Below are 243,793 nucleotides of genomic sequence, written 5' to 3' on the forward strand. Positions count from 1 at the left end.
TATTGACCTCTAATGGTGACAATTAGTACTACATTGTGAATTAACTTGCTGCACATTAATGGGCAGAACACTTACCATGTGATATTTCAGTTTTTCTTTTTTATTAAATTTGCAAAAATTACTATGTTTCTGTTTTTTTTCAGTCAAGATGGGGCGCAGAGTGTACATTAATAAGAAAAATGAACTTTTGTGAATTTTCCAATTGGCTGCAATGAAACAAAGAGTGAAAAATTTTAAAGGGAAACTGTCACCCCCGAAATCGCGGGTGAGGTAAGCCAACCGGCATCAGGGGCTTATCTACAGCATTCTGGAATGCTGTAGATAAGCCCCCGATGTATCCTAAAAGATGAGAAAAAGACGTTAGATTATGTTCACCCAGGGGCGTTCCCGCTGCTGGTCCGGGTCCGGCGCCTCCCATCTTCATCAGATGAAGTCCTCTTCTGGTCTTCACGCTGCGGCTCCTGCGCAGGCGTACTTTGTCTGCCCTGTTGAGAGCAGAGCAAAGTACTGCAGTGCGCAGGTGAAGGGCCTCTCTGACCTTTCCTGGTGCCTGCGCACTGCAGTACTTTGCTCTGCCCTCAACAGGGCAGACAAAGTACGCCTGTGCAGGAGCCGCAGCGTGAAGACCAGAAGAGGATGTCATCTGATGAAGATGGGAGGCGCCGGACCCGGACCAGCAGCGGGAATGCCCATGGGTGAGTATAATCTAACGTCTTTTTCTCATCTTTTAGGATACATCAGGGGCTTATCTATAGCATTCCAGAATGCTGTAGATAAGCCCCTGATACCGGTTGGCTTACCTCACCCGCGATTTTGGGGGTGACAGGTTCCCTTTAAGGGGTGTGAATACTTTCCGTACCCACTGTAACTCATCAGTAGATTTTTTGCCCTTCCTTACTCTAGCTGTGCCTTAAAACTCATATAATAAAGAAATGCATTACCAGGAGCCCTGCGCATTTATCCCTGCAGGTACAACGTCCCCGTGCCACAAAATTAATTACCGTGTAATTATTTGCTCTGAGAAAACACAGCTCAATTTCTGTGCATAATTTTTCAGCGTTTAAAGGAAATGAACCAAAAGCACGTTTACTGATTTTCCAGGTGGTAGGACAGCATAGTGTGATGTATCTTCGAGCATATACTGATTTATTACTTCACCCCTCCCTCCACTGTATACTCTGATGAGTATCAATAGCAATAAGGGCTCTGTAGGTTACAAATATCAAAAGGTCTCAGTGTCACAAAATAGAATGGCAGTGCTACAAGTGACCTCAGTGGAGATGTAATAACAGGCTATTCTTACTGCACACAGCTGCGCAAGAAGTGAATATGTTCTAGTTATAGCAAATAGAAAGCTTTCAGTGAGATTATCTGACCCTAGTGCCTGGGGGACCCCCCAAATGAATGATACTTAAATACAGTTGTGTGAAAAAGTGTTTGCCCACTTCCTGGTTTCCTATTCTTTTTTCAAATTCAAGTTTTTTATTTTTCTATTCTATTACAATGAAAATAAAATACAAATAGTACAGGAGGTAAAATATAACTATGAATCTATGCATAACTACAGTACATTGGGGGGTATAGAGAGAATTTTCCATCAATATCCCGATCAAGCATGTGTTTTCCATATGAAAGATAAAGAGCGAGAGGGAGCGTACCACCAATCAATAGAGTGTGATTATGAACATTGCTGTGACGACATCCCGGATTATCTTAGTTGGGGGCTAGATGGTAGGCGTCAGTTTTGGAAATCCATCCAATCCCTCTAAATCACACAGTATCTATCAACATCAGTCTGGTTTTCTATTCTTTTGCATGTTTCTCACACTTAAATGTTTCAGATCACCAAACAAATTAAAATATTAGACAAAGATGACACAAGTAAAAAAAATGCAGTTTTTAAATTAAGGTCTTTATTATTAAGAGAAAAACAAATCTAAACCTACAGGGCCCTGTGGGAAAAAGTGATTCTCCCCTAAACCTAATAACTGGTTGGGCCACCCTTAGTAGCAACAACTGCAATCAAGCATTTGCAATAACTGGCAATGAGTCTTTTATAACACTCTGGAGGAATTTTGGCCCACTCATCTTTGCAGAAATGTTGTAATTCAGCCACATTGGAGGGTTTCCGAGTATGAACCGCATTTTTAAGGTCATGCCACAGTATCTCAATCAGATTAAGGTCAGGAATTTGACTAGGCCACATCAAAGTCTTAATTTTGTTTTTCTTAAGCCGTTCAGAGGTGGACTTGTTGGTGTGTTTTGGATCATTGTCCTGCTGTATAACCCAAGTGCACTTCAGCTTGAGGTCATAAACAGATGGCCGGACATTCTCCTTCAGTATTTTTTGGTAGACAGCAGATTTCATGATTCCATTTACCACAGAAAGTCTTCCATGTCCTGAAGCACCAAAACATCCTGAGACCATCACACTACCACCACTATTTGTTTACTGTTGGTATGATGTTTCTTTTTTAAATGCGGTATTAATTCTACACCAGATATAATGGGACATACACCTTCCAAAAAGTTAAACTTTTGCCTTTAAAAGTGCACACAGGATTCTTCCAAAAGTCTTAGGGATCAGCAAGATGTTTTCTGGCAAAACTGAGACAAGTCTTTATGTTCTTGTTGCTCAACAGTGATTTTCATCTTGGAACCCTGCCATGTGGGTCATATTTGCCCAGTCTCTCTCTTATGGTCGAGTCAATAACACTGACCTTAACTGAGGCAAATGATGCCTGCAGTTCTTAACATGCTGTTGTGGGGTCTTTTGTGACCTCTTGGATGAGTCGTTGCTGCGCTCTTGGGGTAATTTTGGTCGGCCACTTCTGGGAAGGTTCACCATTGTCCCATGTTTTCGCCATTTGTGGATAATGGCTCTCTCTGTGTTACGCTGGAGTCCCAAAGCTTTAGAAATGGCTTTATAACCTTTTCCAGATTGATAGATCTCAACTACTTTGTTTCCCATTTGTTCCAGAATTTCTTTGGATTGCACCATGAGGTCTGTCTTTTGAGGATCTTTTGGTCTGCTTCACTTTGGAAGGTCCTAGTTAAGTGATTTCTTGATTAAGAACAGGTGAGGCAGTGGTCAGGCCAGGGTGTAGCTAGGGAATTTGAACTCAGCTTCCCAAAGATGTGATAAACCACAGTTAATTTAGGTTTTAAGGAGGGAGGGGGCAATCACTTTTTTCACAAAGGGCACTTTAGGTTTGTATTTCTTTTTCCCTTAATGATAAAGACCTTTATTTAAAAACTGCACGCTTTGTTCACTTGTGCTATCTTTGTCTAATATTTAAATTTGTTTGTTGATCTGAAACATTTTGGTGTGACAAACATGCAAAAGAAGAGGCAATCAGGAAGGGGGCAAACAATTTTTCACACAACTGTACATACACCAGAATAAATATAGCCCCCAGATCAGTCTTCAAAATATATTTATTTTACAGACTGTGGCACAGAAAATTACATAACATAACCAAGAACTTTTTAACCACTTCTGAACCATCCACACATAATAAACGTCCAGGTGGTCTGCGTTCTGTTTTTCAGTGACATTGTAAAACATCATTGCATTGTAGAGCAGCGGGGAGTCGGCTGTCAGAAACAGCAAGACTCACCATAAAGAAGGCAGGAACGGTTTATTTCTGTCTTTGCCTTCTGTTGTATAAACATTATTAAACAAGCACTGAGTAGACACCATATGGGAAGCACTAACAGTAGTTCCTCATTCAGACCCAGCAGTCATATGATTGCCAGAAAATCAAGAAAATCACATTGTATGATTTTACATAATTAATTATATATATATGTACCAGTAGCGCTTCAAACCAAATATGTCCTGCAGCGAGTATGGGCACAGTACCACGTCTGTGCCAATAAAGATATAGAAAAAATGTTATATGATACTCGCGCTGGAAGCGGATATAAACAATATCCACTATGAGGACAAGAAACAGAGAGAGTGATGACTATGCTGACTAGCCAAAGAAATGAACAATGCAAGATTAATAAAAATATATCTGATGTCTAATTAAATCTACTGCCTAAACAATGTAAAATACTGTGGCTGGAAAGAGAAAAATGCGTGCATGAAAAAAATACCTTTGTGAAGATGTGATGATGATGACAAGTCTCTAGTCCTTCAGGTGATCTAATTTCTGCATCTCGTTGCAGCCACAGTGGATTTTGAATAATACCTTCTGAGGAGCGAGCTATGGACAATGCCCCGGCCGGTAGCAAAATGTCCTGCGTCCGCTTCCTCCGTGCAGTAAGGGAACGCTGCTGGTTTCAGCCGTTAGGTTCTCTGCATCCGCAGGACCTTCCGTGACGTCACGGTCACGTGTAGATACACGTGACTGGCTTAGAAAGGCTACAGAGGGAAGGAGGGACCAATTCCTACGCGTTTCGGTAACAAACGTGTACCTTCTTCAGGGATGGTCCGTGGTGTGTGAAACATCCCTATATAGCATGCAGCTATCACCTGACTGTATTACATGTTGAAGGCAAATAATTCAATTTCGCTGTTCAGGCCTTTAGGAGCCAGAGTATCGAGTTCAAAAATCATCCTAGTTTCTTCTCTGGACATCTGTTGAATAAAATTGCCTCTTCTCCAACTTTCATGCACTATTTTGAGGCCGGTTATAGTGATATCTTTAGAAGAGCCCCCATGATGGGTCAAAAAATGCTTTGAAAGTGGGTGTCCCTGGAATTTTTTATTTATGTTCCTCATATGTTCGTTAATCCTGATCTGGAGAGAACGTTTGGTCCTCCCTATATATATCTTGTCGCAGGGGCACTTAATAGAATAAATGACCCCTTTCGTATTACAAGATATAAAATCCTTAATTTGCCAGTTAACAGTCCCATTAGAAAATATAGACTGTTTTTTTGTTCTCAATAATTTACAGGATTTACACTTTGAGCAAGGATAAAAGCCAGGTTGTTTAGTAATAAAAGAATATTTTTTTTTTTTTGGATGCGGATGCAGAGAACCTAACGGCTGAAACCAGCAGCGTTCCCTTACTGCACGGAGGAAGCGGACGCAGGACATTTTGCTACCGGCCGGGGCATTGTCCATAGCTCGCTCCTCAGAAGGTATTATTCAAAATCCACTGTGGCTGCAACGAGATGCAGAAATTAGATCACCTGAAGGACTAGAGACTTGTCATCATCATCACATCTTCACAAAGGTATTTTTTTCATGCACGCATTTTTCTCTTTCCAGCCACAGTATTTTACATTGTTTAGGCAGTAGATTTAATTAGACATCAGATATATTTTTATTAATCTTGCATTGTTCATTTCTTTGGCTAGTCAGCATAGTCATCACTCTCTCTGTTTCTTGTCCTCATAGTGGATATTGTTTATATCCGCTTCCAGCGCGAGTATCATATAACATTTTTTCTACATAATTAATTAGCATTTTATTGCATGAAATAAGTACACTGTGTTCCAAATTATTATGCAAATTGGATTTAAGTGTCATAAAGATTTAATTGTTTTGTTTTTCAAATAAACTCGTGGATGGTATTGTGTCTCAGGGCTCAATGGATCACTGAAATCAATCTTAAACACATGTGATAATTAGTTTTCCAGGTGATTCTAATTAAAGGAAAACTACTTAAAAATGATGTTCCACATTATTAAGCAGGTCACAGGTTTCAAGCAATATGGGAAATAAAAAGGATCTCTCTGCTGCTGAAAAGCGTTAAACAGTGCAATGCCTTGGACAAGGTATGAAAAAATTAGATATTTCACGAAAACTTAAAGAAGTTGTCCACTACAATAATTTTTTTTTTTTTTCATAAATCTTGCTATTATGTGCCACTGAAAACATCCACTGTGTTTATTTTAGCAATATTACCTTTTATCATGCTGTAGCAGCACATCCTCAGTGCTGGATCCAGCTCTCATGGGGTTAATCGACAACTTCCTCTCTCCTGAGTTATTGTGGCCTAATACTACAAGATCCATGATGCTTTGCACTGGTCACTAAGCACGAACCTACCACACCCACTCCAAAACACACCCAAACCCCTCCCTCCTCTAGCTTCAAAAAGATTTGTGATGTCATTTCTGTCCAACCTCCTCTTTTACATTTGCCCAACCCAGATAGATAGATAGATAGATAGATAGATAGATAGATAGATAGATAGATAGATAGATAGATAGATAGATAATAGATAGATAGATTTTTTCATTTTTCGCTCCCCTTCTTTCCAGAGCCATAATTTTTCCCTCAATATGGCCATGTGAGGGCTTATCTTTTGCGGGACAAGTTCTACTTTTGAATGACATCATTGGTCTTACCATGAAAAATGTGAAAAAATTCAAAGTGCAATGAAATTGCAAAAAAAAGTGCAATCCCACACTTGTTTTTTGCTTGGCTTTTTTGCTAGGTTCACTAAATGCTAAGGCTTGTGTGCACACGTTGCGGATTTGATTGCAGATCCGCAGGGTTTTTTGCTGCACAGAATTGCATCAAATCCGCAGTGTAGTGCACAACCAATGTAAGTCTATGGGAGCCACAGACTTGTTGTGCACATGCTGCGGAAAAAGCCGCACCGAAACGCAGCTTTTTTTCCGCAGCTTGTCACTTCTTTTGTGCCGAACTGCAGCGTTTCTGCACCCTTAAGCCGGGATCACACACAGCGAGATACGGCCGAGTCTCGCAAGTTAAAACCAAGCTCTGGCACCGGCACTCTAGAGCAGAGCGTGCGGCCGCATAGCAATACATGGAGCCGCACGCTCTGCTATGGAGTGCCGGTGCCAGAGCTTGTTTTTAACGTGCGAGACTCGGCCGTATCTCGCTGTAGTGTGACTCCGACCTTAGACTTTCATTAAGTCGGGCACATCCGCAGCAAAACCGCAGATGTAAAAAAGATCTGCAGTTTTGCAGCGGATGTGAGTCCGAGAAACGGTGCAGTTCTGGAGGAGGGAAGTGTGTGGGCAGTGACTGTGTGCGTGTATGTGTGTGCGGGCGGGGTCTGCGGGCTGTTCGGGTGTGTGCGGGACTGTTCCAGTGTGCGGGGCTGTGCGGAGGGTCTTTTGGGGTGTGTGCAGACATCATCTGATGGGACTACAAGTACGCAACATCCAATCTGCAGCTAATTTGGATGGAATGCTACTTTCACACTTCCGTCGGTACGGGGCCGTCGCAAACCGTCGGCCCGACGGACGTTGTGCTAAATTAAGCACAACGTGGGCAGCGGATGCAGTTTTACAACGCATCCGCTGCCCATTGTGATGAGCGAGGAGGAGGGGGCGGAGTTCCGGCCGCGCATGCACGGTCGGAAATGGCGGACACGTCACACAAAAAAAGTTACATTGAACTTTTTTTGTGCGTCGCGTCTGCCAAAACACGACTAATCCGTCGCATGACGGATGCGACGTGTGCCCATTCATCGCTATCCATCGCTAGTACAAATCTATGGGCAAAAAACGCATCCTGCAAGCACATTTGCAGGATTCGTTTTTTGCCCATAACAACGGATTGTGACGGAGCCCAGAAGACGGAAGTGTGAAAGTAGCCTAATCCGGACAGTGGACACGCACCCTACACTATCCATACATCTATTAATAGATATATCTATCCAGATATAGCTATAGATAGATATATGAATAGATAGATGTATGCATCTATAGATCTATCTATATGTAGATTTGTCTATCCATTTCATCTATCATCTATCTGTCTATCTGTGTGTAATTGAGTGTGGGTTGGACAAATGTAAAAGAGGAGGTTGGACAATAATTACATCACAAATCTTGTTTTTTTTGTTCAATAATATATCTTTATTCAGCTTTCAAAAACGCATACAAAAACGCACAAAAACCGCACCAAAAAAAATTAAAAAATGCATCAAAACCATGCAAAAAATGCACCAAAAACTGCACCAAAAACGCATCAAAACTGCACCAAAAAGTGCATCAAAACTGCACCAAAAACTGCACCAAAACTTCACCAAAAACTGCATAAAAAAAGCATAAAAAACCTGAATCAAAACCACGCAAAAAAACGCACCGAAAACCGCACCAAGAACTGCATCAAAACCACACAAAAAAAAGCATAAAAACCGTACAAAAAACGTGAAAAAAATGCATAAAAAAGGCAGCTGCGTTTTCTGCAAGGAGATGCAGATTTTGTGCAGAAAATTCTGTACCCAAATCTGCAACGTGTGCACACAGCATAAAACTGACCTGCGATTAAGATTCTCCAGGTCATTACGAGTTCATAGACACCAAACACGTCAAGGTTATTTTTTATCTAAGTGGTGAAAAAAAATTCCAAACTTTGCTAAAAAGAAATAAAATAATTGCGCCATTTTCCGATACCCGTAGTGTCTATATTTTCTGAGATATCGGGTCGAGTGAGGGCTAATTTTTTGCACGCCGAGCTGACGTTTTTAATGATACCACTTTTGTGCAGATACCTTCTTTTGATCGCCCGTTATTGTATTTTAATGCAGTGTCGCGGCGACCAAAAAACCATAATTTTGGCTTTTGATTTTTTTTTTGGGCTACGCCGTTTAGCGATCATGTAAATTTTTTTTGTTGTATTGAAAACAGCTGAAATGTTGCGGCTTTGCAGTGGGAGAACCGCCGAAGCCCACCTCAAAGTGGGGGATACTGCCAGCTGACGTACTATTCCGTCAGCTGGCAGAAAGGGGTTAATGAACAATATGTTTCAGTTAAAAAAACGAAAAAAAACGACGTGGGCTCCCACGCAATTTTCTGCGCCAGAGGGGGAAAGCCGACCCCCGGGGGCCAATATTTGTAGCCTGCTATGAATATCACAGCTGTCTGCGTAGCCTTTACTGGCCAGGGCCGCCATCAGGGCATGACAGGCATTACACCTGTATGGGGCCCGGTGATGAGGAGCAAAAAGGGGGGCCCGAGCACGCTGGCAGCCCGGTCCGCGCTCCGCTCGGGCCCCCCTGACATTTTATTCAGGCTGCGCCGCCGTGCCGGCATCCCTGTTTGCAGCGGCGCAGCACAGCAGCCTAAATGAGCGCTGTAGCTTTAAGGCCCGGTGCATCATGGGCCAGTGACGTCACACGCTGCCCTGCTCCACTTCCTCATTCCGGAGCAGAGCAGCGTGCGGTGTGCCACGTGGGTGGCTGCGGACGGCGGAGGACCGGGAGGAGCAGATGGCGGAGGACCGGGAGCCAGGAGGAACAGGGGAAAGTCGGCAGCGGGGGACCACCGGACGACGAGGGACCGGACGAGGCGACGGGGGAGTGGGGACACTGGCAGGACGTGCAGGCTGCTGCAGCAGCTCTGCAGACCGGAGGAGCAGGTGGAGGCGGCGGGCCAGTAGGGTAAGTCCCGGTCTGTCCGGATTCAAACAGGGCCCGGGGGTGGGGTTTGTTTGCTGCCTCTGCCTGCACGGATTTTAACAGGGCCCGGGGGTGGGGGGCTTTATTTGCTGGCTGCACACACCTGCACGGATTCAAACAGGGCCCAGGGCCCGGTGGGGGGGGGATTTGTTTGCTGCCTGCATGGATTTCAACAGGGCCCAGGGCTGGGGGGCTTTGTTTGCTGGCTGCACGCACCTGCACGGATTCAAACAGGGCCCGGTGCCTAGGCAGCATCAATAGAAAAAATGTCATGTTAAAAATAATAATTAAAAAAAACCTGCTATACTCACCCTCCACCACCTTTCCCGCTCCTCGCCACGCTCCCGGGACCGCTCCATTGCAAGCGGCAGCTTCCGGTCCCGTCGCAGGTCTGGTGTGCGACAAGGACCTGCCGTGACGTCACGGTCATGTGACCGCGACGTCATCATAGGTCCTGCTCACACCAGACCTGGGACCGCAAGCTGCCACTTGCAATGGAGCGATCCAGGGAGCGTGGCGAGGAGCGGGAAAGGCAGCAGATGGTAAGTATAGCACGACTTCAACGGGCTATAGGTGAGTATATTTGTTTATTTTTTTTTTAAAGTCTCTATACTACGTGGCTGGGCAATATACTACGTGGCTCTGCTATATACTACGTCACTGGGCAATATACTCCGTCACTGGGCAATATACTCCGTCACTGGGCAATATACTCCGTGGCTGGGCAATATACTCCGTGGCTGGGCAATAGACTACGTGGCTGGGCAATAGACTACGTGGCTGGGCAATAGACTACGTGGCTGGGCAATAGACTACGTGGACATGCATATTCTAGAATACCCGATGCGTTAGAATCGGGCCACCATCTAGAATATTATATTCAGATAAGTTTAGAGGTGTATTTTATTTCTAAAATTTCTAGTAAATTTTTGTTCGTGTATAACCAGTGATTATATATGCTATACAACTTCCGTTTATTTATTTATTTGGTTTGCAGGCTGAGGCGGCAGAGGTGGGCAGGCTGAGATGACCATTATTCTTGACTTGGTAGTGGGCGCGGTGGTAACTTCAGCTGTGTGAGTAAATAACAAGTCCATGTATTCGTTTGTCCACTATATCAGTACGGGATTGTGTGATAGTCATACCTTCCCCCTTACCTTCCTCCTCCTCAACAGCAATGTGTAAGCTACTGGATGATCCTGACCTGCTGCAAAACCAAATGCCCAATTTATATAATCAGGCAGCAGTTCAGGATAATCCAGTAACTAAGGCCACGTTCACACTTTGCGGCGTGCTCCCACAGCGGAATTGATAAATCTGCAGGGCAAAACCGCTGCGGTTATCCCTGCAGATTTATCGCGGTTTGTTCCGCAGTTTCCGCTGCGGGTTTACTCCTATACTATTGATGCTGCATATGCAGCAATATGCAGCATCAATAGTAATGTTAAAAATAATAAAAAATGGTTATACTCACCCTCTGACGTCCTGATCTCCTCGGCGCTGCACGCGGCGGTCTGGTTCCAAAGATGCTGTGCGAGAAGGACCTTCGTGACGTCACGGTCATGTGACCGCGACGTCACGGTCATGTGACCGCGACGTCACCACAGGTCCTGCTCGCACAGCAACCCTGACACCGGACGGCCGCGTGCAGCGCTGAGAGGTGAGTATAGCATCATTTTTTATTTTAATTCTTTTTTTTTTACACTATTTATGCTTCCCAGGGCCTGGAGGAGAGTCTCCTCTCCTCCACCCCGGGTACCATCTGCACATTATCCGCTTACTTCCTGCATCGTGGGCACAGCCCCATGCGGGAAGTTAGCGGATCAATGCATTCCTACCTATGCGTTCAGAATCGCAGCGATTCTGCAAAAAGAAGTGACATGCTGCTGAATGTAAACCGCTGTGTTTCTGCGCGTTTTTTCCCACAGCATGTGCACAGTGGATTGCGGTTCCCATAGGGTTTACATGTAAATGTAAACGCTATGGAAACTGCTGCGGACCCGCAGCTGCAGAAACGCTGCGGATCCGCGGTAAAACCCGCAAAATGTGAACATGGCCTTATAAGTTTTGGTTGTGGTTTGGAAGGGGGGTGGGAAATTATTGTTGCAAGTGGGTACATGTGATCAAGAAACATCTTTATTATTATTATGGCAGTTTAATTTTTGAAATGGGGCTATCAGTCTGTGCTCGCACAGCAGTGCATACACGACGTGGTGCAGAAGTGGAATGTTTCAAAGAAAGGGCAGAGGGACTGGAAAGTTTGCAAGGTGGAGGCGGAGCTAGGGTGGAGGCGGAACTGGGGCGGAGCCTGGGTGGAGTCTAAAGGGGGGCCCCGAAAATTTTGTCAGTATGGGGCCCCGAAATTCCTAGTGGCAGCCCTGTTACTGGCTATTAAAATAGGGGGACCCCCCCAAAAAAATGATGTGGGGTCCCCCTATATTTTATAGTCAGAAAGGCTACGCAGACAGCTGCGGGATGATATTCATAGCCTAGAGAGGGGCCATGGATATTGGCCCCCCATCTACAAATACCAGTCCGCAGCCACCCCAGAAATGGCGCAACTGTAAGATGCGCCAATTCTGGCACTTAGCCCCTCTCTTCCCACTCCCATGTAGCGGTGGGATATGGGGTAATAAGGTGTTAATGTCACCTTGCTATTGTAAGGTGACATTAAGCCGGGTTAATAACGGAGAGGCGTCAATAAGACGCCTATCCATTATTAATCCAATAGTAATAAAGGGTTAATAAAACACACACACATTAGGAAAAAAGTATTTTAATATTCTTCATTTAACCATACTTGCCATATTTCAGCGCCTGCAAAAAACGTAAAATAATAAACCGTATCCTACCTGTCCGCCGTAGTCCAATTAATAACGAGGGTCCCACGACGATCTCCCCTATAGAACAGTGACATCGGGTGATGTCACTGCTCTATAGGACCCTCAGTGACACACTGACAGCAGACAATGGCTCCTGCAGTGCATCACTGAGGTTACTATAGTTCACTGGTCTCACTTTATGGCAATTGCTGCCTGGGAAAATTTCTCACACAGCAATGCCATAAGTGAGACTAGGGACTATTTTCTCACAGGGGCGTAGGAATACATTGTGAGGAATACATTGTGGAAGGATACCTTCCATCATTGTATTCCTGGAGCCCCTGGAGAGCGGTCGCATCAGCTGATGCTGGTGTACTCCACGGGAGATCGTCGAGGGACACTCGTTTTATTTGGATTTCTGCGGATCAACCCTGTTGACAAAGCCATTCCGCGAAACGCGCGTCCGGGGCCGCCGGGTGAAGTGCAGACTGCTCCCCTCTGAATGTAACAATGGGTAAGCGTGCAATCTCCATCATTAATATGCTATAGGTGTGGGCTGTGGACTTAGTGCTCTATATGAGCAGGGGACATTGTGTATTATACACTGCCTATGATAGTGTCCCAGCTGATCCATGCATTTTTTGCACCATTTATACTAATACTCATGTTTGGGATGTACTTTGTTGTATGCACCTGACCCGGCTACCTTTGAGTCTCCCTCCTGATTCCTCTGCCTTACTGTATATTGGATATGATAATGACGACTGTATTTTAATTTTTTGTTATTTTGGTAACTATTTAATAAAGGTATATTTTGGTTTTTAAATGATGATTTGGACTTATATACTCCTTGTTTCGTGGTTGGGATCATGGAGTATAGTGTTTGTTTATTATTTTAATATTTTTTACAGATGACACTGGCTTTGGGGATCAAGGTGACAAGTGATGGTGAGTATGTACTCTATGTTATATGTACTCTATGTCTATATGTATGTTGTATGTATGTACTGTATGTGGCATGTTGCATATCACATGTTGCATGGTATCGCATGTCGCATGCAGCATGCCGCATGTCATCGCATGTCGCATGCCGCATGTCGCATGCAGCATGCCATCGCATGTGGTATGTTGCATGTCGCATGGTGCATGTTGTCACATGTTGCATGTCACCGCATGTCGCATGCTGCATGTCATCGCATGTTACATGTCGTTGCATGTCGTTGCATGTCGCATGTTTCATGTCATCGCATATTTCATGTCATATGTTGCATGTCACCGCATGTCGCATGTTGCATGTCGTAGCATGGTGCATGTCGCATGGTGCATGTCGTCGCATGTTGCATGTCGTCGCATGTCACATGGTGCATGTCACATGTTGCATGTCGTCAAATGGTGCATGTCATCGCATGTCATCGCATGTTGTCACATGTCGCCGCATGTTGTCACATGTCATCGCATGTTGCATGTCGTCGCATGGTGCATGTTACATGGTGCATGTCACTTGTTGCATGTTGTTGCGTGTCGTATGTTGCCGCATGTCGCATGGTGCATGTCGCATGGTGCATGCACATGTTGCATGTCGTCGCATGTCATTGCATGTTGCATGTCGTCGCATTGGTGCATGTCGCATGGTGCATGTCACATGTTGCATGTCGTATGTTGCATGTCGTATGTTGCATGTCGTCGCATGTTGCATGTCGTCGCATGGTGCATGTCGCATGGTGCATGTCGTCGCATGTTGCATGTCGCATGTCGCATGGTGCATGTCATCGCATGGTGCATGTCGTCGTATGTTGCATGTCGCCACATGTTGCATGTCATCGCATGGTGCATGTCGCATGTTACATGTTGCATGTCGTCGCATGGTGCATGTCTTCACATGTTGTCACATGTCATCGCATGTTGCATGTCGTCGCATGGTGCATGTCACATGTCGTTGCATGTTGTATGTTGCATGTCGTATGTTGCATGCCACATGGTGCATGTCACCGCATGTTGCATGTTGCCGCATGTCGCATGTCGTCACATGGTGCATGACGCATGGTGCATGTCATCGTATGTTGCATGTCACCGCATGTCGTCGCAAGGTGCATGTCGCATGGTGCATGTCACATGGTGCATGTCGTCGCATGGTGCATGTCGTCGCATGTTGTCACATGGTGCATGTCGTCGCATGTTGTCACATGTTGTATGTCATCACATGTTGCCGCATGTTGCATGTCACAAGCTGCATGTCATCGCATGTCACATGCTGCATGTCGCATGTAATATGCTGTGTGTCGCATGCCATTGCATGTCTCATGTCATCGCATGTCGCATGGTGCATGTCGTCGCATGTTGTCACATGTCGTCGCATGTTGCATGTCATTGCATGTCGCATGTTGTCACATGTCACATGTTGTTACATGTTGCATGATGTCACGTTACATGTCACATGGTGTGTTGTATGTATGTATGTACTGTATATGTGTGTATGTTTTTTTTGCATTCAACACATTAGCCGGATGATGGGACTACTACTGTCCCATCATTGGCTAATGTGTCACTCACTGTCACTGTAGCAGGCAGAGCCCGATGGGACTTGTAGTACCATCGGACGATGCCTGCACACAGAGACACACCAATGACCCCCCCCCCAGCAGACCCCAGCACCGCCCGCACATCCCGGCGCCGGCACGTAGACCCCCGCGCTCGCACATCACATCGTGATTGGACGTACACATCCCTGCCTAGCCCTGCCTGCCCCCAGCACAGCCCCGCCCGCCCCAGCACAGCCCTGCAGCCCCCCAGCGCCGCCCACAGCCAAGTCACTCTTGATGAGTGACCGCTGTCTGTGGAGGCTGGGTCACGCCTGCTACTGACGTCACGTCAATTTCCAGAGTCTGGAAATTGACGTGACATCGGCGGAAATAAGCGGCGGCTGCAGCCTGGGGGTCAAGTGACCCGGACTCAGCCGCCGGAATAGCGCCGCTCACAGGCGAAAACAGCAACGGAAGGTATTTTCACAATTCATTAGGGGCCCCGGGGGGATACATTGTGGGGTTAATTGAAAGTAGTGGACAACCCCTTTAAGAGTGATCATCATACTCTGATGAGATTTGTGACTGAAACAGAGCACAGACAGAGTTCATGCAGATAAAGGCATAATGAGGAAGGTTTCTGCCAGACAAATTCATTGGATTAAGAGAGGAGCTGCCAAAATACCATTACAAAGCAGCAAACAGTTATTTGAAGCTGCTGGTGCATCTGGAGTCCCTCGAACCTCAAGGTGTAGGATCCTTCAAAGACTTGCTGTGGTGCATAAACCTACTATTCGGCCACTCCTCAACAGTGTTCACAAGCAGAAACGGTTGCAGTGGGCCCAGACATACATGAAGACTAATTTCCAAACATTCTTGTTTACTGATGAGTAAATGAATGAATGATGATGAAACCCTGGATGGTCCAGATGAATGGAGTAGTGGATGGTTGGTGGATGGCCACCATGTCCCAACAAGGCTGCGACGTCAGCAAGGAGGTGGAGGAGTCATGTTTTGGGCTGGAATCATGGGGAACCAGCTGGTAGGGCCCTTTAAGGTGTGAAAATGACTTCAGCAAAGTAAATAGAGTTAAAAACTGACAACTTTCTTCCATGGTCTGAAAAGCAGAAACGTGCCTTCAGGAGAAAAATCGTGTTCATGCATGACAATGAATACCTCTGAGTAATTGGCTGCTATGGGCATAAAAGGAGATAAACTCATGGTGTGGCCACCATCTTCCCCTGACCTCAACCCTATAGAGAACCTTTGGAGTATCATCAAACAAAAGATCTATGAGGGTGGGAGGCAGTTCACATCAAAACAGCAGCTCTGGGAGGCTTTTCTGACTTCATGCAAAGAAATACAAGCAGAAACTCTCCAAAAATTCACAAGTTCAATGGATGCAAGAATTGTGAAGGTGATATCAAAGAAGGGGTCCTATGTTAACATGTAACTTGGCCTGTTAGGATGCTTTGGAGTTAAATAGCTTTTTTGTTCAGTGAATGTGACCTCCTAATGCTGCAAATTCCACAAATGAGCATTTTCAGTTCTTTAAAACATATCAAATGTTTAGAAATTCTACTGTGCCTAATAATTTGGAACAGTGCATTTTGAGTTTTTATTCATTTTGGAGATTATACTGTTATCATTGGGAGGTTTCTTCAATAAAATTCGATGACTGACTGTCATTTGCACCAACCATTTAGGAAAATCCGAGAAAAATGTAATTTGCATAATAATTTGGAACATAGTGTATTTGATACAAAAGAAAAACAGAACTTAATATTTGGTACAGAAACCTTTGTTTGCAAGTACAGATGTCAAACATTTCCTGTAGTCTTTGACCAATTTTGAACATACTGCAACAATGATTTTGGCCCACTCCTCCATGCAGATCTTCTCCAGATCTTTCAGGGTTCAGGGTTGTTGCTGGGCAACACTGAGTTTCTACTCCCTTCAAAGATTTTCTGTTGAGTTCAGGTCTGGAGACTGGCTAAGCCACTTCAGGACCTTGAAATACCTCTTACGGAGACACTCCTTAGTTGCCCTGGCTGTGTGTTTTGGGTCATTGTCATGCTGGAAGATCTAGCCATGACCCATATTCAGTGCTTTTACTGAGGGTAGGAGGTTGCTGGCCAAAATCTTGCAATACATGACCCCAACCATCCTCTCTTCAATACTGTGTTGTCGTCTTGTCCACTTTGCAGAAAAGCAACCCCAAACCATGATCTTTTCTCCATCATGTTTCATGGTTGGGATGGTGTTCTTGGGGTTGTACTCATCCTTATTCTTCTTCCAAACATGGCGAGTGGAGGTGATACCAAAAAGTTCTATTTTGGTCTCATCTGACCCAGAGGCGTAGCTAGGGCTTTGGTTCAGGGGGGGGCGAAGCTTCTGAGTGGGCCCCTAACCAAGTAACCTTGATTACAATTTGGTGACGCGCCCTAATAGTGGAGGAGAACCAACATAGATATTACCACCATACGGTCAGTGGTAGATACCAGTCCTACAGAACATTTAAGAGATCACAGCACAGTTACAGATAATGTCTTATCGCTGACGTCCTTTCTGATGGAATTGTTCACTTTTCCCGTCTTTTCCATCTGGCCCAGACCGACATGACAACTTCTTCCAGCCAGGACTCGTCTGCAGAGAATACAACAAAGACACATTTCACTTCTCACATTCCAGCCCCATCATCATCTATTCCCAACCTGCACAAACTCCTCATCCTGCTGATACCCCAATACTGAGCAGCTGCTGCCGTATGTGCCCCTATTACTGCATCTGATACCCCAATACTGAGCCGCTGCTGCCGTATGTGTCCCTATTACTGCACCTGATACCCCAATACTGAGCCACTGCTGCCGTATGTGTCCCTATTACTCCACCTGATACCCAATACTGAGCCGCTGCTGCCGTATGTGTCCCTATTACCCACCTGATACCCCAATACTGAGCCGCTGCTGCCGTATGTGTCCTTATTACTTCACCTGCTGTGTAAATTCTAAAGCACCCGCTCTATAATATAGTAATGCTAGGTGCAAGTGCCCTAGAAAACACTGCCCATATTTTGCCCCCTAGAAAGTAATAATGCCCTGTGTGACCCTTTGATAGTCACAGTAACCCGAGTTCCCCTATAATAATAATAATCTTTATTTATATAGCGCCAACATATTCCGCAGCGCTTTACAGTTTAACAGTTTCAAACACAACAGTTATAGGTAACAACGTTAACAATACAATAAAGCAAAATAAGACGGACCCTGCTCGTGAGAGCTTACAATCTACAATGAGGTGGGGGAGATACAAAGTACAGGTGTGTATTTACAATGATGTATTTACAATGATGGTCCAGCCATCTTCAGGGGGTGGGGGGTAGATGGAGATAGTGAATAGGCTACACACACACTCACACACACACACACACACACACAAACATAAAATGACTTTGATTAGTTAACGTGGTAGGCCGCTCTGAACAAATGTGTTTTGAGCGAGCGCCTAAAACTATGCAAGTTGTGGATGGACCTAATATCTTGGGGTAGAGCATTCCAGAGGATTGGCACAGCGCGAGAGAAGTCTTGGAGTCGGGAGTGGGAGGTACGGAATAGTGCAGAGGTTAGTCGAAAGTCATTTGCAGATAACAATAACAATTGTATAACAATAAGTGCCCACTTTACATTTAATAATGTCCTGAGTCTCCCCCTGTACAGCTCCCCTATACACAGCATGATGCTCCCTCACTGTATAGTACCACCCACACAGTATACTGACCCCTTAGTAGACTCCAAACTGTTTGATGGCTCCAACACTGTATGATGGCCCCTTCACTGTAATCCCCACACTGCATGATGGCCCCATAGATAACCTCCATATAGTATAATGTGCCAGATAGTCCTCAACATAGTACAAGCCAGTGCCCCTATAGGCAGACCCTGTGGTATAAGGCAGTACCCCTATAGGCAGACCCTGTGGTATAAGGCTGCACCCCCTATAGGCAGATGCTGTAGTGTATAAGGCAGCGCCCCCCATAGGCAGATCCAGTAGTAATAGGCAGCACCCCCCATAGGCAGATCCTGTAGTGTATTAGGCAGCACCCCCCATAGGCAGATCTTGTAGTGTATTAGGCAGCACCCCTCCATAGGCAGATCCTGTAGTGTATTAGGCAGCAGCCCCCATAGGCAGATCCTGTAGTGTATTAGCCAGCAGCCCCCCCATAGGCAGATCCTGTAGTGTATTAGGCAGCAGCCCCCCCATAGGCAGATCCTGTAGTGTATTAGGCAGCAGCCCCCCCATAGGCAGATCCTGTAGTGTAAGGCAGCACCCCCCATAGTCAGATCCTGTAGTGTATAAGGCAACCCCCCATAGGCAGATCCTGTAGTGTATAAAGCAGCCCCCCATAGGCAGATCCTGTAGTGTATAAGGCAGCAGCCCTCCATAGTCAGATCCTGTAGTGTATTAGGCAGCAGCCCACCCCATAGTTAGATCCTGCAGTGTATTAGGCAGCAGCCCCCCCATAATCAGATCCTGTAGTGTATTAGGCAGCAGCCCCCCCTGTAGTCAGATCCTGTAGTGTATTAGGCAGCAGCCCCCCATAGTCAGATCCTGTAGTGTATTAGGCAGCAGCCCCCCCATAGTCAGATCCTGTAGTGTATTAGGCAGCAGCCCCCCCATAGTCAGATCCTGTAGTGTATTAGGCAGCAGACCCCCCATAGTCAGATCCTGTAGTGTTTTAGGCAGCAGCCCCCCCATAGTCAGATCCTGTAGTGTCCTGACAGCGGGCGCAGGGCGGTGACGTCACCGTGCCCACTGTCAGTGTCGGCGTCTGCGAGTGACGTCAGATGCTGACAGGGGGATGATGGGGGAAGGAGCGCAGCGCTCCTTCCCTCATCAATGCGGTGAGCTGTATCGGCTAGTTGCCGATACAGCTGACACTGCGATGATGGCGGGAGGCCCACTGCTGGCACCGGGCCCCCCCACCTGCTCAGGGGCCCCATAGCGGCAGAGCAGGGAGATCGATTCTCCCTGCTCTGCCGCAGAATGTAACTGTATCGGCAGTTACAGTAGTGTAGCTCTGGGTGGGCCCCATCAGAGCACTGGGCCTGGGGTGATGGCCCCCTCTGCCCCCCCGGTAGCTACGCTACTGATCTGACCACATGATCTCCCATGCCTCCTCTGGATCATCCAGATGGTCAATGGCGAACTTCAAATGGGCCTCGACATGTGCTGGAGTGAGCATGGGGCCTTGTTTGCCCTGCAGCATTTTAATCCATGATGGCATAGTGTTTTACTAAAGGTAATGTTTGAGACTGTGGTCCCAGCTCTTTTCAGGTCACTGACCAGGTCTTCTGTTGTGGGTTCTGTTTGTGGGCTCCCTCTGGTGGTTACTGCTGGTACTGGGTGACTTTGGTGGGTTGCGGCCTTTGGTTTCCACCTGTCCATCAGAGGCTGGGTGTTTCCTATTTTACCTGGCCTTTCTGTCATTCCCTTGCCGGCTATCAATGTATTCAGATGTGCTCTGCTTGGTTCCTGCCTACCTGCTCCCAGATCTTTCAGGATAAGCTAAGTGCTGATTTTCAGTTGTTGTTTTTTTTGTCCAGCTTGCTTATTATGTCTCTATGCTAGCTGGTAGCTCTAGTGGACTGAGGTTCTCCCCATGTGCCATGAGTTGGCACATGGGTTCTTGTAATCTCAGGATGGTTTTTTGATTAGGGTTTTTTGCTGACCGCTCAGACCCCTTTTGTATCGTTCTGCTTTCTAGTTTACAGCGGGCCTCAATTTGCTGAACCTATATATATCATCTCTATGTGTGTGCCTTCCTCTCATTTCACCGTCAATACATGTGGGGGGCAACTATACCTTTTGGGGTTCATTCCTCTGGAGGCAAGTGAGGTCTTTATTTTCTCTGCAGTACTAGTTAGCTCTTAGGCTGGTGCGTGGCGTCTAGAACCAACGTAGGCACACTCCCTGGCTATCTCTAGTTGCGTTTGTCAGGCGTAGGGCAGCGGTCAGCCCAGGTTCCATCACCCTAGAGCTCGTCCGATATTTTGTATTACTTTGCTTGTCCCTTGCTATCCCTAGCCATTGGGATTCATGACAGTATAGCCGGCCCACAAAGTGTTAATTGTTTGGGCTGAAGCAGGAGAAAAAGAAGTGTTTAAGGGAAATTTTTTTTTTTTTTCCTTCAGAGTTTTGCTGCCTAGCCCTTAATTGCTGTCTAGCTGCTTCTTACCTCCTCTTAACCCTTGAATGGCTCTGATATTAGCTGTTTAACATGGATGTCCAGAGTTTGGCTTCCAGCCTGAGTAATCTCGCGGCAAAAGTTCAAAACATACAGGATTTTGTTGTTCACACTCCCATGTCTGAACCTAGAATTCCTATTCCAGAGTTCTTTTCTGGAGATAGATCTACCTTCCTGAATTTCAGGAACAATTGTAAATTGTTTCTTTCTTTAAAATTTCGCTCCTCTGGAGACCCTGCTCAACAGGTCAAGATTGTAATATCTTTCCTGCGAGGCGACCCTCAGAATTGGGCATTTGCATTGGCACCAGGGGATCCTGCATTGCTCAATGTGGATGCGTTTTTTCTGGCATTGGGATTGCTCTATGAGGAACCCAACCTGGAGATTCAGGCTGAAAAGGCTTTATTAGCCCTCTCTCAGGGGTATGATGAAGCGGAAATATATTGTCAAAAATTTCGGAAATGGTCGGTGCTTACTCAGTGGAATGAGTGCGCCCTGGCTGCAAACTTCAGAAATGGTCTTTCCGAGGCCATTAAGGATATTATGGTGGGGTTCCCTATGCCTACAGGTCTGAATGAGTCGATGGCTATGGCCATTCAGATTGATCGGCGTTTACGGGAGCGCAAACCCGTGCACCAGTTGGCGGTGTCTTTTGAACAGGCACCTGAGACTATGCAATGTGATAGAATTCAGTCCAGAAGTGAACGGCAAAATTATAGGCGGAAAAATGGATTGTGTTTTTATTGTGGTGATTCAGCTCATGTTATATCAGCATGCTCTAAACGCACAAAAAGGGTTGATAAATCTTTTGCCATTGGTACTCTGCAGCCTAAGTTCATTTTGTCTGTGACTCTGATTTTTTCACTGTCTTCCATTTCCGTCGATGCCTATGTGGATTCGGGCGCTGCCCTGAGTCTTATGGATTGGTCATTTGCTAAACGCTGCGGTTTTAGTCTGGAACCTCTGGAAGTTCCTATTCCTCTGAAGGGAATTGACTCTACACCATTGGCTATGAATAAACCGCAGTATTGGACACAAGTGACCATGCGCATGACTCCCGTTCATCAGGAGGTGATTCGCTTCCTTGTACTGTATAATTTACATGATGTACTAGTGCTTGGTCTGCCATGGTTACAAACTCATAATCCTGTCCTGGACTGGAAAACAATGTCTGTGTTAAGCTGGGGATGTCAGGGGGTTCATGATTATGCACCTCCGATTTCAATCGCTTCATCTACTCCTTCTGAGATCCCTGCGTTTTTGTCTGACTATAGGGATGTTTTTGAGGAGCCTAAGCTCAATTCGCTCCCTCCGCATAGAGATTGTGACTGTGCTATAGAATTGATTCCTGGCAGTAAGTTCCCTAAGGGTCGTTTATTTAATCTGTCACTGCCAGAGCATACTGCTATGCGGAACTATATTAAGGAGTCCTTGGAAAAGGGACATATTCGTCCATCTTCGTCCCCTCTGGGAGCAGGTTTTTTTTTCGTGGCAAAAAAAGATGGTTCCCTGAGGCCTTGTATAGATTATCGCCTTCTGAATAAGATTACAGTCAAGTATCAGTATCCATTGCCATTATTGACTGATTTGTTTGCTCGCATTAAGGGGGCTAGGTGGTTCACTAAGATAGATCTTCGCGGTGCGTATAATCTGGTGCGGATAAAACAGGGTGATGAGTGGAAAACCGCATTTAATACGCCTGAGGGCCATTTTGAGTATTTGGTAATGCCTTTTGGACTCTCCAATGCTCCGTCAGTCTTTCAGTCCTTTATGCACAATATTTTCCGTGAATATCTGGATAAGTTTATGATTGTGTATTTGGATGATATTTTGGTGTTTTCTGATGACTGGGAGTCTCATGTTCTACAGGTCAGGAAGGTGTTTCAGGTTCTGCGGGCCAATTCTCTGTTTGTGAAGGGCTCAAAGTGTCTCTTCGGAGTCCAGAAGATTTCTTTTTTGGGGTACATTTTTTCTCCTTCTACTATTGAGATGGATCCCGTCAAGGTTCAGGCGATTTGTGACTGGACACAACCTACATCTGTTAAGAGCCTTCAGAAGTTCTTGGGGTTTGCTAATTTTTATCGTCGGTTCATTGCTAATTTTTCCAGTATTGTTAAACCTTTGACTGATTTGACTAAAAAGGGTGCTGATGTTGCTGATTGGTCTCCTGCGGCCGTGGAGGCCTTTCAGGAACTTAAGCGCCGGTTTTCTTCTGCTCCTGTGTTGTGTCAACCAGATGTTTCACTTCCTTTTCAGGTTGAGGTTGATGCTTCCGAGATTGGAGCGGGGGCGGTTTTGTCACAGAGAAGTTCTAATGGCTCGGTGATGAAGCCATGTGCATTCTTCTCTAGAAAATTCTCGCCCGCCGAGCGCAATTATGATGTGGGTAATCGGGAGCTTTTGGCCATGAAGTGGGCATTTGAGGAGTGGCGTCATTGGCTTGAGGGTGCTAAACATCGTGTGGTGGTCTTGACTGATCACAAGAATCTCATTTACCTTGAGTCTGCCAGGCGTTTGAATCCTAGACAGGCTCGTTGGTCGTTGTTTTTTTCTCGTTTCAATTTCGTGGTTTCATACCTGCCAGGTTCAAAGAATGTGAAGGCAGATGCTCTTTCCAGGAGTTTTGTGCCTGACTCTCCTGGAGACTCTGGGCCTACTGGTATCCTTAGGGATGGGGTAATATTGTCCGCCGTATCCCCAGACTTGCGACATGCATTGCAGGAGTTTCAGGTGGATAAACCGGATCGTTGTCCACCAGAAAGACTGTTTGTTCCGGATGATTGGACCAGTAGAGTCATCTCCGAGGTCCATTCTTCTGTGTTGGCTGGTCATCCTGGAATATTTGGTACTAGAGACTTGGTGGCCAGGTCTTTTTGGTGGCCTTCCTTGTCTAGGGATGTGCGTACCTTTGTGCAGTCTTGTGAAGTGTGTGCTCGAGCTAAGCCTTGCTGTTCTCGGGCCAGTGGGTTGTTGTTATCCTTGCCCATCCCGAAGAGGCCTTGGACGCACATTTCCATGGATTTTATTTCTGATCTCCCGGTTTCACAGAAAATGTCCGTTATCTGGGTTGTGTGTGACCGCTTTTCTAAGATGGTTCATTTGGTGCCCTTGCCTAAGTTGCCTTCCTCCTCTGAGTTGGTCCCTTTATTTTTTCAGAACGTGGTTCGTTTGCATGGGATTCCGGAGAATATCGTTTCTGACAGGGGATCCCAGTTTGTGTCTAGATTTTGGCGGACGTTTTGTGCCAAGATGGGCATTGATTTGTCTTTCTCGTCTGCATTCCATCCTCAGACGAATGGCCAGACGGAGCGAACTAATCAGACCTTGGAAACTTATTTGAGGTGTTTTGTTTCTGCTGATCAAGATGACTGGGTTGCTTTTTTGCCACTGGCCGAATTTGCTCTTAATAATCGGGCTAGTTCTGCCACGTTGGTCTCTCCTTTTTTTTGTAATTCGGGGTTTCATCCTCGTTTTTCCTCTGGTCAGGTGGAGTCTTCGGATTGTCCTGGAGTGGACGTGGTGGTGGACAGGCTGCATCAGATTTGGAACCAGGTGGTGGACAATTTGAAGTTATCTCAGGAGAAGACTCAGCAGTTTGCTAATCGCCGTCGCCGCGTGGGTCCCCGACTTCTTGTTGGGGATTTGGTGTGGTTGTCTTCTCGTTTTGTCCCTATGAAGGTCTCTTCTCCTAAGTTCAAGCCTCGGTTCATCGGTCCTTATAGGATCTCGGAGATTCTTAACCCTGTATCTTTTCGTTTGGATCTCCCAGCATCGTTTGCTATTCATAATGTGTTCCATCGGTCGTTGTTGCGGAGGTATGAGGTGCCCGTTGTTCCTTCAGTTGAGCCTCCTGCTCCGGTGCTGGTGGAGGGAGAATTGGAGTATGTTGTTGAGAAGATCTTGGATTCTCGTGTTTCCAGACGCAAACTCCAGTATTTGGTTAAGTGGAAGGGTTATGGTCAGGAGGATAATTCCTGGGTGGTCGCCTCCGATGTTCATGCGACTGATTTGGTCCGCGCCTTCCATAGAGCTCACCCTGATCGCCCTGGGGGTTCTCGTGAGGGTTCGGTGACCCCTCCTCAAGGGGGGGGTACTGTTGTGGGTTCTGTTTGTGGGCTCCCTCTGGTGGTTACTGCTGGTACTGGGTGACTTTGGTGGGTTGCGGCCTTTGGTTTCCACCTGTCCATCAGAGGCTGGGTGTTTCCTATTTTACCTGGCCTTTCTGTCATTCCCTTGCCGGCTATCAATGTATTCAGATGTGCTCTGTTTGGTTCCTGCCTATCTGCTCCCAGATCTTTCAGGATAAGCTAAGTGCTGATTTTCAGTTGTTGGTTTTTTTGTCCAGCTTGCTTATTATGTCTCTATGCTAGCTGGTAGCTCTAGTGGACTGAGGTTCTCCCCATGTGCCATGAGTTGGCACATGGGTTCTTGTAATCTCAGGATGGTTTTTTGATTAGGGTTTTTTGCTGACCGCTCAGACCCCTTTTGTATCGTTCTGCTTTCTAGTTTACAGCGGGCCTCAATTTGCTGAACCTATATATATCATCTCTATGTGTGTGCCTTCCTCTCATTTCACCGTCAATACATGTGGGGGGCAACTATACCTTTTGGGGTTCATTCCTCTGGAGGCAAGTGAGGTCTTTATTTTCTCTGCAGTACTAGTTAGCTCTTAGGCTGGTGCGTGGCGTCTAGAACCAACGTAGGCACGCTCCCTGGCTATCTCTAGTTGCGTTTGTCAGGCGTAGGGCAGCGGTCAGCCCAGGTTCCATCACCCTAGAGCTCGTCCGATATTTTGTATTACTTTGCTTGTCCCTTGCTATCCCTAGCCATTGGGATTCATGACAGTCTTCCCGTGTATTTCTGGGCTGATTCCAGACCTTTCTCAGAATCATCCTTGCCTCACAAAGCGACATTGCATGTAGCCCCAGACAGATGAAGATTGACCGTCATCTTCTGCTTCTTACATTTTCTAATAATTGTGCCAACAGTGGTCGCCTTCTCACCAAGCTGCTTGCCTAATGTCCAGTAGCCCATCCCAGCCTTGTGCAGGTCTACAATTTTGTCCTTCTTGTTCTTAGACAGCTCTGGTCTTGGCCATGGTGGAGAGGTTGTAGTGTAATTGATTGTGTGGACACATGTCTTTTAACGAGTTCAAACAGGTGCAATTAATACAGGTAATGTGTGCAGAGTAGGAGAGCTTCTTAGAAAAAAAAACTATCAGGTGTGTGAGAGCCAGAATTCTTGCAGGTTGTTAGGTTATCAAATACTTATTTCACAAAAAGGTAAAAAAAGGGCATGAACCGCACCTCCAAAAATCATAAGTTGATCTAAAGCTGCTAGGCAAAAATTTATATAACTGAATATGAGGTTTTCAGTTTAACATTCTGATCAGACTGTATGAAGCCCACTACCACGTCACGGCAAACCTCGTAGTGGGTCCTACCGCCCTAACGGAGCGGAGCCGTGCGGCGAACACCGCCCCAGCGGCCATGCACCAGCAGGGCGGACGGCCTTTTGCCCCACAGTACCCATGCTGCGAGACTGAGCCCCCATGACTCCAGACCACGCCGCCCCACCAGCACAAAGCCACAGCAACAATGGCTGCCACACAGCACCAGCACCAAAATGAAAGGAGCACTGAAACTCACCTTCCTCCAGCTCTTCAGTGAGAGCCAAAATGGGCTAGACCCCTTACTTTGCAGTCTCCTGCCAATTAAAATCACCTGTGCCAAATGGGAGGAGAGCTGGTCGAAGAACGAGACTAGAACATGCTTTGTACAAAAAGGAAAAAAAAGGGCATGAACCGCACCTCCAAAAATCATAAGTTGATCTAAAGCCGCTAGACAAAAATTTATATAACTGAATATGAGGTTTTCAGATTAACATTCTGATGAGACTGTATGAAGCCCACTGCCACGTCACGGCAAACCTCATAGTAGGTCCTACCGCCCTAACGGAGTGGAGCCGTGCGGCAACCACCGCCCCAGCGGCCATGCACCAGCAGGGCAGACGGCCTGTTGCCCCACAGTACCCATGCTGCGAGACTGAGCCCCCATGACTCCAGGTTCATGCCCTTTTTTTTTTTTTCCTTTTTGTGCAAAGCATGTTCTAGTCTTTTTCTTGGATCAGCACTCCTCCCATTTGGCACAGGTGATTTTAATTGGCAGGAGACTGCAAAGTAAGGCCGGCGTCACACTCAGCGTATGGAAATACGGTCCGTTTTTACGGCCGTAATATGCAGTAATTGTTCCAAAACACTGTTCCGTATTCAATGCGAGGATGCGATATTTACGCACAAATTTATCCGTGCATCATCCGTATGGCTTCCGTACAGCGTTTTTTTCTCGCAGGCTTGCAAAATGGACATATCATGGATCCATCGGCTCAAATATTCTTAAAAACATATATACAGTCTATATATATATATATATATATATATATATATATATATATATATATATATACACTCACCGGCCACTTTATTAGGTACACCATGCTAGTAACGGGTTGGACCCCCTTTTGCCTTCAGAACTGCCTCAATTCTTCGTGGCATAGATTCAACAAGGTGCTGGAAGCATTCCTCAGAGATTTTGGTCCATATTGACATGATGGCATCACACAGTTGCCGCAGATTTGTCGGCTGCACATCCCAAAGATGCTCCATACAAGGCAGGATGGATCCATGCTTTCATGTTGTTTACGCCAAATTCTGACCCTACCATCCGAATGTCGCAGCAGAAATCGAGACTCATCAGACCAAGCAACGTTTTTCCAATCTTCTACTGTCCAATTTCGATGAGCTTGTACAAATTGTAGCCTCAGTTTCCTGTTCTTAGCTGAAAGGAGTGGTACCCGGTGTGGTCTTCTGCTGCTGTAGCCCATCTGCCTCAAAGTTCGACGCACTGTGCGTTCAGAGATGCTCTTAGGCCTACCTTGGTTGTAACGGGTGGCGATTTGAGTCACTGTTGCCTTTCTATCAGCTCGAACCAGTCTGCCCATTCTCCTCTGACCTCTGGCATCAACAAGGCATTTCCGCCCACAGAACTGCCGCTCACTGGATTTTTTTTCTTTTTCGGACCATTCTCTGTAAACCCTAGAGATGGTTGTGCGTGAAAATCCCAGTAGATCAGCAGTTTCTGAAATACTCAGACCAGCCCTTCTGGCACCAACAACCATGCCACGTTCAAAGGCACTCAAATCACCTTTCTTCCCCATACTGATGCTTGGTTTGAACTGCAGGAGATTGTCTTGACCATGTCTACATGCCTAAATGCACTGAGTTGCCGCCATGTGATTGGCTGATTAGAAATTAAGTGTTAACAAGAAGTTGGACAGGTGTACCTAATAAAGTGGCCAGTGAGTGTATATATATATATATATATATATATATATATATATATATATATATATGTGTGTCAGTGAGACACATATATATATATATATATATATATATATATATATATATATATTTATATTTAATTCAGCGCTAGTTAGCAGAAAAGCCAGTAATTCAATTGCCGGCTTTTCCTATCTCCTTCACAAACCTGTCAGGATATGAGACATGGTTTACATACAGTAAACCATCTCATAGCCCTTCTTTTTTCACATATTCCTCTTTACTAATGTAAGAAGTGTCTCTGTGTAAAATTTGGGGGCTCTAGCTATTAAATTCAAGGGTTAAATCCCGGAAAAAAATTGGCGTGGGCTCCCGCGCAATTTTCTCCGCCAGAGTGGGAAAGCCAGTGACTGAGGGCAGATATTAATAGCCTAGAGAGGGACCATGGTTATAGGACCCCCCCAGGCTAAAAACATCTGCCCCTAGCCACCCAAGAAAAGGCACATCTGTAAGATGCGCCTATTCTGGCACTTAGCCTCTCTCTTCCCACTCCTGTGTAGCGGTGGGCTATGGGGTAATGAAGGGTTAATGTCACCTTGCTATTGTAAGGTGACATTAAGCCAGGTTAATAATGGAGAGGTGTCAATTATGACACCTATCCATTATTAGTACGAAATGGTTAATAAAACACACACACCCATTATTAAAAAGTATTTTAACCCCTTAGTGACAGAGCCAATTTGGTACTTAATGACCGAGCCAATTTTTACAATTCTGACCACTGTCACTTTATGAGGTTATAACTCTGGAACGCTTTAACGGATCCTGTTGATTCTCAGAATGTTTTTTCGTAACATATTGTACTTCATGTTAGTGGTAACATTTCTTCAATATTACTTGCGATTACTTATGAAAAAAATGGAAATATGGTGAAAATTGTAAAAATTTTGCAATTTTCAAATTTTGTATTTTTATGCCCTTAAATCAGAGAGATATGTCACACAAAATAGTTAATAAATAACATTTCCCACATGTCTACTTTACATCAGCACAATTTTGGAAACAAATTTTTTTCTTGTTAGGGAGTTATAAGGGTTAAAAGTTGACCAGCAATTTCTCATTTTTACAACACCATTTTTTTTAGGGACCACATCACATTTGAAGTCATTTTGAGGGGTCTATATGATAGAAAATAACCAAGTGTGACACCATTCTAAAAACTGCACCCCTCAAGGTGCTCAAAACCACATTCAAGAAGTTTATTAACCCTTTACGTGCTTCACAGGAACTGAAACAATGTGGAAGGAAAAAATGAACATTTTACTTTTTTTTGCAAACATTTTAATTCAGAACCTTTTTTTTTTATTTTCACAAGTGTAAAAAGAGAAATGTAACCATAAATGTTGTTGTGCAATTACTCCTGAATACGCCGATACCCCATAGGTGGGGGTAAACCACTGTTTGGGCGCACCGCAGAGCTTGGAAGAGAAGGAGCGCCGTTTGACTTTTTCAATGCAAAATTGGCTGGAATTGAGATCGGATGCCATGTCATGTTTAGAGAGCCCCTGACGTGCCTAAACAGTGGAAACGCTCCACAAGTGACACCATTTTGGAAACTAGACCCCTTAAGGAACTTAACTAGATGTGTGGTGAGCACTTTGAGCCCCCAAGTGCTTCATAGAAGTTTATAAAGTAGAGCCGTGAAAATAAAAAATCGCATTTGTTTACACAAAACTGATCTTTCCGCCCACAAATTCTTATTTTCACAAGGGTAACAGGAGAAATTAGACCACAAAAGTTGTTGCGCAATTTCTCCTGAGTACGTCGATACCCCATATGTGGGGGTAAACCACTGTTTGGGCGCACCGCAGAGCTTGGAAGAGAAGGAGTGCCGTTTTACTTTTTCAATGTAGAATTGGCTGGAATTGAGATCGGACACCATGTCGCGTTTGGAGAGCCCCTGATGTGCCTAAACAGTAGAAACCCCCCACAAGTGACCCCATTTTGGAAACTAGACCCCTTAAGGAACTTATCTAGATGTGTGGTGAGCACTTTAAACCCCCAAGTGCTTCACAGAAATTTATAACGTAGAGCCGTGAAAATAAAAAATCCTTTTTTTTTTCCTCAAAAATGATTTTTTAGCCTGCAATTTTTTATTTTCTCAAGGGTAACAGGAGGCATTGGACCCCAAAATGTCCATACTGTGTGAAAGAAGAATTGCGGCAGCACTCACCGAAGATGCGTGGTCCAAATCCTTTATTTAAGAAAACTTACAGTGAAGGTAACATGCTGACGGCACGGGGGGAGCAGGAGAAACAAGGAGGTGAGCAGGAAAAAGACGACGGCCGTTTCACGCCTGATGTGGCGCTTCAACAGGTCTCCCCGCCACATCAGGCGTGAAACGGCCGTCGTCTTTTTCCTGCTCACCTCCTTGTTTCTCCTGCTCCCCCCGTGCCGTCAGCATGTTACCTTCACTGTAAGTTTTCTTAAATAAAGGATTTGGACCACGCATCTTCGGTGAGTGCTGCCGCAATTCTTCTTTCACACAGTATGGACTTTTGCTTATCTTCATGCGAGCACCGCCGTTGAGAGGAACAGGCTCTCCTATCTTCACTACAAGGTAATTAAGCTGACATACACAGTGGCTGTGCAGCCCTGCCTTTCTTTGAAGTTGTGGACCCCAAAATGTGTTGACCAGTTTGTCCTGAGTACGCTGATACCCCGTATGTGGGGGGGCACTGTTTGGGCACCCATCAGGGCTCGGAAAGGAAGGAGCGCCGCTTGGAATGCAGACTTTGATGGGATGGTCTGCGGACGTCATGTTGCATTTGCAGAGCTCCTGATGTACCTACACAGTAGAAACCCCCCACAAGTGACCCCATTTTGGAAACTAGACCCCCCAAAGAGCTTATCTAGATGTGTGGTGAGCACTATGAACCCCCAACCGCTTCACAGAAGTTTATAATATAGAGCCATGAAAATAAAAAAATCATATTTTTTCCACAAAAATGATCTTTTCACCCCCAAATTTTTACTTTCACAAGGGTAACAGGAGAAATTGGACCACAAAATTTATTGTGCAATTTATGCTGAGTAGGCTGATACCCCATATGTGGGGGTAAACCACTGTTTGGGCGCATGGCAGAGCTCGGAAGGGAAGGAGCGCCGTTTTGGAATGCAGACTTTGATAGAATTGCAGAGCCCCCGATGTACCTAAACAGTATAAACCCCCACAAGCAGGGGCGTAACTACCGCGGTCGCAGCGGTCGCCATTGCGACCGGGCCCCGCAGGTCAGGGGCCCCGGCAGGCTCGGACTGGCCCACCGGGGAGGGCCCCCACTGCTCCGGGGGCCCCCCTGGCCGCCCCCCACCCACCCACCCACCCACCCTCCTTGAAGACGATACTCACCCTGCTGCCTGCTCCAGCGATGGTCTCGGCGTCTGCTCTGCACTGCATCTTCTTCCTGCTTGTGCGGTCACGTGGTACCGCTTCATTAAGGCCATGAATATGCGCATATTCATGACTTTAATCAGTATCACATGACCGCACAAGCACAAGCAGGAAGAAGATGCAGTGCAGAGCAGATGCCGAGACCATCGCTGGAGCAGGCAGCAGGGTGAGTATCGTCTTCAAGGAGGGTGGCGGCCGGGGGGCCCCCGGAGCGGCGGGTGCCCCTGGAGCAGTGGGGGACACTGGGGGGGGGGGGGCAGAATGCTGGAGACACACACTGGGGCAGAATGCTGGAGACACACACTGGGGCAGAATGCTGGAGTGGAGACACACACTGGGGCAGAATGCTGGAGACACACACTGGGGCAGAATGCTGGAGTGGAGACACACACTGGGGCAGAATGCTGGAGTGGAGACACACACTGGGGCAGAATGCTGGAGACACACACTGGGGCAGAATGCTGGAGTGGAGACACACACTGGGGCAGAATGCTGGCGACACACACTGGGGCAGAATGCTGGCGACACACACTGGGGCAGAATGCTGGAGACACACACTGGGGCAGAATGCTGGAGACACACACTGGGGCAGAATGCTGGCGACACACACTGGGGCAGAATGCTGGCGACACACACTGGGGCAGAATGCTGGCGACACACACTGGGGCAGAATGCTGGAGACACACACTGGGGCAGAATGCTGGAGACACACACTGGGGCAGAATGCTGGAGACACACACTGGGGCAGAATGCTGGAGACACACACTGGGGCAGAATGCTGGAGACACACACTGGGGCAGAATGCTGGAGACACACACTGGGGCAGAATGCTGGAGACACACACTGGGGCAGAATGCTGGAGACACACACTGGGGCAGAATGCTGGAGACACACACTGGGGCAGAATGCTGGAGACACACACTGGGGCAGAATGCTGGAGACACACACTGGGGCAGAATGCTGGAGACACACACTGGGGCAGAATGCTGGAGACACACACTGGGGCAGAATGCTGGAGACACACACTGGGGCAGAATGCTGGAGACCAGGGGCGGAACTACCGGGGTCGCAGAGGTCGCGGCTGCACCAGGGCCCGGGCCCAAAAGAGGGCCCGGTGCCGCCGCGACCTCTGCGACCTCGGTAGTCCGCCGTGGGCGCAGCTTACCGGGCCGCCGCCAGGATGAATTGCAGGCTGAGCGGCCGGTCACTGTGGGGGCAGGCCGTGCGGCGTCACGTTCTTCGGCTCCTCCTCCTCCTTTTCGCGGGGCTGCCAGGCGCGCGCGCGCTGCCTGGGGGACTTCGAGCGGTGAAGCCAAGGTACGTGCAGCAGCAACATGTGGGACATGTGGGGGGTGCGACATGTGGGTGCGCCATGCTCTTCCCAGGTCCCGGGCTGCCTGGCGATGCCGATCGCCGGGCCCCCGGCCCAGGTATGTCCGGGCGGCAGGAGCCGGTGCCATTATCGTTTAGCTGGGGGGGGGTGCCCTGCATAGTGCTATTGGTCAGCTAGGGGGGGGGGGTGCCCTGCATGGTGCTATTGGTCAGGTGGGGGGCCCTGCATAGTGCTATTGGTCAGCTGGGGGGGGCCCTGCATGGTGGGGGGCCCTGCATGGTGCTATTCAGCTGGGGGGGGGGCCCTGCATGGTGCCATAATGGGGGGGGGGGGGGGCCCCATTCAAAAGTTCGCACCGGGGCCCGCAGGACTGTTGTTACGCCCCTGCCCACAAGTGACCCTATTTTGGAAACTAGACCCCCAAGGAACTTATCTAGATGTGTTGTGAGAACTTTGAATGCCCAAGTGCTTCACAGAAGTTTCTAATGCAGAGTCGTGAAAATAATAAAAAAAATTTCCACAAAAAAGATTTTTTAAGCCCCCAAATTTTTATTTTGACAAGGGTAACAAGAGAAATTGGACCCCAAAAGTTGTTGTCAAATTTGTCCTGAGTACACTGATACCCCATGTGTGGGGGGACCACTGTTTGGGCACATGGCTGAGCTCGGAAGGGAAGGAGTGCCCTTTTGGAATGCAGACTTTGATAGAATGGTCTGCGGGCATTATGTTGCATTTGCAGAGCCCCTGATGTACCTAAACAGCAGAAACCCCCCACAAGTGACCCCATTTTAGAAACTAGACCCCCCAAGGAACTTATCTAGATGTGTGGTGAGAACTTTGAATGCCCAAGTGCTTCACAGAAGTTTATAATGCAGAGTTGTGAAAACAAAAAATATATTTTTTTTCCACAAAAAAGATTTTTTAGCCCCCAAGTTTTTATTTTCACAAGGGTAACAGGAGAAATTGGACCCCAAAAGTTGTTGTTCTATTTATCCCGAGTACGCTGACGCCCCATATGTGGGGGTAAACCACTGTTTGGGCGCACGGCAGAGCTCAGAATGGAGGGAGCACCATTTGACTTTTTGAGCGCAAAATTGGCTGTGGCATTTAGAGACCCCCTGATGTACCTAAACAGTGGAAACCCCCCAATTCTAACTCCAACCCTAACCCCAACACACCCCTAACCCTAATCCCAACCCGATCCATAATCCTAATCACAACCCTAACCCCCAAAACACCCCTAACCCTAATCCCAAAGCTAACCATAACCCTAATCAAAACCCTAAACCCAACACACCCCTAATCCTAATCTCAACCCTAACCTCAAAACCTAACCCTAATCCAATACACCCCTAACCCTAATCCCAACCCTAACCTTAACCCTAATCCCAAACCTAACCCTAATCCCAAATGTAACCCTAATGCCAACCCTAATCCAAACCCTAATCCCAACTCTAACCCTAACTTTAGCCCTAAACCTAGCCCCAACCCTAACCCTAACTTTAGCCCCAACCCTAACCCTAGCCCTAACCCTAGCTCTAACTCTAATCCTAGCTCTAACCCTAGCCCTAACCCAAGCCCTAACCCTAAGGCTATGTGCACACGTTGCGGATTTTGCTGCGGATCCGCAGCGTGTCCGCAGCTGCAGGTCTGCAGCAGTTTCCCATGAGTTTACAGTACAATGTAAACCTAAGGGAAACATAAAACGCTGTGCCCATGCTACGGAAAAATCCACGCGGAAACGCAGCGGTTTACATTCCGCAGCATGTCACTTCTTTCTGCGGATTCTGCAGCGGTTTTACACCTGCTCCATAATAGAAAACCGCAGGTGTAAAACCGCAGGGGAATCAGCACAAAAACCACGGTACATCCGCAGGAAAAACGCAGCGTTTTGGCCCTGCGGATTTATCAAATCCGCTGCGGAAAAATCCGCAGAGAATCATTCTACGTGTGTACATATCCTAACCCTTCCCCTATCCCTACCCCTAACCAAACCCCTAACCCTAACCCTACCCCTAATTGGAAAATAGAAATACATACATTTTTTTTATTTTATTATTTTTTCCTTACTAAGGGGGTGATAAAGGGGGGGGTTATTTACTATTTTTTTTATTTTGATCACTGTGATAGGATCTCACAGTGACCAAAATAAAACAAGAGGAAGAATTTTCCTCTGCCGGCCGGCAGATCATGGCAGGCGCACTGCGCATGCGCCCGCCATTTTATTACTGGAGCAAGAAGCCGGCGGCCAGCAGACGAAGCAGGAGGACCCAGGGACACCGGTAAGTATAACAGGGTCCCCGATCCCCCTATTTCTCTGCCCTCTGATGTGCGATCATCACATCAGAGGACAGAGAATGACATCGCTTTTTTTTTGCGGTCACCGGTAAACAGTTAATTACCGGCGATCGCAAAACAGGGGTCGGTAAAAACCCACCCACCCCCTGGCAGCCGAGACCCCAAAGATCTTCCGGGTGCCGGGCGGCAGGCGCACTACGCATGCGCCCGCCATTTTTTTTCCCGGAAAAAGATGGCTGCGCCCATCGGGAGCCACGAGGAGCAGCGGGGGAGATAGGTAGGTATCGGGGGGCGATCTGGGACCCCATTTCTCTGTCCTCCGATGTGCAATCACATCGTAGGACAGAGAAATTAAATGGCAAATTGTGTTTTTTTTTGTTGCGACCGCGGGTAAACGGTTAATTATCGGCGATCGCAACTCGGGGGTCGGTAAAAACCCACCCACCCCCTGGCAGCCGAGACCCCAAAGATCTTCCGGGTGCCGGGCGGCAGGCGCACTACGCATGCGCCCGCCATTTTTTTTCCCGGAAAAAGATGGCTGCGCCCATCGGGAGCCACGAGGAGCAGCGGGGGAGATAGGTAGGTATCGGGGGGCGATCTGGGACCCCATTTCTCTGTCCTCCGATGTGCAATCACATCGTAGGACAGAGAAATTAAATGGCAAATTGTGTTTTTTTTTGTTGCGACCGCGGGTAAACGGTTAATTATCGGCGATCGCAACTCGGGGGTCGGTAAAAAAAACCCGAATCATGTTCTCTGGGGTCTCGGCTACTACCCACGGCAACCGAGACCCCAGAGAAAATCCGACTCTGGGGGGCGCTATTCACTTTTTCCACAGCGCCGTTAATTAACGGCGCTGTGGTTTAAGTACCCTTAACTGCCGCCGTTAAAAGGCGTATCAGCGGTCGTTAAGGGGTTAATGAAATAAAGACACATGGTGTTTTAATATTTTATTATACTCTTAATCCACCTGAAGACCCTTGTCATCTGAAATAAAGTTAAAAAAAACAAACAACAATATTCCATACCTTCCGTCGTTACAGTCTTGTCCCACACTGTAAATCCATCTGAAGGGGTTAAATCATTTTACACCCAGGAGCTCTGCTAACGCAGATGTGCTCCTGTCTGTGAATCTTGGTGTATGAATGGAATGCAGGGGAATGTACTGTAGTTACCTCGAGTCGCGGTGATGCGCCCTCTGCTGGATGAACTCATATGAACTCGAGCGTGGGAACTTTTCAGAATATTACACACGCATGGTCCGTGTGTAAACCGTAATTTTCTCGCCCCCATAAACTTTCATTGGAGTATTTTTTGCGCAATACGCTGACAAACGCAGCATGCTGCGATTTTCTACGGACGTACAAGACCGTATAATACGGATACGTAATATACGGCAGATAGGAGCTGCCCCATAGAGAATCATTGGGCCGTGTGCTATGCGTATTTTCTGCGCTCATACGTCTGTAAAACTCGCTAGTGTGACGCCGGTCTAAGGGATCTAGCCCATTTTAGCTCTCACTGAAGAGCTGGAGGAAGGTAAGTTTTAGTGCTCCTTTCATTTTGGTGCTGGTGCTGTGTGGCGGTCATTGTTGCTGTGGCTTTGTGCTGGTGGGGCGGCGCGGTCTGGAGTCATGGGGGCTCAGTCTCGAGGCATGGGTGCTGTGGGGCAACAGGCCGTCCGCCCTGTTGGTGCATTGCTGCTGTGGCGGTGGTCGCCGCACGGCTCCACTCCGTTAGGGCGGTAGGACCCACTACGAGGTTTGCCGTGACGCGGCAGTGGGCTTCATACAGTCTGATCAGAATGTTAAACTGAAAACCTCATTCAGTTATATAAATTTTTGCCTAGCGGCTTTAGATCAACTTATGATTTTTGGAGGTGCGGTTCATGCCCTTTTTTTTTTTTTTTTTCCTTTTTGTGCAAAGCAAATACTTATTTCATGCAATAAATTGCAATTTAATTATTTAAAAATCATATAATGTGATTTTCATTTTTAATTCTGTCTCTCACAGTTAGGCCGGGGTCACACTAGACCGTAATACGGACGAGTGCTATGTGATAAAAAATCGCATAGCACTCGGCCCAATGCAGCTCCCATCATCCGATATTTTCTCCACCGTATTTCGGATCCGAGGGAACTCGCAGCAGGCTGCGATTGTCCGTATCTCGGCCGAGACTCGCCAATGAACGTCTATGGGGGCGAGAAAAAAATCGGATTACACACGGACCATGCGTGTGCATTGCGAGAAATACGCAGCGGTGTTCTATAGAAAAGCCGGTAATTCAATTGCCGGCTTTGCATTTCTCCTTCACAAACCCGACAGGATATGAGACATGGTTTTCATACAGTAAACCATCTCATATCCCCCTTTTTTTTTGCATATTCCACACTACTAATGTTAGTAGTGTGTATGTGCAAAATTTGGCCTCTGTAGCTGCTCAAATAAAGGGTTAAATGGCGGAAAAAATTGGCGTGGGCTCCCGCGCAATTTTCTCCGCCAGAATGGTAAAGCCAGTGACTGAGGGCAGATATTAATAGCCAGGAGAGGGTCCATGGTTATTGCCCCCCCCCCCCCGTGGCTACAAACATCTGCCCCCAGCCACCCCAGAAAAGGCACATCTGGAAGATGCGCCTATTCTGGCACTTGGCCACTCTCTTCCCACTCCCTGTAGCGGTGGGCTATGGGGTAATGAAGGGTTAATGCCACCTTGCTATTGGAAGGTGACATTAAGCCAGATTAATAATGGAGAGGCGTCAATTATGTCACCTATCCATTATTAATCCAATTGTAGGAAAGGGTTAAAAAACACACATACATGATTTAAAAGTATTTTAATGAAATAAACACAGCGGTTGTTTTAATATTTTATTGCTCTCTCATTCCATTTTCAGACCCTCGCTTGGCAAAACAATAAACACACAAGATACATACCCTCTCTGATGAACTGTCACGTGCCACGAAGTAATCCATCTGAAGGGGTTAACTAATATTACAGGCACAAGCTACGATAAACCACTCGCTCGTGCCTGTAATCCCCGGGTGCTGAAAGGAAAGCAGTGATCTATACTTACATTCAGTCGCGGTGATCATTACCCCATAGCCCACCGCTACAGGGAGTGGGAAGAGAGTGGCCAAGTGCCAGAATAGGCGCATCTTCCAGATGTGCCTTTTCTGGGGTGGCTGGGGGCAGATGTTTGTAGCCACGGGGGGGGCAATAACCATGGACCCTCTCCTGGCTATTAATATCTGCCCTCAGTCACTGGCTTTACCACTCTGGCGGAGAAAATTGCGCGGGAGCCCACGCCAATTTTTTCCGCCATTTAACCCTTTATTTGAGCAGCTACAGCGGCCAAATTTTGCACATACACACTACTAACATTAGTAGTGTGGAATATGCAAAAAAAAGGGGGATATGAGATGGTTTACTGTATGTAAACCATGTCTCATATCCTGTCGGGTTTGTGAAGGAGAAATGCAAAGCCGGCAATTGAATTACCGGCTTTTCACAGATATCGCGCTGAATGAAATATAAATGCAGAATATATATATATGTGTCTCAATGACATTATATATATATATATATATATATATATACTGTATATATGTTTTCCCGAACATTTGAGCACATAAATCCATTAGATGTCGGTTTTGCAAGCTTGCGAGAAAATCTCGGCATACGGATGCCATATGGATCATTTGATGCGAGGAAATCGCATCCTCGCACTGCACACGGATCGCTGTTTTTGAAACATTTGTGCGATTCTCGGCCGTGAAAAACGGACCGTTAATTATACGTTAAGTGTGTCCCCGGCCTTAAAGAGATAATGTGTGCAAACTGTAAAGCACTGCGGAATATGTTAGCGCTATATAAAAAATAATGATTATTATTATTACTATTATTATTATCTCCATTCTTTGTAGGTGGGAAAAGTTGCAAAATCGGTAGTGTATCAAATACTTATTTTCCCCACTGTATGTGAAATACATTAAAAAAAAAAAAATAAATTAAAAAAATGTCCGATATATAAAAATGATTATTATGGAAAGGTGAACAAATTTTAAAATGTACTTCAGTGGTCCTTTGTGGTTGTAAAAATAAATAAATAAATAAAAACTGTGAAAAACATATTCACTTTATTTTTTTACTGATATTGGCAAAAAAAAAGAGAGTATGAAAAGACAAAAAAATACATCACATACATCATGAAAAAAGTATTAAAAAATTATTTGAATATCTGAATCAGAAAAAAAATACAGCTCTTTAAACCAAATGTAAGAAAAACCCTGAAAATGCGCTTGATTGGGAACAGGGGTTAATGGGTCGGTCTTCAACTAGTTAAACAACAAGATGTAGACAATTATTCATTTCCTGATAACACAAGCCCTTTAAGAAAGCAGATCAGTGGACATTCTCCTAGTGGTTTAGGCCTGGGTCAGGTAAGGCGTCAGCTGTATTTGTGGCTGTGGTTTTTCCATGGTGTCGTCACCTACAGGGAGCGGCAGTATGTTTTCTTTGTCTGATAATGTTTATTTTATAATATTCGTTTTTACTCTAATCCCATACATCACCGCATGTACAAAGAATCTCATCCTAATTCATGTACACGTTGCCTCCCCCACCTGGGGGCACATACTTCATCTACCTAATGTTATTTTTGTGCCGGTTTACAATGGTTGATAATGCAGGAGCATTTTCTCTGGTCATAAAAAGCATAATCATTTAAGAGCAGGTGTTAAACAGAGAAGATTATGGGAGGGAAATAAAATAACCAGACAGGGTAAATCTCCAGACAGCGTCTGCCACTCTACCGGGTCTATATAATGCCATATTGTCGTCAGGAGGTCACCGAGGTCAGAACTCTTCCTGCTGTAACATACGTAACCTGACATATGTACCTATATATATAATCCGAAATGGAACGCCAAGTAGATGTCCAGCTCCCATCCATCCTGATGACGTGTTCTAGTATGTTGCTTAGAAACCAGAAGATACTATGTAACAAATGCAAATTATAGACAGTAAATTAAATTGCCGAGATAGATCTCTTAGCAAATAGATACTTGTACAGGTCCCCGAATCCTGCCGACTGCTCACAGAGTCAAGCCTTTCTTATATTGTAAATGAAGATTTACCAAATAAATATAATGATAGGCAGATATCAGGTAAATAGATCGATATATTTTACATTAGCTAGACATTCAAAGATACTTTATTAGCAAGAGCAAATACATATTAGCATTGCCAAAGCAAGTGGAAAATAAGGAATTGAAGGATATGGACTGTGGGAATGAGGGATAGGGGCACATCCAGAATGAGGACTGTAGAAATCTGTTCTATATTCTCTCTGTATTTCTCCCACAGACAAAAAACAGTTGCCTAATTGTCTAAATAAAGCTGGGGCAACAGCATCAAATGCAAACCTCTCCAGAATCTCCATGGAAAAACCTTTTAAGAACAAAAACAAGGCACTTGAATCACAAGAAGCACATTACTCCTTAGTATCAGATGTTTTTTACTGCATCCCTCTGTAATAACATTAAAGTTCCTTGCTTGTCTTAACCCTCGCATCTACGACCTCAGCCTCCATATTCCTTTTAAGAGTATGTATTAATACGCCACTCTGGTCCTATAGTGAGTGGTGATGTCACCTTAGCGCCATATCCTCTTACATCTTTCTTGAATGCAAGGTCTCTTCATCATAAAGACCGCGGGCTGAAAAAGATTCATCAAACATAATCCTAAACTTTCGACTGATTTAACAACAATTTTCGATTGATTTAACAACAATTTAGAGAAAAAGTTTAAAAAGATGGAGAACAATGAAAAGTTCAACCCATAATTATAGTAAACATGGTGCAATCAAGCGTTGTCTGCATAGAACATGACACATAAAATTGCAACAGTTACATCTAAAAACAAAACAATTCCTGTAAATGAATTTTCATTTTAATATTGTTTCCTAATACAGAATCAGGGTGCATTTTAAGCTCAAATCTCCTGTTATATATTCACATTGTACATTCATAAAGTAAACTTTGGATCCAAACTAGAGGGGATAACTTAATTTCTATACATTTTTATACATATGACTAAATCATTTACACAGCAAACGGTGACAGCAATCAACTTTTCTCTGCACATTTACCACAGCCATTTCCTTAGAAGCATGCCAATTTCTCAAATGAGCAAAACATATTAGTAAAATGGGTCTCTGTAGGTAAATGGGGTTATTGGTATAACTTGTATACTGTACATGTGGTGTATAAACTCTAGGTAACAAATGGGTCTTATAGGAAATATTTCAAGTCAAACTGAGTTAGGCACTTTCTCAACTACCTCCCTAATAGCTATTTTTTTTAGGTAATGAAGATTTCCTTTCATAGTCAAGAAAATAGCCTATGCAAGGTCTAGTCGCCTCTGGTTGAAATTTATGCCTGGCATGCCTGACAGACAGACATTCATAACTGGCAGGTTTTATAGACAGCACAAGTTGAACTTCTAGAAACAAATCTACTTCCTCTCCTCCGTCCTTTGTGCCTGACCCGGTTCCTATCTTTTCTAGGAAGTTAGGGTCTGTGACAATGAGTCTCAAAATGCCCCCACAGCCAGATGAATGTGCCAGATTAGGGTTAAACCAATATTCCATGTATATTACATAAAGCTTTATGAGACGACCATCTCCTATAAAGGTTTTCAGTTCAAAGTCAGGTTTTACTGCTGTTGACTCGCTTGTAGAATGAAACAATTTACAAGACCTTGTGGAAACCTGCCGCTCTCTACATGCACACATATACACGGGGCAACAGCAGCTGGCTAGATTGAAGCAATATCTGTCCTGTAGTGATGGATAGGCAATATTCTCAGTGATGTCACCATTGATCTCTAGTGATACATAGGCGGCATTTTCAGTGATGTCCCCGCTGATCTCTAGTGATGGATAGGTGGTATTCTCACATTCTCTTGTATATTGTAATGCAACTGTAAGGCAGTTGCACGCTACCTCCACCAGGGGGCGCAGGTAAGGGGAAAAAGGTAGCACTCACTGTATAGCACCACAGTGCAAAGCACGGAGCGCTACTACGAGGCGGCAGAGTAGTCAGACAGGCCAGTCAGCCACAAACAGGAAGACAAAGTACCAGATGTCACAGCAATGCACGTGGTCAGAGGCAAGCCAGAAATCGGGACCAGACAGGAGCACAGGATGAGACAGAAGACGTAGTCCGGGTACGAGCCAAAGCGTCAAAGCAGGACGGAAAGCAGGAGGCAGGGTTCAGAATTCAAGCCAAGTCATACACTGTAGGGAACCACCAAACACACACAAAGTCAGGGATAGGGAAAGGGTCAAAAACAAATACGAGTAGTCAGAGGCAGAAGGATCACTAGGGTATACGGGTCAGCTGCTCAAGCCAGAGACTGGAACTATCACTGACAAAGGCTACCAGAAATGGCACCAATAAATAGCCACCCTCAAACCAAAAAGAGGCAGGAAAGGTTAACCCCACCATAACCAGGCTGCGGAAAGAAAAGCAAGAAGCAATCCCCGACCTGGATCACGTCTGTACCCTCCTCTCAAGTGGGGCCACCAGACCCCCAGGTTTCCCCGGATACCGAGCATGCATGGCCTGGATCAACCGATCCACATGGCCTGATCGTGCAGGAACCCAGGACCGATCCTCAGGACCGTAACCCTTCCAGTGAACCAGATATTGGAGTGAGCGATGGACCATGCTAGAGTCCACAATCCGTTCTACCTCATACTCACTCTGACCATCAACCGAAATAGGTGGTGGCAGGGATGGAGACCTCCATGAGGAAGACCCCAACGGTTTCAAAAGAGCTTTATGGAACACATTGGAGATCCGTAGTGATGGGGAAGGCACAAACAGAAGGCCACAGGATTGAATACCTCCATAGTCTCATAAGGGCCAATGAACTTGGGCCCCAACGTAGCCGAATGAACTTTAAGCTTAATATTCCTGGTGGACAACCATATCTTATCCCCAACCCGGAATACTGGCCCCACAGATCGTCTTTTGTCAGCAAATAATTTATACCTCCCCATAGCCTCCCCAATACTCCTCTGAACCTCCTGCCATACCTCCCCCAACCGTTGAACAGCTAGATCAGCCCCTGGACACCCTAAATCCAGTAAGGAAAATTCCCCAAAATGAGCGTGAAACCCATAATTACAGAAGAAAGGGGATGTCCCGTGGACTGATTAATGCGATTATTAAAAGCAAATTCAGCCACAGGCAAAGAGGAACACCAATCGTCCTGCCAAGCTGTGGTCGGATATCGCAAGATTTGTTCCAGGGACTGATTGCACCTCTGTGTCTGACCATTAGTCTCAGGATGATATGCTGAAGAAAAGGTCAAACAGATACCCGACCTTTTACAAAAAGCCCTCCAAAACTTGGACACAAACTGCACTCCCCTGTCTGAAACCACACTCACAGGCACACCATGCAACCGCACCACATGTTCAACAAACAATTTAGCTAACGTCTCTGCATTAGGCAGACCTGTTAAAGGTACAAAATATGCCTACTTGCTAAATCTGTCTACCACCACCCAAATTACCGTTTTACCACTAGAAGGAGGAAGATCGGTAAAATCCATGGACAAATGAGTCCATGGTCTATCAGGAATTAGCAATGGCACCAATTACCCGGCCGGCTATGGGAGTTCTAAGCATCAGCACATACATCACAGGATGACACAAACTTCACCACATCCGAGGCCAATGGGGACCACCAAAACAACCAAAAGATAGCTTTATGGTCAGCCAAGATTCCATGATGCCCACTCAGGGCTGAATCATGAAACTCTCGGAGTATCCTGAGACAAAATTGTATGGGCACAAAGAGCTTTTTATCTGGCAATGACGGAGGGGCAGATTGGGCCTCACGAATCTCCCGCTCCAATACAGAAGATACCCCAGTCACCACTACACTGTGCTGAAGAATGGAGGAAGGAGGTTCAGTAACTGATATAGGGTCCAGACTACGAGACAAGGCTTCAGCATATTTTTAGAACCGGGTCGAAAGGTAATAGAGAATTGAAACCGTGAGAAGAAAAGTGACCATCTCGCCTGACTCAGTGTCAACCTTTTAGCAGACTCGATGTACGCCAGATTCTTATGATCTGTAATTACAGTGATTCGATGGACTGCCCCCTCCAAAAAATGCCTCCATTCTTCAAACGCCAGTTTAATGGCTAGTAACTCTCTCAGAAGAGAATTTCTTTAATAATAATAATCTTTATTTTTATATAGCGCTAACATATTCCGCAGCGCTTTACAGCACATTATCGTCACTGTCCCCATTGGGGCTCACAATCTAAATTCCCTATCAGTATGTCTTTGGAATGTGGGAGGAAACTGGAGATCCTGGAGGAAACCCACGCAAACACGGAGAGAACATACAAACTCTTTGCAGATGTTGTCCTTAGTGGGGCTTGAACCTAGGACTCCAGCACTGCATGGCTGCTGTGCTATCCACTGCGCCACCGTGCTTTTTCTTTGAGAAACAGGAACAAGGTCTTAAATTGGTCAAGGTGGTAGGTCCCTGGGACAATACCGCCCCCACCCCCACCTCCGAGGCATCCACCTCCACAATAAACTGTTCAGAGGGATCTGTTTGAATCAATACAGGGGAAGACATAAAACATTTCTTTAAAGCCGAAAATGCCAGTGCGGCTGGAGCACGCCAACTCTTGATATCAGACCCTTTTCGGGTCAAATCAGTGAGGGGTTTGACAATTTGAGAAAACCCCCTTATAAATTTCCTATAATAATTAGCGAACCTCACGAACCGCTGAAGGCCTTTAAGATCTCTGGGTTGCACCCAGTCCACAATGGCTTGAACCTTTCTGTGGTCCATACAAAACCTCTCAGCAGACAAGATGAACCCCAGAAAGGACAATTCCTGAACCAAAAACAAACATTTTTCTTGTTGAGCAAAAAGACAGTTCTCCCGGAGCCTCTGGAGAACAGCACACAGATGACTTATGTGGGCCTGCTTCCCCGCAAAGTACACCAGAATGTCATCTAGATAAACTACCATGAAGTGCCCAAGGAAGTCAGAAAAGACATGGTTGATAAAATTCTGGAAAACTGCTGGCGTATTAGTCAGGCATAACCAAATTTTCAAACAACCTTTCAGAGGTGAGAATGCAGTTATCCACTCATCCCCCTCCCGTATACGGATAGGATTGTATGCCCCTCGGAGATCCAATTTGGAAAACCACTTGGCCCCAGACAATTGGTTATATAAATGAGGGATAAGTGGGAGGGGTAAGTATTCCTCGCAGTAATGTTATTTAACTCTCGGAAATCGAGGCATGGATGCAAACCACTATCTTTTTTACAAAAAAGAACCCAGCCACCACAGGAGACACAGAGGGGCGATTATGCCCTTTACGGAGACTCTCAGAGATGTATTCTTTCATGGCGGCTCGCTCAGGACCATACAGATTATACAAACGGGCCTTGGGCAATTTATCATCGGGAATAAGGCCAACAGTACAATCAAATGGGCAGTGTGGTGGTAAAATCTCAGCCTCTTTTTCGGAGAACACATCCACAGAGTCCTTCAGGTACTCCGGAATACCCTCCAGACTGACATAGACATAGTAGTAAGACAATTTTCAGAACAGTTAGGTCCCCACTTAACAATATCCCAGGACCCCCAGTCAATAATCGGGTTATGCAGAAGTAACCAAGGACACCCTAACACCACACCAGCAGGGAGATTATCCAAGACAAAACAAGACATACGCTCCTGGTGTGGGGCCCCCACCTTGAGGATGAATTCTTCAGAAATAAAATGGACACTGCCCTAGGTGAAGGGTGTAGAATCAATGGCCACAATCTTTATGGGAGTCTCCAACCTAACTGTCCCTAACTTACAGCTGGCCACCAGTTTAGAGTTTAGAGTCAATCAGGTTCAGGGATGACCCACAGTCCACAAAAGCCAAAGTGGAAGTAAAACAGTTCTCAACATCAAATTCCACTTTTAACAGTACTTTAAGGAATGAGGAAAAAGGTACATGTGAGTCTGGGCAACCTCCTCAGTAGTTACCCAGACTTAGGCGTTTCCCAACACCTTGGGAGTAGGAGGACAGGAGGGACAGTCCTTTTTCCTATGTCCTGGGTCACCGCAGTAAAAATAAAGTCTCCTCTCCTTCTCCTTGATAGTGATGACACCTACTTCCATGGGCTCAGAAGGTTGTGAGGGTTCCGGCTTAACCGGAAGGAAAGGAGCCTCCCGATGAACTACTCCTCTCTCCCGTAACCTCCAATCCATGCAAATGGCCTGAGTCATGGCCTCTTCCAGAGAGCTGGGAGGAGGATGAAGAGCCAGAGCATCCTTTAAATGATCAGACAGTCCTCTCTGGAACTGACACCTGAGTGCTAAGTCGTTCCAGGACACCTCTGGGGACCATCGCCAAAACTCTGAACAGTACCATTCGGCAGAGAGAGCTTTCCTTGAGATAGACCCATAATAGTGTCCTCTGCCAATCTGACTCGGTCTGGTTCATCATAGATGAGGCCCAGGGCCTCAAAGAACCTGTCCACAGACATTCTCTCAGGGGCGGTCGAGGGTAAGGAAAAAGCCCATGACTGTGGACCCTCCCTCAATAAAGATATAATTATCCCCACCCGCTGACTCTCATCCCCTGAAGATCGGGGTCTAAGGAAAAATAGCAGTTTGCAACCCTCCCTGAACATGTGGAACTTATCCTTCTCACCAGAGAAGGTGTCAGAGTTTAACCGAAGGTTCAGGAGAGTGCAGAGACACGTCAGTCACCTCACCAGACTTACTGATGGAGGGAGTCCCTGGGGCTATCTTAACTGTCTCAGCCATTTCCCTCTGCACCTGCTGCTGGGAAGTAACTAAAGCCCTGTGCTCCACAGATAACTCCTGCATCATCTGAGCAAGCTTAGCCACTTGGTCCGCCAAAGTATGGAGTGGATCCATACCAGAGAAAGGAAAAAAAGTGTAAAATCCCCTTTAAATGCTTGGGTCAGTGATAATGTAATGCAACTGTAAGGCAGTTGCACTCTGCCTCCACTGGGGTGGCAGGTAAGGGGAAAAAGGTAGCACTCACATTGTAGCACCACAATGCAAAGCACAGAGCGCCACTAGGAGGCGGCAGAGTAGTCAGACAGGCCGGTCAGCTACAAACAGGAAGATGAAGTACCAGAGGTCACAGCAATATCCGTGGTCAGAGACAAAGCCAGAATTTGGAACCAGACGGGAGCGCAGGATCCAAAATGTGAGACAAAAGATGTAGTCAGGGTACGAGCCAAAGAGTCAAAGCCAGAGGGTAAACATAGTAACAGAGACAGAAAGCAGGAGGCAGGGTTCAGAATTCAAGCTGAGTCATACACTGGAGGGAACCACCAAACAGACACAGAGTCAGGGATAGGGAACGGGTCAGGCACAAATACAAGTAGTCAGAGGCAGAAGGATCACTAGGGTATACGGGTCAGCTGCTCAAGCCAGAGACTGGAACTATCACTGACAAATGCTACCAGAAATGGCACCAATAAATAGCCACCCACGAACCAAAGAGAGGCAGGAAAGGCTAACCCCAACATAACCAGGAAAAGCAAGAAGCAAACCCCGACCTGGATTATGACATATATTCTATTGAGAATATATGACATTAACAGAAAAACGGCTCGCACATCCTAACCAGTGTGAATAGGTGCATACCAGGAGCAGCTACCTCCATACATAAATATACAAAAAAGGTTGCACTCTATCGTGCCAAAGCATGTCTAATATGGAATACATGAAATTTGAATAGCAAAATGGCTTTTGAACATTAGAAAAATATTTAAGAGACGCTTTGCACAGAATTTGATATAAATCAAATAGTGTGAGCCCATCAACTTCGTCAAAGTGGTCTCAGACTGATGGGTCCCTGACCTCCCTGTCCAAATGTGAACACTTACCAAAGGCCAATATCTGTATGCCTGGGTGAATGTGGACACCTCTATTCAGCAAAGCCTACATATGAGTTAGCCGGGACCAAGTGTAATGAGATACAATTAAAAACCACATGGTGATGGGAGGAGTGCACAGCCAGTAAGCTAACATGGAATTAACAGAAAAACGGCTCGCACATCCTAACCAGTGTGAATAGGTGCATACCAGGAGCAGGTGTGGGGCGCGTGTGCACGTTGAGACTCAAGTTACAAGGTACCACCTATGTCCGGATCTATATAATTTATTTTCCTTGCTTGATCTCCGGTTCAGCTGCATCATAGCAGTATTTTATTCATGTTATATTATTGAGGCTACCTTTTTCGGCACAAATCCTTTCCTTTATCACTATTTGTTCACTGTGTCACAAGTTGTTTACTGTGTGATAATATTCACAGTTTTGGTTGCTTATTTGATGCACTTTTGGGACGTTTGTGTATTTACATAAACTTCCCCTCCCTTCAACTGTTGCTACGACACTTATACACTTTACCCCTTTGCAGTTGATATTTTGCTGTTTATAGTGTTTCACTCTTTTTTTCTCATTTTTTTTATATATATATTGTGCCTCTTCATTTTTATATATATACATATTTTTATATATAAAATAATCTTTTTCACTTATTAATGGCCTGAGATCAGTTTTTTATTTATTTTATTTTTTTTTTTATTTATATTTATTCCGGTCATAGGATACAGTTATTTTTTACCCCTTATTGACTACTTGTACCTTTTTATCTCACGTTGCACATTTTTTATAATTGATGTATAAATATATATATTTTTAATATTTTTGTTAAATAAATTTTTTACATATTGTTCTGCTATTGCCCTAATAAAGATATATCTATATGAACTCCTTGGCTGTAGTTCTCTTCCTCCTTGATTTCCGTCTCCTGGGTTGGTGTTGTTCTTTGCTATTTTAGTGGTCTCCACTGTCTATTAAACCACACTCCATAAAAATTATTTTTATTTTTATTTTATTTTTATTGTTATCCTTATATGCATTAGTGTGGTTTAATTTCCTTGTTGTTCTCCTTATAATTATTTATGTACAGCTGGTATAACCAGGGCATCTCTTGTATAGAATTACATATGGTATTACAGTAGATATAACCTGGGCATATCCTGTATATAATTATATATGTAGAGGAGGTATAACCTGGACATCTCCTGTAAATAATTTTATATGTACAGCTGGTATAAGCTGAGAATCTCGTGTACATAATTATATATGTACAGCTGGCAGTAACCAAAGGGTCTCCTGTATATAATTATATATGTACTGCTGGTATAACCTGGGCATCTCCTATATATATTTAGATATGTACAGCTGGTATAACCTGGGTATCTGCTGTCTATAATTATATATGTACAGCTGGTATAACCTGGGCATCTCCTATATATAATCAGATATGTACAGATGGTATAACCTGGGTATCTGCTGTCTAGATACTGCTCTGGCAAAAATTAAGAGACCACCACATCAAAACTCTGTCATGGGCAGCCCAATCTCCAGACTTGAACCCCATTGAAAACCTCTGGAATGTAATCAAGAGGAAGATGGATAACCAAAGAAGAACTGCTTACATTTTTGCGCCAGAAGCAGTGTGAAAGACTGGTGGAAAGCATGCCAAGACGCATGAAAGCTGTGATTAAAAATCATGGTTATTCCAAAAAATATTGATTTCTGAACTCTTCCTGAGTTAAAATATTAGTATTGTTGTTTCTAAATGATTATGAACTTGTTTTCTTTGCTTTATTTGAGGTCTGAAAGCACGGTTTTTTTAAACCATTTTTCTTTGTCAGAAAAAAAATAAAAAATGTATTGCTTGGAAATTTGGAGACATTTTGTCAGAAGTTTATAGAATATAGAATTTATAGAATATTTACCGTATATACTCGAGTATAAGCTGAGATTTTCAGCCCATTTTTATAGGCTGAAAGTGCCCCTCTCGGCTTATACTCGAGTCATTGTCCCCGGGGGTCGGCGGGGGACGGGGATCGGTAGCTGTCACATCATACTCACCCTCCTGGCGCGGTCTCTGCACCTCCCTGTTTCTCCGATGGTCTCCAGGCATCGGCAGCTCTTCCTGTGTTCAGCGGTCACGTGGTACCGCTCATTAAAGTGATGAATATGGACGCGACTCCACTCCCATAGGGAGTATCTTATGGGGCCATAATCATCCTTTATGCAGCATTATATGGGGCACATTTTCTATGGAGCATCTTATGGGGCCATAATCATCCTTTATGCAGCATTATATGGGGCAAATGTTTCTATGGAGCATCTTATGGGGCCATAATCAACCTTTATGCAGCATTATGTGGCGCTTTAGGGTGGAAAAAGTGGACCCTCTGGACCGCGGCAACGAACCCCTCATGGATGAGCTAACCAGATGGACCACCCCCTATACAGGGAGAGTTAGGGGCAGGCCTGTGAGGGACTATTGCCACGGGAGCTGGGGGACCAAGACGGAAAAGAAGGAGCACTAGGCTGTTGAGAGAGAGAGAGAGGCTAGGGAAGTGGCGAGGACCCAACGGATAACACAGGAGATGCAAGGACACAGAGACTGGCAGGAGTACCGCAGAGACACAGGAACTGACTGGAACACCGCAGAGACACTGGAACTGGCAGGGTACTGCAGAGACGCAGAGGCTGGCAGGGACACAGAAACCGGCAGGGTGCGCAGAGACACAGGAACTGACCGGAACACCGCAGAGACACAGGAACAGGCAGGGAGGGTACTGCGGAGAGGCAGAGACAGAAACCCAGAGGCAGAGAGTACGGGAATGCACAGAGACCGCGGGCAGTCTAGGGCACTAAAATGCACAAATGACCATAGGCAAAGGAGAGAGGAAGAGGCGGGAATATGTAGCAGCGCTGCGCATTACCTCCGGGTGAGAGTCCTCCAGTATCATAGAGAGGACAGGGCAGGAAGCGCAGGAGGAAGACTAGAAGTGCGCATGCACAGAACTGAACCTGGCGTGCACGCGCACCCGACGAGCAGCAGAGGCCGGGAGCGAGCGCAGGAGGAGAGACGCTGCAGCAGAGGAGCCGCGCCGGGACGCCGAGGACACGTAAGTATGACAGGGCGCAGCAGGCAGCGGCGTGACAGTACCCCCGTCTTTATCCCCCTTTTTTTAAGGCTAGAAAGAAACCTGGCCAAAATTCGAAGAGCCTGAATGTTCTCCAGGGGCTCCCAGGACCTCTCCTCCGGACCGAAACCCTTCCAGTCAACCAAAAACAAAGTTTTTCCCCTAAGTTTTTTCTTAGCTAGGATGTCCTTAACCTCAAAGACATTTTCCATGGAAACAGGCAAAGGGGAACAAAGGGTCGAAGCATGAAATTGATTAAAAACTACTGGCTTAAGAAGAGACACATGAAAAGAATTGGGAATACGAAGAGAAACGGGTAACTTAAGTTTGTAAGAAACATCATTAATGCGAGTCAAAACCTCAAAAGGACCAATATAGTGGGGACCCAGCTTATGCAAAGGGATTTTAAGGCGAATAAATTTTGAAGAAACCCAAACCTTATCCCCAGGATGGAATATGGGAGAATCAAGACGCCTTTTATCCGCATGTCTCTTCATCCTAAGTTGAGCTAGTTTGAGGGCGGACTTGGTCTCCTGCCAAACCTTGGAGAACTCTCTAGACAGAAGATCAGCCGCTGGTACAGTAGAGACAGGAGGAACCGGTAGAGGAAGACCAGGATGTTGACCATAGACGATAAAAAAATGGAGACTTGTTGGAAGCTTCACTGGGATGATTATTGTAGGAAAATTCGGCCCACGGTAATAAATCAGACCAATCATTCTGATGGGCATTGGAAAAATGACAGAGATAGGTCACCAAAGTCTGGTTAGTGCGCTCCACTTGGCCTTGGACTGTGGATGGTAAACTGAAGAATAGTCAAGCGAGATGTTCATAGACTTACAGAGCGATCTCCAGAATCGGGCGGTGAACTGGACTCCTCGGTCAGAAACAATATGTTGGGGTAGACCATGAGCATGAAAAATATGATGGACAAAAATCTTTGCCAATTCAGGAGCTGAAGGTAGACCACGGAGAGCAATGAAATGAGCCATTGTAGAAAAGCGATCCATGACCACAAAAATAACGGTGTAACCAGAAGAACGAGGCAGGTCAGTAATGAAATCCATTGATAAATGTTGCCGCGGAGAAGAAGGCACAGGTAGAGGATGTAGAAGCCCAGAAGGTAAATGCCTAGGAACCTTATTCTTGGAAAAGGAAGGACAAGAGGCAACAAAACTTCGGACATCCTTAGATAAAGTTGACCACCAGTAGTAGCGAGAAATCAAACGAAAAGTCTTTTTGAAACCAGCGTGTCCAGCCAATTTGGAGGCATGACCCCAAAGTAGGACGCATCTCCTGTTTCCCTCAGAAACAAAAGTCTTACCCGGAGGCAAGGAGGAGAGAGAGACTGGAGCTACAGTGATGACTCTGGCTGGATCGATGATGTGCGTAGGCTCCTCCTCAGTATCCACTGACTGGAAAAACCTAGACAGAGCGTCAGCTTTGGAGTTTTTATGACCTGGCTGGAAGCGAAGCTCAAAGTCGAACCGGGCGAATAACAAGGCCCACCTGGCCTGCTGAGGATTTAATCTATGCACAGAACGAATGTATGTCAAATTCTTGTGATCCGTGTAAATTACAAAACGATGTAAGGCTCCCTCCAAGAGATACCGCCACTCTTCCAGTGCCAATCTGATGGCCAAAAGTTCCCTGTCTCCGATGGAATAATTCTTTTCAGAAGAAGAGAAGATCTTGGAGAAAAAAAACACAGGACACAAGATGACCAGAAGAGGATCTTTGAGAGAGTACAGCTCCAGCTCCAACAGCAGAAGCATCAACTTCAAGGATGAAGGGTTTGTTGGCTACAGGACGATGAAGTATTGGAGCGGAGGCAAAAGCTTGCTTGAGGGATCGGAAAGCCTCTTCAGCCTCAATAGACCATTGGTGAGGGTTAGCACCCTTACGAATCATAGAAGAGATGGGAGCAGATAAAGAGGAAAAATGAGGAATAAATTGCCGATAATAATTTGCGAATCCCAGGAATCGTTGAATAGCTTTAACTCCAAGTGGACGCGGCCAGTTGAGCACAGCAGAAACTTTTCCCGGATCCATACGCAGACCAGCATCAGAAATGATGAAACCCAAGAAAGGTAGAGATGACTGTTCAAAGACGCACTTTTCAAGTTTTGCGTATAGTCGATTCTCTCTCAGACGTAGAAGTACTTGCCGAACATCTCTTCTATGGGAAAACAGATCTGGTGAGAACAAAAGAATATCGTCCAAGTATACTACTACACAAGAGTAAAGTAGATCCCGAAAGACATCATTCACCAGTTCCTGGAAGACCGCGGGTGCATTACATAACCCGAAGGGCATAACCAAATATTCGTAATGGCCGTCTCTGGTGTTAAACGCAGTCTTTCACTCGTCTCCAGAATGGATACGGATCAAGTTATAGGCTCCTCTGAGATCCAACTTGGTGAAAATTTGTGCTCCTCGCAGACGATCAAAAAGTTCAGGAATGAGAGGGAGTGGATACTTGTTTTTAATCGTGATACTATTGAGGCCCTGGTAGTCAATGCATGGACGAAGAGAACCATCCTTTTTAATGAAGAAAAAACCAGCTCCATCTGGAGAGGTAGACTTTCGGAAGAAGCCTCTGGCTAGATTCTCTTGGACATATTCGGACATGGCTTGAGTCTCGGTAGGAGACAGAGGGTGAATACGACCTCTAGGAAGAGTAGAACCGGGGACTAGATCTATGGGGCAGTCATAAGGACAATGTGGTGGTAGAATCTCCGCCTCCTTCTTGTTGAAAACGTCCGAAAAGGAGCGATAGGCCAACGGAATGTTCTCAGATACTGGAGCAGGCCGAGAGGAATTTGCAGGCTTGACGGAAAGCAGGCACCTATTCAAACACAACTGTCCCCAACGTAAAACGTCCCCCGTACGCCAGTGGGCTTGTGATTTCTAAGCCAGGGAAGCCCCAAAAGGAACAGATGAGACAGAGAAGGCAAGACATAAAAGGCCAATTTCTCACGGTGTAGAGCTCCAATCTTAAATTCAACCTCCTCCGTGACCAGGTTGACGGGCTCCCGCAAAGGCCGACCATCGACAGAAGCTATTTGTCTAGGAGTTTCCAAAGGTCTAACAGGAATTCCAAGTTTGTTAACAACCTCGAGTTGAATAAAATTTCCAGCCACACCCGAATCAATATAGGCCTCCATAGAAAAGCGACAAGAACCCAAATGCAAAATAACAGAATCAAAGGTGGAGAGGAATTACAACTACCTAGGGAGGCCTCTCTTGCCTGACCTAGGTGGAGGCATTTCCCGGCTTCAGAGGACAGGAACGCAGAAGATGAGAGGCACTGCCGTAATAAAAGCAAAGACCCTGTGCGAGTCTCTCCTTGCGGCGTTGCTCGGTAGACTTGAGACGATCAACCTGCATAGGTTCAGGAGAAGTGGAGGCAACCGACGCGGCTTGAGAGAATGACGCACCTCGTGTACTAGTAGATAGACGAAGAGGTCTCTTCTCTCTGACAAGTTCACGAGAGCGCTCCTGGAAGCGCAAATCTATGCGTATCGCCAAGGTGATAAGATCATCCAAGGCGGTAGGAGTATCTTGTCCTGCCAGCTCATCCTTTAATCCGAGAAGACAAAAGGCGCCAACCAAAGCCTCATTGTTCCAACCCAAATCCGAGGACAACGTCCGGAAACAAATGGCATACTGGGCTACGGAAAGAGTACCCTGGTGAAGGTTGAAGAGGGACTCAGTGGTAGAGACCAACCGACCAGGCTCATCAAATACCTTGCAAAAGGTATCTAAGAAAGGATTGAGTTGGGTGACCAAAGGATCGTCTCGCTCCCAGAGGGGATTTACCCACGCCAAAGCCTCACCCTCCAAATGGGACACCACAAAGGCTACCTTAGCTCGATCGGTGGGGTAAAGTAGTGGCGACAATTCGAAATGCAATTGACACTGATTAAGGAAGCCGCGGCATAACTTTGGATCGCCACCATACCGAGGAGGCCTGGCAAGACGGGGCGAGGGCTGCGGAGCAGATGCCTGGATAGGAACAGAAGAGACACCCTGTAGGGACAAAAGCCGAGCATCCACAAAGGCCATAAAATTCAAAATATTAGACTGAGTGTCCCGTTGTTGGCTAAGCTCCTGCTGAAGAGCAGCCAACTGTGAGGTGTTGCCAGGATCAGAGGACTGTAAGGCCGCTAGGCGAGACTCCATATTCTTTAGAAAAGACATGATCCTGGTTTGGTTCTCCTGCAAAAAAAGCAACTTTTTCTGAGTAGCAGAAACACCAGCGGGGTCCATGGCCTATGGTACTGTGGCGCTTTAGGGTGGAAAAAGTGGACCCTCTGGACAGCAGCAACGAACCCCTCACGGACGAGCTAACCAGATGGACCACCCCCTATACAGGGAGAGTTAGGGGCAGGCCCGTGAGGGACTATCGCCACGGGAGCTGGGGGACCAAGATGGAAAAGAAGGAGCACTAGGCTGACGAGAGAGAGAGAGAGGCTAGGGAAGTGGCGAGGACCCAACGGGTAACACAGGAGATGCAAGGACACAGAGACTGGCAGGAGTACCGCAGAGACACAGGAACTGACCGGAACACCGCAGAGACACAGGAACCGGCAGGGTACTGCAGAGAGGCAGAGCCAGAAACCCAGAGTCAGAGAGCACGGGAATGCACAGAGACCGTGGGCAGCCTAGGGCACTAGAATGCACAAATGACCATAGGCACAGGAGAGAGGAAGAGGCGGGAATATGTAGCAGCGCTGCGCATTACCTCCGAGGACAGGGCAGGAAGCGCAGGAGGAAGACTAGAAGTGCGCACGCACAGAACTGAACCTGGCGTGCGCGCGCACCCGACGAGCAGCAGAGGCCGGGAGTGAGCGCTGGAGGAGAGACGCTGCAGCAGAGGAGCCGCACCGGGACGCCGAGGACACATAAGTATGACAGGGCGCAGCAGGCGAGAGCGGCATCGGCGTGACACATTATATGGGGCAAATGTTTCTATGGAGCATCTTATGGGGCCATAATCAACCTTTATGCAGCATTGTATGGGGCAAATGTTTCTATGGAGCATCTTATGGGGCCATAATCAACCTTTATGCAGCATTGTATGGGGCAAATGTTTCTATGGAGCATCTTATGGGGCCATAATCAACCTTTATGCAGCATTGTATGGGGCTAATGTTTCTATGGAGCATCTTATGGGGCCATAATCAACCTTTATGCAGCATTATATGGGGCAAATGTTTCTATGGAGCATCTTATGGGGCCATATAATCATCCTTTATGCAGCATTATATGGGGCAAATGTTTCTATGAAGCATCTTATGGGGCCATAATCAACCTTTATGGAGCAAATGTTTCTATGGAGCATCTTATGGGGCCATAATCATCCTTTATGCAGCATTATATGGGGCAAATGTTTCTATGGAGCATCTTATGGGGCCATAATCAACCTTTATGCAGCATTATATGGGGAAAATATTTATATAGAGCATCTTATGGGGCCATAATCAACCTTTATGCAGCATTATATGGGGCAAATGTTTCTATGGAGCATCTTATGGGGCCATAATCATCCTTTATGCAGCATTATATGGGGTGTTGTGAATTCTGCTTTTGGGCTCCCTCCGGTGGTTGTAGGTGGTAATGCAGTTGCCCCTGAGTTGCAGTCCTGGTCAGGTGTATCTGCTGATTGCAGTTCTGACTGCGGTATTTAGGTGTGCAGGATTCATTAGTCCTTGCCAGTTGTCAATTGTTGTTGGGAGGTGTTTCACCTCTGCCTGGTTCCTCCTGCCTTTCTGCCAAATCAGCAAAGATAAGTGTCTGGTTTTTTTTTCCTGTGACACACATGCTGTGTGTTTCACAATTCAGTGCTATTCTTTGTGTTTTCTTGTCCAGCTTAGATTGTGTCAGTATTTTCTCAGTCTTGCTGGATTCTCTGGAGTGGCAGATATACATTCCATGTCTTTAGTTAGATTGTGGAACTTTTTGTATTATCTGCTGTGGATATTTTTGGAAGGGTTTTAATACTGACCGCCTAGTAATCTGTCCTATCCTTTCCTATTTAGCTAGAGTGGCCTCTTTTGCTAAATCCTGTTTTCTACCTGCGTGTGTCTAATCTTCTCCTTCTCACAGTCATTATTCGTGGGGGGCTGCCTATCCTTTGGGGGTCTGCTCTGAGACAAGATAGCATTCCTATTTCTATCTATAGGGGTATTTAGTCCTCCGGCTGTGTCGAGAAGTCTAGGGTATGTTAGGCACACCCCACGGCTACTTCTAGTTGCGGTGTTAGTTCAGGATTTGCGGTCAGTACAGGTTCCACCTACTACAGAGAAAGTTTCATGCGGCTCCAAGGTCAACGGATCATAACAGTACAACTGGCCTATAATGAGTTAAATGCATCTCAAAAGAAGGGAAGAAAGGTGTTGAGCCATTTTTTTTTCTGCAGCCTGTTTTGTCTTTTCTTCCCTCTTTATCTATGGGTGGCTGAGGAGTCTTGTGCCAGCATGGATGTTCAGGAATTAGCTTCTCGTGTAGACCAGCTTGCTGCTAGGGTACAGGGTATTTCTGATTATATTGTTCAGACTCCTGCTTTAGAGCCGAAGATTCCTACTCCTGATTTGTTTTTTGGTGATAGGTCCAAATTTTTGGGTTTTAAAAACAATTGTAAACTGTTTTTTGCTCTGAGACCGCGATCCTCCGGTGATTCCATTCAGCAGGTTAAAATTGTCATCTCCCTGCTGCGTGGCGATCCTCAGGATTGGGCATTTTCCCTGGAAACTGGGAATCCGGCCTTGCTTAATGTAGATTCCTTTTTTCAGGCTTTAGGATTATTATATGATGAACCGAATTCTGTGGATCAAGCGGAGAAAACCTTGTTGGCCCTGTCTCAGGGTCAAGAGGCGGCAGAATTGTATTGTCAGAAATTTAGAAAATGGTCTGTGTTGACTAAATGGAATGATGATGCTTTGGCGGCAATTTTCAGAAAGGGTCTTTCTGAATCCGTTAAAGATGTTATGCGATCCTCAGGATTGGGCATTTTCCCTGGAATCTGGGAATCCGGCCTTGCTTAATGTAGACACCTTTTTTCAGGCGCTTGGGTTATTGTATGATGAACCTAACTCTGTAGAGCAGAGGTCCCCAACCGCCGGTCCGGCTGAAAAACCCCAACGGCCCGGTCCTGGTCCGCGGCGCCGCTGACAGCTAGCTTAATTTCTCTAATCAGCGGTGCCGGTGACCGCTGACAGAGGAAGAGGCTGCGGCACCGAAGACCAGCTGTCCGGGGGAAGGAGCGGGACGCCGGGAGCAGGTAAGTATCGCATATTCACCTGTCCTCGTTCCACACGCCGGGCGTCGCGCCATCTTCCCAGCGTCTCTCCCCACTGACCGTGCAGGTCAGAGGGCGCGATGACGCATATAGTGTGCGCGCCGCCCTCTGCCTGATCAGTCAGTGCGGAGAGACGCCGGGACCGGACGCTGAGGAGCTGCAAGCAAGACAGGTGAGTATGTGTTTTTTTTTTTATTGCAGCAGCAGCAGCAATGGCACAGCTTTATGTGGAGTATCTATGGGGCAACGGTGCAGAGCATATAGGGCACAGCTTTATGTGGAGCATCTATGGGGCAACGGTGCAGAGCACTATATATAAGGCACAGCTTTATGTGGAGCATCTATGGGGCAACGGTGCAGAGCATTATATATAAGGCACAGCTTTATGTGGAGCATCTATGGGGCAACGGTGCAGAGCACTATATATAAGGCACAGCTTTATAGGTTTGAATCACATTGAATCAGTTTGAATCACATTCTCATTATAAATGTCATAATTATATGATAAGTATGCACTAAGCTCCATCCCTCCATAACCCCACCCCCATATGACCAAAGCCCCGCCTCTGCCCCACCCCCACCGGGCCATGGAAAACTGGTATTGCTTAAAGCCGGTCCCTGGTGCAAAAAAGGTTGGGGACCTCTGCTGTAGAGCATGCTGAGAAAACACTTTTGGCCCTGTGTCAGGGTCAAGAAGCGGCTGTTGTGGATTCTGTTTGTGGGCTCCCTCTGGTGGTTACTGCTGGTACTGGGTGACTTTGGTGGGTTGCGGCCTTTGGTTTCCACCTGTCCATCAGAGGCTGGGTGTTTCCTATTTTACCTGGCCTTTCTGTCATTCCCTTGCCGGCTATCAATGTATTCAGATGTGCTCTGTTTAGTTCCTGCATACCTGCTCCCAGATCTTTCAGGATAAGTGCTGATTTTCAGTTGTTTGGTTTTTTAGTCCAGCTTGCTTATTATGTCTCTATGCTAGCTGGTAGCTCTAGTGGACTGAGGTTCTCCCCATGTGCCATGAGTTGGCACATGGGTTCTTGTAATCTCAGGATTTTTTTTTTGATTAGGGTTTTTTGCTGACCGCTCAGACCCCTTTTGTATCGTTCTGCTTTCTAGTTTACAGCGGGCCTCAATTTGCTAAACCTATATATATCATCTCTATGTGTGTGCCTTCCTCTCATTTCACCGTCAATACATGTGGGGGGCAACTATACCTTTTGGGGTTCATTCCTCTGGAGGCAAGTGAGGTCTTTATTTTCTCTGCAGTACTAGTTAGCTCTTAGGCTGGTGCGTGGCGTCTAGAACCAACGTAGGCACGCTCCCTGGCTATCTCTAGTTGCGTTTGTCAGGCGTAGGGCAGCGGTCAGCCCAGGTTCCATCACCTTAGAGCTCGTCCGTTATTTATTTGCATCTTGCTTGTCCTGTGCTATCCCTAGCCATTGGGATTCATGACAGTATAGCCGGCCCACAAAGTGTTAATTGTTTGGGCTGAAGCAGGAGAAAAAAGTGTTTAAGGGAAATTTTTTTTTTTTTTTTTTTCTCCCTTCAGAGTTTTGCTGCCTAGCCCTTAATTGCTGTCTAGCTGCTTCTTACCTCCTCTTAACCCTTGAATGGCTCTGATCTTAGCTGTTTAACATGGATGTCCAGAGTTTGGCTTCCAGCCTGAGTAATCTCGCGGCAAAAGTTCAAAATATACAGGATTTTGTTGTTCACACTCCCATGTCTGAACCTAGAATTCCTATTCCAGAGTTCTTTTCTGGAGATAGATCTACCTTCCTGAATTTCAGGAACAATTGTAAATTGTTTCTTTCTTTAAAAACTCGCTCCTCTGGAGACCCTGCTCAACAGGTCAGGATTGTAATATCTTTCCTGCGGGGCGACCCTCAGAATTGGGCATTTGCATTGGCACCAGGGGATCCTGCATTGCTCAGTGTGGATGCGTTTTTTCTGGCATTGGGATTGCTCTATGAGGAACCTAACCTGGAGATTCAGGCTGAAAAGGCTTTGTTGGCCCTCTCTCAGGTGCATGATGAAGCGGAAATATATTGTCAAAAATTTCAGAAATGGTCGGTGCTTACTCAGTGGAATGAGTGCGCCCTGGCTGCAAACTTCAGAAATGGTCTTTCTGAGGCCATTAAGGATATTATGGTGGGGTTCCCTACGCCTACAGGTCTGAATGAGTCTATGGCTATGGCCATTCAGATTGATCGGCGTTTACGGGAGCGCAAACCCGTGCACCAGTTGGCGGTGTCTTCTGAACAGGCACCTGAGACTATGCAATGTGATAGAATTCAGTCCAGAAGTGAACGGCAAAATTATAGGCGGAAAAATGGATTGTGTTTTTATTGTGGTGATTCAGCTCATGTTATATCAGCATGCTCTAAACGCACAAAAAGGGTTGATAAATCTTTTGCCATTGGTACTCTGCAGCCTAAGTTCATTTTGTCTGTGACTCTGATTTTTTCACTGTCTTCCATTTCCGTCGATGCCTATGTGGATTCGGGCGCTGCCCTGAGTCTTATGGATTGGTCATTTGCTAAACGCTGCGGTTTTAGTCTGGAGCCTCTGGAAGTTCTTATTCCTCTGAAGGGAATTGACTCTACACCATTGGCTATGAATAAACCGCAGTATTGGACACAAGTGACCATGCGCATGACTCCCGTTCATCAGGAGGTGATTCGCTTCCTTGTACTGTATAATTTACATGATGTAGTAGTGCTTGGTCTGCCATGGTTACAAACTCATAATCCTGTCCTGGACTGGAAAGCAATGTCTGTGTTAAGCTGGGGATGTCAGGGGGTTCATGATCATGCACCTCCGATTTCAATCGCTTCATCTACTCCTTCTGAGATCCCTGCGTTTTTGTCTGACTATAGGGATGTTTTTGAGGAGCCTAAGCTCAATTCGCTCCCTGCTCATAGAGATTGTGACTGTGCTATAGAATTGATTCCTGGCAGTAAGTTCCCTAAGGGTCGTTTATTTAATCTGTCACTGCCAGAGCATACTGCTATGCGGAATTATATTAAGGAGTCCTTGGAAAAGCGACATATTCGTCCATCTTCGTCCCCTCTGGGAGCAGGTTTTTTTTTCGTGGCAAAAAAAGATGGTTCCCTGAGGCCTTGTATAGATTATCGCCTTCTGAATAAGATTACAGTCAAATATCAGTATCCATTGCCATTATTGACTGATTTGTTTGCTCGCATTAAGGGGGCTAGGTGGTTCACTAAGATAGATCTTCGCGGTGCGTATAATCTGGTGCGGATAAAACAGGGTGATGAGTGGAAAACCGCATTTAATACGCCTGAGGGCCATTTTGAGTATTTGGTAATGCCTTTTGGGCTCTCCAATGCTCCGTCAGTCTTTTAGTCCTTTATGCACAATATTTTCCGTGAATATCTGGATAAGTTTATGATTGTGTATTTGGATGATATTTTGGTGTTTTCTGATGACTGGGAGTCTCATGTTCTACAGGTCAGGAAGGTGTTTCAGGTTCTGCGGGCCAATTCTCTGTTTGTGAAGGGCTCAAAGTGTCTCTTCGGAGTCCAGAAGATTTCTTTTTTGGGGTACATTTTTTCTCCTTCTACTATTGAGATGGATCCCGTCAAGGTTCAGGCGATTTGTGACTGGACACAACCTACATCTGTTAAGAGCCTTCAGAAGTTCTTGGGGTTTGCTAATTTTTATCGTCGGTTCATTGCTAATTTTTCCAGTATTGTTAAACCTTTGACTGATTTGACTAAAAAGGGTGCTGATGTTGCTAATTGGTCTCCTGCTGCCGTGGAGGCCTTTCAGGAACTTATGCGCCGGTTTTCTTCGTCTCCTGTGTTGTGTCAACCAGATGTTTCACTTCCTATTCAGGTTGAGGTTGATGCTTCCGAGATTGGAGCGGGGGCGGTTTTGTCACAGAGAAGTTCTGATGGCTCGGTGATGAAGCCATGTGCATTCTTCTCTAGAAAATTCTCGCCCGCCGAGCGCAATTATGATGTGGGTAATCGGGAGCTTTTGGCCATGAAGTGGGCATTTGAGGAGTGGCGTCATTGGCTTGAGGGTGCTCAACATCGTGTGGTGGTCTTGACTGATCACAAGAATCTCATTTACCTTGAGTCTGCCAGGCGTTTGAATCCTAGACAGGCTCGTTGGTCGTTGTTTTTTTCTCGTTTCAATTTCGTGGTTTCATACCTGCCAGGTTCAAAGAATGTGAAGGCAGATGCTCTTTCCAGGAGTTTTGTGCCTGACTCTCCTGGAGACTCTGGGCCTACTGGTATCCTTAGGGATGGGGTAATATTGTCCACCGTATCCCCAGACTTGCGACGTGCATTGCAGGAGTTTCAGGTGGATAAACCGGATCGTTGTCCACCAGAAAGACTGTTTGTTCCGGATGATTGGACCAATAGAGTCATCTCCGAGGTCCATTCTTCTGTGTTGGCTGGTCATCCTGGAATATTTGGTACTAGAGACCTGGTGGCCAGGTCTTTTTGGTGGCCTTCCTTGTCTAGGGATGTGCGTACCTTTGTGCAGTCTTGTGAAGTGCGTGCTCGAGCTAAGCCTTGCTGTTCTCGGGCCAGTGGGTTGTTGTTGTCCTTGCCCATCCCGAAGAGGCCTTGGACGCACATTTCCATGGATTTTATTTCTGATCTCCCGGTTTCACAGAAAATGTCCGTTATCTGGGTTGTGTGTGACCGCTTTTCTAAGATGGTTCATTTGGTGCCCTTGCCTAAGTTGCCTTCCTCCTCTGAGTTGGTCCCTTTATTTTTTCAGAACGTGGTTCGTTTGCATGGGATTCCGGAGAATATCGTTTCTGACAGGGGATCCCAGTTTGTGTCTAGATTTTGGCGGACGTTTTGTGCCAAGATGGGCATTGATTTGTCTTTCTCGTCTGCATTCCATCCTCAGACGAATGGCCAGACGGAGCGAACTAATCAGACCTTGGAAACTTATTTGAGGTGTTTTGTTTCTGCTGATCAAGATGACTGGGTTGCTTTTTTGCCACTGGCCGAATTTGCTCTTAATAATCGGGCTAGTTCTGCCACGTTGGTCTCTCCTTTTTTTTGTAATTCGGGGTTTCATCCTCGTTTTTCCTCTGGTCAGGTGGAGCCTTCGGATTGTCCTGGAGTGGACGTGGTGATGGACAGGCTACATCAGATTTGGAATCAGGTGGTGGACAATTTGAAGTTATCTCAGGAGAAGACTCAGCAGTTTGCTAATCGCCGTCGCCGCGTGGGTCCCCGACTTCTTGTTGGGGATTTGGTGTGGTTGTCTTCTCGTTTTGTCCCTATGAAGGTCTCTTCTCCTAAGTTCAAGCGTTGGTTCATCGGTCCTTATAGGATCTCGGAGATTCTTAACCCTGTATCTTTTCGTTTGGATCTCCCAGCATCGTTTGCTATTCATAATGTGTTCCATCGGTCGTTGTTGCGGAGGTATGAGGTGCCCGTTGTTCCTTCGGTTGAGCCTCCTGCTCCGGTGCTGGTGGAGGGAGAATTGGAGTATGTTGTTGAGAAGATCTTGGATTCTCGTGTTTCCAGACGCAAACTCCAGTATTTGGTTAAGTGGAAGGGTTATGGTCAGGAGGATAATTCTTGGGTGGTCGCCTCCGATGTTCATGCGACTGATTTGGTCCGCGCCTTCCATAGAGCTCACCCTGATCGCCCTGGGGGTTCTCGTGAGGGTTCGGTGACCCCTCCTCAAGGGGGGGGTACTGTTGTGGATTCTGTTTGTGGGCTCCCTCTGGTGGTTACTGCTGGTACTGGGTGACTTTGGTGGGTTGCGGCCTTTGGTTTCCACCTGTCCATCAGAGGCTGGGTGTTTCCTATTTTACCTGGCCTTTCTGTCATTCCCTTGCCGGCTATCAATGTATTCAGATGTGCTCTGTTTAGTTCCTGCATACCTGCTCCCAGATCTTTCAGGATAAGCTAAGTGCTGATTTTCAGTTGTTTGGTTTTTTAGTCCAGCTTGCTTATTATGTCTCTATGCTAGCTGGTAGCTCTAGTGGACTGAGGTTCTCCCCATGTGCCATGAGTTGGCACATGGGTTCTTGTAATCTCAGGATGGTTTTTTTGATTAGGGTTTTTTGCTGACCACTCAGACCCCTTTTGTATCGTTCTGCTTTCTAGTTTACAGCGGGCCTCAATTTGCTAAACCTATATATATCATCTCTATGTGTGTGCCTTCCTCTCATTTCACCGTCAATACATGTGGGGGGCAACTATACCTTTTGGGGTTCATTCCTCTGGAGGCAAGTGAGGTCTTTATTTTCTCTGCAGTACTAGTTAGCTCTTAGGCTGGTGCGTGGCGTCTAGAACCAACGTAGGCACGCTCCCTGGCTATCTCTAGTTGCGTTTGTCAGGCGTAGGGCAGCGGTCAGCCCAGGTTCCATCACCCTAGAGCTCGTCCGTTATTTATTTGTATCTTGCTTGTCCTGTGCTATCCCTAGCCATTGGGATTCATGACAGCGGCAGAGTCATATTGCCAGAAATTCAGAAAATGGTCTGTGCTTACTAAGTGGAATGAGGATGCTTTGGCGGCAATTTTCAGAAAGGGTCTTTCTGAATCTGTTAAAGATGTTATGGCGGGGTTCCCCACGCCTGCAGGTCTGAGTGATTCTATGTCTCTGGCCATTCAAATTGATCGGCGCTTGCGTGAGCGCAGAGTTGTGCACACTATGGCGTTGTCTTCCGAGCGGAGTCCTGAGCCAATGCAGTGTGATAGGATTTTGTCTAGAACGGAACAACAAGGATTCAGACGTCAGAATAGGTTGTGTTATTATTGTGGCGACGCTTCTCATGTCATTTCAGTCTGCCCTGAGCGGACAAGAAGGATCGCTAGTTCATTTACTATCAGTACTGTACAACCTAAATTTCTGTTATCGGTGTCCTTGATCTGCTCATTGTCATCATTTTCTGTCATGGCATTTGTGGATTCAGGCGCCGCCTTGAACTTAATGGATTTTGAGTTTGCCAGGCGTTGTGGTTTTCCCTTGCAGCCTTTGCAGAACCCTATTCCTTTAAGGGGGATTGATGCTACACCTTTGGCTAAAAATAAGCCCCAGTTTTGGACACAGGTGACCATGCACATGGCGCCAGCCCATCAGGAAGATTGTCGATTTCTGGTGTTGCATAATTTGCATGATGTTATCGTGCTGGGTTTTCCGTGGTTGCAGGTACATAACCCTGTGTTGGATTGGAAATCTATGTCTGTGACTAGTTGGGGTTGTCAGGGGGTTCATAATGATGTTCCTTTGATGTCAATCTCCTCTTCTTCCTCTTCTGAAATTCCGGAGTTTTTGTCTGATTTTCAGGATGTATTCGATGAGCCCAAGTCCAGTTCCCTTCCACCGCACAGGGACTGTGATTGTGCTATTGACTTGATTCCAGGCAATAAGTTTCCTAAGGGCCGACTTTTCAACCTGTCTGTGCCTGAACATACCGCCATGCGGAGTTATGTTAAGGAGTCTTTGGAGAAAGGGCATATTCGGCCATCTTCTTCACCGTTGGGAGCAGGTTTTTTTTTGTTGCTAAGAAGGATGGCTCCTTGAGACCTTGTATTGATTATCGCCTCTTGAATAAGATCACGGTCAACTTTCAATACCCTTTACCTTTGCTTTCCGATTTGTTTGCTAGGATTAAGGGGGCTAGTTGGTTTACGAAGATTGACCTTCGGGGGGCATATATAATCTTGTTCGTATTAGGCAGGGTGATGAATGGAAAACTGCGTTTAATACGCCCGAAGGCCATTTTGAATACCTTGTGATGCCATTCGGGCTCACTAACGCTCCATCTGTTTTTCAATCCTTCATGCATGATATCTTCCGGACTTATATTGATAAATTCTTGATTGTATATTTGGACGATATTTTGATTTTTTCCGATGATTGGGAGTCTCATGTGGAACAGGTCAGGATGGTATTTCAGATCCTTCGTGACAATGCTTTGTTTGTGAAGGGGTCTAAGTGTCTCTTTGGGGTGCAGAAGGTTTCTTTTTTGGGCTTTATTTTTTCTCCCTCATCTATGGAGATGGATCCGGTTAAGGTTCAGGCCATTCATGATTGGATTCAACCCACATCCGTGAAGAGCCTTCAGAAATTTTGGGGTTTTGCAAATTTTTATCACCGTTTCATTGCTAACTTCTCCAGCGTGGTTAAACCCTTGACTGATTTGACGAAAAAAGGCGCTGATGTGGCGAATTGGTCCTCTGCGGCTGTCTCTGCCTTTCAGGAGCTTAAACGCCGATTTACTTCTGCTCTGGTGTTGCGCCAACCAGATGTTTCTCTTCCGTTTCAGGTTGAGGTTGATGCTTCTGAGATTGGGGCAGGGGCCGTTTTGTCTCAGAGGGATTCTGTTGGTTCATTGATGATGCCGTGTGCCTTCTTCTCCCGCAAGTTTTTGCCTGCTGAACGCAATTATGATGTCGGCAATTGGTGTTGTTGGCTATGAAGTGGGCGTTTGAGGAGTGGCAACATTGGCTAAGCACCGTATTGTGGTCCTGACCGATCATAAGAATTTGATTTACCTCGAGTCTGCCAAACGGCTGAGTCCTAGACAGGCTCGATGGTCCTTGTTTTTTTCCCGTTTTGATTTTGTGGTTTCGTATCTTCCGGGTTCTAAGAATATTAAGGCTGATGCCCTTTCTAGGAGTTTTTTGCCTGATTCTCCTGAGGTCCTTGAACCGGTCGGCATTCTGAAAGAAGGGGTGGTCCTTTCTGCCATTTCCCCTGATTTACGGCGGGTTCTACAGGAATTTCAGGCTGATAGACCTGACCGCTGTCCTGTGGGGAAATTGTTTGTTCCTGACAGATGGACTAGTAGAGTGATTTCTGAGGTTCGCTGTTCTGTGTTGGCTGGTCATCCTGGTATTTTTGGTACCAGAGATTTGGTTGGTAGGTCCTTTTGGTGGCCTTCGTTGTCACGTGATGTGCGTTCTTTTGTGCAGTCCTGTGGGACTTGTGCGCGGGCCAAGCCTTGTTGTTCCCGTGCTAGTGGGTTACTTTTGCCATTGCCGGTCCCTGAGAGGCCCTGGACGCATATTTCTATGGATTTTATTTCTGATCTTCCGGTTTCCCAGAGGATGTCGGTTATCTGGGTTGTTTGTGACCGGTTTTCTAATATGGTTCATTTGGTGCCTTTGCCTAAATTGCCTTCCTCTTCAGAGTTGGTTCCGTTGTTTTTTCAGCATGTGGTTCATTTGCATGGTATTCCGGAGAATATTGTGTCCGACAGAGGTTCCCAGTTTGTTTCTAGGTTTTGGCGGGCCTTTTGTGCTAGGCTGGGCATTGATTTGTATTTTTCTTCTGCATTTCATCCTCAGACAAATGGCCAGACCGAGCGAACTAATCAGACTTTGGAGACTTATTTGAGATGCTTTGTGTCTGCCGATCAGGATGATTGGGTGGCCTTTTTGCCATTGGCCGAGTTTGCCCTTAATAATCGGGCTAGTTCGGCTACTTTGGTTTCGCCTTTTTTTGTAATTTTGGTTTTCATCCTCGTTTTTCTTCTGGGCAGGTTGAGCCTTCTGACTGTCCTGGTGTGGATTCTGTGGTTGACAGGTTGCAGCAGATTTGGGCTCATGTGGTGGACAATTTGGTGTTGTCTCAGGAGGAGGCTCAACGTTTTGCTAACCGTCGTCGGTGTGTTGGTTCCCGGCTTCGGGTTGGGGATTTGGTTTGGTTGTCTTCCCGTCATGTTCCTATGAAGGTCTCTTCCCCTAAGTTTAAGCCTCGGTTTATTGGTCCTTATAGGATTTCTGAGATTATTAATCCGGTGTCTTTTCGATTGGCGCTTCCGGCCTCTTTTGCTATCCATAATGTCTTCCATAGATCTTTATTGCGGAAATATGTGGTGCCCGTTGTTCCCTCTGTTGATCCTCCGGCCCCTGTTTTGGTTGATGAGGAGTTGGAGTATGTGGTTTGAGAAGATTTTGGATTCTCGTTTTTCGAGGCGGAGGCTTCAGTACCTTGTCAAATGGAAGGGTTATGGCCAGGAGGGTAATTCTTGGGTTTTTGCTTCTGATGTCCATGCTGCTGATTTGGTCCGTGCCTTTCATCTGGCTCGTCCTGATCGGCCTGGGGGCGCTGGTGAGGGTTCGGTGACCCCTCCTCAAGGGGGCTTACTGTTGTGAATTCTGCTTTTGGGCTCCCTCCGGTGGTTGTAGGTGGTAATGCAGTTGCCCCTGAGTTGCAGTCCTGGTCAGGTGTATCTGCTGATTGCAGTTCTGACTGGGGTATTTAGGTGTGCAGGATTCATTAGTCCTTGCCAGTTGTCAATTGCTGTTGGGAGGTGTTTCACCTCTGCCTGGTTCCTCCTGCCTTTCTGCCAAATCAGCAAAGATAAGTGTCTATTTTTTTTTCCTGTGACACACATGCTGTGTGTTTCACAATTCAGTGCTATTCTTTGTGTTTTCTTGTCCAGCTTAGATTGTGTCAGTATTTTCTCAGTCTTGCTGGATTCTCTGGAGTGGCAGATATACATTCCATGTCTTTAGTTAGATTGTGGAACTTTTTGTATTATCTGCTGTGGATATTTTTGGAAGGGTTTTAATACTGACCGCCTAGTAATCTGTCCTATCCTTTCCTATTTAGCTAGAGTGGCCTCTTTTGCTAAATCCTGTTTTCTACCTGCGTGTGTCTAATCTTCTCCTTCTCACAGTCATTATTCGTGGGGGGCTGCCTATCCTTTGGGGGTCTGCTCTGAGGCAAGATAGCATTCCTATTTCCATCTATAGGGGTATTTAGTCCTCCGGCTGTGTCGAGGTGTCTAGGGTATGTTAGGCACACCCCACGGCTACTTCTAGTTGCGGTGTTAGTTCAGGATTTGCGGTCAGTACAGGTTCCACCTACTCCAGAGAAAGTTTAATGCGGCTCCAAGGTCACCGGATCATAACAATGGGGCAAATGTTTCTATGGAGCATCTTATGGGGCCATAATCAACCTTTGTGCAGCAATATAAGGGGCATATTTTTGTATGAAGCATCTTATGGGGCCCATCATAAACTTTATGGAACATTATATGGGGCGTATTTTGTATGGAACATCTTATGGGGCCCATCATAAACTGTATGGAGCATCTTATGGGGCTCCTGATTCAGTATGGATATTCAAAAACACTTAACCTACTGATGTCTCAATTAATTTGACTATTAATGGTATCTATTTTTATTTTTGAAATTTACCAGTAGCTGCTGCATTTCCCTCCCTAGGCTTATACTCGAGTCATTAAGTTTTCCCAGTTTTTTGTGGCAAAATTAGGGGTCTCGGGTTATACTCGGGTCGGCTTATACTCGAGTATATACGGTACATTTTACTCAAAAATATAGCTAGAAAGAGAAAAATCAGACAAACTGAACATATTGCAATGGTCTCTTAATTTTTGCCAGAGCTTTATGTGCAGCTGGTGTTATACTTGATCTGTGGTGTCAGGGACTTTGAATGTTTTCTACGTGAATTTCTGAACTTTATGAGTAGCTTGGTCCCTTTCATTAAGACATTCACGCTGTAGGATTAAAATTCATAGTATGACTTTAGTTTTCTGACAGATTTTTTTTTGTTGCACCTTGTAGACACTGTCCTTTCAGACTTTATTCAGTTCTTTGGCCAGTCATGGGTTAAGGGCAATTTAATGCATCGCCTTCTAAGCCCTGTGCCCCTGTAATAGAATGTTCCGTGCTTTGTACACTGCGCCTCCACAGCGATCCATTAAGGCCCCGTCTCCTGGATGTTGAGTGGTCCTCCCATTCGCTATATTTTTTTTTATGATTATTATGCTGAAAACTGTTCATTTCCACCTATTCCTGCACATTCCACAAACCAGGCCAGGATGACTCATAAATCCACATGAATGAGGCTTTTGTGTGAAGCCGATGGTAAAAAATAAAATATAGCAAATTTAACCCGTATTGTACATAATTGTATTAAATGCTTTTAACTGACCTATAATAATGGAGGGTGGACGGCAGCTCAGCTCCGGCATCTGCCACTTGTGTGACAGTGAATAGACTGCGCAGTATCTCTTGTCTATCTACTTAATGCACTACATGTAGCTAGACACGTATCTGACTCCATGTATCAGAGCAGCTGCTCAACCCAGATAGATAAAATATGTATATAATAGCTCTTTCTGATTCCCTGAGACTGTATTACATATTGTCAGTTTACATACACAGCCTCACAGATACATTATAGGAATGCATACAGCAGACAGTGTTACACATGATGGGATTAGATACAGAAGTTCTTCAGACAGTATCACACAAGGTAGGATTAGATACATGGCTCTGCAGACAGCATCACACATGGCAGGATTAGATACATAGCTCAATAGGCCAGTATCTCACATGGTAGGATTAGATATACGGCTCAGCAGACAGCATCACACATGGCAGCATTAGATACATAGCTCAATAGGCTAGTATCACACATGGTATGATTAGATACACAACTCAGTAGACAGTATCACACATGGCAGGATTAGATACAAGGCTCATCAGACAGTATCACACAGGGTAGGATTAGATCTAAGGCTCATCAGACAGTATCACACATGGTAGGATTAGATATAAGGCTGAGCAAACAGTATCAAACAGGGTAGGATTAGATATAAGGCTCAGTAGACAGTATCACACATTGTAGAATTAGATATAAGGCTCAGCAGACAGTATCACACATGGTAGGATTAGATATAAGGCTCAGCAGACAGTATCACACATGGTAGGATTAGATACATAGCTTAGCAGACAGCATCACACAGGGTAGGATTAGACACATAGCTCAGCAGACCGCATCACACAGGATAAGATTAGATACACAGCTCAGCAGACAGCATCACACAGGATAAGATTAGATACATGGCTCAGCAGACAGTATCACACAGGATAGGATTATATGCACAGCTCAGCAGACAGTATCACACAGGATAGGATTAGATACACGGCTCAGCAGACAGTATCACACAGGATAGGATTAGATACACAGCAGACAGTATCACACAGGATAGGATTATATGCACAGCTCAGCAGACAGTATCACACAGGATAGGATTAGATACATGGCTCAGCAGACAGTATCACATATGATAGGATTAGCAATACCATACCTCCTGTTTAAAGGTAAGGTACCGCGTTTGTAGATCATTAATAAAAAACTGTAATGTAGCATAACATGCTGCTATAACCAAGTTTTAAATGCATGTGAAACAGATTTCGTGTGTTATATGTGTTTAAAGAAGGAACTGGGGGCTGACATCTTGGTTTTGCAGCAGTAGCAGGGCACGAACAGTGTCATTTTACAGCACCCCATGGACATAGGAGATAATAGACCGGCGCTGACCCTGTCTTTAACATTGGAGAGGTGTTAGCAGTGAGCTGGGCACGCCTCTGTGGGCTGCACAACTCACTGCTGTAGGTGTGACTAGCCGCCATTTTATTATAGCCCAGTGCTCTCTGCCCAGCTCCACTTACTCTCTATCACAGGAGCTCCATTCACTCCATTAAGCTGCATTCCCAGCCTGCAGAGAGAGCTGACACCTGACACCTCTCTCTGCCATACAATGTATCTCTCCCCTCCCTCCACAATGCCTGGCCATTCACTGCAGACCTGGAGCTCCTTCTTATCTTACTGAGGGATGAGTCACAGACAGCTCTGCACAGACAATGCTGCTCCATACACACCACATAAACTAACTGTGCTTCTGATGCAGTAACTGCTGGTGATAGCAGATCACAGGGCAGTCACACACAAAATGGCTCTGCCCTGTGATGCTGCTCTTCATTCTGCCCCAGGGATATTAGACCACCCAAAAGGGGAGGGAAATGCTGATGTCAGCAGTTACTGCCCAGATTTTCCAGCTAACAGTAAAGCTGGTAAGTCTTACTATAGCTGCTTGAGGTCTAAAATGGAAAATGCTCCCCCTAGTGGTAAATATATATATTTGTAAGAAAATATATAATATTTTTCATATAGAAATGTTTGCAAACAGTGCAAACATTGCATTAATACATTTTATTTACTATTTTAAGCTTAATTTCACAAAAAAACAAACTACAAGAAAACTGGTGGCACCTTCCCTTTAAGAAGAGGAAAAAGGGATACATTTTGACCACGCCCATGGCCACACCCCAATCCACATCCATTTAATATTTCTTTCTACCCCAGCCGGAGGAGATGTCATAGGGGCGGTGGCAGTGAGGGATATTCAGCAGATGCCAGAGACTGCAGGGCGCAAACTCACATCTGGAACAGTCCGCTGCATCTGGGACAGTTGGCAATAGAGATGAGCGGATCGATTCACAGGACTCAGGTTCAGCGTCCAGATCAGTGGTACCCGGCGGCTGGGTGCGACAAATCTCCGACACAAATCCCTCACAATCCGGCGCAGGCTTTTGATTAGCCAGGGCCTGCGTGATGTCATCTATGTATTCTGCTTATCACTAGTTGGAACCTATGGATTTTTTTTTTAGTCATTCACAGTCATAAGAGCCAGAACATTCTGATCCTCATATAGCTTCACTACATGACATCAGGTTTTTTGGCGTCTAAGGCCATGGTCACGCGTTGCATAAATACTGTGTCTTTTTGTTTTCTGCAGAATTCCACACCAAACTACACAATAACAATCTTATTGCATTTGTGCTGCATTTTTGGCACTATATACCGTATATACTTGAGTATAAGCTGACCTGAGTATAAGCCGACCCCCCTAATTTTGCCACAAAAAAACTGGGAAAACTTAATGACTCGAGTATAAGCCTAGGGTGGGAAATGAAGTAAATGTCAAAAGTAAAAATAGATACCAATAAAAGAAAAATTAATTGAGACATCAGTAGGGTAAGTGTTTTTGAATATCCATATTGAATCAGGAGCCCCATATAATGCTCCATAAAGTTTATGATGGCCCCATATGATGCTCCATATTAAAATATGCCCCATATAATCCTGCATAAAGGTTAATAATGGCCCCATAAGATGCTCCATAGACACATTTGCTCAAAATAATGCTGCACAAATGTTGATTATGGCCCCATAAGATGCTCCATAAAGATATTTGCCCCATATAGTGCTGCACAAACGTTATGGCCCCATAAGATACTCCATACAGACATTTGCCCCATACAATGCTGCACAAACGTTAATTAGGGCCCCATAAAATGCTCCATAAAGATATTTGCTCCATATAATGCTACACAAACGTTGAATATGGCCCCATAAGATACTCCATACAGTCACTTGCCCCATATAGTACTGCACAAACGTTGATTATGGCCCTATAAGATGCTCCATACAGACACGTGCCCCATATAGTACTGCAAAAATGTTGATTATGGCCCCATAAGATGCTCCATACAGACACTTGCCCCATATAGTGCTGCACAAACGTTGATTATGGCCCGATACAGACACTTGCCCAATATAGTGCTGCACAAACGTTGATTATGGCCCCATACAGACACTTGCCCCATATAGTGCTGCACAAACGTTGATTATGGCCCCATAAGATGCTCCATACAGACACTTGCCCCATTTGCTGTTGCTGCGATAAAAAAAAAAAAAATCACATACTCACCTCTCCGTCGCTCAGGCCCCCGGCACTTTCAATATTCACCTGACTTAGTTCCGGCACCGATCCATCTTCAGCATCTTCTGCACTGACGTTCAGGCAGAGGGCGCGCACTAACCACGTCATCGCGCCCTCTGACCTGAGCGTCACTGCAGAAGACGCTGAAAACGGAGCGGCACCCGGAACGGGGAGTGTTATGACCTGGTGGGTACGGAGCGGTGCTGAGATGACCTGGTGGGCAAAACCAATCATGGACTCACTACGGAGCAGCACTGAAATGACCTGGTGGGTAAAACAAAAATAGGACTAGCTCTGAGGAGGTGGTAACTTTACTGACCGCAATCCCTACTCCTAACACCAACACTAGAAATAGCCGTGGAGCGTACCTAACTCTGCCTAGACGCCTCTGCACAGCCTAAGAACTAGCTACCCCTAAAGATGGAAACGGAAAGCTATCTCGCCTCAGAGAAACCCCCAAAGGAAGATAGCCCCCCACAAATATTGATGGGGAGTGGAGAGGGAAATGACAAACTCAGAAATGAAACTAGATTTTTTAGCAAAGGAGGCCACTACTATCTAAATAGACAGAGATAGGATAGGTTGCTGTGCGGTCAGTATAAAAACTAAAAGTCCATGCAGAGTTTACAAAAATAACCACCACACCGACTCACGGTGTGGAGGGGGCAAATCTGCGACCCCAGAGCTTCCAACTAGCTGGAATATTTCATAATGACAAGCTGGACAAAGAGACATAAATTGAACTAAACAGAAGGTCATAAGCAGGGAAAACCCAAAAAGTAGCAGACTTATCTTAAGCTGAAAATGGACTGGCCAACAGAGAACTTCCAGGAAAGAACTGAATCCACAGGAAATACATTGACAGATGGCATCCACTAAAGCCAAAAGCCTAGTTAAATAACAAGGCCAGGAAACCGATTAGTGAACGCAGCTGCTAAGTTCCACTTGAAACCACCAGAGGGAGCCCAAGAGCAGAACTCCCAAAAATACCATTCGCAACCACAGGATGGAGCCCAAGAACGGAATTCACAACAGTACCCCTCCCTTGAGGAGGGGTCACCGAACCCTCACCAGAGCCCCCAGGCCGATCGGGACGAGCCAAATGAAAAGCACGTACCAAATCGGCAGCATGGACATCGGAGGCAAAAACCCAAGAGTTATCCTCCTGGCCATAACCCTTCCACTTGACCAAATACTGAAGTTTCCGCCTTGAAAGATGAGAATCCAAAATCTTCTCCACCACATATTCCAGCTTCCCCTCAACCAACACCAGAGCAGGAGGGTCAACGGAGGGAACCATGGGCACCACATATCTCCGCAACAAAGATCTATGGAACACATTATGAATGGAAAACGAAGCTGGAAGGGCCAAACGAAAAGACACCGGATTGATAATTTCCTAAATCCTATAAGGACCAAAAAAACGAGGTTTGAACTTAGGGGAAGAGACCTTCATAGGAACATGACGAGAAGACAACCAGACCAAATCCCCAACCCGAAGCCGGGGACCAACGCACCGACGGCGGTTAGCAAAACGTTGAGCCTTTTCCTGAGACAATGTTAAATTGTCCACCACATGAGTCCAAATCCGCTGCAACCTGTCCACCACAGAATCCAACCCAGGACAGTCCGAAGACTCAACCTGCCCTGAAGAAAAACGAGGATGAAAACTGAAATTGCAAAAAAAAGGCGAAACCAAAGTAGCCGAACTAGCCCGATTATTAAGGGCAAACTCGGCCAACGGCAAGAAGGTAACCCAATCATCCTGATCAGCAGACACAAAGCATCTCAAGTAGGTTTACAAGGTCTGATTGGTTCGCTCCATCTGTCCATTTGTCTGAGGGTGAAATGCCGAAGAAAAAGACAAATTAATGCCCATTCTACCACAAAAGGACCGCCAAAACCTAGAAACAAACTGGGTACCTCTGTCAGACACAATATTCTCCGGAATACCATGCAAACGAACCACATGCTGGAGAAACAAAGGAACCAAATCAGAGGAGGAAGGCAACTTAGGCAAAGGTACCAAATGGACCATTTTAGAAAACCGGTCACAAACCACCCAGATGACAGACATCTTCTGAGACACAGGAAGATCGGAAATAAAATCCGTGGAAATATGCGTCCAGGGCCTCTCAGGGATAGGCAAGAGCAAAAGCAACCCACTAGCACGAGAACAGCAGGGCTTAGCCCGAGCACAAATTCCACAGAACTGCACGAAGGAACGCACATCCCGTGACAAAGAAGGCCACCAAAAGGACCTGGCAACCAAATCTCTGGTTCCAAAGATCCCAGGATGACCAGCCAACACCGAATAATGGATCTCAGAAATCACCTTATTAGTCCATCTATCAGGAACAAACAATTTCCCCACAGGACAGCGGTCGGGTCTATCAGCCTGAAACTCCTGAAGCACCCGCCGCAAATCAGGGGAAATAGCAGAAAGAATCACCCCCTCTTTGAGAATACCAGCCGGCTCACGGACCCCAGGAGAATCAGGCAAAAAACTCCTAGACAAGGCATCAGCTTTCACATTCTTAGATCCCGGAAGATACGAGACCACAAAATCAAAACGGGAGAAAAACAAAGACCACCGAGCCTGTCTAGGATTCAAGTGCTTGGCCGACTCAAGGTAAATCAGATTCTTATAGTCGGTCAAGACCACAACACGATGCTTGGCTCCCTCAAGCCAATGTCGCCACTCCTCGAATGCCCACTTCATAGCCAACAACTCCCGATTGCCGACATCATAATTACGCTCAGCAGGCGAAAACTTTCTGGAGAAGAAAGCACACGGCTTCAACACAGAGCCATCAGAGCTTCTCTGAGACAGAACAGCTCCTGCCCCAATCTCAGAAGCGTCAACCTCAACCTGAAAAGGGAGAGAAACATCTGGCTGACGCAACACAGGGGCAGAAGTAAAACGACGCTTAAGCTCCTGAAAGGCCTCCACAGCCGCAGAGGACCAATTCACCACATCTGCACCTTTCTTGGTCAAATCGGTCAGAGGTTTAACCACAGTAGAAAAATTAGCAATGAAGCGACGATAAAAATTAGCAAAGCCCAAAAATTTCTGAAGGCTCTTCACAGATGTGGGCTGAGTCCAATCATAAATAGCCTGGACCTTAACAGGGTCCATTTCAATAGCCGAGGGACAAAAAATGAACCCCAGAAAAGAAACCTTCTGAACTCCAAAAAGGCACTTAGACCCCTTCACAAACAGTGTATTAGCACGAAGAATCTGAAATACCATCCTGACCTGCTTCACATGAGTCTCCCAATCATCGGAAAAAAACAAAATATCATCCAAATATACAATCATAAATTTATCCAAATACTCCCAGAAAATATCATGCATACAGGACTGAAACACAGATGGAGCATTAGAGAGCCCGAAAGGCATCACAAGATATTCAAAATGGCCTTCGGGCGTATTAAATGCTGTTTTCCATTCATCACCCTGTTTGATGCGAACCAGATTATACGCCCCTCGAAGGTCAATCTTGGTAAACCAGCTAGCCCCTTTGATCCGAGCAAACAAATCAGAAAGCAAAGGCAAAGGGTACTGGAATTTGACCGTGATCTTATTGAGAAGGCGATAATCTATACAGGGCCTCAAGGAGCCATCCTTCTTGGCAACAAAAAAGAACCCCGCTCCCAACGGTGACGAAGACGGGCGAATATGCCCCTTCTCCAAGGACTCTTTTACATAAGTCCGCATAGCGGTATGCTCTTGCACAGACAGATTGAAAAGTCGACCCTTAGGGAACTTACAGCCAGGAATCAATGTCATGATATGTACTTTTGCCCTGTCCTGTATTTGAAAATATGCCATTTGATGTATGTAACTGTTCTCTGGTTTCTATTAGCTGTAATTTATGTATTTTCTTGTGCTGGGAGTCACCTGTAACAATGTCTCCTTCCCCCAATACTTGCAGCCCTAAGCTTTAATGTAATTAAGCTTTGTCAACTAGTGAAGGAATAGCCATTCTTCCTCACAGCAGGTGGTTAGTCAAATGTACATACTACGTAGACTAAGTGGAGCCGACCAGAATAGAATCTTCTGGTGGACCCAACCATTGAACAGAAGGTGTGACCCCTACCCCCTTCATGGGCGGATCCCAGGAGCTCAGACAATCCATTCTTATTTTTGAGATCAGATGTGAGTTGACCTTTGAAGGAGAAGGAGTGGGGATTCTTAGCTGAGGCAAGACCCCATGTCCATCTGTGACTGCGGAAGCGAACGGGGCGAGACTTGAGCTGAGGGCATATCTCGTCGTTCGTGGGATTGTTTTGTGATCCCTTGGACTCGTGTGGACTATTGTTTTGTTAGCTGGCACAAGGATTATCGGGAGGTGCCCCCGAACCTGTTCCGTTGGACTAATTGTGGACTCTGTAGATCTACCTGCATGTGTTGTTCCAGCGTTCTTGATAATAAATCTGTGGAATCATCCCTTGGCCTGTTGTCCCTTCTTGCTCTGCCGTACACCCCGTCACAAACTGGTGGCAGCAGCGGGATCAGAGCAGAAGGAATGGAGAACAATGGCCCAACATCGGGAACCAGCACCGCAGAGTACAAGAACTGGACTTTGGGGAGCCTACAATCAAAGGCCCGTGAAGTAGGAGTCCGTTTTAAAGGACTCTCCAAGGAGCAGCTAATTGAGGCTTTGGAAGGAGTTCGCCTGCAAGATGACACTGAGGAAGGATCCTCACAGCAAATGGAGGAAAGACTGCAGCCGGAGGTAAATACCCCAAAAAGTCAGTGGGTTGTGTGGTACAAGGAGGAGATGGCAGTGCTGGGAGAGGAGGCCACCATAGACGATAAGAGGGAGGCCATTCACAGAGTTCAGGAGAGGGAGAGGGAGGCCATTCACAGAGCCGAGGACAGAGCTCAGGAGATGGCATTGCTGGAGAGGCAGATCGCTTTGGAAGCAGCTAGAAGCTCCAGACAGACTGTAACCCCAGCACCCACCATGAGGGAAGTCCCCAGAGTGTCCCGCAAAGACTTCAAGCCCTTTAATGAGGCTGCAGGCGACATTGAGGGCTTCTTCCAGGACTTTGAGCATCAGTGTCGATTAATGGAAGTCCCGGAAAGGGAGCGAGTCAGACATCTTGTGGGGCTCTTAGAGGGTGGAGCTGCTGAAGCCTATAGAGCTATGGACCCTCGGGGGAACTGTGAGTATGCGGACATTAAACAAACTATTCTAGAACATTATGCTGTGACGCCAGACACTTACAGGACTCAGTTCCGTACTTTAGCCTGTGATGGGGAAGTGTCTTTTAAGATATATGCTCATAGACTCAAACAAATATGTAATCGCTGGCTGGAGGCAGAGGAGGCCTTAACCTGGAACACCTTTCTCCAGGTTATCCTAAAAGAACAATTCTTTGCCCAGTGCCCCGTTGAGATCAGGGAATGGGTGCGTGAGAGGAGACCAGCGACAGTGGAAGAAGCTGCATCTCTCGCTGATGAGGCTCTCACCATCAAGCCTCAGTGGAGGGTTCTGTTAGAGGATCGAGAGAGGCCTACCAGCCCCACAACACTGGTGGCCCCCAGTTCTTCTGTCCTCATTGTTCCCCGTTCCTCTAAGCCACCACCTCATGCTGATACCCATGTAAATGTGCCTCCAGTTGCTTCTACTGCATTTTCTGGAATACGACGAGGAGAGGAAGTAGCAGAGCGCAGGTGTTATGGTTGTGGGCATCCGGGGCATCTGCAGGCCTCATGCCCAGCCAGCCCATGGAGGAGTCGTCCTCAAACCCCTACAGCACCTTCAGGTGGGAGCCGGCCTCCAGGTTCCCTTACCCCTCGCCCAAGAGGACGCCTTGGATGGAGTGAGACCCAGCACAGATGCTATCGATGTGGGCAGCCGGGGCATCTGCAAGCCTCCTGCCCAGCTGTTCAAATGAGGATTGATCCGGTACCCAGTCGTATTATTAATTATGTACAGCCAAGTGCCATGGAGGAAGACGTGTCACCACTACGTGAGGACCGGCCTAGTGCCTCACCCACCCATGTTGCACCACTAGGAGTTTATGGTGTGCGACCCGCAGCTATGACGACTCCTGATCATCGAGGTAAGCACTTGCAGGAGGTCATGCTGGATGGACAGAGACTTATTGGATTTTGTGACTCAGGGGCTTTCCTCACACTGGCTGATCCCCAAGTGGTTCGGCCTGAGGCAATCCATAGAGGACCTGGGATTGTCATTGAACTGGCTGGTGGACAATGGAGGACTATTCCCACAGCCACTGTGGATCTGAACTTTGGTTTTGGGGTCAGGCGATGTGTGGTTGGGGTGATGGGTGGTCTGCCTGCAGATGTTCTCCTGGGCAATGATGTGGGAGAGCTAAGATGCCAATTCGTGGCTGCATGAAGCCACATGTAAGTTACGCTCTGCCTGTGTGTACTGTTGTGAATTTGGTTTTTGGGCTCCCCCGGTGGTCACTGGTGGTACTGGACTTGTGTGCTTCACTTTCTCTGTTCACCTGTTTCCATCAGGATATGGGTGTATCCTATTTAGCCTTGCTGCTCAGTTATTCTAGTGCCGGCCATCAATGTAACCAGAGCCTTTCTGTTGCATGTTCCTGCTTCTAGACTACTATCAGCTAAGTTGGACTCTTAGTCCTAAGTTTGTTTTGCATTTTTGTTCCAGTTCACAGTTATGTTATTTTTCTGTAGCTGGAAGCTCTTGTGGGCCGAAATTGCCACTCCGGTGTCATGAGTTGACACATGAGTCTTAAAGTAATTTCGGGATGGTATTTTAATAGGGTTTTCAGTTGACCGTGAAGTTCCCTATTGTATCTTCTTGCTATCTAGTAAGTGGACCTCGCTTTGCTGAACCTACCTTCATACTGCGTATGTCTTTTCCTCTATTAGGGTTAGTTAGTCCTCCGGCTGGCGCTAGGCGTCTAGGGATAAAACGTAGGTTCGCCACCCGGCCACTGTTAGTTGTGTGGTAGGTTTAGCTCACGGTCAGCTCGAGATTCCATCACCCAAGAGCTAGTCTGTTGTTTAAGTTCTCTGACGTTCCCTTGCCATTGGGAACCATGACAGTGTACTTAACCAGCGACCTGTAGAGGTCCCTAGTACGTACACAAATTGGGAGGGGAAGGGATTGTCATGATATGTACTTTTGCCCTGTCCTGTATTTGAAAATATGCCATTTGATGTATGTAACTGTTCTCTGGTTTCTATTAGCTGTAATTTATGTATTTTCTTGTGCTGGGAGTCACCTGTAACAATGTCTCCTTCCCCCAATACTTGCAGCCCTAAGCTTTAATGTAATTAAGCTTTGTCAACTAGTGAAGGAATAGCCATTCTTCCTCACAGCAGGTGGTTAGTCAAATGTACATACTACGTAGACTAAGTGGAGCCGACCAGAATAGAATCTTCTGGTGGACCCAACCATTGAACAGAAGGTGTGACCCCTACCCCCTTCATGGGCGGATCCCAGGAGCTCAGACAATCCATTCTTATTTTTGAGATCAGATGTGAGTTGACCTTTGAAGGAGAAGGAGTGGGGATTCTTAGCTGAGGCTTGGACTCGTGTGGACTATTGTTTTGTTAGCTGGCACAAGGATTATCGGGAGGTGCCCCCGAACCTGTTCCGTTGGACTAATTGTGGACTCTGTAGATCTACCTGCATGTGTTGTTCCAGCGTTCTTGATAATAAATCTGTGGAATCATCCCTTGGCCTGTTGTCCCTTCTTGCTCTGCCGTACACCCCGTCACAATCAAATTAATAGCGCAATCACAGTCCCTATGAGGAGGCAGAGGACTGGATTTAGGCTCCTCAAATATATCCTGGAAATCTGACAAAAACTCAGGAACCTCAGAAGAAGGGGACGAGGAAATTGACATCAGAGGAATGTCACTATGTATCCCCTGACAACCCCAACTAGTCACGGACATGGATTTCCAATCCAGCACTGGATTATGTACCTGTAACCATGGAAACCCCAGCACAACCACATCATGCAAATTATGCAACACCAAAAAGCGAATATTTTCCTGATGTGCTGGAGCCATGTTCATGGCTAACTGTGTCCATTACTGAGGTTTATTCTTGGCCAATGGCGTAGCATCAATCCCCCTCAAGGGAATAGGACTCTGCAACGGCTCCAAGGAAAAACCACAGCGCTTGGCAAATTCCAGGTCCATTAAGTTCAGGGCAGCACCAGAATCCACAAATGCCATTACAGAAAAGGACGACAATGAGCAAATCAGGGTAACAGACAAGAGAAATTTAGGCTGTAAAGTACTGATGGTAACCGACCTAGCAACCATCTTCGTTCGCTTCGGGCAGTCAGAGATAGCATGAGTAGCGTCACCACAGTAAAAACACAGCCCATTCTGACGTCTGAACTCCTGCTGTTCTGCTCTCGTCAAAACTCTATCGCATTGCATAGGCTCAGAACTCTGCCCAGAGGACACCGCCATATGATGCACCTCCTTACGTTCACGTAAGCGCCGATCAATCTGAATGGCCAGAGACATTGATTCATTCAAACCAGCAGGCGTGGGAAACCCCACCATAACATCTTTAAGAGCTTCAGAAAGACCCTTTCTGAAAATAGCCGCCAGGGCATCCTCATTCCATTTTGTAAGCACAGACCACTTTCTAAATTTCTGACAATATATCTCTACTGCTTCCTGACCCTGACACAGAGCCAGCAAAATTTTTTCTGCCTGATCCACAGAATTGGGTTCATCATAAAGCAGTCCAAGTGCTTGAAAAAACGAATCTATATTGAGCAATGCAGGATTCCCTGGCTCAAGGGAGAATGCCCAGTCCTGCGGGTCGCCACGCAACAGAGAAATAACAATCTTCACCTGCTGAATGGGGTCACCAGAGGAACGGGGTCTCAGAGCAAAAAATAATCTGCAATTATTTTTAAAATTCAAAAACCTAGATCTATCCCCAGAAAACAAATCAGGAATAGGAATTCTAGGCTCAGAAACAGGAGTTTGAACAACAAAGTCTTGGATACTCTGTACCCTTGCAGCGAGATGATCAACACGCGCAGACAAACCCTGAACCTCCGTATCAGCACCAAGCTCCTGCACCATCCAAAAATCAAGGGGAAAAAAAAGGACAAAACAAGCAACACACAAAAAAAAAAAAAATGACTCAGAACTTTCTCTTCCCTCTTTTGAGATGCATTTAACACATTGTGGGCCAGCTGTACTGTTATGACCTGGTGGGTACGGAGCGGTGCTGAGATGACCTGGTGGGCAAAACCAATCATGGACTCACTACGGAGCAGCACTGAAATGACCTGGTGGGTAAAACAAAAATAGGACTATCTCTGAGGAGGTGGTAACTTTACTGACCGCAATCCCTACTCCTAACACCAACACTAGAAATAGCCGTGGAGCGTACCTAACTCTGCCTAGACGCCTCTGCACAGCCTAAGAACTAGCTACCCCTAAAGATGGAAACGGAAAGCTATCTCGCCTCAGAGAAACCCCCAAAGGAAGATAGCCCCCCACAAATATTGACGGTGAGTGGAGAGGGAAATGACAAACTCAGAAATGAAACTAGATTTTTTAGCAAAGGAGGCCACTACTATCTAAATAGACAGAGATAGGATAGGTTGCTGTGCGGTCAGTATAAAAACTAAAAGTCCATGCAGAGTTTACAAAAATAACCACCACACCGACTCACGGTGTGGAGGGGGAAAATCTGCGACCTCAGAGCTTCCAACTAGCCGGAATATTTCATAATGACAAGCTGGACAAAGAGACATAAATTGAACTAAACAGAAGGTCATAAGCAGGGAAAACCCAAAAAGTAGCAGACTTATCTTAAGCTGAAAATGGACTGGCCAACAGAGAACTTCCAGGAAAGAACTGAATCCACAGGAAATACATTGACAGCTGGCATCCACTAAAGCCAAAAGCCCAGTTAAATAACAAGGCCAGGAAACCGATTAGTGAACGCAGCTGCTAAGTTCCATTTGAAACCACCAGAGGGAGCCCAAGAGCAGAACGCCCAAAAATACCATTCGCAACCACAGGATGGAGCCCAAGAACGGAATTCACAACAGGGGAGCAGGTGAATGTTGCGCTATTGCCTTATACTCACCTGCTCCTGGCGCGGTGCAGTCCCTGCTTCCCCGGCGCCCCAGCTTCTTCCTGTACTGAGCGGTCACCGTTACCACTCATTACAGTAATGAACATGCGGCTCCACCCCAATGGGAGGTGTAGCCGCATATTCATTACTGTAATGAGCGGTACCATGTGACCGCTCAGTACAGGAAGAAGCTGGGGCGCCGGGGAGCCAGGGATGTGCAGGGACCGTGCCAGGAGCAGGTGAGTATAATTAGACAGCCCCCGCTCCCCCTCTGACCCCTGGGTATGACTCGAGTATAAGCCGAGAGGGGGACTTTCAGCCTAAAAAAATGGGCTGAAAATCTCGGCTTATACTCGAGTATATACGGTACGTACAAATTGCTAATTTTGCCTTTCTACCCAGCTATTTCTTCTCTTTTCTATTAGGCCTACGATATCACGTGATTAAAAATGGACTAACTGAATCCTTCTAAGAAACCAGCAGTCAATTCTCTGTAGGAGTCAAAAGTCACTGCAAAAGTCAGTGGCAGGGGGGGGGGGGGGGTGGCTGGGACAAGAGACTGCCCGTTTCTGAATAGAGCAAAGATATTAGAAGAATTAGCTGGGTAGAAAGACAAAATGAGCTAATGTGATATATGATATATATATATATGATATATGATATGCTGATTTATATTAAGAGTATACAAACTTTGGTAGGATGAGTGCTTCTTTAACCCTTTACTGACAGAGCCAATTTTGACAAGGCCAAATGTTTGAAATCCGACCAGTGTCACCTTATGTGGTAATAACACTGAAATGCTTCAACGGATTCCACTGATTCCGTTGAAACATTCCAGTTATTACCACATAAGTTTTTTTCGTGACATATTGTACTTCATAATATTGGTAATATTTGTTTGATATGACTTGCGTTTATTTGTGAAAATAAAGGAAATTTTGCGAAAATGTTGAAAATTTCGCAATTTTCAAACTTTTAATTCTTATTTCCTTAATTCAGAAAGTTATGTTACACAAAATAGTTAATAAGTAACATTTCCGACATGTCTCCTTTACATCTGCATTTTTTAAACATATTTTTTTTGTTAGGAAGTTATAAGGGTCAAAAGTTGATCAGCAATTTCGCATTTTTTCAACAAAATTTACAAAACCATTTTTTTAGGGATCACATCACATTTGAAGTGACTTTGTGGGGCCTATATGACAGAAAATACTCAAAAATGACACCATTCTAAAAACTGCACCCCTCAAGGTCTTCAAAACCACATTCAATAAATGTATGAACCTTTCTGGTGTTTCACAGTAACTAAAGCAATGTGGAAGGAAAAAATTAACATTTAACTTTTTTTCACAAAAATGTTACTTTAGCTCCAAATTTGTTATTTTCATGAGGGTAACAGGAGAAAATGGATCCTAACATTAGTTGTGCAATTTCTCCTGAGTATGCTAATACCCAATATGTGGGGGGAAATCCATTGTTTGGACGCACGGCAGGTCTAGGAAGGGAAGTAGCATTGTTTGAATTTTTGAACACAAAAATGGCTGGAATTGAGATCAGACGCCGTGTCTCATTTGGAGAGGCGCTGATGTGCATAAACAGTGGAAACCCTACACAAGTGATCAGGGCCGGACTGGCCATCGGGCACTTCTGGCAAATGCCAGAAGGGCCGGTGCCAGTAGTGGGCCGCTCGATCCGCCTCCCCCCGCCCCCGCCGTCGCATTCAACTATACCGGCGTATAGACGCCGGTACAGTTGAACGCAATGATGGAGGAGAGAGCGTCCGCTGTCGCTCCCTCTCCCATCATTCCCCGCTCTGCCTCTGACACTGCGGGTGCGCGATGACGTCATATCATCCCGCACCTGCTGTGTCCCCTGGGCAGACTGCAGCTGCTGAGACAGGAGCAGGAACCAGGAAGCAACGAGGGGCACGAGGAGAGGTGAGGAGAGTTTTTTTTTTTTTTTTTTTTACTGGACTGTGTGGGGCCATTCTCGAGGGGGGGTGGGGGAAGAGAAGAGATGCGGGCTGTGCTCTGTGCTGTATACTATTGTGTGGGCTGTGCTATATATAGTACTCTGTGGGCTGTGCTATATGTATTACTCTGTGGGCTGTGCTGTATATATTACTCTGTGGGCTCTGCTGTATTTAGTGCTCTGTGGGCTGTGCTGTATTTAGTGCTCTGTGGGCTGTGCTGTATATAGTGCTCTGTGGGCTGTGCTGTATATAGTGCTCTGTGGGCTGTGCTGTATATAATGCTCTGTGGGCTCTGCTGTATATAGTTCTCTGTGGGCTGTGCTGTATATAGTTCTCTGTGGGCTGTGCTGTATATAGTGCTCTGTGGGCTGTGCTGTATATAGTGCTCTGTGGGCTGTGCTGTATATAGTGCTCTGTGGGCTGTGCTGTATATAGTGCTCTGTGGGCTGTGCTATATATAGTACTCTGTGGGCTGTGCTGTATATAGTACTCTGGGCTGTGCTATATATAGTACTCTGTGGGCTGTGCTGTATATAGTACTCTGTGGGCTGTTCTGTATATATTACTCTGTGGGCTGTGCTGTATATATTGCTCTGTGGGCTGTGCTGTATATATTGCTCTGTGGGCTGTGCTGTATATAGTGCTCTGTGGGCTGTGCTGTATATAGTGCTCTGTGGGCTGTGCTGTATATAGTACTCTGTGGGCTGTGCTGTATATAGTACTCTATGGGCTGTGCTGTATATATTACTCTGTGGGCTGTGCTGTATATAGTGCTCTGTGGGCTGTGCTGTATATAGTGCTCTGTGGGCTGTGCTGTATATAGTGCTCTGTGGGCTGTGCTGTATATAGTACTCTGTGGGCTGTGCTGTATATAGTACTCTGGGCTGTGCTGTATACTACTGTTTGGTCTGTGCTGTATACTACTGTGTGGGCTGTGCTGTATATATTACTCTGGGCTGTGCTGTATATAGTGCTCTGTGGGCTGTGCTGTATATAGTGCTCTGTGGGCTGTGCTGTGCTGTATATAGTGCTCTGTGGGCTGTGCTGTATATAGTGCTCTGTGGGCTGTGCTGTATATAGTACTCTGGGCTGTGCTGTATACTACTGTTTGGGCTGTGCTGTATACTACTGCGTGGGCTGTTATCTAATACACGCGCTGTGCTATATTATGCAGGCTGTGCTATATACTATACGGTTTGTGCTATATACTATGCGGGCTTTGCTATATACTATGAGGAGTATATTATATTCTATGGGGGAGGCCATGTTATGTACTATGTGGCTGTGTTATATACTATTGTGGGGGTATATTATATACTATGGGGGAGGCTGTGTTATATACTATGGGGGAGGCTGTGTTATATACTATGGGGGAGGCTGTGTTATATACTATGGGGGGCTGCATTATATTCTATGGGGGGCTACATTATATATTATGGGGAGGTGGGCTGTATTATATTCTATGGGGGGTTACATTATACTCTGGGGTGGCTGCATTATACTATATGTGGGCTGCATTATACTGTATCGAGCACTATGGGGAATACGTTATACTATATGAAGAACTATGGGGTGCATTATACTATGGGAAGTGAATTGTAGTACATGGATGACTATGGCGGTGCATTATACTATATGGAGCACTGTGAGGAGTGTATTATACTATGTGGAGGACTGAGCAGTGTATTTTAATATGGAGGACTATAGGGAGTGTATTATACTATATGGAGGACTGTGGGGCACATTATAATATATGGAGGACTATGGGGTGTATTTTACTAAACAAGTAAAATGCTACATATTCAGATTGTTCTTGCTGGAACAAAAATCATTGTTCTCAGCAGCACATCTGTTGTGGATTCTGTTTGTGGGCTCCCTCTGGTGGTTACTGCTGGTACTGGGTGACTTTGGTGGGTTGCGGCCTTTGGTTTCCACCTGTCCATCAGTGGCTGGGTGTTTCCTATTTTACCTGGCCTTTCTGTCATTTCCCTTGCCGGCTATCAATGTATTCAGATGTGCTCTGTTTGGTTCCTGCCTACCTGCTCCCAGATCTTTCAGGATAAGCTAAGTGCTGATTTTCAGTTGTTTGTTTTTTTGTCCAGCTTGCTTATTATGTCTCTATGCTAGCTGGTAGCTCTAGTGGACTGAGGTTCTCCCCATGTGCCATGAGTTGGCACATGGGTTCTTGTAATCTCAGGATGGTTTTTTTGATTAGGGTTTTTTGCTGACCGCTCAGTCCCCTTTTGTATCGTTCTGCTTTCTAGTTTACAGCGGGCCTCAATTTGCTAAAACTATATATATCATCTCTATGTGTGTGCCTTCCTCTCATTTCACCGTCAATACATGTGGGGGGCAACTATATCTTTTGGGGTTCATTCCGCTGGAGGCAAGTGAGGTCTTTATTTTCTCTGCAGTGCTAGTTAGCTCTTAGGCTGGTGCGTGGCGTCTAGAACCAACGTAGGCACGCTCCCTGGCTATCTCTAGTTGCGTTTGTCAGGCGTAGGGCAGCGGTCAGCCCAGGTTCCATCACCCTAGAGCTCGTCCGTAATATATTTGTACTTTGCTTGTCCTGTGCTATCCCTAGCCATTGGGATTCATGACAGTATAGCCGGCCCACAAAGTGTTAATTGTTTGGGCTGAAGCAGGAGAAAGAGAAGTGTTTAAGGGAAATTTTTTTTTTTTTTTTTTCCCTTCAGAGTTTTGCTGCCTAGCCCTTAATTGCTGTCTAGCTGCTTCTTACCTCCTCTTAACCCTTGAATGGCTCTGATCTTAGCTGTTTAACATGGATGTCCAGAGTTTGGCTTCCAGCCTGAGTAATCTCGCGGCAAAAGTTCAAAACATACAGGATTTTGTTGTTCACACTCCCATGTCTGAACCTAGAATTCCTATTCCAGAGTTCTTTTCTGGAGATAGATCTACCTTCCTGAATTTCAGGAACAATTGTAAATTGTTTCTTTCTTTAAAATCTCGCTCCTCTGGAGACCCTGCTCAACAGGTCAAGATTGTAATATCTTTCCTGCGGGGCGACCCTCAGAATTGGGCATTTGCATTGGCACCAGGGGATCCTGCATTGCTCAGTGTGGATGCGTTTTTTCTGGCATTGGGATTGCTCTATGAGGAACCTAACCTGGAGATTCAGGCTGAAAAGGCTTTATTAGCCCTCTCTCAGGGGCATGATGAAGCGGAGATATATTGTCAGAAGTTTCGAAAATGGTCGGTGCTTACTCAGTGGAATGAGTGCGCCCTGGCTGCAAACTTCAGAAATGGTCTTTCTGAGGCCATTAAGGATATTATGGTGGGGTTCCCTACGCCTACAGGTCTGAATGAGTCTATGGCTATGGCCATTCAGATTGATCGGCGTTTACGGGAGCGCAAACCCGTGCACCAGTTGGCGGTGTCTTCTGAACAGGCACCTGAGACTATGCAATGTGATAGAATTCAGTCCAGAAGTGAACGGCAAAATTATAGGCGGAAAAATGGATTGTGTTTCTATTGTGGTGATTCAGCTCATGTTATATCAGCATGCTCTAAATGCACAAAAAGGGTTGATAAATCTTTTGCCATTGGTACTCTGCAGCCTAAGTTCATTTTGTCTGTGACTCTGATTTTTTCACTGTCTTCCATTTCCGTCGATGCCTATGTGGATTCGGGCGCTGCCCTGAGTCTTATGGATTGGTCATTTGCTAAACGCTGCGGTTTTAGTCTGGAACCTCTGGAAGTTCCTATTCCTCTGAAGGGAATTGACTCTACACCATTGGCTATGAATAAACCGCAGTATTGGACACAAGTGACCATGCGCATGACTCCCGTTCATCAGGAGGTGATTCGCTTCCTTGTACTTTATAATTTACATGATGTACTAGTGCTTGGTCTGCCATGGTTACAAACTCATAATCCTGTCCTGGACTGGAAAACTATGTCTGTGTTAAGCTGGGGATGTCAGGGGGTTCATGATGATGCACCTCCGATTTCAATCGCTTCATCTACTCCTTCTGAGATCCCTGCGTTTTTGTCTGACTATAGGGATGTTTTTGAGGAGCCTAAGCTCAATTCGCTCCCTGCTCATAGAGATTGTGACTGTGCTATAGAATTGATTCCTGGCAGTAAGTTCCCTAAGGGTCGTTTATTTAATCTGTCACTGCCAGAGCATACTGCTATGCGGAATTATATTAAGGAGTCCTTGGAAAAGGGACATATTCGTCCATCTTCGTCCCCTCTGGGAGCAGGTTTTTTTTTTTGTGGCAAAAAAAGATGGTTCCCTGAGGCCTTGTATAGATTATCGCCTTCTGAATAAGATTACAGTCAAGTATCAGTATCCATTGCCATTATTGACTGATTTGTTTGCTCGCATTAAGGGGGCTAGGTGGTTCACTAAGATAGATCTTCGCGGTGCGTATAATCTGGTGCGGATAAAACAGGGTGATGAGTGGAAAACCGCATTTAATACGCCTGAGGGCCATTTTGAGTATTTGGTAATGCCTTTTGGACTCTCCAATGCTCCGTCAGTCTTTCAGTCCTTTATGCACAATATTTTCTGTGAATATCTGGATAAGTTTATGATTGTGTATTTGGATGATATTTTGGTGTTTTCTGATGACTGGGAGTCTCATGTTCTACAGGTCAGGAAGGTGTTTCAGGTTCTGCGGGCCAATTCTCTGTTTGTGAAGGGCTCAAAGTGTCTCTTCGGAGTCCAGAAGATTTCTTTTTTGGGGTACATTTTTTCTCCTTCTACTATTGAGATGGATCCCGTCAAGGTTCAGGCGATTTGTGACTGGACACAACCTACATCTGTTAAGAGCCTTCAGAAGTTCTTGGGGTTTGCTAATTTTTATCGTCGGTTCATTGCTAATTTTTCCAGTATTGTTAAACCTTTAACTGATTTGACTAAAAAGGGTGCTGATGTTGCTGATTGGTCTCCTGCGGCCGTGGAGGCCTTTCAGGAACTTAAGCGCCGGTTTTCTTCTGCTCCTGTGTTGTGTCAGCCAGATGTTTCACTTCCTTTTCAGGTTGAGGTTGATGCTTCCGAGATTGGAGCGGGGGCGGTTTTGTCACAGAGAAGTTCTAATGGCTCGGTGATGAAGCCATGTGCATTCTTCTCTAGAAAATTCTCGCCCGCTGAGCGCAATTATGATGTGGGTAATCGGGAGCTTTTGGCCATGAAGTGGGCATTTGAGGAGTGGCGTCATTGGCTTGAGGGTGCTAAACATCGTGTGGTGGTCTTGACTGATCACAAGAATCTCATTTACCTTGAGTCTGCCAGGCGTTTGAATCCTAGACAGGCTCGTTGGTCGTTGTTTTTTTCTCGTTTCAATTTCGTGGTTTCATACCTGCCAGGTTCAAAGAATGTGAAGGCAGATGCTCTTTCCAGGAGTTTTGTGCCTGACTCTCCTGGAGACTCTGGGCCTACTGGTATCCTTAGGGATGGGGTAATATTGTCCGCCGTATCCCCAGACTTGCGACGTGCATTGCAGGAGTTTCAGGTGGATAAACCGGATCGTTGTCCACCAGAAAGACTGTTTGTTCCGGATGATTGGACCAGTAGAGTCATCTCCGAGGTCCATTCTTCTGTGTTGGCTGGTCATCCTGGAATATTTGGTACTAGAGACTTGGTGGCCAGGTCTTTTTGGTGGCCTTCCTTGTCTAGGGATGTGCGTACCTTTGTGCAGTCTTGTGAAGTGTGTGCTCGAGCTAAGCCTTGCTGTTCTCGGGCCAGTGGGTTGTTGTTATCCTTGCCCATCCCGAAGAGGCCTTGGACGCACATTTCCATGGATTTTATTTCTGATCTCCCGGTTTCACAGAAAATGTCCGTTATCTGGGTTGTGTGTGACCGCTTTTCTAAGATGGTTCATTTGGTGCCCTTGCCTAAGTTGCCTTCCTCCTCTGAGTTGGTCCCTTTATTTTTTCAGAACGTGGTTCGTTTGCATGGGATTCCGGAGAATATCGTTTCTGACAGGGGATCCCAGTTTGTGTCTAGATTTTGGCGGACGTTTTGTGCCAAGATGGGCATTGATTTGTCTTTCTCGTCTGCATTCCATCCTCAGACGAATGGCCAGACGGAGCGAACTAATCAGACCTTGGAAACTTATTTGAGGTGTTTTGTTTCTGCTGATCAAGATGACTGGGTTGCTTTTTTGCCACTGGCCGAATTTGCTCTTAATAATCGGGCTAGTTCGGCCACGTTGGTCTCTCCTTTTTTTTGTAATTCGGGGTTTCATCCTCGTTTTTCCTCTGGTCAGGTGGAGCCTTCGGATTGTCCTGGAGTGGACGTGGTGGTGGACAGGCTACATCAGATTTGGAATCAGGTGGTGGACAATTTGAAGTTATCTCAGGAGAAGACTCAGCAGTTTGCTAATCGCCGTCGCCGCGTGGGTCCCCGACTTCTTGTTGGGGATTTGGTGTGGTTGTCTTCTCGTTTTGTCCCTATGAAGGTCTCTTCTCCTAAGTTCAAGCCTCGGTTCATCGGTCCTTATAGGATCTCGGAGATTCTTAACCCTGTATCTTTTCGTTTGGATCTCCCAGCATCGTTTGCTATTCATAATGTGTTCCATCGGTCGTTGTTGCGGAGGTATGAGGTGCCCGTTGTTCCTTCGGTTGAGCCTCCTGCTCCGGTGCTGGTGGAGGGAGAATTGGAGTATGTTGTTGAGAAGATCTTGGATTCTCGTGTTTCCAGACGCAAACTCCAGTATTTGGTTAAGTGGAAGGGTTATGGTCAGGAGGATAATTCCTGGGTGGTCGCCTCCGATGTTCATGCGACTGATTTGGTCCGCGCCTTCCATAGAGCTCACCCTGATCGCCCTGGGGGTTCTCGTGAGGGTTCGGTGACCCCTCCTCAAGGGGGGGTACTGTTGTGGATTCTGTTTGTGGGCTCCCTCTGGTGGTTACTGCTGGTACTGGGTGACTTTGGTGGGTTGCGGCCTTTGGTTTCCACCTGTCCATCAGTGGCTGGGTGTTTCCTATTTTACCTGGCCTTTCTGTCATTTCCCTTGCCGGCTATCAATGTATTCAGATGTGCTCTGTTTGGTTCCTGCCTACCTGCTCCCAGATCTTTCAGGATAAGCTAAGTGCTGATTTTCAGTTGTTTGTTTTTTTGTCCAGCTTGCTTATTATGTCTCTATGCTAGCTGGTAGCTCTAGTGGACTGAGGTTCTCCCCATGTGCCATGAGTTGGCACATGGGTTCTTGTAATCTCAGGATGGTTTTTTTGATTAGGGTTTTTTGCTGACCGCTCAGTCCCCTTTTGTATCGTTCTGCTTTCTAGTTTACAGCGGGCCTCAATTTGCTAAAACTATATATATCATCTCTATGTGTGTGCCTTCCTCTCATTTCACCGTCAATACATGTGGGGGGCAACTATATCTTTTGGGGTTCATTCCGCTGGAGGCAAGTGAGGTCTTTATTTTCTCTGCAGTGCTAGTTAGCTCTTAGGCTGGTGCGTGGCGTCTAGAACCAACGTAGGCACACTCCCTGGCTATCTCTAGTTGCGTTTGTCAGGCGTAGGGCAGCGGTCAGCCCAGGTTCCATCACCCTAGAGCTCGTCCGTAATATATTTGTACTTTGCTTGTCCTGTGCTATCCCTAGCCATTGGGATTCATGACACACATCGCCAGCGTAAACTGTAGATGTGCTGCTGATAAAATGATACTGTATGGTGATCTGTTAGTGATCTATTAGTGATCGTTCTGTCCCATCATTATTCCTCAGTTGGTGGAAAGAGGCCGGGAAACAAGCGTTGAACAACTTCCGTATTGTCGATCAAACTCATTTAGCGGCCTGAACTCAGCGCATGTAAATACCTCAGAAATGCTTTTGTGTGATGTGCAATATGTTAGCATTTGGGACCCCATTTTAAACTTTACCTAGGGCCCCACTTTGCCTAAAACCGGCCCTGCCTACAAGTGTTCAAAGATATTATACAGTCACCATGTGACAAGTGGGCCTGTGTAACTTCAAATGCCAGGGCTGAATTTTAGTCCCAGTCCGGCCCTGCAAGTGATTCCCAGGTGCTTCACAGAAGTTTATAACGTAGAACTGTGAAAATAAAAAAAAAAAATCACATTTTACCCACAAAAATGTACTTTCAGCTCCAAGTTTTTTATTTTCACAAGGATAACAGTAGAAATTGTACAATGAGCACACCGATGCTCCATATGTGGGGGAATACTACTATTTGGGTGCACGGAAGAATTAGTAAGGGAAAAAGCATCAATTGACTTTGAACGCAAAAAAGTCTGGAATCGAGAGTGGACGCCATGTTGCGTTTGGAGAGCCCCTAATGTGCCTAAACAGTGGAAATCCCCCACAAGTGACACCATTTTGGAAACTAGACCCCTCAAGGAACTTATCTAGATGTGTCATGAGAACCTTGAACCCCCAGGTGCTTCACAGAAGTTTATAACGTAGTGCTGTGAAAATACAAACTCACATTTTACCAACAAAAATGTACTTTTAGCCTCCAATTTTTTATTTTCACAAGGGTAACAGGAGAAAATGGATCCAAATATTTGTTGTGCAATTTTTCTTGAGTACGCCGATACCCCATATGTGGAGGAAAACAACTGTTTGGGCGCTCGGTTGGGCTCGGAAGGAGCACTGTTTGACTTTACTTTACAAAATTACTGTTTAGCCACATGTCAGGGCTGAGAAGGAAGGAGCGTTATTTGGCTTTTGGAGCACAGATTTTGCTAGAATAGTTTACAGGCGATATTTGCAGAGCCCCAAAGGTGCCAGAACAGCAAAAAAACTCCAAAAGTTACCCCATTTTTGAAACTGCACCTCTCAATGAATTCATCTACGGCTGCAATGACTATTTTGTAACATCCATGGCTTTTTTTTCTGGAAAATTGCAAATCTGCTGGTCTAGTGCCCATACATTGTGTCCCCATACAATGTAGACCCCAGTATATTGTAGCGCCCCATACATTGTGCTTAGATTGTGCTTCTGGCGATACGCACCCATAAATTGAGTGCCTTCTCTCCATTACAATAATGCCAAACATGTGACCACTTACTGTGGTTTAGGCACAGTGGGGCTCAGGAGGAGGAAGCACTTGGATTTGGTAGCTGAGTTCACTGCATTCTATTTGTGGGGTGGTAGCCATGTCGCTTTTCCAGAGTCTTTGTTTTAGCAGTAACATGGTAATCCCCTATAGTTCCAGCTACATATGACTGACCTGAGTGGGGGCTTATTTTGTGCCAGATAAATTAGGGGTTTTATTGGTAACACTTTGGGGTACATAATATTTTTCGATCACTTCCAGAATAAGGATGGGATCACATTCTTGAGTTCTATGCTGAGAACTTACATGGGAGTTTCCGTGTAAATCCCACAAAAATATGATTCAGAAGGAATCACCCACCATGAGGCAGAGAAATTTTGGAGTCCATTTGGTGTCTGGTCCCGTGGTATCCATCTTTTTAGGGGTGCACAGATCTGTGGTTGCTCATACTTGTGCGCTAAAAAGATGCCTAAAATGATGGGACACCGCCAGAACCTAGACCAATCCAAAGTGACTCCATCTGCCTCATAAATGAGTGGATCCATCCAGGGTTGTGTGAATCGTGGTATTGGGGAAATTACACGGAAACACCCACATAAACGCTCAGAGGAGAGCACAGGATAAATGTAAGCCAAGCATTATTCCAATATTTAGGGAGATAGAATAAGCAATTAGACAGCAGTACAAGAATAGTTCTTATTTTTATTTTTTGCGCGGTTCACCGTGCAGTATAAGTGATAAGGCGGATTTATTCTTCGGATCGGTGCGATTACAGGGATACCAGCTTTATACAGTGCCTTGCGAAAGTATTCGGCCCCCTGGAACTTTTCAACCTTTTCCCACATATCATGCTTCAAAAATAAAGATACCAAATGTAAATTTTTGGTGAAGAATCAACAACAAGTGGAACAGAATTGTGAAGTTGAACGAAATGTATTGGTTATTTAAAATTTTTGTTGAAATTCAAAAACTGAAAAGCGGGGCGTGCAATATTATTCGGCCCCTTTACTGTCAGTGCAGCAAACTCTGTCATGATTCTCAATGGCGAGAGAACATAGCCCAGCATATATGAGAACTAGCTCTTGGAAGATGGAAACTATACTGACCATGAACTAAACCTGCCGCACAACTAGAAGTGGCCGGGTAGCATGCCTACGTTTTTTTATCCCTAGATGCCCAGCGCCAGCCGGAGAACTACCTAATCCTAGCAGAGGAAAAGACAGTCCTGGCTCACCTCTAGAGAAATTTTCCCAAAAGGCAGACAGAGGCCCCCACATATATTGGCGGTGATTTAAGATGAAATGACAAACGTAGTATGAAAATAGGTTTAGCAAAATCGAGGTCCGCTTACTAGATAGCATGAAGACAGAAAGGGCACTTTCATGGTCAGCAGAAAACCCTATCAAAACACCATCCAGAAATTACTTTAAGACTCTAGCATTAACTCATAACACCAGAGTGGCAATTTCCGCTCACAAGAGCTTTCCAGACACAGTAACGAAACAGCAGCTGTGAACAGGAACAAAATGCAAAAACACACAAGGACAAAAGTCCAACTTAGCTGGGAGTTGTCTAGTAGCAGGAACATGCACAGAAAGGCTACTGATACATTGTTGACCGGCATGAAACTGACAGAGGAGCAAGGTTATATAGCGACTCCCACATCCTGATAGGAGCAGGTGAACAGAGGGGATGATGCACACAAGTTAAATTCCACAAGTGGCCACCGGGGGAGCCCAGAATCCAATTTCACAACAGTACCCCCCCCTCAAGGAGGGGGCACCGAACCCTCACCAGAACCACCAGGGCGATCAGGATGAGCCCTATGAAAGGCACGGACAAGATCGGAGGCATGAACATCAGAGGCAGTGACCCAAGAATTATCCTCCTGACCGTATCCCTTCCATTTGACCAGATACTGGAGTTTCCGTCTGGAAACACGAGAGTCCAAGATCTTTTCCACAACGTACTCCAACTCACCCTCAACCAACACCGGAGCAGGAGGCTCAACGGAAGGTACAGCTGGTACCTCATACCTGCGCAACAATGACCGATGAAAAACATTATGAATCGAAAAGGATGCAGGGAGGTCCAAACGGAAGGACACAGGGTTAAGAATCTCCAATATCTTGTACGGGCCGATGAACCGAGGCTTAAACTTAGGAGAAGAAACCCTCATAGGGACAAAACGAGAAGACAACCACACCAAGTCCCCAACACATAGTTACATAGTTACATAGTTACATAGTTAGTAAGGCCGAAAAAAGACATTTGTCCATCCAGTTCAGCCTATATTCCATCATAATAAATCCCCAGATCTACGTCCTTCTACAGAACCTAATAATTGTATGACACAATATTGTTCTGCTCCAGGAAGACATCCAGGCCTCTCTTGAACCCCTCGACTGAGTTCGCCATCACCACCTCCTCAGGCAAGCAATTCCAGATTCTCACTGCCCTAACAGTAAAGAATCCTCTTCTATTTTGGTGGAAAAACCTTCTCTCCTCCAGACGCAAAGAATGCCCCCTTGTGCCCGTCACCTTCCTTGGTATAAACAGATCCTCAGCGAGATATTTGTATTGTCCCCTTATATACTTATACATGGTTATTAGATCGCCCCTCAGTCGTCTTTTTTCTAGACTAAATAATCCTAATTTCGCTAATCTATCTGGGTATTGTAGTTCTCCCATCCCCTTTATTAATTTTGTTGCCCTCCTTTGTACTCTCTCTAGTTCCATTATATCCTTCCTGAGCACCGGTGCCCAAATCTGGACACAGTACTCCATGTGCGGTCTAACTAGGGATTTGTACAGAGGCAGTATAATGCTCTCATCATGTGTATCCAGACCTCTTTTAATGCACCCCATGATCCTGTTTGCCTTGGCAGCTGCTGCCTGGCACTGGCTGCTCCAGGTAAGTTTATCATTAACTAGGATCCCCAAGTCCTTCTCCCTGTCAGATTTACCCAGTGGTTTCCCATTCAGTGTGTAATGGTGATATTTATTCTTTCTTCCCATGTGTATAACCTTACATTTATCATTGTTAAACCTCATCTGCCACCTTTCAGCCCAAGTTTCCAACTTATCCAGATCCATCTGTAGCAGAATACTATCTTCTCTTGTATTAACTGCTTTACATAGTTTTGTATCATCTGCAAATATCAATATTTTACTGTGTAAACCTTCTACCAGATCATTAATGAATATGTTAAAGAGAACAGGTCCCAATACCGACCCCTGCGGTACCCCACTGGTCACAGCGACCCAGTTAGAGACTATACCATTTATAACCACCCTCTGCTTTCTATCACTAAGCCAGTTACTAACCCATTTACACACATTTTCCCCCAGACCAAGCATTCTCATTTTGTGTACCAACCTCTTGTGCGGCACGGTATCAAATGCTTTGGAAAAATCGAGATATACCACGTCCAATGACTCACCGTGGTCCAGCCTATAGCTTACCTCTTCATAAAAACTGATTAGATTGGTTTGACAGGAGCGATTTCTCATAAACCCATGCTGATATGGAGTTAAACAGTTATTCTCATTGAGATAATCCAGAATAACATCCTTCAGAAACCCTTCAAATATTTTACCAACAGTAGAGGTTAGACTTACTGGCCTATAATTTCCAGGTTCACTTTTAGAGCCCTTTTTGAATATTGGCACCACATTTGCTATGCGCCAGTCCTGCGGAACAGACCCCGTCGCTATAGAGTCCCTAAAAATAAGAAATAATGGTTTATCTATTACATTACTTAGTTCTCTTAGTACTCGTGGGTAGTGTTGAGCGATACTTTCCGATATCGGAAAGTATCGGTATCGGAAAGTATCGGCCGATACCGTCAAAATATCGGATCCAATCCGATACCGATACCCGATCCCAATGCAAGTCAATGGGACGAAAATATCGGAATTAAAATAAACCCTTTATAAACTTGTAGGTTCATTCTACATGAAGGAAAACAACTAAGAATAATGTAGGATGTATTGGGGGACGTGGCGGAGATATTAAAGGGACAGAGGTTTAGCCCAATGTAATAGAATAGCAGGATTTTTAATTTTTTTTTATGAAGTTCGGCGTTAGAAAGAATTTGACTATGTTATTTTTTTTTTTTTTTATGTCAGATATTGATGTTTCACTACTTCCACGCCCTTCACCTTCTTTTTTACTTCTCCCACGCTTTCTTCTTAATTATCCTCATCATCAGCTTCTTTGACATCAACTTCTTCACCTTATTCATCTTCTTCTTCATCTTCTACCTATTATTTTTTGGGTTACATTGTTCATATTCTTTTTATTTTACTATTATCTTCATCATATTCAACTTCTTCATCATATTCTTATTTGTGACAGGCATTCCCGTAGTTGTTATCTATAAAAGTTTGAAGATTACACCTTCCGTTCTGCCTGTCACAAACCAGTTACATTTGTCCGCGTTCAGTTTGGCCTGCAGCATCAGGCTTTATCCAGGGGCACCACGAGGAGGAACGGACTCACCCCCATACACTGCTTAGTCTTCTTCTGCTTATAATTTACATAATATTTTTTTGCTCTGATATTTTGTGTTATGCTTAATGTCCTTCTGCTCTTTGTTCTGCAGCCTCTTGTTCTTCTGCTTCTCGGTCTTCCAGGTCGTCGTCGTCTCCAGGGTCGTCGTCTCCGGGGTCGTCGTCATCGGGGTGGTCTCCGGGGTCGTCGTCATCGGGGTGGTCTTCAGGGTCATCGTCTCCAGGGTCGTCGTCATCACGGTGGTTGTCGTCTCTGGTGTCGTCGTCATCTTAGGGGTGTTCTTCCGGGTCATCGTGTTTAGTCTCTTGAACTTGGAAATGTAGCAGAAGGTACAAGAAGGCTGAGAAAATGCCGAGAACCAGCTGATGGAACTGGAACTCGGATGGCTACCCGAAGGTCCAAGAGCCAATGGAACTACCGAGGACCAGCTGACGTTACTGGAACCCGGTTACTAAGCAGGAGGTACCCGTGCCTGAAAGCACTACCAAGGACCACCTGACGTTGGTGGAACTCGGATACCCAGAGGGAGGCACCTAAGCCAAAGGCTCTGCCCGGAACCAGCTGACGGTACTGGAACCAGGATGGGGAGCAGAAGGTACAAGAGCAAAAGACACTGCCGAGAACCAGCTGACGGTGCTGGAACCCGGATGGGTAGCCGAAGGTCCAAGAGCCAATGGAACTACCGAGGACCAGCTGACGTTACTGGAACCCGGTTACTAAGCAGGAGGTACCCGTGCCTGAAAGCACTACCAAGGACCACCTGACGTTGGTGGAACTCGGATACCCAGAGGGAGGCACCTAAGCCAAAGGCTCTGCCCGGAACCAGCTGACGGTACTGGAACCAGGATGTGGAGCAGAAGGTACAAGAGCAAGTGTCTGCGTGGCTTTTGCAGGACACGTTGCCGGCTGCACAGCAGGGGAACAGCTGGCGGTGCTGGACCCCACTGACACATTGGCGAGGTGTTTGGCTCTGTGCAGCCAGCACTTCCGGACAGCAACGAGCGGTGTTGTAGCCCGGGCTCTGCAGGGGGAGCAGAGTGTAGGCCGAAGCCTACTTGAACCAATTTCAAAGGTAACCTTTAACCCCCCCTCAGGGGTTAGAAAGTAGAAGAGCCACAGCTTATGCAGCAGTAGTGCTGCACAAGTCAAAGGTTGCTCTTTTAATTTCGCTCCTTGCACACGCTGAATGAAACACGTATAACATTTAGCCCTTTATACAGTCAAACTGTGTTGGAGGCGCGAGTTCCCTTTGTAATGAGACGCAGCACAGATGTCAAGAATCCCACCTTGGTGCTGGGTGCAGCCTCCTGAGCGTTGTTATTTGCTGTACAGGAGTCTGCGCTGTCGTGTTATCCCCTGGCCTAGCGCCGTTAGCGCTGCCCATCTTCTGACCTCATTTAATGTTGGCCGGTGCGGTTCGCGATGCCCATGAATCACAGCCCCGCAGTGTATTGACATAGTTTAAACACTGCGGGGCTGGGATTCATGGCCTGGCGCAGTACATATGTTCGCCTCTCGCTTGGGTTCTTACACCCGCTTCAGACTATGCGGCGTCATCTGATCCCTTATCGCATGCCACGGCCATGAAGCCGCACAGTCCGAAGAAGGCGGAAGGAGAGGAGGGACAGGCGAACTGATGCACTGATCCTGCCCATCAATCACACCCTCGCAGTCCCAATAAATAAGACACCGAGGGGCGTTGTGTGGGTCAGGGCGGCCGCAGAGGCGCAGGCAGCCAAACCATGATGCCAGAAGACGGGCAGCGCTACCAAGGGGGTTGCAGCGTGTCATTACAAAGGAAAGTCACACCACCGGGACGGTTAAATGGTCACACAGAGGACACATTGCAGACGTGTTTTCAGTTCCACATGTGCGAGGAGAATACGTTTCTGAGCCACCTTGCACACATGCAGCATTACCGCTGTACAAGGTGGCTGGATAACGTAAAAACGCCTGGGGGAGGGGGGACAGGTTCCCTTCAATTTCAGTTCTTGTGTCTGCGTGGCTTTTGCAGGACACGTTGCCGGCTGCACAGCAGGGGAACAGCTGGCGGTGCTGGACCCCACTGACACATTGGCTGGTGTTTTTCTCTGTGCAGCTAGCACATCTGGGCAAAAACTGGCGGTGTGTTAGAGCCCAGGGACAGCAGGAGGAGGAGCAGGAGGAGGAGGAGCAGGGGGAGGGGAGTGTAGGCCGAAGCCTGCACAGGCGGCAGCTTTGGGTGTGTTGTGTCTGCGTGACTTTTGCAGGACACGTTGCCGGCTACACAGCAGGGGAACAGCTGGCGGTGCTGGACCCCACTGACACATTGGCGAGGTGTTTGGCTCTGTGCAGCCAGCACTTCCGGACAGCAACTAGCGTTGTTGGAGCCCGGGCTCTGCAGGTGGAGCAGAGTGTAGGCCGAAGCCTAATTGAACCGATTTCAAAAGTCACCTTTAACCCCCCCTCAGGGGTTACAAAGTAGAAGAGCCACAGCTTATGCAGCAGCAGTGCTGCGCAAGTCAAAGGTTGCTCTTGTAATTTTTCTCCTTGCACACGCTGAATGGAACACGTATAACATTCAGCCCTTTAGACAGTCAAACTGTGTAATGGAGGCGAGAGTTCCCTTTGTAATGAGACGCAGCACAGGTGTCAAGAATCCCACCTTGGTGCTGGGTGCAGCCTCCCGAGCGTTGTTATTTGCTGTACAGGAGTCTGCGCTGTCGTGTTATCCCCTGGCCTAGCGCCGTTAGCGCTGCCCATCTTCTGGCATCATGTAATGTCGGCCGGTGCGGTTCGCGATGCCCATGAATCACAGCCCCGCAGTGTATTGACATAGTTTAAACACTGCGGGGCTGGGATTCATGGCCTGGCGCAGTACATATGTTCGCCTCTCGCTTGGGTTCTTACACCCGCTTCAGACTATGCGGCGTCATCTGATCCCTTATCGCATGCCACGGCCATGAAGCCGCACAGTCCGAAGAAGGCGGAAGGAGAGGAGGGACAGGCGAACTGATGCACTGATCCTGCCCATCAATCACACCCTCGCAGTCCCAATAAATAAGACACCGAGGGGCGTTGTGTGGGTCAGGGCGGCCGCAGAGGCGCAGGCAGCCAAACCATGATGCCAGAAGACGGGCAGCGCTACCAAGGGGGTTGCAGCGTGTCATTACAAAGGAAAGTCACACCACCGGGACGGTTAAATGGTCACACAGAGGACACATTGCAGACGTGTTTTCAGTTCCACATGTGCGAGGAGAATACGTTTCTGAGCCACCTTGCACACATGCAGCATTACCGCTGTACAAGGTGGCTGGATAACGTAAAAACGCCTGGGGGAGGGGGGACAGGTTCCCTTCAATTTCAGTTCTTGTGTCTGCGTGGCTTTTGCAGGACACGTTGCCGGCTGCACAGCAGGGGAACAGCTGGCGGTGCTGGACCCCACTGACACATTGGCTGGTGTTTTTCTCTGTGCAGCTAGCACATCTGGGCAAAAACTGGCGGTGTGTTAGAGCCCAGGGACAGCAGGAGGAGGAGCAGGAGGAGGAGGAGCAGGGGGAGGGGAGTGTAGGCCGAAGCCTGCACAGGCGGCAGCTTTGGGTGTGTTGTGTCTGCGTGACTTTTGCAGGACACGTTGCCGGCTACACAGCAGGGGAACAGCTGGCGGTGCTGGACCCCACTGACACATTGGCGAGGTGTTTGGCTCTGTGCAGCCAGCACTTCCGGACAGCAACTAGCGTTGTTGGAGCCCGGGCTCTGCAGGTGGAGCAGAGTGTAGGCCGAAGCCTAATTGAACCGATTTCAAAAGTCACCTTTAACCCCCCCTCAGGGGTTACAAAGTAGAAGAGCCACAGCTTATGCAGCAGCAGTGCTGCGCAAGTCAAAGGTTGCTCTTGTAATTTTTCTCCTTGCACACGCTGAATGGAACACGTATAACATTCAGCCCTTTAGACAGTCAAACTGTGTAATGGAGGCGAGAGTTCCCTTTGTAATGAGACGCAGCACAGGTGTCAAGAATCCCACCTTGGTGCTGGGTGCAGCCTCCCGAGCGTTGTTATTTGCTGTACAGGAGTCTGCGCTGTCGTGTTATCCCCTGGCCTAGCGCCGTTAGCGCTGCCCATCTTCTGGCATCATGTAATGTCGGCCGGTGCGGTTCGCGATGCCCATGAATCCCAGCCCCGCAGTGTCTTAACATTGTTAAAACACTGCGGGGCTGGGATTCAGGGCCTGGCGCAGCACATATGTTCGCCTCTCACACTCGGGTCCTTACACCCGCTTCAGACTGTGCGGCGTCATCTGATCCCTTATCGCATGCCACGGCCATGAAGCCGCACAGTCCGAAGAAGGCGGAAGGAGAGGAGGGACAGGCGAACTGATGCACTGATCCTGCCCATCAATCACACCCTCGCAGTCCCAATAAATAAGACACCGAGGGGCGTTGTGTGGGTCAGGGCGGCCGCAGAGGCGCAGGCAGCCAAACCATGATGCCAGAAGACGGGCAGCGCTACCAAGGGGGTTGCAGCGTGTCATTACAAAGGAAAGTCACACCACCGGGACGGTTAAATGGTCACACAGAGGACACATTGCAGACGTGTTTTCAGTTCCACATGTGCGAGGAGAATACGTTTCTGAGCCACCTTGCACACATGCAGCATTACCGCTGTACAAGGTGGCTGGATAACGTAAAAACGCCTGGGGGAGGGGGGACAGGTTCCCTTCAATTTCAGTTCTTGTGTCTGCGTGGCTTTTGCAGGACACGTTGCCGGCTGCACAGCAGGGGAACAGCTGGCGGTGCTGGACCCCACTGACACATTGGCTGGTGTTTTTCTCTGTGCAGCTAGCACATCTGGGCAAAAACTGGCGGTGTGTTAGAGCCCAGGGACAGCAGGAGGAGGAGCAGGAGGAGGAGGAGCAGGGGGAGGGGAGTGTAGGCCGAAGCCTGCACAGGCGGCAGCTTTGGGTGTGTTGTGTCTGCGTGACTTTTGCAGGACACGTTGCCGGCTACACAGCAGGGGAACAGCTGGCGGTGCTGGACCCCACTGACACATTGGCGAGGTGTTTGGCTCTGTGCAGCCAGCACTTCCGGACAGCAACTAGCGTTGTTGGAGCCCGGGCTCTGCAGGTGGAGCAGAGTGTAGGCCGAAGCCTAATTGAACCGATTTCAAAAGTCACCTTTAACCCCCCCTCAGGGGTTACAAAGTAGAAGAGCCACAGCTTATGCAGCAGCAGTGCTGCGCAAGTCAAAGGTTGCTCTTGTAATTTTTCTCCTTGCACACGCTGAATGGAACACGTATAACATTCAGCCCTTTAGACAGTCAAACTGTGTAATGGAGGCGAGAGTTCCCTTTGTAATGAGACGCAGCACAGGTGTCAAGAATCCCACCTTGGTGCTGGGTGCAGCCTCCCGAGCGTTGTTATTTGCTGTACAGGAGTCTGCGCTGTCGTGTTATCCCCTGGCCTAGCGCCGTTAGCGCTGCCCATCTTCTGGCATCATGTAATGTCGGCCGGTGCGGTTCGCGATGCCCATGAATCACAGCCCCGCAGTGTATTGACATAGTTTAAACACTGCGGGGCTGGGATTCATGGCCTGGCGCAGTACATATGTTCGCCTCTCGCTTGGGTTCTTACACCCGCTTCAGACTATGCGGCGTCATCTGATCCCTTATCGCATGCCACGGCCATGAAGCCGCACAGTCCGAAGAAGGCGGAAGGAGAGGAGGGACAGGCGAACTGATGCACTGATCCTGCCCATCAATCACACCCTCGCAGTCCCAATAAATAAGACACCGAGGGGCGTTGTGTGGGTCAGGGCGGCCGCAGAGGCGCAGGCAGCCAAACCATGATGCCAGAAGACGGGCAGCGCTACCAAGGGGGTTGCAGCGTGTCATTACAAAGGAAAGTCACACCACCGGGACGGTTAAATGGTCACACAGAGGACACATTGCAGACGTGTTTTCAGTTCCACATGTGCGAGGAGAATACGTTTCTGAGCCACCTTGCACACATGCAGCATTACCGCTGTACAAGGTGGCTGGATAACGTAAAAACGCCTGGGGGAGGGGGGACAGGTTCCCTTCAATTTCAGTTCTTGTGTCTGCGTGGCTTTTGCAGGACACGTTGCCGGCTGCACAGCAGGGGAACAGCTGGCGGTGCTGGACCCCACTGACACATTGGCTGGTGTTTTTCTCTGTGCAGCTAGCACATCTGGGCAAAAACTGGCGGTGTGTTAGAGCCCAGGGACAGCAGGAGGAGGAGCAGGAGGAGGAGGAGCAGGGGGAGGGGAGTGTAGGCCGAAGCCTGCACAGGCGGCAGCTTTGGGTGTGTTGTGTCTGCGTGACTTTTGCAGGACACGTTGCCGGCTACACAGCAGGGGAACAGCTGGCGGTGCTGGACCCCACTGACACATTGGCGAGGTGTTTGGCTCTGTGCAGCCAGCACTTCCGGACAGCAACTAGCGTTGTTGGAGCCCGGGCTCTGCAGGTGGAGCAGAGTGTAGGCCGAAGCCTAATTGAACCGATTTCAAAAGTCACCTTTAACCCCCCCTCAGGGGTTACAAAGTAGAAGAGCCACAGCTTATGCAGCAGCAGTGCTGCGCAAGTCAAAGGTTGCTCTTGTAATTTTTCTCCTTGCACACGCTGAATGGAACACGTATAACATTCAGCCCTTTAGACAGTCAAACTGTGTAATGGAGGCGAGAGTTCCCTTTGTAATGAGACGCAGCACAGGTGTCAAGAATCCCACCTTGGTGCTGGGTGCAGCCTCCCGAGCGTTGTTATTTGCTGTACAGGAGTCTGCGCTGTCGTGTTATCCCCTGGCCTAGCGCCGTTAGCGCTGCCCATCTTCTGGCATCATGTAATGTCGGCCGGTGCGGTTCGCGATGCCCATGAATCCCAGCCCCGCAGTGTCTTAACATTGTTAAAACACTGCGGGGCTGGGATTCAGGGCCTGGCGCAGCACATATGTTCGCCTCTCACACTCGGGTCCTTACACCCGCTTCAGACTGTGCGGCGTCATCTGATCCCTTATCGCATGCCACGGCCATGAAGCCGCACAGTCCGAAGAAGGCGGAAGGAGAGGAGGGACAGGCGAACTGATGCACTGATCCTGCCCATCAATCACACCCTCGCAGTCCCAATAAATAAGACACCGAGGGGCGTTGTGTGGGTCAGGGCGGCCGCAGAGGCGCAGGCAGCCAAACCATGATGCCAGAAGACGGGCAGCGCTACCAAGGGGGTTGCAGCGTGTCATTACAAAGGAAAGTCACACCACCGGGACGGTTAAATGGTCACACAGAGGACACATTGCAGACGTGTTTTCAGTTCCACATGTGCGAGGAGAATACGTTTCTGAGCCACCTTGCACACATGCAGCATTACCGCTGTACAAGGTGGCTGGATAACGTAAAAACGCCTGGGGGAGGGGGGACAGGTTCCCTTCAATTTCAGTTCTTGTGTCTGCGTGGCTTTTGCAGGACACGTTGCCGGCTGCACAGCAGGGGAACAGCTGGCGGTGCTGGACCCCACTGACACATTGGCTGGTGTTTTTCTCTGTGCAGCTAGCACATCTGGGCAAAAACTGGCGGTGTGTTAGAGCCCAGGGACAGCAGGAGGAGGAGCAGGAGGAGGAGGAGCAGGGGGAGGGGAGTGTAGGCCGAAGCCTGCACAGGCGGCAGCTTTGGGTGTGTTGTGTCTGCGTGACTTTTGCAGGACACGTTGCCGGCTACACAGCAGGGGAACAGCTGGCGGTGCTGGACCCCACTGACACATTGGCGAGGTGTTTGGCTCTGTGCAGCCAGCACTTCCGGACAGCAACTAGCGTTGTTGGAGCCCGGGCTCTGCAGGTGGAGCAGAGTGTAGGCCGAAGCCTAATTGAACCGATTTCAAAAGTCACCTTTAACCCCCCCTCAGGGGTTACAAAGTAGAAGAGCCACAGCTTATGCAGCAGCAGTGCTGCGCAAGTCAAAGGTTGCTCTTGTAATTTTTCTCCTTGCACACGCTGAATGGAACACGTATAACATTCAGCCCTTTAGACAGTCAAACTGTGTAATGGAGGCGAGAGTTCCCTTTGTAATGAGACGCAGCACAGGTGTCAAGAATCCCACCTTGGTGCTGGGTGCAGCCTCCCGAGCGTTGTTATTTGCTGTACAGGAGTCTGCGCTGTCGTGTTATCCCCTGGCCTAGCGCCGTTAGCGCTGCCCATCTTCTGGCATCATGTAATGTCGGCCGGTGCGGTTCGCGATGCCCATGAATCACAGCCCCGCAGTGTATTGACATAGTTTAAACACTGCGGGGCTGGGATTCATGGCCTGGCGCAGTACATATGTTCGCCTCTCGCTTGGGTTCTTACACCCGCTTCAGACTATGCGGCGTCATCTGATCCCTTATCGCATGCCACGGCCATGAAGCCGCACAGTCCGAAGAAGGCGGAAGGAGAGGAGGGACAGGCGAACTGATGCACTGATCCTGCCCATCAATCACACCCTCGCAGTCCCAATAAATAAGACACCGAGGGGCGTTGTGTGGGTCAGGGCGGCCGCAGAGGCGCAGGCAGCCAAACCATGATGCCAGAAGACGGGCAGCGCTACCAAGGGGGTTGCAGCGTGTCATTACAAAGGAAAGTCACACCACCGGGACGGTTAAATGGTCACACAGAGGACACATTGCAGACGTGTTTTCAGTTCCACATGTGCGAGGAGAATACGTTTCTGAGCCACCTTGCACACATGCAGCATTACCGCTGTACAAGGTGGCTGGATAACGTAAAAACGCCTGGGGGAGGGGGGACAGGTTCCCTTCAATTTCAGTTCTTGTGTCTGCGTGGCTTTTGCAGGACACGTTGCCGGCTGCACAGCAGGGGAACAGCTGGCGGTGCTGGACCCCACTGACACATTGGCTGGTGTTTTTCTCTGTGCAGCTAGCACATCTGGGCAAAAACTGGCGGTGTGTTAGAGCCCAGGGACAGCAGGAGGAGGAGCAGGAGGAGGAGGAGCAGGGGGAGGGGAGTGTAGGCCGAAGCCTGCACAGGCGGCAGCTTTGGGTGTGTTGTGTCTGCGTGACTTTTGCAGGACACGTTGCCGGCTACACAGCAGGGGAACAGCTGGCGGTGCTGGACCCCACTGACACATTGGCGAGGTGTTTTTCTCTGTGCAGCTAGCAGTACCGGGCCCCAACTGGCGGTGTTGGAGCCCAGGGTCAGCAGGAGGAGCAGGGGGAGCGGAGTGTAGGCCGAAGCCTGCACTCGAGCAAGTTGAAAGGAAACCTTTAACCCCCCCCCCCCCAGGCGTTTGTAGCTGAAAGAGCCATTGTGTACAGCACTAATGCTGGAAAAGGTAAACTTAGCTCTTTTAATTATGGTCCTTGCACATGCGGAACCTAACAGTTATGAAATGTGTCCCCTCACAGCGTTAAACCGTCCGGTAGGTGGAACTTTCCTTTGTCGTGTGACGCAGCACAGCCATCATTTTTACCCCCTTGGCGCCGTGCGCCGCCTCCTCAGCGTTGTTTTAATCTGTCCCGGAGCCTGCGCTGTTAGGTTAGCCCTTGGCCATGCACACATTTTGCGCTGCCCGTCTTCTGACATCATTTGGTGTCAGGCTGGCTGCGCCTGTGCGGGTGCGCTGGCCGAGATCCCGCCTCGCAGTGTCGTCTAATGTAATCCCACCGCGGGCCTGTGATCCGTGCCCGTGCGCAGTGCATATCCTCTCCTCTCACTCCCCTCCCTACGGCTTTTTCAGACTGTGCGGTGTCACGGCCGTGGCATGCTATTAGGGACCAGCTGACATCGCACAGTCTGAAGAAGCCGTAGGGAGGGGAGTGAGAGGAGAGGATATGCACTGCGCACGGGCACGGATCACAGGCCCGCGGTGGGATTACATTAGACGACACTGCGAGGCGGGATCTCGGCCAGCGCACCCGCACAGGCGCAGCCAGCCTGACACCAAATGAGGTCAGAAGACGGGCAGCGCAACATGTGTGCATGGCCAAGGGCTAACCTAACAGCGCAGGCTCCGGGACAGATTAAAACAACGCTGAGGAGGCGGCGCACGGCGCCAAGGGGGTAAAAATGATGGCTGTGCTGCGTCACACGACAAAGGAAAGTTCCACCTACCGGACGGTTTAACGCTGTGTGGGGACACATTTCATAAGTGTTTGGTTCAGCATGTGCAAGGAGCATCACGAAAAGAGGCACTTTTTCCCTTTGCATCATTACTGCTGCACAAGGTGGCTCCTTCAGTAACAAACGCCTGGGGGGGGGGGGGGGGTCAGGTTCCCTTACATTTAACTTGTTGTGCCTGCGTGGCGGTCGCAGTACACGTTGCCGTATACACAGCAGGGGAACAGCTGGCGGTGCTGAACCCCACTAACACATTGGCGAGGTGTTTGGCTCTGTGCGTACAGCACTTCTGGACGGCAACTGGCGGTGTTGGAGCCCAGGGACGGGTGGAGGAGGAGGAGGTTGGAGGAGGTAGGAGGGATTGCCACACACACAGCAGGGGAACAGCTGACGTTACTGAACCCCAATAACAGAGGAGGGACTGTTGACTGTGCGTACAGCACTTCTGGATGGCAACTGGCGGTGTTGGAGCCCAGGGGCAGGTGGAGGAGGAGGAGGTTGGAGGAGGTAGGAGGAGGTAGGAGGGATTGCCACACACACAGCAGGGGAACAGCTGACGTTACTGAACCCCAATAACAGAGGAGGGACTGTTGACTGTGCGTACAGCACTTCTGGACGGCAACTGGCGGTGTTGGAGCCCAGGGACGGGTGGAGGAGGAGGAGGTTGGAGGAGGTAGGAGGGATTGCCACACACACAGCAGGGGAACAGCTGACGTTACTGAACCCCAATAACAGAGGAGGGACTGTTGACTGTGCGTACAGCACTTCTGGACGGCAACTGGCGGTGTTGGAGCCCAGGGACGGGTGGAGGAGGAGGAGGTTGGAGGAGGTAGGAGGGATTGCCACACACACAGCAGGGGAACAGCTGACGTTACTGAACCCCAATAACAGAGGAGGGACTGTTGACTGTGCGTACAGCACTTCTGGACGGCAACTGGCGGTGTTGGAGCCCAGGGACGGGTGGAGGAGGAGGAGGTTGGAGGAGGTAGGAGGGATTGCCACACACACAGCAGGGGAACAGCTGACGTTACTGAACCCCAATAACAGAGGAGGGACTGTTGACTGTGCGTACAGCACTTCTGGACGGCAACTGGCGGTGTTGGAGCCCAGGGGCAGGTGGAGGAGGAGGAGGTTGGAGGAGGTAGGAGGAGGTAGGAGGGATTGCCACACACACAGCAGGGGAACAGCTGACGTTACTGAACCCCAATAACAGAGGAGGGACTGTTGACTGTGCGTACAGCACTTCTGGACGGCAACTGGCGGTGTTGGAGCCCAGGGGCAGGTGGAGGAGGAGGAGGTTGGAGGAGGTAGGAGGAGGTAGGAGGGATTGCCACACACACAGCAGGGGAACAGCTGACGTTACTGAACCCCAATAACAGAGGAGGGACTGTTGACTGTGCGTACAGCACTTCTGGACGGCAACTGGCGGTGTTGGAGCCCAGGGACGGGTGGAGGAGGAGGAGGTTGGAGGAGGTAGGAGGGATTGCCACACACACAGCAGGGGAACAGCTGACGTTACTGAACCCCAATAACAGAGGAGGGACTGTTGACTGTGCGTACAGCACTTCTGGACGGCAACTGGCGGTGTTGGAGCCCAGGGACGGGTGGAGGAGGAGGAGGTTGGAGGAGGTAGGAGGGATTGCCACACACACAGCAGGGGAACAGCTGACGTTACTGAACCCCAATAACAGAGGAGGGACTGTTGACTGTGCGTACAGCACTTCTGGACGGCAACTGGCGGTGTTGGAGCCCAGGGACGGGTGGAGGAGGAGGAGGTTGGAGGAGGTAGGAGGGATTGCCACACACACAGCAGGGGAACAGCTGACGTTACTGAACCCCAATAACAGAGGAGGGACTGTTGACTGTGCGTACAGCACTTCTGGACGGCAACTGGCGGTGTTGGAGCCCAGGGACAGGTGGAAAAGCAGAGGAACACAATGTAGGCCGAAGCCTGAGAAAGTCGAAAGGGAACCTTTAACCCCCCCCCAAGGCGTTTGTAGCTGAAAGAGCCAGCTTGTGCAGCACAAAAGATGCAAAAGGAAAAGGTGGCTCTTTTCATCATGCTCCTTGCAAACACAGAACTAAACACTTATAAAATGTGTCCCCTGCAACCGTAAAACCGTCCCGGAGGTGGGACTTTCCTTCGTAATGTGACGCAGCCCAGCCGTCATTCCTACCCCCCCGGCGCCGCGCACCGGCTCCTCAGCGTTGTTTTATTCCGTCAAGGAGCCTGCGCTGTTATGTTATCCCGTGGCCAGGCACACTTAGCGCTGCCCGTCTTCTGGCATCATTTGGTGTCTGGATGGCTGCGCCTGTGCGGCCGCGCTGGCAGAGAGCCCGCCTCGCAGTGTCTTCTGATTTAATCCCACTGGGGGCCTGGGATCCATGGACATGCGCAGTGCATATCTGAACCTCCACCTCTCACTCATCTCCCTATGGCTTCTTCAGACTGTGCGGTGTCACGGCCGTGGCATGCTGTTAGGGACCAGCTGACACCGAACAGTCTGAAGAAGCCATAGGGAAATGAGTGAGAGGTGGAGGTTCAGATATGCACTGCGCATGTCCATGGATCCCAGGCCCCCAGTGGGATTAAATCAGAAGACACTGCGAGGCGGGCTCTCTGCCAGCGCGGCCGCACAGGCGCAGCCATCCAGACACCAAATGATGCCAGAAGACGGGCAGCGCTAAGTGTGCCTGGCCACGGGATAACATAACAGCGCAGGCTCCAGGACGGAATAAAACAACGCTGAGGAGCCGGTGCGCGGCGCCGGGGGGGTAGGAATGACGGCTGGGCTGCGTCACATTACGAAGTAAAGTCCCACCTCCGGGACGGTTTTACGGTATCAGTGGACACATTTTATAAGTGTTAAGTTCTGCGTGTGCAAGGAGCTAAACAAAAATAGCTACCTTTTCCTTGGGCAGCATTACTGCTGCACAAGGTGGCTCTTTCAGTAACAAACGCCTTGGGGGGGGGGGGACAGATTCCCTTACATTTCAGTTGTTGTGTCAGCGTGGCGGTCGCATGACACATTGCCGGCTACACAGCTGGGGATCAGCTGACATTACTGAAACCCAATAACACTGGGTCGTATGTTTTGACTGTGCAGACGGCACGTCTGAGCCTCAACTGGCGGTGTTGGAGCCCAGGAATTTAAGTTCAGGTGGTAGAAAGATGAACACAACAGGAGACCTGGATAACGTATACAGTGACCTAATTATTCAATCAGGAGGAGGAGTGGCAAATTCCGGCGAGATCCAGGCCTTGTTCATTTTCAGGAAAGTAAGCCGGTCAACGTTATCGGAGGATAGTCGCATGCGACGGTCAGTTAGTACACCACCTGCAGCACTAAAGACACGTTCCGATAATACACTGGCCGCAGGGCAAGACAGCACCTCCAATGCATACTGGCTTAGCTCTGGCCATGTATCCAGCTTTGAGACCCAAAACTTGAAAGGGGAAGAGCCGTCTGGGAGTACAGCAAGAGGGCAAGACATGTAGTCTGTCACCATCTGACGGAACCGTTGCCTCCTGCTGACTGGAGCCGTCTGTGATGGTGTAGACTTTTGTGGCGGGCACAGAAAACTGTGCCACAGTTCGGCCATACTGGTCTTGCCTTGGGCAGAGGCACTGCTTCTGCTCCCTCTTTGTGCAGAGCCTCCACCACGGCCTGGACGCACTGAGCTGCTTTGGAATGCACTAGCAGCACTTCTCTCAGTTGGAATGGAGAAGATGATGGAATTGACCAGTGTGTCTTGGTACTCCCGCATTTTTCGCTCCCGGTTCAACGGTGTGATGAGGCTTTCTACGTTGTCCCGGTAGCGAGGATCGAGGAGGGTGAACACCCAATAATCAGACATGTTGAGAATGTGGGCGATGCGGCGGTCGTTTCTCAGGCACTGCAGCATGTAATCCACCATGTGCTGCAGACTGCCAACTGCCCAAGAAACGCTGTCCCCTGCTGGAGGCGTGATCTCTGCCCGCTCGTCATCACCCCACCCTCGCTGTACACACTGAGTACTGGACAATTGTGTAACTCCCTCCTCTGGACGGATGTCTTCCTCCTCCATTGACTCCTCCTCATCCTCCTCACAAACGGTCCCCTGCCTACGCGTTTGTGAGGAACCACGTGGCGCTGACTGTCCAGAAGATGATGGAAATGGTGAATCCTCATCCTCCACCTCTTCCACAACATCATCCCTTAGCGCTTGCAGTGATTTTTCAAGCAGGCAGATAAGGGGGACAGTCATGCTGACTAGTGCATCATCTGCACTCGCCATCCGCGTGGAATAATCAAAGGGACGCAAAACCTGGCAGACGTCATTCATAGTGGCCCACTCTGTGGTTGTGAAGTCTGTACGGCGCTGACTGCGACTTTTTTGCGCCTGAAGCAGCTGGTACTCCATTACAGCTTGCTGCTGCTCACACAACCGCTCCAACATATGTAACGTGGAATTCCACCTGGTAGGTAGGTCACATATGATGCGATGTTCCGGCAGGCGGTGTCGGCGCTGCAGAGCCGCAATGCGCGCTTTTGCCGTGCTGGAACGCCGCAAGTGAGCACACTCTAGGCGGACCTTGTGCAGCAGTGCATCAAGATCCGGATAGTCCCTCAAAAAGCTCTGCACGACCAAATTGAGCACATGTGCCAGACATGGGATGTGAGTGAGGTTGCCGAGGCCCAGAGCTGCCACCAGATTTCGGCCATTATCACACACTACCATGCCTGGCTGGAGATTCGCTGGCACAAACCACACATCGCTCTCCTGCTTGATGGCATTCCAGAGCTCCTGCGCTGTGTGGCTACGATTCCCCAAGAAAATTAATTTCAAGACGGCCTGTTGACGTTTGGCCACGGCTGTGCTCATGTCGGTCGTAACAGGTACACGTTCATCACGGGTCCATGTGGAGGTGGACTGTGACGGCTCCTGCAGCGATGATTCTGAGGAACTGGTGTAAGAGGAGGAGTCAATGCGTACAGAATGGATTCCTGCAATCCTTGGAGTGGGCAGGACACGTCCTGCGCCACTCGCACGGTCTGTACCCGGCTCAACGACATTAACCCAATGGGCAGTGAGGGAAAGGTATCGCCCCTGTCCATGTTGACTGGTCCACGCATCGGTGGTGAGGTGGACCTTGCTACTGACGGCGTTCAGTAGCGCGTGTTTTATGTGTCCCTCCACATGCTTCTGCAGGGCAGGGACGGCTTGCCTGCTGAAGTAAAAGCGGCTGGGCACTTTGTACTGTGGGACTGCCAATGACATGAAGTCACGGAAGCTGTCAGTCTCCACCAGCCTGAATGACAGCATTTCCAGTGACAGAAGTTTGGCAATGCCTGCAGTCAGAGCCTGTGCTCGTGGGTGGTTTGACGAGAAAGGCCGCCTTTTCTCCCATGCCTGTACTACCGATGGCTGTAGACTGGGCTGGGAGTGTGTGGATGACTGGGAAAGTGGCGCTGCGGGTGGAATTACAGCGGGTCTCTGGACAACAGGGGCAGAGGTTCTTCCACGGCGATCCTGGGAGGACGCCGAACCAGCTGCGTGTGAGGTAGAGGAAGAGGCAACACGAGCTGAAGAGGTGGTAGCTGCCGCTGTTGGTTGGCCTACCTCTTCAGTGTGTTTTTCTAACTCCGCCGGGTGCCTGTTGCGCACATGTTTCCACATGTTGGAGGTATTGAGGTTGCTGACATTTCGACCTCTTTTGACTTTTTGATGACACACGTTGCATCTGACATAGCAAATGTCATCTGCAACTGTGTCAAAAAAGGACCAGGCACTGCAAGTCTTGGGAGCGCCCTTTTTGGCTTTTGGAAGAGACATGCTCCTAACGGGTGCCAAAGCGGAGGCTGCAGGATCCGCAGTCTTCCCCCTCCCTCTCCCTCTTTGGGCCGTACGGGGAATCTCTTCCTCAGAGCTGCTCCCACCACCTTCCTGTCCCTCACGCCAAGATGGGTCGAGGACCTCATCATCTACACTACCCTCTGCCCCCAACTGCTCCTCCTGGGTAGTCTCAGCAGCAGAGCACGCACCAGTAAGTGGCACCTGAGTGTCATCATCAGCTGATGCGGCCTGCGATGTGGTGACCGGAGCCACTGGCCCACCCGCCTCTTCAGAGGAAGACAGAAAAAGCTGTTGGGCATCACTGCACCCTGCCTCTTCTTCCATTTCTCCAATGCTGCTTGGCTGGCCCCCTGTTTCCAAGCCAAGAGATTCAGAGAACAGAAGTAGAGACGGCTCCTGTCCTGGGCTCTCTGTCTGCCTGGGCAATTTGGCAGGTGGTGAAGAGACAGATGGCTGCTCTCCAGTGCTCTGTGTCTGAGAGGATGTGGCACTAATGGAAGTTGATGCATTAGCTGCCATCCATCCGACAACAGCTTCAATTTGTTCTTCACGCAGCAGCGGTGTACGGCGCTCGGACACAAAGCTTCGCATGAACGACTGTTGCCTGGTGAAAGTGGGTGCTGATGAGTCACCGGTGCCCGCAGCAGGCACAGAATCCCCACGTCCCCTCCCTGCTCCGCGACGGCTCCCACGCCCCCGTGCCTTACTCACTGCCTTCTTCATCTTGGTTGACTGATAAAGATAAGCAGAAAAGTACTAACGGATTTGTGTGCTTATTCCTGAGCAACTCCTCCTAACAGGTATAAGAAGCACTAATTATCTAAAGTGTGGACTAGACACAAATATGAGCTAATGTGGCCTACAGAAATGTAAAGTGGTGTAACTGGTGTGTTTGGTGAACTTTATTATTTATTTATTTTTTGGGGGCTGAACTGACAACAGATAGAGCTGCAGTCACACGGAGACCGTGCAGACAGACGTAAACGGCGCTACAAGGCCCAAAAACCCTCCTCTACTTTATCCTATGTAGTGTTTTTCCACAAATTAGCTGGAGACGGGTGGAAAGACACTAATAGGATTTTTTTGAATAAATTAGCAGCAGACTACACTATTTTGAAAAAAAAGAAAATTGATTTGGCGGTATGACGCAGTGAAAAACCCTGAGCTGGAGACAACCAGGCTATAGCTGCTCACAGATTACAGGGCGAGCTGCAGTCACACGGAGACCGTGCAGACAGCCGTAAACGGCGCTGCAAGGCCCAAAAACCCTCCTCTACTTTATCCTATGTAGTGTTTTTCCACAAATTAGCTGGAGACGGGTGGAAAGACACTAATAGGATTTTTTTAAATTAATTAGCAGCAGACTACACTACTTTGAAAAAAAAGAAAATTGATTTGGCGGTATGACGCAGTGAAAAACCCTGAGCTGGAGACAACCAGGCTATAGCTGCTCACAGATTACAGGGCGAGCTGCAGTCACACGGAGACCGTGCAGACAGCCGTAAACGGCGCTGCAAGGCCCAAAAACCCTCCTCTACTTTATCCTATGTAGTGTTTTTCCACAAATTAGCTGGAGACGGGTGGAAAGACACTAATAGGATTTTTTTAAATTAATTAGCAGCAGACTACACTACTTTGAAAAAAAAGAAAATTGATTTGGCGGTATGACGCAGTGAAAAACCCTGAGCTGGAGACAACCAGGCTACAGCTGCTCACAGATTACAGGGCGAGCTGCAGTCACACGGAGACCGTGCAGACAGCCGTAAACGGCGCTGCAAGGCCCAAAAACCCTCCTCTACTTTATCCTATGTAGTGTTTTTCCACAAATTAGCTGGAGACGGGTGGAAAGACACTAATAGGATTTTTTTAAATTAATTAGCAGCAGACTACACTACTTTGAAAAAAAAGAAAATTGATTTGGCGGTATGACGCAGTGAAAAACCCTGAGCTGGAGACAACCAGGCTACAGCTGCTCACAGATTACAGGGCGAGCTGCAGTCACACGGAGACCGTGCAGACAGCCGTAAACGGCGCTGCAAGGCCCAAAAACCCTCCTCTACTTTATCCTATGTAGTGTTTTTCCACAAATTAGCTGGAGACGGGTGGAAAGACACTAATAGGATTTTTTTGAATAAATTAGCAGCAGACTACACTACTTGGGAAAAAAAAAAAAAAAAGGAACAGTATGAGGCAATGAACCACCCTCCCTGAACTGAATACAACCAACTATGGATGGCCTATGTGGCTGCACTCAGACTGGAGACTGGGCTGCACTCACACACACACACACACAGACCCTGCAGATCGCTGTGAAAACAGCGCTACAAGGCAAAAGCAAGGTGAATAGTAGGTGAACACAGCGGTTGCTAAATTAGCCTTTGGAAAGCACAAAGAAGCAAATCGCTATCTCTAAACTGTCCCTCAGTCAGCAAACAGCGTCCTGTCACTAACTGAATTCACAGCAGAGTGATCGCAAAATGGCGCCAGCGACTTTTAAACTGCATCATGACATCATTACACCAGCCAATCACAGCCTTGCCAGTAGTTTCATGCCCTCCATGCTAAACAGGATGTGCCCACACTTGGAATCAATCTCATTGGCTGAATTTCTGCTTTTTGAATCTTAGAACTTCCGATTCCGGTATCCGATACGCGGCAAGTATCGGAATCCCGGTATCGGAATTCCGATACCGCAAGTATCGGCCGATACCCGATACTTGCGGTATCGGAATGCTCAACACTACTCGTGGGTGTATGCCATCCGGACCCGGAGATTTATCTATTTTAATCTTATTTAGCCGGTTTCGCACCTCTTCTTGGGTTAGATTGGTGACCCTTAATATAGGGTTTTCATTGTTTCTTGGGATTTCACCTAGCATTTCATTTTCCACCGTGAATACCGTGGAGAAGAAGGTGTTTAATATGTTAGCCTTTTCCTCGTCATCTACAACCATTCTTTCCTCACTGTTTTTTAAGGGGCCTACATTTTCAGTTTTTATTCTTTTACTATTGATATAGTTGAAGAACAGTTTGGGATTAGTTTTACTCTCCTTAGCAATGTGCTTCTCGGTTTCCTTTTTGGCAGCTTTAGTTAGTTTTTTAGATAAAGTATTTTTCTCCCTATAGTTTTTTAGAGCTTCAATGGTGCCATCCTGCTTTAGTAGTGCAAATGCTTTCTTTTTACTGTTAATTGCCTGTCTTACTTCTTTGTTTAGCCACATTGGGTTTTTCCTATTTCTAGTCCTTTTATTCCCACAAGGTATAAACCGCTTACAGTGCCTATTTAGGATGTTCTTAAACATTTTCCATTTATTATCTGTATTCTTATTTCTGAGGATATTGTCCCAGTCTACCAGATTAAGGGCATCTCTAAGCTGGTCAAACTTTGCCTTCCTAAAGTTCAGTGTTTTTGTGACTCCCTGACAAGTCCCCCTAGTGAAAGACAGGTGAAACACAAAGCCGAGGACCAACACGACGACGGCGGTTGGCAAAAAGCTGAGTCTTCTCCTGGGACAACTTCAAATTGTCCACCACCTGCCCCCAAATCTGATGCAACCTCTCCACCACAGCATCCACTCCAGGACAATCCGAAGATTCCACTTGACCGGAGGAAAATCGAGGATGAAACCCCGAATTACAGAAAAACGGGGACACCAAGGTGGCAGAGCTGGCCCGATTATTGAGGGCGAACTCCGCCAAAGGCAAAAAAGCAACCCAATCATCCTGATCCGCAGACACAAAACACCTCAAATATGTCTCCAAGGTCTGATTAGTCCGCTCGGTCTGGCCATTAGTCTGAGGATGGAAAGCAGACGAAAAATACAAATCTATGCCCATCCTAGCACAGAATGCCCGCCAAAATCTAGACACGAATTGGGTCCCTCTGTCAGAAACGATATTCTCCGGAATACCATGCAAACGAACAACATTTTGAAAAAACAGAGGAACCAACTCGGAAGAAGAAGGCAACTTAGGCAAGGGAACCAGATGGACCATCTTAGAGAAACGGTCACACACCACCCAGATGACAGACATCTTCTGAGAAACAGGCAGATCCTAAATAAAATCCATCGAGATGTGCGTCCAAGGCCTCTTCGGGATAGGCAAGGGTAACAACAATCCACTAGCCCGAGAACAACAAGGCTTGGCCCGAGCACAAACGTCACAAGACTGCACAAAGCCTCGCACATCTCGTGACAGGGAAGGCCACCAGAAGGACCTTGCCACCAAATCCCTGGTACCAAAGATTCCAGGATGACCTGCCAACGCAGAAGAATGAACCTCAGAGATGACTCTACTGGTCCAATCATCAGGAACAAACAGTCTACCAGGTGGGCAACGATCAGGTCTATCCGCCTGAAACTCCTGCAAGGCCTGCCGTAGGTCTGGAGAAACGGCAGACAATATCACTCCATCTTTAAGGATACCTGTGGGCTCAGAATTACCAGGGGAGTCAGGCTCAAAACTCCTAGAAAGGGCATCCGCCTTAACATTCTTAGAACCCGGTAGGTAAGACACCACAAAATTAAACCGAGAGAAAAACAACGACCAGCGCGCTTGTCTAGGATTCAGGCGCCTGGCAGACTCAAGGTAAATTACATTTTTGTGGTCAGTCAATACCACCACCTGATGTCTGGCCCCCTCAAGCCAGTGACGCCACTCCTCAAAAGCCCACTTCATGGCCAAAAGCTCCCGATTCCCAATATCATAATTCCGCTCGGCGGGCGAAAATTTACGGGAAAAAAAAGCACAAGGTCTCATCACGGAGCAGTCGGAACTTCTCTGCGACAACACCGCCCCAGCTTCGATTTCAGAAGCGTCGACCTCAACCTGAAAAGGAAGAGCAACATCAGGCTGACGCAACACTGGGGCGGAAGAAAAGCGGCGCTTGAGCTCCCGAAAGGCCTCCACAGCATCAGGGGACCAATCAGCAACATCAGCACCCTTCTTAGTCAAATCAGTCAATGGTTTTACAACATCAGAAAAACCAGCAATAAATCGACGATAAAAGTTAGCAAAGCCCAAAAATTTCTGAAGACTCTTAAGAGAAGAGGGTTGCGTCCAATCACCAATAGCCTGAACCTTGACAGGATCCATCTCGATGGAAGAGGGGGAAAAAATGTATCCCAAGAAGGAAATCTTCTGAACCCCAAAAACACACTTAGAACCCTTCACACACAAGGAATTAGACCGCAAAACCTGAAAAACCCTCCTGACCTGCTGGACATGAGAGTCCCAGTCATCTGAAAAAATCAGAATATCATCCAGATACACAATCATAAATTTATCCAAATAATCGCGGAAAATGTCATGCATAAAGGACTGGAAGACTGAAGGGGCATTTGAAAGACCAAAAGGCATCACCAAATACTCAAAATGGCCCTCGGGCGTATTAAATGCGGTTTTCCACTCATCCCCCTGCTTGATTCGCACCAAATTATACGCCCCACGGAGATCAATCTTAGAGAACCACTTGGCCCCCTTTATACGAGCAAACAAATCAGTAAGCAGTGGTAACGGATATTGATATTTAACCGTGATTTTATTCAAAAGTCGATAATCAATACACGGCCTCAAAGAGCCGTCTTTCTTAGACACAAAGAAAAAACCGGCTCCTAAGGGAGATGACGAAGGACGAATATGTCCCTTTTCCAAGGACTCCTTTATATATTCTCGCATAGCAGCGTGTTCAGGCACAGACAGATTAAATAAACGACCCTTAGGGTATTTACTACCCGGGATCAAGTCTATGGCACAATCGCACTCCCGGTGCGGAGGTAGTGAACCAACCTTGGGTTCTTCAAAAACGTCACGAAAGTCAGACAAGAATTCAGGAATCCCAGAGGGAATAGATGATGAAATGGAAACCAAAGGTACGTCCCCATGAGTTCCTTTACATCCCCAGCTTAACACAGACATAGCTCTCCAGTCGAGGACTGGGTTATGAGATTGCAGCCATGGCAATCCCAGCACCAAAACATCATGTAGATTATACAGCACCAGAAAGCGAATAACCTCCTGGTGATCCGGATTAACACGCATAGTCACTTGTGTCCAGTATTGTGGTTTATTACTAGCCAATGGGGTGGAGTCAATCCCTTTCAGAGGTATCGGAGCCTCCAATGGCTCCAAATCATACCCACAGCGTTTGGCAAAGGACCAATCCATAAGACTCAAAGCAGCGCCAGAGTCGACATAGGCGTCCGCGGTAATAGATGACAAAGAACAAATCAGGGTCACAGATAGAATAAACTTAGACTGTAAAGTGCTAATTGAAACAGACTTGTCAGGCTTCTTAGTACGCTTAAAGCATGCTGATATAACATGAGTTGAATCACCACAATAGAAGCACAACCCATTTTTTCGTCTAAAATTCTGCCGCTCGCTTCTGGACAGAATTCTATCACATTGCATATTTTCTGGCGTTTTCTCAGTAGACACCGCCAAATGGTGCACAGGTTTGCGCTCCCGCAGACGCCTATCGATCTGAATAGCCATCGTCATGGACTCATTCAGACTCGCAGGCACAGGGAACCCCACCATAACATCCTTAATGGCATCAGAGAGACCTTCTCTGAAAATCGCCGCCAGGGCGCACTCATTCCACTGAGTAAGCACAGACCATTTGCGGAATTTTTGGCAGTATATTTCAGCTTCATCTTGCCCCTGAGACAAGGACATCAAGGCCTTTTCCGCCTGAAGCTCTAAATGAGGTTCCTCATAAAGCAACCCCAAGGCCAGAAAAAACGCATCCACATTGAGCAACGCAGGATCCCCTGGTGCCAATGCAAAAGCCCAGTCTTGAGGGTCGCCCCGGAGCAAGGAAATTACAATCCTGACCTGCTGTGCAGGGTCTCCGGCAGAGCGAGACTTCAGGGACAAAAACAATTTGCAATTATTTTTAAAATTTTGAAAGTGAGATCTATTCCCCGAGAAGAATTCAGGCAAAGGAATTCTAGGCTCAGACATAGGTGCATGAACAACAAAATCTTGCAAATTTTGTACCTTTGTGGCGAGATTATTCAAACCTGTAGCTACACTCTGAAGATCCATTTGAAACAGGTGATCACAGAGCCATTCAAGGATTAGAAGGAGAGGAAGAGAGGAAGGCTGCAGTATAGGCAGACTAGCAAGTGATTCAATTAAGAGCACACTCAGAACTAGAGGGGAAAAAAAAAAAAAAAAAAAATTGTAACAGACTTCTTTTTTCTCTCCTTTCTCAGCCAGTAATTTAACCCTTTTTTGGGCCGGTCAAACTGTCATGATTCTCAATGGCGAGAGAACATAGCCCAGCATATATGAGAACTAGCTCTTGGAAGATGGAAACTATACTGACCATGAACTAAACCTGCCGCACAACTAGAAGTGGCCGGGTAGCATGCCTACGTTTTTTTATCCCTAGATGCCCAGCGCCAGCCGGAGAACTACCTAATCCTAGCAGAGGAAAAGACAGTCCTGGCTCACCTCTAGAGAAATTTTCCCAAAAGGCAGACAGAGGCCCCCACATATATTGGCGGTGATTTAAGATGAAATGACAAACGTAGTATGAAAATAGGTTTAGCAAAATCGAGGTCCGCTTACTAGATAGCATGAAGACAGAAAGGGCACTTTCATGGTCAGCAGAAAACCCTATCAAAACACCATCCAGAAATTACTTTAAGACTCTAGCATTAACTCATAACACCAGAGTGGCAATTTCCGCTCACAAGAGCTTTCCAGACACAGTAACGAAACAGCAGCTGTGAACAGGAACAAAATGCAAAAACACACAAGGACAAAAGTCCAACTTAGCTGGGAGTTGTCTAGTAGCAGGAACATGCACAGAAAGGCTACTGATACATTGTTGACCGGCATGAAACTGACAGAGGAGCAAGGTTATATAGCGACTCCCACATCCTGATAGGAGCAGGTGAACAGAGGGGATGATGCACACAAGTTAAATTCCACAAGTGGCCACCGGGGGAGCCCAGAATCCAATTTCACAACAAAACTCACTCCAGGAGTTCATTGTGAATCTCTGAGTTATCCAATGTTGTCCTAAATGCCTAATGATGATAAATATAATCCACCTGTGTGTAATCAAGTCTCCGTATAAATGCACCTGCTCTGTGATAGTCTCAGGGTTCTGTTTGAAGCACAGAGAGCATCATGAAGACCAAGGAACACAACAGGCAGGTCCGTGATACTGTTGTGGAGAAGTTTAAAGCTGGATTAGGATACAAAATGATTTCCAAAACTTTGAACATCCCAAGGAACACTGTGCAAGTGATCATATTGAAATGGAAGGAGTATCATACCACTGCAAATCTACCAAGACCCGACCATCCCTCTAAACTTTCATCTCAAACAAGGAGAAGACTGATCAGAGATGCAGCCAAGAGACCCATGATCACTCCGGATGAACTACAAAGATCTACAGCTGAGGTGGGACAGTCTGTCCATAAGACAACAATCAGTTGTACACTGCACAAATCTGGCCTTTATGGAAGAGTGGCAAGAAGAAAGCCATTTCTCAAAGATATCCATAAAAAGTGTTGTTTAAAGTTTGCAACAAGCCACCTGGGTGTCAGGACTCTGAACATTTTTTACCTTTTGTGCATTACTGCCCTTTTCCAAGATGGCATCTTTGGTCTCATGTGCACTGTGTCTTCCTGCTATAAAACTCCACCCCAGCCTTCAGTCTGTGCTAGAGTATTCTGCCTTGCATCCAGCTCCTGACCTCTGATTACACCCTGGCTATACACCTGCTCCTGTGAACCTGTGTGGTGATCCTGCTACTCTGCTCTGAGTTCCTGCTGCATACACCAGTTTCCACTAATCCTCCTTCATCTGCTGCTTGTGTTTACTTTTATCTGCATTTGCTGGACATGTAAGCTGTTTCTGCTCTGCAAAAACCTGAGACTATTAACCCGGCCTCCCTGGTTGAGCTAAGATATGATTTGAACTGCCTTATAAGCTTATCTATCTGTGTTTGGACTAAGACAAGGATTTATTCGTGTCAAGTATCCTCAAGAATAACTGTGCTTCATAGACTTTCTGCTCGATTGCATTTTCCTCTGAAGTTTCCTATAGACTGCTAAGCTGCGTTTAATATTTACACCAAGTGTTGTGTACTTGAGTTTCTCTCTGCACCTGTTTGAATCACCATGTGATAATATAGACTTTACCACTTATAAAACTGTGTCCTGTAGTTGTCTTGTTCCACACAAAGAGTCTCCTGAGTTATCCCCTATAATTATTACACTGGCAGACACACCAAACATGTGGAAGAAGGTGCTCTAGTCAGATGAAACCAAAATTAAACTTTTTGGCAACAATGCCAAACGATATGTTTGGCGTAAAGGCAACACAGCTCATCACCCTGAGCACACCATCCCCACTGTCAAACTTGGTGGTGGCAGCATCATGGTTTGGGCCTGCTTTTCTTCAGCAGGGACAGGGAAGATGGTTAAAATTGATGGTAAGATGGATGTAGCCAAATACAGGGCCATTCTTGAAGAAAACCTGTTGGAGTCTGCAAAAGACCTGAGACTGGGAAGGAGATTTGTCTTCAATGATCCCAAACAAAGCAAAATCTACAATGGAATGGTTCACAAATAAATGTATCCAGGTGTTAGAATGGCCAAGTCAAAGTCCAGACCTCAATCCAAATTGAGAATTTGTGGAAAGAGCTGAAAACTGCTGTTCACAAACGATCTCCATCAAACCTCATTGAGCTCGAGCTTTTTGCCAAGGAAGAATGGGCAAGAATTTCAGTCTCTCGATGTACAAAACTGATAGAGACATACCCCAAGAGACTTGCAGCTGTAATCGCAGCAAAACAAAGTATTAAGTTAAAGGGGCAAAATAATATTGCACGCCCCACTTTTCAGTTTTTGAATTTCCACAAAAATTTAAAATAATCAATAAATTTTGTTCAACTTCACAATTGTGTTCCACTTGTTATTGATTCTTCACCAAAAATGTACATTTGGTATCTTTAAGTTTGAAGCATGATATGTGGGAAAAGGTTGAAAAGTTCCAGGGGGCCAAGTACTTTCGCAAGGCACTGTATCTTTTTTTAGGTTTTGCTATTATCACACAGTAAAAAAAATTTTTTAGAAAAAGTATTTTTTTGTCGCCATATTCTGAGAGTTGGTAACTTTTGCATTTTTGGAGAATTGAGCTGTATGAAAGCTTAATTTTTGCAGGACGAGTTGCATTTTTTTGGTGCCATTTTGGGGCACATAATATTTTTTTATTGCTTTTTATTCAGATTTTTCAGAAACAGAATGAATAAAACCCAGCTATTCTGTTAGTTTTATTATGGTGCTTGAACACTCTAGGTTCAAGCAACATATTGTAATCCGATTTCTTATATTTTATTATTATTCTACTTCTTCTTCTCCGCGTTTTCCGCAATTGATGCGGCCCAAACTGCTTGGTGCAGAGACCCCATTCAGGTGGCGTTTCAAAGCCCTCGGTGGGAACAGGTGTGCTATGTATTTTTGGAGTCGATCCGATTTGTAGTTTAACCCCATTACCCCCAAGGGTGGTTTGCACGTTATGGACAGGGCCAATTTTTACAATTCTGACCACTGTTCCTTTATGAGGTTATAACTCTGGAACGCTTCAATGGATCCCGGTGATTCTGACACGGTTTTCTCGTGACATATTGTACTTCATGATAGTGGTAACATTTCTTTGATATTTCCTGCATTTATTTGTGAAAAAAACGGAAATTTGGCGAAAATTTTGACAATTTCGCAATTTTCCAACTTTGAATTTTTATGCAATTAAATCACAGAGATATGTCACACAAAAAACTTAATAAGTAACATTTCCCACATGTCTACTTTACATCAGCACAATTTTGGAACCAAAATTTTTTTTTGTTAGGGAGTTATAAGGTTTAAAAGTTGACCAGCAATTTCTCATTTTTACAACACCATTTTTTTTAGGGACCACATCCCATTTGAAGTCATTTTGAGGGGTCTATATGATAGAAAATACCCAAGTGTGACACCATTCTAAAAACTGCACCCCTCAAGGTGCTCAAAACCACATTCAAGAAGTTTATTAACCCTTCAGGTGTTTCACAGGAATTTTTGGAATGTTTAAATAAAAATGAACATTTAACTTTTTTTCACAAAAAATTTACTTCAGCTCCAATTTGTTTTATTTTACCAAGGGTAACAGGAGAAAATGGACCCCAAAAGTTGTTGTACAATTTGTCCTGAGTACGCCAATACCCCATATGTGGGGGTAAACCACTGTTTGGGCGCATGGCAGAGCTCGGAAGGGAAGGAGCGCCGTTTGACTTTTCAATGCAAAATTGACAGGAATTGAGATGGGACGCCATGTTGCGTTTGGAGAGCCACTGATGTGCCTAAACATTGAAACCCCCCACAAGTGACACCATTTTGGCAAGTAGACCCCCTAAGGAACTTATCTAGAGGTGTGGTGAGCACTTTGACCCACCAAGTGCTTCACAGAAGTTTATAATGCAGAACCGTAAAAATAAAAAATCATTTTTTTTCACAAAAATTATCTTTTCGCCCCCAATTTTTTTTTTCCAAGGGTAAGAGAAGAAATTGGACCCCAAAAGTTGTTGTACAATTTGTTCTGAGAATGCTGATACCCCAAATATGGGGGTAAACCACTGTTTGGGCGCATGGGAGAGCTCGGAAGGGAAGGAGCGCCGTTTGACTTTTCAATGCAAAATTGACAGGAATTGAGATGGGACGCCGTGTTGCGTTTGGAGAGCCACTGATGTGCCTAAACATTGAAACCCCCCACAAGTGACAGCATTTTGGAAAGTAGACCCCCTAAGGAACTTATCTAGATGTGTGGTGAGCACTTTGACCCACCAAGGGCTTCACAGAAGTTTATAATGCAGAGCCGTAAAAATAAAACAAAACATTTTTTCCCACAAAAATTATTTTTTAGCCCCCAGTTTTGTATTTTTCCGAGGGTAACAGGAGAAATTGGACCCCCAAAGTTGTTGTCCAATTTGTCCTGAGTGCGCTGATACCCCATATGTGGGGGGAAACCACCGTTTGGGCGCATGGGAGGGCTCGGAAGGGAAGGAGTGCCATTTGGAATGCAGACTTAGATGGAATGGTCTGCAGGCGTCACATTGCGTTTGCAGAGCCCCTAATGTACCTAAACAGTAGAAACCCCCCACAAGTGACCCCATATTGGAAACTAGACCCCCCAAGGAACTTATCTAGATGTGTTGTCAGAACTTTGAGCCCCCAAGTGTTTCACTACAGTTTATAACGCAGAGCCGTGAAAATAAAAAATCTTTTATTCCCACAAAAATTATTTTTTAGCCCCCAGTTTTGTATTTTCCCAAGGGTAACAGGAGAAATTGGACCCCAAAAGTTGTTGTCCAATTTGTCCTGAGTATGCTGATACCCCATATGTTGGGGTAAACCCCTGTGTGGGCACACGGGAGAGCTCGGAAGGGAAGGAGCACTGTTTTACTTTTTCAACGCAGAATTGGCTGGAATTGAGATCGGACGCCATGTCGTGTTTGGAGAGCCCCTGATGTGCCTAAAAAGTGGAAACCCCCCAATTATAACTGAAACCCTAATGCAAACACACCCCTAACCCTAATCCCAACGGTAACCCTAACCACACCTCTAACACAGACACACCCCTAACCCTAATCCCAACCCTATTCCCAACCGTAAATGTAATCCAAACCCTAACTCTAACTTTAGCCCCAACCCTAACTTTAGCCCCAACCCTAACTGTAGCCTTAACCCTAGCCCCAACCCTAACCCTAGCCCTAACCCTAGCCCTAACCCTAGCCCTAACCCTAGCCCTAACCCTAACCCTAGCCCTAACCCTAACCCTGGCCCTAACCCTAATGGGAAAATGGAAATAAATAGGTTTTTTTAATTTTTTAATTTTTCCCTAACTAAGGGGGTGATGAAGGGGGTTTGATTTACTTTTATAGCGGGTTTCTTAGCGGATTTTTATGATTGGCAGCCATCACACACTGAAAGACGCTTTTTATTGCAAAAAATATTTTTTGCGTTACCACATTTTGAGAGCTATAATTTTTCCATATTTGAGACCACAGAGTCATGTGAGGTCTTGTTTTTTGCGGGACGAGTTGACGTTTTTACTGGTAACATTTTCGGGCACGTGACATTTTTTGATCGTTTTTTATTCTGATTTTTGTGATGCAGAATGACCAAAAACCAGCTATTCATGAATTTCTTTTGGGGGAGGCGTTTATACCGTTCCGTGTTTGGTAAAATTGATAAAGCAGTTTTATTCTTCGGGTCAGTACGATTACAGCGATATCTCATTTATATCATTTTTTTATGTTTTGGCGCTTTTATACGATAAAAACTATGTTATAGAAAAAATAATTATTTTTGCATTGCTTTATTCTGAGGACTATAACTTTTTTATTTTTTCTTTGATGCTGTATGGCGGCTCGTTTTTTGCAGGACAAGATGACGTTTTCAGCGGTCCCATGGTTATTTATATCCGTCTTTTTGATCGCGTGTTATTCCAATTTTTGTTTGTCGGTATGATAATAAAGCGTTGTTTTTTGCCTCGTTTTTTTTTTTGCGGTGTTCACTGAAGGGGTTAACTAGTGGGACAGTTTTATAGGTCTTGTCGTTACGGACGCGGCGATACTAAATATGTGTCCTTTTATTGTTTTTTTTATTTAGATAAAGAAATGTATTTATAGGAACAATATATTTTTTTTTTTTGGAATTTTTTTTTTTTTTTTTACACATGTGAATATTTTTTTTACATCGCTTTATTCTGAGGACTATAACTTTTTTATTTTTTTGCTGATGATGCTGTATGGCAGCTCTTTTTTTGCGGGACAAAATGACACTTTCAGCGGTATCATGGTTATTTATATCTGTCTTTTTGATCGCGTTTTATTCCACTTTTTATTCGGCGGTATGATAATAAAGCGTTGTTTTTTTACTCTTTTTTTTTTTTTTTCTTACGGTGTTTACTGAAGGGGTTAACTAGTGGGACAGTTTTATAGGTTGGGTCGTTACGGACGCAGCGATACTAAATATGTGTACTTTTATTGTTTGTTTTTTTTTATTTAGATAAAGAAATGTATTTATGGGAATAATATTTTTTTTTTCTTTATTTAGGAATTTTTTTTTAATTTTTTTTTTTTACACATTTGGAAAAAATTTTTTAAACTTTTTTACTTTGTCCCAGGGGGGGACATCACAGATCGGTGATCTGACAGACTGCACAGCACTCTGTCAGATCACCGATCTGACTTAGAGCACTGCAGGCTTACCAAGCGCCTGCTCTGAGCAGGCACTCGGTAAGCCACCTCCCTCCCTGCAGGACCCGGATGCCGCGGCCATCTTGGATCCGGGACCTGCAGCGAGGAAGGAGGTAGGAGACCCTCGGAGCAACGCGATCACATCGCATTGCTGCGGGGGTCTCAGGGAAGCCCGCAGGGAGCCCCCTCCCTGCGCGATGCTTCCCTATACCGCCGACACACCGCGATCATGTTTGATCGCGGTGTGCCGGGGGTTAATGTGCCGGGGGCGGTCCGATTACAGCGATACCAGATTTGTATTTTTTTAATGCTTCGCTAACTTTACAAGCTAAAAACAATATTTTAGAAAAATTAATTTCTTTTTGCATTGCCATATTCTGAGAGCTGTAACCTTTTTTATTTTATTGCCGAATGAGCCATATTATGGCTTGGTATTTTGAGGACAGTTTGGCGTTTTCATTTGTACCATTTTATTTTACATACGACTTTTTGATCACTTTTTTGTGACTCACTATGAAGAAAAAGTGACATTTTTGGTGTGGTTTTTTTATGGCGTTCACCAAACGGAATAAATAACATGCCATTTTTATAGAGTGGGTCGTTCAGGACATGACAATACCAATTATGTGTACTTTTTTGTTTATTTCTGTTTCATCACAAAACACTGGGTTTTGAGTGGCGAAACAGATTTTCATGATTTGTGTGTGCTTTTTAAACTTTTTTTTACATATTTTATTTTACTTTTTTTTACGCTTTTTTTCACTGTGTGACATGTATAATTTTTATTTTGATCACTGGTCTCATACACTGCTGTACTCATGTACAGCAGTGCATAAGACTGTCAGTGTCTCACTCACTGTGTTTGTGAGAGCCAGCTTAGGCTACTTTCACACTAGCGTCGGGCTCGGCCCGTCGCAGTACGTCGGGCCGAGTTCCCCGACGCTAGCGCTGTCTCCGCCGCACAACGGGGGCAGCGGATGCATTTTTCCAGCGCATCTGCTGCCCCATTGTGAGGTGCGGGGAAGTGCGGGGAGGTGGGGGCGGAGTTCCGGCCGCGCATGCGCGGTCGGAAAAAGCGGACCGTCGGGAGCAAAAAACGTTACATGTAGCGTTTTTTGGTCCCGACGGTCTGCCACAGCACGGTGCAACCGTCGCACGACGGTTGCGACGTGTGGCAATGCGTCGCAAATGCGTCGCTAATGTTAGTCAATGCTGAAAAAACGCATCCTGCAAGCACTTTTGCAGGATGCGTTTTTTCGGCAAAACGACGCATTTGCGACGTATTGCAGTTAACGCTAGTGTGAAAGTAGCCTTAGAGCTGTATTTCACATGCCACCGTACCCTGGGGTCACCACCAGGGATGTGACTACAACAGGTGCAGGAGTTGTAATCGCACCCGGGCCCTGGAGCCTAGGGGCCCTAAAAGTCCCTTTGGCTATAGAAAAAGACTATTGCTATTAAAGATTTAAATTATTTGGGGGCCCCGTTGGAGCTTTCGCATAGTGGCCCATGAGTTTCAAGTTACGTCACCAGTCATCACATGACCTCAGGGTACCATGGTGACCATCGGGACCTGCGATTCTCATTGCGAGGGTCCGATGGTTTAAGGTGGGTTGTGACTCCCTTGTAACAACTTTAATACAGCCGATGCGATTGACAGGGGTATTTAAAGGGAAAATACTATCCCAAAAAAAAATTTTCAGCAATTGAAAAATGTAAAGAATTAATGCTAAAATTTTCTTACAAAATATTATCATATGTTTATAATTTTGTAAAATATTAAAAATAATCTTAAAACGTTTGGTATTTCTACTTTTAAACACTAGGGGAGAAGCTACTGATATTTGACACAAAAGTCTAGTGTACAACTAGCTCACATTATTGCACTGCAGTAATTATGGGCTGAATCTGCTCACATGTGTGTGACATCACTCCTCTCCTCCCCTTCAGGGTGTTTGCTAAGGGATAAGAGAGGATGACATTTAGGAACACTGTGTGGAGCCATTTTGTTGGTGACTGTAAAGTTATACTGACAAGTAAGTGGTCACCGAGGATGGCAGGCAGCAAGGATTCTCTTAGTTGGTGCTGCTCGCTGTATCACGCTCACATGCTGACACTCACTCTCACACGCCGATGCTCACATTCACACTCACGCTCACACGCTGACGCTCACACACTCACGCTCACACGCTGTCGCTCACACACTCACCCTCACATGCTGATGCTCACATGCACTCTCAGTCACAAAACCATGCGGGGCCGATACTGCAGGGTGTCAGCTGTCACGCCGTTAAAAGGCGTATCGGCAGTTGTTAAGTGGCCATGCCACCTATTGGCAAGTCAGACTAAAGGAATGTGTACACCACAAGTATGATCTGAAATAAAAAGTCAGTGGCCAAGAGATGTTTGAAAAAACAACCAAAAAGATGTTTCAAGACAATATGCTAGAGTGTCCTGAAGGGTTTATCTCCTGAAAAATTTGCCAGGTTTGCAGACGTCATGTTCACATAGTCAAACGCCGGGATGGGCAATTATTTTTCCCGAAGGACTGCACAAGAGGCTGTGACTATCGTGCAGGACACAATAACAGTCAAGCGAGTCAACATACCTAATTCTGCTCAATATGAAGAGATAAAATTGATATTAAAGACCTTTTTTTGCACTACTGATTGTTAACCTGTTAAATCTCTGACAGCGGCATTTATCTTGCGCCGACGAGCGCACATGTCTTTACTTCTGCCCATGGGCGCACCCGTGACATGATCGCGGGTCGCCGATGACCCCCGTGACTGTCATTAGGGAACTCCTTCGAAACTCTGCCTGTGGCAGAACTTCAAAGGACACTGTGATTTCTGCTATATGCAGCAATGCTAAAGCATCCCTGCATATAGCACAAGCGATCGGACGATCGCATTTTCAAGCCACCACAAAATCAGAAAAAGTTTTAAAACAAGCTATAACACAGCTCCATCGCATGAGAAATAAAAATGTTATGGGTCTCGAAAAATGGAGACACAACTCCAAAAAATGTTTTTGCAAATTTAAGATTTTTTTTCACCACTAAATAATAAAAAAAATAATTGGACATGTTTGGTATCGCCGTAATCGTATTGATGAGGAGAATCATATTGCATGGTCATTTTTACCACAAAATGTACATCGTAAAAACAATTCCCAAAAAACAATGTCAGAATTCTTTTGAATGACAGTGTCATGCTGTCATTCAAAAGTATAACTCGGTATAACTCGTCCTGCAAAAAAACAAGCCCTCATATGTCTATGTAGACAGAAAAATAAAAATTATGGCTCTGGGAAGAACGGGAGGAAAAATATGAAGTGAAAAAACGAAAATGGTCTGCGGCGTGAAGAGATTAACATTGATGACTTATCCTTAGGGTAGGTCATCAATGTCTGTTTGTGGGGGTGTGGCACCCGGTACCTTCGCTGATAAGAGGGGGTGCCAGGTATTGTATCCCCCCAACCAGACTTTGATGACCTACCGTAAAGACAGGTCATCAATGTTAAAATAGTGGACAACCTCTTTAATATATATGTAAGGCTGGGCATACATTTGGGGCAAGAAAGATAGGAAAAAGATTTGTGCTGTTGATGTGTTCCGCTGATAGGTGATTGCTTTGTTAAATGGGTTGTCCTCTACTAGGACAACCCCTTCTTAAACTAAATGTTCGGCCCCAATAAAATAATAAAGCTTATACTCACCTCCAGTGCAGGCTCCATTAAAGTGGTGTCTGCACTCGCGGTTCCAGGGCTATGATGTGGTGGCATGACACGTGATGCCCAATTAGCGCAGGAGTCACTGTCTCTGCCTTTGGACAAACTGAATATGAAAAGGAAGTCTGGGATGAGCTGCAGCCCTGCATCAGTTTGTACGAAGGCGGAGACAGGGCCGCCAGCACTGATTGAGCGTCGGCGTCGCGTGTCACAACCTTGCATCACAGCCCCAGGGAGAGCGAGTGCCGACATCGCGGGAACCGTGCCGGCACGGGAGGGGAGTATAAGCTTCATTATTTTATCAAGGGCGAACATTTAGTTTAACCCCTTTCTGACATTAGACGTACTATCCCGTCGAGGTGGGGTGGGCCCGTATGACCACCGACGGGATAGTACGTCATATGCGATCGGCCGTGCTCACGGGGGGAGCGCGGCCGTGTGTCAGCTGACTATCGCAGCTGACATCCGGCACTATGTGCCAGGAGCAGTCACGGACCGCCCCGGCACATTAACCCCCGGCACACTGCGATCAAACATGATCGCAGTGTTCTGGCGGTATAGGGAAGCATCACGCAGGGAGGGGGCTCCCTGCGTGCTTCCCTGAGACCCCCGGAGCAATGCGATATGATCGCGTTGCTCCGAGGGTCTCTTACCTCCTCCTCGCTGCAGCAGGCCCGGATCAAAAATGGCCGCGGCATCCGGGTCCTGCAGGGAGGTGGCTTCACAGCGCCTGCTAAAAGCAGGCGCCGGGAAGCCTGGATCTGTGCACATCAGATCGCCGATCTGACACAGTGCACAACAAAGTGTCAGATCAGCGATCTTACACTATAACATGATGCCCCCCCCCCCCCCCCCGGGGCAATGTTATAGTGTAAAAAAAAAAATATTCACGTGTAAAAAAAAAAAAAATAATTCCCAAAAAAATATATATATTGTTCCTATAAATACATTTCTTTATCTAAATAAAAAAAACAATAAATATTTTCACGGCTCTGCGTTATAAACTGTAGTGAAACACTTGGGGGTTCAAAGTTCTCACAACACATCTAGATAAGTTCCTTGGGGGGTCTAGTTTCCAAAATGGGGTCACTTGTGGGGGGTTTCTACTGTTTAGGTACATTAGGGGCTCTGCAAACGCAATGTGACGCCTGCAGACCAATCCATCTAAGTCTGCATTCCAAATGACGCTCCTTCCCTTCCGAGCTATGCCATGCGCTCAAACGGTGGTTCCCCCCCACATATTGGGTATCAGCGTACTCAGGACATATTGGACAACAACTTTTGGGGTCTAATTTCAACTGTTACCCTTGAAAAAATACAAAACTGGGGGCTAAAAAATAATTTTTGTGGAAAAAAAAAATAATTTTTATTTTCACGGCTCTGCGTTATAAACTGTAGTGAAACACTTGGGGGGTTCAAAGCTCTCACAACACATCTAGATGAGTTCCTTAGGGGGTCTACTTTCCAAAATGGTGTCACTTGTGGGGGGTTTCAATGTTTAGGCACATCAGTGGCTCTCCAAACGCAACACGGCGTCCCATCTCAATTCCTGACAATTTTGCATTGAAAAGTCAAACGGCGCTCCTTCACTTCCGAGCTCTCCCATGCGCCCAAACAGTGGTTTACCCCCACATATGGGGTATCAGCGTACTCAGGACAAGTTGGACAACAACTTTTGGGGTCCAATTTCTTCTCTTACCCTTGGGAAAATAAAACATTGAGGGCGAAAAGATCATTTTTGTGAAAAAATATGATTTTATATTTTTACGGCTCTGCATTATAAACTTCTGTGAATCACTTAATGGGTCAAAGTGCTCACCACACATCTAGATAAGTTCCTTAGGGGGTCTACTTTCCAAAATGGTGTCACATGTGGGGGGGTTTCAATGTTTACACACATCAGGGGCTCTCCAAACGCAACATGGCGTCCCATCTCAATTCCAGTCATTTTTGCATTGAAAAATCAAATGGCGCTCCTTCACTTCCGAGCTCTGCCATGCGCCCAAACAGTGGTTTACCCCCACATATGGGGTATCGGCGTAGTCAGGACAAATTGTACAACAACGTTTGGGGTCCATTTCCTCCTGTTACCCTTGATAAAATAAAACAAATTGGAGCTGAATAAATTTTTGGTGAAAAAAAGTTAAATGTTCATTTTTATTTAAACATTCCAAAAATTCCTGTGAAACACCTGAAGGGTTAATAAACTTCTTGAATGTGGTTTTGAGCACCTTGAGGGGTGCAGTTTTTAGAATGGTGTCACACTTGGGTATTTTCTATCATATAGACCCCTCAAAATGACTTCAAATGGGATGTGGTCCCTAAAAAAAAATGGTGTTGTAAAAATGAGAAATTGCTGGTCAACTTTTAACCCTGTGACTATACCAAAGTAGCAGCGAGGCAGACTATGTTCCTACCAAAATATATGCAGCAGGAGCAGTCCTGATATTAGATGCTACTGGCTGCCTGCAGACTTATAGGGGTGCTTGTTCTTCTCATCCTCCTCAGAATCTTCCCAAAAAAAACGCCAGAACAAGCTGGAACCCGTACAGCGACTTTCCCAGCATGCACCAGGCCTCGCGCAGGCTGTGGGTTAAATTTTAACTAATTTCACATGGTTTTGTGAACTTTGTCTGACATTTGCAGGCATGCAAATTCTGTCATCAGGTTACACTTAAAGAATCGCAGTGGACGACTCATACAATCCTCACTTTGAACCAATTAAACACATTTCTCTGGACCTGGGGGTTGAGGGGCACAGTAACGTTTTGGAAATAAAGCACTTAACAGTAAAAATCTGGAGGTAGATGATCAAAGTAGATCCTACTGAATCTGTTCTATGGTGATCTGACTTAGGTACAGTAGAAATGTAAGGGGCTGAGGCATATTATGGACCCTACAACGCAGTCGTATTAGCTGCCTCATAATCATTTCCCCTGGTTTAATGAACAAACTAAATCCCAGAAATGTAAGTGAATTTTCCACTTTTATGTGCATAATATTTTTGAGCATAGCTCATATGACAATTATGAAAACTTGATGTTATCCTAGGAAACTTACTTTATTTTAGCTGTAGCAGCATTCTAAGTAGAGGAGAGCAAGTTAGGCTGGCGTCACCCTAGAAAGAAATACGGACAAGTGAGAGGCGCAAAAACAACGCATTACACTAGGCCAATGTTTCTGTATGGGGCAGCTTCCATCAGCCGTATATTTGTCGGCCGTATTTTACGGGCTGAGAAAATCACAGCATGCTGCGTTTGTCAGCGTATTCCTCCAAAAATATGCCAATGCAAGTCTATGGGGGCGAGAAAAATACGGATTACACACAGACCACACATCTGCCCTGCGAGAAATACGCACCGGCGTCCTATAGAAAAGCAGGTAATTCAGTTCGGCGTACAGTAAAATCACACTGACAGGTTAGAATGGATAAAATAAATGTCTACACATTATATAGGCAGATACATATATATATATATGTGTAAGTGAGACACACATATATATATATATATGTACAGTACAGACCAAAAGTATGGACACACCTTCTCATTTAAATATTTTTCTGTATTTTCATGACTATGAAAATTATACATTCACACTGAAGGCATAAAAACTATGAATTAACACATGTGGAATTATATACTTAACAAAAAAGTGTGAAACAACTGATATTATGTCTTATATTCTAGGTTCTTCAAAATAGCCACCTTTTGCTTTGATGACTGCTTTACACACTCTTGGCATTCTCTTGATGAGCTTCAAGAGGTAGTCACCGGGAATGGATTTCAATTTACAGGTGTGCCCTCTCATGTTTAATAAGTGGGATTTCTTGCCTTATAAATGGGGTTGGGACCATTAGTTGTGTTGTGCAGAAGTCTGGTGGATACACAGCTGATAGTCCTAATGAATAGACTGTTAGAATTTGTATTATGGCAAGAAAAAAGCAGCTAAGTAAAGAAAAACGAGTTGCCATCATTACTTAAGAATTGAAGGTCAGTCAGTCCGAAAAATTGGGCAAACTTTGAAAGTGTCCCCAAGTGCAGTTGCAAAAACCATCAAGCGCTACAAAGAAACTGGCTCACATGAGGATCGCCCCAGGAAAGGAAGACCAAGAGTCACCTCTGCTTCTGAGGATAAGTTTATCCGAGTCACCAGCCTCAGAAATCACAGGTTAACAGCAGCTCAGATTAGAGACCAGGTCAATGCCACACAGAGTTCTAGCAGCAGACACATCTCTACAACAACTGTTAAGAGGAGCCTTTGTGCAGCAGGCCTTCATGGTAAAATAGCTGCTAGGAAACCACTGCTAAGGACAGGCAACAAGCAGAAGAGACTTGTTTGGGCTAAAGAACACAAGGAATGGACATTAGACCAGTGGAAGTCTGTGCTTTGGTCTGATGAGTCCAAATTTGAGATCTTTGGTTCCAACCACCGTGTCTTTGTGTGATGCAGAAAAGGTGAACAGATGGACTCTACATGCCTGGTTCCCACCGTGAAGCATGGAGGAGGTGTGATGGTGTGGGGGTGCTTTGCTGGTGACACTGTTGGGGATTTATTCAAAATTGAAGGCATACTGAACCAGCATGGCTACCACAGCATCTTTCAGCGGCATGCTATTCCATCCGGTTTGCGTTTAGTTGGACCATCATTTATTTTTCAACAGGACAATGACCCCAAACACACCTCCAGGCTGTGTAAGGGCTATTTGACCAAGAAGGAGAGTGATGGGGTGCTACGCTAGATGACCTGGCCTCCACAGTCACCAGACCTGAACCCAATCGAGATGGTTTGAGGTGAGCTGGACCGCAGAGTGAAGGCAAAAGGGCCAACAAGTGCTAAGCATCTCTGGGAACTCCTTCGAGATTGATGGAAGACCATTCCCGGTGACTACCTCTTGAAGCTCATCAAGAGAATGCCAAGAGTGTGCAAAGCAGTCATCAAAGCAAAAGGTGGCTACTTTGAAGAACCTAGACTATAAGACATAATTTCAGTTGTTTCACACTATTTTGTTAAGTATATAATTCCACATGTGTCAATTCATAGTTTTGATGCCTTCAGTGTGAATGTACAATTTTCATAGTCATGAAAATACAGAAAAATCTTTAAATGAGGTGTGTCCAAACGTTTGGTCTGTACTGTATATGTCAGTGAGACATATATATATATATATATATATATATATATATATATATATATATATGTGTTTAATACAGAGCTAGATAGCAGAAAAGCCGGTAATTCAATTGCTGGCTTTTGCTAAGTCCTTGCCGAACCCGACAGGATATGAGGCATGGTTTACATACAGTTACATACAGTACATACAGTTACATACAGATGTTTCTGCTGCTATAACTCTGTGTGGCATTGACCTGGTCTCTAATCTGAGCTGCTGTTAACCTGCGATTTCTGAGGCTGGTTACTCGGATAAACTTATCCTCAGAAGCAGAGGTGACTCTTGGTCTTCCTTTCCTGGGGCAGTCCTCATGTGAGCCAGTTTCTTTGTAGCACTTGATGGTTTTTGCAACTGCACTTGGGGACACTTTCAAAGTTTTCCCAAGTTTTCGGACTGACTGACCTTCATTTCTTAAAGTAATGATGGCCACTCGTTTTTCTTTACTTAGCTGCTTTTTTCTTGCCATAATACAAATCCTAACAGTCTATTCAGTAGGACTATCAGCTGTGTATCCACCAGACTTCTGCTCAACACAACTGATGGTCCCAACCCCATTTATAAGGCAAGAAATCTGACTTATTAAACCTGACAGGGCACACCTGTGAAGTGAAAACCATTTCCAGTGACTACCTCTTGAAGCTCATCAAGAGAATGCCAAGAGTGTGCAAAGCAGTCATCAAACCAAAAGGTGGCTACTGTGAAAAACCTAGAATATAAGAAATATTTTCAGTTGCTTAACACTTTTTTGTTAAGTATATAATTCCACGTGTTAATTCATAGTTATGATGCCTTCAGTGTGAATTTACAAATTTACAATTTTCATAGCCATGATCTATATATATACACACACACACACACACACACACACACACACACACACACACACACACACACACACACACATATATATATATATATATATATATACACATGTTTTCAAGAATATTTGAGCCCATGGATCCATTATATGTCCATTTTGCAAGCCGGCAAGAAAATCTCGCTATACTGATGTCATACAGATGCCGTATGGATGATACACGGGTACTTTTTGGAGAAAAAAAATCGCATCTGCGGGCAGGGTCCTCTCTCCTCCTGTACCAGTTGTGACTTGTATTGTTCAAGATTATTGTACTTATTTTTATTATGTATACCTCTCCTCACATGTAAAGCACCATGGAATAAATGGAGCAATAATAATGCAGCGCCCCAGAGTCCTGGTCGTTGCAGTAGCATGGTTCAGCCACTAAGGGGGGCCATGCTGCGTTCGATGGCACTGAAGGAGTTCTCTGAGCAGGTATCACAGTCACCAAGACATTTCACAGCTGGGCCTCCGGGGGGAGCTAAGGGTGCTATTCATTAGGCCACTCCCCACCATAGTGGGTAAACTGGGGGTCAGGCAGGAAGTTAGAGAGAACGCTGACGGGATTGAACGGAGCAACACCCTGTGGCAGGGGGTGTTGTGAAGGGAGAGACTGTAGGGTCTCTGCCAGGGGTGGGATCCTGGCAGAGGCTTGGCATTGAAAGAACGTAATGGGTCCGCGCAGGCTCCTGGAAGCGGCGGGACTCAAGAAAGGACTAGAAGCGAGATAGATTGTGCTGAGTGAGAAACGAAATCAAGCGAAAGGAGATACCAGTGAGGGTTGTGCTGAAAGAGGCAGCACCTTACTGAGGCGCACTACCGGTGGCCGGAACGCCGAGGAGGTAAAGAGTTTCAAGCCATACCTCAGACCTACGGCAGGGCAGTTAGCTTTAGGCGGACTGTCTCACGCATCACCCAGGAAGGCAAAGGGGGGTACCAACAGGAGAGGGGCGCAGATAGAGTCCCGGAAGATCTCCGAGCCTCCCCGTCATACGGGTGCGTTCCTACCATAGTATCTGGAGGGACGAGGAAGATCATTGCGAATTAAGTTGTTGTGAGGGAACACGAGAAACAGACACAACAGTTGTGGGGTACTTTCCGTAAGCACAGCAGGGAAGGACTGCAACACATAGCGCTAGAAGGAAGGCACCGATTTCCACCTGCAAGGAGAGCTCTGGAAGTGCCATTGGACCGGCCGGACTTGCGCAGCCTGGTGAACCGTATTCTGGACTGAGGACCCAGAGAGCTTCAGTAAAGAGGTAAAGAGACTGCAACCTGGTGTCCTCGTTATTTACCGCGACCTGCACCCCACAACTGCACCGCTACACCGTTACTACACCACTTATTGCACCGGACGTCCCCCACTGACAGACAGGGCCACGGACCGGGTCTAGCCACCGTGACAACCCCAGGACTGAGACCTAGAGGCCCGGCTCCGGGTACCCCTCGGCCCTGCGGCGGTGTGGGGGCGCTCCAAACTTGGCGTCACGAACAGGATCTACTTAAGCCTGAAGAATCAGGTCATGTGTGCCTAGAGACTGTGATTTACTGTGCTTGGACTGTACTTTATTGCAAGACTGTGTGCTGCGCCATTAGCCGCCAAAAGTTCCCGCCAAAAGGCGCCGCCATTGCTACACCCCAGGAGAAGGAGGGTGTGTTATGGGCGGAGACTCCCAGTGTGGCGCGAGAAATGGCTACCGCCCCCTGCACTTCTGGCTGCAAAGAGATGACCTGCCCCAAAACAGAAGAGAAACACCCCTTGAGATGCAACGGCGGGAAGCGGGTGATGGAGAAGCCCGACCTCAGAGAAATGGCGGAGTCAGGTGCATGCACTGCCACCGACTATCAGGCAGCGATGATGAACGGCGAGTGCCTGAGCGAGGAAGAAGTGGTTCAGGCCTGCCCTTCTTCACCGGAGATGGACCGGAAGCCTGCGGATCCGACAGCGGAGCTATGTCCACCAATCCCGACCTTGGAGTTAGAGGAGGAGGAACCACTGCAGGCGGAGCAGAATCCGAGCATCCCATTGGCGGGGCCCCGGTCCGGGCTGCAGCCGATTCCAGCGTCCTTGTTAACGGACCGGAGCGACACCGATGGAACCACATTAGACGCAGGTATGGCCGACGCCCCTGCTCCCCTTCACGAGCCCGCTTCCATGACCCACCTCTATCGCAGTAGGGAGCGACTTATCTCGGCAGGGCTAATGGTGCTATCCCCCGATGACCTGGGAAGGATGGTGCCACCGCTGTCGACTGGAGTGGGGGAGCCTGTGGATGTGAGCTTAGATGGAGTAGTTCTTCGGTGGGACCCCCCCTGGTTTAGAGCAGATGGATCCCGGGAGAACGGGTCCACTCTTGCGGTGCTTACATGGGAACAATATAGACAGTGCTTGATTCTACAGTGGAAAGGCCGGAAAGAGGCCGAGTCGATGGGCCCATCGAAAGTACAACAACCCCCTCCGGCATGGGATGACAGAGATGTGACAAGGCGGGGCACTGTGTTGGCCTACCATGCAAGAAGAGGGTGGGGCCTCATACACGAGCCAGGATTGGATACTGACGTTTTTGTTGCGCATTGTAACGTGAGGGCTCCCTGCTGTGGCCGAAGTGGAGAACCATTGAAAAAGGGGGATTCAGTGACCTACAGCCGCCACCAGAACCCGCTCGGGTGGTATGCACGGAATGTTCGGCGGTGTATGTCTGGAGCCGCGACCCTTACCGCCTCGGACCTGGTCCCAGGAGCACCCGATCTTGTCACCATCGCAACGGTGCGCCTGGTTGCGGCCACCGAGTTGGCCAGTCGAGTTCATCTTCACGTTCGAACTGCGGACGCTGGCACCACGGTGGCTGGGGGGCAGGAGCCCAAGCCACCAGAAAAAGAATAAACCTCGATACCATGGAAAATGTAAATAGTTAACTGTTCATTCCTTTAACTGTTCCTGTTTGCTACTAAACCCGTCTAGGGTTAAAGGTGACCCCTTGTTGACCCGGGGCCACTGTTGTTGTTCTCAAAGTTTTGCACAAGTTTAAAAAAAAAAAAAAAAAAACTGCAGAAATCATGAACTGCGCATGATTCAAACTCTCCCTTGTAAAAAGTTGCACCTTCTTAAAGGTGCTCCCTACTGGTTTTAGCCAAAGACACTTTGCGAAGATATTTGCCCTATTTGTTTGAGTTAAAGACACTTTGCGAAGATATTTGCCCTATTTGTTTGAAAGACACTTTGCGAAGATACCTTTCCTACCGGTTCTAGTTAAAGACACTTTGCGAAGATACCATGCCGGAACCTTTGCATGGGCTGGTAGGCTGAGAAGACGAGCTACCTCAGAGAGACTTGGTCCCCTCTTAAAGGGGATGTGACGAAGTAAATTTGAAAGAGATACTGTTACCGAACAGTAATGTGATAATGATGCCTTGAAAAGAAATGTAACTGTTTTACATGCCGAGTTATATGTGTTGAAGTTGTTGAAATGTGAAATCTGAATAATGTTTTGTAGAAAGGAAAGATGCAGAGAGCCCGTAGGGGTAGATGTAGAAGCCTGCATAGTTGAAAGTAAAAGAAGTAATAATGAAGGTGAGGATAGAAGGTAAACCCCGCGTCCCCATTGAAAAGTTACTTTGTTACTAAGGACAGAGAGTGAACCCGTAGGGGTTAGAGAGTGAGTCCTTAAAGGAGCCGAGTAGAGCGGGCTCAGAGTTCTTTAAATGAAAGGAATGTTATGTCTATACTGTGTATAGTAGCGAAAGGCAGTAGGCCCTGGCTGAACAGGGCGGTCCTGTAAAAGAAAGGAGAGGCAGTAGGTCTGGTGCCGTAGGGACAGGCGGTCCTGCAGGTTCACAAGAAGGAGAATGTAAAGTTGAAATGCCTTATAATGTGATTATAGGAAGGCCTTTGATAGACTAAGAGTGTGAGTTTCTTAAAGGCAATGTTAAGTTATTGTTCTAAAAATTGCACTAAGTAGAATACCCGGTTGGGTAACAGAAGTTATTTATGCTCTGTAATTTATAATGTTGATTATGTTTGTAACGTTAAAAGTGTCCTCACCTCCCATAAAGGGAAGCCTACTTAAGTATACTTATTGTTATTTGCACTCAACAAAACTGTATGTCTTTTTGCTAACCTGTATTGTTGTTTTTCTTCCCAGTCCCGGAGTACTGTGTTTAACCAGGGGGGAGTGCAGCGCCCCAGAGTCCTGGTCGTTGCAGTAGCATGGTTCAGCCACTAAGGGGGGCCATGCTGCGTTCGATGGCACTGAAGGAGTTCTCTGAGCAGGTATCACAGTCACCAAGACATTTCACAGCTGGGCCTCCGGGGGGAGCTAAGGGTGCTATTCATTAGGCCACTCCCCACCATAGTGGGTAAACTGGGGGTCAGGCAGGAAGTTAGAGAGAACGCTGACGGGATTGAACGGAGCAACACCCTGTGGCAGGGGGTGTTGTGAAGGGAGAGACTGTAGGGTCTCTGCCAGGGGTGGGATCCTGGCAAAGGCTTGGCATTGAAAGAACGTAACGGGTCCGCGCAGGCTCCTGGAAGCGGCGGGACTCAAGAAAGGACTAGAAGCGAGATAGATTGTGCTGAGTGAGAAACGAAATCAAGCGAAAGGAGATACCAGTGAGGGTTGTGCTGAAAGAGGCAGCACCTTACTGAGGCGCACTACCGGTGGCCGGAACGCCGAGGAGGTAAAGAGTTTCAAGCCATACCTCAGACCTACGGCAGGGCAGTTAGCTTTAGGCGGACTGTCTCACGCATCACCCAGGAAGGCAAAGGGGGGTACCAACAGGAGAGGGGCGCAGATAGAGTCCCGGAAGATCTCCGAGCCTCCCCGTCATACGGGTGCGTTCCTACCATAGTATCTGGAGGGACGAGGAAGATCATTGCGAATTAAGTTGTTGTGAGGGAACACGAGAAACAGACACAACAGTTGTGGGGTACTTTCCGTAAGCACAGCAGGGAAGGACTGCAACACATAGCGCTAGAAGGAAGGCACCGATTTTCACCTGCAAGGAGAGCTCTGGAAGTGCCATTGGACCGGCCGGACTTGCGCAGCCTGGTGAACCGTATTCTGGACTGAGGACCCAGAGAGCTTCAGTAAAGAGGTAAAGAGACTGCAACCTGGTGTCCTCGTTATTTACCGCGACCTGCACCCCACAACTGCACCGCTACACCGTTACTACACCACTTATTGCACCGGACGTCCCCCACTGACAGACAGGGCCACGGACCGGGTCTAGCCACCGTGACAACCCCAGGACTGAGACCTAGAGGCCCGGCTCCGGGTACCCCTCGGCCCTGCGGCGGTGTGGGGGCGCTCCAATAATATATTTTAATAATAATCCTCGCATTGAATATGGATCACTGCTGTAAAAAACGGACCGTAGTTTTATATGTTAGGTGTGACGCCGGCCTTAGATGCCCTAAATAAAAGTCATATGATTGATAAGTCTCACTGCAGGCAAATTAATCCATCTGTCATAGTCTATGGGTCTGACGAATCAAGGGACACACTAAAAAGAATGTATTCAAAGTGAACTGTGGCACAACTGTACTAGTGCACAAGTAGTGTCCAAAACCATTATAATATATATATATATATATATAATATAAATGAAACTTGGCACTCAACTTAGATGATGTGATGATCAATTTTTAATGCAGTCCATAGAAGAGTGGTAAATGTACAGACATTTCGGTCCCTTGGACCTTCTTCAGTGTACCGACTGCTTGTGAAGTTGTAATAAGTGCATAGATCTGGACATCAAAAGTATCCTTTTTTACCGGTCCAATGAGTGCCACGCTGTATTTGTGAGACATGTTAGTAGGTATTCACCTTAGAAAATCTCCAGAGAAACCGGAGACGTGAAGTGGTGAGGAGCCGGGTGTAGATGCGGTATCCACCGCTAGTCGTGGACTTCAGCAAATCATCAGGATCTAATACTGACAGCTCCCGTGTAACTACCGACCAATGATGCCCCCAATATGCTCAATGGAGACAGGACCGAAGACACTATGATAGCACATTTAGGCCATACAGCTGCTCATGCTATCACCAGAAACATGAGGCCTGAAAATGTAATGTGGAAAAACAGCTTCTGGGACATTTTGGCGAAATGGTAACTTGCTGATTACTGGTATTCTTAAACTATGACCCCATTGATCCTTTGATCAGGGCTTTGAAACTTAGAGACCAGGGCTCTTGAGGGGAGCGGCGGTGCCCAAGCCCAGCCTCTGCTCTATTTATTGTCTATGTAACTGATGGAAATAGCTGAGGTCTGAACTTAGCAGTCCCACAGGCTGCTCTAACAAGAGAAAGTGGCCATCCTCTACTTGACAACCCATCAGTGAGCAACTTCTGTCAGTCTACAGGAAGGTTTATAATTCTTTTATCTGTCATTTTCTGCGCTCCTCCCAGCTGTTTTATAGCCACAGACCACATTAGAGATGCGCAGGGAAACAGAAAGCTTGTAACAGCCAAATGGTGCAAAATATGTCATGAAATCCAACTGCAAAAATAATTTAAGTAAAAAATTAAAATTGTCCCCAAAGGTGGTGAACCCCTTCACAGTATGTGGATTTTTTTTTCTATTAAATAAATGTAACTTAGTTGTCTAAAAACATTTTTTAACATTGGGCTTCATTGCAATGTGTAGGCTCGATTTTGCACTGTCTAATGTTGGCTGCAGAACAAATTAACCGAGGATCTGTCAGTGAGCTCGTTCTAACTGGAGAAGTTTCTCTTCTCTTCTTTCTGTGCAGTGCCTCTCATCTTATTTCGGACCGCAATGAGTTAAACATTGTGGTCATAAATCATCTGAGAGGAGCTCAAAAGAAGAAAGATAAGAGTTATAAAGTTTTTTGATACTGAATCATACCTTCCAGCTATCCCGGATCTAACGGGACTTTTCCAAACTTTGAGAGCTGTATCAGGACAGATACAGTTGAATTTAATGCTGGAACAGGGAGCCATCAAATCCTCAATCCACCGATCAGTCTTTGTAGTTTATGAAAGGTCTTGCCAGTGTAACACCCCAGGGTCCTGGTTGTTACAGTGGCATTGCTTTCCTCACGGGGAGAGTGATGTCATGCTTGTATGCAAGGGAAGATCTTCTTTATCAGGTAAACACAAACATACAGTTGTGGCCAAAAAGTATTGACACCCCTGCAATTCTGTCAGATTATACTCAGTTTTTTCCTGAAAATGATTGCAAACATAAATTCTTTGGTAATATTATCTTCATTTAATTTGTCTTAAATGAAAAAACACAAAAAGAATTGTCCTAAAGCCAGATTGGATATAATTCCACACCAAACATAAAAAGGGGGTGGACAAAAGTATTGGCACTGTTCGAAAAATCATGTGATGCTTCTCTAATTTGTGTAATTAACAGCACCTGTAACTTACCTGTGGCACCTAACAGGTGTTGGCAAAAACTAAATCACACTTGCAGCCAGTTGACATGGATTAAAGTTGACTCAACCTCTGTCCTGTGTCCTTGTGTGTACCACATTGAGCATGGAGAAAAGAAAGAAGACCAAAGAACTGTCTGAGGACTTGAGAAACCAAATTGTGAGGAAGCATGAGCAATCTCAAGGCTACAAGTCCATCTCCAAAGAAATGAATGTTCCTGTGTCTACTGTGCGCAGTCTCATCAAGAAGTTTAAAGCCCATGGCACTGTGGCTAACCTCCCTAGATGTGGACGGAAAAGAAAAATTGACAAGAGATTTCAAGGCAAGATTGTGCGGATGTTGGATAAAGAACCTCGACTAACATCCAAACAAGTTCAAGCTGCCCTGCAGTCCGAGGGTACAACAGTGTCAACCCGTACTATCCGTCGGCGTCTGAATGAAAAGGGACTGTATGGTAGGAGACTCAGGAAGACCCCACTTCTTACCCTGAGACATAAAAAAGCCAGGCTGGAGTTTGCCAAAACTTACCTGAAAAAGCCTAAAACGTTTTGGAAGAATGTTCTCTGGTCAGATGAGACAAAAGTAGAGCTTTTTGGGCAAAGGCATCAGCATAGAGTTTACAGGAGAAAAAAAGAGGCATTCAAAGAAAAGAACACGGTCCCTGCAGTCAAACATGGTGGAGGTTCCCTGATGTATTGGGGTTGCTTTGCTGCCTCTGGCACTGGACTGCTTGACCGTGTGCATGGCATTATGAAGTCTGATGAAGACTACCAACAAATTTTGCAGCATAATGTAGGGGCCAGTGTGAGAAAGCTGGGTCTCCCTCAGAGGTCATGGGTCTTCCAGCAGGACAATGACCCAAAACACACTTCAAAAAACACTAGAAAATGGTTTGAGAGAAAGCACTGGAGACTTCTAAGGTGGCCAGCAATGAGTCCAGACCTGAATCCCATAGAACACCTGTGTAGAGATCTAAAAATGGCACTTTGGAGAAGGCACCCTTCAAATATCAGGGACCTGGAGCAGTTTGCCAAAGAAGAATGGTCTAAAATTCCAGCAGAGCATTGTAAGAAAGTCATTGATGGTTACAGGAAGCGGTTGGTCGCAGTTATTTTAGCTAAAGGTTGTGCAACCAAGTATTAGGCTGAGGGTGCCAATACTTTTGTCTGGCCCATTTTTGGAGTTTTGTGTGAAATGATCAATGTTTTGCTTTTTGCTTCATTCTCTTTTGTGTTTTTTTCATTTAAGACAAATTAAATGAATAATACCAAAGAATTTGTGTTTTGCAATCATTTTCAGGAATAAACTGAGTATTATCTGACAGATTTGCAGGGGTGTCAATACTTTTGGCCACAACTGTACAACATGATCACACTCCAGGCCAGAAGGGGGAGCTCTGAACCTGGTTTTCAGGGGAACTTCCCTATATATATAATCTGGTCTGGAGGGAAAGTTACTCAGTGAGTGCCAGACAGCAGACTGGAGCAATCTGAGGCAGAGAGGAAAGCAGAGGGGCCGTGCAGCCAAGAGGGTGCTGCAGCTCCTGGACAGAGATAACACAGAAAGAACAGCTTGTAGTGAGCGTGCAGGAGAGCGGCGCACAGGAGAGTGAAACCTGGGGAGAATAGCTGCGACTGAACTACCTCCTTGCAGAGCGCAGATACCGGTAGCTGGAAGATCGAGGTTGTGACGGACTCTAAGAGGCACAGCAGAAGCCGGCAGGACAGCTGGACTACATGTCACCTTCCGCCCTAATACCCAGGAAACACAGTGACGCATAGAGCCTGGGTCGTGATAGAGACCTTGTAAAAAGGCTCGAGCCACCTGTCATACGGGTTAGTGTCCCACCTTTATGGAGGACAAGGAGAACATTGAGGACCTTGACAGAATCCACAGACAGCAAGGGACTACACCACAGCGCCAGTAGGAAGGCTTCTAACTCCACCTGGTAAAGGGGACTCTGAACTCGCTTCCAAGCCGGCCGGACCCTGCTTGTACCTGTGATCTGGTGCCCTGGACTGTGGCTGCCTGAAGTCTTCAGTAAACGGGGTAAAGAGACTGCAAACCTGTGTCCTCCGCTTATTTCTACACTACCCACCATCTCCATCTACACATCAGGAGTCCTGGGGACCCAGCTTCACCTGTGGGAAGTCATACCTTCTTAGCTGCCATAACATCACCCTAGTGGACCCCTTTAAGCAGCGTCGGTCACCTCTGACCGAGAATCACAGGTGGCGTCACGATCACAAACTTTATTCAAAACCCCTTTTAGGACATTCCCTTTTACTTGGGCGCCCAGGGCCACGAACTGGGTCGCCGCCACCGTGACATCCCCTTTAAGTACCGGACCTGGTACCGAGTACCCCACGGCCCTGGTGGGCGTTCCACCAGGACCTTTTGACATGACAGTCTTGGGTCACATGACTTTCAGAGGAGCAGGACACAGGCAACGAGTGGTGTGCTTGTTTGCTTGTGTGTGCTTGCCGGTATAGCCATGCTGGATTGGTCAAAGGAAATAAAAAACGGAAAATGCAGAAGCATTAAAGGATATCATGGATTCTCCGTGGGAAGTTTCAGACTTTTCAAAAATATCCCCTAAAGAAATGTAAATACACAAAAATCCATTAGTCCACAATAGCAAATATCTAATGCTACGTTCACATTTGCGTTGTGCAGCGCAGCGTCGGGCGCAGCTGCGGCGACGCATGCGTCATGCGCCCCTATATTTAACATGGGGGCGCATGGACATGCGTTGTCTTGCATTTTTTGACGCTTGCGTCTTTTCTGACGCAAGCGCCAGGGCGCAGAGGACGCAGCAAGTTGCATTTTTTTTGCGTCCAAAATCACAACGCATGCGTCGCAAAACGCAGCGTTATGCAACGCAAATGTGAACGTAGCATAAGTGAGTCTATTGCATGTCTACAGATAGTAAAACAAATCATAATAAAAATAAGTATGAGAATAACACCACCTACACCTCAAAGGAACCAACTAGTCTTCACTGGTCTAAGGGACCTCATATCATAGAATATTATGTATTTTAAAATCAACATTGACTCCATGAGGTCTCGGAGTGCCCAGACTATAGGTCCATCTTAATTCTGTTTCTTTTAAGATACCGTATTTTTTGGATTATAAGATGCACCCCAAATTTTGAGAAAAATAGGAAAATATTTTTTTTAATAAAATGGTGGTGCTTCTATCCATGCGTCTTATTGCTTACTGGGGGTGGTGGCTGTGGTGAAGCAGGGTCCCAGGGTTGCAGCTGGAGGAGGCAGGACTGGGGTGATGCTGCAGGCTGGGATGAGGGGGTGTTCCGATGTGTGGCACGCCGCTGCGGGTGCCCGGCGCTGCTGCGGGGGTGTCCGGCGCTGCTGCAAGTGTGTCCAGTGCTGCTGCGGGGGTTTCTGTTGCGGGGGTGTCCGGAGCTGCTGCGGGGGTGTACAGCGCTGCTGCGGGGGTTTCTGGCGCTGCTGTGGGGGTGTCTGGTGCTGCTGCGGGTGTCTCCAGTGCTGCGGGCAGCTCTGCCAACATTTTGTGTAAGGCCAGAGCCCTCCGCAGTTCCATGGTTTCCTGTTATGACCCCAATGGCGAGGGTCTCAGAGGAACGTGGAAGTCTGCAGAGTACAAAAATCCAGCTCATAGGGCAGTGGTAACTGGGTTGACCATATATCTACTCCTAACGCCAACACTAGAAGTAGCCGGGGATCATTCCTACGTTGATTCTAGATGACACGCGCCAGCCGGAGAATCTAGCTACCCCTAGTAGAGGAAAACAAAGACCTTTCTTGCCTCCAGAGAAGGGGACCCCAAAGCTGGATAGAAGCCCCCCACAAATAATGACGGTTAGGTAAGAGGAAATGACAAACACAGAAATGAACCAGGTTTAGCACAGAGAGGCCCGCTTACTGATAGCAGAATAAAGAAAGGTAACTTATATGGTCAACAAAAACCCTATCAAAATCCACACTGGAAATTCAAGAACCCCCGAACCGTCTAACGGTCCGGGGGGAGAACACCAGCCCCCCTAGAGCTTCCAGCAAAGGTCAGGATATAGATTTGGAACAAGCTGGACAAAAATACAAAACCAAAACAAAATGGCAAAAAGCAAAAGGCAGACTTAGCTGATATAACTGGAACCAGGATCAGTAGACAAGAGCACAGCAGACTAGCTCTGATAACTACGTTGCCAGGCATAGAACTGAAGGTCCAGGGAGCTTATATAGCAACACCCCTAACTAACGACCCAGGTGCGGATAAAAGGAATGACAGAAAAACCAGAGTCAAAAAACTAGTAACCACTAGAGGGAGCAAAAAGCAAATTCACAACAGTACCCCCCCCTTAGTGAGGGGTCACCGAACCCTCACCACGACCACCAGGGCGATCAGGATGAGCGGCATGAAAGGCACGAACTAAATCGGCCGCATGAACATCAGAGGCGACCACCCAGGAATTATCCTCCTGACCATAGCCCTTCCACTTGACCAGGTACTGAAGCCTCCGCCTGGAGAGGCGAGAATCCAAGATCTTCTCCACCACGTACTCCAACTCGCCCTCAACCAACACCGGAGCAGGAGGCTCAGCAGAAGGAACTACAGGCACAATGTACCGCCGCAACAAGGACCTATGAAATACATTGTGAATAGCAAACGACACAGGAAGATCCAGACGAAAAGATACAGGATTAAGGATTTCCAATATCTTGTAAGGCCCAATAAAACGAGGTTTAAATTTGGGAGAGGAGACCTTCATAGGAACAAAGCGGGAAGAAAGCCATACCAAATCCCCAACGCGTAGTCGGGGACCCACACCGCGGCGGCGGTTGGCAAAGCGCTGAGCCTTCTCCTGTGACAACTTCAAGTTGTCCACCACATGATTCCAGATCCGCTGCAACCTATCCACCACAGAATCCACCCCAGGACAGTCAGAAGGCTCCACATGACCCAAAGAAAAGCGAGGATGGAAACCAGAGTTGCAGAAAAAAGGCGAAACCAAGGTGGCGGAACTAGCCCGATTATTAAGGGCAAACTCAGCCAACGGCAAGAATGTCACCCAATCGTCCTGATCAGCAGAGACAAAACACCTCAAATAAGCCTCCAAAGTCTGATTGGTTCGCTCCGTCTGTCCATTAGTCTGAGGATGGAAAGCAGACGAAAACGACAAATCAATGCCCATCCTACTACAAAAGGATCGCCAGAACCTGGAAACGAACTGGGATCCTCTGTCTGACACAATATTCTCAGGGATGCCGTGCAAACGAACCACGTTCTGGAAAAACACAGGAACCAGATCGGAAGAGGAAGGCAGCTTAGGCAAAGGAACCAAATGGACCATCTTGGAGAAGCGATCACATATCACCCAGATAACGGACATGCCCTGAGATAGCGGAAGATCAGAAATGAAATCCATGGAGATATGTGTCCAAGGTCTCTTCGGGACAGGCAAGGGCAAGAGCAAACCGCTGGCACGAGAACAGCAAGGCTTAGCTCGAGCACAAGTCCCACAGGACTGCACAAATGACCGCACATCCCTTGACAAGGAAGGCCACCAAAAGGACCTGGCCACCAGATCTCTGGTGCCAAAAATTCCCGGGTGACCTGCCAACACCGAGGAATGAACCTCGGAAATGACTCTGCTGGTCCACTTATCCGGGACAAACAGTCTGTCAGGTGGACAAGACTCAGGCCTATCAGCCTGAAATCTCTGCAACACACGTCGCAGATCCGGAGAAATAGCTGACAAGATAACTCCATCTTTAAGAATACCAACAGGATCAGCGACTCCAGGAGCATCAGGCACAAAGCTCCTAGAAAGAGCATCGGCCTTCACATTCTTTGAACCTGGTAAATACGAGACAACAAAATCAAAGCGGGAGAAAAACAATGACCAGCGGGCCTGTCTCGGATTAAGGCGTTTAGCAGACTCGAGATACATCAGATTTTTGTGATCAGTCAAGACCACCACACGATGCTTAGCACCCTCGAGCCAATGACGCCACTCCTCAAATGCCCATTTCATGGCCAACAACTCCCGATTGCCCACATCATAATTTCGCTCGGCAGGCGAAAACTTCCTAGAGAAAAAGGCACAAGGTTTCATAACAGAGCAACCAGGGCCTCTCTGCGACAAAATGGCCCCTGCCCCAATCTCCGAAGCATCCACCTCAACCTGAAAGGGAAGTGAGACGTCAGGCTGGCACAAAACAGGCGCCGAAGTAAACCGGCGTTTCAACTCCTGGAAAGCCTCCACGGCAGCAGGAGCCCAGTTAGCTACATCGGAGCCCTTCTTGGTCATATCCGTCAAAGGTTTCACAATGCTAGAAAAATTAGCGATAAAACGACGGTAGAAGTTAGCGAAGCCCAAGAACTTCTGAAGACTCTTAACTGACGAGGGCTGAGTCCAATCAAGAATAGCTCGGACCTTGACTGGGTCCATCTCCACAGCAGAAGGGGAAAAAATGAACCCCAAAAAGGGAACCTTCTGTACACCAAAGAGACACTTTGAGCCCTTGACAAACAAAGAATTTTCACGCAAAATTTTAAAGACCAACCTGACCTGCTCCACATGCGAATCCCAATTATCAGAAAAAACCAAAATATCATCCAGATAAACAATCAAAAATTTATCCAGATACTTCCGGAAAATGTCATGCATAAAGGACTGAAAAACTGAAGGCGCATTGGAGAGCCCAAAAGGCATCACCAAGTACTCAAAATGACCTTCGGGCGTATTGAATGCGGTTTTCCATTCATCACCTTGCTTAATGCGCACAAGGTTGTACGCACCACGAAGGTCTATCTTGGTGAACCACTTGGCACCCTTAATCCGGGCAAACAAGTCAGACAACAGCGGTAAAGGATACTGAAATTTGACAGTGATCTTATTTAAAAGCCGATAATCAATACAAGGTCTCAAAGATCCGTCCTTTTTTGCCACAAAAAAGAATCCCGCACCAAGAGGGGAAGAAGACGGACGAATATGTCCTTTCTCCAGAGACTCCTTGATATATGAACGCATAGCGGTATGTTCAGGTACCGACAGATTAAACAGTCTTCCCTTAGGAAATTTACTGCCTGGGATCAAATCTATAGCACAGTCACAGTCCCTATGAGGAGGCAGTGCACTGGACTCAGACTCACTGAAGACATCCTGATAATCAGACAAATACTCCGGAACTTCCGAAGGCGTAGAAGAAGCAATAGACACAGGCAGGGAATCCCCATGAATACCACGACAGCCCCAACTTGAGACTGACATAGCCTTCCAGTCCAGGACTGGATTATGGGTCTGTAACCATGGCAGCCCTAAAACAACCAAATCATGCATTTTATGTAAAACCAGGAAACGTATCACCTCGCGGTGTTCAGGAGTCATGCACATGGTAACCTGTGTCCAATACTGCGGTTTATTTGCTGCCAATGGTGTAGCATCAATACCCCTAAGAGGAATAGGATTCTCCAATGGTTCAAGAGTAAAACCACAGCGCTTAGCAAATGAGAGATCCATGAGACTCAGGGCAGCACCTGAATCTACAAACGCCATGACAGGATAAGATGACAGTGAGCAAATCAAAGTTACAGACAGAATAAATTTAGGTTGCAAATTACCAACGGTGACAGGACTAACAACCTTAGCTATACGTTTAGAGCATGCTGAGATAACATGTGTAGAATCACCACAGTAGTAGCACAAGCCATTCCGGCGTCTATGAATTTTCCGCTCATTTCTAGTCAGGATTCTATCACATTGCATTAAATCAGGTGTCTGTTCAGACAACACCATGAGGGAATTTGCGGTTTTTCTATCACATTGTACCGAATTAGGTGTCTGTTCAGACAACACCATGAGGGAATTTGCGGTTTTGCGCTCCCGCAACCGCCGGTCAATTTGAATAGCCAGTGCCATAGTATCATTCAGACCTGTGGGAATGGGAAAACCCACCATAACATTCTTAATGGCTTCAGAAAGGCCATTTCTAAAATTAGCGGCCAGTGCACACTCGTTCCAATGTGTCAGCACGGACCATTTCCGAAATTTTTGGCAATACACTTCAGCCTCGTCCTGCCCCTGAGACATAGCCAGCAAGGCCTTTTCTGCCTGAATCTCAAGATTGGGTTCCTCATAAAGTAAACCGAGCGCCAGAAAAAACGCATCAAGATCAGCCAATGCCGGATCTCCTGGCGCCAGCGAAAAAGCCCAATCCTGAGGGTCGCCCCGTAAGAACGAAATAACAATTTTTACTTGCTGAGCAGAATCTCCAGATGAACAGGGTCTCAGGGACAAAAACAATTTACAATTATTCACGAAATTCCTAAACTTAAACCTGTCTCTGGAAAACAGTTCAGGAATCGGTATTTTAGGTTCTGACCTAGGATTTCTGATAACATAGTCTTGTATGCCCTGCACACGAGTAGCCAGCTGGTCCACACTTGTAATCAAGGTCTGGACATTCATGTCTGCAGCAAGCATAGCCACTCTGAGGTAAAGGGGAAGAAGAAAAAAAAAACTCAGAATCTTCTTTCTTATAATCCCTCTTCTGCAATGCATTAAACATTTAATACTGGCCTGGCAAACTGTTATGACCCCAATGGCGAGGGTCTCAGAGGAACGTGGAAGTCTGCAGAGTACAAAAATCCAGCTCATAGGGCAGTGGTAACTGGGTTGACCATATATCTACTCCTAACGCCAACACTAGAAGTAGCCGGGGATCATTCCTACGTTGATTCTAGATGACACGCGCCAGCCGGAGAATCTAGCTACCCCTAGTAGAGGAAAACAAAGACCTTTCTTGCCTCCAGAGAAGGGGACCCCAAAGCTGGATAGAAGCCCCCCACAAATAATGACGGTTAGGTAAGAGGAAATGACAAACACAGAAATGAACCAGGTTTAGCACAGAGAGGCCCGCTTACTGATAGCAGAATAAAGAAAGGTAACTTATATGGTCAACAAAAACCCTATCAAAATCCACACTGGAAATTCAAGAACCCCCGAACCGTCTAACGGTCCGGGGGGAGAACACCAGCCCCCCTAGAGCTTCCAGCAAAGGTCAGGATATAGATTTGGAACAAGCTGGACAAAAATACAAAACCAAAACAAAATGGCAAAAAGCAAAAGGCAGACTTAGCTGATATAACTGGAACCAGGATCAGTAGACAAGAGCACAGCAGACTAGCTCTGATAACTACGTTGCCAGGCATAGAACTGAAGGTCCAGGGAGCTTATATAGCAACACCCCTAACTAACGACCCAGGTGCGGATAAAAGGAATGACAGAAAAACCAGAGTCAAAAAACTAGTAACCACTAGAGGGAGCAAAAAGCAAATTCACAACAGTTTCCTGTGCGGTGGACTCTGGGAAAATGGCCGCTGGGGGCGGCGCATGCGCAGATGGAGATCTTGGCATCAAGATCTTGGGAGATGCGATCTCACGGCTTCAGTGGAATTAGGCGAGGTTGTAAGTATCGTTTAATTGAGAATATTAAAGGAGTCTATGTCATTTTTTCAATTAAAGGATTTTATTCTGGCTGTATCTTTATTTGACATATAACTGTAGGATTAGTAATGGAGAGGTATCTTGTAGACATCTCTCCATTGCTAATCTGTGGGCTTGATGTCACTTGACAATACAAAGGTGACATCAACCCCACAAATATTAACCCTACTTGCCACCGCTACAGATCCAAGCAAAGCATCAGAATTGGCGCATCTAATAGATGCACCTTTTCTTGGCAGCTGCGGGCTGCTGTTTTTAGGCTGGGGGGGGGGTCTATATCAATGGCCTCTTACCAGCCTGAGAATACAAGCCCCCAGCTGTGAGCTTTAGCAAGGCTGATTGTCAAAAATAGGGGGGAACCCACGCCGTTGTTTTTAAATTATTTAAATATTTAAAATAACAGCGTGGGGACCCCTCTATTCTAAACAACCTTGCTGAAGCTGACAGCTGGGGGTTGCAGCCTCCAGCTGTGAGTTTTGCCTGGTTGGTTCAACAAAATAGGGGGGGAACCCACGTCGGGTTTTTCATTCATTTATTTTATCACTAGATGGTGGCCCGATTCGAACGCATCGGGTATTCTAGAATATGTATGCGTAGTATATAGCACAGTCCACGTAGTATATTGCGCAGCCACGCAGTACATTGCGCAGCCCACGTTGTACATTGCGCAGCCCACAGGGCCGCCATCAGGGCAGTACTACCCTCACAAGTCTTACACATGTACATGGGGCCCAGTGAGGAGAGGCAAAGAGGGAGGGCCCGGACTGACAGACACGCTGGCACCATGTCTCACTACAAAGTTATGGGCCCCGGTGCGAACTTCCAAATGGGGCCCCCCCCGCAGCCCTGCCATACAACTCAAGGTAACACCCATAGAATACAACGCAGCCCCCCTCATAGTGCTCCATACCGTTGATTATTGCCCCATAGATGCTCCATATAAAGCTGCCCCATATATAATGCTCTGCACCGTTCATTATGGCCCCATAGATGCTCCATAGAAAGCTGTGCCACATATAATGCTCTGCACCGTTCATTATGGCCCCATAGAAAGCTGTGCCATATATAATGCTCTGCACCGTTCATTATTGCCCCATAGATGCTCCATAGAAAGCTGTGCCATGTATTATGCTCTGCACCGGTCATTATGGCCCCATAGATACGCCATATAAAGCTGTGCCATATGTAATGCTCTGCACCGTTCATTATGGCCCCATAAGATGCTCCGCACAGCCACTTGCCCCTTATAGTGCTGCACAAGCGTTATGGCCCCATAAGATGCTCCGCACAGCCACTGCCCCTTATAGTGCTGCACAAGTGTTATGGCCCCATAAGATGCTCCGCACAGTCACTGCCCCTTATAGTGCTGCACAAGTGTTATGGCCCCGTAAGATGCTCCGCACAGCCACTGCCCCTTATAGTGCTGCACAAGTGTTATGGCCCCGTAAGATGCTCCGCACAGCCACTGCCCCTTATAGTGCTGCATAAGTGTTATGGCCCCGTAAGATGCTCCGCACAGTCACTGCCCCTTATAGTGCTGCACAATTGTTATGGCCCCATAAGATGCTCCGCACAGTCACTGCCCCTTATAGTGCTGCACAATTGTTATGGCCCCATAAGATGCTCCGCACAGTCACTGCCCCTTATAGTGCTGCACAGTTGTTATGGCCCCATAAGATGCTCCGCACAGTCACTGCCCCTTATAGTGCTGCACAATTGTTATGGCCCCATAAGATGCTCCGCACAGCCACTGCCCCTTATAGTGCTGCACAAGTGTTATGGCCCCATAAGATGCTCCGCACAGTCACTGCCCCTTATAGTGCTGCACAATTGTTATGGCCCCATAAGATGCTCCGCACAGTCACTGCCCCTTAGGCTATGTTCACACTTTGCGTTTTTTGCTGCGGATCCTCAGCAGTTTTCCATGCAGGATACAGTACAATGTTACCCTATGGAAAACAAAAACCGCTGTGCCCACTTTGCGTTTTTCCGCTTGAAAATCCGCGCTGATTTTCTGCGGAAAAAAAGAAGTAGCATGTCAATTCTTTCTGCGGAATCTGCAGCGGTTTTCCACCTGCACCAATAGGAAAGTGCAGTTGGAAACCCGCAGTGGAATCCGCAGTAGAAACCGCACAAAAAAACGCAGGGAAAACCACCGCCGTTTTGCACTGCGGGTTTTACAAATCCGCAGCTGAAAAATCCACAGCAAAAAAAGCACAGTGTGAACAAGCCCTTATAGTGCTGGCGCTGCACAAGCGTTATGGCCCCATAAAATGCTCCGTACAGTCACTTGCCCCTTATGCTTTTGCTGCCATAAAAAAAATAAATCACATATGCAGCGCCCCAGAGTCCTGGTCGTTGCAGTACTGTGGCTCCGCCGCTAAGGGGGGCTATGGTACGTCTGATGGCACTGAAGGAGTTCATCTGACCAGGTATCACAGACACCAATACATTTCACAGTCTGGCCTCCAGGGGGAGCTAAGGGTACTATTCATTAGGCCACTCCTCACAGTCTGGTAAAACTGGGGGTTAGGCAGGAAGTTAGGGAGAACGCTGACTGGGTTGGAACCAGGCAACACCTTGTGGCAGAGGGTGTTGTAGGGGAAGATTCGGTAGGGTCCCTGTCAGGGGTGGGATCCTGACAGAGGCCTGGCAAACAGAGAGAAAGCTACGGGACCGCGCCTGCACTTCATAGCGGCGGTGCCCTAAGAAAGGACAAGAAGCGAGATTTATTGTGCCGAGTGAGAAACGAGATCAACGCAACAGGGAGAAACACCAGTAGGAGTCGTGCTGTTAGACCGAGGCAACATCCTACTGAGGCGTAACTAACCGGTGGCCGGAACGCCGAGGAAGTACAGAGCTCTAAGCATTACTTCAAACCAACGGCAGGGCAGAGAGCTATAGGCTGGCTGTCTCACCTACATCACCTACGCAGACATAGGGGGCAACTTGTGGAGAGGGGCGACTCTAGGGTCCCGGAAGAGCTCCGAGCCTTCTCGTCATACGGGTGCGTCCTACCATAAGATCTGGGGGACGAGATTAAGAAGAATATCAGAATCGAGTTGTGAGGGAACACGAGAAACAGACACAACAGTTGTGGGGACTATCCCGTAAGCACAGCAGGGGAGGACCACAACACATAAGCGCTAGAAGGAAGGCACAGATTTCCACCTGCGAAGGGAACTCTGGAGGTGCCATCGGACCGGCCGGACTTGCGCAGCCCGGCTAACCGTATTCCGGACTGAGGACCCAGAAGCCTTCAGTAAAGAGGTAAAGAGACTGCAACCTGGTGTCCTCGTTATTTACTGCACCGCACCACCACCACCATCCACATCTGTTACTGTACGCCCCTCAGCAGGGTCACGGACCGGGTCTAGCCACCGTGACAACCCCAGAGCAGAGACTCAGAGGCCTGGTACCGGGTAGCCCTCGGCCCTGCGGCAGTGGGGGCGCTACACATACTCACCTCACCTCTCTCTCTTCGCTCAGGACCCCGGGCACTTTCAATATTTACCTGGCTGCTCCTCGTGCGGCTCCGTCTTCGGCACTGACGTTCAGCAGAGGGCGCGCACTGACTACGTCACCACGCCCTCTGACCAGAGCGTCACTGCCAGAGGACGCTGATGACAGAGCCGCACCGGAACGAGGAGCGGTAAATATCGCGCAGAGCTGCGCAGCGCTGTATACTCACCTACTCCCGGCACGTTCCCTGGACGTCCCTGCTTCTTCCAGCGCTGCAGATTCTTCCTGTATTGAGCGGTCACAGTTACCGTTCAATACAGAAATGAATATGCGGCTCCACCCCTATGGGAGGTGGAGCCTCATATTCATTTCTGTAATGAGCGGGACCATGTGACAGCTCAGTGCAGGAAGAATCTGCAGCGCTGGAAGAAGCAGGGACGTCCAGGGACCGTGCCGGGAGTAGGTAAGTATAATTAGAGAGCGGTGACGGCTCCCTGCTGCGGGTCACTCACAAATGGTGGATCATTATCAATCATGGGTCATTTCATTCTCCTTCACTCCTGTCCATGGGGCCCCTAAGTAGTCTGGGCCCCATCGCAGCTGCGACCGCTGCGACCGCGGTAGTTACGCCCCTGCTCACACACTTCGGGCCCCACTGGTTTTCCTCCAGATAATCGGGCCCCAGGGACAGGGGAGGCACTTTCCAGTGGCAGACTGCATCGCTCCTGTCTGATGTGGCCGCACTCACTGCAGCAGACGCGATGCACAAGGACCTCGGCTCTTGCGCTGTGTGTGTGCACTGTGCAGAGCTCGGTGCCGCCTCCATCTTCTCTCACCCTCACCTACTAGTGATGGGCAGTCCGGCTCTTTTTGGTGATCCGGCTCATTCGGCTCCGCTCACCATAAAGAGCCGGCTCTTTCGGCTCGTGAACCGGCTCTTTTTGTAAATAAAAATAGATTTTACACTGTCATCGTTCCAGGTCTTTGCCTGTAAAGTGACAGCCTCATTATACACCTGTACAAGTATCTAGTGAAGCAGTAAACACTGTTTTTAGTGTTGCTGTTTCCTCAGATTGTTCGCTCTTGTGAACAGAGCCCGTGCTACTCGGTTGTAGTCCTAACCTGTATTACTTTGTAATATTTGCCGTTTTTTTGTGCACGTCCTTTCTGAATTAGTAAGTGCTGTGATATATGTTGGTGCTGTATACGATTGTATTAAAGATTCACAAAAATAAAGGCATGCTGTAAGCACTGTGCTAACACGCACACTGTATACACACAAACACACACTGTATACACACTACACAAATACTATATGCATACACTGTATACACACACACTGTACACACACACACACACACACACACACACACACACACACACACACACACACACCAAAATACGTAAGGAAAGCATACGGAATAGTAAACTCAGTTTATTTCAACACAACCTGGAACAGAAATGTATAAGTGCTACTATACCATGGTATCAACTTCTGCTGCTGGTGGTGCACAGCACTACAAATCCCAGCAAGTCAAACAGAATATGGCAATGCAACCCTAGTTCCATACCAACTGTATTAACAGTTAAGTTCCAGTACATATAATTGAGGTAGTATTGCACATAGAACAAGTTTAAAGAGATTGTTCATGACTAACATTGACGGCCTGGCCTTACTATAGGTGATCAATGTGTGATCGCTGGAGAGCAGATGTGCAGTACCGAGCTGCAGTCACTACACAGAAGATGGAGCACCTTCATAACTCAGCAACTCTGGCCAACATTGAGAATAGCTGATCATCGGGGTGCCAGGTGCCGCCCTCCCGGGATCACACATTGATCACCTAAAGCAGGGATGGGGAACCCCCGAGGGCCGCCAACAGTGCACGTTTTCAGCATTTTCTTAGTATTGCACAGGTGATAATATAATCGCCTACACTGGTGATGATTCTAACCCCTGTGCAATGCTAAGGAAATGCTGAAAACACGCACTGTTGGCGGCCCTCGGGGCCTGGAGTTCCCCACCCCTGACATAAAGTAATGCCAGGCCATCACCGCTAGTCATGGACAACCTCTGTAAATATCAATAGCACCACATAAGAAAACAACACAAAATAGTTGTACATAGTACAACTGAAACAAAGTGCAAACAAAATAAGTCACAGGTGTAAATGGGTTGTCCAATGAAAACAGGTAATGACTTCTCCACAGGATCAGTGATCTCTTGTTGATCACTGGGTGTTCACCCCATTACAATATAGCAGCAGTGTGGCACATGTCTGACGACTACTGCTCTGTTTTTTATTTTTCAGCAGCCCAAAACAGAATGAGTGGGGCATCCAACCTACCATTCCATTTTGTAACAGCATTACAATTTCACCTTTCTGGTAATTGGTGCAGGTCCCAGTGGTTGGACAACCACTTATTTGTTATCAAAAAGGTATCAGCTATACAGCAGATAGGGAATACTTTTTTTTTAACCAGACAACACCACTATGTACTAATGCTAGTAACAGGTAGAAAAACAGCATAAAATTGCTGTAAACTGTGCAATCATTGTAAAAAAAAAAATTAAGGGGTTATTGCCACTTTCAACTGGATTAGATTAAACCCATACAAATACAGGAAAACAACATTAAGTAGTGCAACAAAAATATTTGAGTGAAAAGATGGCTTCACCACTAACAGTTAAAGGGAACCTGTCACCTGAATTTGGCGGGACCAGATTTGGGTCATATGGGCTGGGTTTTCGGGTGTTTGATTCACCCTTTCCTTACCCGCTGGCTGCATGCTGGCTGCAATATTGGATTGAAGTTCATTCTCTGTCCTCCGGAGTACACGCCAGAGCAAGGCATGTACTCCGGAGCGCAGGCGTGTACTCCGGAGGACAGAGAATGTACTTCAATCCAATATTGCAGCCAGCATGCAGCCAGCGGGTAAGGAAAGGGTGAATCAAACACCCGAAAACCCCGCCCATATGACCCAAAACCTGTCCCGCCAAATTCAGGTGACAGGTTCCCTTTAAACAGTACTTTAAGCAACCTGTAGGAAAACAGAATACAATTATTGTAAACAGAGCAATTGTAGCAAGTCATTCAGGTGGTATTGCCACCTTTAACAGGGTAACAAAAAATGTTCTTCCAAGCAGGAAAACTATGCCAAATATCTATTTTAGCACTATCACATTAACACCGCTATAGCAGCTTGCCTAACTGGGTGCTATGTGACAACTCATAGCAACCAACAGGAATGTTTTTTGAAATGAGCAGTTAAATTAAAGAATTGTCTGGTGAAGGCATATTGATGTCCAACATCCACCCAACACTCTCTCATGTCCTTCAATGGCTGCTGAATATAACACTATGAACTGAGCTGCAAAAAAAACACTCTATTTAGTTTGTAGTGACCACTGGTGGATACTACAAAACAGCTTCTATTCAAAAGAAAATTACAGTTCTCCACAGCAGCCACCATAAATTGAATAGATGCACTCTGCAACTGAGTTCAAATTGTTTACATTAAGTGGCCACAGGAGCCAATAAGAGCTGATAGGTGGAGGTGCTAGAGGCTGACACCAAAGATCTCAAATTGATGACCTATCCTGTCGATATAATGTCAATATGCTTGACTGGACAAAACTCTGAAAAAATCACTGAGGTAATCTTGCCACCTTATACAGGATTATTTATTACTCATAAAACCTATATGGAAACAGCATAAGGTCAGGATCACACATGGGAGAAATACGGCCGAGTCTCGCATGGTAATCCCCGGCCCTGCTGCCGGTACTCAGGAGCGGAGCGTGCAACCGCAATGACGGCAGCAATGCCGGGTATTACCATGCGAGACTCGGCTGTATTTCTCACATGTGTGATCCTGGCCTAAAAGTGCAAACAGTATTAAAGTAAATATAAATTTACAACAGTTAGGAGTCACGTTTTCCATATACTGATATCACATTAAATACGCAGTCTTATCCGCAGGCAGCATGTTATAGAGCAAGTATAGTTGAGCAAGTTAACATATGTGTTTGAGTAGTAGACAAGACTGCATTTTCAATGTGAGATCATTTGAACACTAGATTTAGGGCAGATTCGCATTAAGAAAGACTAAGTACTTCAGTTTATCTGAGCTGATTCGGTTTCTTCTCTCAGTAATTATCTGACCTGTTTTTGAGAAAACTCTTTCTGAAGGTACAGATGTTGCTACAATACATAGTCTTTCTGCCATCACCTTGACAAGTCTGGGGTGTATTGAAGCCTTTGCCTTCCACCAGGTCAGTGGGTCTTCAGATCGTTGTATAAGGGGTTCTTCAACATAACTTCTTACTTCAGTTATGGCATCTGCAGTGGGATTCCTTCTTGCGGTTTCTCCTGTTGCCCTTTCATCAAAAAAATTCCATACAGAAGACACTTGTTGAGTCACTTCTAATGACGTTGCCTCTTCTCTCCCTTGGTCTCCTGGTGAAGCTGGTTGGACGCTGAAGCTGCATTTGGCTGCTGCTGCAGTTATTCTTTTAAGTGCTTCATTAGCAGCTCGACCATCATTAAAGGCCAACCTTTTGAATCGTGGATCCAATATGGTGGATTCAGACAGTAAAATGTTGTATTCCATTCTGTGGAACCTTCTGTCCATAGATGTAATAAGTGAGGCCACGAGCTCTGTTGCCTGTGATGTGGCTACAGTTCCATCTGTCTGATGTTGGGCAGTGACTCTCTGCAGACCCCTGCACAAAATGAGCATTTTAGAGGAGGTCACGTACCTTAGAAAGAGAAAACAGTAATTTTTTAATACAACAAACAGGAGAATAACCAAAAAAGCAAAAACAACGTCACCATACTAATCAGGTAAGGACTGGGGCTGAAATTCTGCCCTGGCATTTGAAATCACACAGGCCCATGCTGTCCCCGTCCCCATGAACCAGATGGGATATATTACTAATATTACCCTGGATTTAGGAAAGGAAGATTTTCTACAAGCCCAATATTTCTAATGATACCGGTGGCCTGCTGGGGTAAGTGACGGAGTCAGCAACTTTGTGCTTCGTCACAACTCTTAACAGTATGGGTAGCAGACAAGGCAGCCCATGACCAGACAGGCCCTTCTGGCATTTGCAATAACATCAGAAATGTGCCCTAAGCCTGGGCAAGCCCTTTAACCTTTAGCTTTAATAAATTAGTAAATGTGTATTGTACCTTTCTGCACTGATCTCCACAGTGACCTGCTCAAACGGCTCCAACACAGTGCATGCCTCTCTCACTACTTCCCATTCTTCTTGGATAAGTGTTTCAACAGGTGCAGAGATAATGGCCAGGGTTGAGACTATAGCATCTTTTGACTCCAGAATTCGTTTTAGCATATAATATGATGAATTCCATCGTGTAACGCAGTCTTGTTTCAGCCTCAACTCTGACATACTCATCTGTCGTTGAGTAGACTTCAGTTTTTCTGAGGCTATTGTGCTCTTATGGAAATATTCCACTATTATTTTGACTTTGTCCACAGTGGGCTTAATAACCTTCATGGAATCTCTCACACTCAGATTAATAGTATGTGCCAGACAGGGGTTGTGGGCCCAATTTAGATTTCTAATAGCTTTTGTTATGTTAGCCGCATTATCACTAACACAACAAATAACTTTACTTTCTATTTGCCAATCTTTTGCAACTCTTAGCAGTTCTTCTGCCAATTTCTCTGAAGTGTGTCTTTCACACAACTCAACACAGTCCAGAAGACAGGACACCAGCTTAAAATTTTCTATGAAATGGCAGGTAACTGACATGAATGCAGTGGTGGTCCTGGATGTCCAGCAGTCTGTTGTTAGGCAAACTGCTGTAGCTCTTTTAACCCTCTCCTGCAATGAGTCACGTTCTCTGTTATATATTCTCGGAAGGAGTGTCTGGGAGATGGTTTTCCTGCTTGGGATATTATACATAGGATTGAGAGAAAAAATTAATTTTCTGAATCCTTTGTCCTCCACAATTGAAAGTGGTTGAAAATCTCTGGCAATCATTGCCGCCAGTTCCTCATCTACTGTAGCTTGCTTTAATGGTGTCATTGCTGTACTTATAAACTGTGTAATCGAGCTTTGAGTTTTTGCAACAGGTTGGGGATTAATTGGAGCAGGAGGAGTGGCTGGTGCTGTAGATGTAGACATTACTGCTGAAACTGTTCCTGAAGTAGAAGCAGTGGCACTGACTTCATGTGCGGCAGCCGGAAGGCTAACCTGACCACGATCTTGCCTTCTTCCCTCTGTCGTTACAGTTGGATGCAGCAATCTCAGATGCCTGTGAAGGTTATTAGTAGACCCTGCTCGGAATGAAATTTTTTTTTTACAAATTTTACATTCTGCCTTTATGTTGTTGAGATTTTTGAAATGGATCCAAATGTCACTTCTTTTTCGACACCCCGACATTTTCTTGTCTGTTATTGGTAGGCAGCCTTTCGTGTAAGTGGTATACTGCAAGGATAAGAATTGTAATAAAGCCATGTGCAGCAAAAATAGTTTCATATCGCCACTAGTGATCTGATAATTAACCAGTAGTAGCCCAGTATGACATCTATTCACCCAGACTAGTACTCTGCACCTTCACTGCTGTAGGGCTGTCCCACACGTCCAGATAATTCCGGTACCGGAATAAATCGGTACCGGAGTTATCCGTGTCCGTGTGCCTGGGAACTCACGGAGGCCATACGTGCGGCACACTTATTCGAGAGCCTTTTGATAAACAACATTCTTAGTTTTTCCTTCAGGTGCAAAGACAAACAGATTTTTGGCTGTTCCAACTCTTGAACAGGCCACATAAAGTTGACCATGAGAAAAGCATGGAGATTATAAATCTAAGCTAGCTGAAGAGCCCGGCGTTGCCTGGGCATAGTAAATATCTGTGGTTAGTTATAGCACCTCACTTCTCTTATTTTCCCATCACGCCTCTCATTTTCCCCATCACATCTTTCATTTTCCCCCTCACATCTCTCATTTTCTCCCTCACACCTCTCATTTTCCCCCTCACTCCTCTTATTTTCCCCTTCACTCCTCTCATTCCCCCCTAACACTTGTCATTTCGACCTCACATCTGTCATTTTCCGATCACTCCACTATTTTCCCTCACTCCTCTCATTTTGCACTCACACCTTTTCATTTTCACCTCACACCTCTCATTTTCACCTCAGTATATACATGTTTGTCATCTCCTTTATATATAGTATACACCTGTATGTCATCTCCTGTATATAGTATATACCTGTATGTCATCTCCCCTGTATATAGTATATACCTGCTGTGTGTCATCTCCCCTGTATATAGTATATACCTGTATGTCATCTCCTCCTATATATAGTATATACCTGTATGTAATCTCCTCCTGTATATAGTATATACCTGTGTGTCATCTCACCTATATATAGTATATATCTGTGTGTCATCTCCTCCTGTATATAGTATATACCTGTATGTCATCTCCTCCTATACATAGCATATACCTGTATGTCATCTCCTCCTGTATATACTATATACCTGTAGGTAATCTGCTCCTGTATATAGTATATACCTGTGTGTCATCTCCTTCTGTATATAGTATGTACCTGTATGTCATCTCCTGCTGTATGTAGTATGTACCTGTATGTCATCTCCTCCTCTATATAGTATATACCTGTGTGTCATCTCTCCTGTATATAGTATATATCTGTGTGTCATCTCCTCCTGCATATAGTATATACCTGTGTGTCATCTCCCCTGTAAATAGTATATACCTGTGTGTCATCTCCTCCTGTATATAGTATATATCTGTATGTCATCTCCTCCTGTATTAGACCTCGTTCACACGTTATTTGGTCAGTATTTTTACCTCAGTATTTGTAAGCTAAATTGGCAGCCTGATAAATCTCCAGCCAACAGTAAGCCCACCCCCTGGCAGTATATATTAGCTCACACATACACATAATAGACTGGTCATGTGACTGACAGCTGCCGGATTCCTATATGGTACATTTGTTGCTCTTGTAGTTTTTCAGCTTATTAATCAGATTTTTTATTTTTGAAGGATAATACCAGACTTGTGTGTGTTTTAGGGCGAGTTTCGTGTGTCAAGTTGTGTGTGTTGAGTTGCGTGTGGCGACATGCATGTAGCGACTTTTGTGAGATGAGTTTTGTGTGGCAACATGCGTGTAGCAACTTTTTGTGTGTCGAGTTGCATGTGACAGGTTAGTGTAGCAAGTTGTGTGCAGCAAGTTTTGCGCATGGCGAGTTTTGCGCGTGGCGAGTTTTATGTGTGGTGCCTTTTGAGTATGTGCAAGTTTTGTGTGAGGCAACTTTTGCATGTGTTGCAACTTTTGTGCATGTGGCAATTTTTCCGCGTGTGCAAGTTTTGCGTGTGGCGAGTTTTCCATGAGGTGAGTTTTGCACGTGTGGCGAGTTTTGCATGTGGAGAGTTTTGCGTGTGGCGAGTTTTGAGCTGCGACTTTTGTGTTTCAACTTTTATGTGGCGAGGTTGGTGTATGTGTGGTGAAATGTGCGCTGAGGGTGGTATATGTGTTTGAGCACGTGGTAGTGTGTGGCGCATTTTGTGTGTGTGTTCATATCCCCATGGTGGTGTGGTGATTATCCCATGTCGGGGCCCCACCTTAGCAACTGTACAGTATATACTCTTTGGCGCCATCGCTCTCATTCTTTAAGTCCCCCTTGTTCACATCTGGCAGCTGTTAATTTGCCTCCAACACTTTTCCTTTCATTTTTTCCCCATTATGTAGATAGGGGCAAAATTGTTTGGTGAATTGGAAAGCGCGGGGTTAAAATTTCACCTCACAACATAGCTTTGACGCTCTCAGGGTCCAGACGTGTGACTGTGCAAAATTTTGTGCCTGTAGCTGCGACGCCTCCAACACTTTTCCTTTCACTTTTTCCCCATTATGTAGATAGGGGCAAAATTGTTTGGTGAATTGAAAAGCGCGGGGTTAAAATTTCACCTCACAGCATAGCCTATGACGCTCTCGGGGTCCAGACGTGTGACTGTGCAAAATTTTGTGCCTGTAGCTGCGACGCCTCCAACACTTTTCCTTTCACTTTTTCCCCATTATGTAGATAGGGGCAAAATTGTTTGGTGAATTGGAAAACACGGGGTTAAAATTTCACCTCACAACATAGCCTATGACGCTCTCGGGTTCCAGACGTGTGACTGTGCAAAATTTTGTGGCTGTAGCTGCGACGGTTCAGATGCCAATCCCGGACATACACACATACATACACACATACATACACACATTCAGCTTTATATATTAGATGTATGTATGTATATAGTGCTATCATCAGTGTAGAGTGGCCATCTCTGCAGATGAGCGCCGCACTCTGTACCCTAAGGGTATGTGTCCATGGGCCGGATTGCTGGCGCTTTGGACGGAGCGGAAAACCCGCTCCACTCAAAGTGCCGCCCCCTTCTGTACGCACAGTGATTCCAAATGTGTTCATTGCACACATCCAGAATCTCCGCACCCCATACATAGGGCCCTGTGATTTACCTTGCGGAGACGGAGCGCATGCTACATTCTATAAAGACGCACCGCATGTCCGGAATCGCAGGGCTGCCGGGTGCGTGTTCGCACGCATAGTGAAGACGGGATTTCCTAAAATCCCCTCCACTATGCTGTAACATCTGGAAGCTGCGGGTTGAACACTGCAGCTGTACGCGGCGTTCAATCCGCAGCTAATCCGGATGTAAAACTGAACATGGACACATACCCTAATGCCAGCACACAATGCATGTGTGTATGTTCATAAATTATCTCCCTCAAAGAGTCTTATCTGTAATAACACACCTCACCTATAATGCGTGAGTGGACATCATATACCGGTATACTGTAAGTATATATAAGTAAGCATTTTACAGTAGCTGCAAAATATTTTTTTCTTGTGTTGTGCATTCTTTTGAAAAAAATGCAGCGTGTCAATTCTTCCAGTGTTTTTGCTGCATTTCTTTTACCTTTTTAAAGGGAACCTGTCACCCCCAAAATCGATGGTGAGGTAAGCTCACCGTCATCAGGGGCTTATCTACAGCATTCTGTAATGCTGTAGATAAGCGCCCGATGTTACCTGAAAGAGGAGAAAAAGAGGTTATAATATACTCACCCAGGGGCAGTCCCGCTGCGGTCCGGTCAAATGGGTGTCTCAGGTCCGCTCCGGCGCCTCCTATCTTCATTCAATGACGTCCTCTTCTGGTCTCTGCACCGCGGCGCAGGCGTACTTTGTCTGCCCTGTTGAGGGCAGAGCAAAGTACTGTAGTGCGCAGGCGCCCGGCCTCTCTGACCTTACCGGCGCCTGCGCACTGCAGTACTTTGCTCTGCCCTCAACAGGGCAGACAAAGTACGCCTGCGCCGAAGCCGCGGTGCGGAGACCAGAAGAGGACGTCATGGAATGAAGATGGGAGGCGCTGTACCGGACCTGAGACGCCCATCGAAGCGGGACCGCCCCTGGGTGAGTATAATCTAACGTCTTTTTCTCCTCTTTCAGGTAACATCGGCAGCTTATCTACAGCATTACAGAATGCTGTAGATAAGCCCCTGATGCCGGTGAGCTTACCTCACCATCGATTTTGGGGGTGAAAGGTTCGCTTTAAATGAATGCATCAAAAATGCACATAATGTGCGCAGCATTTTTCCTGCCAACACTCCATTTTTTATAGCAGAAAACTGGCTTAAAAAAAAAGCAGTGTGTGAACATCTTCAGAGCATGGGTGGGATCCAGTATTTCTGCATTTTCATATTTATCATTATGGTCATTATATAATGGCGCAATAGTCCATGCAGTAAAACAGCACATATTTCACTATATGTAGGTGTAGAGATGAGTGCGGTTAGGGTCCGCGCTGATTATCATGTCAGTTTTATATGGTCGCTGAAGTCTCTTTTTATATTTTCACAAACTATTACATGTGTGACACAACACTGCATGAGAGCCCCGTGGAGAGCGACTGCCGACACTGCGGGAACGGCGCCAGCACGGGAGGTGAGTATAGACTTTATTATTTTATTGGTGCCAAACATTAACATCAAGAAGGGGTTGTCCTAGTAGTGGACAACCCCTGTAATATATAAAGCCTGTGGACCCTTTGTTGTGCAGTTCCTCTATTGCTACGCCTGGAAATGTGCGTACAGCGCCTGGCCTAAGCAGACACAACCTGATGTTACCTATAGGGCAACAGATGCTGTACAAAGCAATTTACTGCATGCCGTGCAATTCTTAGAACTGCAACTGTCACTTGATGGGTTAAATCAATCAGTCACATTGCAAAATCTGTACCCCAGGCCTAACTGACACCTAGGGGTCACCATTCCCCTCCTAAATAAGATGGTCCATACAGTCTGATACTGTCTGCAGTGATCAGCCAAGATTAGACTGGATAGGGACACAGACGAATGGTATCAGCTATTTGTCAGTTTATTCATAGATTTTTCAGGAGAAATAACAGAGGATCGACAAAATGCAAAAAAAAACTCCATAATGGTTTCCAAGTATCTACTATCAAAGACAAGTGAAGACGGCAGAAAGGTCCTTGTTACTAGTGATGAGCGAGTATACTCGTTGCTCGTGTTTGCCAGAGCACGCTCGGGTGGTGTCCAAGTATTTGTTAGTGTTCGGAGATTTAGTTTTTGTTGACTCAACTGCATGATTTACAGCTTCTAGCCAGCACTAGTACATGTGGGGGTTGCCTGGTTGCTAGGGAATCCCCACATGTACTCAAGCTGTCTAGTAGCCGCAAATCATTCAGCTGCCGCAAGGAAAACTAAATCTCCGAGCAGTCACAAATACCACCACTCGAGAGTGCTCTGGAAAACCCGAGCAACGAGTATAATCGCTCACCACTACTTGTTACCTCTCCCAAGAATGGTCTGATCAGTGCTGTAGGAAATAAACACCGTGTGCACTGCTGTAGTCTGGTGCAGAGACTAGGTACCCAAACCATATAGTAAAATGTGAAAAAGTCTCGCACTCAACTTAAGTATTTTTAGTTGTGGATTTATTAGTACTAGAGGTAGCACTGGAAACATTTCAGCCCAAATGGGCTTTCATCAGTCACGTGCTGTGCCAACTAGTGTGTGGCGATAATTCCTATGTTAAGATGCAGACCATGCGTGGTGCCTAATATGGCAGAGAGTAACCGCCTCATGTAGAAATAGAATGGTAGATGAGAAAAATATGCAGATACTCAGAATAGCATACATTGGGCTAGAGGTAATCACCTCAGACGGCCAGAAATGGAACAGGGGCTGGAGGGAAGCCGCTGTGGTATATGAGATATCCTCTCAGACGCGGAGTCCACCGCTCGTCCCGTCTGAGGTAATTACCTCTAGCCCAATATATGCTATGTATATGTTACATACATAAAGGTCCCACCTGGGTCATTCAGACATTTTTGGAGTTCCTATGGAAATGAATGGAGAGTGGCACATGCTTTGTCACCGTTCTTTTTCTGGAAGCCACCGCTGGGTCCCAATTTTTTCCGTTCAACAGTGGAACATTCGGACATACACTATATGGCAGATCCTTTCAGTTCGTCATTATTATCTGTTCACTATATGGTGGTAATATTTTGTCTGATTATGGTGTGATGGTATTTGTCCCTTGATGTGATATTATTCGGTCACTATGTGATGGTAATATATGGACTTGCAATGGCGTGACTGTATTTGTCTCTTGTATATGGTGTTATTGGTCATTTAAAAAAATGTATGTGACTCATTCCCTTGAAGAAAACTAAAAAATGGAGCTAAAACAATATTGGATATTTAAACCGTCCCAAAAGAGTCTGCCTTGTTGTGGTGGTGGATGAAAAAAATCTTTTGGCCAAAACAAAAGCTGTTGGCTATGTATGTGATATGGTATTCGATGGGAACTGATAATGTGTGATTGGTGAGGATGGGATGCAGAAGTGGAGTTTTTCCAAGAGTGGGCAGTGGGATTGTGGAAAGTTCGATGGATGGAGGTGGAGCCTGGGCGGAGTCTCAAGGGGGCCCCAAAAATGTTGCCAGTATGGGGCCCTGAAATTCCTGATGGCAGCCCACGTTGTATATTGCGTAGCCCACGTTGTATATTGCGCAGCCCACGTAGTACATTGCGCAGCCCACGTTGTACATTGCGCAGCCCACGTTGTACATTGCGCAGCCCACGTTGTACATTGCGCAGCCCACGTTGTACATTGCGCAGCCCACGTTGTACATTGCGCAGCCCACGTAGTACATTGCGCAGCCCATGTTGTATATTGCGCAGCCCATGTAGTATATTGCGCAGTCCACGTAGTATATTGCGCAGCCCACGTATATTGCGCAGCCCACGTAGTATATTGCGCAGCCCACGTTGTACATTGCGCAGCCCACGTTGTATATTGCGCAGCCCACGTTGCATATTGCGCAGCCCACGTTGTATATTACGCAGCCCACGTAGTATATTGCGCAGCCCACGTTGTATATTGCGCAGCCCACGTTGTATAGTGCGCAGCCCACGTATATAGCAATGTGGGCATGATATCCCTGTTAAAAAAAAAAAAAGAATTAAAATAAAAAATAGTTATATACTCAACCTTCTGTTGGCGCCTGGATCCAGGAAGCGGTTACCGACGCTTGGTATCCACCGAAGCTCCGCCGAGCCGCTCGCACCGGACGCCGTCTGTTATGATCCTAGTGGTAGAGGATCTCAGGAGTTCCAGCTAAGTCCGCAAACACAAAAACCAGCTCATAGGGAAGTGGTAACTTGGCTGACCGCATACCTGATCCTGGCACAACAACTAGAAGCAGCCGGGGAACGTACCTACGTTGATTCTAGACGTCTCGCACCAGCCGGAGAACTAACTAACCCTTTTAGAGAAAATAAGACCTCACTTGCCTCCAGAGAAAAGACCCCAAAGTTATAATACAAGCCCCCAACAAATAATAACGGTGAGGTAAGAAGAAAAGACAAACGTAAGCATGAACTAGATTGAGCAAAGAGAGGCCCACTAATTAATAGCAGAAAATAGGAAGAGGACTTATGCGGTAAGCAAAAACCCTATAAAAATATCCACGCTGAATATCCAAGAACCCCTGCACCGACTAACGGTGTGGGGGGAGAATATCAGCCCCCTAGAGCTTCCAGAAAAAAACAGAAATCACATTTTGAACAAGCTGGAACAAAATAGGAGCAAATGCAAAAGGACAAAAATAAGAAAGCAGAACTTAGCTTATCTTGCAAAACTCAGGGACCAGGAGTCAGGAGGAAAACAGACATAGACTGATTACATCGATTCCAGGCACTAGACTGAGTTTCCAGAAAGTCTAAATAGGAACACCCAAGGCCTAACGAACCAGGTGGGTACCAACCTGGAGAAAGATAATCCAAGTGCCATACCGCTAGTGACCACAAGAGGGAGCCAACAAATATAATTCACAACAGTACCCCCCCTTTAAGGAGGGGTCACCTGTTGTGAATTTGCTTTTTGCTCCCTCTAGTGGTTACTAGTTTTTTGACTCTGGTTTTTCTGTCATTCCTTTTATCCGCACCTGGGTCGTTAGTTAGGGGTGTTGCTATATAAGCTCCCTGGACCTTCAGTTCAATGCCTGGCAACGTAGTTATCAGAGCTAGTCTGCTGTGCTCTTGTCTACTGATCCTGGTTCCAGTTATATCAGCTAAGTCTGCCTTTTGCTTTTTGCTATTTGTTTTGGTTTTGTATTTTTGTCCAGCTTGTTCCAAATCTATATCCTGACCTTTGCTGGAAGCTCTAAGGGGGCTGGTGTTCTCCCCCCGGACCGTTAGACGGTTCGGGGGTTCTTGAATTTCCAGTGTGGATTTTGATAGGGTTTTTGTTGACCATATAAGTTACCTTTCTTTATTCTGCTATCAGTAAGCGGGCCTCTCTGTGCTAAACCTGGTTCATTTCTGTGTTTGTCATTTCCTCTTACCTCACCGTCATTATTTGTGGGGGGCTTCTATCCAGCTTTGGGGTCCCCTTCTCTGGAGGCAAGAAAGGTCTATGTTTTCCTCTACTAGGGGTAGCTAGATTCTCCGGCTGGCGCGTGTCATCTAGAATCAACGTAGGAATGATCCCCGGCTACTTCTAGTGTTGGCGTTAGGAGTAGATATATGGTCAACCCAGTTACCACTGCCCTATGAGCTGGATTTTTTGTATTCTGCAGACTTCCACGTTCCTCTGAGACCCTCGCCATTGGGGTCATAACAGTTTGCCAGGCCAGTATTAAATGTTTAATGCATTGCAGAAGAGGGATTATAAGAAAGAAGATTCTGAGTTTTTTTTTTTTTTTTCTTTTTCCCCTTTACCTCAGAGTGGCTATGCTTGCTGCAGACATGAATGTCCAGACCTTAATTACAAGTGTGGACCAGCTGGCTACTCGTGTGCAGGGCATACAAGACTATGTTATCAGAAATCCTAGGTCAGAACCTAAAATACCGATTCCTGAACTGTTTTCCGGGGACAGGTTTAAGTTTAGGAATTTCGTGAATAATTGTAAATTGTTTTTGTCCCTGAGACCCTGTTCATCTGGAGATTCTGCTCAGCAAGTAAAAATTGTTATTTCGTTCTTACGGGGCGACCCTCAGGATTGGGCTTTTTCGCTGGCGCCAGGAGATCCGGCATTGGCTGATCTTGATGCGTTTTTTCTGGCGCTCGGTTTACTTTATGAGGAACCCAATCTTGAGATTCAGGCAGAAAAGGCCTTGCTGGCTATGTCTCAGGGGCAGGACGAGGCTGAAGTGTATTGCCAAAAATTTCGGAAATGGTCCGTGCTGACACATTGGAACGAGTGTGCACTGGCCGCTAATTTTAGAAATGGCCTTTCTGAAGCCATTAAGAATGTTATGGTGGGTTTTCCCATTCCCACAGGTCTGAATGATACTATGGCACTGGCTATTCAAATTGACCGGCGGTTGCGGGAGCGCAAAACCGCAAATTCCCTCATGGTGTTGTCTGAACAGACACCTAATTCGGTGCAATGTGATAGAAAAACCACAAATTCCCTCATGGTGTTGTCTGAACAGACACCTGATTTAATGCAATGTGATAGAATCCTGACTAGAAATGAGCGGAAAATTCATAGACGCCGGAATGGCTTGTGCTACTACTGTGGTGATTCTACACATGTTATCTCAGCATGCTCTAAACGTATAGCTAAGGTTGTTAGTCCTGTCACCGTTGGTAATTTGCAACCTAAATTTATTCTGTCTGTAACTTTGATTTGCTCACTGTCATCTTATCCTGTCATGGCGTTTGTAGATTCAGGTGCTGCCCTGAGTCTCATGGATCTCTCATTTGCTAAGCGCTGTGGTTTTACTCTTGAACCATTAGAAAATCCTATTCCTCTTAGGGGTATTGATGCTACACCATTGGCAGCAAATAAACCGCAGTATTGGACACAGGTTACCATGTGCATGACTCCTGAACACCGCGAGGTGATACGTTTCCTGGTTTTACATAAAATGCATGATTTGGTTGTTTTAGGGCTGCCATGGTTACAGACCCATAATCCAGTCCTGGACTGGAAGGCTATGTCAGTCTCAAGTTGGGGCTGTCGTGGTATTCATGGGGATTCCCTGCCTGTGTCTATTGCTTCTTCTACGCCTTCGGAAGTTCCGGAGTATTTGTCTGATTATCAGGATGTCTTCAGTGAGTCTGAGTCCAGTGCACTGCCTCCTCATAGGGACTGTGACTGTGCTATAGATTTGATCCCAGGCAGTAAATTTCCTAAGGGAAGACTGTTTAATCTGTCGGTACCTGAACATACCGCTATGCGTTCATATATCAAGGAGTCTCTGGAGAAAGGACATATTCGTCCGTCTTCTTCCCCTCTTGGTGCGGGATTCTTTTTTGTGGCAAAAAAGGACGGATCTTTGAGACCTTGTATTGATTATCGGCTTTTAAATAAGATCACTGTCAAATTTCAGTATCCTTTACCGCTGTTGTCTGACTTGTTTGCCCGGATTAAGGGTGCCAAGTGGTTCACCAAGATAGACCTTCGTGGTGCGTACAACCTTGTGCGCATTAAGCAAGGTGATGAATGGAAAACCGCATTCAATACGCCCGAAGGTCATTTTGAGTACTTGGTGATGCCTTTTGGGCTCTCCAATGCGCCTTCAGTTTTTCAGTCCTTTATGCATGACATTTTCCGGAAGTATCTGGATAAATTTTTGATTGTTTATCTGGATGATATTTTGGTTTTTTCTGATAATTGGGATTCGCATGTGGAGCAGGTCAGGTTGGTCTTTAAAATTTTGCGTGAAAATTCTTTGTTTGTCAAGGGCTCAAAGTGTCTCTTTGGTGTACAGAAGGTTCCCTTTTTGGGGTTCATTTTTTCCCCTTCTGCTGTGGAGATGGACCCAGTCAAGGTCCGAGCTATTCTTGATTGGACTCAGCCCTCGTCAGTTAAGAGTCTTCAGAAGTTCTTGGGCTTCGCTAACTTCTACCGTCGTTTTATCGCTAATTTTTCTAGCATTGTGAAACCTTTGACGGATATGACCAAGAAGGGCTCCGATGTAGCTAACTGGGCTCCTGCTGCCGTGGAGGCTTTCCAGGAGTTGAAACGCCGGTTTACTTCGGCGCCTGTTTTGTGCCAGCCTGACGTCTCACTTCCCTTTCAGGTTGAGGTGGATGCTTCGGAGATTGGGGCAGGGGCCGTTTTGTCGCAGAGAGGCCCTGGTTGCTCTGTTATGAAACCTTGTGCCTTTTTCTCTAGGAAGTTTTCGCCTGCCGAGCGAAATTATGATGTGGGCAATCGGGAGTTGTTGGCCATGAAATGGGCATTTGAGGAGTGGCGTCATTGGCTCGAGGGTGCTAAGCATCGTGTGGTGGTCTTGACTGATCACAAAAATCTGATGTATCTCGAGTCTGCTAAACGCCTTAATCCGAGACAGGCCCGCTGGTCATTGTTTTTCTCCCGCTTTGATTTTGTTGTCTCGTATTTACCAGGTTCAAAGAATGTGAAGGCCGATGCTCTTTCTAGGAGCTTTGTGCCTGATGCTCCTGGAGTCGCGGATCCTGTTGGTATTCTTAAAGATGGAGTTATCTTGTCAGCTATTTCTCCGGATCTGCGACGTGTGTTGCAGAGATTTCAGGCTGATAGGCCTGAGTCTTGTCCACCTGACAGACTGTTTGTCCCGGATAAGTGGACCAGCAGAGTCATTTCCGAGGTTCATTCCTCGGTGTTGGCAGGTCACCCGGGAATCTTTGGCACCAGAGATCTGGTGGCCAGGTCCTTTTGGTGGCCTTCCTTGTCAAGGGATGTGCGGTCATTTGTGCAGTCCTGTGGGACTTGTGCTCGAGCTAAGCCTTGCTGTTCTCGTGCCAGCGGTTTGCTCTTGCCCTTGCCTGTCCCGAAGAGACCTTGGACACATATCTCCATGGATTTCATTTCTGATCTTCCGCTATCTCAGGGCATGTCCGTTATCTGGGTGATATGTGATCGCTTCTCCAAGATGGTCCATTTGGTTCCTTTGCCTAAGCTGCCTTCCTCTTCCGATCTGGTTCCTGTGTTTTTCCAGAACGTGGTTCGTTTGCACGGCATCCCTGAGAATATTGTGTCAGACAGAGGATCCCAGTTCGTTTCCAGGTTCTGGCGATCCTTTTGTAGTAGGATGGGCATTGATTTGTCGTTTTCGTCTGCTTTCCATCCTCAGACTAATGGACAGACGGAGCGAACCAATCAGACTTTGGAGGCTTATTTGAGGTGTTTTGTCTCTGCTGATCAGGACGATTGGGTGACATTCTTGCCGTTGGCTGAGTTTGCCCTTAATAATCGGGCTAGTTCCGCCACCTTGGTTTCGCCTTTTTTCTGCAACTCTGGTTTCCATCCTCGCTTTTCTTCGGGGCATGTGGAGCCTTCTGACTGTCCTGGGGTGGATTCTGTGGTGGATAGGTTGCAGCAGATCTGGAATCATGTGGTGGACAATTTGAAGTTGTCACAGGAGAAGGCTCAGCGCTTTGCCAACCGCCGCCGCGGTGTGGGTCCCCGACTACGCGTTGGGGATTTGGTATGGCTTTCTTCCCGCTTTGTTCCTATGAAGGTCTCCTCTCCCAAATTTAAACCTCGTTTTATTGGGCCTTACAAGATATTGGAAATCCATAATCCTGTATCTTTTCGTCTGGATCTTCCTGTGTCGTTTGCTATTCACAATGTATTTCATAGGTCCTTGTTGCGGCGGTACATTGTGCCTGTAGTTCCTTCTGCTGAGCCTCCTGCTCCGGTGTTGGTTGAGGGCGAGTTGGAGTACGTGGTGGAGAAGATCTTGGATTCTCGCCTCTCCAGGCGGAGGCTTCAGTACCTGGTCAAGTGGAAGGGCTATGGTCAGGAGGATAATTCCTGGGTGGTCGCCTCTGATGTTCATGCGGCCGATTTAGTTCGTGCCTTTCATGCCGCTCGTCCTGATCGCCCTGGTGGTCGTGGTGAGGGTTCGGTGACCCCTCACTAAGGGGAGGGTACTGTTGTGAATTTGCTTTTTGCTCCCTCTAGTGGTTACTAGTTTTTTGACTCTGGTTTTTCTGTAATTCCTTTTATCCGCACCTGGGTCGTTAGTTAGGGGTGTTGCTATATAAGCTCCCTGGACCTTCAGTTCAATGCCTGGCAACGTAGTTATCAGAGCTAGTCTGCTGTGCTCTTGTCTACTGATCCTGGTTCCAGTTATATCAGCTAAGTCTGCCTTTTGCTTTTTGCTATTTGTTTTGGTTTTGTATTTTTGTCCAGCTTGTTCCAAATCTATATCCTGACCTTTGCTGGAAGCTCTAAGGGGGCTGGTGTTCTCCCCCCGGACCGTTAGACGGTTCGGGGGTTCTTGAATTTCCAGTGTGGATTTTGATAGGGTTTTTGTTGACCATATAAGTTACCTTTCTTTATTCTGCTATCAGTAAGCAGGCCTCTCTGTGCTAAACCTGGTTCATTTCTGTGTTTGTCATTTCCTCTTACCTCACCGTCATTATTTGTGGGGGGCTTCTATCCAGCTTTGGGGTCCCCTTCTCTGGAGGCAAGAAAGGTCTATGTTTTCCTCTACTAGGGGTAGCTAGATTCTCCGGCTGGCGCGTGTCATCTAGAATCAACGTAGGAATGATCCCCGGCTACTTCTAGTGTTGGCGTTAGGAGTAGATATATGGTCAACCCAGTTACCACTGCCCTATGAGCTGGATTTTTTGTATTCTGCAGACTTCCACGTTCCTCTGAGACCCTCGCCATTGGGGTCATAACAGTCACCGAACCCTCACCAAGACCACCAGGGCGATCAGGATGAGCAGCGTGAAAGGCACGAACCAAATCGGCCGCATGAACATCAGAGGCGGCCACCCAGGAATTATCCTCCTGACCATAGCCCTTCCATTTGACCAGATACTGAAGCCTCCGTCTAGAGAGACGAGAATCCAAGATCTTCTCCACCACGTACTCCAACTCGCCCTCAACCAACACCGGAGCAGGAGGCTCAACAGCAGGAACCATAGGCACAACGTACCGCCGCAACAAAGACCTATGGAACACATTGTGAATGGCAAACGACACAGGAAGATCCAAACGAAAAGACACAGGATTAAGGATTTCCAATATCTTGTAAGGACCGATGAAGCGAGGCTTGAATTTAGGAGAGGAGACCTTCATAGGAACAAATCGAGAAGACAGCCATACCAAATCCCTAACACGAAGTCGGGTACCCACACCGCGGCGGCGGTTGGCAAAACGCTGAGCCTTCTCCTGTGACAACTTCAAGTTGTCCACCACATGATTCCAAATCCGCTGCAACCTATCCACCACGGAATCCACCCCAGAACAGTCAGAAGGCTCAACATGACCCGAGGAAAAACGCGGATGAAAACCAGAGTTGCAGAAAAATGGCGAAACCAAAGTAGCGGAACTAGCCCGATTATTGAGGGCAAACTCAGCCAATGGCAAGAAGGTCACCCAATCATCCTGATCCGCAGAAACAAAACATCTCAAATAAGCCTCCAGCGTCTGATTAGTTCGCTCCGTTTGGCCATTAGTCTGAGGATGAAAGGCAGATGAAAAAGACAAATCAATGCCCATCTTAGCACAAAAAGATCGCCAGAATCTGGACACAAACTGGGATCCTCTGTCAGACACGATATTCTCAGGAATGCCGTGCAAACGAACCACATTCTGAAAGAACAAAGGAACCAGATCGGAAGAGGAAGGCAACTTAGGCAAGGGCACCAAATGGACCATCTTGGAAAAACGATCACACACCACCCAGATGACAGACATTCCTTGAGACACCGGAAGATCTGAAATGAAATTCATGGAAATGTGCGTCCAAGGCCTCTTTGGGACAGGCAAGGACAAAAGCAACCCGCTGGCACGAGAACAGCAAGGCTTAGCCCGAGCACAAATCCCACAGGACTGCACAAAAGAACGCACATCCCGCGACAGGGAAGGCCACCAAAAGGACCTAGCCACCAAATCTCTGGTACCAAAAATCCCAGGATGCCCTGCCAACACCGAGGAATGAACCTCAGAGATAACTCTGCTGGTCCATTTATCAGGAACAAACAATCTATCAGGTGGGCAAGGGTCAGGTCTACCAGCCTGAAATCTCTGCAACACACGTCGCAAATCAGGAGAAATGGCCGACAAGATTACTCCCTCTTTAAGAATACCAGCTGGCTCTGAGACGCCAGGAGAATCAGGCACAAAGCTCCTAGAAAGAGCATCAGCCTTCACATTCTTTGAACCAGGCAGGTACGAGACCACAAAGTCAAAACGGGAGAAAAACAACGACCAACGAGCCTGTCTAGGATTCAGGCGCTTAGCAGACTCGAGATACATCAGATTTTTGTGATCAGTCAAGACCACCACACGATGCTTAGCTCCCTCGAGCCAATGACGCCACTCCTCAAATGCCCACTTCATGGCCAACAACTCCCGATTACCAACATCATAGTTGCGCTCAGCAGGCGAAAATTTCCTAGAGAAAAAAGCACATGGTCTCATCACAGAGCAACCAGAGCCTTTCTGCGACAAAACAGCTCCGGCACCGATCTCAGAAGCATCCACTTCAACCTGAAAGGGAAGTGAGACATCAGGCTGGCACAAAACAGGCGCCGAAGTAAACTGGCGCTTCAGCTCCCGAAAAGCCTCCACGGCTGCAGGAGCCCAATTAGCAACATCAGAACCTTTCTTGGTCATATCCGTCAAAGGTTTAACAACGCTAGAAAAATTTGCAATAAAACGACGGTAGAAATTAGCAAAACCCAAGAACTTCTGAAGACTCTTAACAGACGTGGGTTGAGTCCAATCATGAATAGCTCGGACCTTGACTGGGTCCATCTCCACAGTAGAAGGGGAGAAAATAAAACCCAAAAAGGAAACCTTCTGCACCCCAAAGGGACACTTTGAGCCCTTCACAAACAAAGCATTATCACGCAAAACCTGAAACACCATCCTGACCTGCTTTACATGAGAATCCCAATCATCAGAAAAAAACAGAATATCATCCAGATAAACAATCATGAATTTATCTAGATACTTCCGGAAGATGTCATGCATAAAGGACTGAAACACTGAAGGAGCATTAGAGAGCCCAAAAGGCATCACCAAGTACTCAAAATGACCTTCGGGCGTATTGAACGCAGTTTTCCATTCATCTCCCTGCTTAATGCGCACAAGGTTGTACGCACCACGAAGATCTATCTTGGTGAACCAACTGGCACCTTTAATCCGAGCAAACAAGTCCGACAATAGTGGCAAAGGATACTGAAATTTGACAGTGATATTATTCAGAAGCCGATAGTCAATACAAGGTCTCAAAGACCCGTCTTTCTTGGCCACAAAAAAGAATCCCGCACCAAGAGGGGAAGAAGATGGACGAATATGTCCCTTCTCCAAAGACTCCTTTATATAAGAACGCATTGCGGCATGCTCAGGTACAGACAGATTAAATAATCGTCCCTTAGGAAATTTACTACCAGGAATCAAATCTATAGCGCAGTCACAGTCCCTATGAGGAGGAAGGGCACTGGACCTGGACTCACTGAATACATCCTGATAGTCCAATAAATACTCCGGAACTTCAGAAGGAGTAGAAAAAGCAATAGACACCGGCGGGGAATCGCAATGAATTCCCTGACAACCCCAACTTGACACAGACATAGCCTTCCAATCCAAAACCGGATTATGGGTCTGTAACCATGGCAGACCCAAAACGACCAAATCATGCATTTTATGCAGAACAAGAAAACGAATCACCTCCCGATGTTCAGGAGTCATGCACATGGTCACTTGTGTCCAATACTGCGGTTTATTCTCCGCCAATGGCGTAGCATCAATTTCTCTAAGAGGAATAGGATTTTCCAAAGGCTCCAGGACAAAACCACAGCGCTTGGCAAACGACAAGTCCATAAGACTCAGGGCAGCACCAGAATCCACAAATGCCATAACAGGGTAGGAAGACAATGAGGAAATTAAAGTCACAGACAAAATAAACTTAGGCTGCAAATTACCAATGGCGACAGGACTAACAACCTTTGTTAGGCGTTTAGAGCATGCTGAGATAACATGTGTAGAGTCACCGCAGTAAAAACACAACCCATTCTGACGTCTATGATTTTGTCGTTCAGTTTTTGTCTGAATTCTATCACATTGCATTGAGTCAGGTGTCCGTTCAGACAACACTGCCAGAGGATTAGCAGATTTGCGCTCCCGCAAACGCCGATCAATCTGAATGGCAAGAGTCATAGAATCATTCAGACTTGTAGGGATGGGAAAACCCACCATCACATTCTTAAAGGGAACCTGTCACCACGTTTTTGGAAGATGGGATAAAAATAGCGTTAAATAGGGGCAGAGGTGGGCATTACATTAGTGTGTTTGTTATGCGTTTATTACCCACCTAAGTTGCCGAAATACCTTTGCAAAGTCTCCGTTTTCGCCTGTCAATCAGGCTGGTCTGGTCAAAAGGGCGTCTTGTCTTCCCCCAGATTTTGCGTAGTTTTCCGTTGGTGGCGTAGTGGTGTGCGCATGCCCAAGGTCCCGAATCCTCTGCCAGGGGATTTAAAAAAGCGCGCTGTTCGTGATTTCATTGGTGATCGGTGGGCGCGGCCATCTTCCTTTGGCCGCGCGTGCGCAGAAGCGGCGCTCTGCTGGCCGCGGCTTCAGGATAATGGCTGCGGGATGCCGCGCGTGCGCAGATGGATATCGCGGCGGCCATTTTCCTGAAGCCGCGGCCAGCAGAGCGCCGCTTCTGCGCACGCGCGGCCAAAGGAAGATGGCCGCGCCCACCGATCACCAAGGAAATAACGAACAGCGCGCTCTTTTAAATCCCCTGGCAGAGGATTCGGGACCTTGGGCATGCGCACACCACTACGCCACCAACGGAAAACTACGCAAAATCTGGGGGAAGACAACGCCCTTTTGACCAGACCAGCCCGATTGACAGGCGAAAACGGAGACTTTGCAAAGGTATTTCGGCAACTTAGGTGGGTAATAAACGCATAACAAACACACTAATGTAACGCCCACCTCTGCCCCTATTTAACGCTATTTTTATCCCATCTTCCAAAAACGTGGTGACAGGTTCCCTTTAATGGCCTCAGAAAGGCCATTTCTGAAATTTGTGGCCAGAGCACACTCATTCCATTGAGTAAGCACGGACCATTTCCGAAATTTTTGGCAATACACTTCAGCTTCATCCTGGCCCTGAGAGATAGCCAGCAACGCTTTTTCTGCCTGAATTTCAAGATTAGGCTCCTCATAAAGCAATCCGAGCGCCAGAAAAAACGCATCAATATTTGCCAATGCAGGATCTCTTGGCGCCAATGAGAAAGCCCAATCCTGAGGGTCGCCACGCAAGAATGAGATAACAATTTTAACTTGCTGAGCTGAGTCTCCAGACGAACAAGGTCTCAAAGATAGAAACAATTTACAATTATTCCTAAAATTCCTAAATTTAAACCGATCTCCAGAGAACAGCTCAGGAATAGGTATCTTAGGCTCTGACATAGGACTACAAGTAACAAAATCCTGAATGCACTGCACTCGTGCAGCAAGCTGATCCACACTAGTAATCAGAGTCTGAACATTCATGTCTGCAGCAGAGCTTCAAGCCACTCAGAGAAAAAGGGAAGAAGAAAAAAAAAAAACCTCAGAACTTCTTTTCTTTTAATCCCACTTCTGCAATGCATTAAATATTCTCTTTTTGGCCTGGAATACTGTTATGATCCTAGTGGTAGAGGATCTCAGGAGTTCCAGCTAAGTCCGCAAACACAAAAACCAGCTCATAGGGAAGTGGTAACTTGGCTGACCGCATACCTGATCCTGGCACAACAACTAGAAGCAGCCAGGGAACGTACCTACGTTGATTCTAGACGTCTCGCACCAGACGGAGAACTAACTAACCCTTTCAGAGAAAATAAGACCTCACTTGCCTCCAGAGAAAAGACCCCAAAGTTATAATACAAGCCCCCAACAAATAATAACGGTGAGGTAAGAAGAAAAGACAAACACAAACGTAAGCATGAACTAGATTTAGCAAAGAGAGGCCCACTAATTAATAGCAGAGAATAGGAAGAGGACTTATGCGGTCAGCAAAAACCCTATAAAAATATCCACGCTGAATATCCAAGAACCCCCGCACCGACTAATGGTGTGGGGGGAGAATATCAGCCCCCTAGAGCTTCCAGAAAAAAACAGAAATCACATTTTGAACAAGCTGGAACAAAATAGGAGCAAATGCAAAAGGACAAAAATAAGAAAGCAGAACTTAGCTTATCTTGCAAAACTCAGGGACCAAGAGTCAGGAGGAAAACAGACATAGACTGATTACATCGATTCCAGGCACTAGACTGAGTTTCCAGGAAGTCTAAATAGGAACACCCAAGGCCTAACGAACCAGGTGGGTACCAACCTGGAGAAAGATAATCCAAGTGCCATACCGCTAGTGACCACAAGAGGGAGCCAACAAATATAGTTCACAACAGCCATCTTCCGTTCCCAGGATGCATTGCGAAATTACCCAGATGACTTAGCGGTCTCGCGAGACCGCTAAGTCTTCTGGGTAATTTCGCAATGCATCGCCGGGAACGTAAGATGGCGGCTGGCGCGAGCGGCTCGGCGGACTACAGAGGGTGAGTATAGCAGGTTTTTTGTTTTTTTTATTATTTTGAACATTACATTTTTTTACTATTGATGCCGCATAGGCAGCATCAATAGTAAAGGGGACACACAGGGTTAATAGCAGCGGTTACGGAGTGCGTTACCCGCGGCATAACGCGATCCATTACCGCCGGCATTAACCCTGTGTGAGCGGTGACCGGAGGGGAGTATGTGGGCGCCAGGCACTGAGTGCGGGGAGTAAGGAGTGGCCATTTTCTTCCGGACTGTGCGCGTCGCTGATTGGTCGTGGCAATGGTCGTGGGCGTTTTGCCACGACCAATCAGCGACTTGGATTCCATGACAGACAGAGGCCGCGACCAATGAATATCCGTGACAGACAGACAGAAGGACAGAAAGACGGAAGTGACCCTTAGACAATTATATAGTAGATGTCGCAAGTGGCGGCTGAGGAATACCCCGATCATCTGCTCCTGCTGTCACTGTTATTAGTGGCACCAGGTGTCAAATGATGGGAGTAATTGTCCCAAAAGCCCCCACCTGCTGTCACCCTTCAGACTTTAATATAACTCTCATCATTCTCCTCTGCTTGCGCCGATCGCCGGCAGAGCTGGGGAGAATGATGAGAGCTGTCTTCAGCACCTGCTGCCAGGGAACAGTGCTTACTGTAGCACTTCTTCCCCGGCGGCCGTTCTTGTGGTATGGATGCGGCACACGGTTGCTACACATGTGCTGCAAGTATTACATTTACAACAGACGGACATACGTACCCAGATATCTCCGGTACCGTTTTTTACGGTACCAGAAATATCAGGAAGTGTGAAACCGGCCTTACTGTGATCTTTGGAGGCAAAATGAAAAAAATCAACAGCAGGTGAAGAATTGGTTTTATTTATTTTTTATGCCATTCTTCATGCGGTTCTTCATGCGCAGTGATTAGGCGACTTTATTCTTCTGGTCAGTGCGATTACAGCGATACCAAATTTATATCGGGTTTTTATGTTTGGCTGCTGTCACACAGTAAAGACGCTTTTTATTGCGAAAACTAGTTATTGCATCACCATATTTTGAGAACGATAATTTTTCCATATTTCTGCCAACAGAGTCATGTGAAGACTTGTTTTTTGAGGGACTAGCTGATGTTTTTATTGATACCACTTTCGGGCACATGACATTTTTTGATCACTTTCTATTCTGATTTTTGGGAGACAAAATGAACAAAAACCAGCAATACAGGAATTGCTGTTTATTTGTTTTTCATACCGTTCCGAGTGTGGTAAAATTAGTAAGACAGCTTTATTCTTTGGGTCAGTATGATTATAGCAATACCTCATTTATATTGTTTTTTATGTTTTGGCGCTTTGGCACAATAAAAACTATTTTAATTTAGATACGTCTTTTTGATCGTGTTTGATTCCACTTTTTGGTCGGCGGTATGATGATAAAGCATTGTTTTTTGCCTCGTTTTTTATTTTATTTGCATTGAAGTGGTGAACTAGTGGGACAGTTTTATAGAGCGGGTTGTTACAGACGCTGCTGTGATACCAAATATGTGTATACTTTTATTGTTTTTTTTTATTTTATTTACATAAACAAATGTATTTATTGGAAAAATAATTATTTATTTTTTCTTTATTTAGGGATTAAAAAAAAAATGTTTTTACACTTTGTTTTTTTTTTTGTTTGTTTTTTTAGCTTTTTTACATTATCCCCGTTTGGGACATCTATATAATTGTCTAAGGGTCACTTCCGTCTGTCTGTCTGTCTGTCCCGGATATTCACAGGTCGTGGCCTCTGTCTGTCATGGAAATCCAAGTCGCTGATTGGTCGTCCACGACCATAGTCTGGCAGCGAAATGGCCGCTGCTTTACTGCCCTGCAGTCAGCGCTGAGCGCTCACACAGGGTTAACACCAGCGTTAACTGACCGCGGTGTTACGCACTCCGTTAACGCAGCTATTAACCCTGTGTGACTAACTTTTTACTATTGATGCTGCGTATGCAGCATCAATAGTAAAAAGATCTAATGTTACTAATAATAATAATAATAATAAAAAAAAAAAAAGGTTATTCTCACCATCCGACGTCGCGTGCTGTCCTCGGCAGTGCAAGCGGCAGGTTCCGGTGCCAAGGATGCTATGCGAGAAGGACCTGCCATGACGTCACGGTCATGTGACTGCGACGTCATCACAGGTCCTGCGCTCATACCAACCCTGGGACCGGAAGCTGCCGCGTGCACCGCACACAGGTGCCAGGACTTCAAGGGGCCTTCGGAAGGTGAGTATATGTTTATTTTTTATTTTAAGTCTTTTTTAACCACGCATATAGTGCCCACATTGCTATATACTACGTGGGCTGTGTTACATACTGCGTGGGCTCTGTTATATACTACATCTCTGTGCTATATACTATGTAGCTGGGCAATATACAACGTGACTATGCAATATACAACATAACTGTCCAATATACTACGTGCCTGTGCAATATACTACGTGCTCTGTGTTATATACTACGTAGCTGTGCAATATACTATGTGGCTGTGTCAGTTGTGTTATATACTATGTCGACTGTGCAATATACTACGTGGCTCTGTTATATACTATGTGGCTGTGCAATATACTACGTAGCTATGCAATATACTACGTGCCTCTGCAATATACTACGTGGCTATGTTAAATACTACGTGGCTCTGCTATATACTACGTCGCTAACCAATATACTACATAGCTGTGCAATACACTACGTAGCTGTGCAATACACTACGTCACTGTGTTATATACTACGTGGCTGTGCAATATACTACGTGCCTGTGCAATATACTACGTGGCTCTACAATATACTACGTGGCTATGTTATATACTACGTGGCTCTGCTATATACTATGTGGCTGACCAATATACTACGTGCCTGTGCAATACACTACTTGGCTATGTTATATACTACGTCAGTTGTGTTATATACTACGTCACTGTGCAATATAGTACGTAGCCTGTGCTATACACTACCTACATATTCTAGAATACCCGATACGTTAGAATCGGGCCACCATCTAGTCACTATATAATGTCAGATCGCTGATCTGACACTGCACAGGAGAGTATCAGATCAGCGATCTGATCCTGAAGGACCCCGCGGCCATCTCTGTGTCGGGGTCTCCATGGAGACCATCAGGCCAACGTGATCGCATCGCGTTGGTCTGATGGATGCTTCTCTATGCCGCTGTCAATACTGACAGCGGCATCAGACGGGTTAAATGCCCGAAATCGGTGTTAGCACCGATCGTGGGCATTGCTGCGGGGTGTCAGCTGTCACATACAGCTGACACTTGCACGCGATCGCCACGGCGCTCAGCGTGAGGCCACGCGATCGTGCCACCGTAGATATACTGCTCTTTGTGGGAACGCATCTCCCGCAGAGCAGTATATGTACGTCGGGAAGGGGTTAAAATCGGCACCCCTCAGCATATTCAAAATTGGTTTCGGGTAAGTTAATTAACCCTTCAGGAGCTTTTCAGGAATGAATGCAAAGTGGCATGAAAGGAATGAAAGAGTTTATTTTTAACACTTAAATTTTGATAACTTCTGAACAGGCCGCTATAGCTGGAAGATTTTAAGGGTATGTGCACACGTTGCGGAAAGGTGTGCGGATTTTTCCTCACTGATTTTGGTAAATCCGCAGGAAATCCGCTCTGCAGATTTTCTGCTGAATTACACCAGATTTACCGTGGTTTTTGTGCGGATTTCACCTGCGGTTTTACACCTGCGGATTCCTGTTGAGGAGCAGGTGTAAACTGCTGCGGAATCCGCACAAAGAATTTACATGCTGCAAAATAAACAATGCAGCGTTTCCACGCGTTTTTTTTCCACAGCATGTGCACTGGGGATTTTGTTTTCCATAGGTTTACATGGTACTGTAAACTCAGGGAAAACTGCTGTGGATCCGCAGCAAAATCCACAGCGTGTGCACATACCGTTAGGCCATTACTTGGTCATGAATTGCCATGGAAAACATCAGAACCACACAATCAAGATTTCAGGGTGCCGGTAGGGTTAAAGAGGGAGCCCCCATAATCTGTTAACCATCTAGATGCTGTAGTCACTATTGACAGCAGCATTTAAGGGGTTAAACAACCATAAATCGGTACCAACACTGTTTGTGGCTGATGCAGCAAGTTGTCAGCTACAGTGCTGGGCAAATGAATTAGGACAAAGCATTTCTTAAGTAAAATCGTAAGTTGGTTACCAGTCAGTGATTCAAACCAGTTTTAATATATAATAAATAAATCTTGGTCAACTAGCCAGTGGAAAAAGGTAATTTTCAGAATTAGTATGTAAGGCTGGTTTCACATTTGCGGTTGTGTCCGCAGCGTTTCTACCGCATATATCCGCATGCGTTGTGTATTCCTATATTTAACATTAGGGACGCATGCGTTTTTTATTTTTCGCGTTTTGCCGCGTTTGACAACGCATTTCGTCGTTTGCGGCTTGGCGCGGAAATGCAACATGTACTAATCTTTAGAGGCGTCAATTTGCCGCCTGGAAACGCATGCGGTCGGTTGCGCAAGGATTGCGGCAAAAAAACGCATTGCTGTCTATATGAACGCATGCGTTTCAAAAGAGAAAAACATGTCTAGACACTGATAAGCCACCCCCCACATACGAGGTGATAAAGGGAGGGAGTGGACATTTGCAGGTCACTACTCAGCAGACACTGAAGCAGACGAGACACAGGCTACATCTTGGAGGAAAACAAGACACTGAACAATGTGAGTATATCCTAGCCAATGCCTTTATTTTCTATTTTCTGTCTCTACATGTCCTAATTTCTTGCATTTCTTTCTTTCTGCATGCATCAGAATGTCTTCTGCTTCTTCTCATGAGGAGTTTCGTCCTGGGCCGTCGGAAGTCGAGCATGTCAGTGAGGTGAGTACTTGCCTCGTCAGATTGGTAAGTATTCACTGTCACATCTACACATGTGACAATTTGAATTTTTCATTTTTTTAGAGCACTTCTACTGCGGCACAGACTGGGCAGGAGCAGTGGACTCAAAGTCGGGTGGAAAGACGGCAGCGGGTACGTATACAATTTTTATTTTTTTTTTTTTTAACAGTGGCCAAAGTCAAAACACGTTGGTGTTCGATGAAGGACTGCTTCAACAAGGACCTGCGTCAAGAGAGCCGTGTTCCCAGTGGTTCAGGAGCAAGGATCAGAAGATATAAATACTATCGAGTTCTGTCATTTTTAAGACCGGTCCTTGCCCAGAGAACATAAGTATTTATCACGTGCATTAGGTTGTATTGTATTGCCATAATCTGTATTTTTCTATTCCACAGGATTTTGCGTCTGGTTAATTTTTGGTATTAATTTTCTTTTTCCTTTTTTCACAGCACATGGAGCACAACTGTTGGCCCAGGTTCTGGAGTGGTCCTTCATCCGACAGCCACGGACCCGTCACAGCCATCCAGCAGCGCTGCAGCAAGTGGGCCTTCCACACTAACTGGAGACCAGGGAGCTGGTCCATCAGGTCTTCCCCTTTCGCAGTCCTCTTCCACTGCCCCTTTTTTTTGGGGGGCTCCTCCCGGTAGCGGCAGAGGGCATCGGACAGGTCACTCATGCCCGAGTTTTTGCACTTGAGCTCGGTTTTACACGACGCAATCAAGGCTTTGAGTGACTGAATGGTTACTTCACATAACCTCTTGAATGCACGTATCCAGGAGGTCAACAAAAGCCTTGACCAAGTGAAAGCCGACCTCCAGAGGCCAGCACATCATTTTTTTAACCAAATTGAGCAGGGCATGTCGGAACACCTTACTCCTGATCTCCAGCTGAGTGTCATGCAGGCCTGCAATGCTGCTTACGTGCAGGCTATGCAGCAGAGTCGGTATTTCCAGCAGACAGTGTCGACATATCCACCTGTGCCTTCACTGTCACGATTAACCTCAATGCTGACCTCTGCTGCATACCACTGCACGGCCACCTCAATTCCTAGCACTGCTGGACACCACTACAGCACCACCACTGTTATGACCCCAATGGCAGAGGGTCTCTGCTATGAATACCAAGTCTGCAAACACAAAAAACCAGCTCATAGGGCAGTGGTAACTGGGCTGACCGTATAGCTAATCCTAGCACCACAAATAGCAGCAGCCGGGGAACGTGCCTACGTTGGTTCTAGACGTCTCGCGCCAGCCGGAGAACTAACTAACCCTAGAAGGGAAAAGATAGACCTTTCTTGCCTCCAGAGAAAAGACCCCAAAAGTTGGATACAAGCCCCCAACGAATAATAACGGTGAGGTAAGAAGAAAAGACAAACGTAAGAATGAACTAGGTATTTAGCAAAGAGAGGCCCACTGACTAATAGCAGAATATAGTAAGATGACTTATACGGTCAGCAAAAACCCTATCAAAAATATCCACGCTGGATATTCAAGAACCCCCGAACCGTCTAACGGCCCGGGGGGAGAATACCAGCCCCCTAGAGCTTCCAGCAAAATCAGGAATCACATTTAGTACAAGCTGGACAAAAAATAAGAGCAATACAAATAACCAAAAAACAAGGAAGCAGGACTTAGCTTAATTTTGCATGAACCAGGACCAGCAGACAGGAGCAAACAGAAAGGACTGATTACAACTAGTGTTGAGCATTCCGATACCGCAAGTATCGGGTATCGGCCGATATTTGCTGTATCGGAATTCCGATACCGAGATCCGATACTTTTGTGGTATCGGGTATCGGTATCGAAACAACATTAATGTAAAAATGTGTAAAAGAGAGAATTAAAATAAAAAATATTGCTATACTCACCTCTCCGACGCAGCCTGCACCTTACCGAGGGAAGCGGCAGCGTTCTTTGTTTAAAATTCGCGCTTTTCTTTCCTTACGTGAAGTCCCGGCTTTGTGATTGGTTGCGTCGCAGTCACATGGGCGACGCAACCAATCACAGCAAGCCGTGACGTAATTTCAGGTCCTTAAGGATTTTAAATTTACGTCCCGGCTTTGTGATTGGTTGCGTCGCAGTCACATGGGCGACGCAACCAATCACAAGCCGTGACGTCACGGGAGGCTGGACACGCGCGCATTTTAAAATGCGCGCGTGTCCAGCCTCCCGGCTTGTGATTGGTTGACCGCGAAGCAACCAATCACAAGCCGGGACGTCACGGGAGGTTGGACAAGCGCGCATTTTAAAATGCGCGCGTGTCCAGCCTCTCGGCTTGTGATTGGTTGACCGCGACGCAACCAATCACAACGCCGGAACGTAATTTTAAAATCCTGAAGGACCTGAAATTACGTCACGGCTTGCTGTGATTGGTTGCGTCCCGGCCACATGGGCGGCACGCGACCAATCACAAGCCGGGACTTCACGTAAAGGAAAGAAAAGCGCGAATTTTAAACAAAGAACGCTGCCGCTTCCCTCGGTAAGGTGCAGGCTGCGTCGGAGAGGTGAGTATAGCAATATTTTTTTATTTTAATTCTTTATTTTACACAATAATATGGATCCCAGGGCCTGAAGGAGAGTTTCCTCTCCTTCAGACCCTGGGAACCATCAGGGATACCGTCCGATACATGAGTCCCATTGACTTGTATTGGTATCGGGTATCGGTATCGGATTGGATCCGATACTTTGCCGGTATCGGCCGATACTTTCCGATACCGATACTTTCAAGTATCGGACGGTATCGCTCAACACTAATTACAACGATGCCAGGCACCAGACTAAGAATTCAGGAAGTTCATATAGCAACACCCCTGGACTAACGACCCAGGTGGGTGCCAAACTAGGGAAAGACAATCTCAGAGTCATACCACTAGTGACCACAAGAGGGAGCCAAAAAAGTCTAATTCACAACAGTACCCCCCCTTTAAGGAGGGGTCACCGAACCCTCACCAAGACCACCAGGGCGATCAGGATGAGCCGCATGCACATCAGAGGCAACCACCCAGGAATTATCCTCCTGACCATAGCCCTTCCACTTGACCAGATACTGAAGCCTCCGTCTGGAGAGACGAGAATCCATGATTTTCTCCACCACGTACTCCAACTCGCCCTCAACCAACACCGGAGCAGGAGGCTCAACAGAAGGAACCACAGGTACAACGTACTGCCGCAACAAAGACCTATGGAACACGTTGTGAATGGCAAACGACACCGGAAGATCCAAGCGAAAGGACACAGGATTAAGGATTTCCAATATCTTGTAAGGACCGATGAAGCGAGGCTTGAATTTAGGAGAGGAGACCTTCATAGGAACAAATCGAGAAGACAGCCATATCAAATCCCTAACACGAAGTCGGGGACCCACACCGCGGCGGCGGTTGGCAAAACGCTGAGCCTTCTCCTGTGACAACTTCAAGTTGTCCACCACATGATTCCAAATCTGCTGCAACCTATCCACCACAGAATCTACCCCAGGACAGTCAGAAGGCTCCACATGTCCCGAGGAAAAACGAGGATGGAAACCAGAGTTGCAGAAAAATGGCGAGACCAAAGTAGCGGAACTAGCCCGATTATTAAGGGCAAACTCAGCCAACGGCAAGAAGGTCACCCAATCATCCTGATCCGCAGAAACAAAACACCTCAAATAAGCCTCCAAAGTTTGATTAGTTCGCTCCGTTTGTCCATTAGTCTGAGGATGAAAGGCAGACGAAAACGACAAATCAATGCCCATCTTAGCACAAAAGGATCGCCAGAACCTGGAAACAAACTGGGATCCTCTGTCAGACACGATATTCTCAGGAATGCCGTGTAAACGAACCACATTCTGAAAGAACAAAGGAACCAGATCGGAAGAGGAAGGCAGCTTAGGCAAAGATACCAAATGGACCATCTTGGAAAAGCGATCACATACCACCCAGATGACAGACATGCCCTGAGACACCGGAAGATCTGAAATGAAATCCATGGAAATGTGTGTCCAAGGCCTCTTCGGGACAGACAAGGGCAAGAGCAACCCGCTGGCACGAGAACAGCAAGACTTAGCTCGAGCACAAATCCCACAGGACTGCACAAATGACCGCACATCCCGCGACAAGGAAGGCCACCAAAAGGACCTAGCCACCAAATCTCTGGTGCCAAAAATTCCCGGATGCCCTGCCAACACCGAGGAATGAACCTCGGAAATGACTCTGCTGGTCCATTTAACAGGAACAAACAGTCTGTCAGGTGGACAAGAGTCAGGTCTACCAGCCTGAAATCTCTGCAACACACGTCGCAAATCCGGAGAAATGGCTGACAAGATTACTCCCTCTTTAAGAATACCAACTGGTTCTGCGACTCCAGGAGAGTCAGGCACAAAGCTCCTTGAAAGAGCATCAGCCTTCACATTCTTTGAACCTGGTAAATACGAGACCACAAAGTCAAAACGGGAGAAAAACAATGACCAACGGGCCTGTCTAGGATTCAGGCGTTTAGCAGACTCGAGATACATCAGATTTTTGTGATCAGTCAAGACCACCACACGATGCTTAGCACCCTCGAGCCAATGACGCCACTCCTCAAATGCCCACTTCATGGCCAGCAACTCCCGATTGCCAACATCATAATTCGGCTCAGCAGGCGAAAACTTCCTAGAGAAAAAAGCACATGGTCTCATTACACAGCAACCAGGGCCTCTCTGCGACAAAACGGCCCCTGCCCCAATCTCAGAAGCATCCACTTCAACCTGAAAGGGAAGTGAGACATCAGGCTGGCACAAAACAGGCGCTGAAGTAAACCGGCGCTTCAACTCTTGGAAAGCCTCCACGGCTGCAGGAGCCCAGTTAGCAACATCAGAACCTTTCTTGGTCATATCCGTCAAAGGTTTAACAACGCTAGAAAAATTAGCGATAAAACGACGGTAGAAGTTAGCAAAGCCCAAGAACTTCTGAAGACTCTTAACTGACGTGGGTTGAGTCCAATCATGAATAGCTCGGACCTTGACTGGGTCCATCTCCACCACAGAAGGGGAGAAAATAAAACCTTAAAAGGGAACCTTCTGTACTCCAAAGAGACACTTTGAGCCCTTAACAAACAAAGCATTCTCACGCAAAACCTGAAACACCATCCTGACCTGCTCTACATGCGAGTCCCAATCATCAGAAAAAAACAGAATATCATCCAGATAAACAATCATAAATTTATCCAGATACTTCCGGAAAATATCATGCATAAAGGACTGAAACACTGAAGGAGCATTAGAGAGCCCAAAAGGCATCACCAAGTACTCAAAATGACCTTCGGGCGTATTAAATGCAGTTTTCCATTCATCTCCTTGCTTAATGCGCACAAGGTTGTACGCACCACGAAGATCTATCTTGGTGAACCACTTGGCACCTTTAATCCGGGCAAACAAGTCCGACAACAGAGGCAAAGGATACTGAAATTTAACAGTGATTTTATTCAGAAGCCGATAGTCAATACAAGGTCTCAAAGATCCGTCCTTCTTGGCCACAAAAAAGAATCCCGCACCAAGAGGGGAAGAGGACGGACGGATATGCCCCTTCTCCAGAGATTCCTTGATATACGAACGCATTGCGGTATGCTCAGGTACAGACAGATTAAATAATCTTCCCTTAGGAAATTTACTACCCGGAATCAAATCTATAGCGCAGTCACAGTCCCTATGAGGAGGCAGAGCACTGGACCTGGACTCGCTGAATACATCCTGATAATCAGACAAATACTCAGGAACTTCCGAAGGAGTAGAGGAAGCAATAGACACCGGTGGGGAATCACCATGAATTCCCTGACAGCCCCAACTTGACACAGACATTGCCTTCCAATCCAAGACTGGATTATGGGTCTGTAACCATGGCAGACCCAAAACGACCAAATCATGCATTTTATGCAGAACAAGAAAACGAATCACCTCCCGATGTTCAGGAGTCATGCACATGGTTACCTGTGTCCAAAACTGCGGTTTATTTTCCGCCAATGGCGTAGCATCAATACCTCTAAGAGGGATAGGATTTACCAATGGCTCAAGAACAAAACCACAGCGCTTGGCAAACGACAGATCCATAAGACTCAGGGCAGCACCCGAATCCACAAACGCCATAACAGGGTAGGAAGACAATGAGCAAATTAAAGTCACAGACAAAATAAATTTAGGTTGCAAATTACCAATGGCGACAGGGCTAACAGTAAAAACACAACCCATTCTGACGTCTATGATTTTTCCATTCATTTCTAGTCTGAATTCTATCACATTGCATTAAATCAGGTGTCTGTTCAGACAACACCACCAGAGGATTAGCAGTTTTGCGCTCCCGCAAACGCCGATCAATTTGAATAGCCAGCGCCATGGAATCATTCAGACTTGTAGGAATGGAGAAACCCACCATCACATTCTTAATGGCTTCAGAAAGGCCATTTCTGAAATTTGCGGCCAGAGCACACTCATTCCACTGAGTAAGCACGGACCATTTCCGAAATTTTTGGCAATACACTTCAGCTTCATCCTGGCCCTGAGAAATAGCCAGCAAGGCTTTTTCTGCCTGAATTTCAAGATTGGGTTCCTCGTAAAGCAATCCGAGCGCCAGAAAAAACGCATCAATATTCGCCAATGCTGGATCTCCTGGCGCTAGCGAGAAAGCCCAATCCTGAGGGTCGCCCCGCAAGAAAGAGATAACAATTTTAACTTGCTGAGCTGAGTCTCCAGACTAACGGGGTCTCAGAGAAAGAAACAATTTACAATTATTCCTGAAATTCCTAAACTTAAATCGATCTCCAGAGAACAGTTCAGGAATAGGTATTTTAGGTTCAGACATAGGACTACTGGTAACAAAATCTTGTATGCCCTGCACACGAGCAGCAAGCTGATCCACACTTGTAATCAGAGTCTGGACATTCATGTCTGCAGCAAGCTTAAGCCACTCAGAGGTAAAGGGGAGGAAGAAAGAGAGGAAAAAAAAAAAAAAACTCAGAATTTCCTTTCTTATTATCCCACTTCTGCAATGCATTAAACATTCAACTTTGGCCTGGCATACTGTTATGACCCCAATGGCAGAGGGTCTCTGCTATGAATACCAAGTCCGCAAACACAAAAAAACAGCTCATAGGGCAGTGGTAACTGGGCTGACCGTATAGCTAATCCTAGCACCACAAATAGCAGCAGCCGGGGAACGTGCCTACGTTGGTTCTAGACGTCTCGCGCCAGCCGGAGAACTAACTAACCCTAGAAGGGAAAAGATAGACCTTTCTTGCCTCCAGAGAAAAGACCCCAAAAGTTGGATACAAGCCCCCAACAAATAATAACGGTGAGGTAAGAAGAAAAGACAAACGTAAGAATGAACTAGGTATTTAGCAAAGAGAGGCCCACTGACTAATAGCAGAATATAGTAAGATGACTTATACGGTCAGCAAAAACCCTATCAAAAATATCCACGCTGGATATTCAAGAACCCCCGAACCGTCTAACGGCCCGGGGGGAGAATACCAGCCCCCTAGAGCTTCCAGCAAAATCAGGAATCACATTTAGTACAAGCTGGACAAAAAATAAGAGCAATACAAATAACCAAAAAAACAAGGAAGCAGGACTTAGCTTAATTTTGCATGAACCAGGACCAGCAGACAGGAGCAAACAGAAAGGACTGATTACAACGATGCCAGGCACCAGACTAAGAATTCAGGAAGTTCATATAGCAACACCCCTGGACTAACGACCCAGGTGGGTGCCAAACTAGGGAAAGACAATCTCAGAGTCATACCACTAGTGACCACAAGAGGGAGCCAAAAAAGTCTAATTCACAACACACCACCATGCCGAGTGCAGTTGGACATCCCACCACCACCACCATGACAACCGCTGCTCCTGCTTGGACCTCCTCCACTGACACCACGATGCAGCAGGACCCTGGCATGGCCTTCCGTACCACCACCACCACGATGCAGCAGGACCCTGGCATGGCCTTCCGTACTGCCACCACCACGATGCAGCAGGACCCTGGCATGGCCTTGCGTACCGCCACCACCACGATGCAGCAGGACCTTGGCATGGACTCTGGCATGGCTGCACGCTCTACGAGCACTATGGACTCTGGCATGGCTGCTAGTTCTACGAGCACTATGGACTCTGGCATGGCTGCATTCTCTACGAGCACTATGGACTCTGGCATGGCTGCACGCTCTATGAGCACTATGGACTCTGGCATGGCTGCACGCTCAACAAGCACTATGGACTGTGGCATGGCTGCACGCTCTACGAGCACTATAGACTCTGGCATGGCCTTACGCTCTACGAGCACTATGGACTCTGGCATGGCCTTACGCTCTACGAGCACTATGGACTCTGGAATGGCTGCACGCTCTACGAGCACTATGGTCTCTGGCATGGTGCAGCCGGACCCTGACAGGTCACCCAGCACTACGCCACGCCATATGAGCCCACCAAGGCTTCCCAGAACCCGGCAAACCCCCCAAAAAAACAAAAAAAAACAACAGAGGACTCTTAGTATTCCTCCCCCTTCACCTCCCAATGTGTCTGTAATGTCAGGTCTGTCTCACCCTTCCAGTGCGTCTCAAGCCTCTCATGTGTCAAGCCCCATCCCCGAACTTCCAGACCCTACTAGTTTCATTGCCCCTTCTCCTGCCACCTCTGCGTCGTCCACTGTTAGCCAGGCCTCAGTGCTTCACACCCCCCGTTTACATCACTCTACCCCAAGCCGGCGCAGTTAAATACATTTTTGGGTTGTTAAAAAATATTGTTTATTGTGTCTTCCGCCGCCGGCAACACACACCGTGCGCCAAATAAGAATGTCTTGCTCCCAAGCAAAAGCACAGGCAAGAAACAGCTTGATGCTTAAATCCAGGTTGAAATAAAAGCTCTCCATGCGAAGATCTATCATGACACAGGATACAGGAGCAAAATCTGAAGATTACAGCTGTTCAGGGGTCTATATAAAGAAATCCCATAATACACACCCTCTGTAGTCCCATTGGCGGTGTCTGGTTATCTTGATTTTTCTCTTGTGAAATTTCTCATCATGCGCACCAAAAACGCAAACGCAGGAAAAAACGCATATAAACGCGTACAAACGTGGCATTTTTTTAACCGCATGCGTCTAAAAAACGCCGCGTTTGTACGCGTTTATATGCGTTTTTTCCACCACATGCGGATTAAACGCTGCGGATTTAAACTAGCCTAATAGTGCATTATGACATTTTATTTTTTTGCTTTGTCCCAATTAATTTGCACAGCACTGTATAGTGTACATCCAACAGCTACAGGATTGTCACCTGTCGGGGGTTAGTAGTCTCTTTTATCTCAGGTCAGTAAAAAGACGTATTGGTGTCTAAGGGGTTAATTGTTTGTTATATATAGATGGCTACTCTTAGTTTGCACCTGTACACACCAGTTTTTCTGTTTGGAAGTGACAGTCTTTTGTCATTTGTAAATACCAGAGCTGAGTGTGTGATTGTGTGTTGTGATATTTCAGAGCTATGAGTGTTGATGTGGCAGAGCTGCTTATGTGTCTCTATGTACACATAATACTGTGTCAGTGTGCAGGGCCGGTTTTAGGCAAAGTGGGGCCCTAGGCAAAAGTTTAAAATGGGGCCCCAAATGCTAACATATTGCACCAACAGAAACATTTTGGTTGTAGCTACATGCGCTGATTTCAGGCCACTAAACGAGCGTGATCAACAATATTGAAGTCATTCGCCACTTGTTTCCAGCCTCTTTACACTGGCTGAGGAACAATGATGGGGACAGAATGATCACTAGTAAATCAATCTGTCCCCATACAGTATCATCTTGGCAGCATATCTGCAGTTTTAACTGGGCGATGTGCTGATGAGAACAATGATTTTTGTTCCGGCATATACTGTACATACATACACCGTACATACACACAGATACACACACAGTACATACATACACAGACATACACCTTACATGCATACACACATACAGTTATATACACAGATAGTATACACATACCGTACATACATATACCATACATACACACAAATACACATACATACACCGTACGTACACACAGATACACATACAAATACAGTATATGCAAACACATACATATACCATACATACACACAGATACACATACATATACCATCATACATACACATACCGTACATACACACATGCATATACCGTACATTCACACAAATGCCGTACACACATATACCGTACATACACACACATATACCGTACATACACAGATACAGTTATATACATATAGTACACACATACCGTACATACATATAAAATACACCCAAATGCACATACCGTACATACATACATATACCGTACATGCATACACACACATATACCGAACATACAGATACACATACACGTACCGTACATACACACATACAGTATATACACATACCGTACACACATATACATACACATATACTGTATGTACATGCACATAAACATACATATATACCATATATCCATACAAATTTATTTCACATACACAGATACACACATACTGTACATGCATACACACACAGCCATACAACTATACCATACATACACACATATACTGTACATACACAGATACACACACACAGATAGAAACATACACATAGATACACACAGATGCACACATACATATACAAGCATATACATACATACATACTAATCTTGTATAGGTGATCAGATGAGCCCTGCAGGTCAGTTCAGCTGGAGAGGGCTGCAGACCCCACTGTGGGGGATGGGGCACAGAGCAGACAGCACCTGATGATAAATTCCCAGTAAGGGAGGAAAAGACTCAAATTCAAAAAGTTCCATGACTAAAATTATAAAGAGATAAGTTATGAAGAGCACTATAACTGCACATTACTTTTCAGGTCACTTCACAGCATACAGTTTGCTGCCGTGCTGCCCCTGCAGTGAGCTCCTCCCCCATCTCTTCTCTGTGAGGAGACGCTGCAGCCTGCTCTGAACAGAACAGTGGAGGGAGCAGAAGACCCCCTGTAAGTCCTGCTCTCCCTCCACTGATGTCCCTATGTGCTGTGCTGCCCTGGGGCCCCTGACTGTAGGTGAGCACTCACCATTGGGACGCTCCATGCAGGGGGACAGACAGCAGCCAGTGAGCGCTCTCCTGAGTCTGGTCACTGTGAGGTAAGGAAAGCGTTCATTGGCCAGCGTCTCTCCCTGCATGACACGCCCCCTTTTTGATCTCCTGCACTTCGCGCCCCGCTCTCTCCCCGACACTCGGTGTTCCATGATTACAGGAGGGAGTGAGAGGGGCCCGACCCTGCATGATACCGAGCCTTCCTGCAGGGGCCCCCCTCCACCTCTGGGCCCTGGAGCAGTGCCATCAACAGTATGTCTGCCCCTGGCTGGGGGCCCCTAGGGCAGCGGGGGCCCCAGGCAGCTGCCTAGTCTGCCTGCCCCTAACGCCGGCCCTGTCAGTGTGTCATGGGCACTGTGGGGGCATCATACTGTGTGGGAACGCTAATGGTCTTCACAAGGAGAATATTTCTGTGTGGGTACATGATCATTTACAGAACTGGGCAAGATTAGGGTACTGGTTTAATGTGAACTATAAATTGTCATGCAGTTTGTGCCTCTTTTTCTTGTTTTTAAAAGTGGGGAGATATGGACTCCGTTAAATCATTCTGCAGGTAGCAATATATATAGTGGAATGCAGAAGCAATAGAAGGTAAATGGTGCATCATCTTTAATGAAAACGAATTGCAAAAATGATTTTAGCCCAAAATACATGTATTTAAGTAAACAGAAACTACCCCCAATATTTTTGAAATTATACATTTCTGCTTACCTGCATCTGTTACTAGGGGGCGCTGACTGCATACATATTTCTATAGACACACTGGCCTGTGAAAAGCTGTATGCAATTAAGGGTTATCTCACAAATCTAGTTCATATAAAATTCCAAAAAGATTATTAGCTACTGTATTAAATAAACATTGTGTATTTTTCATCATTATTTCTTCTCTGTACCTACTGGCTGCTGTCCACATCATAGATCTTTTTTTCTGCCTTCAACTCTCAAAACCCCTTTTCATGCACTCTCCCCTGTCCCCTGCTTTACAATAGCTCCAGTCATTTTCCTTCGCCCTCTGGTAGCTGTAAATCTAGCCCTCGTTAATGGAACGGTCAACTACTTAGATAACTCTTTTTTAAATAATATATTCCCCAGTGTTAAATAAAAAGAACAGATACCTCCCGTGATATTGTTAGGCCAGGTTCACATTGCGTCAATGGCGTCAATGGCAATGCGCTGATGGCATCCGTTACACAGCGGCACTAACGCTATGTAACGGATGCTTCAGCGCACCCACTGACTGCCATTATGTAGCGCATCGCTAACGCATGTCATAATCGGCATGCGTTAGCGATGTGCCGTCATTCTGTGACGAACCCTCGGACGCGGTCTGCAGCGTTTCCGGGTCCGTCACAGATAGCGTAGGTGGAGCATCTGCGCTATCGCGATCGCATAACGCGATCTTTAAAAGGCACTAGGTTGATGCAGTCCGTTTAACGCATGCATTGAACGGACTGCACCAACACAATGTGAACCCAGCCTTATGCTATGTGATCACTGCAGACGCTATTGGGCTGGTTCACTCACATTTTTGGGCAGCATAGTGGTACAGTGGTTAGAACTGTTGCTTTGCAGTAGAGATGAGCGGTGTTCGAGTCGAACTGTTCGCCAATTTCAAATTCGAGCTGTTTTGGGCGATGTTCAAGTCGTTCGACGAACCTGAACAATTTGCCTAAAATTCGTCTGTTCGAGTTTCTGTTCGATAACTGTTCGTTCACCAAAAGCCTAGCTTGATTTGCACATTAAAACTGTTTATCATTGTTTTTTTCTTTCCCGCATTTACAGAGGGGCGGTGCAGTCTCTCAGCCTATCAGCAGTGCACAAACACACAGCAAGGTGCATGTGATGCACACAAGCAAGGGCATGTGTCATTGGCTGTGTATGTCACATGTCCATTTGCCCCGTCGCTCACCATTTCCTCACTGCTGCAGCTTAGTGTTAGACGGCACCGCTGCTGCTGTGGGCGCTATACAGACTGTTGTGAATTTGGTTTTTGGGCTCCCCCGGTGGTCACTGGTGGTACTGGACTTGTGTGCTTCACTTTCTCTGTTCACCTGTTTCCATCAGGATATGGGTGTATCCTATTTAGCCTTGCTGCTCAGTTATTCTGGTGCCGGCCATCAATGTAACCAGAGCCTTTCTGTTGCATGTTCCTGCTTCTAGACTACTATCAGCTAAGTTGGACTCTTAGTCCTAAGTTTGTTTTGCATTTTTGTTCCAGTTCACAGTTATGTTATTTTTCTGTAGCTGGAAGCTCTTGTGGGCCGAAATTGCCACTCCGGTGTCATGAGTTGACACATGAGTCTTAAAGTAATTTCGGGATGGTATTTTAATAGGGTTTTCAGCTGACCGTGAAGTTCCCTATTGTATCTTCTTGCTATCTAGTAAGCGGACCTCGCTTTGCTGAACCTACCTTCATACTGCGTATGTCTTTTCCTCTGAACTCACCGTCAATATATGTGGGGGGCTTCTGTCTCCTTTTTGGGGGAATTTCCCTAGAGGTAAGCCAGGTCTGTCTTTTCCTCTATTAGGGTTAGTTAGTCCTCCGGCTGGCGCTAGGCGTCTAGGGATAAAACGTAGGTACGCCACCCGGCCACTGTTAGTTGTGTGGTAGGTTTAGCTCACGGTCAGCTCGAGATTCCATCACCCAGGAGCTAGTCTGTAGTTTAAGTTCTCTGACGTTCCCTTGCCATTGGGAACCATGACAACAGACTAAGAGTGTTTTTTTGGAGCGAATTGTCAGAGAGATAGGTTTAGGGAGTTGGGAGGAGTCGGGACCAGTTGTAATATCAGCCCTTTTCAGGGTAGGTTACAGCAGTTCATAGCACTGTTTGCCAGGCAGGTCTGAGCCAGTGCTGTGCAAGTGTTTGTCACAGCATTTGGTGTAATCTAGCTCAGCCAATCCTTTTGGGCTAGTAGCATTGTCTGATAGTCATCTGAGTAGCCCGCCTGTGAAGCTAGCTACACCGCCTGTGTATCTCAATTTTTACTGCATCTAACCCAGTAAATCGTTTTGGGGTTTTGGGCTTAGTAGTGTAGCGCCCCCACCGCCGCAGGGCCGAGGGGTACCCGGTACCGGGCCTACGAGTCTCTGCTTCTGGGGGTTGTCACGGCGGCTAGGCCCCGGTCCGTGACCCTGCCGTGGGGCGCACAGTAAATAATAAGTGTGGATGTTGGTGGTGCAGTTGTGGGGTGCAGGTCGCGGTAAATAACGAGGACACCAGGTTGCAGTCTCTTTACCTCTTTACTGGAGATCTCTGAGTCCTCAGTCCAGAATATGGTTCACCAGGCTACGCAAGTCCGGCCGGTCCAATGGCACCTCCAGAGTTCACTTCACAGGTGGAAATCGGTGCCTTCCTTCTTAGCGCTATGTGTTGTAGTCCTTCCCTGCTGTGCTTATGGAAAGTACCCCACAACCGTTGTGTCTGTTTCTTAAGTTCCCTCACAACTCGATTAAATGATGTTCTTCTAATCTTCCGTCCCTTCCTGATGTTACAGTTAGAACGGCACCCGTTTGTCGGATAGGCCTGGAGTTCTTCCGGGACCCTAGAGACGCCCCTCTCCCGCAATTGCCTCCCAAGACTTCATAGGTGATATGTGTTAGACAGCCCGAATTAAACTGACTGTCCTGCCGCTGTTTAGAGTATTGCTTGAAGCTGGTTATTGTAATACTCCCTCGGCGTTCCGGCCACCGGTAGTGCGCCTCAGTAGGATGTTGCTCCGGTCTTACAGCACGACCCCTACTGGTATTCTCCTATTGCTTGATCTCGTTTCTCACTCAGCACAATCTATCTCGCTTCTAGTCCTTTCTTGGGTCCCGCCGCTTCCCGGAGCTGGCGCGGACCCGTTACGTTCTTTTCAATGCCAAGCCTCTGTCAGGATCCCACCCCCGACAGAGACCCTACTGTCTCTTCCTCCACAACACCCTCTGCCACTAGGTGTTGCTTCGTCCAATCCAGTCAGCTTTCTGATCTAACTTCCTGCCTGACCCCCAGTTTACCCACTATGGTGGGGAGTGGCCTAATGAATAGCACCCTTAGCTCCCCCCGGAGGCCCAGCTGTGAAATGTATTGGTGTCTGTGATACCTGATCAGATGAACTCCTTCAGTGCCATCGGACGCACCGTAGCTCCCCATAGTGGCGGAGCCACAGTACTGCAACGACCAGGACTCTGGGGCGCTGCACTCCCCCCTGGTTAAACACAGTACTCCGGGACTGGGAAGAAAACAACAATACAAGTTAGCAAAAAGACATACAGTTTTGTTGAGTGCAATAACAATAAGCATATTTGAACAGAGCTTCCCTTTATGGGAGGTGAGAACACTTGAACGTTACAAACATGGTAAAATATCATAGCAACATGCTATAATTAACTTTTCTTACCCAACCGGGTATTCTACTAAGTGCAAAAATTGTTGACCAATAATTTAACTTTGCCTTTAAGGACATACACTCTTAATCCACTAAAGACCTTCCTATAATCACATTATAAGGTATTTTAACTTTTTCATTCTCATTCTTTAAATCTGCAGGACCGCCTGTCTTATCGGCACCAGACCTACTGCCTCTCCTTTCTGTTACAGGACCGCCCCGTTCAGCCAGGGCCTACTGCCTTTTCAACTACTATACACAGTATAGAACATAACATTACTTTCAGTTTTAGAGCACTGAGCCATCTCTACATGACTCCTATGAGGACTCAGGGTTTACCTTCTATCCTAACTATCTATCAGCATTATCAAAAACATTTTCTATCGAACATTAGACTTCTCATTATCTTTCTGTCTACTATGCATGCTGGACACCACGTCTATCTCTACGGGTCCACTGCATCCTTCTTCTATCTTTCACCTTTTTCTTCTCAGAGCACATTATCAATATTTCTTCACATTTAACCAGTTAAACACATATAACTTTTCTTGTACAACATTATCATCACTTTTCTCTTCATCAACGTTATTGCTACTTGTCTTAAGCAATATTACTATCAAAATGCGGCAAATGAACATCCCCTTTAAGAGGGGATCGAGTCTTTCTGAGGTAGTTCGTCTTCTCAGACTACCAGTCCATGCTCAGCAAAGGTTCCAGTGCGGTATCTTCGCAAAGAGTCTTTAAATAAAACCAGTAGGGAGCGCCTTTAATAAGGTGCAAACTATTTACAAAAAGTTCGGATCATGCACTGTTCATGATTTCACAGTTTTTGAAGTAACGTAGAAAAATAGAAAATAACCAAAAACAAAAGGGATCCCAGGTCCATAGAAGGATCCCCTTAAGAATTTACCCTGGACGGGTTTTAGCAATCATAAAAGGCAATAAAACAGTAACTATTTTACAAGTAAGAAAGTACAGTAGAATCTTACTGTGGTGAATCAGACGGTGATCTCCTTTCTGGCCTCACCAGGCCAACGGATCGCACCGGTGAGCCAGGAAGCGGTTCCGGTCCTAGCAACGATAAGATCCCTTGCCGGGAGGCCCTCCTCACAGGTAGGCGCACACGTCCCTCCGGGGCACGGCGAGGTGGGGTTTCTCGAGGTTCCGCGGGGCCGGGCTCTGCAGCTTTCTCCACGGGAGCATCATCTTCCGGTGTTCCGGCAGCAGCCTGGAGGGCGATGCACCGCTGGACGCCTCGGGCGACCCAACCTGTCTCGCCAGCGTCCCTCCTCCACCTCGTGTAGGTCACGGCATCACCTGGCTCCAGATCACGAGTGAACCTCCCGCTGCAGGGCTCCACCTCCTCCCGATCTACGCGGACCTGTAGTGGCTCCCCAATCTCCTGGATTACTCCTCTTCCATACTGGGGGTTAAAGGCCACCACTACACCCCAGTGTGACGGCGGGATCTCCGTTGGTTGACCCAGCCGAGTAAGCACGCGGGCATCATCCTCCAGTCGGCGTGCTAGCTGTCGGGCCTCGGCTGCAGCCGCACACTCCTCAGACAGCGGCAAGGGGGGTCGGCCCATCGGTGGCTCCGCAAGGGTCAGATCCCGCAGCGCTGGCTGTCATGATCTCAATGGCAAGAGATCATAGCATCAGCATATATAGGAACTAGCTCTTGGAAGATGGAAACTGAGCTGACCATGAACTAAACCTAACGCACAACTAGCAGTGGCCGGGTAGCATGCCTACGTTGATTCTAGATGCCCAGCACCAGCCGGAGGACTAAATAAAGCTAGCAGAGGAAAATATTAGTCCTAGCTCACCTCTAGAGAAATACCCCGAAAGGAGACAGAGGCCCCCCACATGTATTGGCGGTGAATCAAGATGAAATAACAAACGTAGTATGAAAATAGGTTTAGCAAATTTGAGGTCCACTTACTACATAGCAGAAGACAGAAAGGACACTTTCATGGTCAGCTGAAAACCCTATCAAAACACCATCCAGAAATTACTTTAAAACTCTGGCATTAACTCATAACACCAGAGTGGCAATTCCTGTTCACAAGAGCTTTCCAGACACAGTAACGAAACTACAGCTGTGAACTGGAACAAAAATGCAAAAACAAACATGGACAAGAGTCCAACTTATCTAGTAGTTGTCTAGGAGCAGGAACAAGCACAGAGAGGCTTCTGATAACATTGTTGACCGGCAAGCAACTAACAGAGCAGCAAGGTTATATAGCGACTCCCACATCTTGATGGGAACAGGTGAACAGAGAAGATGAAGACACCAGTTCAATTCCACCAGTAGCCACCGGGGGAGCCCAGAATCCAAATTCACAACAGTACCCCCCCCTCAAGGAGGGGGCACCGAACCCTCACCAGAACCACCAGGGCGATCAGGATGGGCCCCATGAAAGGCACGAACCAGATCAGAGGCATGAACATCAGATGCATTCACCCAAGAATTATCCTCCTGGCCGTATCCCTTCCACTTGACCAGATACTGGAGTCTCCGTCTGGAAACACGAGAGTCTAAGATTTTCTCCACAACGTACTCCAACTCACCCTCAACCAACACAGGAGCAGGAGGCTCAACGGAAGGCACAACCGGTACCTCATACCTGCGCAATAATGACCGATGAAAAACGTTATGAATAGAAAAGGATGCAGGGAGATCCAAACGGAAGGAAACAGGGTTAAGAATCTCCAATATCTTATACGGGCCGATGAACCGAGGCTTAAACTTAGGAGAAGAGACCCTCATAGGGACAAAACGAGAAGACAACCACACCAAGTCCCCAACACGAAGACGAGGACCAACACGACGACGGCGGTTAGCAAAAAGCTGAGTCTTCTCCTGGGACAACCTCAAATTGTCCACCACCTGCCCCCAGATCTGATGCAATCTCTCCACCACAGCATCCACTCCAGGACAATCCGAAGATTCCACCTGACCAGAGGAAAATCGAGGATGAAACCCCGAATTACAGAAAAACGGGGACACCAAAGTGGCAGAGCTGGCCCGATTATTGAGAGCGAACTCCGCCAATGGCAAAAAAGCAACCCAATCATCCTGGTCAGCAGACACAAAACACCTCAGATATGTCTCCAGGGTCTGATTAATCCGCTCGGTCTGGCCATTCGTCTGAGGATGGAAAGCGGACGAAAAAGATAAATCTATGCCCATCCTAGCACAGAATGCCCGCCAAAATCTAGACACGAATTGGGTCCCTCTGTCAGAAACGATATTCTCAGGAATACCATGCAAACGAACAACATTTTGAAAAAACAGAGGAACCAACTCGGAAGAAGAAGGCAACTTGGGCAGAGGAACCAAATGGACCATCTTAGAGAAACGGTCACACACCACCCAGATGACAGACATCTTCTGAGAAACAGGCAGATCTGAAATAAAATCCATCGAGATGTGCGTCCAAGGCCTCTTAGGAATAGGCAAGGGCAACAACAATCCACTAGCCCGAGAACAACAAGGCTTGGCCCGAGCACAAACGTCACAAGACTGCACAAAGCCTCGCACATCTCGTGACAGGGAAGGCCACCAGAAGGACCTTGCCACCAAATCCCTGGTACCAAAAATGCCAGGATGACCTGCCAACGCAGAAGAATGAACCTCAGAGATGACTCTACTTGTCCAATCATCAGGAACAAACAGTTTATCAGGTGGGCAACGATCAGGTCTATCCGCCTGAAACTCCTGCAAGGCCCGCCGCAGGTCTGGAGAAACGGCTGACAATACCACTCCATCCTTAAGGATACCTGTGGGCTCAGAGTTACCAGGCGAGTCAGGCTCAAAACTCCTAGAAAGGGCATCCGCCTTAACATTCTTAGAACCCGGTAGGTATGACACCACAAAATTAAACCGAGAGAAAAATAATGACCAGCGCGCCTGTCTAGGATTCAGGCGCCTGGCGGTCTCAAGATAAATCAAATTTTTGTGGTCAGTCAATACCACCACCTGATGTCTGGCCCCCTCAAGCCAATGGCGCCACTCCTCAAAAGCCCACTTCATGGCCAAAAGCTCCCGATTCCCAACATCATAATTCCGCTCAGCGGGCGAAAATTTACGGGAAAAGAAGGCACAAGGCCTCATCACGGAGCAGTCAGAACTTTTCTGCGACAACACTGCCCCAGCTCCGATCTCAGAAGCGTCGACCTCAACCTGAAAAGGTAGAGCAACATCAGGCTGACGCAACACAGGGGCAGAGGAAAAACGGCGCTTAAGCTCCCGAAAGGCCTCCACAGCATCAGGGGACCAATCAGCAACATCAGCACCCTTCTTAGTCAAATCGGTCAATGGCTTATCAATATCCGAAAAACCAGCAATAAATCGACGATAAAAGTTAGCAAAGCCCAAAAATTTCTGAAGACTCTTAAGAGAAGAGGGCTGCGTCCAATCACAAATAGCCTGAACCTTGACAGGATCCATTTCAATGGAAGAGGGGGAAAAAATATATCCCAAAAAGGAAATCCTCTGTACCCCAAAAACACACTTAGAACCCTTCACACACAAAGAATTAGACCGCAAAACCTGAAAAACCCTCCTGACTTGCTGGACATGAGAGTCCCAGTCATCCGAAAAAATCAGAATATCATCCAGATACACAATCATAAATTTATCCAAATAATCGCGAAAAATATCATGCATAAAGGACTGGAAAACTGACGGAGCATTTGAAAGACTAAAAGGCATCACTAAATACTCAAAGTGGCCCTCGGGCGTATTAAATGCGGTCTTCCACTCATCCCCCTGCCTGATTCGCACCAAATTATACGCCCCACGAAGGTCAATCTTAGAGAACCACTTGGCCCCCTTTATGCGAGCAAACAAATCAGTCAGCAACGGCAATGGGTATTGATATTTAACAGTGATTTTATTCAAAAGCCGATAATCAATACATGGTCTCAAAGAGCCGTCTTTTTTTGACACAAAGAAAAAACCGGCTCCTAAGGGAGATGACGATGGACGAATATGTCCCTTTTCCAAGGACTCCTTTATATATTCACGCATAGCAGCATGTTCAGGCACAGACAGATTAAATAAACGACCCTTTGGGTATTTACTACCCGGGATTAAATCTATGGCACAATCGCACTCTCGGTGCGGAGGTAACGAACCAAGCTTGGATTCTTCAAAGACGTCACGATAGTCAGACAGGAACTCAGGAATTTCAGAGGGAATAGATGATGAAATGGAAACCACAGGTACATCCCCATGAGCCCCCTTACATCCCCAGCTCAACACAGACATAGCTTTCCAGTCGAGGACTGGGTTGTGAGATTGCAGCCAAGGCAATCCTAGCACCAAATCATCATGTAGATTATACAGCACCAGAAAGCGAATAATCTCCTGGTGATCCGGATTAATACGCATAGTTACTTGTGTCCAGTATTGTGGTTTATTATTAGCCAATGGGGTGGAGTCAATCCCCTTCAGAGGAATAGGAGTCTCCAAAGGCTCTAAATCATACCCACAGCGTTTGGCAAAGGACCAATCCATAAGACTCAAAGCGGCGCCAGAGTCGACATAGGCATCCGTGGTAATAGATGACAAAGAGCAAATCAGGGTCACAGATAGAATAAACTTAGACGGTAAGGTGCAAATGGAAACAGATTTACCAAGCTTTTTAGTGCGCTTAGAGCATGCTGATATAACATGAGTAGAATCACCACAATAGAAACACAACCCATTTTTCCGTCTAAAATTCTGCCGCTCGCTTCGGGACAGAATTCTATCACACTGCATACTCTCTGGCGATTTCTCAGTGGACACCGCCAGATGGTGCACTGGTTTGCGCTCCCGCAAACGCCTATCGATCTGAATAGCCATTGTCATGGACTCATTCAGACCCGCAGGCACAGGGAACCCCACCATAACATCCTTAATGGCATCAGAGAGACCCTCTCTGAAAGTCGCCGCCAGGGCGCACTCATTCCACTGAGTAAGCACAGACCATTTACGGAATCTTTGGCAGTAAATTTCCGCTTCATCTTGCCCCTGAGATAGGGACATCAAAGTTTTTTCTGCCTGAAGCTCCAAATGAGGTTCGTCATAAAGCAACCCCAAGGCCAGAAAAAACGCATCCACATTGAGCAACGCAGGATCCCCTGGTGTCAATGAAAAAGCCCAGTCTTGAGGGTCGCCCCGGAGCAAGGAAATCACAATCCTGACCTGCTGTGCAGGATCTCCGGCAGAGCGAGATTTCAGGGACAAAAATAATTTGCAATTATTTCGAAAATTCTGAAACCCAGATCTATTCCCCGAGAAAAATTCCGGCAAAGGAATTCTTGGCTCAGATACAGGTGCATGACAAACAAAATCTTGCAAATTTTGTACCTTCGTGGCGAGATTATTCAAACCTGCAGTTACACTCTGAAGATCCATTACAAACAGGTGGACACAGAGCCATTCAAAGATTAGAAGGAAAGAAAAAAAAAAAAAAAAAAAATTTCAGCAGACTACTTATTTCTCTCCTTTCTCAGCCAAGGATTTTAACCCTTTAGTAGGCCGGTCAAACTGTCATGATCTCAATGGCAAGAGATCATAGCATCAGCATATATAGGAACTAGCTCTTGGAAGATGGAAACTGAGCTGACCATGAACTAAACCTAACGCACAACTAGCAGTGGCCGGGTAGCATGCCTACGTTGATTCTAGATGCCCAGCACCAGCCGGAGGACTAAATAAAGCTAGCAGAGGAAAATATTAGTCCTAGCTCACCTCTAGAGAAATACCCCGAAAGGAGACAGAGGCCCCCCACATGTATTGGCGGTGAATCAAGATGAAATAACAAACGTAGTATGAAAATAGGTTTAGCATATTTGAGGTCCACTTACTACATAGCAGAAGACAGAAAGGACACTTTCATGGTCAGCTGAAAACCCTATCAAAACACCATCCAGAAATTACTTTAAAACTCTGGCATTAACTCATAACACCAGAGTGGCAATTCCTGTTCACAAGAGCTTTCCAGACACAGTAACGAAACTACAGCTGTGAACTGGAACAAAAATGCAAAAACAAACATGGACAAGAGTCCAACTTATCTAGTAGTTGTCTAGGAGCAGGAACAAGCACAGAGAGGCTTCTGATAACATTGTTGACCGGCAAGCAACTAACAGAGCAGCAAGGTTATATAGCGACTCCCACATCTTGATGGGAACAGGTGAACAGAGAAGATGAAGACACCAGTTCAATTCCACCAGTAGCCACCGGGGGAGCCCAGAATCCAAATTCACAACAGCTGGCGTTTCTGGGGCCGTGTCGGATTGCGCAGCCTTAGGCCGGGTCGGGTCAGTCCCACGCGGTGTCCCTGGTGTCGCCATCTTTGCCTCTTCTCTAGTGTCTTCTTCCCGCGGTCTCTTTCGTGGGCGGCCCCGTCCCCATGGTCTCCACCCTCCAACCAAGATCAGGAGGCGGACCTCGGCTGTTGACGGGCACGTCCTCAGGACACAGAAATACTTAGACTGGGTGGCCATCGCTGTTCGCGCTCTCCAGCTCGTCTACGCCCCTCTTCTCTTCAGCGCTGTAATGGCGGCGGATTTTTGGCGGTAAATGGCGCAACACAGTCTTCGCAATAAAGTACAGTCCAAACACAATAAATCACAGTTCCAAGGCACACATGACCTGATTCTTCAGGCTTTAGTACATCCTGTTCATGACGCCAAGTTGTAGCGCCCCCACCGCCGCAGGGCCGAGGGGTACCCGGTACCGGGCCTACGAGTCTCTGCTTCTGGGGGTTGTCACGGCGGCTAGGCCCCGGTCCGTGACCCTGCCGTGGGGCGCACAGTAAATAATAAGTGTGGATGTTGGTGGTGCAGTTGTGGGGTGCAGGTCGCGGTAAATAACGAGGACACCAGGTTGCAGTCTCTTTACCTCTTTACTGGAGATCTCTGAGTCCTCAGTCCAGAATATGATTCACCAGGCTGCGCATGTCCGGCCGGTCCAATGGCACCTCCAGAGTTCACTTCACAGGTGGAAATCGGTGCCTTCCTTCTTAGCGCTATGTGTTGTAGTCCTTCCCTGCTGTGCTTACGGAAAGTACCCCACAACCGTTGTGTCTGTTTCTTAAGTTCTCTCACAACTCGATTAAATGATGTTCTTCTAATCTTCCGTCCCTTCCTGATGTTACAGTTAGAACGGCACCCGTTTGTCGGATAGGCCTGGAGTTCTTCCGGGACCCTAGAGACGCCCCTCTCCCGCAATTGCCTCCCAAGACTTCATAGGTGATATGTGTTAGACAGCCCGCCTTAAACTGACTGTCCTGCCGCTGTTTAGAGTATTGCTTGAAGCTGGTTATTGTAATACTCCCTCGGCGTTCCGGCCACCGGTAGTGCGCCTCAGTAGGATGTTGCTCCGGTCTTACAGCACGACCCCTACTGGTATTCTCCTATTGCTTGATCTCGTTTCTCACTCAGCACAATCTATCTCGCTTCTAGTCCTTTCTTGGGTCCCGCCGCTTCCCGGAGCTGGCGCGGACCCGTTACGTTCTTTTCAATGCCAAGCCTCTGTCAGGATCCCACCCCCGACAGAGACCCTACTGTCTCTTCCTCCACAACACCCTCTGCCACTAGGTGTTGCTTCGTCCAATCCAGTCAGCTTTCTGATCTAACTTCCTGCCTGACCCCCAGTTTACCCACTATGGTGGGGAGTGGCCTAATGAATAGCACCCTTAGCTCCCCCCGGAGGCCCAGCTGTGAAATGTATTGGTGTCTGTGATACCTGATCAGATGAACTCCTTCAGTGCCATCGGACGCACCGTAGCTCCCCATAGTGGCGGAGCCACAGTACTGCAACGACCAGGACTCTGGGGCGCTGCAGTAGCAGTGTCTGCATGTCAGCAGAGTAATATCATATGTCTATAAACCGTGTTGTGCACACCTCAAAATATTCATATCTAATCAAACATCCCATAAAAATATTATAGGAAGCAGAGGCTAAAGCAATGTATTACAAATATATTAAAATTTATTTTAATGACGAAAAAACTTTGTCTAACATGTTCTAACATGTTTAAGAGTAAATCTTTTACCAATTATGATGGCTCTAGAGTGTTTGAAATACGTAAGAGGCTCACTTGCGCATCTAAAGGCGTTATTTACCATGCGCATTGTCCTTGTGGCAAAGTATGTATTGGTCTCACTACGCGTGAATTACGAGTAAGGACAAGAGAACATGTAAGAGACATTGAGAAATCCGTAAATATCATCCAAGTGTTTTAACACTGCCTAGGCATTTTAAATTGCACCATCAATCAGATCCTAGAGGATTAAAAATTCAAGCTATTGATCAAATCCAACTTGGAATCAGAGGAGGTAATTTGGGGAAGGTCTTAGCTCAGAAAGAGAGTAAATGGATTTATTTGTTGGGTACTCTAGCTCCTCATGGCCTTAATGAGACTTTGGGCCTAAATTTATTTCTATAATACAGTGATTTAGACTTGGATTCATCATATCTGTTTAGCTGGTTCTCTTAGTCCTAATCCTAGTAGGCCCTCCATAGTGTATTTATATATGTTTTCTCCTTCTAATATTATTAGGATCCTGTAGTTCTTTTAAATTTATATTTTATTTTGTTTGTATGTGTCTATATGCTTGATATTAATTTTTGTATTTTTTAATTAGTTATCGAGTTCATGTATTGGGTTACAACATACCTTTGGGCGGTTACCTGGTGATCGGTGGCACCCCTTTTTATTTCTGGGATGAAGCTGGAGTCTAAAGAAAACACAGTAAAAAAAGAAGATTACACAGATATAAAAGATTATTTGGGACGTTTTTTGTGTTTGTATCACATTGAGATGCCTTTTTTCTTACATATAGTAATTTTTATGTTGTTCATGAATACACGGTCTATATTCTTAATTATATTTATTTACAGGCATTGTAGAATAGTTAATAATAGTAATTTTGCTACAGAGATATTTCACTAATATTTAATATAGTTAGTTTGTAATTTTCTCTAATTCTTGGCACTTTTATATAAATAGGGCACGGTTATAATTTAGTACACGTTTTTATTTTATTTTAATATATATTTATATTTGGTGCTTATTTATATTGAGAATATGCAACGAGCACTTCATATACTTCACTGTTTTATATAGATTTCATGTGACATCTGTTCTCCTGTTGATACCAGTAGGGATTAACCATTCTAATTTGTAGCTGCCCCTTCCGCACCTTTGTATTGTTGTTCCCTTTCATCTTTGTTACGTCTCTACACCGTTTCAGCCTCTGTGGTTAGTTTGCGCATACGCGGGCCAGTGACGTCGCACTGACTTCCGGCTCTGTACATACCGGAAGTCGAAGCGTTCCACGCTCGCGTTCCACGTGCGGAATTCCGGAAGTCACTCTTTCACAGTGACGTACGAAGACTGGCGCATGCGCTATTGGACACTAATTACACAGACGCGCGGTACAGCTGTTAATTGTATATAAATAGGTATGGTGGATAGTTTACAGACACTTACGCCCCCTATTTGAGGAAGCCAGTGAGGGTCGACGTAGGAACACTCCTTGTGAGGAACATTTATTCATGTAAGTTTGCATACTTTGAGCACTAGCTGTAGGCACGGCTCACTTTCACTGCATGATGCACTTTAGCTTTATCCAACATGTTGTTGGTAGGGTATTAGCGCTTGTATGCGCATAACCTGTATGCTATAGGAACTTAGTTTCCTTAGTGATTTGTCACTCCTCTTACATGCTATAGTATGTTGTTATTAGCAACTAAGGGATAATGAGCATTAATGTTATATTGTACTTGGCATCTTATCTTATTTTAGCTTCATTTACACTCTAATGGAAGGTTAATAGCGATCGTTGCATAGCCCCCATTATAGGTATAGGAATTTAGTCTTCCAATTCCCTTTTGCGCAGCATCTGATATTATATAGTAGGGGTATTAGCATCATTTTGCATTTTCCTATATACTAGGACCGGTATGCCTCATTACATAGGACTACACTTGCATGTGTTCTGCCTGGATGTTGTTCCGGGTGAATTTTTATGAAGTTAATTTCCTGTTATTTATTCTTATTGTTTTTTAAAAGTTTTTTGTCATTAAAATAAATTTTAATATACTGTATTTGTAAATACATTGCTTTAGCCTCTTCTTCCTATAATATTTTTATGGGATGTTTGATTAGATATGTCAGCAGAGTAGCCCACCTGTGAAACTAACTACACCGCCTGAGTATCTCAATTTTTACTGCATCTAATCCAGTTAATAGTTTTGGGCCTAAGAGCAGTGTCTGCACGTCACCAGAGTAGCCCGCCTGTGAAACTAACTACACCGCCTGTGTATCTCTATTTTCACTGCATCTAATCCAGTTAACAGTTTAGGGCCTAGGAGCAGTGTCTGCACGTCAGCAGAGTAGCCAGCCTGTGAAACAACCTATACCGCCTGTGTATCTCTATTTTTACTGCATCTAATCCAGTTAATAGTTTGGGGCCTAGGAGCAGTGTCTGCACGTCAGCAGAGTAGCCCGCCTGTGAAACAAACTATACCGCCTGTGTATCTCAATTTTTACTGCATCTAATCCAGTTAATAGTTTTGGGCCTAGGAGCAGTGTCTGCACATCAGCAGAGTAGCCCGCCTGTGAAACAAATTATACCGCCTGTGTATCTCAATTTTTTCTGCATCTAATCCAGTTAATAGTTTTGGGCCTAGGAGCAGTGTCTGCACATCAGCAGAGTAGCCCGCCTGTGAAACAAACTATACCGCCTGTCTATCTCAATTTTTACTGCATCTAATCCAGATAATAGTTTTGGGCCTAGGAGCAGTGTCTGCACGTCAGCAGAGTAGCCCGCCTGTGAAACAAACTATACCGCCTGTGTATCTCAATTTTTACTGCATCTAATCCAGTTAATAGATTTGGGCCTAGGAGCAGTGTCTGCACTGTCCGACGAGCCCTGGTGCAATACGTTATGACGTATAGCCTGGGCCAACGAGCTCAAGAGGTGGGGCAAATCACGCTGCAGGAGTGGTCTCAGATCATGGACCTATGCACCCTTCTGCACAGTTTTAAAATAGCAACGAAGATGTTTAGTGCTGACGATGCCATTATCAGCATGACCATTCCGGTGATTTACATGCTGGAGCACACCTTACACAGTGTTCGGAGTCAGGTGGTGGAACAAGAGGAGGAGGAGGAACAGGAGGAGTCGTATGCGGAAGGGATCATATCTCCAAGGTCAAGAAGGTTGGCAGCACCAAGGCGGCTGGCATTGGAGGCTGGGGGAGAGGGATTACCGAGGGCGCATGGTAGCAGCCAAACTGTTGAGGAAGGTGCAGGAGGCGAGGAAGAAGTGGAGGACGAACTGGCGCTGGGCATGGAAGACTCATCAGATGAGGGAGACCTTGATCAAATTTCTGTTGTGCGAGGTTGGGGGGAGAGGGCAGACGAAGGAAGCATGATTCTCACCTCGCCACCACCAAGAAAACAAGGACTTGGTCCTCCTGGATGCACAAGACACATGAGTGCCTTCTTGCTGCACTACCTGCAACATTACCCTCGGATTGTCAGAATCCGAAGTAATGCCGACTACTGGGTTGCGACACTCTTAGATCCCCGGTACAAAAGCAAATTTGGCGAAATAATTCCTGCCATAGAAAGGGATTCACGCATGCAGGAGTATCAGCAGAGACTGTTACAGAATCTAACATCTGCTTTTCCACAAAACACCAGTGGTGCACGTAGTCAATCTCTGAGTTCTAACTTGCCAACCGTGGGACTATCGAGTCATCACTCTAACCGTAACAGTAACATCGTATCTGGTGGTAACAGCATTTTTTTCCAATCATTTCAAGATTTTTTTAGACCATCCTTTGCAAGGCCACAGGAGACAAGAAGTCTGATGCACAGCCAACGCCTAGAGAGGATAGTACAAGAGTATCTCCAAGTTAACATTGATGCCATGACTGTGGAACTGGACCCTTGCTCATTTTGGGCTTCCAATCTTGAAAAATGGCCTGAGCTCGCCACTCACGCCTTGGAGATCTTGTTGTGCCCCGCAGCCAGCGTTCTCTCTGAACGTGTGTTCAACGCTGCTGGTGGTGTGCTGACAGATAAGCGCACGTGGCTGTCCAGTGACAATGTAGACAGACTAACGTTCATCAAGATGAACAAATCCTGGATCCGCAAGGACTTTTCTACCCCTGTGTCATCTTGGGGAGACTAAAAGCTTGATGATTTTTGAAAATCACCTCACCAACCGTTTAAAAAAAAAACTCTGTCGAAATTGATGCCACTTAAGTGGTGTCTGTGGCCGAATTTTTTGAAAAAATGTAGACTTTTATTTAGTCCCCTTGCTGAGTTTTACATGACGTTGCCATCGTCAATTCCAGGTGGGTGAGGTCATCTGCAGAGTTCTTTACTCATACTATGGCCTGGGATTCAGAGGTCTGCTCCAAAGCTTCAGTGTCTGCTAGTCAGCAGAGTAGCCCAGCCACCCACCGCCTGTTTACCTAAGTACTATTTTTAATGGCATCTGGCCCAGGAAATCCTTTTGGGCCTAGCAGAATTTAGTGCTACTCAGCAGCGTACCCCACCCATGAAGCAAGCTACACCGCCTGTCTACCTAAGTACTATTTTTAACGGCATCTGGCCCAGGAAATCCTTTTGGGCCTAGTAGAATTTAGTGCTACTCAGCAGCGTACCCTACCCATGAAGCAAGCTACACCGCCTGTTTACCTAAGAACTATTTTTAATGGCATCTGGCCCAGGAAATCCTTTTGGGCCTAGTAGAATTTGGTGCTACCCAGCAGCGTACCCCACACATGAAGCAAGCTACACCGCCTGTTTACCTAAGTACTATTTTTAACGGCATCTGGCCCAGGAAATTCTTTTGGGCCTAGTAGAATTTGGTGCTACTCAGCAGCGTACCCCACCCATGAAGCAAGCTACACCGCCTGTTTACCTAAGTACTATTTTTAACTGCATCTGGCCCAGGAAATCCTTTTGGGCCTAGTAGAATTTGGTGCTACTCAGCAGTGTACCCCACACATGAAGCAAGCTACACCGCCTGTTTACCTAAGTACTATTTTTAACGGCATCTAGCCCAGGAAATCCTTTTGGGCCTAGTAGAATTTAGTGCTACTCAGCAGCGTACCCCACCCATGAAGCAAGCTACGCCGCCTGTTGTGTATCCGCTTTTTGGGCTCCCCTGGTGGTTGCTGGTGGTACTGGTGACTTGTTTGCACTTTGCTTCTTCTGTTCACCTGCTTCCATCAGTGTTTGGGAGTTTCCTATTTAGCCTTGCTCTCCAGTCATTTCCTTGCCGGTCATCATTGTAACCAGAGCCTTCGGTTGCATGTTCCTGCTACTAGTCTGCTGATCAGCTAAGTGGACTTTGTCCTTTTGTTTTGTACCTTTTGTCCAGTTTGCAGTTTTTGTGATTCTCTGTAGCTGGAAGCTCTTGCGGGCTGAAATTGCCACTCCTGTGTCATGAGTTGACACAGGAGTCTTAAAGTAATTTCAGGATGGTTTTTTGAAAGGGTTTTCAGTTGACCGTGAAGTCCTCTTTTGTATCCTTCTGCTATCTAGAAAGTGGACCTCTCTTTGCTAAATCTACTTTCATACTGTGTATGTCTTTTCCTCTTAATTCACCGTTATTACATGTGGGGGGCTGCTATCATCTTTTGGGGTATTTCCCTAGAGGTAAGCCAGGTCTGTTTCTTCCTCTACCAGGCGTAGTTAGTCCTCCGGCTGGCGCGTGGCATATAGGAAGCCGTAGGTATGCTCCCTGGCTACTGTTAGTTGTGTGGTAGATTTAGCTCACGGTCAACTCGAGTTTCCATCACCCGAGAGCTCGTTCGTTACTTATGTGTTTTTTACGTTCCCTTGCCATTGGGAACCATGACAGGAAAGCCTTGATGACAGTATGACCGGCCAACAAAGTGTTAATTGTTTGGGCTGAAGCAGGAGAAAAAGAAGTGTTGAAGGGAAATTTTTTTTTTTCCTTTCCCTCAGAGTTTTGCTGCCTAGCCCTTAATTGCTGTCTAGCTGCTTCTTACCTCCTCTTAACCCTTGAATGGCTCTGACCTTAGCTGTTTAACATGGATGTCCAGAGTTTGGCTGCAGGTTTAAATAATCTTGCTACGAAGGTTCAAAATTTACAAGATTTTGTTATACATGCTCCTATTTCTGAACCTAAAATCCATACACCAGAGGTGTTTTCCGGAGATAGATCTCGGTTTTTGAATTTCAAATATAATTGTAAATTATTCCTTTCTCTCAGACCTCACTCCTCAGGAGATCCTGTCCAGCAGGTTAAGATTGTAATCTCTTTGCTGCGAGGTGACCCTCAAAATTGGGCATTTTCATTGGCACCAGGGGATCCTGCGTTGCTCAATGTGGATGCGTTTTTCCTGGCTTTAGGGTTGCTTTATGAGGAACCTAATTTGGAGATTCAAGCTGAAAAAGCTTTGATAGCCCTATCTCAAGGGCAAGATGAAGCGGAGATATACTGCCAAAAATTTCGTAGGTGGTCTGTGCTTACTCAGTGGAATGAGTGCGCCTTAGCGGCAAATTTCAGAGAGGGCCTTTCTGATGCCGTTAAAGATGTTATGGTCGGGTTCCCTGCGCCTACAGGTCTGAATGAGTCCATGACAATGGCAATTCAGATTGATCGGCGTTTGCGGGAGCGCAAACCCGTGCACCATTTGGCGGTATCTTCTGAAGAGACGCCAGAGAAAATGCAATGTGACAGAGTTATGTCCAGAAGCGAGCGGCAGAATTATAGGCGTAAAAATGCGTTATGCTTCTATTGTGGTGATTCTGCTCATGTTATATCGGCATGCTCTAAGCGTACTAGGAAGGTTGACAAGTCCATTTCAATTGGCACTTTACAGTCCAAATTTATTTTGTCTGTAACCTTGATTTGTTCATTATCAGTTATTACCGTGGATGCCTATGTGGACTCGGGCGCCGCTCTGAGTCTTATGGACTGGTCCTTTGCCAGGCGCTGTGGGTTTGATTTAGAGCCTCTGGAAGTCCCTATACCTCTGAACGGTATTGATTCTACACCTTTGGCTTGTAATAAACCACAGTTCTGGACGCAAGTGACTATGCGTATGACTCCAGACCATCAGGAGGTGATTCGCTTCCTTGTGTTGTACAATTTACATGATGTTTTGGTGCTTGGATTACCATGGTTACAGTCTCATAACCCAGTCCTTGACTGGAAGGCTATGTCTGTGTTAAGCTGGGGATGTCGGGGGGCTCATGGGGACACTCCTATGGTGTCCATTTCGTCATCTATTCCATCTGAGATTCCGGCATTTTTGTCTGATTATCGTGATATTTTTGAAGAGCCTAAGATTGGTTCACTCCCTCCTCACAGGGATTGTGATTGCGCCATAGATCTGATTCCTGGCAGTAAATTTCCAAAGGGTCGTTTGTTTAACCTATCTGTACCTGAACATGCTGCTATGCGCGAGTATATTAAGGAGTCCCTGGAAAAGGGACATATTCGTCCTTCTTCATCACCTTTAGGAGCCGGTTTTTTCTTTGTCTCTAAAAAGGATGGCTCTCTGAGGCCTTGTATTGATTATCGTCTCCTGAATAAAATTACAGTCAAATATCAGTATCCGTTGCCTTTGCTGACTGATTTGTTTGCTCGCATAAGGGGGGCTAAGTGGTTCTCTAAGATTGATCTTCGTGGGGCGTATAATTTGGTGCGAATTAAGCAGGGGGATGAGTGGAAGACCGCATTTAATACGCCTGAGGGCCATTTTGAGTATTTGGTAATGCCTTTCGGCCTTTCTAATGCACCTTCTGTCTTTCAGTCCTTAATGCATGATATTTTCCGGGAATATTTGGATAAATTTATGATTGTGTACTTGGATGATATTTTGATTTTTTCTGATGACTGGGAGTCTCATGTTCAGCAGGTCAGGAGGGTTTTTCAGGTTTTGCGGGAGAATTCTTTGTGTGTAAAGGGTTCAAAGTGTGTTTTTGGGGTTCAAAAAATTTCATTTTTGGGGTATATTTTTTCCCCTTCTTCTATTGAGATGGACCCTGTCAAGGTTCGGGCTATTTACGACTGGACGCAGCCTACTTCTCTGAAGAGTCTCCAGAAATTCTTGGGCTTTGCTAATTTTTATCGTCGATTTATAGCTGGTTTTTCTGGCGTTGCTAAACCTCTGACGGATTTGACTAAAAAGGGTGCTGATGTTGCCAATTGGTCCCCTGCTGCCGTGGAGGCCTTTCGGGAGCTTAAGCGCCGCTTTTTGTCTGCCCCTGTGTTGCGCCAGCCTGATGTTTCTCTTCCCTTTCAGGTTGAGGTCGATGCTTCCGAGATCGGAGCGGGGGCGGTTTTGTCGCAGAAAAGTTCCGACTGCTCAGTGATGAGACCTTGTGCGTTCTTTTCGCGAAAATTTTCGGCCGCCGAGCGAAACTAGGATGTTGGTAATCGGGAGCTTTTGGCCATGAAGTGGGCATTTGAGGAGTGGCATCATTGGCTTGAGGGTGCCAGACATCAGGTGGTAGTTTTGACTGATCACAAGAATTTAATTTATTTGGAGTCTGCCAGGCGCCTGAATCCTAGACAGGCACGTTGGTCGTTGTTCTTTTCCCGGTTTAATTTTGTGGTCTCGTACTTACCGGGTTCTAGGAATGTGAAAGCAGATGCTCTTTCTAGGAGTTTTGAGCCTGACTCTCCTGGGAATTCTGAACCTGCTGGTGTCCTTAAGGATGGAGTGGTTTTGTCTGCTGTCTCTCCAGATTTGCGACGTGCTTTGCAAGAATTTCAGGCAGATAGACCTGATCGTTGTCCGTCTGGTAGACTGTTTGTTCCTGACGAGTGGACCACTAGAGTCATCTCGGAAGTTCATTCTTCTACTCTGGCAGGTCATCCGGGAATTTTTGGCACCAGAGATTTGGTGGCTAGATCCTTCTGGTGGCCTTCCCTGTCTCGAGATGTGCGTGTTTTTGTGCAGTCTTGCGATGTGTGTGCTCGGGCCAAGCCTTGTTGTTCTAGGGCTAGTGGGTTGTTGTTGCCCTTGCCTATTCCGAAGAGGCCTTGGACGCACATCTCTATGGACTTTATCTCGGATCTCCCTGTTTCTCAGAAGATGTCTGTCATCTGGGTGGTGTGTGACCGTTTTTCTAAAATGGTTCATTTGGTGCCATTGCCTAAGTTGCCTTCCTCATCTGAGTTGGTCCCTCTGTTTTTTCAAAATGTGGTTCGCTTGCATGGTATTCCGGAAAACATCGTTTCTGACAGGGGTACCCAGTTCGTGTCTAGATTTTGGCGGGCAGTCTGTGCCAGGTTGGGCATTGATTTGTCCTTTTCGTCTGCATTCCATCCTCAGACCAATGGCCAGACGGAGCGAACTAATCAAACTTTGGAGACTTATTTGAGGTGTTTTGTGTCTGCGGATCAGGATGATTGGGTTGCCTTTCTGCCGTTGGCGGAGTTTGCTCTTAATAATCGGGCTAGTTCTGCCACTTTGGTTTCTCCTGTCTTTTGCAATTCAGGGTTTCATCCGCGTTTTTCATCTGGTCAGATTGAATCTTCGGATTGTCCTGGAGTGGATGCGGTGGTGGATCGGTTGCATCGGATTTGGGGACAAGTGGTGGATAATTTGGAATTGTCCCAGGAGAGGACTCAGCAGTTTGCTAACCGTCGTCGTCGTGTTGGTCCCCACCTTCACGTTGGGGACTTGGTGTGGTTGTCTTCCCGTTTTGTCCCTATGAGGGTTTCTTCTCCCAAATTTAAGCCTCGGTTCATCGGTCCTTATAGGATTTTGGAGATTCTTAACCCTGTTTCCTTTCGTTTGGACCTCCCGGCATCTTTCGCTATCCATAATGTGTTCCATCGGTCGTTGTTGCGGAGATATGAGGTACCGGTGGTTCCTTCTACTGAACCTCCTGCTCCTGTGCTGGTGGAGGGTGAATTGGAGTACGTCGTGGAGAAGATCTTGGACTCCCGTATTTCCAGACGGAGACTTCAATATCTGGTTAAATGGAAAGGCTATGGTCAGGAAGATAATTCTTGGGTAACTGCCTCTGATGTTCATGCCTCGGATTTGGTTCGTGCCTTTCATAGGGCTCATCCAGATCGCCCTGGCGGTTCTTGTGAGGGTTCGGTGCCCCCTCCTTAAGGGGAGGGTACTGTTGTGTATCCGCTTTTTGGGCTCCCCTGGTGGTTGCTGGTGGTACTGGTGACTTGTTTGCACTTTGCTTCTTCTGTTCACCTGCTTCCATCAGTGTTTGGGAGTTTCCTATTTAGCCTTGCTCTCCAGTCATTTCCTTGCCGGTCATCATTGTAACCAGAGCCTTCGGTTGCATGTTCCTGCTACTAGTCTGCTGATCAGCTAAGTGGACTTTGTCCTTTTGTTTTGTACCTTTTGTCCAGTTTGCAGTTTTTGTGATTCTCTGTAGCTGGAAGCTCTTGCGGGCTGAAATTGCCACTCCTGTGTCATGAGTTGACACAGGAGTCTTAAAGTAATTTCAGGATGGTTTTTTGAAAGGGTTTTCAGTTGACCGTGAAGTCCTCTTTTGTATCCTTCTGCTATCTAGAAAGTGGACCTCTCTTTGCTAAATCTACTTTCATACTGTGTATGTCTTTTCCTCTTAATTCACCGTTATTACATGTGGGGGGCTGCTATCATCTTTTCGGGTATTTCCCTAGAGGTAAGCCAGGTCTGTTTCTTCCTCTACCAGGCGTAGTTAGTCCTCCGGCTGGCGCGTGGCATATAGGAAGCCGTAGGTATGCTCCCTGGCTACTGTTAGTTGTGTGGTAGATTTAGCTCACGGTCAACTCGAGTTTCCATCACCCGAGAGCTCGTTCGTTACTTATGTGTTTTTTACGTTCCCTTGCCATTGGGAACCATGACAGCCGCCTGTTTACCTAACTACTATTTTGTAACGGCATCTGGCCCAGGAAATCCTTTTGGGCCTAGTAGCAATTTCTGCTACTCAGCAGAGTACCCCACCCATGAAGCAAGCTACACCGCCTTCTTTGTTTCTCAATCTAACCCCTCGGCTCTGGGGTGTCCACTCTCCCTCCAGCTCTCTCCTTCTCACAGGTGGACTACCGCGTGTTTTCACACTGTGGCGAATCTTTTGGGCCCAGGCATAAGAAGTCGTCGAGGTAATGGATAATATGTGCCGCCTTACAAACGTCCATGATGACACATTCGAGGAAGCAACTAAACGCCTCAAATAGTGAGCAGGATATGGAGCACCCCATGTGCAAACAGCGATCTATGTAGTATACTCCTTCACAGAAGCAGCCCAATGGGAGGACACTATTCGGAAGCACAGGTAGTAACCGGAACGCCCCCTCAATGTCTGTTTTGGCCATTAGGGTGCCCCTTACCAACTTCTTGACCCGCCTGATTGCCTCGTCAAAGGAGGTATACAGTACATAGTACTGTACTTGGTTCCGCGTCGATGTTGTCGTTTACTGACCTGTCCCTTGGATATGACAAATGGTGGCTTAGTTTGAATGTATTGGGTTCATTTTTTGGCACAACTCCCAACGGGGGTACCACTACATCTTCTAAGGAGAGTGTTCTCAATGGACCCGCTGCCATTCTACCTAAAGATATTTTTTTTTTGTCAAGACGTCTGGGTGTTGGTAGAGTGAGTTTAGATTTTTACTCCAGCCTTTCTTGATTTTAGAAGGGCATGACATGCCTATATCTGTGTCTCCTCCTCTTTTTACTCCTCCACCTCTTTTATTTTCGCATGACTATATGTAGTTGTGACTTTTCCATGTGTTTGTTGTGTCTTCTGAACAGTTTATCAGCTTTTGGACACCTTTTAAGGTGTTTTCTATGTGTTTTCATGTGTTTGCCTGCCATTGGTTTCAATTGGGTTCGACGGTGTTCGTCGAACGTTCGACGTACAGTTCGTCGAACACGTCCCTGTTCGACGAACCGAACCGAACCCGAACACTAGGGAGGTGGCTCATCTCTACTTTGCAGCGCTGCAGTCTTAGTGTAATGTGGCACAGGCCGGTTACCTTGGGCAAAGCACTTGTCTATAATGGCCCGGTACCTTATACACAAAAATGTGGGTCTCAGCTGGTTGTGTGGACCTGTGCTATGAGGGCCCCACGTTCATTTACTTTAGTCAAACTTAGTAAGGGTTATACATAAGGGATGGTGGGTACAAAATATTATAGACGCTTCCTTTACAGTATGAAACATTATTCCACACAGCATCCTTCCTCTGTTGTATACTCCAGGGCTTTCAAGGCACACTGTTTCTCCTGTAGGCTTTCGACTCACTTGGTTGCATTTAAGGTAGGCACAGCAAGTGGTTTCAGTAAAATGTCAAGGCTGTGTTCTTAAGACTTCATAAACCACTCAGGAAACCAAACAAAAGACAGCCTTTCCTGGCACAAAGTGAAAATACAAAGTAAATAGTCCATACAGTATTGCGGGTTTGCCCGCTTGAATTAGTGTCCAGTTCTTGAGTCCTAAGCAAAGACCAACACTGGAGATCTACACACCTCCAGACACAGACACTGAATGAGACAACTGGTTTGCATTTTATTTCCTATACCACGCCCACAGGGTGAGTATATGTTAGCAGGCAGTCACACACATTTCTTTGACTGCTGGTAAACCTGGCCCTGATACGCCCTATTAACTCTCTCAGCACTATACGTGCTGGAGCCTGCTTTCACCAAAGCTACCAACCTCGATGATACACATAAAATCTCCCCTCAGGGACCTATCTGGCAGCCATCTGGGGGCTTGGCACTTTCCACCATCAAACTGTGGACCCTTCACAGTGTGTCAACATTTCCATGCAGTTACTGGGGCCTATGTCCTACATGGAAAGTTTCTTCCACATCTTGTGGTCTTTCCTGATGAAGAAGTCATTTGTACTTTGAAATGCTTTGAATAAACCTCCATTTCCTTCAACATCCAGGGATATATGTCTCATTAACCATCAGCAAGCGCAGAAACCATCCACAAACCCCTCCTTTCACCCTTTGATGTCTTATGGTCACTTGCTGACCCTTGCATCTGCTACAGCTAATTTTCATATGACATGCTTTCAAAATACTTCAAAAAGGTGAGTTTAATCTGATTATACCACCTGTTATATCGCTTGGATAAGACCCTATGTTGCCCTGATCTCTCCTACAGCTCTGTGACTACATGGAAGGTAAAACCCTGAAGAGCTAGGAACCACTTGGTCACTTGGGTATTGTTCCCCTTCTTTTCCCTCATCCACCTCAGCAGGGCTTGGCCTGACACTAGCCTGAATTTTCTGCCTAAGGGGTGTAATAGCGTGCAGGGTTGAGTATGTCACCACGGAACAGAAAGACCAACTGTTGAGGGGAATTTTTTTTAACAGGAGTGAGATTCTCCTCGCAGGGAGGGAGTAAACAGGGGGTTAATGAAGATAAATCAAACAGTAAACAGTTAATCAAAAGGGTTAACGAGTGTTCTTGTAACTTATCAGTCCAGGGAGGTCCTGACTGGAGGGTCCTAATTCCAACATGGGTACAGTCATCAGCAGCACTTGAGATCCTGAAGTCTCTCCTCTGTCTCCTGGGAACTGGAGACTCCGGGGTTAAGGCTAGGGTCACATTGCGTTATGTGACCGCGTTTAACGGACTACGTTACACTGCGGCATAACGTGGTGTAACGTAGTCCGTTAACGCCGCCATTGCCTGTAATGGCGAACGCACCGCTAGCTCCCGCCCACATTGGGCGTGTGCTAGCGATGTGCCGTCATTTGAGTGACGGCCCGCGAACGCTGCTTGCAGCGTTCGCGGTCCGTTCCTCGCTAGCGCAGATCGGGGATCTGCGCTAGCGGGATCGGCTAACGCGATCCCTTTTGGAACATTGCGTTAGCGCAGTCCGTAGCGCTATGCGCTAAACGGACTGCCCTAACGCAATGTGACCCTAGCCTTAGTCTTTTGTAGTCTTTTCTTCCAGTGAAGCTGAAAGCAGGAAGTAACTCAGCCACTCTGCTGCGAGTCTCTGTATATCAGGCTGGCAGGCTTTCTGCAGTAGCAATGCTACACACACACTGAGCAGTTTACTTGTCACACTCAGGGGTCCTGGCTTGTCACTGCGGTCACTGAGGGGTGCACGCTCAGGTCACTGTCAGGGGATACGTCTTCTCTGATTACGGAGGCTTCCAAGTCCACACTCTCACATCCAGCCGCCACTATGGCTGGTATCTCAGCCTCAGTGCCCTCACAGGGAGCACTCTCTGTCGGGGAGCGCAGCACTGCAGCCTGCTCTTTGTCTGGCGCGCTGTCCCCTCTGTCTCGCTCTGCTCTCCCGCTCTTTTCTGACCATACCCCGCTCTCTTCCTCTCTGCCCCCAGCAGTCACATGGTCCCTTTTGTCCAGGGCAGAAAGTCTTCCCCCCGACAACCCAGCTGTCTAACTAAGTGGTTCCAGGTAAGGAGCAGGGAAAGAAACCTCCTTACATTCCCCCTCTTGAAGCTCGCCATTCCACGGGCGAGGACTCTTTGTGCTTCTCTTTGTTCTTTCGAGGGGAGTCAGATACCTGCAATTCTCGCATCTCCTTCTGCTTTTCTTCTTGCACATACTGCCAAACTAAATGGTCTAGGAGCTGTTCATCAGTCAGGTTGAGATATGCTTTCTCTGCTTCGTCAACAACTGCTGTCCTCTTCTTCTTTTTCTTCTTCTTCCTAGCCTTGCCGATAGCAGGTGTTTGCGTAGGGGCTTCTTGCTCGGGCTCCTCAGTCTGGGAGCTAAGTACAGGCAATTCTTCTCCATAGCTCTCCCTCTCTTTGACAGGAGCATTCTTGTCAAAACTAGAGTCAGATGAATTAAGATCATGCAGGTCGGACTCTTCATCCTCCGTGCCGGGCTCTGCGGGCATCACTCCACAGGGCTTCTCAGGCACACTCCCTGTCTCACACAGTTGTTCCATTTCCTCTGTTCGATCAAGATCCTGTGAGCTGACAGCCAGCACACTCTTCACCTCAGGGGACGATATTTGTGGTTCCTCCTTCTCATCGACAAGGGCTTCGAAAACGAGTGCCGCAGGAACACTTGGCACTTTCTCTCATTCGGGTACTCGTGCTGGGCAAGGTAGTAAAGCACTTAGGTGGTCTTCTCGAGTGGACGTCCCTTTCTTCCCTCTGGGCTGAGTCTCACAGACAGAACCGTCAGACCCAAACTGGAGTTCCACCAGGCTTGCCTTCACACGTCGGGACAGCGCAGTCATTCCACCAAAGATGCTCGACACCTTCTCCACCTCTCCTTGGCGTCCGACATTGTGGTACTGTCTTGCTCTAGGTGGAACTCTTCTCTTCTTGCCGTACCATTCCCTCCAGGGGCAATGTTCCCTCCAGTTAGCAGGACCTTCAGAGGGGTGAACGGATCTCGGCCACCGCTTTTTTCGGGTAGGGCAATCTCTGGACAGGTGTCCCACCCTTCTGCACGCCCAGCACTCACGTCTGCGTCTGTCTGGAGGGCGTTTTCGTCCGGATCGTCGATCTCGGCGGGAGACATCTCTCATCTGCGGTTGCTCTTCACTCCAGGATATGGAGTTACACTCTGGAGCCGCCACTGAAGCCTTCTTCATGCTGCGCACCTCTCCTCTATCTCCCTCTGGCTGCTTTCGCACGTTACCTCGGGATATGCCGCTGATCCCCAAGACTGCAGTAAGGGCTCTCCCCAGACTCTCAACCTCTTCCCAGATTCTTCTTATCTTCAACCGGGAATACCGGGTCCATGTCATCTCCTCTTCATTCTGACTGGGTGCTCCGCAATGGTAGCATGTAGGCAGTCTTCTTCGCCGAGCGGCACTAGTCTCACTTTGGGAGGTGGTTTCCCTTTCTTGCACCGGAAGGCTGTACTCTGCAGCAGGGGTCTTCTTATATTCAGCCACTTCCTCACTGACCCGCTTAACCTCCTTCTTCAAGTCTTCTACCCATTGAGGGGCGGATACCTCCCCGCTCCATACCTTCCCCACTGGCACTACCACCCCTTGCTCTTGCTCGCATGTGCGTGCCTCACTCCCGACCTCAGAGAAAGTCATATCGGGCTTTATGTGCATGCGCTCTCGCAAGGCCTGTTTCATCAACACATCTCGCAAGCCTGTCACCAGTTGGTCTCGCAGCACAACGTCAACTGCCCCCACACCTACGCCGTCCTTCCGTATGATGGCAGTATGAAGCTCCTGCAGTGCATTCATATATTGCGTCACGGTCTCCCCCTCTCTTTGTACCCGGCGAAACAGTCGCATGCGCAGCTCCCCTACGTCAGTGGGGTCCCCATGTGTCTCCTCAAGTATACGTAATACTTTGTCCAGGGTATCTGTCGCCTGAGGGGGTCTGAGCATAAGAGAGTCCCGTGCATCCCCCTCTAGGGCCATCACAGCTATTTACGCCTGCAGAGCCGGCCTCATAGGATGCATCCGCATCATCCCTCGGATGCGCTCCGTCCAACTACACAACATGACATCGCTCCCCAAGAATTTTGGCAGGTTAACCAGGTTGCGCGCTCTGGTCATTGTCAGGGAAAACGTCTTCTCTGAGTACGGAGGCTTCCAAGTCCACACTCTCACATCCAGCCGCCACTATGGCTGGTATCTCAGCCTCAGTGCCCTCATGGGGAGCACTCTCTGTCGGGGAGCGCAGCGCTGCAGCCTGCTCTCTGTCTGGCATGCTGTCCCCTCTGTCTCGCGTGCTCTGCTCTCCCGCTCTTTTCTGACCACACCCCCTCTCTTCCTCTCTGCCCCCAGCAGTCACATGGTCCCTTCTGTCCAGGGCAGAAAGTCTTCCCCCCGACAACCCAGCTGTCTGACTAAGTGGTTCCAGGTAAGGAGCAGGGAAAGCAACCTCCTTACATTGGTAGTATCTTAGAGTGTCCAACACCCACTTGATGGCCAAACATTCCTTCTCCACTATGGAGTAATTCTTCTCACAGGATGACAGCTTCTGACTTAGATACATTATGGGGTGCTCTTCGCCGTTCACCTCTTGTGATAGTACAGCGCCCAGCCCGATATCTGACGCGTCCATCTCTGGACCACAAACTCCTTAGAGACATCCGGTGCCAACAACACTGGCTCAGTTCCTGGAATGCCATCTCTGCTTCTGGAGACCACTTGTTTATTTATGAAGAAAAATGGGATCCAAGAAGTATCGTTTCTCCTTGCGGAGAGTGACATGTTAAGCATGTCAAGATGATGAGACTTAAAGCCGCAATGCTCCTCTGGGAAATATGCAAATTGTCTCTTCAGAGAGGAAGAGGACTAGAACTCTAGTGCCACCTATTGGAAGTAGCAATCGTAACAGTCAATGTTGACCTTTTAACAAAACTTGTCATATGACTTTTGCAATTTCCAAATTTTTATTTTTATTAATCAAAGAGTTATGTCACACAAAATATTCATAAATAACGTTTACCACATGTCTACTTTAAATCAGCATGATTTTTTAAACATAATTTTCTTTTGTTAGAAAGTTGTAAGGGTTAAAAATTGACCAGTGATTATTCATTTTTTAACCCGTTCACTAGTACCGCGCGTGTCTCCCCCTTTGATGTGGGCTCCAGCAGTGAGCCCACATCAAAGTCGCGACATGTCAGCTGTTTTGTACAGCTGACATGTGCGCACAATAGCGGCACGTGGAATCGCGATTCACCTGCCGCTATTAACTAGTTAAATGCCGCTGTCAAACGTTGACAGCGACATTTAACTACCGCTTGCGGCCGGAAATGCTCACATCGCCGACCCCCGTCACATGATCAGGGGTCAGCGATGCGTCGGCATGACAACCTGAGGTATCCTTGAGACCTCCATGGTTGTTGATGCCGGCTTGCTGCGAGCGCCATCCTGTGGTCGGCGCTCATAGCAAGCCTGTAATTCAGCTACATAGCAGCGATCTGATGATCGCTGCTATGTAGCAGAGACAATCAGGCTATGCCAGCTTCTAGCCTCCTATGGAGGCTATTGAAGCATGGCAAAAGTTAAAAAAAGTTTTACAAAATATGAAAAAAATAAAAAAATATAAAAGTTTAAATCACCCCCCCCTTTCGCCCCATTCTAAATAAAACAATAAAAAAAAAATCAAACCTACATATATTTGGTATCACCGCGTTCAGAATCGCCCGATCTATCAATTAAAAAAAAGGATTAACCTGATCACTAAACGGCGTAGTGAGAAAAAATTTCAAAACGCCAGAATTACGTTTTTTTTTGGTAGCCGCAACATTGCATTAAAATGCAATAACGGGCGATCAAAAAAACGTATCTGCACAAAAGTGGTATCATTAAAAACATCAGCTCGGCACGCAAAAAATAAGCCCTCAGCTGACCCGAGATCCCAAAAAATGGAAACGCTACGGGTATCGGAAAATGGCGCAATTGTTTTATTTTTTTTTAGCAAAGTTTGGAATTTTATTTCACCACTTAGATAAAAAATAATCTAGACATATTTGGTATCTATGAACTCGTAATGACCTGGAGAATCAAATGGCAGGTCAGTTTTAGCATTTAGTGAACCTAGCAAAAAAGGCAAACAAAAAAACAAGTGTGGGATTGCATTTTTTTTGCAATTTCACCACACTTGGAATTTTTTTCCCATTTTCTAGACAAGACATGGTAAAACCAATGATGTCGTTCAAAAGTACAACTTAAAAAAAAAGTTATGGCTCTGGAAGGAGGGGAGCGAAAAACGAAAACGCAAAAACGAAAAAGGGCTGCGTCTTGAAGGGGTTAAACAAAATCTTTTTTTGTTTAGGGACCACATTACGTTTGAAGTGACTTTGAAAATACCAAAAAGTGGCACCATTCTAAAAATTGCACCTCTCATTCTATAAGTTTATTAACCCTTCAGGTGCTTCACATGAATTTTTGGAATATGGAAGGAAAAAAATTACATTTAGCTTTTTTTCACAAAAATTTTACTTTAGACCCAATTTTTTTATTTTCACAAGGGTAACAGGAAAAAATGGACCACAAAATCTGTTGTGCAATTTCTCCTGAACATGCCAATACCCCATATGTGGAGGAACACCACTTTTGGGTGCTTAGAAAAGAAGTGACGTTTTGGAATGTTAACTTTGATGGAATTGTTCTGCTGGTGTCATATCGAGTTTGGAGAGCCCCTGATGTGCCTAAACAGTGGAAAATCCCCTCAAGAAATGTATCTAGAAGTATCGTGAACACCTTGAACCCACAGGTGCTTCACAGAATTTTACAACGTTGATCTATGGAAATAAGGAAAAATATTTTTCACCCAAAAATGATTTTGCCCCAAATTTTACTGAGTGACGTGATTCAGATGCAACCACCGAGGGAGCCATTCACTATGAGGCAGCAGAGTAACTCTGGACTCCGTCTGCTCTCTGTTCAGCTGTTTCCTTCCATTCAGAAGTGCACAAAACTGTGGCCGACTGCACTTTTATTCATGCCTAAAAAGACGGACACCGCTGGATCACAGGCCAGAGAGTGTCCACAGTGTCTCTATCAGCCTCATTATAGAGAAACTTTTGCCCAGGAATTCCATTTGAATTACGTATTTCAGAGATTTACATGAAAACCCCGATGCAAGCGCTCAGCGCAGACCACAGGATAAATGTGTGCCGAGCTGCAGCACCCCAGGGTCCTGGTCGTTGCAGTAATATCATTCTCCTCTAGGGGGGAGTGATGTTACGTTTGGAGGCAATGAAAGACAACTGAATCCAGGTATCACAAACATACAACACATTTCGCACTCCAGACCACCAGAGGGAGCTATGCTCCTATTTATTAGGGCACTCCTCACACTTACATAAAACTGGTTGCCTGGGGAGGAAGTTAGGCAGTTGCTGGCTGAGCTTCGCTCAGGTAGCTGGTCCCTGACAGGGGTGGGATCCTGTCAGGGGCCGAGACAGAAAGAGACACGGAAAGAGAACTGTATTGTAGAGAGGGTGAAGAAGTCAGAGCAAAGGAGTGGACATCAGAGGAGTTCTGCCCTGCGCAGGCTGCCTCCTTCTGAGGCGCAAGATTCTGGTAGCCGGAACACCGAGGGAGCAACGATCCTCTATGCCTTGCTCCAGAGATCGTCAGGACAGCTAATTGCAAGTTACCTGTCCACATCTACACCCAGGAGGCACGGTGGCACCCCTTAGAGGCCGGGGCATGCTAGAGTCCCTACAAACAGCCTCAAGCCACCAGTCATACGGGTTTGTCCTATCCATCCGGGGGACAGAGAGAGACATAACATCTACAATAGTTGTGAGGACCTTATGAGAAGCTTAGCAGTAAGGGACTACAACACTGCAGTGCAAAGGAAGGCTACTGATTTCCACCTGGATAAGGGGACTCTGGATTTGCCTCCAAACCGGCCGGACTCTGCCTGCCCTGTGATCTGGTGCCCTGGACTATGGATGCTGAAGCCTTCAGTAAAAAGGTAAAGAGACTGCAACCTGGTGTCCTCGTTCTTCACTGCGCCTCTTACCATCCACCATCTTACACACTGGGAAGACCTGGGGACATACTTTACCTGTGGGAAGGTATACCATCTAGCTGCCATAACATTACCTAGCGGACCCCTTAAAGCAGCGTCGGTCACCCTGACCGTATACCACAGGTGGCGTCATGAACATTCCCTTTAAAGACCTTTCCCCTTTAACACGGACGTCCCAGGGCCACGGACCGGGTCAGCCACCATGACATCCCTCTGTGAACCGAAGGACCCGGTACCGAGTACCCCACGGCCCACGGGGGGGGGGGGGCGCTCCACAGCCTTACTGCGATCTTTGGGAGGCAGAATGAACAAATCAACAGCAGGAAAAGAAATGATTGTATTTATTTTTTACGTCATTCTTCATGCGATACAAGTATTTAGACGACTTTATCGGTACAATTATAGCAATACCAGATTTATATTGGTTGTATGTTTGGCTACTTTCACACACTAAAAGACGCTTTTTTTTGCAAAAGCAAGTTTTTGCATCACCATATTTTGAGAGCTATAATTTTTCCATATTTTTGCCAGCAGAGTCATGTGATAGCTTGTTTTTTGCTATACCTTATAGCCTGTCAGTCCTGCAGACAAACGTTGTATCATGCACTGCGCATGATCTATCTTGCTAGTACCCGGTGACCCAGGTATCGTCATGACAACAGTGAGTAATCAAAGCAACGATCAAAGGGTAGAGGGGCTTTCTTTCCTCTGCCTGCTCGCTAAATGCTGCAATCGCAGCATTTAGGGGGTTAAAGTGTCGGGAATGGTGTGGGCAAAGCTCCTGGCACTGAGTGTCAGGTGTCAGCTGTATGAATCAGCTGACACCCAGCGTTGATTATGCATGCATAGCCCCTGTGTACACAAAATCGCCTGGAGATATCCATACGTTCAAGGTCGGTAAGTACTAGGTGACCTGGACATATGGATATGTCCAAAGTTGTGAAGGGGTTAAAATAATTCAAATAAAAAATGTGACCTGTGAATATGATCCGTACTGGTGGCTGGCTAATGTACTGTCCAAAGATTAGCATCCTTTTTAGCATCCTTGTTATCCATCCCCATCCTTTGTGTATCAAAGAAAACCAGACATATTTAAAGTAAACAAAAATCAGATATTAACTCAGGTGGACCCAAAAACCATAACAGGCCGTACAGCCTCTCTGACACAAAAGGAAATGGCCATTGTTAGTAAGAGATTGTGGACAAGATTAAATCTCGCCCAGTGGAAGGATCAAATTGATGATAAGAGCTCAGTTTAGGCCATGTGCACACGTTCAGTATTTTTCGCGTTTTTTTCACGTTTTTTCGCTATAAAAACGTGATAAAAACGCGAAAAAAACGCTAACATATGCCTCCTATTATTTATAGTGTATTCCGCATTTTTTGTGCAAATGTTGCCTTTTTTCCGCAAAAAAATCACATCGCAGAAAAGAAAGCAACATGTTCATTAAAATGCGGAATTGCGGGGATTCCGCACACCTAGGAGTGCATTGATCTGCTTACTTCCCGCACGGGGCTGTGCACACCATGCGGGAAGTAAGCAGATTATGTGCGGTTGGTACCCAGGGTGGAGGAGAGGAGACTCTCCTCCACGGACTGGGCACCATATAATTGGTCAAAAAAAAAGAATTAAAATAAAAAATAGTCATATACTCACCTTCGATGGCCTCCGGAGTCTTCCCGCCTCTCAGGTGCATGCTGCCGCTTCGGTTGCTATAGCTGGTGTGCGGTGAAGGACCTGCGATGACGTTGCGGTCTTGTGATTGGTTGCGAGACTGGTCATGTGACCGCTCATGTGACTGCGACGTCATGGAAGGTCCTGAACCACACCGGCATCTATAGGAACGGGCGCCGCTGAGGAGATCCGCTGTCTGCAGGTGAGTATAACCATTTTTTTTATTTTTTTTATTATTTTTAAACATTCTATCTTTTACTATAGATGCTGCATAGGCTGCATCTATAGTAAAAAGTTGGTCACACTTGTCAAACACTATGTTTGACAAGTGTGACCAACCTGTCAGTCAGTTTTCCAAGCGATGCTACAGATCGCTTGGAAAACTTTAGCATTCTGCAAGCTAATTACGCTTGCAGAATGCTAAAAAAAACGAGAAAAAAACGGAAAAAAAAAACGCAAAAAAAAATGCGGATTTCTTGCAGAAAATCTCCGGTTTTCTTCAGGAAATTTCTGCAAAAAATCCGGACGTGTGCACATACCCTAAAGATTGACTAATAATTGTTCAGACTAGTTCATTTTGTTTTCATTTTAAAACTTGATGATTTAATTACTATACTCTGTTTAAAAACTTGAAAAAAGGACATAAATAGTGACATAATAATAAAAAAATGTATATACGTACATTTAAATATTTAATATTGCTACTTTTACTTTAGTATCAAACATATGATAAGGATGAGACTGTATTTACAAAATCACACTTAAAAATATGATCCCAGGGATAGTCCAACTTCAATCATTGTACAAATGTAACCAAGAACTCAAGTAACGCACGTCTTTTTTGAAAATTTTCAACATACTGTTTTTTCAAAATTACTCATCCAAATTTTGAATTTGGCTTCTCAAAAACAAAATATCAACAAACATAATCTTGTGACATATCAAATTAAAGGGAACCTGTCACCAGGTTTGGCCGATAAGAGATACGGCCATTACCTTTCAGAGCTGATATACAGCATCCTATAATGCTGTATTTCTGCCCCCAACTCACTTGCGGGTCAGTCCGGTCCGATGGGTGTCGCTCTTCTTGGTCTGGCGCCTCCCTTCTTGCGATGCCGCCCTCCTGCTTGCTTCGTGTGGATGATGCATCTCGTCGGCACCGTGCTCCAGAGCAGGCGCACTTCATTGCCCTGTTGAGAGCAGAACAAAGTACTGCAGTGCGCAGGCGCCGGGAAAGGTCAAAGAGCACCAGCGCCTGCACACTGCAGTACTTTGCTCTGCCTTCGACAGGGCAGAGAAGAGCGCCTGCGCAGGAGCACTGTGCTGAGGAGACTGTGGATGACAAAGGGACGCGTCATCCACACGAAGCAAGCAGAAGGACGGGAATCGTAAGAAGATGGGACCAAGACTAGCGATGCCCATCGGACTGGACAGCCCCACAGGTGAGTATGATAAAAGTTATTTTTCTTCTCTTCCGGGTCGGGTTGGGGGCAGATATACAGCATTATAGAATGCGGTACCTATCGGCCCTGAAAGGGAATGGCCGTAACTCTTATCGGCCAAACCTGGTGACAGGTTCACTATAAAGCCTGTACCGTTTTAAACAATATTATTTTTAACCCAAGATATTATAACAAAATGTAACATCATACAAGCCTAAAATTCAGACTTTCAAAACTGTAGAAATCTATAAAAAAAATTAACTAATAAAGATACAAATGCAATACTTTTTTTGTAATTCACTAAAGTAGCACTTTAAAAAAAAAAAACAAAGAAAAAAAATCCAAAGACATCGGGTAAAAAAATATTCAGATTTGTATCACTTGACATGGAAGGAACACAACAGCACCCTCAACCTAGGCACAAATCCCATCAAGGACAACATTTGCAAGGACTTTGTATGTTCTCCCTATGTTTACATGGGATTCCTATGGGTTCTCCGGGTTCATCTCACACTCTAACAAATTACTTATAGGAAATTTAGATTGTGAGCCCCAAAAGGGACGGTGATGACAATGTCTGTAAAGCTCTATGGGTTTAATTGAACTGTTTAAATGGCTAAAATCAATAAGTAAAATACATTTTTCTTTGAATGGACGTTGGATGTCCAGATGAAGTGTGAGATCAGCAGCACTTTAGGATTCGCTGACTGCCTGCAGTGCTCACGTGGTATAACAACGTCATACGAGCCCTGGGAGACCAGCGCCAAGATCTCTGAAATCGCAGCAAGTTTCCTTCTCCACTCGAAGCTGTATAAGTAAAGTGTCTACTTACTTCCTATATAAAAGGAGACTGGTTAGCTATACTCACATATAATGCAGAGGCAGTGCTCCTCTCCTGGCAAGCTGCTAGAAAGCAGGAATAAAGCATCACTGCGATGAGACCAAAGTGTGAGGATAGTGACTGAGCATGTGTGTCCACCAGCATTCAGCTCAGTAAGTGGAGGTAACTGAGCATGTGTGTCCAGCAGCATTCGGCTCATTAAGGGGAGGTAACTGAGCATGTGTGTCCACCAGCATTCAGCTCAGTAAGTGGAGGTAACTGAGCATGTGTGTCCAGCAGCATTCGGCTCATTAAGGGGAGGTAACTGAGCATGTGTGTCCACCAGCATTCAGCTCAGTAAGTGGAGGTAACTGAGCATGTGTGTCCACCAGCATTCAGCTCAGTAAGTGGAGGTAACTGAGCATGTGTGTCCAGCAGCATTCGGCTCATTAAGGGGAGGTAACTGAGCATGTGTGTCCACCAGCATTCGGCTCATTAAGTGGAGGTAACAGCGTGTGTGTCAACCAGCACTCGGCTTATTATAGAGGTGACTGAGCATGTGTGTCCTACACCACTCAGCGAAAGAGGTGGACATTGTTTTATACATTGAAGATGACATTGCACAACAAACATGTTGCCGGTGGGCAGTCATTTAATACTTTGAATAGCAAAGTGTAAATAGACATGAGTCTTCCCTAAGACCCCTTTCATGCTGTGTTCTTCCCCACATTCAGTTGTCCCATCAGGGATTACATCCGATCTCTGTAGTAGATTGTGTCTGGGTGTCCACCTCAAGTAGCCGTATACACCCAAAAATGATACAAGACCGACCGACTGACTCTGCACCATTAAAGTCATTGGCCGTGTTTACCCATGCACCCAAATTTTATTTTGCTGAGGGTTTGGACGTAAGCCCCAATTAGACCGCTAACTTTGGAGTTTGAACACCCAGAATCAGTCAAACCCACTGGACTAGATTCATTAGGACTGGTGTTTTGCATTGCCAGATTTGCAGCTTGGCATCTGATCATTTCAGTGTTGCAGAAGAGTTGAAGTATTTATGCCCTAGAAGCAGCCGTGCATTGTGGCAATAGGAAAAAGTGGGACCTCTTCCTACGAACTTCAATACTGCAAGAGAAGAAATGGTTGATGTTTTGGTTTAAAGGACTTTTCATTAGCCTGTGAAAAATGACATAGAAACCCCACACACACTCAGCAAACTGCACCCAGGCAGCTGCCACATGGACACCACTGTGCAGAGATGTCTGACGCAGCCTGCTCCGGTACTTCAATACACGACAACTGCTGGATACACAAAGCAAATTACATTATCCAATAATCGCTCCAGATCCTCGCGTGCCTCCTGCATCGCGACCGCGTGTTTGGTAAATACAGAGCGCGGTAATTAGACAGAAAAATCCCTGCAGAGATTTACATCAGGAACACAAGCGAATCGGCTGCTCAGTGTGCAGAGGGGGAAACGCAGAAATAATAATCACATTATTAGCAATGCATATAGTCTTCATTGTCTCCTAACAGTGTCGGCTGTGGTAAAACTATCCATTGTCATCTAACCAAAGGCTCCAAAAATGCTGCTTCACCAGTGGTGTGCCTTTAACCCTGTTTATGTTAGAGCTAATGTGTATGGAGGCTATCAAACTTCCTTCAGGTACTTTTTTTATACTATGTTAGACCCTGCCATCTCCATATTTGTGAATACATCAAGCTAAGTAGGGCAAATATTTAACTTCTTAAGGATTGGCCAATGGGGCCATCCAGAAAGAGAAAGGGAGGGTGGAGATGACCTGAGTTGTGGAGTAGGATGGAGATATTTAGGAAAATGTAGTACTAGTAAACACCACCAGGTGGCAGTGCAATGATGTCTCCCGTCCAAGTAGCAGTGCACAAAGTTGTTTGTTAACTATAGCAGACAGGATTCATATATACCATGTGATCTTGGAACCTGCAGGTAGATGTGCTCCTACCAATCTCACATCCTCCTATTATACCCAGCTACATTCCTGGCAAATATCTGCAATTCTTTCAATGCAAGACGCATGGATTAAGGGGCAATGAGTAACATGCACACTCAGAGATGCAGAAGGGCCACCTCTGGAGGAGAGATGTGTTGCTAGGCAGTTGTCACCCAACTCTTGCAAATGGGATGTATTGTCAGCCATGAGCCCGTATACTATGCTATAGAAGGCTCTGAATGGGAAGAGTATTATTATCATCTGATATGCATTGTGGATGTATTTGCAGTTTGCTTTTCTCCATTTGACGTACTTATCTGCACCAGGAATATAATTATACATAAGTACCCACAAATAGTACTACTACTAATAGCGTAATAAAATAGGACAGCTGTTGTTGAAATGCAGAAGAGATTCGGGAAGAGTTTGTGCATATTGTCTAATTGTCTAAATTATCAGCTCCAGGCAAATTGAGAATGGAGGGAGGGACGAGAGACGAGAGATCGGAGGAGACCCACCAAGCCCACTGAATCTTCATCTAATTAGTTAAAGAGGGGAGGGTGGAAGTCGAGGACTTGAAAGCGAGATCTGAGGAACAGATGCACTACACACAGTTTGTATTTTTCTTTTCTTTCGATGGCAAATTTCTTCTGCATAGCAACACCCGGAGAAGGGGATAAAATCAGGGGGCCAAGTCCCCTCTATTCATATGGCCAGTTCCAAGACAAGCAGCAGAACAAAGGGGGAAAGATCATTTTTCAAGTGTCCTCCCCCCTTCACCCCCTTTTATATCAATCCCAAGAGCCGCCATGTGTCTTGTGCCATCGTCATAGCTCACAATAGACTCAATCTGGGAATGCGGCATCTTCTTAACACTGTCACAGCATCAAGGGAGGGGGAGATGTGAATATTTCACTCTTGTTGCAATTCTTTGGGGGTCCTTTTTTTGCAATGTATCAGAAGACATCAGATCCAATCTTTTATCAAAAATGTAGTTTTACTGAACCCAAACTATCTAGACCACATTCATCTGGGATCAGGATGCTGGGATCTAAGGTGCTGTATGCACTGAAGAGCTACTTCTACCACCCCAGTGAATTTCTTTCCAGGATGCTTGTGACATGGTGTCATTACATGCGGTGACATCTGAAGTTCAATAAAAATGCGCTTTAATCTTAAAAAGAAAACCCAACTCACCTTTAAAGACAACCACGTGAACCCGGCCTCATATTGACTGATTGAATGGATGCAAGCGACTTGCTAAGCTCTAAATGGTGGTTGGGTCTTGGCCTTTGGATCACCTGAGGTTACCGTAGCCCCAAGCCTTTGAATCTCCGCTTCTTTGTCAGTCCTGTCAACGATCTGACAACCACTCCCCTGGATTAGACAGTAAAATCAAAGCTCTTAATCGTCAGGGAGAACTTTATGAGCGTAGGGGTCTGAAAGATAATAACATAAGAAAGTCCCACAGTCAGTCATTCTCAACAGGTCAATGAAGGTCACCAGGAGAACTTAAATGCGAACCCTTGGATGGCAAGAGCCTGCATAGTCAGGAGGTGATCACATTGTATCTGTATTGTATACCTGATTTGTACAAGTAATGGAGCCAACAGCACCAAGGAGCCATAGTCCTCCTTAGTATAGAAGAAATAAATAACTGTTCGGTGAGATATCATAGTCCTCTACACAACTCCAAACTTTATACTGATATATACCCGCTGGGTGCTGTCTGTCTGACTAATACAGCCCTGTAGACACAGCAATATGAGAGCGCTACTGCAAGACTATGTCTAGGTTCATATCTGAAC

At 46.6% G+C, this 243,793-nt stretch overlaps 1 long non-coding RNA gene across 1 annotated transcript; it reads right to left on the minus strand.

Moving 5' to 3' along the window:
• Positions 1 to 40,508: 40,508 nt before the first annotated feature.
• On the minus strand, positions 40,509 to 243,420 carry LOC143809322 (uncharacterized). The gene is made up of 4 exons (XR_013222214.1): positions 243,183 to 243,420; positions 216,315 to 216,375; positions 136,847 to 136,904; positions 40,509 to 41,060 (listed from the first exon to the last, which is right to left on the minus strand). It is a non-coding gene; the product is annotated as an uncharacterized LOC143809322 (long non-coding RNA).
• Positions 243,421 to 243,793: the final 373 nt, after the last annotated feature.

Source organism: Ranitomeya variabilis, chromosome 2, assembly GCF_051348905.1.
Source record: "Ranitomeya variabilis isolate aRanVar5 chromosome 2, aRanVar5.hap1, whole genome shotgun sequence".
NCBI lineage: Eukaryota > Metazoa > Chordata > Amphibia > Anura > Dendrobatidae > Ranitomeya > Ranitomeya variabilis.